Genomic DNA, 211,808 nt, shown 5'->3' on the forward strand with positions numbered 1-211,808 from the left:
AGCTTGGGAGCCGTGGGTTTATGGAGGAAGTGGTCAAGAGGAAGAAGGCGGCTTACGTTAGGATGAGATGTGAAAGCTCAGTTAGGGTGCAAGGTAGGGTTACAAGGTAGCCAGGAAGGACCTAAAGAGAGACCTCAGAAGAGCCAGGAGGAGACATAAGAAGTTGTTGGCGGATAGGATCAGGGTAAACACTAAGGCTTTCTATAGGTATTTAAGGAATAAAAGAATGACGAGAGTAAGATTAGGGCCAATCAAGGATAGTAGTGGTAAGTTGTGTGTGGAGTCAGAGGCGATAGGGGAAGCACTTAATGAATATTTTTCAACAGTATTCACTCTAGAAAAGGACAATGTTGTTGAGGAGAATACTGAGATACAGGCTACTAGACTAGGTGTGATTGAGGTTCACAAGGAAGGGGTATTAGAAATCCTGCAGAGTGTGAAAATAGATAAGTCCCCTGGGTTGAATGGGATTTATCCTAGGTTCCTCTGGGAAGCTAGGGAGGAGATTGCCAAGCGTTTGGCATTGATCTTTAAATCGTCATTGTCTACAGGAATAGTGCTAGAAGACTGGAGGATAGCAAATGTGGTTCTCATGTTCAATAAGGGGAGTAAGAGACACCCCAGGTAATTATAGACCAGTGAGCTTTACTTCAGTAGTTGGTAAAGTGTTGGAAAAGGTTCTAAGAGATAGGATTTATAATCATCTAGAAAAGAATAATTTGATTAGGGATAGTCAGCACGGTTTTGTGAAGGGTAGGTCATGCCTCACAAACCTTATTCAGTTCTTTGAGAAGGTGACCAAACAGGTAGATGAGAGTAAACCGTTGATGTGGTGCATATGGATTTCAGCAAGGCATTCGATAAGGTTCCCCACAGTAGGCTATTGTACAAAATGCGGAGGAATGGGATTGTGGGAGATATAGCAGTTTGGATCAGTAATTGGCTTGCTGAAATTGGCTTGCTGGTGGTTGATGGGAAATGTTCATCCTGGAGTCCAGTTACCAATGATGTGCAGTAGGAGTCGGTGTTGGGTCCTACCTGTCCATCTTCCTTCCCACCTATCCACCCCACCCTCCTCTCCGATCTATTACAATTACCCCCATATTCAGCAACCTACCACACTCTCAACTACCTTCCCCCCCCCCCAGCCCCAGTCCCTCCCATTTATCTTTCTACCCCCTTGGCTCACAGCACCACACTCGACTCTAGATTGCTGTAAAGTCTTTCATCTTTTAGAATGGGTTCCAGGTTTTGGTTTATTAATATGTAAATCCCAGAACTACGTTTAAGTTATATTCTCGAGATAACTTAAGGTTTTATTTTTAAAAATGACATCTCAGCTCAGACAATGTATTAAAAATGTGAGATTAGAGTCTATCTGTATCACAATCTTGAGTCAGACTACTTCTATTTCCAAAGAAGGAATTTATAAAATATCATATGGATTGACTGCCTGCAGGTTGTGTGCTTTTTGTGCAAAAATAGCATGTATCTGCAAATGCAAATTCACTCTGTAGACTTATATGTGAGTGTGTGCATGTGAGTGTATGAGTGCGCATGAGACAGTGTGTTTGCATGTGTGTGTGCTTAGTAGAGTGAGTGCGTGATTTATAGCAAGTCAGATTGGCAAGATGCAACAAGTGATATGCCACAGGGATCACTGCTGGTACCTCAATTGTTTACAACTTGTATGAAAAAATTGGATGAAAGAGTGGAGATACAGTTGCTAAATTTGCTAATCAGTGAAAATGCAGTAATTGTGCCAGCCTCCACCACTTCCTCTGGCAGCTCATTCCAAACACGCACCACTCTCTGTGTCAAAAGGTTAAACTTTAGGTCCTTTAATATCTTTCCCCTCTCACCCTAAACCTATACCCTCTAGCTCTGGACTCCCCCACCCCAGAGAAAAGACTTTGTCTATTTATTCTATCCATGTCCCTTATGATTTTATAAACCTCCATAAGGTCACCCCTCAGCTTCCAACGCTCCAGGGAAAACAGCCCAGCCCATTCGACCTCTCCCGATAGCTCAAATCCTCCAACCCTGGCAGCATCCTTGTAAATCTTTTCTGAACCCTTTCAAGTTCCACAACACCCTTCGGATAGGAAGAAGACCAGGATTGCACGCAGTATTCGAAAGGTAGCCTAACCAACATCCTCACAGTAAATGACAGTAACCTTTAAAAAAGTATTTATACATGATGTAATAAGCCCATGTAATGCCAAATCTTACAAAAGCAAATATGTGTTCGATTCAGAATCACTGCATCTTTGGCTGATAATCATTGTTTGGGAGCCACAACATGACCTCCCGACTCCTGTACTCAATACTCTGAGCAATAAAGGAAAGCATGCCAAATGCCTTCTTCACTATCCTATCTACCTGTGACTTTACTTTCAAGGAGCTATAAACCTGCGCTCCAAGGTCTCTTTGTTTAGCAACACTCCCCAGGACCTTACCATTAACTGTATAAGTCCTGCTCTGAATTGCTTTTCCAAAACGCAGCACCTCATATTTATCTAAATTAAACTCTATCTGCCACTCCTCAGCCCACTGGCCCATCTGGTCAAGATCCCGTTGTATCCTGAGGAAACCTCTGTCCACTACACCTCCAATTTTGGTGTCATCTGCACATTTACTAATGATACTTCTCATGCTCACATCCAAATCAGTTATATAAATGATCAAAAGTACTGGATCCAGCACTGATCCTTGTGGCACTCCATTGGTCACAGGCCTCCAGTCTGAAAAACAACCCTCCACCACCACCCTCTGTCTTCTACCTTCGAGCTAGTTCTGTATCCAAATGGCTAGTTCTCCCTGTATTCCATGAGATGTGACCTTCACCTTCTTCACTTTCGTCACTAGGCTCCCAAACAATGATTATCAGGCAAAGATGCAGTGAATCAGAATCAAACACATATTTGCTTTTGTAAGATTTGGCTTATTACATCATGTATAAATACTTTTTTAAAGGTTACTGTCATTTATTTTGTTACATTTCAGCAAGTCTAAAACTGGTCCAGGAGGAGGGAATCAGGGGCCTGCAAAATACATTTTCAAGGTTTGCATGACCTCAAACCTCCTTTGAAATAGAAGGCACATAGCTTTAAATCAGGCCTCACATTGTGCTAGAGGAGTTTCTTGCTCCTGTGTCTTTGTTCTGGCAGTTCAGATTGAAGTTCAGAGCCTCTGATCTCTCATTATTCCTTTAGTACTGCATTACAATTTGAATTTATTTTGGACCCAGGTTTTGTGTTGAATTCCGTATATATTTGGAGTAATTCCAGTTATGGTGTGCAGTCATTAATTATAGGAGAAAGTGAGGACTGCAGATGCTGGAGATCAGAGCTGAAAATGTGTTGCTGGAAAAGCGCAGCAGGTCAGGCAGCATCCAAGGAGCAGGAGAATCGACATTTCGGGCATGAGCCCTTCTTCAGGAATCTAATTATAGTCTTCCTTTCTCCATCTATATTGCTTATATTTTTATAGCTGCTGTACCCCTCACCACTGGTGTCACTTAACTTCCTTTCAAGGTCCTGGAGAACTAAATTTGTTTGAATTGGCCCGCTAATGATTGTTTCAGCTGGTGTTGCAAAGTTAATAATACACTAATTCTTAAATACAGAAACCAAAAGATTTATTTTTCAATTTGCCTTCTATTCATACCTGCTTGACGGGAACAAATCTGCCAGTCCAAAAAAAATCAACTTATGCACTATGTGGTATAAAGTTTGGCACATTAGTATAACTTTGTTTTTAATGTTTAACTTACCATTTGTACTGGCTCTGGAATGCATTCCCACATCCCATGGATATTCACAAGAAATATGCCAATCTCTAATAAAGTACAAAAGTACCAGTGATTTTAAAAGAAAACTTGTCACACCATGGAGCATGGAAATGCTGGTTCAGTCCACTATTCCCCACAGGCTTATCTTCTCTCAGGTGTTAGAAGAATTGAATAGTGCTTACCTACACAGAGGGACAGTCTGATAGTAGCTGTATTTAGGGCCACTAGTCTTTAGGCATCAATAGCTGCAGAGAGTCACTGCAAAACCATAGGAATATTCCAACTTCTACTTCTGGTTGGGGAGATATTGTCACAGCCCAGAAGGTGGAGTCATCTAACCCTAGAGTAAAGGAGAAGAACTGGATTAGTGGTGCTGGAAGAGCACAGCAGTTCAGGCAGCTTGAACTGCTGTGCTCTTCCAGCACCACTAATCCAGTATTTGATTTTCAGCATCTGCAGTCATTGTTTTTACCCTAAAGGAGAAGAACGGCAGGCATGGGAAACGTCTTTGGACATGAGCCAAATATTCGCAATTTCGCTGGTGGGATAAACATTTGCTGTAAGGTTTTCTGATCCTGAAATCTCATTCTTCTAAACTCTGGTGAATATAGTCCTAAACAATCCAGACTCTCTTCATATGTCAGTCCTGTCATCCCAGGAATCAGTCTGATAAAATCTTTGCTGCACTCCCACCATTGCAAGAACATTGCAGAGGGGCAGCACAGTGGCTCAGTGGTTAGTACTCCTGCCTCAGTGTCAAGGACCTGTGTTCGATTCCAACCTCAGGTGACTGTGTAGAGTTTGCATGTTCTCCCTGTGTCTGCGTGGGTTTCCTCTGGGTGCTCCGGTTTCTTCCTGCAGTCCAAAGATGTGCAGGTTAGGTGAATTGGCCATGCTAAATTGCCCATAGTGTTCAGGGATGTGTAGGTTAGGTGCATTAGTCAGGGGAAATATAGAGTCATAGAGGTAGGGGATTGGTTCAGGGTGGGATACTCATCAAAGGGTTGGTGTGGACTTGTTGCGCCAAATGGCATGTTTTCACACTATCAGGATTCTATGATTCTTAATATCCTTACTTAGGTAAGAAGACCAAAACTGCACAAAATACTCCAGGTGTGGCCCTGTATAACTGCAGCAAGACATCCCTACTCAGGTACACAAATCCTCTTGCAATGAAGGCCTATGATTGCCTTCTTCACCACTCACTGCACCTGCATGTTCCTCTCAGCAACTAATGTACAATGACACCCAGGTTTCATTACTTCTCTTGCTTTCCCAATCTCCTACCGTTCAAATAATAATCCACCTTCCTTCTTACCAAAATGAACATCAATCCTTTGGTACTTTGATTGTCCTGTCTGACATCTGTCTACATTGGCACAGGTAGACTGGGTGACATGCCTGTGGGTGTCAGTTTGCAGTGAGTAGATGGTGCCACTTATCTCTGCAAAATGAAGGACATCATTCAACCTCTTCCTGTACTGGATCTGGGTACCTTTCTTGGTACTGCTGTGTGCTACAACCTCAGTCCAGATTACTTTGGTTAATGGGTTGGGGGGGGGGGAGGAGGTGGTGAAGAGCCTACTGCTTCCATCCCAGGGGAAAGGGACCTCCCACCTTCCCTGGACCATCTGGAGCAGAACCTCCAGTGCAGGGTCACTGAAATGAGGGGTCAGTTTCTGTCTGCTCTGAAATAACTTCTAGGGAAGGACAGGTATGATTGAAACAGACTGAGTCATCCTCTAGTTTGGCAGTGAGTGAATGCCTCTTCAAATGGTCTTTAGAAATGGAGCCAGGACCTTTGATCCTGCAAGGTCCTGGTAGGGTAAGAATGACTTGTCTGCCCCTGCCTATAGGATTCATTGTTGTACTCATCACGTGCATAAATAATAAGCTGAAAACCACATATCTGTGTGAATCAAACCCACTTGCCCCCAAGTGGATGCACTTTCACTTCCAGGTCCACCTTAGACTTGGACTCTATAATGGAATATTCTGGCTAAGGATTCTAAAAAAAGTGGAGGAGTTTTTGATTTCAAACAACATTGTCATTGTTCTGAAACTGTTGGTTATCTGTGAGAGCTGAAAATGTGTTGCTGGAAAAGCGCAGCAGGTCAGGCAGCATCCAAGGAGCAGGAGAATCGACGTTTCGGGCATGAGCCCCGAAGGCTTATGCCTGAAACATCGATTCTCCTGCTCCTTGGATGCTGCCTGACCTGCTGTGCTTTTCCAGCAACACATTTTCAGCGCTAATCTCCAGCATCTGCAGTCCTCACTTTCTCCTCGTTTATCAGTGAGAGTTTGTCTGGATAGCAATAAACTCAATCAGCAACAAACAGTGTGAATCCCCTTGAGGGAAAGTCACCATTCAAAGGTACATTAATCTCCAAATCTGAAATCCTGTCTAATCACCTGGAACTGATTGACTTCACATTGAGGAGCTGCAGGGAAAATTCCGGACCAAAAATAAAAATGCAGCAGAATGCCAATTGTTCTGATTAGTTCAAGGGCGCCTGGAGTTAGCTGAGGTTGTAACTGTCAAGGACAGTAACTTCTCTTTACCAAACCTTCTTTGCTCAAATTCCTATCTGTAAATAATAAACTATTATAGTTGGCTGCTATGAGGCCACTGGCAAACTGACATCATAGGAGAGCAGATGTGTGTAGCTAATTCAGCATTGGGCTGGGTCCCATTAGTTTGTGGAGAACAACACAACTTATTATGCTTCACATTTGTGCCGATTAGGAGCTGCAGTTTGTACTGGAAGCTGATATTGGATGAATGCTTCCTCCCACAATTATAAATAAAAACTATTTATAATGCAAAACAGCACCTCCTGTCATTATGTGTAAAAGATGCTGAGCTCTTGTTTCCAAAGGTTATATTTTGAATCTATAAATACACTCCTGCAGAGTGATAATGAAGTAGCAACTACAGATCAGCACAGGATTACTGTGTTTATAGAAGTGCACCCAAGTTGAGTCTGTTCTCTCAGAAGTGAAGAAAATTCCTCATCCCCCCCCCCACCCCACACAACCCCGAACACTTTCCCTTTAGAAAGTTGAAGTCTCTTCATTGTATTACTGTCCACAATTATTTACCACAATAATAGCAGGATTTTGTTATGCGTCATTGGTTTCATGTTACTGTGAGAATGGAGAAGCTGTTTCCTCTCCATGTTTAAGGTTGGGTGTGGAAGTAAAAACAGCAAAACCGCTAAACAATATATTTGAACCATCAGTATATGGTATATGATACTTATGTCTTGGGAACATTGTGTCTTTCATTTATCACTTAACAGCTGGGTAAATTTGATTATCTGAAAACCTATCGCAGAAGATAATTACAATTATTTTCCTTTAAGCATCCTGCTTGGATAACATACTTCCATGGAACTTCTGGATCAGAGATCGTGACAATACCAGTGCCCCCAAGAACCTAATTTAGCCTCTTGTTAATTGATATCATCTTTAGTGAGTGGTATCACGAGGCAATATCAATCTGGTACCTTGCTTGATAATTTTTAGGTAGATTTAAACAATTTTTGGCTTGTTTATACTGAGGGTTATCAAAACAAACAGGACAGAAATTGCTTAACTTATCATAACACTAAATAACAATGTCTTTCCTAGTATGGAAAAAAGATCTGCATTTGTATAATGCCTTTCATGACCTCAGAATGTGCTGAATTGATTTTGAAATGCACGTTGACATGATGATAGATCACCATCCTGAATCACTTATAGATGTATTGAACTTTTAATTATGAAATGCTCTTTAAAGAAAAAGGCATAAAGCCAAAAGATGACTGAAGATGTGAGTTCAGTGGCTGGCTAGAGAGACCCTGTAGTGTCACTAATTGTCAAGCTTTAAAGGGATAGACTTGAAAGAGAGATAATATGGTACACACTGAATTATAATCTACTGAGTGTTATCTCAGACTGTGAACATGATGACAGACAAGAAAGCAGTCTGTGTGAGAGACATGTTTTGAGTCTTCCCTTTTCAAGAAAACACACAAACAAATGTTTCTGTCAGTTCTGTGACTGCTAGTGGGAAAAGGTGTGCTAGTGAGCTGAGGGACTTGTGTATGCCAGTGGGTTGAGGTTCTCATGTACTAGTCTGGGTACAACACTAGTGTACTATGAAGATTGCAGTCAAAGAACCACCAATTATTCACCCTTGCATTGCAGGTAAACTCTCTCTTACTTTGAGAAATTGAAGCCTGTTAGCCAGCAAGCCAGGCCAAAGGAAACAGGCCAAAAGAATTTCAATCAAACTACAAAACCACGAGCCTCAAAATCAACTGTTTGATGATCAACATTCCATCATCTACTCTTCATGAGAAACCCACAGACTGAACCTTTTGACCTTTTTTGTTTGGACTCACTTCTCATTGCTAATCTGTGTTCATAACTGTTGCATTATTATTTCTCCACACATTGAGTAACTAATAAACTCACCTTTTAAGGTTTTTGCAAAGATTAGTAGTCAGGTTGTGGATGTGGTTGTTGGTTTGCTCGCTGAGCTGATGGGTTGTCATACAGACATTCCGTCACCATGCTAGGAAACATCATCAGTGTGACTTCTGTGAAGCATTGTTGGCTTACTCCACTTGATATCTAAATGGCAAAAGTGAGGACTGCAGATGCTCAAAATCAGAGTCTAGTTTAGACCGGTGCTGGAAAAGCGCAGCAGATCAGGCAGCATCCGAGGAGCAGGAAAATCGACATTTTGGGCAAAAGCCCTTCATCAGGAATCATTCCTGATATCTAATCTTGATCTCTGTATGATCTGGTCTGTTGTCATTTCAGGATTTTCTCTGTAGTGGCTTGTATACGGGGGGTCGACTTCTACATTCCAGGTTGACAATCAGCTCTCAAGGAATTCCCATGCATATCTCTACTTAACTTGTCCTAGGATGGGTACATTGTCCCGCCTTGTGTGTATTGAGATGAGTGAGAATTGGTCATGCAGTTTTGTTATTAGTTCATGGTCACGTATCCAGTCTGTCTGATGTAGTGTTTGTGGCAGTCGTTATGTGGGATTTTGTATATTATGTTGGTCCTGAATGTTGTGAATATGGGATCTTTTGTTCGTGTAAGTAGTTAGCGTAGTGTGGCTGTGAGTTGGTGTGCTACCATGATTCCCAGTGGTCTGAGGAGTCTGGTTGTCATTTCTGATATGTTCTTGATATAGGGTAGGGTGGAACAGATACCCCAACATCTTCATGTGCCGATGTTTACCATACAGACAATGCCAACAAGACATTGTATGCCCTGATTCATTGATCACCCTACTGTATATCAAGAACATATCAGAATGTGAGGTGATGGTGAGAGAAGACATTGAAGAGGGGAGCTCAGGCAGTCAAGTGGACTCTGTTCAGAAGAAAGGGTGTCTTTAGCAGAAAGAAGCCTCATGGAGAGAGAGGGAGAGACAGATAAAGGATTTCTTCAACCAAATGTGAACTACAGTTTTAATTCCAAGAATACTGTGTTTCCTAGTTTAATCTCAAATTTCCTTCATTTTGTCAGTGGAATAAATAATCCCTGTTTCATTATCTTTAGGCGTATCACAAGCTTATTGCTCATGTTCTTCAGGAAAATGGAAGCCTTCAGAAATGAGATAACAAGAGTTCAGAGACAGTATATTCCTGTTAGGGTGAAAGGAAAGGCTGGTAGGTGTAGGGAATGCTGGATAACTAGAGAAATTGAGGATTTGGTTACAAAAATGAAGGAGGTATATGTCAGATATAGACAGGAGAGATCAAGTAAATCCTTAGAAGAGTATAAAGGCAAAAGGAGTATACTTAAGAGAGAAATTGGGAGGGCAAAAAGAGGACATGAGATAGCTTTGGCAATTAGGGATAAGGATAATCCAAAGGGTTTTTATAAATACATGAAGGACAAAAGGGTAACTAGGGAGAGAATAGGGTCCCTCAAAGATCAGCACTGCAGCCTATGTGTTTAGCCACAGGAGATGGGGGAGATACTAAATGAGTATTTTGCATAAGTGTTTTCTGTGGAGAAGGGTATGGAAGATATAGAATGTGGGGAAATAGATGGTGACATCTTGAAAAAGGTCCGTATTACAGAGGAGGAAGTGCTGGATGTCTTGAAATGCATAAAGGTAGATAAATCCCCAGGACCTGAGCAGGTATACCCTAGAACTCTGGGAAGCTATGGAAGTCATTGCTGGGCCCCTTTCTGAGATATTTGTATCATTGATAGTCACAGGTGAGGTGCCAGAAGACTGAAAGTTGGCTAATGTGGTGCTACTTTTTAAGAAAGGTGGTAAGGACAAGCCAGGGAACTATAGACCAATGAGCCTGACATCGGTGGTGGGCAACTTGTTGGAGGGAATCCTGAGGGACAGGATTTACATGTATTTGGAAAGGCAAGAACTGATTAGGGATAGTCAGCATGGCTTTGTGTGTGGGAAATCATGTGTCATGAACTCGATTTGAGTTTTCTGAAGAAGTAACAAAGAGGATTGATGAAGGCAGAGTGATGGATGTGATCTACATGGACTTGAGTAAGGCATTCGACAAGTTTCCCCATGGGACACTGGTTAGCAAGGTCACATCTTATGGAATACAGGGAGAATTTAGATACAGTACTGGTTCGAAGGTAGAAGACAGAGGGTGGTGGTGGAGGGTTGTTTCTCAGACTGGAGGCCTGTGACCAGTGGAGTGCCACAAGGATTGGTGCTGGGTCCTCTACTTTTCGTCATTTATATAAATGATTTGGATGTGAACATTGGACGCATAGTTAGTAAGTTTGCAGATGACACCAAAATTGGATGTGCCGTGGACAGCGAAGCAGGTTACCTCAGAGTACAACAGAATCTTGATCAGATGGGCCAATGGGCTGAGGAGTGGCAGATGGAGTTTAATTCAGATAAATGCAAGGTGCTGCATTTTGGGAAAGCAAATCTTAGCAGAACTTACACACGTAATAGCAACATCCTGGGGAGTTCTGCGAAACAAAGAGACCTTCGAGTGCAGGTTCATAGCTCCTTGAAAGTAGAGTTGCAGGTAGATAGGAGAGTGAAGAAGGCGTTTGGTATGCTTTCCTTTATTGGTCAAAGTATTGAGTACAGGAGTTGGGAGGTCATATTGCGGCTATACAGGATATTGGTTAGGTCACCTTTGGAATACTGCTTGCAATTCTGGTCTCCTTCCTATGTAAAACTTGAAAGGGTTGTAAAACTTGAAAGGGTTCAGAAAAGGTTTACACAAATGTTGCCAGGGTTTGAGGATTTGAGCTACAGGGAGAGGCTGAAAAGGCTGAGGCTGTTTTCCCTGGAGCGTCGGAGGCTGAGGGGCGACCTTATAGAGGTTTATAAAATCATGAGAAGCATGGATAGGATAAATAGACAAAGTCTTTTCCCTGGGTGGGGGAGTCCAGAACTAGAGGGCTTATGTTTAGGGTGAGAGGGGAAAGATATTAAAGGACCTTAGGAGCAACCTTTTCACACAGAGAGTGGTGCGTGTATGGAATGAGCTGCCAGAGGAAGTGGTGGAGGCTGGTATAACGGCAGCACATAAAGGACATCTGGATGTGTATATGAATGAAAAGAGTTTAGCAGGATATGGTGAAAGTGAGTATTGCAGATGCTGGAGTTATCAGAGTCAAGAGTGTGATGCTGGAAAGCACAACAGGTCAGGCAGCATCAGAGAAGCAGGAAAATCGACATTTCAGGCAAATGCCCTTCGTTAAGAATTAGATGGATTTAGGACAAGTGTTGGCAAATGGGATTAGATTAGGTTCGGACATCAGGTTGGCATGGACGAGTTGGACCGAGGGGTCTGTTTCTGTGCTGTACGTGTCTATGACTCTATGCTGTGGCTGATGGGCCTCCATGCATGTTTATTCCATCTCCTATCGCTCTGCTGTCATTCCCCACTATACCAGACCCTTAATAGGGTCTTCTCAACTGTTCTTCTCATCTTCTATCTCCTTGGCTTCCATATACAACAGTTAATCTTTTCCTATTTCTGCTACCTCCAACATGGTATTACCCACAAACCCACCTTCCCTGTTGCTTTCTAAAGTGGCCACTCTCTCTGCAATGTCCTGTTGCATTCCTCCTTACTCCAACATGTCTCCAACATGCAAGTGGTAAAAGTGATAAGAGATAAAATACTGCAGTTGTTCCAGATGGTGCTTCACCATCTCCTTCTCAAGGGTAATTAGTAGTGGATGCTAAATGCTGGCCCAGCCAGCAAATCCCACTTCCTGTGAATGAATAAAAATATTTATAAAAATACTCTGTGGCTGTTATATCAATTGGCCTCTGTTCCCCCACTTTGCTTTTCCGACTCACCAGTTCATCGTTTTCCATTCCTTCCACCTCCAATACAGTGCCACCAATAAACACACCTTTGTTGGCAGTTTCTAAAGGGACCACTCCCTCTGTAACATCCTGGTCTCATTCCTTAACCACCTCCAACACCTGTCTTCTTTCCATTAGTAAGTGCAGGCGAAAATTGCTCAAGATGGTGATTTGCCATCAGTTTCTCAAGGGCAAGTAGTGATAGTTGAGGCGAACAGAGCTGACATGTTTCAGGATTACTTCTCTTGTCGTGGAAGAGACCACTCTAACATCTCGATCTTGATCTTCAAAACACTAAGCCACTAGTCTCATTTTAGGTTGATACGTCCCAGCTTGGATAATGTTTATCAATACATATCCATCCATGAGGTTGGTTACCCCCATCTCCCACTTCAGACAGCAAATTCTTTTCAACTGTCTGCCCACTTTCCCTCTCCCTCATTACTTTATCATCTAATTTGTTAGCAGCCAGCAAAACCTCCTGGTCCTAAGGACTAGTTTGTAATGTTTCTAGATTATCTTACCCTTGTTTTATTGAATATTTCATTCAAGCTCCAACCTCTACTTGCACTTCAATCTTTCTCTGGATGACAACAGAGTTTGGGAAGCAGATGTCAGGCGATGAACACGATAGTGATTTGGAATCGTGCATGCATTGATGGCTGGAGTAGGAAATGACTTCCTGTGTTCTTTTCCCTGTTGTTAGTCGCAGGAAGTACAGTGAAAACAAAATGTGATGAGTCAGAATTATGTCTTTAACACACTGATAATATACATGAATTTATGTTACTTACCTTTGTGATCATAAAAGCATATTACATGGAAATAAAATTACCATTCAAGTGAAATCAGAAGAAAAAGCACCTATAGAGTACTATATATCAATAGAATAGCAGCTTTGCAGAAGCGATACTGACTATCAGCTGGATAAACATTCAAGAATGAGATTCAGTAATTACTGAACTTTATTGGAAAAGGGAACCAAAGAGAGAACTGTATTTCCAAACCTTCAGTATTAGTCTCAAAACAAATAGAACAAACTTGTGAAAAACAACCCATTCAAAAGGACTGTGTTCTAAAAGGTGGTAAACAGGGGCTGTCAGGAAATGTGAACACGGTGTATATACTCAGGCAGATGCTGTGAGAAACAGCTGGGCCTCACTTACGTTGTCAGAATCAGGATCTCACAAAGACCTGAGAGCTTTGGAGGAAAATCATTTGAACAGTTTGCAGCAATAACAATAAAATAAATTACAACAAGCCATCAGACTCCATAGCATTCATAACTTTATTAAATTGACACAATTTGTTACATTACAATGGAAACAAATACAAATTACTTTGAATTTTTTTGTGGTTAAATTATGTTGCCTTGATAAATAGAACAAATTTAATTGTATTTTCTTAGAAGGCCTCATTTACTATACCTACAAAATATGAGCTAATATGTATTTGAAGAAATATACCACTAGGTACCTTCTAATCTCATTAAGGAATTGTTTAAATTTAACTCATCAATAAAGGGCAATTATTGCCTTTTTTGAAAATGATTTAGCTTCTTTGGTAATAATTGTAAGCTACTTGAATATGTTCCACAAAATATAAGCTAAATGGAAATTTATATTATTTTGAAATATATTACACATTCAATTAATTCAGGGTGAGACTAGAATACCAACACAGTGCATCTTCACTGAACAATAACATTGGTACAAAAATATATTTATGCCATTGGACTGTGTGCAGTAATTTCTTCCAATATTCTTGATTTATGCAAATAAAACTTATCTTTTGCACTTTCCAAAGCAAAAAATCAGTGCTTTCTTCATGACAACTACTAAACATCAAACCTAAACCAAGTCCAGAGAGTAGATTTCATAAACTGGCAATCATTTCATCATGATCCCTGCAGGAAAACCCAAGCATCTAAACATCTAGGTAGACTCAGTAATGATGTAATAATTTAATTGACCTGGAATCATGCATTCCAATATCTCGACTGTTGTAAGCTTACAACAATTCTCAATGAGTAAGTTTTGCTAATTTGCTTGAAAGGCTGGAATGTCACTGGAGATGGAACAGACACACAGCTCAAAGACCTGTTGGAAAATGTATACAAACTCACGCCATTACCATCTTGCTGACAGATTTGGTAGTTTAGTCGTCGTGAGATGTGATTACACAAATGGAAAAATGTTTTGCTGATTTGTAGCCAGTGGCACTGATTGTTCTTTTGAAAGTTCTATTTTCATCAGTTAAATAGTTTACCTCAGCAGTTTTGGAGATGTTTCCTGCAAGAATGATAAAACTTTGATATTTACCATTTTATTTTTTCTTAATTCTCTACTGTTTTGCTTCCCATTTAACCAAGTGGTCATAGTTAGTCAGGGACAAGGACAGAAAACATTGGGCTCCATGCTGCTCCTGGATCAAGACCCCAGTCCCTGACCTGAGTGCAGTGAGACCTCTAATGCCTGGACCTTGGTAATTGGGCCCTAATATACCATGCCCTGACTGCCCTGGCCCTGATGCTAGTACACAACTGATAATTCATGCCTCTTGAGAAGGCACAATGGGGAAGAGGTTTGATTTTAGAAGATGCTGGATGGGAGATTACATGGTATGCTGAATTTCCCAAGTGGGAGGCCAAATCATTTTTACTGGTCATTAAAATAAAAACATTCAGCTATCAGGGTTGAAAGGAAATTCATCAATTGGGAAGGGTATTGCTCCTCTGCAAGGCAGAGCTGACTGAATTAAGTGGAAAAATGGGGCGACATGCTCCTTTTAGCCTCATGAAATTATTACATGGCATTTTGGCAATAGTCTACGGTACTCCCATTCATGGCACTTTGTCTGCTGAATGCCAATTGCAAAGGTGTGATCCTTTTGATGCCAGAGGAGCTTGATTTGCATTAAATAGACTGTACACTTTAGAGATGCCACATAAAATGGTGTCAAAAATTGATGAGAATGTTCTGCTCTGAAAACTGGGAATGTGAACAGTCGCTGTATGTGTTTCCTTAGAACTGTACAGAAAATGATGCAGACTGTGTTTACCAGATACTGGTACTTGCAAGATCTTTTGTAAATTTGTGGGCTTTTTGTTGCAAAGTGACAACTTTTAAAAAATAATACTTGTAAGAAATTGTTAACTTCTCTAATAATTAACATAAATTTCCATAATGCACAGAAGTATTACACAGCTGTCAGATTATGGAGATTTAAATTTATCGTTGTCCTGCAGAAGTGCCTGTGGAAACAGGAATGGAAATGCAGCCAAAGATTCTAATCCTTTTACTGCATCGTTACTGAAGCTCACCACATCAGCACTTGCTGAGGAGGAGGCCTTTTGGTAAATTATCAGACAGAATGTTCTGATTCTGCGATCTCAGGATGTTCTTACAAGAGTGGAAGCAGAGAGCGGTTTATTGTAAAGTTTGGTCCCATGCCCATTACTATGTCACTGTTAGAAATGCATGTCCCTTAACCTGTGCAGATATATTGTGATACAACTGCACGGGAGATGGAACTTGTACTAAACCTGGGTTAGGTGTAGAAAAATTACCACTGCACCATAAGATCCTCTAAGGGTTAAACAGAGCATCTCCAGAATTGATTGAGAGTAGATAATGCTTATTGAAAATTTTATTTAAGACCTAGGCTTCCCTCTCTCTCCCTACCTTTCTTTCCTTTAATTTTTCTATCATTGATTGCCTTGACGGGCTGTCCTTCTACATTGGTCATTTCATTATAGACACAGGGGATTTGGTAATGGTAAAAAAAAATGCTCAGTCACAGTTCCTGACTGTCACCCTTCTTCCATGGCTATGTTCACACCCAGGTGTCCTTGGAGAAGGGGGACATGGTATCCACCAACACTCCTGAAACTTTCAGAGGGTGGTGAGCAGCATGGGTGCTGGGGACATTATTTCCCTTTCCAACTCCATTTTAATTTAGTCCCTCCCTCTTTCCTCACCCTTCCTTGACTTTTGTTATGATGGCACTCCCCTGGTGACCAGTGGTTGTTATTTGTTAATTCAGGTGATTTGGTGATGGTGTTTCAAAATAAAAGGAAATGCTGGATTCTAGGGGGTGGACAGGCCAGACACCTCCCCGTGGACCTGGTTAAAGTGACCATCAATAGTTCCAGGCAATGGGCCGAGGAGGGGCTCATGTTTCTCAGTTGCCTGCCTCTCTTTGTGGCTACATTTATGCTCATGTATCCTTGGTGAGGGAGCATGTGGTGTTCACCAACACCCTTGAAGTTTTCAGAGGGAAGCAGGCATCGGAGGCTGGACAGGATGATCTCCATCTTCAGCGCTATTTTGACTTAGTTCCCTCCTTTGTTTCCCCATCTTTTTGATTTTTGTTCTTGTAATACTGACCCTGGTGGGCAGTGTTTGTAAATTTATTCTTGGGTGATTGGTTTATTTGGTGGTAGGTTCCTAAAATAAAATAGAAAGCTGAGTTCCTTTTTAGCTTATGCCCCTCCACTGTTAATTGTAGCTGTTGTTATATTTTCATTCAATCTGTTCAGATGTGTTATGACACTTCTCTGGAGATGATGGGACCTAAAGCCAGGTAATCTGGCCCAAAAGTAGATGTACCACTGCATCACAAGTGCCCTTTTTGTCTGGTTCTCATTAATTTGTGACTTGTTTCACTAGTGTTTGGGTTAATTTAAAAAAAAATTCTCCCCAATGGAGAATGGGCTTCTGGACAGGGAAGGGGCCAAAAGGGAAAAGTATAAACTGGCATTTATCCTACACTATAAATTTGCAATAAAACCCTTTAAAGTCTTTTGTGAATTCAACATAGGGATATCAGTCTGTTAAACAAAATATCAAATCATAGAATCTGTACAGTTAGGGGCTATTCAGCCCATCAAGTCAGCAGTGACCCTCTGAAAAACATCCCATCCAGATCCACCGCCATCCCTATAAATTTACCTAGCCTACACATCCCTGGACACTACGGGCAATTTAGCATGGCCAATCCACCTAACATGCACACCTTAGGACTGTGGGAGGAAACTACAACACCTGGAGGAAATCCACGCGGACACAGGGAGAACATTCAAACTCCACACAATCACCTGAGGTTGGAATCAGACCCAGGTTCTTGGTGCTTTGAGGCAGTAGTGCTAACCACTGAGCCATCATATCCCTTAAATATATCCCTTTCTAAGTGTTGATCCTATTCGCTCTTAACTGTTGTATTCCAAGGGTTCCTCATCTACTCATCAATTTTGCACTTCATGCTTAACAGTACTGGCTGTGGATAATTTCATTGCAGTTTTGACTGATTATTAAATTGAATCTTCCTTCCTTTAACAACAATATTTAGGCTTTTTTCAGCTGACCAAACAATTATTACAAGTTTTAGAAACTATGAACAAATTTCCATAGACTCAATAAAGAGGCATAGGGTCATCAGTGAGCAGTGTGGCAGATAATTCTTAACTATTTCGATTACAATTAAAATATTAATTACTCATTAAGTAAATATCTTGTAGGGTGTGAGGTATTATCAATGTTTCTATGGGCTTTTAGCATGATTTGCACTGAAAACTAAGAAGCTCCTTGCTTCTTGGCTAATCATGTTATATGTTTGTTCATGGGATGTAGACATCACTGGCTGGACCAAAATATATTATCTATCCCTATTTATCCTTGAAAAGTTGGTGGTGAACTGCCTTCTTGTACCCATTGAAGCTATCTGGGTTGTGGGAAAACAAGGAATTCTTGAATTTTGATCTAACAACAGTGAAGAATCGGCAATATGGTTTGAGTTTGAATGCTGTGCATTCCCATACACGTGATTTCCTGGCATGACTTAAACGTTATTGAAGTTTGTAATGAATTGGGTTGCATTAAAATATTTCATTAACGCAGAACGTAAATGCTGTGAGAACAACTTGTGATTTACGGAAAATACAATCAATATTTCGAGTAAAAATTAAGCATGCAGTCACTTTCACTCTTACAAACTAGCAGCAAAACACAAATTGTTATAATTGTGTGATTTTACCAAAGAATTTGCATCTAAAATGTCAACACATTTGAAATACAATTTTGGTAAAGGGTAAATTCATTAGATCCGAGCTCCCACTCCTGAAGGGTATGTGGGTTGAAGCCCAATCTCCATTGGGAGCAGGGGATTAGCGAATTTACCCTTACAGATCTTTGAACACATCTCAAAAATGTATTATCCTTAAAAACCCTTGCTTTGTAAAAGACTAAATTAAAGTTATCTTTTCAGAAGACTGTCAATTGAAAATTCTGGAAAGGCAAGAAAATAGTCACAGTCTTCTCCGTGGTCAATTAAATGGATACGGCATCATGTGTGTTTAATAGGGCAAGCCAACTGCTTCAGACTGAGCTGAAAATGTGTCGCTGGAAAAGCGCAGCAGGTCAGGCAGCATCCAAGGAGCAGGAGAATCGACGTTTCGGGCATGAGCCCTTCTTCAGGAAGCAGGTCAGGCAGCTCCTTGGATGCTGCCTGACCTGCTGCGCATTTCCAGCAACACATTTTCAGCTCTGATCTCCAGCATCTGCAGTCCTCACTTTCCCCCTGCTTCAGACTGAGCAAAGCAGAGGATAAAAGTAGTTACTGTTGGGGTTTCTCCTCACCGCCTACCCATCCTTTTAGTTTCCAGTGCTTTCCCCCCATGGCTCAGTTGAGAATTAGCAAACTAGTATGAAGAGAAATTGCGTACGTGGATGTCAGTGAACTGGGATTCACATTGTTGGCTTCAGCAGTACAGTGTGTGCAAGCTAATTTGCTGCCCTTTAGGATGCTTAAAAAAGTGTTCCCAGCAAAATGTTAAATAGGAGATAACACCATTCGAAATAGGAACAGAAATAAGCCATTTGGCTCATCAAGTCTGCTCTCGTTCAGTGAGATCATGGCGGGTCTTCCCCTCCTCAACTCTACTTTCCTGACTTAAACTCTGATGTCTCATCAAAGATTGGGGAAATGGAGAAGCTGTGTCCACCCATGAATTGAATATTGGAAGTTTGAAACAAAACCATTAACTATAATGGGTAGCTGTCTCATCTGGAATTAAGGATGTTGAGAATCTGTATCCACCAATGAGCTTTGTTGTATTTTAACTGTTGGTAAATGTGTCTGGTTTTAAAACGTTGATTTTAGACTGTTCAGGATACAATGTTTATGACGTATTATCCACCTCCCTTCTACCCTTCAAAAAGAACTCTGGGCATCACCTAGTCAGATGATTGAAAACTTAGACTGTTTAACCCAGAACCTAACAGATTTTCCAGATTGGCTGAACCATTGTCAGCTGACAATTTTTGGAGGTTTGTAGAATGAGGTTGCGGTGGTTGATCAGGAGAACCATCTCAAGAAATTCTTGCCCCTTTCCATATGAGATAGGTTCAAATCTTGAGGCTATTTTTCATACATGTACCATTTCATGAAGGTGAGGCTGGTCTATTTTGAATTAGACCAGCAGATGGAGCATTGCGCAGATTTGTTCCAATTGAGAGAATCAGCAATAACTATATTCCCAAAGCGTTCTAGGAATAGAGCAGGTAGATAATCTGTTTTTAATATTCTATGGATGAATATATACACTTGCCATGGAGACCGGATTGTAGTTACAGCATTATTTTCAATAAATGATCTTTGTCAATAAAAACATCAATCTATACAACTTATAAATATAAAATATAAACAACCCCATTTAAATTTTCAGAAATGGCACTCTTGCTTTCTTCCTAAGAAGGTAGTGAAAGGCACCACCATGTGAATGAAAACAGTAAGGAGCATGTATCAGTCATTTACATGGTGACATCATTGTTTCTTAATTACAAGTCTTAAGGCTGGTGTTTTCATGTGCAAAGATTCGGGAATAAATATGCTAAAATGCTGTCTCAAACAATGTCAGACCTCTCTCAATTTAAAGCTGTCACATCCCTTATATCTCCCACTTGCATTCTTTGCAACCACCAGCTCCACACTGAAAACAGAAAAACTTAAGGAGTTTTATGTTGTCTTGTCAATTACTTTCTTCGGCAGATAATTCTTTGTTTCAAATCCTTGGTCAATCCAAGTACACAGAAATGTGATCATTTGTAATTTAGAAATCATAATTTTATATATATGTATCTTTTATATATATAAGGCATCTCTCTCTCTCTCCATTTTATAGGTATATATACATATATATAAACATACATATAAACTTGAATGCACATTTTATAAAGGGAGACCACAGCTTTAAATGGTTACTGAGCAGAATTACACGTAGGCTAATAAATAGTGCAACAACAAAGTACAAACCTTACAAGCAGACTTTCATTCAGCACCACCGAAAGATTTCAGACAGCAGTGTAAAGGGGATTGGTTAGACTTAGGCGACACAGAAAAACATTTAATTTTCCCACTGGAACCATCGCAAAATCTTCTCATCTTAAATCATATCATCAATAACAACATGTTTTACTGGCCGACCTCCTTTAAAAATTCCCAAATTAAGTTATTAACTATTTCGGGCTGGTCCTGTTGAAGCCAGTGACTGGCTTCGGGCACAATATTCAGTCTGAAGCTACTCTTCACATAGGCCTTTGTGACCTCGGCCATTCTGAATTCCAGAAATTCTTCCTTTTCTCCCCACAGCAACAGGGTGGGTGTCATCACCTCATTCTGATTCAAGGGAAGGCTACTGTAAAACAAAAGCAGTCATTGTCTATAGTGAATAGCTATCGGCTTTAACTTGAAATGCACAAAAATTCAGGCTTCTATTTTTGACTGATCTGAAAGTCATGAATGAGAATAGGGTCATTTGTTGTTACATTTTTCACTTTTACTTCCTCTTATAAAGGCATCTTTCCATTTAAAATAAGAACAGAAAATGCCAGATATACTCAGAGACAACAACAGATGTTGCTGGAGAAACTCAGGATATCTGGCAGCATCTGTGGAGAGAAAGCAGACAATAAAGGCAAAATACTGCAGGAGCCGGAAATCTGAGACAAACTCAGAGAAACTCAGCAGGTCTAGCAGTGTCTGTGGAGAGAAAACAGTTAACATTTCACGTCTGGTATGACACTTCTTAAGAACTCCCAAGACTGGCAACTGTATAGCCTCAGCAGCCCCATCAGAAGAGGTGAGTGCTGCTAAAGATGGCAGACTGGTGAACACAGTGGTATCTAAACACAGGTACCCTCAGTGGGGGAAATATAAACAGCACTTGAAAAGTGATCAAAGTGGTCAACAGTGTGGAGCCATGCCTCTGCAGGGAGGCCTCCTGCATGGCTTCTGCAAGGACGCTGCTCTGCCAGAGACCCAATCACTCAATCACATGATCACTCCTGACCTGCCCCCTTCAAGTATGTAGGTTGCCTGGGCACCTCAGTCAGACAGTCTGCTTCCCCATTCACCCCAGCAGTGGGAATGCATTGAGGGAGTTCCCTGTTATTTTTCTGCCTTTCCATATCTGAGCCCACTGCCACAAGACCTAGAAAATACACCCAACCTTTCAGTTCTGTCAGAACTGGAAAATATCAGCGGTAGAACATGTTTAAGTTCAATGGCAGGGACAAAGAGGGAGGGGTTTAAAAAAAACAAAAGGGAAAGTCTAAGACAAAGTGGAAAGCAGCAGGGAGCAAATGACAAATGTGATGACGTAAATGTTAGTACTTTTATGTACCCGAGAGTTGTATATACGTGACTCTGTATGTATGCATTCTGATTCTGTCTCCAGGACAAGGAAACCAGTTTTAACAATGTCAGCACTAGATGCCAGAGTATAGATTGTATTCAGTACATTAAACGTAAAATATGTGGATCTATGATTTTGCCATTGCAATAAGAGAGTTGGTTTTCGTTCTGTAGAAAGTAATGTCAACCAGTACGTAGACTTTATTTTTCTATGATGTGAGTTACTGATCCACTAAATGTAAATGTATCCTGTGATATTTCCTCACGCTGAGGCCATTGTAACTGGCTCAACCAAGAGCTGTCTAAAAACAAGGGAGATGAAAGCTGGATTAGAAGTGAGTGAGTAGGGCGAAAGAGAGAGAATAGCTACTCTTCCCATTGCAGGGATCATACAGATTTATATGCTTAAGTAACACCTATGCAATTTTCCCTTAAGTAACAATGGTGGGTGTTGTTAGCTTCCATTAGAATAAGTCTAATTTTTAAAGATGATGTTGATGCATCATTGCGATAACTTATGCATTATAGCACATCTTTAGCAATTGAGGCACTGGAATTCCTCATGATACATTAATTTGAAAATTAAATGGTAATAATTAAAATGAATACCATTTCTATCACTAGCTGCAGAGCTTATAAAGCACGATGAGGTGTAAAGTGTTACCTTTTGAACCAATTGAACTGGACAAATCTCAGAATATTCATTTTTGTCAGCATTTGGTCGCAAACTACATGGCTGCATGTCCTAAGGTTTGGAATAACAGGGAGGATATAAGAGGTATCAGTTAGAGAGAACAAAAACAAAAATTAAGAGTTGTATGATTAGGATCCTGGTTTTTGGTTGGTTGGTCGAACAGAACTGAAGATATTCTGGTGTAATACAATAAAGCTCTCCTTCTTCACCCAGGCTATAAACAGCTTACAATATGCACTGACCTGCTACAAAATGTTGCTAAAGATTAGGAATTCCTACCAGCACTTAATTCAAATATCAACCAAGCTATCATGAATGTACAGCCTCACATGAAAGGTTTACTCAGACACATCTACTATAATTGGAGTTGAAGCAGGTACATTAGGATCAGCTTTGGAAATTTTCCAATTTGGCCCATCCACAAGGTACTCCCCTTACTTATTATTTATTAAACTTCCTCCCATGAGGTTAGCTTCATATATTTGCTGTCTACTACCTCTCGGCATCCATTCAACCACATTCAGTCTCATATTTGTCTGATATCCAGTATTAGATGAGCTAAAATTTTCTCCAGTAAACATTGGGAAAATCATTGTCTCCATCCATATTTGCTCTTGTCAATAGATTGCAATATTGATGGAATCACCACTCTGATGTTGTGAAGAGGCTGCCAGACTCTGATGACCTCTTGCATAATGCAGTCAGGAACTCCTTGCTTCTGGGAGGGTCATCCATGACAGTAAGGTCAGAGGGGGAGCTGCATGACAAAGTGAGGTCCAAATAATTCTCGATAAGAAAAAAGGGGGAAGGATTACTCTGTCTCACTGCCAGTGATGGTGGAACAAGAGGCAAGGTGGTTACAATTATCACAATTCAACGCGTTGTTGACATCTGACCACCAAACCATTAGGATCAAGTGGATGATGATGGTGCCTCCCCAAGGCCCCCACTGAAAAAAAGAGTCACACACAGGCTCATGTAGCGTGCAATGGAAAAGGTGCTGGACAAAGGCTGACAAATCTCCAGGACCAAATTGCCCACAGCCTAAAATCTTAAAGCAAAAATGGCTGATAAGGTATTGGAGACATTGGTTATGATCTTCCAATATTCATAGGATTCTAGAAGGTTACAGTTGGTTAGAAAATAGCTAATATAACACCTTTATTAATGAAAGGAGGACAGAAAGCAGGAAAATATAGGCCAGTTAGCCTGACATGTGTTGCAGGACATATTAGAGTCCATTATAAAGGAATTTACAGTAAGATACTTTGAAAATCATAATGTGATCTGGCAGAGTTAAGGTGCAACATCAAAGGTAAGAGCACATAGCATAGGCAAAACATTTTAGCATTGATAAATAATTGGCTACTAAACAGGAAGCAGAGAGGATGGATAAATTGGCCTTTTTCAGGTTAGCAATCTCCATCTACTGCTCCAAAGATCAGCATTAGAAACTCAACTATTTAAAATAAAATCACCATAGTCCCAGAAGACTACTGTCTCATTAGAGAGAGATAATGTGGAGATGCCGGTGTTGGACTGGGGTGGACAAAGACAGAAGTCAGACAACACCAGGTAATACTCCAAAGCTGATCCCAAGGTATCTGTTGGACAATAACCTGGTGTCATTAGAGAGAGAGAGAGACAACTGGTGGTGGCTTAGTCTGAGGGCAGCCCTTCTCATGTGAAAGGAGAGGTTGAGAAGGAGGCACCTTCCTGGTAACCTCAGCTGGTGTGGGAACTGAACCCATACTGTTGGTATCACTCTGCATCACAAACTGGCCATCCACCCAACTAAGCTAACCAACCGTGAGCTGCTTGACTATCTACAATCTATAACAATGACATGGATGTAGGGGCTGAATGTATGGAAGCCAAATTTGCCAGTGACACAAAGATAGATAGAAAAGTAAGTTATCAAGAGAAGGTCAAGACAGAGAGAGGTGGACAAACATTTTGATAGGTGGAGCATAATGTGATAAAATGTGAACTTGTCCACTTTGGCACAAAGAATAAAGTTTCTAAGTAGAGAAGCTACTTGAAGTTAACCATTGTCTTCTTTGCCCTACTTTTTAAGTAGAGAAAAATTACAGAATTCATGGACTGGTATGTGAATCACATGACCTTGGAATCCAATTTATTTTTAATGTGCATTTTTGTAACCCAGTTTTATTCAACTACTCTACAGAACAATAGAATGTAATAGAGCCAAACTTCTATCTTTACTGCAAATTAACTTTCATGTTTGTGTTATATTTAAGTAAAAATGAAAGGTCATTTAGTGTCATAACTAATATTTATCCTTCAATCAACATTACTGAGATAGTTAATTTGACTGTTTATCTCTTGCTGCTTTGATGACATTACTGAGCTGTCTTATTATATTAGCTCAAAAGTGCTTTAGGAGGTCCTGAGCTCATAAAAGGTGCTCTATAAATGCACATCTTTCTTATACTAACTGTCTATTTAGCTGTGTATTAGTAAGCTATCAAACCCCCTCCTCCCCATGCCTTGTTGACTGGAAGTTTGATGTCTGATGTTCTTAACAACCATGTCACTGTAATAATTTATCTTAAACAGGGTAATGACTTCATTAAAATAATGTAATGAAAAATTTCTAATGTTTCTTTCCAATAAAATACCATGTCATTTCAAATTGAGTGTGAACAGGCAACTGTTCTCTAGCTGATAGTAACGCTTCCTTGGTAACCAGATTCCTTCTGATTTTCTCAGTTTTCTGCAAAGCAATTTCTGAAATAATTATTTTCCCATTTTCTTCAACTGGCAATATCACATTTCACTTATAGTTATCAAAATGAATACTTTCTTCTCACTGAAACACATGCCCTTGAACCAGAAGAGAATGAAACTCCACAAAGGTTTATCAGCAGGTAATTAAAATTTCAGAGAGGTGTTTTGGTTGAAGATCAAAGACAGAAGACTAACATCTGACCAAACAAAGGCAAAAAAAAAGCAAATGGTTTGCAGAGGAAACACGTTTCATGTGTGAGGTACTTATAATTTGTCAGTTCCTAAGGTTAAAGATGTAATCCTGTGTTATTCAGGATGAGTCGGAGCCAGGGAGAGAAATCATGAGATCTTATGTAGTTTTTAAAATTTCTGGATCCCTTATCTCCCTTCCCATCCCCAAACCCCCCAGTTCTCCCCATGATCTTTTAACACTCAACAGTTTCTGTTCAGCATCTTTGCAATATGTTTTGGGTCCAATAGAAAATGTAGCACAGAAGTACACAATTCAGCCCTTTAACTCTGTGCCAGTTCTTTTAAAGAAAAATCCTGTCCTGGGCAGGTGATGGCCTATTGGTATTATCACTAGACTATTAATCCAGAAACCCAAGTAATGTTCTGGGGACCGGGGTTTGAAACCAACCCTGCATGTCCTCTGTGCTGTCTATTTACTTGCCGGGTACATCTCTATGACTCTATGACTCTATTTATCTGTACTCACTACTCAGATCAATAAAGGAAAGCATACCAAACGCCTTCTTCACTATCCTATCTACCTGCGACTCCACTTTCAAGGAGCTATAAACCTGCATTCCAAGGTCTCTTTGTTCAGCAACACTCCCTAGGACCTTACCATTAAGTGTATAAGTCCTGCTAAGATTTGCTTTCCCAAAATGCAGCACCTCGCATTTAGCTGAATTAAACTCCATCTGCTACTTGTCGACCCATTGGCCCATTTGGTCCAAATCCTGTTGTAATCTGAGGTAACCCTCTTTGCTGTCCACTACACCTCCAATTTTGGTGTCATCTGCAAACTTACTAACTGTACCCCTTATGCTCACATCCAATCATTTGTGTAAATGACAAAAAGTAGAGGGCCCAGCACCGATCCTTGTGGCACTCCACTGGTCACAGGCCTCCAGTCTGAAAAACAACCCTCCATCACCACCCTCTGTCTTCTTCCTTTGAGCCAGTTCTGTATCCAAATGGCTAGTTCTCCCTGTATTCCATGAGATCTAACCTTGCTAATCAGTCTCCCATGGGGAACCTTGTCAAATGCTTTACTGAAGTCCATATAGATCACATCTACTGCTCTGCCCTCATCAATCTTCTTTGTTACTCCTTCAAAAAACTCAATCAAATTTGTGAGACATGATTTCCCACGCAAAAAGCCATATTGACTATCCTAAATCAGTCCTTGCCTTTCCAAATACATGTACATCCTGTTCCCTCAGGATTCCCTCCAACAACTTGCCAACCACCGAGGTCAGGCTCACCGGTCTATAGTTCCCTGGCTTATCTTTACCGCCCTTCTTAAACAGTGGCACCACGTTAGCCAAACTCCAGTCTTTCGGCACCTCACTTGTGACTATCGATGATACAAATAACTCAGCAATAGGCCCAGCAATCACTTCTCTAGCTTCCCACAGAGAAGCCCTGATGTTGGTAAGAAGGACTGTGCAGGGTCGATAGGGCTATGTTTGCCATTGTTGTTTGCAATGCTGAGGTCAATTCTGGGTAGTCTATTCAGTTCCATTGCTTTGAAACTTAGTAACAGCAAGAAACAACTGAATGTTTGTGAGGGCAACTGCATAGGGCAGCCATTTTGCTGTGGGTCACGTGTGTGCTGTACCTGCTAATGATGGCAAATTTCTTTCCATAAAAGACTTTAGTGAACAAGATCAAAAATGCCTTTAATTCCAAATTTTTTGAATAGTAATTCCACCATCTGCTGTGTGGGAATCAAAACCTTGGTCCCTAGACAACTAACTGACCTTGAGAGATTTATAGGCCACTGCATCCCCTTGTTTTAAAACATGATCTTATTAAGGGTTACAGTTCAAATCAAAGTAATTAATTTTCAGGCAAACATCCTGGTACACCTATGTACACCGATCATATTCTATTCTCAAGGGGACTGGTTGAAGTTTATATTACTGTTGTAAAGAGAGGTGATAACACTAGAGAGGGTTATATAGGAGGTTCACCAGGATGGTACCTGGGATGGAGAAATTGTGCTATAAGGAGAGACCCGATAGGCTTGGACTGTTTTCTTTCGAGCAGAGAAGACTGAGGGAGGATATGATTGAGGTGTATAAGATTATGAGGGTATGGACAGGGTGAATGGAGAGCAGCTGTTACCCTTGGTTGAGGGGTCAGTCACAAGTGGGCAGGAGATTCAGAGGGGATGAAGAAAACAAATATTTACATTCACGAGGTGGTGGGAAGCTGGAATGCATTCTGGGAAGGTCATGAAGGCTGGAAATCTTACAGCCTTTAAAAGTATTCGGATGATTACATCAATTATCATAACATTCAAGATATGGGACAAGTGCAGGAAATTGAGATCACTCTTGGTGGTAGTTATGTTAGTGCAGACTTGATGGTCCGAAGGGGCTTTTCTGCACTGTATGAATCTAAGACTCTGTGAGGTGTAATATAGAGGGCGTATAATGGCTAATACTATATGAACAATCCAAAGAACATTGATTTTAATTCCACAAAGTTATTTCTGAACTGGCTGAAGCTGAATGAAAATTGTGGTTTGATGAAAACTAAGTAATTTACTAATGTCCTACGGGGATGGAAACTTGCCAATCTAACCTAGCTTAGCCTACATTTAACAAAAGTCCCACAGCACACACCCATTCATTCCTTGTCAGGATTGCACACGTCCAGGGACATTTTTTTAAGTCAAATAAATAAACAGCATTTTTGTCTGAAAGGTTTTTTTTATCCCCTTTGCACCGCAGCGTTTACAGATGCAAAGGTAAATAAATGGAAACTTAGCGGAATACAAGTTACATTAGTTCATTTACTGTATTAATTGCTCGCCCTTTGACCCAATTCTCAATTGAGCCACTGAAATCTTAAACGTGCTCGCTGCACACCATTCCTTCTACTTTCTGTTGCAATTTACTGAATTAATACATGAATTCAGTACCAGAGAGAGTAAGTGAAAATGAGAGAGTAAATTTGTTGACAATTCCACCAAAGATTTGATAGATATTCAACTTCTAAGAATTTCAAATGGTTTTTAAAATACTTGATCTTGAAAAGCTAAATGAGGTTGTGACCCATATTTAAATACGGAGAGAGACGGTACAAGGTCACACACAGAGCATTGTGGGATTGCAGGAAACATATTAATAGGCTGATTGGAGGGAAAAGAAATTCAGATCCCTGCACAACTATTCTGTTCAAAATATTGCTAAAAGTAAAGTTGTCCAGAAGCTACAATTATTGTGAAATTGTTATTGGAGAGAAAATGCACAGCACCTGATTCACATGGATAGAAATCTAGATTCAAAGGTATATGATGGAGAGAATCAGGTTGGGGTTGGGGCTTGGTGGGAGAGGGTGTTGTTGGAGACTCATGCCAATCTGTGAAATCTGATGCAAATCCACAGCAAACATGCCGACTTCCAATTTAACCATGGCGTTAGTGAGTTTTGACCATGGTGTATTCAGTAGTCAGTTCTGGAGAGTTAATCCTGTATTTGGTGGGACTACATTGGGTTGGGATATCTAGTCGGCATGGACGGGTTGGACCGAAGGGTCTGTTTCCATGCTGTACATCTCTATGACTCTATGACTCTATAACTAAGATTTCATACCAAAGGTTCTCTGAGCCATTTTGAACGAGCAGCTAAAGGACAGTTTTCTTGGCAGTGAAAGGTCAGATCCACCAGGTGCGTGCTTTACCTGATGACATGGTGTAAAGAAAACAATCTTTCCCTCAATGTCAGCAAAACAGAGGAGTTGGTCATTGACTTCAGGAAGCAGAGTGGAGAACATGTCTCTGTCTGTGTCCATGGTGCCGAGGTGGAGGTGGTCAGGAGCTTCAAGTTCCAACAATCTGTTTTGGCCCATCTGTATCAACGCTACAGTCAGGAAAGCACATCAACACCTCTACTTCCTCAGAAGGCTAAGGAAATTTGGCATGTCCACAATAACACTTACTGGTTTTTACAGATGCACTATAGAAAGCATCCTATCCGGATGCATGACAGCTTGATATGGCAACTGCTCTGCCCAAGACCACAAGAAATTACATAGTTGTAAATGCAGCCTGGTCCATCACACCAATCAGCCTTCCTTCTATTGACTCTGTCTATACTTCCCGCTGACTTGGGAAAGCAGCCAACATCATCAAAGGCCCTTCCCATTCCGTTATACTTTCGTCCACCCTCTTCTATTGGGCAGAAGATATAGAAGTTTGAAAACACATCCCAACAGATTTAAGAACAGCCTCTTGGCTGCTGTTATTAAACTTTTGAACAGACCTCTCAGATATTAGATTTGATCTTTCTCTGCAAATTCTCTGTAGCTGTAACACTGAATTCTGCATCCGTTTTAATATCCTGATGTACTTATGTAAGGTATGATTTGCCTGGATAAAAAGCAAAATGATACCTTTCACTATACTCTGTTCTCACTGTCATTCTATTATAACTTGAATTTGTTGTAACTCAGTTGATGAATTGGTTTGGCAGTTTCTACAGCATGAACATTTAAAACGTTTGTTGGCTGTAACATGCTGTCAGTGCCAACACTTTAAGCGCTGTTTCTAAAGCGCAATTTTTCTCTAATGCGGGGATGCACAAGAACACAATCATCGCTATAGAAGAACTGACACTACATGTGACAATAATAAATCAAATCAAAGTCAGGCAGGAAACAAAATAGCTTAAATAGGGCTCTGGCATTAAAATTCAGCAGGACCCCCGCACTCCAAGTATTTTCGGAAATAAATCACTGGGAACGGGGGAAAGAAATTGTGTTTAAAAGATGCGAAGTGACAGCAGATTTCTGGAGGCGGATGTGGTTTCTTCTCCAGTTTTCGTTAGTCTGTGTATCACCAGAGGTTTCTCATCAGCCCCTTTCTGAGCTATCTCAAAACTTGGATGAACAGAATCAACATCAGCTGTAAAATCCTGAGGCAGTCCATAGGTAAGTTGTGGCAGAATTGAGGGTGGAGCTTGGAACTGTAGAGATAGTAAAGGAAGGGACAGCATGACAGTGAAGGTGGGCGGAGAGATGCTGAAGGAGAGAGGAGAGTGACAGTGAAGCAGTGTGGCAGGACATTACCCAGACAGAGCTGAAGAGTGATGCCGAAAGAGGGGGACTAGAGAGACAGTGAATGAGGGATTAGAGAAACACACAGGAAGGGAGGGCGCAGGGTGATAGGGAGGGAGGGTGATGGGGAGGGAGGATGATGGGTGATAGGGAGGGAGATGGGGAGGGAGGGAGCAGGAAAGATGGGAAGCAAAGGTGCAGGATGATGGGGAGGGAGAGTGAGAGGGAGAGAGGGTGAAAAGTGATGGGGAGGGAGAGTGAGGTTGGAGGGAGGGTGTTGGAAAGAAAGGGCGATGGGGGGAGAGGGTACAGGGAGATGGGAAGGGGAGATGGGGAAGGAGAGTACAGGGATATGGAGAGGAGGGTACAGGAAGATGGGGAGGAGAGTTCAGGAAGATGGGGAGGGAGAGTACAGGGAGATGGGGACGGAGGGTACGGGGGATGGGGACGGAGGGTACAGGGGGATGGGGAGGAAGGGAGATGAAGAGGGAGGGTACAGGGAGATGGAGGAGTATAAGGAGATGGGGAGGGAGGGTACAGGGAGATGGGAGGGAGGGAGATGGGGAGGGAGGGAAATGGGGAGGAAGGGTACAGGGATGTGGGGGGAGGGAGATGAAGAGGGAGGGTACAGGGAGATGGGGAGAGAGGGTACTGGGGAATGGGGAGGGAGGGTACAGGGAGATGGGGACGGAGGGTACAGGGGGATGGGGAGGAAGGTACAGGCAGATGAGGAGTGAGGGTGCAGGCAGAAGGGGAGTGAGGGTATGGGGAGATGGGGAGGGAGGGTTCAGGGAGATGGGGAGTAGGTTACAGGGAGATGGGGAGGAGGGTTCAGGGAGATGGGGAGGGAGGATACAGGGAGATGGGGAGTAGGTTACAGGGAGATGGGGAGGAGGGTTCAGGGAGATGGGGAGGGAGGATACAGGGAGATGGGGAGGAGGGTTCGGGGAGATGGGGAGGAGGGTTCGGGGAGATGGGGAGGAGGGTTCGGGGAGTTGGGGAGGGTACGGGGGATAGGGAGGTGAGTACAGGGACATGGGGAGGGAGGGTATGGGGGATGGGGAGGGAGGGTATAGGGTGATGGGGAGGAGGGTACAGGGAGGGTACAGGTGATGGAGGGGGAGGGTACAGGGGGATGGGGAGGGAGGGTACAGAGACATGAGGAGGGAGGGTACAGGGAGATAGGGAGGGAGGGTACAGGGGGATGGGGAGGGAGGGTACAGGGGGAGGTGGGGAGTAGGTTACAGGGAGTTGGGGAGTGAGGGTACAAGGAGTGTCCAGGGGGATGAGGGGGAGGGAACAGAGAGATGAGGAGGCAGGGTACATGGAGATGGGGAGGGAGGGTACAGGGGAATAGGGAGGGAGGGTACATGGAGATGGGGAGGGAGGGTACAGGGGAATAGGGAGGGAGGGTACATGGAGATGGGGAGGGAGGGTACAGGGAGATGGGAGTAGGTTACAGGGAGAAGGGGAGGAGGGTTCAGGGAGATGGGGAGGGAGGATACAGGGAGATGGGGAGTAGGTTACAGGGAGATGGGGAGGAGGGTACAGGGAGATGGGGAGGGAGGGTACAGGGAGATGGGAGTAGGTTACAGGGAGAAGGGGAGGAGGGTACAGGGAGATGGGGAGGGAGGGCACAGGGGGATGGGGAGGGAGGGTACATGGAGATGGGGTGGAGGGTTCAGGGAGATGGAGAGGGAGGGTACAGGGAGATGGGGAGGGAGGGTACAGGGGGATGAGGGGGAGGGAACAGAGAGATGAGGAGGCAGTGTACATGGAGATGGGGAAGGGTGGTACATGGAAATGGGGAGGGAGGGTACGGGGGATAGAGGGAGGGAACATGGAGATGGGGTGGGAGGGTACAGGGAGATGGGGAGGGAGGATACAGGGAGATGGGGAGGGAGGGAACATGGAGATGGGGTGGGAGGGTACAGGGAGATGGGGAGGGAGGGTACAGGGAGATGGGGAGGGAGTGTACAGGGGTATGGGGAGGAAGGTACAGGGAGATGGGGAGTGAGAGTGCAGGGAGATGCGGAGGGAGGGTACGGAGATAATGTGACGGAGGTACAGGGTGATGGGTAGGGAAGAAAATGGGACAGGAGGGTACAGGGTATATGGGTAGGGAGGGAGATGGATAGGGAGGGTACAGGGAGATGGGGAGGGAGGATACAGGGGGATGGGGAGGAGGGTTCAGGGAGATGGGGAGGAGGGTTCGGGGAGTTGGGGAGGGTACAGGGGGATAGGGAGGTTAGTACAGGGACATGGGGAAGGAGGGTATGGGGGATGGGGAGGGAGGGTATAGGGTGATGGGGAGGAGGGTACAGGGAGGGTACAGGTGATGGAGGGGGAGGGTACAGAGAGATGAGGAGGGAGGGTACAGGGAGATAGGGAGGGAGGGTACAGGGGGATGGGGAGGGAGGGTACAGGGGGAGGTGGGGAGTAGGTTACAGGGAGTTGGGGAGTGAGGGTACAGGGAGTGTACAGGGGGATGAGGGGGAGGGAACAGAGAGATGAGGAGGCAGGGTACATGGAGATGGGGAGGGGTGGTACAGGGAGATGGGAAGGGAGGGTACAGGGGAATAGGGAGAGAGGGTACATGGAGATGGGGAGGGGTGGTACAGGGAGATGGGGAGGGAGGGTACAGGGGAATAGGGAGAGAGGGTACATGGAGATGGGGAGGGGTGGTACAGGGAGATGGGGAGGGAGGGTACAGGGATGTGGGGGGGATGGAAATGGAGAGGGACGGTACAGGGAGATGGGGAGTGAGGGTACAGGGAGATGGGGAGGGAGGGTACAGGGAGATGGGGAGGGAGGGTACAGTGAGATGGGAGTAGGTTACAGGGAGAAGGGGAGGAGGGTACATGGAGATGGAGAGGAGGGTTCAGGGAGATGGAGAGGGAGGGTACAGGGAAATGGGGAGGGAGGGTACAGGGAAATGGAAAGTAGGTTACAGGGAGATGGGGAGGAGGGTACAGGCGGATGAGGGGGAGGGAACAGAGAGATGAGGAGGCAGGGTATATGGAGATGGGGAGGGGTGGTACATGGAAATGGGGAGGGAGGGTACGGGGGATAGAGGGAGGGAACATGGAGATGGGGTGGGAGGGTACAGGGAGATGGGGAGGGAGGGTACAGGGAGATGGGGAGTGAGAGTGCAGGGAGATGGGGAGGGAGGGTACGGAGATAATGGGACGGAGGTACAGGGTGATGGGTAGGGAAGAAAATGGGACAGGAGGGTACAGGGTATATGGGTAGGGAGGGAGATGGGTAGGGAGGGTACAGGGAGATGGGGAGGGAGGATACAGGGGGATGGGGAGGGAGGGCACAGGGGGATGGGAATGGAGGGAGGGCACAGGGGGATGGGAATGGAGGGAGATGTGGAGGGAGAGTACAGGGAGATGGGGAGGGAAGGAAATGGGGCAGGAGGGTACAGGGTATATGGGTAGGGAGGGAGATGGGTAGGGAGGGTTCAGGGAGATGGGGAGGGAGGGAAATGGGGAGGGAGGGTACAGGGATTTGGGGGGGTGAGGGAGATGGGGAGGAAGGGGACAGGGAGATGGTGCGTGAGGGTACAGGGGGATGGGGAGGTGAGTACAGGGAGATGGGGAGGAGGGTACAGAGAGATGGGGAGGGAGGGTACAGGGGGATGGGGAGTAGGTTACAGGGAAATGTGGAGAAGGGTTCAGGGAGATGGGGAGGAAGGGAGATGAAGAGGGAGGGTACAGGGAGATGGAGGAGTATAAGGAGATGGGGAGGGAGGGTACAGGGAGATGGGAGGGAGGGAGATGGGGAGGGAGGGAAATGGGGAGGAAGGGTACAGGGATGTGGGGGGAGGGAGATGAAGAGGGAGGGTACAGGGAGATGGGGAGGGAGGGTACTGGGAGGTGGGGTGGGAGGGTACAGGGAGATGGGGAGAGAGGGTACTGGGGAATGGGGAGGGAGGGTACAGGGAGATGGGGACGGAGGGTACAGGGGGATGGGGAGGAAGGTACAGGCAGATGAGGAGTGAGGGTGCAGGCAGATGGGGAGTGAGGGTATGGGGAGATGAGTTGGGAGGAAGATGGGGAGGGAGGCTACAGGGGGATGGGGAGGGAGGGTACAGGGGGATGGGGAGTAGGTTACAGGGAGATGGGGAGGAGGGTACGGGGAGGGTACAGGGGGATGGAGGGGGAGGGAACAGAGAGATGAGGAGGGAGGGTACATGGAGATGGGGAGGGAGGGTACCTGGAGATGGGGAGGGAGGGTACAGGGGGATGGGGAGGGAGGGTACAGGGAGAAGGGGAGGGAGGGTACAGGGAGAAGGGGAGGGAGGGTACAGGGAGAAGGGGATGGAGGACACAGGGAGATGGGGAGGGAGGGTACAGGGAGATGGGGAGGAGGGTTCAGGGAGATGGGAGGAGGGTACAGGGAGATGGAGAGGGAATGTACAAGGAGATGGGGAGGAGGGTTCAGGGAGATGGAGAGGGAATGTACAAGGAGATGGGGAGGAGGGTTCAGGGAGATGGAGAGGGAATGTACAAGGAGATGGGAGGAAGGGTACAGGGAGATGGGGGTGTATAGGGAGATGAGGAGGGAGGGAAATGGGGAGGGAGGGTACAGGGAGATGGGGAGAGAGGGTACAGGGTGATAGGTAGGGAGGGAGATGGGGAGGAAGAGTGCAGGGAGATGGGAAGGAGGGTTGAAGGTGATGGGGAGGGAAATGGGATGGGAGAGTACAGGGAGATGGGGAGGGAGGGAAATGGAGAGGGAGGGTACAGGGATGTGTGGGGCGGCAGGAGATGGGGAGAGAGGGTACAGGGAGATGGGGAGGCAGGGTACAGGGAAATGGGGAGGAGGGTACAGGGAAATGGGGAGAGAGGGTACAGGGAGATGGGGAGGAAGGGGACAGGGAGATGGTGCGTGAGGGTACAGGGGGATGGGGAGGGAATGTACAAGGAGATGGGGATGAGGGTTCAGGGAGATGGAGAGGGAGGGAGATGGGGAGGGAGGGTACAGGGAGATGGGGGAGTTTAGGGAGATGAGGGAGGGAAATGGGGAGGGAGGGTACAGGGTGAATGGGGAGAGAAGGTACAGGGAGATGGGGAGGGAGGGTACAGGGAGATGGGGAGGGAGGGAGATGGGGTGGGAGGGTATGGGGGATGGGGAGTGAGGGTACGGGGGACGGGAAGGGAGGGTATAGGAAGATGGGGAGGGAGAGTACAGGGAGATGGGTAGGAGGGTACAGGGAGTTGGGGAGGGAGCGTACAGAGAGCTGGGAAGGGAGGGTACCGTCAGATGGGGCGTGAGGGTACGGGAGATGAGGAGAGAGGGTACAGGGAGATGGGGAGGGAGGGTACAGGGAGCTGGGAAGGGAGGGTACCGTGAGATGGGGAGGGAGGGTACAGGGGGATGGGGAGGGTGGGTACAGGGAGCTGTGGAGGAGGGTACAGGGAGATGGAGGAGGATACAGGGAGATTGGGAGGAGGGTTCAGGGAGATGGGGAGGGAAGGTACAGGGGGATAGAGGGAGGGTACATGCGGATGGGGAGGAAGGTACAGGGAGATGGGGAGTAAGAGTGCAGGGAGATGAGGGAGCGTATGGGGATAATGGGATGGGTACAGGGAGATGTGGAGGAGGGTACAGGGGGATGGGGAGGAGGGTACAGGGAGATGGGAGAGGGTACAGTTAGATGGGGGAGGATACAGGGAGATGGGGAGGGAGGGGACAGGGAGATTGGGAGGGAGTGTATATGGAGATGGGGATGGAGGGTATTGGGAGATAGGTTGGAGGGTACATGGGGAGGGAAGGTACAGGGAGATTGGGAGGGTGGGTATTGGGAGATGGGGAGGGAGAGTACAGGGAGATGGGGAAGAGGGTACAGGGAGTTGGGGAGTGAGTGTACAGGGAGATGTGAAGGGAGGGTACGGGGGATGGAGAGAGAGGTACAGGGAGATGGGTAGGGAGGGAGTTGTAGAGGGAGAGTACAGGGAGATGGGGAGGGAGGGTACAGGGAGATGGGGAGGGAGGGAGATGGGGTGGGAGGGTATGGGGGATGGGGAGTGAGGGTACGGGGGACGGGAAGGGAGGGTATAGGAAGATGGGGAGGGAGAGTACAGGGAGATGGGTAGGAGGGTACAGGGAGTTGGGGAGGGAGCGTACAGAGAGCTGGGAAGGGAGGGTACCGTCAGATGGGGCGTGAGGGTACGGGAGATGAGGAGAGAGGGTACAGGGAGATGGGGAGGGAGGGTACAGGGAGCTGGGAAGGGAGGGTACCGTGAGATGGGGAGGGAGGGTACAGGGGGATGGGGAGGGTGGGTACAGGGAGCTGTGGAGGAGGGTACAGGGAGATGGAGGAGGATACAGGGAGATTGGGAGGAGGGTTCAGGGAGATGGGGAGGGAAGGTACAGGGGGATAGAGGGAGGGTACATGCGGATGGGGAGGAAGGTACAGGGAGATGGGGAGTAAGAGTGCAGGGAGATGAGGGAGCGTATGGGGATAATGGGATGGGTACAGGGAGATGTGGAGGAGGGTACAGGGGGATGGGGAGGAGGGTACAGGGAGATGGGAGAGGGTACAGTTAGATGGGGGAGGATACAGGGAGATGGGGAGGGAGGGGACAGGGAGATTGGGAGGGAGTGTATATGGAGATGGGGATGGAGGGTATTGGGAGATAGGTTGGAGGGTACATGGGGAGGGAAGGTACAGGGAGATTGGGAGGGTGGGTATTGGGAGATGGGGAGGGAGAGTACAGGGAGATGGGGAAGAGGGTACAGGGAGTTGGGGAGTGAGTGTACAGGGAGATGTGAAGGGAGGGTACGGGGGATGGAGAGAGAGGTACAGGGAGATGGGTAGGGAGGGAGTTGTAGAGGGAGAGTACAGGGAGATGGGGAGGGAGGGTACAGGGAGATGGGGAGGGAGGGAGATGGGGTGGGAGGGTATGGGGGATGGGGAGTGAGGGTACGGGGGACGGGAAGGGAGGGTATAGGAAGATGGGGAGGGAGAGTACAGGGAGATGGGTAGGAGGGTACAGGGAGTTGGGGAGGGAGCGTACAGAGAGCTGGGAAGGGAGGGTACCGTCAGATGGGGCGTGAGGGTACGGGAGATGAGGAGAGAGGGTACAGGGAGATTGGGCGAGAGGGTACAGGGAGATGGGGAGGAGGGTTCGGGGAGTTGGGGAGGGTACAGGGGGATAGGGAGGTTAGTACAGGGACATGGGGAGGGAGGGTATTGGGGATGGGGAGGGAGGGTATAGGGTGATGGGGAGGAGGGTACAGGGAGGGTACAGGTGATGGAGGGGGAGGGTACAGAGAGATGAGGAGGGAGGGTACAGGGGGATGGGGAGGGAGGGTACATGGAGATGGGGAGGGAGGGTACAGAGACATGAGGAGGGAGGGTACAGGGAGATAGGGAGGGAGGGTACAGGGGGATGGGGAGGGAGGGTACAGGGGGATGGGGAGGGAGGGTACAGGGGGAGGTGGGGAGTAGGTTACAGGGAGTTGGGGAGTGAGGGTACAAGGAGTGTCCAGGGGGATGAGGGGGAGGGAACAGAGAGATGAGGAGGCAGGGTACATGGAGATGGGGAGGGAGGGTACATGGAGATGGGGAGGGAGGGTACAGGAGAATAGGGAGGGAGGGTACATGGAGATGGGGAGTGAGGGTACAGGGAGATGGGGAGGGAGGGTACAGGGAGATGGGAGTAGGTTACAGGGAGAAGGGGAGGAGGGTACAGGGAGATGGGGAGGGAGGGCACAGGGGGATGGGGAGGGAGGGTACATGGAGATGGGGAGGGAGGGTACAGGAGAATAGGGAGGGAGGGTACATGGAGATGGGGAGTGAGGGTACAGGGAGATGGGGAGGGAGGGTACAGGGAGATGGGAGTAGGTTACAGGGAGAAGGGGAGGAGGGTACAGGGAGATGGGGAGGGAGGGCACAGGGGGATGGGGAGGGAGGGTACATGGAGATGGGGAGGAGGGTTCAGGGAGATGGAGAGGGAGGGTACAGGGAGATGGGGAGGGAGGGGACAGGGAGATGGGGAGGAGGGTACAGGGGGATGAGGGGGAGGGAACAGAGAGATGAGGAGGCAGTGTACATGGAGATGGGGAAGGGTGGTACATGGAAATGGGGAGGGAGGGTACGGGGATAGAGGGAGGGAACATGGAGATGGGGTGGGAGGGTACAGGGAGATGGGGAGGGAGGGTACAGGGAGATGGGGAGGGAGTGTACAGGGGTATGGGGAGGAAGGTACAGGGAGATGGGGAGTGAGAGTGCAGGGAGATGCGGAGGGAGGGTACGGAGATAATGTGACGGAGGTACAGGGTGATGGGTAGGGAAGAAAATGGGACAGGAGGGTACAGGGTATATGGGTAGGGAGGGAGATGGATAGGGAGGGTACAGAGAGATGGGGAGGGAGGATACAGGGGGATGGGGAGGGAGGATACAGGGGGATGGGAATGGAGGGAGAGGTGGAGGGAGAGTACAGGGAGATGGGGAGGGAAGGAAATGGGGCAGGAGGGTACAGGGTATATGGGTAGGGAGGGAGATGGGTAGGGAGGGTTCAGGGAGATGGGGAGGGAGGGAAATGGGGAGGGAGGATACAGGGATGTGGGGGGATGAGGGAGATGGGGAGGAAGGGGACAGGGAGATGGTGCGTGAGGGTACAGGGGGATGGGGAGGTGAGTACAGGGAGATGGGGAGGAGGGTTCAGGGAGATGGGTATGGAAGGAGATAGGGAGGGAGAGTACAGGGGGATGGGGAGTAGGTTACAGGGAAATGGGGAGGAGGGTACAGGGAGGGTACAGGGGGATGGAGGGGGAGAGAACAGAGAGATGTGGAGGGAGGGTACATGGAGATGGAGAGGGAGGGTACTGGGAGATGGGGAGGGAGGGTACAGGGGAATAGGGAGGGAGGGTACAGTGAGATGGGGAGGGAGGGTACAGGGAGATGGGGAGGGAGGGAAATGGAGAGGGACGGTACAGGGATGTGGGGAGTGAGGGTACAGGGAGATGGGGAGGGAGGGTACAGTGAGATGGGAAGGGAGAGTACAGGGAGATGGGAGTAGGTTACAGGGAGAAGGGGAGGAGGGTACAGGGAGATGGGGAGGGAGGGCACAGGGGGATGGGGAGGGAGGGTACATGGAGATGGGGAGGAGGGTTCAGGGAGATGGAGAGGGAGGGTACAGGAAGATGGGAAGGGAGGGGACAGGGAGATGGAAAGTAGGTTACAGGGAGATGGGGAGGAGGGTACAGGGGGATGAGGGGGAGGGAACAGAGAGATGAGGAGGGAGGGTACAGTGAGATTGGGCGAGAGGATACAGGGAGATGGGGAGGAGGGTTCAGGGAGATGGGGAGGAGGGTTCGGGGAGTTGGGGAGGGTACAGGGGGATAGGGAGGTTAGTACAGGGACATGGGGAAGGAGGGTATGGGGGATGGGGAGGGAGGGTATAGGGTGATGGGGAGGAGGGTACAGGGAGGGTACAGGTGATGGAGGGGGAGGGTACAGAGAGATGAGGAGGGAGGGTACAGGGGGATGGGGAGGGAGGGTACAGAGACATGAGGAGGGAGGGTACAGGGAGATAGGGAGGGAGGGTACAGGGGGATGGGGAGGGAGGGTACAGGGGGAGGTGGGGAGTAGGTTACAGGGAGTTGGGGAGTGAGGGTACAGGGAGTGTACAGGGGGATGAGGGGGAGGGAACAGAGAGATGAGGAGGCAGGGTACATGGAGATGGGGAGGGGTGGTACAGGGAGATGGGAAGGGAGGGTACAGGGGAATAGGGAGAGAGGGTACATGGAGATGGGGAGGGGTGGTACAGGGAGATGGGGAGGGAGGGTACAGGGGAATAGGGAGAGAGGGTACATGGAGATGGGGAGGGGTGGTACAGGGAGATGGGGAGGGAGGGTACAGGGATGTGGGGGGGATGGAAATGGAGAGGGACGGTACAGGGAGATGGGGAGTGAGGGTACAGGGAGATGGGGAGGGAGGGTACAGGGAGATGGGGAGGGAGGGTACAGTGAGATGGGAGTAGGTTACAGGGAGAAGGGGAGGAGGGTACATGGAGATGGAGAGGAGGGTACAGGGAAATGGAAAGTAGGTTACAGGGAGATGGGGAGGAGGGTACAGAGAGATGGGGAGGGAGGGTACAGGGGGATGGAAAGTAGGTTACAGGGAAATGTGGAGAAGGGTTCAGGGAGATGGGGAGGAAGGGAGATGAAGAGGGAGGGTACAGGGAGATGGAGGAGTATAAGGAGATGTGGAGGGAGGGTACAGGGAGATGGGAGGGAGGGAGATGGGGAGGGAGGGAAATGGGGAGGAAGGGTACAGGGATGTGGGGGGAGGGAGATGAAGAGGGAGGGTACAGGGAGATGGGGAGGGAGGGTACTGGGAGGTGGGGTGGGAGGGTACAGGGAGATGGGTAGAGAGGGTACTGGGGAATGGGGAGGGAGGGTACAGGGAGATGGGGAGGGAGGGTACAGGGGGATGGGGAGGAAGGTACAGGCAGATGAGGAGTGAGGGTGCAGGCAGATGGGGAATGAGGGTATGGGGAGATGAGTTGGGAGGAAGATGGGGAGGGAGGCTACAGGGGGATGGGGAGGGAGGGTACAGGGGGATGGGGAATAGGTTACAGGGAGATGGGGAGGAGGGTACGGGGAGGGTACAGGGGGATGGAGGGGGAGGGAACAGAGAGATGAGGAGGGAGGGTACATGGAGATGGGGAGGGAGGGTACAGGGGGATGGGGAGGGAGGGTACAGGGAGAAGGGGAGGGAGGGTACAGGGAGAAGGGGAGGGAGGGTACAGGGAGAAGGGGATGGAGGACACAGGGAGATGGGGAGGGAGGGTACAGGGAGATGGGGAGGAGGGTTCAGGGAGATGGGAGGAGGGTTCAGGGAGATGGAGAGGGATGGAGATGGGGAGATGGGGAGGAGGGTTCAGGGAGATGGAGAGGGATGGAGATGGGAGGAAGGGTACAGGGAGATGGGGGTGTATAGGGAGATGAGGAGGGAGGGAAATGGGGAGGGAGGGTACAGGGAGATGGGGAGAGAGGGTACAGGGTGATAGGTAGGGAGGGAGATGGGGAGGAAGAGTGCAGGGAGATGGGAAGGACGGTTGAAGGTGATGGGGAGGGAAATGGGATGGGAGAGTACAGGGAGATGGGGAGGGAGGGAAATGGAGAGGGAGGGTACAGGGATGTGTGGGGCGGCAGGAGATGGGGAGAGAGGGTACAGGGAGATGGGGAGGCAGGGTACAGGGAAATGGGGAGGAGGGTACAGGGAAATGGGGAGGGAGGAGGGTACAGGGAGGGTCCGAGTGATGGAGGGGGAGGGTACAGAGAGATGAGGAGGGAAGGTACAGGGGGATGGGGAGGGAATGTACAAGAAGATGGGGATGAGGGTTCAGGGAGATGGAGAGGGAGGGAGATGGGGAGGGAGGGTACAGGGAGATGGGGGAGTTTAGGGAGATGAGGGAGGGAAATGGGGAGGGAGGGTACAGGGTGAATGGGGAGAGAAGGTACAGGGAGATGGGGAGGGAGGGTACAGGGAGATGGGGAGGGAGGGAGATGGGGTGGGAGGGTATGGGGGATGGGGAGTGAGGGTACGGGGGACGGGAAGGGAGGGTATAGGAAGATGGGGAGGGAGAGTACAGGGAGATGGGTAGGAGGGTACAGGGAGTTGGGGAGGGAGCGTACAGAGAGCTGGGAAGGGAGGGTACCGTCAGATGGGGCGTGAGGGTACGGGAGATGAGGAGAGAGGGTACAGGGAGATTGGGCAAGAGGGTACAGGGAGTTGGGGAGGGAGGGTACAGGGAGCTGGGAAGGGAGGGTACCGTGAGATGGGGAGGGAGGGTACAGGGGGATGGGGAGGGTGGGTACAGGGAGCTGTGGAGGAGGGTACAGGGAGATGGAGGAGGATACAAGGAGATTGGGAGGAGGGTTCAGGGAGATGGGGAGGGAAGGTACAGGGGGATAGAGGGAGGGTACATGCGGATGGGGAGGAAGGTACAGGGAGATGGGGAGTAAGAGTGCAGGGAGATGAGGGAGCGTATGGGGATAATGGGATGGGTACAGGGAGATGTGGAGGAGGGTACAGGGGGATGGGGAGGAGGGTACAGGGAGATGGGAGAGGGTACAGTTAGATGGGGGAGGATACAGGGAGATGGGGAGGGAGGGGACAGGGAGATTGGGAGGGAGTGTATATGGAGATGGGGATGGAGGGTATTGGGAGATAGGTTGGAGGGTACATGGGGAGGGAAGGTACAGGGAGATTGGGAGGGTGGGTATTGGGAGATGGGGAAGGAGAGTACAGGGAGATGGGGAAGAGGGTACAGGGAGTTGGGGAGTGAGTGTACAGGGAGATGTGAAGGGAGGGTACGGGGGATGGAGAGAGAGGTACAGGGAGATGGGTAGGGAGGGAGTTGTAGAGGGAGAGTACAGGGAGATGGGGAGGAGGGTTCAGGGAGATGGGGAGGGAGGGTATAGGGAAATGGGGAGGAGGGTACAGGGAGATGGGGAAGGATGGTACAGGGAGGTGGGGTGGCGAATACAGGGAGATGAGGAGAGAGGGTACAGGGAGATGGGAGGGAGGGTACAGGGCGATGGGGAGGGAGGGTACAGGGGGATGGGAAGGGAGGGTACTGTGAGATAGGGAGGGTGGGTACAGGGAGATAGGGACGGACGGTACAGGGTTTTGTTGAGGAGAGTACACGGAGTTGGGAAGGGAGGGTACCGTGAGATGTGGAGGGAGGGTACAGGGAGACGGGAGTGAGGGTGCAGGGAGATGGGGAGGAGGGTACAGGGAGGGTACAGGGAGATGGGGAGTGAGGATACAGGGAAATTGGGAGTGAGGGTACAAGGAGGTGGGGTGGAGGGTGCAGGGGTAGGGAGGGTACAGGAAGATGGGGAAGAGGGTACAGGGAGATGGGGAATGTGAGTACAGGGAGACGGGGATGGAGGGTACAGGGAGATGGGGAGGAGGGTACAAAGGAATGGGGAGGGAGAGTAGAGGGAGATGGGGAGGGTGGGTATAGGGAGATGGTGAGTGAGTGTACAGGGGTATTGGGAGGAGGGTACAGGGAGGTTGGTACAGGGAGATGGGGAGGAAGGGTACAGGGAATGGGGAGGAGGGTACAGGGAGGGTACAGGGAGATGGGGAGTGAGGATACAGGGAAATTGGGAGTGAGGGTACAAGGAGGTGGGGTGGAGGGTGCAGGGGTAGGGAGGGTACAGGAAGATGGGGAAGAGGGTACAGGGAGATGGGGAATGTGAGTACAGGGAGACGGGGATGGAGGGTACAGGGAGATGGGGAGGAGGGTACAAAGGAATGGGGAGGGAGAGTAGAGGGAGATGGGGAGGGTGGGTATAGGGAGATGGTGAGTGAGTGTACAGGGGTATTGGGAGGAGGGTACAGGGAGGTTGGTACAGGGAGATGGGGAGGAAGGGTACAGGGGATGGGGAGGAGGGTACAGCGAGATGGGGAGGAGAGTACCGGGAGACGGGGAGGAAGGGTACAAGGAGATGGGGCGGGAGGGTATGGGGAGATGGGTAGGAGGGTACAGGGAGATGGGGAAAGAGGGTACAATGAGATGGGGAGGGAGCTTACAGGGAGGGGACAGGGAGATTGAGAGGGAGGGTACAGGGAGATGGGGAAGCGGGTACAGGGGGTTGGGGAGTGAGTGTACAGGGAGATGTGAAGGAAGGGTACAGGGGGATGGGGAGGAGGGTACAGGCAGTTGAGGAGGGAGGGTACAGGGAGCTGGGAAGGGAGGGTACCGTGAGATGTTGAGGGAGGGTACAGAGAGATGGGAAGGGAGGGTAAAGAGAGATGGGGAGGAGAGTACAGGGTGATGGGGATGGAGGGTACAGGGAGATGGTAAGGGAGGGTACAGGGAGATAGGGAGGAGGGTACAGGTTGATGGGAAGGGAAGGTACAGGGAGATAGGGAGGAAGGTACAGGTTGATGGGAAGGGAGGTACAGGGAGTTGGGAAGGGAGGGTACAGGGAGATGGGGAGGGAGGGTTCAGGAAGACGGGCAGGAGGGTACAGGGAGATGGGGAGAAGGATACAGGGAGATGGGAAGGGACGGTACAGGGTTATGGGTAGGGAGGGAGATGGGTAGGGAGAGTACAGGGAGATGGGGAGGAGGGTTCAGGGGGATGGGTAAGTCAGTACAGGGAAATGGGGAGGAAGGAGCAGGGAGATGGGGAGTGAGGGTACAGGGCGATGGGAGTGAGGGTGCAGGGAGATGGGGAGTGAGGGTATAGGGCGGTGCAGTGGAGGGTACGGGGAGATGGGGAGGGTGAGTACAGTGAGATGGGGAGGGAGGGTACAGGGAGATGGGGAGGGAGGGTACAAAGGGGTGGGGAGGGAGGGTACAGGGAGATGGTGAGGGAGGGTATAAGGGTATTGGGAGGAGGGTACAGGGAGGTGGGTACGGGGAGATGGGGAGGAGGATACAAAGGGATGGGAAAGGAGGCTACAGGGAGACGGGTTGTACAGTACAGGGAGATGGGGAGGGAGGGTACAGGGAGATGGGGAGGGAGAGTACAGCGAGATGGGGAGGGAGGGTACCGGGAGATGGGGAGGAGGGTACAGAGATGGGGAGTGAGGGTACAGGGAGAATAGGAGGAAGGGTACAGGGAGTTGGGGAGTGAGTGTACAGGGAGATGGGGAGGGAGAGTACAGCGAGATGGGGAGGGAGGGTACAGGGAGATGGGTAGGAGGGTACAGAGATGGGGAGTGAGGGTACAGGGAGATGGGGAGTAAGGGTTCAGGGCGATGGGGAGAGATGGTACAGAGAGATGGGGAGGGAGGGTATAGGGATTTGTGGAGCAAGGGTACAGGGCGATGGGGAGAGAGGGTACAGGGCGATGGGGAGAGAGGGTACAGGGAGATGGGGAGGGAGGGTACAGGGAGATGGGGAGGGAGGGTACAGGGAGATTATGAAGGGGTGGTACACGGAGATGGGAGGTTGGGTGCATCGAAATGGTGAGTGAGGATGATGAAAGGGGAGAGAGCAGGGTGATGGGGTGAGATGGGATATATCAAATCTGATTGAGGTGTCAGGTGGTCTCAGATGGTTGCGGTTCCCCTGCACTCAAATCTGGAAATACCAGCAGAAATAGGCCGGTAGTAACAGATAGTGCCCCAAAAGCTAACTGTGAATTTTGTATTGCACAGAGAAAGATACCATTGAAGTGAATTGAGAGAACAATGCTGAGGAAGATAGCAAAGTAGCCTTGTCAAATAGAGTGTGGGTTTCGAGTTGTCTTTATAACATCTGGGGCAACAAAAAAAATATGTGTATTTATATAACCCCTAGAAAGAAATAATAGGACTCAAAGTAGTTCATAGGAGCAATTATCAAGCAAAAGTTTGACCTGATTCTAATCTGTGCCACAGCCTATTTTCTGGTCCCAAAAGCTAACAGTTATTGATTGTGAATTATAGCAGAATTCTAAAAATAATTAGCATTAGATGGTTAAAGATTGTAAAAATAAAGGAAAGCTTTTTCCAGAGTTTTGCTGGGTCTCAATGTTAAGAATTGACTGCCAGATTGTAAATATATATAAAGCCTGCATCCTTACCCAGGTTAGTTCCAATAATTTAATCCAAATATGTAAGCAAACAAATACAATGGGTTAACTAATTACATGGCTTTTATGTCATCATGTTTGCATTTCATTTTTGCACAGGCTTTGTCCTCTACAACTCCAGCAACTGTTGTACCTGAATATGTTTCTGAAGTAGCTGAGTGGTCCAGAGAAGGCTTCAGGCTGAGAAAAGATGTACAGGTAGGCTTCGATCTCATCCTCAGTCATCTTACAGCCTTTTGTCCTAATGCCTGTGCTCTGACTTGTGAATAAGTACTTCAATACCTAGAACACAAGATTGGTTAATTACGGTTGACATACTTGCAGTTATTTCTGATACAGCACTCCTTATACCTTACTTGGTGACGCACTATGTAACCATATTTTGTAATAATAGTACAGTTTGGTTAAGTTCTGCCCACTACAGTTCTTTAAGGCATAGGTCATAACTTTATGTAATAGCGTAAAACAGATGGCAGTGAGTTGGTGCCCATCCTGCATATCCTTGAATTTTATATTCATTGAAGTCAAACTGAGGCAGAGGAATAGAACAGGTTGATGACTTAACATCATGCATTTTACACCAGCACATGGTTCAGATCTATCCCAAGGTCAGCTTGACCCACAAGCTGTTTTTTTACATCTTTCCTCATTGTGTACCTGCAGAACTCTCTTTCCAACAGTACTGTGGCCATAAACGCACTTGCTGAACTGCAGTGGTTCAACAAAGCAGGTCACCATCAGCTTCTCAAGAGTAACTAGAGATTGGCAATAAATACTGGCATGGCCTGTGACACTCCAATCCCATGCAAGAATAAATTTTAAAAAACATTATGACAAACACAGATTAACAGAGGTAGTTTGACTCACCAGATAAAATGACAGTCAGAAACCGAATTCCATCCATAATTCTTACTTTATTTATTGCTTCTGATAGACACAGTGAGTGCTGTAGAGCTAACAATTGCATTGCAGCAACAAACTCAGGCTCCTTTGACAGTAACTTCCAAACATGTAATCTCCACCACCCAAAGGCCGAAGGAAGCAGATACATAGGAACACCACCATCTACAAGTTCCCTCTTAGTCACTTGCCATCTTGGCATGGCGAGATATCGCTGTTCTGTCACTGACTCTGGGTCAAAAATATCATGGAACTCCCTCCCTAACAGCATAACAGGTGCCCCAACACCACATGGACTGCAGCAAATCAAGAAGGCAGCTCACCACTGCCTTCTCAAGTGCAACTAGAGACAAGCAATAAATGCTGGCCCAGCCAGTGACACCCACAGCCCACGAATGAATAACAACTGTGAAGTATGGTTATGGTTAAAAACTAAAACAATTGTGGTAGAATATGTTTAAAATCTTTCATGGCTCTTGAATCAAGTCATTCATGGCTGAATCTTTGCTCACCTTGAAATCACTTATTGTAAGAACAAATTCAGGAAGCCATGGCACTTGGAAAAAGAACAAGTAGCTTGACTTTATCAGTTGGGAGGGATGTCGTACGATGTAATCTGAGAAAAGATATTCAATAAATTTCTTTAAAAATGCTTTAACAAAATGTGTAGTATTATTTTTCACAAATTAATTCTCCACAAAATTTCATCGAAAATGAGTCTGTTCAAGTGGTGAAAGATTTGCAATACTGATCACTGTTCAAATTCATTAGATCAATTACATTTAGTCTATGTTTGTCAGTTTCTTGATATTTATGCTCTCTGGTTACTGACTTCTTACTGCAACCCATTCTTCCTTCACAATTGAAATTTTACCAATTCTTGGCAAAAACCTCATAAATCTCCCTCTGTAAAACCTTCCACTAATGCAATGACCAGAAGTAAACTCAAAACTCTAGATATAGGTGAAAGTGAGGACTGCAGATGCTGGACATCAGAGTCAAGATTAGAGTGGTGCTGGAAAAGCACAGCAGGTCAGACAGCATCCGAGGAACAGGAAAATCGATGTTTTGGGCAAAAGCCAACTCTAGGTATGCCTAACAAGTATTTTATACAGTTCTAACATCGTCTCCCCGCTCTTATATTCCATGCCTTGGCTACTAAAGAAGTAATCCCAAATGCTTTCTTCACCAACTCATCCTGCTACCTTAAGGTATCTATGGACATGCAATCCAAGATCCTCTGTTCCTCTGTAGGACAACTGATTATTGTCCTACTGACTTTGTATTCCCTTGCCTTGTTTGCCCTCTCAAACTCATTGTCTCACACTTTTCTAGATTGAATCCCATGAGCCACTCACCCATCCACTTAATATTGATATCTCCTGTAGACTGTAGCGTTCTTTACTATCAATCATACAACAAATCTTTGATTTATTTGCATGCACTACAATCATGCTCCATACATGTAAATCTAAATCACTGATGTATTCCATGAAAAGTATGAAATCTAATACTAAGCACTGTGGACCACCCCTGGAAAAAAGCCTTTCAATCACACAAACACTCAGTGTGCAATTCTGGTCTCCTTCTTATCAGAAGGATGTTGTGAAACTTGAAAGGGTTCAGAAAAGATTTACAAGGATGTTGCCAGGGTTGGAACGTTTGAGCTACAGGGAAAGGTTGAATAGGCTAGGGCTATTTTCCCTGGAGCGTCAGAGGCTGAGGGGTGACCTTAAGGAGGTTTATAAAATCATGAAGGGCATGGAAGGATAAATAGACAAGGTCTTTTCCCTGGGGTGGGTGAGTCCAGAACTAGAGGGCACAGGTTTAGGGTGAGAGGGGAAAGATATAAAAGGGACCTAAGGGGCAACTTTTTCACACAGAGGGTGGTGCGTGTATGGAATGAGCTGCCAGAGGAAGTGGTGGAGGCTGGTACAATTACATCATTTAAAAAGCATCTGGATGGGTATATGAATAGGAAGGGTTTAGAGGAATATGGGCCAAGTGCTGGCAAATAGGACTAGATTAGGTTAGGATATCTGGTTGGCATAAATGAGTTGGACTGAAGGGTCTGTTTCCGTGCTGTAGATCTCTATGACTCTGTGACTATTACATGTTTCCTAACACTGAGCTAATTTTGAATTCAAGTTAGCATTTTTCACTTGAAAACTGTGATACATCAAAACTGGTACCTTCATCATATTTCCTCTTCACCCCCTCAAAGAAAATCATTGATGTTGGTCAGACAGGCCCTCCCTTTTAACTAGTCCATGCTTACTGCCTTTGATGAATTGAGTGAATCCTCGTAATAGAGTCCAAATCACCAGCCAGAGTATTGGAATATGATGGCCAAACCTCTACTATTTCCTCCCTTGTTTCTCTTCATAGTCTGGGACTCATTTCATCAATAATGGCAGGTTAACGTCAGCGCTGTTTCCCTCCTGCACCATTATTAGGTTGTTTTACTGTGTGCTGAATCAGGAGTCACTGCTTTAGGCTTCATTTAGCACGATATATTCTCTGGTAATAATGAATTTCCCAAACATGCATTGCCAGCTTTTCAGTTTTCTTCATGATTTGAAATGCTGCTTTCACATGCAAATCCATGTCAGAACAAAACTAAGAAATCTGCTTATAGCATCTTCACTGAGGTGCTTAGTAAATAATGAACAGCAAAAGATCGATGGAGAGGGTTCCACTGGTTAATGCCACATTAGAACTGCCATCATTAGGAAATCAATCAATAACCTAACTTTGACTCAGAAAAATTAACAATGAATTCACCATTCAATTAGATTTAACTAAATGAATCAGGAGGAACCTATATTGTGCAACCATCCATTAATTTCAAAGATGCACTCATTAATAGATTGGAATTACATTTCCATCTGTGCTCTTTTAACACAATTTGAACCCATTTAAAATAAACAGGTGGATGAAAAAGCACTGAGAGTGCATGTAAGAGGAGATCAAGCTTCTGATGACTATGTAATTATTCCTTCTTGTTTTACATCTTGACAGCTTTTGTGTTGCAGCCTCGGTTGTGTCCATTTCTTAGTGGGGACTTTTCCACTAAATGAAACACGTAATTAGATGCTGATAAACTCTCATTCATACAGCACATGAGCAACAAAACAAAACAGCTTCTCACCATGGGGATCCGTCATCTTAAGAGATTTCTACTATGCAAACAACAGAGGACAGATCGTGAATTCATTTATGACACTGATTAATCTCAAAAGCAGGCATATAAACCTGATGCTGTTTGACAGCAGCAAAAATAGGTTTTCTATAACATGCATACTGCAAGTATGTTGCCATGGTGCTATTATATTTGCCCTTGACAGTTAAAACCAGATTTGGAATAATTTCTTTTTATTTTGCAGCAGCAGTGAAATAGTTCAGGAAAATAAACCTCTCCTGATAAGGAACAAAGGCGTTATTTCTGTAACAGTAAAATGTGGCAAATTGCATTTTTCTTATGCATATCCCTCCAGCTTCATTGCTCAATATTTCTGATAACAGTATCTCCTTTTCAGACGAGCTACTGAGGATGGAAACTATTATTGCAGCACCTTGCTATAGGTCACTGGTTACGAAGGATGGAAAATTTTCTAATTCTCACGTGGAGACTGAGATCAGGAGAAAGGAAGGAAAAGTGAAGGGGGATGTGTAGGGGAGACAAACAATGGGATGGTGATACATTGATAAACTGGCTAAATGTGTTGGCAATGGGACTGTTTTGTGGAGAAACACCTGAGCATCTCAAAATGATACTTTGCCTTTTTATGAGTAGCCTCAAAACTTAAGCACTGCTCTTAAACCTGTCGAATATATACACACATTCATATACGTGTGTAAAATGTATGTATATACTTTTGTTCTTTTCTCAACAATTTTCTCCCCAGAGGTCTCCTAAATTCCTCACTGAGGTATCATTCCATTAGAAATTTTGTGGACATAAGTACTCTTCCCAAATTCCCACTCCTCATGGCGACATATTTGATTTTAAGGGGCATTACAAGTGAGCTTCATCTTGTCTTCCTTTCAACTAAGTTCACTGGATGACCATTTTTCATCCCTAACTGAGAAATGCTGAGGCCAAATGAAGTGCCCCAAACACCTTCCTCCCAGGAGACCAGCCATCACAGTTCTGGCAGCAGATTAGACCTTGGACTCTGAGGTTCAACTACACATTGGATGAATTCATTCACCCACCAGGGGTTCATGGATATCAATCCTTGATCACTAAGCAAAAGAAATCAAGTGGAGTAAATTGCAACTTACCACAAAAAACTGTGGGATGTGGGCAGTTTAATATTACAATCTTACTTATCATCTCAGGATAATAGATAGCAGAACACCAAGCAATTAATCCACCCCAATCATGGCCAATCAGAACACACTTTTTGTACCCTGTGCAAAAAGTAAAAGACAACATTGTGATATGCAGATATTAGAAAATGAACAAAAGGAAGGTTGATCAGTAAAATCTATCAGAAAACTGTGCAATGCAAAATTGTTTCAGTTCTAAAATATCCCATAGTTTCTACAGTGGAAATCAAAATTGCTTGAGAAACTCAACAAATCTGGCAGCATTAGTAGAAAGAGAAACAGAGTTAATGTTTCAAGTCTGATACAATTCTTCTTTGGAACATCATTTAGTCATAGAGTCATAGAGATGTACAGCACAGAAACAGACCCTTCAGTCCAACCCGTCCATGCCAACCAGATATCCCTACCCAATCTAGTCACATCTGCCAGCACCCAGCCCATATCCCTCCAAACCCTTCCTATTCGTATATCCATCCAAATGCCTTTTAAATTTGCAATTGTATGAGCCTCTGCCACTTCCTTTGGCAGCCCATTCCACACACACCACCCTCTGCATGAAAACATTGCCCCTTAGGTCTCTTTTATATCTTTCCCCTCTCTCCCTAAACTTATGCCCTCTAGTTCTTGACTCCACCGCCCAGGGAAAATATCTTGTCTATTTATCCTATCCATGCCCCTCATGATTTTATAAACCTCCTTAAGGTTACCCCTCAGCCTCTGACTCTCCAGGGAAAACAGCCCTAGCCTATTCAACCTCTCCCTATAGCTCAAATCCTCCAACCCTTGCGACTTCCTTGTAAATCTTTTCTGAACCCTTTCAGGTTCCACAACATCCTTCCGATATCTCTTTTGTGACAATACTATTTAAAAGGTGTATTTTGTCATGGCTTTTTGTTTGTGAAAACAGGTTGAGAGAGAGGTTTTTTAGATTAGATTAGATTAGATTACTTACAGTGTGGAAACAGACCCTTTGGCCCAACAAGTCCACACCGACCCGCCGAAGCGTATACCACCCAAACCCATACTCCTACATTTACCCCTTCACCTAACACTACGGGCAATTTAGCATGGCCAATTCACCTAACCTGCATATTTTTGGATTGTGGGAGGAAACCGGAGCACCCGGAGGAAACCCACGCAGACACGGGGAGAATGTGCAAACTCCACACAGAGAGTCGCCTGAGGCGGGAATTGAACCCGGGTCTCTGGCGCTGTGAGGCAGCAGTGCTAACCACTGTGCCACTGTGCCACCGTGCCGCCCAGGTGTTGAGTAGTCTGTTCCAAACCAATAAACTAAACAACTTGTGAGGCCTTGGGGTCTTTTTAAAAAGTTGGAACAATAGAAGCAGCATGAATGGGTGGAGACAGGCTCCCACAGAACTAGGGTCTTAGTTCAGCTTACAGTAATTATTGGGGTTTTGAAGCTGCTAAATATCTCTGCCTGCTGGAGCAAAACGCTTGAGTTCTCTCTCTCTGCCAGAGTTTTCTCTTGATGCTCTTTCCTCCTGGGCTGGAGAAACATTGCATGTGAGACAGACTATTTTACTGAATTTGCCTTTGCCAAGAGTGTGTTTATGGTATGTTACTATATTGGAATAGTTGCTGTTTAGTAGTTAAATAATCTAATATTCTGTTAAGTTTTCCAAAAGAATTAAAGTTAGACCAATTCTTCTTTCTTTTGCTTGTATTTTAATTGCACTGTAAGAATAAAGTGCATTTTGCTTAAAGCTGAGTAGTGTAACCAATTGAAATGAATCTGGAACACAACACCTTATACTTGCCTTTAAACAAGAAAACGTTAGGGTCTAGGCTATCTCCTTGACATATTTGAGAGAGGTTTCGTCTGGTCCATAACACTTTCTAAACCCATATCAACCAGGGCACTTGGCTGAAGGTTTTGCTCCTTTTGCAACTTGGTATTGTTGGCTATAGCAGGCTGTGCTGAAGAAGGGCCATCATACCTTGGTCCTTGAGGACAAATAAAATCACAACATAGTTTTCCATGAAAAGCTGTTTACTAAGATGTTCACTAGTCTTTTAGAACCTTGGAAACTTCAATCTTAGCCTCATGCAAATAATACTGACAATACCTTTAGCATAAATGATTTGGATGTGAAAATAGAAGGTATGGTTCATAATTTTGCAAATGACACCAAAATTAATGGTGTATTGGACAGTGAAGGTTATCTCAGATAACAACGGGTCCTTGGTCGAATGGGCCAATGGGTGATGGAGTGGCGGACCGAGTTTAGTTGAGATAAATGTGAAGTGTTGTATTTTCATAAGGCAAACCAGGGTAGGATTTATACAGTTAATGATAGGGCCCTCCGTGTGTGTTGCTGAACAAAGAGATCTAGGGGTACAGGTACATAGTTCTTTGGATGTGGAGTTGCAGGTAGACAAGGTGGGTGAAGAAAGCATTTAGCATGCTTACCTTCATTGGTTAGTGCATTGAATATAGGAGTTTTGCTGTCATGTTGAGGCTGTACAGGACATTGATGAGGCTATTTTTAGACTACTGCATTCAATTCTGGTCTCACTCCTTTAGGAAAAAATGGTGGTAAACTTGAAAAGAGTTCAGAAAAGATTTACAAAGATGTTGCCAGGATTGGAGGGCTTGAGTTATAGGGAGAGGCTGAATAAGCTGGGGTTGTTTTTCCTGCACCATCGGAGACTGAGAGATGACCTTATAAAGGTTTATAAAACCACGAGGGGCATGGATAGAGCGAATAGGTCTTTTTCCCAAGGTAGAGGAGACAAAACTAGAGAGCACAGGTTTAAGGTGAGAGGGGCAAGATTTAAAAAGGACCTGAGGGAAAACATTTTCATGTAGAGGGTGGTGTGTGCATGGAACAAGCTGCCAAAAGAGGTGGTGGATACAATTACAACATTTAAAAGGCATCTGGATGGGCACATGAATAGGAAGGGTTTACAGGGATGTGGGCCAAATGCTGGCAAATGGGACTAGATCAGTTTAGAGTATCTGGTCAGTGCAGACAAGTTGGACCAAAGGGTCTGTTTCCATGCTGTATAACTCTATGACTAAACACATAGCAACAGACAGTTGGGAACCCGTCAATAGAGAAACACAATATATATCACACAGGCTTCCAAGGTACAAATTTTGCAGTCAATATTGAATCATTGGTGTCAAGCATTCATTATAATTACACTCATCCAGAGATTTTCTTTGTACTGGAAGATGCAGTGATTAGAGATGCACTTCAGTGCAATACTCTCTACATGGGATTTGAGGCTTGGCATTCCCACAGTGTGGAAGCAGGCCATTCAGCCCATCGAGTCCACACTGACCCTCCAAACAGCATCCTACCCAGACCCACACCCTTACCCTATCCCTGTAACCCTGCATTTACCAAGGCTAACCCATCTAGCCTGCACATCATTGGCAATTTAGCATGGCCAATCCATTAACCTGCCCATCTTTGGACTATGGGAGGAAACTGGAGGAAAAACAGGTAGAATGTGCAGACTTCACACAGATAGTCCCCCCAGAGTGGAATCAAACCCAGGTCCCTGGCACTGTAAGGCAGCAGTGCTAACCGCTGAGCCCCTGTGCTAATCAGATTGAAGATCCCAGACTGAGATGGGGTTTTTCCTTCATGAGCAGAAAACAAAATCAGCATTGCTTCTGGGTCCCAAACCCATACTGTCAGGGAGAGGAACAGTTACCTGTTGGGAGTCTTACAGAGATGCCCTCCTTAATTAGCATGGAGCCAGGTTCCTTGAATAATTGAGGTATCGGGCACACTCCCCCCCAAACCAGCCAAACAGAGACTTTCCAGCTGGAGAGGGAGATACAGGTTGTGGTGACAAGTAACTAACAGTGAGCATGTTTCAACATGGAGATGTCCACCTGGCAATTTTGAAATAATTTTAATGATAAAATGGCTCCTGCAGATAGGCCACCACTGTGGGGAAGGTAGAGGAGGAAAACCTCCACAGGCCTGTAGCTGTCTCACATCCAGGCAGCACCCCGAGGTCTGCCTGAAACAATGGTCCAGAACCACCCAGCAAATACTCCAGGTGCCCAAACTGGTCACGACAGTGCAAGACACTGGTGTACAACTGGAAAATTACAATCAGCTTCCTTCAGTTCTGTTTCACAAATCATCTATGTACTGTTTGGAGGGTAGTCCACCTGCCTCGAACTCCATTTCTGTGAAACTGGGTGCCAGTGGGAATGGCTTCAGGAGACCAGCACTGAGGCTTGAACTGACGTTTCTGGGCCCCATTCATCCGTGCTTCCACAGAGTCATCCATAATTCCCAGTCAATGGTGTGGAGATGTGGGTTTGAATCCCACAATAGCACCTGTGGGAGTTCTTTTATACTTTATTAATGCTGAATGCTGTTAGCACCTTTGAAATTTTAACTGTAAAATGTGGGTAATATTTTTAATTTGAAAATCAAATCCCAAAGATATTTTTTGAATTATTATCAAATGTGTTTAAGGACTTGGAGGTCAAAGAATACGTGTCTTTACAAGCAGCAGCAGCCACTTCCAGAGGTATTAGGTTTACTTGTTAAATTGATTGCCAAGACATATAACTTTAATTAAAGTTAAGCCTTGATTTTGATATTTTTTAATAGTCCTTTGAACAAGAGCAGACATGAGACAACAAGCAAATTGGATTAGAATTTTGGAAATTTAATATTATTAACACCAAATCATAATTTTGGTGCCAAGTCAAATATCATCCATAAGACTGGAAAGCTGCAACTTTCAGCAGGAATTTAATACAGTGGTATGAGATTAAAGTTTAGCAATTGAAAGCAACAATTAAGTCAATTATTATCTCACCGAGGGAGCTGGAGGAAGCCTCAGTTTAATACTAGCTGGGCAATAAGCCCACACAGGATCTTTGGAAATATTATGCTCCATTGCACATATCCAAAATATCAAAGACTGTGAGTTAGCTCTGAAATTTCAGTTGAGAAATGAAAATATACTTTTTCATGCAAGTAAATAATTTTGCAGAAAATCTAAATATTTCCCAGGATCATACGATAGGTTGTGTTGAGGGAGGTTTGCCAATCCATCTAACCTCATTGCACCAAACTACCAAACTTGCCATCTTATCATTCTAGTGTCAGTTGTAATATAAACTATAATTGAATTATTAAGTTACACGCCCCACTTGTGACTCAGTGATAAAAAAGGAAGTGCACAATTTCCAAATCTTAGCACAGCTGGTACTTAAATTATCTCTGTTCTATATTAAAATGTTTAAGAATAACTGTCACTTGTTAAACATTAAGGGACTGAATTTTCCTGGCTCATGAAGAGGGGATGGGAAATTGGGTGTGATGGTGGAGAGTGCGGCCTGGGAAACAGCAGGGAGACAGCTTGGAAAATAGTGGAGATTATTTTCCAAACTACTACTGCTGTTTTGGGGGGTTGGGAAGAGGATTGATCGAAGAGGGCTGAAATGAAGAGTAATGCTGTAGCCATCAACTGTCAGTGACCTCAGAGATGTGTGGAGTCCATCAGCTCAATGGTGGGAGCCTTCTCTGTGCTGGGCTATGGATTCCCCACTGATGGGCTTCAAACATGGACAACAGTAGAAGGGTCTCCTCCTCCATTCTCATGGGCCTTTTGACGTGAATCCCGTTCATGTGAGGACACCTCAGTGCTGGGATTCCTTCACCATCCGTGAACCTGTCTCTGCAGTGCCTGGCTCTCCTGGTGAAGCTATCGAGGGTGCAGAGCTACCAAACCTCCGTGACACTGAGGACCCACCCCACTATCTTTCATCAGATGAAGGGTGTGGAGACAGAGAATGAGGAGGCTGCCTCCTGATCAAGCACTGAGCAGGCTGTACTGCAGCAAGACTGGGTTCGGAATCTGCTTTTAGTCCTGAAGACAATGGGGTCCTGAAGCCCATGGGAAAATCCAGCCTAATGTTTTAAATTGCCAAAAATATTCTTTTTTTTCAAAAGTGTAGGGGTGGGGCACTCAGTTGGATAAAGACTGGAACAAATAGTGTGCATTCAGACCCTGTACCAGCTAAAGTAGTTCATGGAGGCCCACCTTCTTACCTTGCCCAATTCTCGACACTGGGATGGCACGATGGCTCAGTGGTTAGCCCTGCTGCCTCACAGCACCAGGGACTCAGGTTCAATTCCAGCCTTGGGCGACTGTCTGTGTGGAGTTTGCACATTCTCCCCGTGTCTGCGTGGGTTTCCTCTGGGTGCTCCAGTTTCCTCCCACAATCCAAAGATGTGCAGGTCAGGTGAATTGGCCATGCTGAATTGCCCATAGTGTTAGGTGCTTTAGTCAGAGGGAAACGGGTCTAGGTGGGTTACTCTTCGGAGAGTCAGTGTGGACTTGTTGGGCCGAAGGGCCTGTTTCCACACTGTAGGGAATCTAATCTAATCTAATCAGTGTCACAGAGATTTAGCAGCTCTGCACCCTCTATAGCTTCACCAGGAGAGCCAGGCACTGCAGAGACAGGTTCACAGATGGTGAAGGAATCCCAACACTGAGGTGTCCTCACATGAACGGGAGTCATGTCAAAAGGCCCATGGGAATGGAGGAGGAGAAGACCCCTCTACTGCTGTCCATGTTTGAAGCCCATCAGTGGGGAATGTATAGCCCACTAGCCCAGCACAGGGAAGGCCCCACCATTGAGCAGATGGACTCCACACGTGTCTGAGGTCGCTGACAGTTGATGGCTACAATACTACTCTTTTCAAGCCGTACCATATAACCAATTGTCTGTATGTCTCTCCCTCTCTGTCTAATGGAGTGAGAAGTCTGTGGCCTCTGTGGTTATGGCTAATTATCTTAGGGATGAGGTACTGGCATGGCTGACTTACAGAAGGCAGAGAATGAAGAGAAAGGGGTCCTTTTCAGGATGGCTACTGGTGACTAGTGAAGTTCTGCAATGACCAGTGTTAGGACCACAACTATTCAGGTTATAAATTAAACTTCTGGATGAGGGAACTGAGGGCATTGTTTACCTTTTACAACTGAAATGAGGAGGAATTTCTTCAGCTGCAGGGTGATGAATCTGTGGAGCTCATTGCTGAAGAAGGCTATGGAGGCCAAGTCATCGAGTGTACTTAAGACAGAGATATGGGTTCTTCATTAGTAAGGGTTGGGTAGAAGGCAGGAGAATGGAGTTGAGAAATGTATCAGCCATAATCGAACGGTGGAGCACTCAATAAGCCAAATTCTACTGTTATATCTTATGCTCTTATTATAAACATAATTGATAAATTAAGGTTTATCTATTAACAGCAGAAAAGGATGCGCTGGCTATTGCATTTGGAATTTAATTCTATCTTGGAATGAAAACGACTTGATACATTGTTGAATCCTCAGGCTTGTAGATCCTGCTCACTGCTCCCTGGATCCCAATACACTTGAGAAGTTAGTCATGACTACAGAACAAAGCCAAAGTGCTACAGCGGAACTTGGTCACCATTGGTTACAGCGCAAACAGAATATCTTAATTCTGCTGGGAGATTTGTAGAGAGAAAAATAAATTGTGGAAATCAGAAATAGAGGAAGCAGCACTCTAAATCCTCTGGAGTGTAGCCACATAACAAAGCACATCAGTGAAAGCCAGGCACCCTTCCCAGAAACTTACCGAGGGACTCCACAATGTCCTTCACGTCTGTAATCAAACAATCCAGCTGGTAGTTTTCTCGACCAATAGGTACATCTGACTCTCCATATCCTCGTAAATCAACTGCAACCACTCGAAATTCACTCTTGAATTCTTGAAGCTGGTAACGCCAAGAGTACCTGTATGAGAGAAGAAAATAATATAGAAGCATGGACATTCTTTACAATCAAATGGCCTTTTGCCCTTTTCTTATAAGATTAAAATAAGAGCATCAAAAGCCTTATTTTTCATCCTTAGGGTCCCCCTAGTGTATACATAGCAGATGCCCATGTTTTTAAACACAGCATTTCGGGGGCTCTGTCGGTGTTGTCCAAAAGGGTGAATCAAAACCATCTGAATTCAATCCCAAATCCAGCAACAATGCTCCTCCTCTTTCTGCACTCCTAAGGTGTAGAAACAGAATTAGGCCATTTGGCCCATCGAGTCCATTCTGACATTCAATCATGTCTGATATGTTTCTCAACCCCATTCTCCTGCCTTCTCCCCATAACCCTTACTAATCAAGAACGTATCTATCTCTGCCTTAAGTACACTCAATGACTTCGCCTTCACAGTCTTCTGCGGCAATGAGTTCCACAGATTAACCACAGTCTGGCTGAAGAAATTCCTCCTCATCTCAGTTTTAAACCATCCTCCCTTCTGTCTGGAGCTGTGCCCTTTGGTCCTAGACTCTCCTAATAGTGGCAACATCTTCTTGACATCCACTCTATCCATCCTCTCAGTATTCTGTAGGTTTCAATGAGATCCACCCCCTCATCCTTCAAAACTCATGTTGTTGTGGCCTTCAGCTTTGTGTAATAGAACTTGGGGTTTCAAACTTATATTTTTTTGAGGTCAAACAGAACTGAAAAGGTAAACTGATAAAGACGACAAAGACGAAGGGGTGAATCTTACTTTTTTTTGTCTAAGTGTCAGTTGGCGTTAAGTGTTTGGAAGGTTTTTCATTGTGAGGCCTAGCGTGATTTCTCACCATATCTTACAAAACTCACCTAATATATTACGTAGCCAGCCCTCGGGGTATCCCTCATGTCCGATCTATCACCACTCACCAGTTATCCACTGGAAGATCAGCATCCCTAGCAAAGCGTCATCTTGAAAAGGCAGGTTTGCACCCAGGTGACCACCAGCTTTCTGAAACTGGCTGCTCGATCACAGTCAAAGTGTGAACATCTTAGAAAGTCAAAGATAAAACCATCAAGAATATGAACAGGAGTAGGCCATTTGGCTGCTTGGTCCTGCTCTTCCGTCCAACAAGTATATTAGAAAAATGGCACCTTGCTTCTCTGACAGGACTGGCAGGTCCTTTTGGAGAGGCTGATACAGTGGAGGGACTTCCCCCATGACCAGTAGAGGGGGCCACACCACGGGACCCTGGCAGTCTAGTTTGAGGTCACCATCTGGGTCAGTGCAATCTCCAGGATGGTGAGGATTGGCCTGTAGTATCACCAGAAAGTCAAAGACCTAGGTCCTGTGCCAGGATAAGTGTCACACTCTTCTCTCTGCTGGCTCACCATCTGCTACTGCACCCACCTCCCAACAAGGCTCATGCCCTGCCATTCTCACAACTGCCTGCAATATCTTCACTCACTCCCTCTTGCTCCCCGCCAACCCCAAACTGACCCTATATGCCCTCTGCCCTGCCTATTCACTCCCTCACCACCTTTGTCCTTGCTGCTCCAGCACTAGGGACAATGCCAGCCAATTTCATCCCACTCTTCACTCCTCTGTAACTCTCACAGTAACTCACTGTCAGTGTAATTCATGACAAACCACTTCTAACCACTGCCCACGATGCCTTCTTTCTTTTGTACTGTCTTATAGGTATCACGGGGATCCTCCACCTCAGCACAGAAATGGTCTGCTCTGCCAGGCCTGGTGATAGGCGGACAAGGACTCTGATGCACACTGCAGGTGCCTTTTCCTCACAGGCAGACAGGGAGGTGCCTGGAGGCACCCACCTAGAGGAGGAACCATTAGCAGGATCCTCATAAGTCTCAGGACAATCCAGAAGTGCCTGGGCCTTCAAACTCCATCTGCCTTCCCGTCTTGGACTCTTGGCTAAGGAGAGTGTACTTACCTCAGCTGGTCAGGGCCAGCCAGACACAAATGTTCCAGGGTCACCTGATCATACCTCCAGGGTCAAAGGGCTCTACTGCTGAGCAGGCTCCCACCACCCACCACTGCAGAGCCAGGGACAACACAGACTACAGTGGGAGGGAAAGAAAGAAAAGACTCTGCTGAGGTCACTTTAGTGGCACAAGTGACAGTATGTCATACAGCAAGTATCACATTTGGATACAGTTTACTGGGCCTTGCAATAAATCTATTTACTCAAGTCTCTGCATAGTTCCAAATGTAACTGAAGTGGCTTAATGCCTAGCTTCATATCTATATAGGATGTGCCATGGATCAATGTCCATGTGGAGAGCCTGCTACAGGTTGCAGAAGCTAGACGAACAAGACATACATGGGATTCTGCTGGTACCATTGATGCTGAACCCAAAACATCCTTATTCTTTCCCCTGCCTCTGTGTATAAAAGTGTTGGTGTGAATGACGTGGTCAGCAGTGTGTGAGCGGTGAGGTTTACAGCACACAGGGAGCTAATTCATTAGGAACACCGGGGATTCGGGCCCTGTATAGAGCATGGGTCTATGTGTAACATTGTTTTCTGTTAAAAGGACTCATATCAGTGGGTCTTGCAGCACCACCCTCCCTCTCACAGCCTGAGACATAGAGTCATGTACCCCACCCACTTGAGGTGTGGTTGCAGCCATTTTCCTTCCCATTGTCTGGCTCATGGCAGTGTCTTGGTTTGGCATGCGAGGGGGTCCTGATCAGGCCATGTTCCTGAGGCACTGGGAGAGATCGGAGAGGCAGCAGCTTTAGCAATAACCATGGTACCTTTGGCAGCAGCTTCAAGAACAGGCAGCTAAGGTCTCCCAGACAGCGAGGTAAATGGAGGACTCATCAAAACTATTGAATTTTTAACTTATTCCTTTACTTTCCTTGTTTAAATTAAGAAAGACTTTAATGTTAACTATTACCTTATTTATTTATTTTACTACTCATTCTATGAAGTAATGCTTAACTTTTTAACTCTGTTTCTCTTACCTAGATTTTTTTATACCTAGGTGCCTTAGTACATAAGATGGCACCATGTGTGGCCACATTACCCACTTTTCACTGTACTCCTGTGCTTCTGAGCTTAAGTACACATGACAATAAAATCTAAATCTAAATAAATGTAAAAATCACACAACACCAGGTTATAGTCCAACCTGGTGTTGTGTGATTTTTAACTTCGTACACCCCAGTCCAACACTGGCATCTCCAAATCATAAATAAATCTAAACCTTTGCATATCCCCAGCTCTCCTGCACCTGCCCACCTCTGCCACCCATTTAGCTCATGGCAAACGAGGGGACTATGCCAGGTGTGATCATATATTGTCTCGCTAACCACTTAAAGCCAGAATGGTTCTGACTGTGGACAATTCCATCGCTCACCCCCGCACCCACTTACCGCTACCACCACCAATCACATCACCCTGTTCCCATCCATGCTTTATCATAACCCCCATTGTACAGACAGTTGTCTCGTTTCACAACTGTCATGCACCCCCACTCAGCCTGCAGCCCTGAATCCCCAGGAATACGATTGTGATTGGCCTTCCAGCAGTAGCACCTCTCCCCCTTTTGTCCCCCATCCACCTTTACTTTCAGTTTCTGTGGACGGAATTTACAGATTTCCTCCCTTGAGTGACCAAACCTGGACAACCCAGGATGAGAATTGCCTAGACCCCTCACATCTGTACAAACAGTCCCTGTACATATCCCTGACTGTGACAGTCTAAACCCCACAGACAGAGGAAATCAAACACAGAATATGAAAAGGATCAGAAATCTAACTTCAGGCACAGCAGATAAGGCGAAGTGGGTCAAAGCAGAATTGAGGGTGCTGTACTTAAATGAATGCAGTGTACACTACAAGGTAAATGTGCTTGTAGCGCAGATTGAAATAGGCAAGTATGATGTTCTGGGTATCAGAGAGATGTGGCTGCAAGGGTATCAGGACTGGGAATTAAATATCCAAGGATACACGTCCTATCAAAGGGACAGGCAGACAGGCAGAAGGGGTGGGGCTGCCCTGTTTTAAGAAATGAAACTAAATCAACAGCAAGAAGCAATATAGGGTTAGAAGTATAGAATTGTGTGGGTAAAGTTGAAGAACCACAGAGGTAAAAAGACCGTATTGGGAGTTGTGGACAGGACTCCGAGCAGTGGTCAGGGTGTGGCAGAAAAACAAGTCAAGAGATAGAAAAGTCATGCAAGAAAGATCCTATTACAATAAACATGGGAGACTTCAATATAAAGGTGGACTGGAAAAATCAGGGTAACATTGGATCCTAAGAAAGGGAATTCGTGAAATCAGATTTTTTTGGAGCAGCTTGTGGTAGAGCCCACTAGGGATTTGGTGATAATGAGGCAAACTTAATTAGAGATCTTAAGGTGAAGGAACTGATTGGGGGCAGTGACAACAATATAAACTCACCCTGAGTTTGAACAGGAGAAGCTGGAATCAGATGTAACAGTATTATCACTGAGTAAATGTAACTGCAAGGACACGAGGGAGGAACTGGCCAGAGTTGATTGGAAGTGGAGTCCAGCAGGGAAGTTGGTGGAGCAGCATTGGCAGGAGTTTCTGGGGTAATTTGGGGGTTACAGCAGAACTTCATCCCAAAGTAGAAGAAACATACTAAGGGGTGGACAAAGTAACCATGTTGACTCGGGAAGCCAGGGACAGCATAAAAGCAACAGAAAAAGATGACAATATGGTGAAGATTAATGGGAAGCCAGAGGATCGGAAATCCTTTAAAAATCAACAGAAGACAGGTAACAAAGCAATAGGGGGAGAAGCTGGAATATGAAGGTAACCTAGCTAGTAATATAAAGGAAGATTGCAGGATATTTTGTTGGACATAAAAAGGCTAAGAGAAAGGCGAAAGTAGACATTGTACTGGAGAAGTAACAGTTAGGAACAAAGAAATAGCGAAGGAACTGGATAGGTACTTTACACGAGACTTCATGGTAGAAGACAGCAGCAGCATACCAGCAGCAGAATCAAACTGGGTCCCCAGAACATCAACTGGGTTTCTGCATTCACAATGTAGTTAGAATACCACTAAATCATTCCTCCCCTTATAGAATTTACTCTGCTTTGTTTGACTCCTGTAGCCTAAACTTTCTTCTGTTTTAAAGCATGTGATCTTATGGTCTCATTCTTTCAGTGAATAAGTGGGATTATGAATTTCTTTTCCCTGCTGAGATGGTAACATATGGAGAAGGTCACCGCATTTCCTTCGGTGATACCAAGATCAAGATATAATTGTGGCTTGTAGCAACTGTTGTTATTTTTACATTTAAAAGTTTTATAAATACTCCATATATGTGTATATATGAAACCCATCCAACAATAAATTCCTTTTAGCTTCAAGTGTCAAACTGCAGCAGTTTATATAATGAGTGATAATGCACAAAAAAATCTGAAATTTCCAGTGTAGGAAATACAATCATTATTATCAACATTCTGCAATATTACATAAATCTCCACCTGCAAAAAAATCTACTTTTTGTACTTTTATTTTCACTTATATTACAGCCAAAGTGGCATTTTGCACTTAGCTACATTGTAACTCATGGTAAGCTCACATTTAACTTCACTCTTATTCTACCTGATTTTTCTACATGCATACATTAGATCAGGGGATTATACTTGTCAATTATTTTTAGGTGCTGGCTTTGAAGCCCACCATAGCAGATGGTGAAATTTAAATTCATATAAAGCTAGCCTAATGTTGACCATGCTACTATTGTCAATTATTGTAAAAACCCAACTGGCTCACGGATGCCCTTTAGGGAAGAAATCTGCTGTCTTTACTGGATCTAGCCTACATGTGACTCAAGTTGCACAATAATGTCTATTGAGCAATTAGGGATGGGCTATACATGGTGGACTAGCCAGCAATGCACATGTCCCAGAAATGAATACAAATAAAATAAGCATTTCCAAATGCAATGTATTAAAAATTCAGAGCAACGTAATAAAAATTCAGAACATTCGCTCACATCAAAGCAATGGCCTTTATTCAAATATACTTTTCAGTTTTATTTTGAATTGTTAACCTTCAGGAGTTGCATCAGCTTTTTTTATTAAAACAGTTTTGGGTACAGAATGCCATTATATGAAAATTCCATAGTTACAGCAAAAATAAATGCCTTGCATATCTTCCAAGAACAGTAGGATACTTTTAGTGAGCTTACATGGGAATGATCCATGGTGGAGAATGTAGTGTAAGGGCATTCTCTACTTCTAGTCAAATGTCCCACATATATAGTGCTGCTGTGTGGTCCACTTGAGACTGGCAGAACAGTTAAGTTCATCTAATATTTCTACCCCAACCAGTAAGAGACTGCCTGAAAGAGTCCTGCAAATGAAGAACTTTCAAAGTTAACAGCAATGGTGGCTATTCATCTCGGGGTGTGTGCTGGCACCTTGTTAATTCTAGTGTGCTCGTCTCTTGCCACAATTTTGTGTATTCTTTGGGCGGCACGGTGGCACAGTAGTTAGCACTGCTGCCTCACAGCGCCAGAGACCCGGGTTCAATTCCTGCCTCGGGCAACTGACTGTGTGGAGTTTGCACATTCTTCCCGTGTCTGCGTGGGTTTCCTCCGGGTGCTCCGGTTTCCTCCCACAGTCCAAAGATGTGCAGGTTAGGTGAATTGGCCATGCTAAATTGCCCGTAGTGTTAGGTAAGGGGTAGATGTAGGGGTATGGATGGGTTGCGCTTCGGCGGGGCGGTGTGGACTTGTTGGGCCGAAGGGCCTGTTTCCACACTGTAAATAATCTAATCTAATCTAATCTAAATAGTTTCTAAGCAATGGTGTCTGCTTCAAATACCTACCAAAAAGCACTTTGTGCTTGAACAATGCTTTGTGTAATGAAACTTCTAATCTTTCTCCTTGGAAGTCAATGAAAACTTGTCACTGACTTCCTTACCAGATGGACTATTCTTTTCAAGTAACCTTACCCACCTTATTAAAGCCATCAGAATTTTAAAAATAACTCTATTAAATCTCTTCAGCCTTTTTGCGCTTGCAGAAATGGTTTGACTATTTCCTCACTGCTACTGTTTAAGATTTCTGGCATTATCATGGTGAATCCATGCATACAAGGCTTTAATGGCCTTTCTGCAATAGATGTAATATAATTTGTGTTGATTTTATTTAAATATGTGGGAAACTATTAGAATTGTCTGACTTTCAAATACATGAAGCTCATGTTTTCAAGTGATTAAATATTCACCATTTAAGAAGGTGCAAGAATAGTGGAATGGGTAAGGAAGTGTTTTGGGTGAAATTCAGTGCAAGTTTTGAGAATATGATTATACTCTGAATGGATGAATATTAGATAATACAGAAACACAAGGAAATTTGTGAGCTGCCGTTCACAAGACATTAAAACTTGAGGTAACTCAAGCGGATAAGGCAGTGTTGGTCTCTCCCATGTAGGAAAAAGATTGAGGTAACAGAGAAAGTACAAGTCAGTGTAACTGAGATAGTGGTAAAAGAAATTGCAAAAAATGAAGAAAGCATTGCAAATGTTAGAAGATAAAATTGAGGAGTGATTAACTTTATCGAGTTGTTTAAAATTATTATGCAAGTGGAGGATAAACATCTTGGACTGATTAGGCTAAGTGGCTTGCTTCAATTTTTAAATTTAATTTTAACTCTAAGTCATTGCCAAGTTTGAAAGTTAATTGAGATTTGAATGTTTGGTTATGTTGCAGGAAATATAGACATTTTCATTAAATAACTCTATTTTTAAATTACCACAGATTCTTACACAAGACATTATGAAATATTTGGATTCCATTTTAGAGGATGTTATGAATGTTATAAATTCTAATATGAAATTGTAATGCTTGAAAGTATAGGAATGGTACACCTGAATTTTGCAATATTTTATTAACCATTCTGTGGGCAAAATGAAACTGATCCAGTAAATCAAAATTAGATCAAGGAGAGGAAGGTTCAGAACACAAATTATACAAACGTTTTAGCGAAGGATTTATTCTGAAATATTGATAACTCAGATACAATGACTTTAAAAGTACTGTAGCTACAGCATACTGTAATGTTAGTTTTAAGACACTGGGACTGAACAATACATACCTGGAAAACTTGTACTTAACTTGAATCAGCTTAATCTCCTTTTACTGTGAAAAAGACCATCTGCATGTTACAGTTGTTTCATATGTAGGACATTTGATTATAAATATAGAATGCCCTAGCACTATAGCCTTCATTGTAGGACATTCCCATTGTAAATATATTAAGAATGTCCTTGTGTTTTAGTCTGATTTGCAGGGCACTTTCACTGCAAATGTAGGCATTTTAAGTATGACAGAGTTTTTTTTAAACCCAAGGCTATTTTAGTATATTAGGAAACATAATTTAAGGACTCTTGTGAGACTGACTATCTTCAGTCTGCTATTAAGACGTGGTAGAAATTGTACCTCCAGACAAATGAGCAACAGATTTTCCAAAGACTAATGTCTGCTCCAGAAACCCTCGCTCAGTAATTGATGGCCAACTGTGCACACTAGAGACAGTGGTCCAAGCAATTACATTATTTGGAACGTGTCTCTACAGGCAGGTCGAGAGATGCACAAAGATTTGTTATTGGCTTTTTGCCTGAACAGTTGGCCAGATACAGAACACTGGAGTGTATTTGTATGAGCTCTTGTGTGCTTGCAAAAAATGGGAATAAGATTTAAGCACAAGCAGTTTTGAATGCTGCTCCAAAAAGTCCAACTGAAAATCTGCAGCTTGAACATTTTTTTAAATGTTGGGGAAGACAGATTCTAATAATGAGAAAGTCAATGTCTTCTTGTCCATTAGTGAGTGCTATTGCAATTCACTAAAAACCAATTTAGTTACCGAATTAGAATAGGGCCCCTTGAGTTTGCACTTTATTTAACTCAGGAAGAGAAGGTAAGAGTTTCTCCATACAGTGTGCCAAACAGGATTTCAATTTTCCAGGGTAGGCAGATTTAGCTATTTTAGAATGCTGAACTAGTAACTGTGATAAGAAATGTCAAGTTTCCTTCATTTTTTTCTCAATCACCAGTAAAACACTCATGTGGGTAATGAAACATTTTCAAACAAAGCCTGTTAAAGGAAATGCTGTCATTAAAAAGTGAAAGGAGCTTAGGGAAAGAAAGTGGGATCTCAATCAAAATGAAGTTGGAGAGGTAATTAAAGCACCACATCCCCCCGGTGCCCAGCTCTCCCTAAAGGCAATGAGAGCATTGGTGGACACCACATGATCCCTCTCCAATGATATGTGGGCTTGAAGATCACCATAGAAAAGGGACAGGCAGTTGGCAGAGATGTTCCACCCCATGGTCTACTGCCTGGACCTGTTTATTGCCAGCTTAGCCTGGCCAGGCCCTGGAGCAGACCCATGAAGAGGTTCTCCAATTTACCCTCTCACCTCTGCGCCTGGTGACCAAAGGACAGGAACATGGGGCTGAAGTGCAACAAAAATCACAACTGAAGCTTTTTCACATAATTAAAAAAGGAAGTGGTAACACCCACAACCAATATACACATGGTCCACAGACTCCGCAGCACCGCAAAATAAACTGTTGTGCTTGGAGTCCGTGAACCACTGCAATTTACAATTATAAGGGATTGCTGCTTGCAAAGTCCTCCACCCCAGGTTCCTGATGGAAGGATGGAGGACTCCTATGTAGACAGACATCCACATCCCCACTGCCCAGCGGCAAGTAAGCATGCTAAGGCATGTCCAGGCAGCAGACATAAGAATCAAGGTGGATGGTATGCAGCAGCAGCCTTTACAAGAACTGTTATTTCACCTCCCGAAATAACACACAGCACATACTCAGGAGGCAGCTCAGATTGTGGGAGGTTCAGGACTTTAGGGCCAACGTGAAGTTCCAACCAAACAGGGGAATGTGCAGACGGAATTTCACCGCACACCTGAGCATCCACCAACTGGTACACAACACCGGGTCCAAGCGCTGCCGTTTTCAGGTGTAGGATGGCGTCAGCCATGAACTGGGTGTCCACTGCCACCCTGCTTGCCAATTCCTGCACCAACGTCCAGCCCAGGCCTCTACGACACAGCGCGTCCCCATCTTTGGTCACTCTCACAGCCATAGTCCTCCCTTCCGCCAACCACTTGAACCTGCGATGGTGGAGGTATGGATTCCTGAGCAATGGCTCTCTGATGATAGCCGCTATGCCTTAATGATGTAGATGATCTTAACCACCTGTAGTGATTATAATGAGCTCAGCCAAGTGGACATTATTGAATCTGAGTTCTCTGTTCGGCGCTGTTAACCTGGTCAATTGGGAAGCCTTGGCTGACAATAAAAAAAACAGTGTCAAGCATTCTGATACTCTTGAGAGCTGGCTCTGAGGGAACTGGATAAGTATCAAGAACTCTCCATGTGTAAATAAAGGGTGACCTCATAACGGGATACTGGCCTCTGTGGAGTTATTTCACCATGGAGTCATACAGCATGGCAACAAGCGCTTTGGTCAAACCATTCAATACTGATCATAATCCCAAACTCAACTAGTCCCATCTGCCTGCTCCTGGCCCATATCACTCCAAACCTTTCCTATCCATGTACTTACCCAAATTATGAGGAGCATGGATAAGGTAAATAGACAAAGTCTTTTCCTTGGGGTCGGGAAGTCCAGAACTAGAGGGTATAGGTTTAGGGTGAGAGGGGAAAGATATCAAAAAGACCTAAGGGGCAACTTTTTCATACAGAGGGTGGCACGTGTATGGAATGAGCTGCCAGAGGAAGTGGGTAAAAACGAGGACTGCAGATGCTGGAAACCCGAGTCTGGATTAGAGTGGTGCTGGAAAAGCACAGCAGGTCAGGCAGCATCCGAGGAGCAGGAAAATCGACATTTCAGGCATCTCCTGATGAAGGGCTTTTGCCAGAAACGTCGATTTTCCTGCTCCTTGGATGCTGCCTGAACTGCTGTGCTTTTCCAACACCACTCTATGCCAGAGGAAGTAGTGGAGACTGTACAATTGCAGTATTTAAGAGGCATCTGGATGGGTACATGAATAGGAAGGGTTTGGAGGGATATGGGCCGGGTTCTGGCAGATGGGACAGGTTGGACCGAAGGGTCTGTTTCCATGCTGTACATCTCTATGACTCTATATTAGGTTCTTGATTGGTAAGGGGTTCGAGGGTTACAGGATGAAGGCAGGAGAGTGGGGTTGAAAAACATCTCGGCCATGATTGAACAGTGGAACAGACTCAATGAATAGCCTAATTCTGATCCTATATCTTATGGTTTTATGCAGTGCCAATGGTGCTACTCAAAATTAGATTAGATTATTTACAGTGTGGAAACAGGCCCTTCGGCCCAACAAATCCACACCGACCCGCCAAAGCACAACCATTCCCCTATATTTACCCCTTCACCTAACACTACGGGCAATTTAGCATAGCCAATTCACCTAACCTGCACATTTTTGGACTGTGGGAGGAAACCGGAGCACCCGGAGGAAACCCACGCAGACACGGGGACAATGTGCAAACTCCACACAGTCAGTCGCCTATTCGAGACTGAGTATTCTTGCTGTTAAGATTTGTAGGTTAGATGGATTGGCTGTGGGAAATGCAGGGTTATAAGGATAGGATGGCGGGGGCGGGGGGGGAGGTCTAGATGGAATGCTGTTCTGAGGATTAGTGTAACCTCGATGGGCCGATGGCCTGCTTCCATACTGTAAGGATTCTATGATTCTATGGTTAAGTACTGAATAATTGCATTACATCAATCTAATACATTCATTGTTTTATTGAGGTTTGGGGCTGATTTTGGGCGAGCAATTGGTGGGACAATTGTGAAACACCTCTCATCCAAGAGCAGAAGCTTACCATACCTCAATTCCCAAACTCCTTATAAAATTGCAAGTGGGTTTCCAACTCCGTGACTGATCCGACAGGAAAACCTGCTCTCTCACAATATCTAAATAGAGCAGAAATGCACCTCTTAAAGCAAAGATGTACCTTCTTCTATGAGATTTTACAGTTTTACTGTGAGTATAGGCAATTGCTCAAACATTTCAAAGGTGTGGTCCCTTGAGGTCCTGCTTGAAGAGGTTAGTGAGAAAAGAGGAAGAAGTTATCTTTGGACCCCAAGCTTGTTGGATCCAAAAGCACCCATTGCACCCGACATGGAGAGACATGGCTGAGATTGTCAACAACAAGAGGATTATCTTAAAAACTAGGATTCAATGCAAACAGTGCTTCAATGAACTCTCACAAATAAGAAAGATGTGTAGAGCTCTTTCTTTCTCTCTGTCTCTCCCAACAGTACATGATACCATGAACTTCCAGGTCAAATACTACAATAACCTTTCACCCTCATTACAGCAACCAATATAACAGCAATTCGAGTATTACATTAGAACTGGAATTAGAATTAGATTATATTGTCACATTTACTAAAGTACAGGAGTACTGAGAAAGGTTTTTTCAATGTTGCCATTCACAGTGCCATCTTAGGTACAAGGGACCCAGGTACAAAGTCTTAGGTAAAAAGCAGAAGAATAAAGAAGTAAGTTAGAAGTTCAACATTACAGTTCTACTCAGTATAAAGTAGTAAATAGGAAATAAAATTAAAAATTCCAAATTATAGTCCTTTTTTATCCATGGGCCTACAGTCACAGTTAAATAAGCAGTGAAGCGTACACTCCTAAACTTATCTAAAATAAGACCATAAGACCATAAGACATAGGAGTGGAAGTAAGGCCATTCGGCCCATCGAGTCCACTCTGCCATTCAATCATGGCTGATGGGCATTTCAACTCCGCTTACCTGCATTCTCCCCGTAGCCTTTAACACATACTTCAGAGCTCCAGGTATCAATAATTCAGTATACATTACAGATTATAGCTTTAAACACAACACCAAGTCAAGTAGTTGCAACACAGTTACTGGAAATGATAGTAATTATGGTTTAGTGAAACATTCAAAGCAATACATTTCTTAATGTTCTTCTGTCTTGGGAACTGCTGCTGGGAAATCAGTCAAATCATATCAGCTGCAGTTCATTGTATTTTTATTTCGCAATCAAGTTCACATGATAAGGGAATAGGGTAGCAAAGTGTTCAATTGGTATAAACTACTGAGTTAGTAAAGTAAAAACAAAGATGTTACCAGAACTCTGGGAATCCATGCAGCAATAGCATAAGGGGTTTGCTCCTTTCCCCAGCAGCAACATAGTGGAACCGTAATCCTGACTCCTAGAAGTTTACAGAAAAAAAGAGAAATTGAGTATTATGACTGTCATCCTTTTCAAAATAACTAGTGGTTTTTAAAAACATATTTTGTATACACATGTGCTGCATTGACTAACTGCACTAGAAACTAGCTACCAAATACTCCAGTGTTATTAGATCAGGCTGAAACCATTATGTAACACAATAAGTAATCTTTACATTCTACACCTATCCATAGGAATAAATACGTTCATTCCTGATGAAGGGCTTTGTTCAAAACTTCAATTTTCCTGCTCCTCAGATGCTGCCCGACCTGCTGTGCTTTTCCAGCAACACACTCTTGACTCTAATCTCCAGCATCTGCAGTATTCACTTGCACCATGGGAATAAACAGACAGGCCCTTGAGTATATTACAGTTCCCTGAATAAATTAAACATTCAACAAAATAGGAGCCATATGGGGTGAAGTTTAGGAGACAGTTTTAATGTTTTCGGTAATGATACAGAAAATACTGGTCAGGCATAGTTTTTGACCATAAAGAATTAACCTCAGAATGTCGGACTGCAATCAAGTCTAGGCAAAGCAGGTTAGGCTTGACCATTCTCTTCCCTGTAGGATATTTGTGAACATATTTGGCACTTACAACAACCCACTAGATTTCAGAGACATTTTTCTCCTGCCAACTCATATAGAATATTGTTTGCAAATGTTTATATGAAATTTATAAAAACTAGCATTTACACAGGGCTTTTAGTGTAATAGGATGTCTCAAGGCATTTTATAAAAGCATTAAGGAACAAACTTTGATACTGAAATATATAAAGGGTCAATAAGGGCAATCTCTCCCTCAATCAGCATTGTATTCCAAGCTGTCTACATCCCCAGGTTCATTCAGTCCTTCATTAGGAGGCGTGTTTTTGCCTTTCTTTCCAGTATGAAGGATGACAAAGTTCACTAACTCATGGATACCAACACTCTTTGTAATCCTTAATTTGCTTCTTTTCCAACATCGTGTCTTTGTCAAATTTCAATCCTTAGTCACACTTTCCCTTCTTTTCTCCCTCCAGCTCTCCCCCATTACATGTTTAAAGACTTTGACATTTTATTGGCCATGTTTTACAGTTGTGAACCAAAATTTGTTTTCCCATTTCATGTGGAAGTTGTACATTTTAGATTTCTTTTCAGATGGTCCAGTTTCATCATTCGTCAATATTGGTTCACTCTGTAGGCACATGACACCACTCTGTTGCTGGTCATTCTGCAGGTTGGTCTCTGGGTCTATGCCTTTAAAATATCCAGAATGTTAATTGCTGCTTTCAAGTGCGGATGTGCAGGAGGTCTCTTCTGTGGTCACAATTTCTTTCTGTGGCCCCTGTTTGGTTTGTATAGATCAAATATTGGACGTGGGGCACAGCAGTACTCCCCAAACTTTTTATTTGCCCTGCAAGGATCTATTAGATAAACAGCTGAAGGAAAAAGTTGCAGCTCTATAGAGAACAGGCAGATGAATGGGACTAGCTGAGCTGCTCTTGCAGAGCTCATGATGGGCTGAATAACCTCCTATGCTTCTAGTACTGTAATATATTGGCTTCACACATCAATTCCTAATATATTTATTATGTATTTGTTCACATTGCCATCTCAAAACTTGCTTTACCCTGTGATGGACCCCATTGAAACACAATGCAACATGCTGGCAAAGCCTGATAACAACATGGACTTTTCTGTAGCAGTGTGGCTTCCAGACCTGGTGTGATGACTGACATGCACACGGTGAGGGAACACAGGCAGAAGATGAGATCAACTGTCAGAGACTCTGATCCACCAGTCTATCGCAGTCTACATGTTGGAGACCATAGCTGTAAACTGAGATAACTTATATTACTTCTAGTGACATTAGGGCATTATTGGAATTTTAGCCCTCAAAATTTCCTCCTAACCAAATAGGGTATCCAATTTGTAACCTGAAAATTAATCACCATTGAAATCCTATCATTGTACACAATCTGAACCATTTTTGCAGTTTTAACCAGCAAGAATAGAATATGCAATTCTTTGCAGTTTCCAAACCAAAGAAATATATTACAATTCAAGTTTTAAAATAGGTTTTAATAACATCAGTAAATAAATGAGCAAAAAAAGTGATCTAATTTCAAAAGGCAGGAAAGCATCCGTGTTTCAGTAAATCTGCATTTGAAAGAAACACGGTAACTAGGAACATATAGGTGACCTTAATTGCTCTAGATTCTAGCGTTCTCCTCCACATCTCTTCCCCTTTCATCACTTACACCCACATCCTCCCCACACCCAACTCATTCAGCTAACTTCTTTTTCAATCTTTCAGCTACACCACAGTGTGGGAAGATTACAGAGCTTCCACAGAGTCTTTTCTATAATGGTATTTTAATAAGAGCTGTGAACAATCCTCAGCAAACTTGAAAACACCAAGGTCCTTAATGTTGGGCATTTTTTTCCTTCTCGCCTACTTCTCCAACATTCTCATCTTTATGTATTTCAAATATTCTCTTTCATCTTCAGCTTGCTTGTTATTTCTGTGTTCTGCTTTCTTTTCTTATGAAGACCTCTGTCTCTGGGCCAGTTGGGTGTTACAAAGATCTCCATTATTCAGGTTACCCATTATTGACCCATTTGCCCCTCCCCAGCTACACCTTGCTCACACTTTCCCTGCTTTCAAAACCATCAATAAAAGAAACTACCTCAAAGCTCTCTACCTCATCAATTGTGCTTTGTCTCCAATCCTCTCCTGCATATCTCTTGATTCATCCAGGGAATTGATTTAGCTCAGTTGCAGATTGTTATTTTTACACAGCAGTGTGGGTTCAATTCCCATCACCAGTTGAGGCTACCCTGAAGGTCTCTCTTTCGCAACCTCTTTCCCTTGCCCTCAGGTCAAATCACCACCAGTCACTTCTCTCTCTAATGAGAGAAGTCCTTATGGTCTGGTAAGACTATGGCAACAACTTGAATCATCCTGGAGAGTTAACTCCCTCTGGATCATTAAATTCCCCCTCCATTATTAAGGATGTGTCATCCATACATTCTCAGCATCATTTCTGAAGTGTGCTTTGCTTCAAAGTACCCATGCTGACAAGAACAACTCAAATTTCACAGCATTTCATGTTGCAGAATGCTATGACACACAGCAGCACTGAAGCTTGAATTAACAGAAAGAGAGCTTGAAATGGCCAGGAAGAATAGGCTTGAAAATGTGTTGCTGGAAAAGTGCAGCAGGTCAGGCAGCATCCAAGGAGCAGGAGAATCGACGTCTGGGGCATCAGCCCTTCTTCGGGATTCCTGAAGAAGAGCTCATGCCCTGAAACGTCGATTCTCCTGCTCCTTGGATGCTGCCTGACCTGCTGCACTTTTCCAGCAACACATTTTCAGCTCTGATCTCCAGCATCTGCAGTCCTCACTTTCTCCAGGAAGAATAGGTCACCTGAAATAACCTATGAAAAGCAATTAGTTTTGAGAGAAACAGAAGGCAAAGATAATAGCAGTTCATAACAGATGGATTCATCCACTAGATGTCAAAAAAATGCTATTTATTATCAGCAGAAATCACAGAGCAGAAATTCATACACATGTAGGAAATCTTGCAGCTCAAGACAGAAGAACAGCAATAGATCACAGATCTTTCAATCGTTGATCTGCTCAACAATTTTCTAACCTTGTGCATGATTGGTGTTGTATATTCCAGTGTGTTTAAGTAGTACAAATAAAATCCAGTTAATGAGCTCAAAACTACATTCAAGGAAAAGGTGCTGAAATGTTCATTATAATGTTACATCATAACAAAAAAGACTAATATGACGCCCAGTATTAAATTATTCTCATGGTCTCAAGGTATTTTCCTAATTCTACACTTAAAGTGGTGAGAAATGAGGTGGCACAAATAACTGCATCTTTTAAGCTAATCACAAGATTTTTACAATACTGACTGTTAGCTGTGGCGTGAGAGAATGTGAATTAATCTGAATCAATCTGAAACCCATCGGCTAAACAAAACAATGTTTCAGACCGTTTTGTTTCAGAAAAGCTACGAATGGCTACTGTATCTCTAACCATTTGACCTTTTAAACAGCAGAGACCACAAAATAAATCCGATTTCGAAGAACTGTTCACTGCAACTCATTTAATTTTGATAAGGCACAATCACGCTTTACTCATCTTCTACACCAAACTGTTAAAGATTCGATTAAAATATATGACTGGCAGGGGGAAGAAAAATCTACCGTCAGATCAGTAGCTTCAAACAGTAATTGGCCCGCCTTTTTTTTCTCACTCGAAATGCCATTTTTATAAGCAACTATGAATATTTATATCAAAATCTTTAGCTTTTTTTTCCTCAGGCAGAGTTCCCCAACATTACTTTTAAGAAAAAAAAGGAAGAAAACAAATTTTCGAAATTTAGGTCCAAAGATCCTTACAACTCATGTGCCCACTCACATGAGATTTGCTTGCTTTGAAGCACTTTTGTAATTACTATTCCAATAACGTGCTAGTCAAGGCATAGTTAGGGGTGACCTACACTGAGAGAACGTGCCTGGCAGGTAAAAAGCTCTTCACTTTCTGATAAAACCTGACACAGTTTCTAAGTTCGATGAACGTGGCTCTGGGGGAAACTGCCCGGACAGCCACGGTGGACTGTGGATAGGTAGATATCAAAATGATGCACATCAAAATCTGAGCTCTGCAACCATTAGTCAATGAATGGAGGGAGTGCGTTTCTAAGGCGCTGTGCCGCGTCTCGCTGAGGAGCTGTCCCTAATTTCAGCACTTTGTCCACACGCTCCGCGCTGGGGATAAACAAACGCGGCAAAATGGGAGAAATGTTAATGTGGCGCAAGGACTGCAGTGCATTGGTACATAGTTCAGGAAAAAAACTGAAGCGATCCAGCCATTTCGAAACACTGTAGTTTTATTTTGTTGATGTGCATTTTTTAAAAAAAAAAAACGATTTGTTTTCGTTTCATTTTCAAGGTCTGATGTTTACAAGCGTTCCATAACAGTTCAGTCCCACCCCAGAGTAAATATTAAAACATCATTCACAGGCCTCCCGCTGAGCGACCAGGGTACAGGAATAAACCGGGGGGGGGGGGGGTTAATGATCAGAATACATGCAAAAAAAAAATTTGTAAAGAGCAGCCTGGTTTGCTGTCACTAAACCCCCAAACGTGCGTGCAGTGCTCCCGCTGATGATTTACCTTAATCCGTACATAGCAGTGTGTGCCCAGGGACGTGTCATTTAAACAGGCGGGCAGCGTCTCACGGACTGTCCACTGGAAGGTCTCTGCCGGCTTCCTGATTATGTGCCATAAAACTTTGAGCGAGACCAGGCAGGCACAGAGCCCGCAGAAACTGTACGCCAGAGCCCAGAGGAACGATCTCACCAGGAATCGAGTTGTGCGCATCAGGAAGTCGCACAGCGGGCTCACCATAGTCCCACTGGGAATGAGTGAGGGAGCTGGGTGACCCGCAGCAGCCTTCACCTGCTCCAGTGCCAAGGAAGAGCCCCTCAAACTGAAGTCATGGAAACCACTGGAGATCGCAACGTCAAGCATTGCGCCTACGTAAAAGCGCACTGTTTTTACAAATAGATGTGGCAGATTTCATTGGCCGCATCAGTGTCTGCAATCGGAAGCAGCTCCCTCCCTCTCTCTCACTCACTCACTCATCCCCTCCACCCCCTCACAAGCCACACACCGTGAGCCCCACAGCCGGAGAAATCTCCAGCTGTTCAGGTGCTGGAACCGGACACCGACCAGAGACACAATGGTAGCCGAGTGAAATAGTGCATTCAGAAGTACAGGGGTCACATTGTGCTCAAAAGTAGCCTGGCTCGCAGTTGATGCACGACCCCCCCCCCCCCCCCCCCCGCCCCCACCCCGCTCCACAGGCGAAAGAAAAAAAACAAGACTTCATTCAGCAAAGACGATCAAACCCCAAAACCTCAAAATCACAGCAGTTGCTGCTGAGAGCAGGGGTAAGCTGAATGTGTAGCCTTGGGGAGAATAGGAGAGGGATGAGGTATTCTGAACTGTTTCACTGCCTCCCTCTGGGATTTTCCGAGATGACCTTGTGATATCTGCCACCACGATGGGTCTGTGACCCCGGGTCAAGTTTGTTCAATGTCACCAGTGCTCCTTTGTATTTACTTAGTTCTGGGTCTGTCCAGTGATTAATGGTAGAGGGTACACTACCATAAAGTATCTACAGAAATGGTACTGCTCTTGGACAAGAACAGTTACAGGTGCAAACATAAAGATTTGGAGCAGGAATCGATTTATTGACTTTGAGGGAGGTGACTTGGCGTGATCCTCGATCAGCTCTGGCCCGAGAAAGTTCTGGTTCAGGCTGTCCCACGTCAGCACCTGTTGCAGCAGTTTGAGCTCACCAGCAACAGCAAGGGCACTGATGAAAAGGCAAATGTTGCTACTTCTGAGGATTGAAAATCCATGATCTGTGAAGACACTGTCACTCTGCCAGTGTAGTGCCTCAGGAATCCTAGTAAATTGTTGTCAGACATATTACTGGGCTGTAGTGATCAACTTTATAAAAACCCTTTTGTTATCAAGTGGCCCTATGTTAAAAACTCCTATGTGTTATAGACAGATAACGTTAATATCTTACACGATCTCACTAGTATGAGGTGCTTGATAGGGTAGACAGGAAAACATTTTTTCCCTTGATGAAGGGATCAATGACCAGGAACATAGATTTAAGGTAAGGGCAGAAGGTTTAGCAGAGATGTGAGGAAAAACTTTTTCACACAAAGAATAGTGAGAATGGGTGATATGGGTGATAGAGGCAGAAACCCTCATAACATTGACATGCACTTACAATGCCAAGGCAGACAAAACAATGGGCTAAGAGCTGGAAAATGGGATTAGAATAGTTTGATGGCTGTTTTTGACTCGCACAAATGCGATGGACCAAAGGGCCATTTTCTGTTCTGTAGTTCTCTATGATTCAATTACAATTTGTTCCCTTTTCAAAGTAGCCTTTTTATCCGAGTCTTGTCTAATTTCATGTGCAAAAGATTTGGTTTTAACTCGTACACAGGTTCCCTTAATTCTAGGCTACCTAACCAATGTAATAGTTTCTGTCTACCCTGCCTGTTTCCTTCAATGTCTTGGAAGCTTCTAGTAAGTCATTCCATAAAGTATAAGGAATGGTCTAGGTAGGGTGTACATAGACAAAGTTTGAGTGTTGCCCCTTGTATTCTGTAAGACAACGCACAAAGTTGGTCAGTTGACTGTCTGGAATTATGGATGGTTTGATTTGTAATTAGGGTTTTAAATTTACTTTTGTCGTAGTTTTATACTTACATGGTCAAAAAGACAAAGTAATGGTCAGTTCAAGAGGGAAGCTAAGGTGCTGGACTGAGCAAGTGGGGTCACATTTACAGGTACTGCAGTTGGTTGAGTCAATATGGATAGCCTATCTGGAAAGGGCATGTGTTGGCTACCTCCTACCTTCCTCCTTGGGGCTGGTTGTTGCTTACCTGGTGGCAAAGACTGTGCCGTCCTGGTGGGGAGGCTTGTATTACACAGCAGACCACAACAAATCTTCACAATAAAAGTACTACAGGTCTCCTCCAGCATGGTTCAGGTAGTGAAGGCATTGTTTAAATACCCCAATGGCCTGCACCATCATTTTTCATGTGCTTTGGTTATATGCATAATGCCCACAAATGCATGGGTTTCATATTGGAGCCATGTGATCTGTGGACATTGCTTGTCAGCCAGCAGCTACCTTTTTTGCTGTAGTGGCTCAAGTGGTCTAGAGGACTGCTGCAGAATGAAAAATTGCGATTGCTGGCAGAATATCAGAACTGATCCTGCATACCGCCCGTATGGGTATTGAGAGAATGCAATCATTTCCAGTTGTGATATATCTCAAAATTGATTTGTGACACCCACAATATGATGCAGTTAGTAGTATTCTGCACCTCAGGGAAATCAGCAATTCTTACTAAGGCAAGGTCTCATGGTGCCCACTTCTTTTTGACTAAAGAATGATATATTTTCAGTCCTTTGGATGCAGCTCTCCCTTTGCTCCAGTGGACAAAAATGTGGGACATGTTGGCTGCTTTAGACAGGATGGAGCAAGAGGTGTAAACGTTTATGGCCACTGTCCTGTTTGTAGCCATTGGCAATGCCACCCATAATCTGGTCTGAGGTTGCAAATAGCAAATTTAAGTGAGGACATCCTTCGTGAGGGGAAATGTTGGACATGCTATTCCAGATTGAGGTTCAGATAGGAGAATTGGAAGATTTTGGAAGTTGCTGAGAGCCCTTTCCCCCGTCTTTGAGCATTCATTCTCCATTCTTGCCTCTGTTCATTCTCCCTGTTCTGCTTTGGTTAAAGGAGAGGCTGTCAAACAAGGAGATGCAAACTCCTCCATAGGCTGAGAGAGTTTTGTACAGAACTCAAGTCAGGACAAAATCCTTGAGCATATGGCATGTCACTTTCTGTAGACTGAAAGTACTTTAAGTAGCAATATGAATCATCTAGTACAGCAACAGCAGGTAGAAATTATTCAGCAGCTAACCAAAAACCAAATGATCCCTTTAAATAGCACTGATTATGGGAGGGGCTTGGAGTGCTTCCTATAGCTGCAGTTATATTCAGCTGTGTAAAGTTAAGGGATGACATTAGCTAGAACATTGTGCTCCAAGATGCAAGCTCTGGCATTAAATCTCTGGATTAAATTGTTTGCTTGCAGTACACGTCTCCTGTGCCTGTACAATACTCTCACCAAAACTGAGTGTCCAGAGCAGCTAACTAAACGCATGCCACGGACATCATTGGTGCTATAAAAAGGCGTGATTCAACTGATTCCTACAGCCCATATTGCTTGAATTTTCTGACAAAATTTGATGACAATAGCAAACTACAATTTCAAATCTCTTCCTCAATTATACTGAAGATTGCATTAGCACTCCTGTCATTCCAGTTTGGAGACATTTTCCATTAACGACTACTTTCGAGTTCACTCTTTCCTCACCCTCCCCTTTTCTTGTGAATATCTAGGATTAAACTGACATGTAGTGAGTTTAACTTGCACCACACAGTGTCAGATATTGACCATCTGCAACAAGAGTCCTACTGCCTCCCCTTTTTTTTTATTCACTCATGGGAAGTGGGTATCACTGTCTGGCCAGCATTTATTTCCAAATCCTAGTTGTCCTTCAGAAAGTGGTGGTAAGCTGCCTTCTTGAACCCCTGCATTTCAAGAGGTGTACATATGATATCATTAGGGAGGAAGTTCCATAACTGAATTTCTTGCCATTAATATCTTAGGGGGTCACCAATGACCATATGATTAATAGGATCAGTCATATAAATTTGGACTTGAAACATTAATTCTGTTTCTCTGTCCATAGATGCTACCACCTCTGCTGAGTTTCTCCAGCATTCTCTGTGTCAGTTACATAAATATTGTGGACACAGTAACAGATTGGAAGTTGGATCTGCAGTGAGGAATGACACATCTGACTGTCCAAAACCTTCCAACAAGAATCAAGCCACGAGTGCACTAGAATACTCTCTCCTTGCCTGGAATACTCAATAATACACAAGAAGGTGGACACCATTCAGGACGAAGTAGTTTGCTTGACCATCACCCCATACACCAACTAAGACAATCAAAGCCCTCCATCACTGGTGCACCATTTAGCAGTGTGCATTCCAACAACTTGCCAAGCTTCCCTCAGTAGCACTTTCTAAAGCTATGACTGCCACTGCCTTAAAAAAGACATGTCGCGTGAAAGCTCCTTCCAACTTCCCTTCCTGATTTCATCATAGCTGATGTATCAAAACCCGGCAACAGCACTATGCTAGTATCTTCACCATCCTGATGCCAATGGTTCAAGATGGTGATTACCATCATTTTAGAGATAATAATATTGGTAATAAATATTGACCTTGCCAGCAATGATTAATTCCTTGAAGCAATTATTTTAAAATGTCCATATATTTAGCTGCATTATTTTTCAGTAGCACTTAGTGATCCGTGGCTATTTCAGTGTCATGCTATTCAGTTCATTATTTTGTCTTTTTGTTTATATTTGCCTGTGTGTCACTTGAAGAGACAACTGCATTTTGGTATCAGTAAGAAGGCGTATGAATAACTGTTGATTTAACAATTATTATAGCTGCTGTTGGTTTATTGCATTTACTCTCAATGTATTTTTAGAAGTTTGATGATTTTATGCAAGTAACAAATTGGCTTTTATCTTTCCAAATGTATTGGAAGTTTTGTCAATTTGCAGAAAAGGTAGATGAATTTTAAAAACTGCAGCATATTTTATAGATGGAGCAAGCCCATTTAAAATCCATGTAAAGATAGGCAGTGAATGCCCATTATTTTAGGTAAAGAAAGTGAAGGGCATGAGTCACTGATTTGAGAAATTCTGTTCACTTATTCCTTATTAATAATCCCTCTGTTGCCTTAGAGTCTGAACTGTGGTCTTATAGTGTGTATTTAATCATTTGTTGGCTACACATGATGCCTTCTAATAGCTCAGATGGAATAACAGCTTGCCATTGCTATCCCTGAATCTCAGCATGGTTACTTAGATAACACAATTTAGATCATAGAGGATTAGTGGTCTACTTAAGATTGACTAATGATCCTGAAGCAGGAAAAAAATCACTTAATGCTGAAACCCAAAAACATATTCCATTTATACTGACGCTCCATTCTACTAGTTATTGTATCAAATAGATAACTTCCTATCATTTTTACCTTGGAAAATGTAAACTTAATAGCAAACATACATTTCTGTCCACTTTGCTGTCAGAGGGGACTATTTCCTTCTTGTCTGCTGTTCACAACTCCTTTTCTGCCTTGCCTTCTCACAAAATTTCCTGATGAATTTGCTTACCACACATATCAAACATCAAAAATTCCTTCCAAGCGACATCAAGTATTTCTAAATAGCACTGCATTTGCAACTTATGGTGTGGTCACAGAGGTTACCAAAGTAATCTCAAATGATCACTTTGCCAAAATCTTTAGTGGGGTCTGGAAGTGTGATCCTGATTTTACTGTAGTTTCCATTTCAATTTCCAACAGAATCATTGCATCCTCCACTGCTGTAACCACGCTCCACATGGTGAAGACACCATCCCATTTTCCTGCACCACATTCTGTGGCTGCTCTGAATGCGAACTGCAGCAACTTTAGCAGATAGGGTGCATTTATACAAATTGTGCATTTGTGATAAGTTGTACTCAGCTTCAGGCCAACCTGAACTTGTAAAATTAAAGATTTGAATTGACTCAGATTGTGAAGGAAATTTGCAGGGCACACAAAAAATTGGCCAGATAATTGATGGGGACAGTTCACAGCGAAGAGGATGTCTGTTAACTACCGCATGTGGCTTAGTTGAGGTGAACAAGACAAACAAGTGACAAATAGAATTCAAATTATGCATTTGGGGAAGAGAATCAAAGCAAGGGAACATACATTATGGTATTGAAAGGGGTAGAGAAAGTGAGAAATGTTTGAATGCATGTTGACATGTCTCAAAAGGACAGGTAGATTAGGTGTAAAGGCATGTTTTCCTTCACACAATATGATATTTCATACAATAAGATGTTTGTGATGTTTGTGTTCCATTCTAGCCAGCAGATTAGAGGAAAGATATAATAGCTCCAGAGAGAGTACAGAGGAACTTACAATAATGTTGCCAGGGCTTCAAAATTGCACATGTGAGAAAAGATTTAGTTGTTTTCCTTAGAACAGAGGAGGCTGAGGGGTGACCTAATCAAAAGGCACCAAACAATGAGGGCCTTGGGTATGATGGACATGGAAGATCTGTTTCCCCTGGTAGTGCATCAATTACCAGGATTCACAGAGTTAAGGACATTGGTAGAAGGACTAAAGAGGACATGAGGAAAATCCTTTTCACCCAGAAAATGGTAGGATTTGGAACCTGCTATCTGGTTGGTGGCTTAATTTGCATCCCTCAAGTGATTTAAAGGGAACCTGAATCTGTACCTGATGCGCTGTAACCTGCAGGGCTGCAGACCAGGTACTGGTAATTGTTTTTAAAAATTTCATTCACGGGATTAGGGCATCACTAGCTAGGCCAGCATTTATTACCCAGACAGCAGTTATGTGTCAACCACATTGCTGTGGGTTTGGAGTTATATGTAGGCCAGACCAGGCAAGTATGGCAGTTTCCTTCCCTAAAGGATACCAGTGAACCAGATGGGTTTTCCGACAATCAACAATGGATTCATGGTCATCATTAGACTTTTAATTCCAGATATTTATTGAATTCAAATTCCATCAAAAGCCATTGATTTAAACCCGGGTCCCCAGAACAATACCTGCATCTCTGGATCAAAAGTCCAGTGATAACACCATTAGGCCACTGTATATGGGATTGCAATGGAATTGGAATGGGTGGAGTGGCCTCTTTATTTACTGTAACATTTAATTGGTTCTTTGGTAAAACTGCATTTATACAAACTGCAGAGATCAAATCTGTAAACGCGTATTCATCAAGTTGTTCATGAGATGTTATGAAACAACTCTGGAAGAGGTGGGACTTGAACCTAGGCTTCCTGGCCCGGAGGTAGAGACACTACCCTTGCACCACAAGCACCCTCAAACCTGAAATGTACGCTGCTCAGTCCCAACCCGAGTTTTCTTCCTTTTCTTCAATAAGGGAGACGTGTGTAAATGTAGACAGTGAGCTTCCCTTTTGTGACTTCAAAGCTTGATTTTCTCAAATACACTTCTGAATGAGCCACTTCTTAATGAACTGAAACTCATTCACATCCTGCTGTGCACATTATTAAATAAAGCTTCTCAATTCCACTACTTCAATTCTCTCCATGTTCTACTGCTTTTAAGTGGTCTTTGCATATGAATGTCTGATGTTTCATGATCATTGCCAAAGTAATTGGATCTACTGCATGTTGGAATAACCAGATAAAGTTATCACTGGAAGAGAACAAGCAGCATTGGATAGTTACAGTCCTCTTCTCCAATCTTCCAATCACTAGTTATAGCACAAGAAATCATTCAGCCCCTCTTGACAATGCTTGCTTTCTGGAAAAGCAGTTTACCTTCTGCCATTTCCCCACCTTCTCCACAGGCCCTGCATGTTCTTTTTCAAATCATAACCAAATATACCTTTGAATTTGTCAATTGATCCTGCCACCACCAAACACTCAAGCAGCATATCCAAAGCCTAACCGGTTACTACGTTAAAAAACCTTTTCTTCTGTTGCTATTGCTTCTTCTTAAATCTGTGGCCTGTGAGAACTGTGAAAATGGTGAGAACACTTTCCCCCTATTTACTGTGTCCAGGCTCCTTAAAATTATGATAATATCCATCAAATTTCCTCCCAATCTTCACTTCCTCGAGTAACAGCGCTGACTTCTCCAATCCATGTCACTGAAGTCCCTGGGAATAACCTCCTTTATCTTTTCTGAACCCTCTCCAATGACTTCACATCCTGCCCAAAGTGTAGGGTCAAGAATTGTACACAATACTCCAGGTCAGGGCAAACAACAGTTTCATATAAGTTTGACATAACTTCCTTGCCTTTGTGCCTACTCCTGGATAAATTGTAGGATGCTGTATGTTTTATTAACAGCTTCCTCTCTTATGCCTATAAACTTTTACTTTCCCTGTGCTAGTTTAGAAACACAGCCCTTTCCTGTGATATCTTGTTTTCTTCACTCCTCACATTGTTCAAAAATGATGTTGACACTCATGTTGATTTAAAAATATAAACATTTTACTAGTTTTTTGGCACATGCGGAATAAGTTGGATGAATGGAAGGATTGACTACAAAAGCAGCAGTAGTCAATTACTATTTCATTTCTTCAAGTGTAAAGGAAAATAGAGTATGCCCTCTGATACAACTTGAGCACTATTCAGCCTAGAAAATGAGTGAAATTTTATAGAGAATTTCCACTGCCTTCAGAACTGTAGAGTTATTCAAGTTTTTGACATCTTTAGAGGATTACAAAGAAACAAGCAATGCAGAGATAATAAATTAGTGTGTAAAAGGTTGAGACCTCATTTAATTTTCAAAGCAGAGGATAAAAATTCTATTGTAATTGGAACTCTCCATATTCTCCAAAGTTAACAAATAACTGAGGAAGAAAAACACCCGAAAGGTTACTAAACTACATGTCATATGGCATTGATAGGATTAAGGTTTAATGCTTGTAAAAGTAAATATTTTGTGAAATGGCAGAATTCTAATTCTATGAATATATCATCTTGGTATTTTCAAGTGATTTGAAGAAAGATGGTTAGTTTGATGATTTGATTTTTGTGGTACTACCTCTTTAAGGGTTTGACATTGGTTTATTTAGTTGATTTATTTTATTGATTCTTAGAAAGATAGGCTCAGGTCTCTTTGCATCTGCACTCCCTTCTGAATGATCTCTTCACATTCGTGCTACCAAAATGAATGAATCCACATTTTGCTACATTTAATTGTGTGTGTAACATGTTGGCCACTCCACCAACCTGTTCACATTCTGTTGTGAGTTCTACGTTACCCTCCTCACAGTTCATATACAACATTTGCTATCACCTGCAAGTTTTGAAATTGTGCTCTCTACACTAAAGTTGAGGTAATTATTATGCATCAGGAGAACAGTGATCCTAACACAAAGCCTTAGGGAACACCAATATAAACCTTCTTCCAGTCCAAAGAACATCCACAAACAATAGCTGCTTCCTGTTGTGCAACCAATATTGCACATGTGATGCTGCTGTTCCTTCTATTCCACAAATGCTAAACTTCAAGTGGGTTGTTTGGCACTATCAAATTCCTTTTGAATGTCCATATACAATATATCAAAAGTCTTATCCTCATAAAAATAAATACAAATCACCCTTAAATTTGCCCTTCCTTAATTCACGCACATTTACCCAAGTGACTGTTAGTTGCATTGACTCATTAGTTTCAGAAACTTTCCTACCATTGAATTTAAGGCTGACTGGCTTGTTTACATCAGGTTTATTTTTACACTCTTTTCAGCAAGAGCAAAATATTTGCAATTCACTATGCCACTGCTTCCACAGGTAAACTCCTATTTTTAACCTGCTTGTGATTTCATGAGATTTTGATTTTATTGTATTTTTACTGTAAAATGCATGTGACAGTGAAATTAAGTGAAAATCTTCCAACTGTCACCAGGAAATGCCATTTTTAATAATTTAAGCAGAAGGAAAATCAAAGATATAGCTTGAGAAGAATCCATCAGCCCTGAGCCAGCTCATCAATGATTCATGCACAGCTACTGCTTCACCACCATCGACAATGGACCCAACCACCCTGAAATAGCCAATCCTCAGGTGCCATCTTTGCCACTAGGCCCATCACATTGATGTTGCCATGATGCCCTTTCACCCCCACTTTGAAGCCAGCAGCACTAGACCCAACCAAAGAAATCACCGATCCTCAGGCACCATCTTTTGCTGCTAGGCTGACTTCACAGACTTTGTCTCTGCCAGTGTAGTGGCCACCGACTCTATGTCCTGCGCTTGCTCTGGAAAATTAAGTAGGGACTCACTTTCCTCCGCACCAGGCCCACCAGAGGTCTGTGCGCTGGGCAGTAGCTGATGCGGATGCTGTCCAACCTCAGGACAAGGCAAGTTAGTTTTTTTTAAAAAAAAGACAGAAATAACAAAAGAAAAGGAAAAAGGAAAGTGGTCAGAAGATGTCCTCCAGGTAAAAACAATGACTGCAGATGCTGCCTGAACTGTTATGCTTTTCCAGCACCACTCTAATCCAGAGAATATGCTCCAGCCCAGGAGCCCTAATCCACTGCCATCTTGGACCAGAGACCATTCTTACAGCTATCTTTCTCTACTTCCATCACTGTAGGAAAAGTTTCCATTTCCTTTAAGGTTGTCTTGCTACTTTATATGGAGTGATGCGGCTTTGTGGACTTTGAAGGCAGTTGTAAATAAGCTGATGTTAATTTAAAATACATGAGTCTGCAGTCAGGTCTGATTCAACAGGCTGTAACCCAAATTATTTCTAGAGTCACAGCAATTAATATTTAACTTACAGGGTTAAGTGGAGTATAGTTTATATACTGGACAGATAGTCCATATTGCGTGTTTTATTTGTAGTTAGCAGTTTAAAATCTATCCACGTGATTCTACCATACAATATATGGTCTGCTGCACAGCCCCACTCTTAGAGTTCACTGTAAAGAGCATAAGATATAGGAGCATAATTGGGCTATTCCACCCATCAATTCTGCTCTATTTGATCACGGCTGATATGTTTTTCAACTCCATTCTCCTAACTCTCCATTGATTCGTAAGGAGATCAAGAATTATCTGTCTTAAAGACATTCAAATGACTTACTCCACAGACTTCTACAGCAATGAGTTCCACAGATTAGACACCCTCTGGCTGAAGAAATTTCTCATTTCAGTTCTCAAGGGTTGTCCCTTCAGGTCTTAGTCTCTTCCACTAGTGAAATCCTGAATTAGGATTGGAGTCCCTTTATGCTTCAGATTTCCAAAGCCTTTCTCCATTTGGAAAGTAGTCTATACTGCTATGCTTTCTACCAAAGTGCAGAGCCTCACACTGTCCCATGTTGTTTTCCATCTGTCATTTCTTTGCCCATTCTCGTAGCCTGACCAAGCCCGTCTGCAACCCCCACCCCCACTTCCTCAACACTATCTGTCCCTTGACTTATCTTTGTACCATCTACAAACTTAAGAACAACCCCCTTAGTTCCTTTGTCCAGATCATTAAAATATAATGTGGCCCCAACACAGCTAACCCCCCCCCCCCCCCCCCCCTTCAAATGGAACTCATTACTGGCTGCCATTCTGAAAAATGGCCCATCATCCCTACCCTCTGCCTTCTGTCAGTCAGCCAATCCTCTTGGAATGAATTTCTGTTTTTCTTCCCTAATTACCCCCAGAAACTCTGGTCTTTGCTGCTCCACCATCTTCCTTGTTAGGCTTCAATCCCACTCCCTCCAATCAATTCTGTCCAGCTCCTCCCTGATTTCTTTGTGGTTACCTCTACTCGATTGCACTGCCGTTACAACTGATTTTTGCTTCTCCCTCTCAAAATGCAGGGTGAATTCTGTAATATTATGGCCAATGCTTCCCTAGGAGCTCCTTCGCCTTAAGCCCCTGAAGGAACTGGTGAGGCCACTTTTAGGATATTGTGCATGGTTCTGATTATCCTTCCAACAGAAGGGCATTGTTAAATTTGAGTGTGTGTGCAGAAAAGATTTACAAGGATGTTGCTGGGACTGGAGGGTATGAGCTATGGGGAGAGGCTGAATATGCTGGGCTTTTTTCACTGGAATGTCAGAGGCTGAGGGGTGAACTTATGGAGGTTTATAAAATCATAATGGCCTTTTTGCTAGGGTGGGAGAGGGCATAGGTTTAAGGTGAGAGGAGAAAGATTTAAAATGTCTGGAAGTGTAACTTTTTCATGCAGAGGGTGGTACTTGCATGGAATGAGCTGCCAGAGGTAGTGGTGGAGGCTGGTACAATTACAACATCTAGAAGGCATTTGGATAAATACATGAATAGGAAGGGCTCAGGGGGCCACGGGTCCAACCTCATACTGGCAAATGGGTCTGAGTCAGATGGTATACCTGATCATCATGGACAAGTTGGACCGCAGGGTCGGTTTCTATTCTGTTTGACTATTACACGTCATCAAATCCAGAACTGCCTATTCCCTAAAGGGCTCTACCACATGCTGCTCCAAAAAAAAACAAGTCTGACATATTCCACAAACAGTGCCACCTGCATACTGAAATCCCCAGTGATACTGTAATCGTAGCATTCTTACATGCAGTTTCTATGTCCTGATTTATTTTCTACCCCAAATCCTGACTACTGCTGGGAGGCTCTACTAAAAAAGGTTCTACACCTTCCAACCCTAAATTGCTTCTAGTTATTGATTTTTTTAAAAAACTAAAACGACAACACTGTCCCCTCTGCGTATTTGCCTGCCCTTTCAATATGATGCACATCTTTGGATATTTAATTTCCAGTCCTGATCTCCTTGCAGCCATGTTGGTGATGCCTACACACCATCATACCAATCAAACTTCAATTGGCGCTAATTCCTGAAACTGCCCAAATAGGACCTCTTGCCCACATTATTGGTGTCAACAGGACCTGAAGAAAGGCTTATGCCCGAAACGTTGATTCTCCTGCTCCTTGGATGCTGCCTGACCTGCTGCGCTTTTTCAGCAACACATTTTTCAGCTCAACATGGACCCCAACAACTGGATCCCCCTTCTCTCTCCTGTATTCTTTAAAGCTGACTTGAGATATCTTTCACCTTGGCACCAAGTAGGTAACACTGTGTGATGGGGGCGTGCTCTGAATCCTGCTTACAAAAGGACACTGTTCCCTAATTATAAAATCCCGATCATTTTCCTTCATGCTCCTCCTACATGAATGGCTTCCTGGACTACATGCAGTGGTCAGTTTGACCATCCTCCCTGCAGACCTTTTCCTCATCCATACAGGGAGCAACTACCACATACTTGTTGGACACAGTCAAGAATAAGCAAACCATAAAATAACCAACAAAAAGGGAGCTGCACAGAACAAACCAATTAGCAATAATCATATATATTAGAAGACCTTAAACTTTAGTGGTGGTTTATTACAAAATGTGTGTAACAAAGCTTTCAGCTTAGAACATTAACCTCATCTCCAAAACAAAACCGAAATTCTAAATGGCACAAAAATAAGTTAATATAGCTAACCACAGTTATTAAAATTTCTTTTCCTTACAAAAAGGCTAATGAGAAATTTGGTACAAAAATGGTAACATCTTCAGTACTTTGCTTTATTATAAGTTGCAAATATGTACATTTACTAATTTTTAATGCACACGATCAACTTCAGAGACAGTGAAAGATTTCAAACATCCAACAATGAAAGCATTATTGCATTAACACTCAAATACTAGAAAAAAACAGAAGGAATCAGGTAATGATAGGAAAGATGGAAGTTTAAAAAACGTTTGCTCGGTGCAATGAACTGTATGTCTGGACATAAATTCTCACTTGTGTCATACCAGAAATGATCCTTCAGACTTTTTCTTAAGTTTATCCATATTTGTATACAAATCTCTCATTCATAATATCCATTGAAGTGACAGTAGCTCACTAAACTTCCCCAATGTAAGTACTGCAAATTTGAAGAAATGCTGCTCAGGAATAACCACATTTCAAAGTAAGGTTTGAATAGAGTGACACAAGAGAGCAGAGGTGTTGAATGGAAAACACAAGATTATCCATTTGTTATAATCTCCTTCAAAGCAAAAAGGTCACATACTTTAACTTCTACACTTTGATGCAACAATGCCACTTCAAAAAGCTGCTACAAACAGCTTGTAAAGAAGGGAGAATTCATTTTTGTTTAATTAGCAGCTAGCAAATGTAGATTTAGTTGTCAGTTCTGAAGCAGTATAATTACAAAAGTACAAAATTTCAGGAACACAAACTATTACACAAAATGGTGTGATCACCATTGAGACGAAAGAAAATCTAAATCTACTTATTACGTGCCTGATACCAACTGCATCAGAAAATTAATTTTACAAGATAGAAAAAAAATCACAACACGCGTATTTATTAATTTTATTGCCAAAGTCAAAATGTTAGGGTAGAAAAAAGTGAGTTCTTTCCCCCCCTATTGTAATCATTAACTTGTTAGATTATGATTTGCTAAGTTAACATAGGCATTCCTTGTCTCTTCAATTTTTATCCCAATACAGGCCATTGAGATTACACCACTTCAGTAATCTGGTTAATTGCAACTGTACTTCATAAGCTTTATAACTGCCCTCAACTCTAGATTACTTGTGCCAGTAGATTAAATTTTTGCTTTCTCTGCATTCATTTTTGTTATAATCTTTTATCTTTAAATGCTCAATGCATAGATCATGTTTTCATTTACACTTCAAATTTTTTTCTCAAAAGGGTTTTAAGCTTCCTTCATCATTGGAGAACCCAGTGTCTTCTCACAATGCACAATACATCTAATTTCTGAAGAGCTTTGGGGCATTTGGGACATGGAAGGAAAAACAAATAGCACAAGTTCTTCCACCTCAGCTCTCAGGAAACACTGCAGTCAGTATCTGTTGGTCATGAGCAGTGTCCAGAATATATTTAATGGACTGCAATGGCCATCTGTCTTTATAGACCTACTCAACTATCATGCAGAGGGGATATTTATTTTTGCATGATTCAAAGATTTCTAATACAAAGATTTTCTTCAAATGTTGCCATAATATCACTCTGTAAATTCATGTCAATGGTAGTCGCCATCTGTAAAAAAGGGAACATTTTAAAATTATTTCAAGAGATGCAGATGTTTATAGCAAACTGAACATTTATTGCCCATCCCCAATTGCCCTCTAGATGGTGATGGGGAGCTGCCTTCTTGAACTGTTGTAGTCCATATGATTTGGCACAACTACTTGACCTTATGTAGGGAATTCCAGGGTTTTGAAGTAGTGACAGTGAAGGAAGAGTAATATATTTCCGAGTCAGGATGGTGAGGGTTGGAGGGAAACCCATAAGTGGTAATATGTCCAGGTATCTTCTGCCTTTCTCCTTTTAAGTGGTAGAGGTTGCAAGTTTGGGAGGGGCCTTCAAAAGCAAACTTGGCAAGTTGTTGCTGTGCACTTTACCAATCTTATAACTGTCATTCTGTGGTAATGATAAAGGAAAATAATGTTTAAGGGTTACTGATTAAGTACTGAAAATGTGTTGCTGGAAAAGCACAGCAGGTCAGGCAGCATCCAAGGAGTAGAATTGACGTTTCGAGCATGAGCCCTTCTTCAGGAATGAGGAAATTGTGCCAAGCAGGCTAAGATAAAAGGTAGGGAGGCGGGACTTGGGGGAGGGGCGTTGGAAATGCGATAGGTGGAAAGACAGCAAGGTGAGGGTGATAGGCCAGAGCGGGGGTGGGGGCGGAGAGGTCGGGAAGAAGATTGCAGGTCAAGAAGGCGGTGCTGAGTCTGAGTCTGAGGGTTGGGACTGAGACAAGGTAGGGGGAGGGGAAATGAGGAAACTGGAGAAATCAGAGTTCATCCCTTGTGGTTGGAGGGTTCCTAGGCGGAAGATGAGGCGCTCTTCCTCCAGCCGTCGTGTTGCTATGGTCTGGCGATGGAGGAATCCAAGGACCTGCTTGTCCTTGGTGGAGTGGTTGCTTTATCCTGGATTTGAGTGTTGTCCAAATTACCCTCATGATCCAGGGTAGTATTTTGTTACACACCTGATCAGTTTGAGTTTCCAAGAAATGTTAAGTTAACAAACAGTTAAAAACTTTCAGCAAAAGAAAATGTAGAACCTATTTATAAAGCACTGGCTTAGCTGTTATATTATTATTTTGTTATTATGTTTTAAATACATAATCAAAAAACTGTTACTCATAATAATTGGTCTTGTTATGATCCTAGCTGATGGTAATACAGAACAGTTACCTGGACGCTTTGTTTCAGGAGGCAGTCACACCTGGGAGATTAAGTAATTCACGTTCAGCTAGTGATTAGGCACATCAGAGTTTTACTGTAAGTGAGGCAGGAGTGGAGGAGCCTCAGCCCTTGACCTTGTCCAACAGGTATGAGATTCTTGCTCCCTGTTCGGATGAGGAAAAGGGCTGTGGACAGGATGAGCTAACTGACCAAGGCACCATGGTGCAGAAGGCCATTCAAGAGGGGGGAGTTAATAGACAAATAGTTGTTATCGGGGATTCTATAATTAGGGGGACAGATAGTATCCTTTGCAAGCCGGATCGGGAGTCTTGCATGGTGTGTTGCCTGCAGGGTGCGGGACATCTCCGACCGGCTTGAAAGGATATTGGAGCGGGAGGGGGAGGATCCAGTTGTTGTGGTCCACGTTGGTACTAACAACATAGGCGAGACTAGGGTGGAGGACTTGTTTGGGGATTACGAAGCACTAGGCAGGAAATTGAAGCACAGGTCCTCAAGGGTCATAATCTCCGGATTACTGCCCGAGCCACGTGCCAATTGGCATAGGGACAAGAAAATTAGGCAAGTAAACACCTGGCTAAGGGATTGGTGTGGGAAAGAGGGATTCCACTTCATGGGGCACTGGCATCAGTTTTGGAACAGTGGGGATCTGTACCGTTGGGACGGTCTCCACCTGAACCGATCAGGTACCAATGTTCTAGCGAAGAGGATAAATAGGGTGGTCAGGAGGACTTTAAATTTCTGAGTTGGGGGGGGGAAAGGGAAAGTGAAAGCGACAGGGAGTATGGCGTTAAATGGAAAGATAAGCAACAGGATAGCATGTGTCCAGGAGGATTTAAAATTGAGGCGGACTGGGAATGCAGAAAAAAGCAAGGATATTTTAGGACATCATATGACTTCCAATACCTCTAATGATAAGAAAGTTAGCATTAAGGCACTTTACCTGAATGCTCGTAGCATTCATAACAAAGCAGATGAACTAATGGCACAGATCATAGTGAATGATTATGATGTGGTAGGCATCATAGAGAATTGGTTACAGGGGGGTCAGGACTGGCAGTTAAACCTCCAAGGATTTTCAACTTATCGAAAAGACAGGGAGTTCGGCAGAGGGGGTGGGGTTGCCTTGTTAGTTAAGAACAAAATTAAATCTATGGCACTGAATGACATAGCGTCAGATGATGTGGAGTCTGTGTGGGTGGAATTGAGGAACCACAAAGGCAAAAAAACCATAATTAGAGTTGTGTACAGACCTCCTAACAGTGGTCAGGACCAGGGACGCAACATGTACCGGGAAATAGAGAAGGCATGTCAGAAAGGCAAGATCACAGTGATCATGGGAGACTTTAATATGCAGGTAGACTGGGTAAATAATGTTGCCAGTGGATCCAAAGAAAGGGAATTCATGGAATGCTTACAGGATGGCTTTTTGGAACAGCTTATCATGGAGCCCACAAGGGAGCAGGCTATTCTGGACCTAGTGCTTTGTAATGAACCAGACTTTATAAAAAGATCTTAAAGTAAGGGGACACTTAGGAAGCAGCGATCATAATATGGTAGAGTTCAGTCTGGAGTTTGAAAGAGAGAAGGCAAAATCGGATGTAATGGTGTTACAGTTAAATAAAAGGTAATTATGAGGGTATGAGAGAGGAACTGACAAAAATAGACTGGAAGCAGAGGCTAGTGGGGAAGACAGTAGAGCAAAAATGGCAGGAGTTTGTGGGTATAAATTGAGGACACTGTACAGAGGTTTATCCCCAAGAAATGAAAGATTATCCGGGGAGGGATTAGACAGCCATGGCTGACAAAGGAAGTCAGGAAATGTATTAAAGAAAAAGAGAGATCCTATAAAGTGGCCAAGAGCAGTGGGAAATCAGAAGATTGGGAAGGCTACAAAAACAAACAGAGGATAACAAAGAGAGTAATAAGAAAGGAGAGGATCAAATATGAAGGTAGGCTAGCCAGTAATATTAGAACTGATAGTAAAAGTTTTTTTCAATACATAAGAAACAAACGACAGGCAAAAGTAGACATTGCGCCACTTCAAACTGATACTGGAAGCCTAGTGATGGGAGACAAGGAAATAGCAGGAGAACTTAACAAGTACTTTGCATCAGTTTTCACAGTGGAAGACATGAGTAATATCCCAACAATTAAAGGGAGTCAGGGGGCTGAGTTGAGTATGGTTGCCATTACAAAAGAGATAGTGCTAGAAAAGCTAAAAAGTCTTAAAATTGATAAATCTCCTGGCCCCGATGGGATACATCCTAGAGTTCTAAGAGAGGTGGCTGAGGAAATGGCGGAGGCATTGGTTGAGATCTTTCAAGAGTCACTGGAGTCAGCGAAAGTCCCGGATGATTGGAAGATGGCTGTTGTAACCCCCGTGTTCAAGAAAGGATCAAGACAAAAGATGGAAAATTATAGGCCAATTAGCCTAACCTCAGTTGTTGGTAAAATTCGAGAATCCATCATTAAGGATGAGGTTTCTAAATTCTTAGAAGAGCAGAGTCTGATTAGAACAAGTCAACATGGATTTAGTAAGGGGAGGTCATGCCTGACAAACCTGTTGGAATTCTTTGAAGAGGTGACAAGTAGGTTAGACCAGGGAAACCCAGTGGATGTGGTCTATCTAGACTTCCAAAAGGCCTTTGATAAGGTGCCACACGGGAGGCTGCTGAGCAAGGTGAGGGCCCATGGTGTTAGAGGTGAGCCAATCCTCAATCCATCCACTGGGATGGATTGAGGATTGGCTGTCTGACAGAAGGCAGAGAGTTGGGATAAAAGGTTCTTTTTCGGAATGGCAGCCGGTGACGAGCGGTGTCCCGCAGGGTTCAGTGTTGTGTTCGCATTATATTAATGATCTGGATGAAGGGACTGGCGGCATTCTAGCGAAGTTTGCAGATGATACAAAGTTAGATGGACAGGCAGGTAGTACTGAGGAAGTGGGGAGGCTACAGAAGGATCTAGACAGTTTGGGAGAGTGGTCCATGAAATGGCTGATGGAATTCAACGTGAACAAATGCGAGGTCTTGCACTTAGGCAAAAAGAATAAAAGCATAGACTACTTTCTAAACTGTGAGAAAATTTGTAAAGCCAAAGTACAAAGGGATCTGGGAGTGCTAGTCGAAGATTCTCTAAGGGTCAACATGCAGGTTTAGCCCGTGATTAAGAAAGCGAATGCAATGTTGTCACTTATCTCAAGAGGGTTGGAATATAAAAGCACCATTGTGCTACTGAGACTTTATAAAGCTCTGGTTAGGCCCCATTTGGAGTACTGTGTCCAGTTTTGGTCCCCAAACCTCAGGAAGGACATACTGGCACTGGAACGTGTCCAGGGGAGATTCACACGGATGATCCCTGGAATGGTTGGTCTAACATATGAGGAACGGCTGAGGATCCTGGGATTGTATTCATTGGAGTTTAGAAGATTAAGGGGAGACTTAGAGATGTACAAGATAATACATGGACGCTAGGAAATTGTTTCTGTTAGGCGAGGAGACTAGGACCCGTGGACACAGCCTTAGAATTAGAGGGGGTCAATTCAGAACAGAAATGCGGAGACATTTCTTCAGCCAGAGTGTGGTGGGCCTGTGGAATTCATTGCCACAGAGAGTATTGGAGGCCGGGTCGCTAAATGTCTTCAAGGCAGAGATTAATAGATTCTTGTTGTCTCGGGGAATTAAGGGCTACGGGGAGAATGCGGGAAAGTGGAGTTGAAATGCCCATCAGCCATGATTGAGTGGCAGAGTGGACTCAATGGGCCGAGTGGCCTTACTTCCGCTCCTATGTCTTATGGTCTTAATCCAGATCCCAGAGTAAAACCTGGCTTGATAAGCTGCAAGTTTTATTTTTCTTTTCGGTTATCATGGGAAGTCAGTTACTCAACAGTCACCAGAACTTGCATAAGTCAGTTTTGACATAACATTATAGATGGAATCTCGCGTTAAGAAAATTGTGTAATACAGCACCATTTAAACTGAGGTTGGAATCATGTTATAACCAACATGGGTAAGGAACGTTTGCGCTATAGCTAATTCCTGTTGAAGAAACAGGTTATAGCAGAACTGACTGTAGTTTGAATAAAAGAACCATGTTGAGAGGGGAGAGTGAGGAGCAGAGGACTGCTGGGAAGATGAGTAAAAATGGTTTTCAAAAAAAAAACTTACCTCGGGGCGTCGGGGCCTCCGTTTGCTGAGAGGTGAGAGTGAGGAGCACTCTCTCTTTTTAAGAGAGAGGCCACATGAGGAGCAGAGCACTGCTGGGTATATATTTGGGCAGTGGCTGAATCCCAAGACACTACACGTGTAGTGTCTCCCACCAATCCTCCTCCTCCTCTAACCAAAAAACAAAGGGAATCTCGTGTATTGTTAAGGTAAGGTGCTTTAATTTATGTTTGTGTATCGTGTGATAGATTACAAAGTTTAATATTAGTTGGTTAGTTGAATAAGACTGTAGAAAAGTACTAGAAATTATTTAACTCATAAATTTATATAAATTAATTAAGTAGAGATGGCTAGACAGGTGATGTGCTGTAGCTGTATGATGTGGGAGCTGGCTGATCCCATTGTGAACAGCAGCAACCACATCTGCAGCAAGTGTTGGTTGCTGGAAGAACTCCAGATCAGAATTGATGATTTGGAATCAGAGCTTCAAACACTGTGGCACATCCAGGAGGGGGAGAGCTACCTGGATGCTTCGTTTCAGAAGGCAGTCACACCCGCTTGATTAAGTAATTCAAACTTGCGAGTGATCAGGGACAACAAGGTGTGACTGTAAGTGAGGCATGTAGGGGGATTCTGAGTTCAGGAGTGGAACAGCCTCAGCCCTTGACCTTGTCCAACAGGTATGAGATTTTTGCTCCCTGTATGGATGAGGAAAAGGAAGTGAACAGGATGAGCCAGCTGACCACTACACCATGGTGTAGAAGGCCATTCAAGAGGGGGGAGCAAAAAGACAAGGAGTTGTTCTAGGGAATTCTATAATTAGGGGGAACAGATAGTATCCTTTGCGGGCCGGATTGGGAGTCCCGCATGGTGTGTTGCCTGTCTGGTGCCAGCTTGAAAGGATATTGGAGTGGGAGAGACAGGATCCAATTGTTGTGGTCCATGTTGTTTGTGTCTACATAGGCAAGGCTAGGAAGGAGGACCTGTTGGGGAATATCAAGCACTATGAGGAGATTGAAGAACAGGTCTTAGAGGGTCATAATTACTGCCCGAGCCATGTGCTAATTGGCACAGGGATAAGAAAATTAGGGAAGCAAACACGTGGCTAAGAGATTGGTGTGGGGAAGAGGGATTCCATTTCATGGGACATTGACATCAGGTTTGGAACCGGAGGGATCTCTGTTGATGGGATGGTCTCTACCTGAACCAATCTGGAACCAGTGTTCTGGTGAAAAGGATAAATAGGATGGTCATTAGGACTAAACTTGACAGTCGGGGGTGGGGTGGGGTGGGGTGGGGAGGGAAAGGGAAAGCAACAGGGAGTATGGAGTCAGGTAGAAAGATAAGCAGCAGGTTAGCATGTGTGCAGGGTTTAAGTTTGAGGCAGATTAGGAATGAAGCAAAGAAGGATGGATAACATAGGACATATTACTAGAGATGTTAGCATTAAGGTGCTTTATCTAAATGCTTGTAGTTTTTGTAACAAAGTAGATGAATTAACAGCACAAATCTTCGTGATTGATTATGATGTGGTAGGCATCACAGACGTGATTGCAGGGGGTTCAGGACTGGTAGTTAAACATCCAAGGATTTACAACTTATTGAAAAGACAGGGAGATGGGAGGGGGAGGGGTCGCAGGGTTGCCTTGTTATTTAAGAATCAGATTAAATCTATGGCACTGAATGACAGGGTCAGATGATATGAGTCTTTGTGGGTGGAGTTGAGGAACCACAAAGGCAAAAGAAAACCATAATGGGAGTTAAGTACAGACCTCCCAGCAGTGGTTAGGACCAGGGATACAAGATGTACCAGGAAATAGATAGCGCATGTCAGAAAGGCAAGGTCACAGTGATCATGGGGGACTTCAATATGCAAATGGGCTGGGTGAATAATGTTGCTGGTGGATCCAAAGAAAGGGAGTTCATAGAATGCTGACAGGATGGCTTTTTGGAACAGCTTGTGATGGAGCCCACAAAGGAGCAGGCTATTCTGGATTAGTGCTATGTAATGAGCCAGACTTTGTAAAAGAGCTTAAAGTAAGGGAACGCTTAGGAGGCAGCGATCATATTATGGTAGAATTCAGTCTGCAGTTTGAAAGAGAGAAGGTAAAATCGGATGTAATGTTAATAAAGGTAATTATATGGGCATGAGAGGGGAACTGACTAAAATCGACTGGAAGCAGAGCCTAGTGGGGAAGACAGTAGAGCAACAATGGCAAGAATTTCTGGGTGTAATTGAGGTCACAGTACAGAGGTTCATCCCAAAGAAAAGATAGATTATCCAGGGAGGGGTCAGAGAGCCATGGCTGACAAAGGAAGTCAGGAAATGTATCAAAGAAAAAGCGAGAGCCTATAAAGTCACCAAGAGCACTGGGAAATCAGAAGATTGGGAAGACTACAAAAACAAACAGAGGATAACAGAGAGAAATAAGGAAGGAGAGGATCAAATATGAAGGTAAACTAGCCAGTAATATTAGAAATGATAGTAAAACATTTCTTTCAATACATAAGAAACAAACGAGGGGCAAAAGTAGAAATTGGGCTGCTCCAAATTGATATGGGAAGGCTAGTGCTGGGAGACAAGGAAATAGCTGAAGAACTTAAGTATTTTGTGTCAGTCTTCACAGAGGAAGATAGGAGTAATATCCCAACAATTAAAGGAGAGTCAGAGGGAGAGTTGAGTATGGTAGCCATTACAAAACAAAGTGCTAGAAAAGGTGGAAGGTCTAAAAAAAATCCCCAATAAATCTCCTGGCCCAGATGGGCTATATCAAAGAGTTCAGAGAGAGGTGGCTGAGGAAATAGCGGAGGCGCTGACTGTGATCTTTCAAAAATCACTGGAGTCAGGGAAAGTCCCAAATGATTTAAAAATTGCTGTTGTAACTCCCTTGTTCTAGAAAGGATCAAGACAAAAGGTGGAAAATGATAGGCCGATTAGGCTCACCTCAGTTGTAGGTAAAATTCTAGAATCCATCAGTAAGGAAGAGATTTCTAAATTCTTGGAAGTACAGGGTCAGATTAGAACAAGTCAGCATGGATTTAGTAAGGGGAGGTCGTGCCTGACAAACCTGTTAGAATTCTTTGAAGAGGTCACAAGTAGGTTAGACCAGGGAAACCCAGTAGGTGTTATCTACCTAGACTTCCAAAAGGCCTTTGATAAGGTGCCTCATGAGAGACTACTGAGTAAGGTGAGGGCCCATAGTTTGAGGTGAGCTACTGGCATGGATTAGGGATTGGCTGTCCGACAGAAGGCAGAAATTTGGGATAAAAGGTTCTTTTTCGGAATGGCAGCTGGTGACAAGTGTGGTCCTGCAGGGCTCAGTGTTGGGGCATCAGCTATTCACTTTATACATTAATGATCTGGATGAAGGAACGGGGGCATTCTGGCGAAGTTCACCGATGATACAAAGTCAGGTGGACAGGCAGGGAGTACTGAGGTGGTGGGGAGGCTGCAGAAAGATTTAGACAGTTTAGGAGAGTGGTCCAGGAAATGGTTGATGAAATTCAATGTGAGCAAATATGAGATCTTGTGCTTTGGCAAAAAGAATACAGGCATGGACTATTTTTTAAGCAGTGAGAAAATTCATAAAGCCGAAGTACAAAGGGATCTGGAAGTGCCAGTCCAGGATTCTCTAAAGGTTGATTTGCAGGTCGAGTCAGTGATTAAGAAAGCAAATGCAATGTTGTTATGTAACTCAAGAGGGTTGGAATATAAAAGCAGCAATGTGCTTTGAGACATTATAAAGCTCTAGTTAGGCCCCATTTAGAATACGGTGTCCAATTTTGGGCCCCACACCTCAGGAAGGACACGCTGGCACTGGAGTATGTCCAGCAGAGATTCACATGGATGATCCCTTGAATGGTAGGCCTAACATAATGATTGGCTGAGGATCCTAGGATTGTATTCATTAGAGTTTAGAAGGTTGAGGGGAGATCTAATAGAAGCTTACAAGATAATGCATGGCTTAGAAAGAGTGGACACTGGGAAGTTGTTTCCATTAGGCGGGGAGACTAGGACCTGTGGGCAGAGTCAATTTAGAATGGATATGAGGAGACATTTCTTGGTGGGTCTGTGGAATTCATTGCCACGAAGTGCAATGGAGGCCGGGATGTTGAGTCTTTTCAAGACAGAGATTGATAAATTCTTGATCTCACAAGGAATTAAGGGCTATGGGAAGAGTGCAGGTAAGTGGTATTGAAACGCCCATCAACCATGATTAAATGGCTAAGTGGACACGATGGGATGAATGGCCTTGCTTCCACTCCTACGTCTTATGGTCTTATGGTTTAGAAGACAAAAATTAAAATTATATTACAAACCATATTCTTGTGGGCAAATCACCTTTCATTCAACTACTAATTAAGAAATGTCACAGACAATCAAGTACAGAAAGAAATGATTTAAATTTTATTGAACATAGCAACCAAAATAAGACCTCAAGTAAGCGAGTTAAACCTCAACTCAACTTGGCTATTACCCGATTAATGGTGGAATTTAGCAACGATTTCAAGTGACAGCATCTGTTTCTAGACGTGTCCAGGGTTTGATCCTTTTGCTAAGTTACTCTCCAGCAGAACTCCAGAGAGCATGTTCAATTCTTATACAGTCCTTCAGAGGACTGTGACAGATATTACTGATAATTTTTATTTTTAAGTCCTTTCATCTAAATTACTGAAAGTCTGCAGCTTACCTTATCAGAAATTGCTCCCGTGTTCCTGGTTACATTCTGCATTGGCTGCCTGTTTGAAGACCTGCTTTCCTGCAGTTAACTCCTTAAATTCTTCTGCAGGCCATCATTGGCTTGTGACTTGATAAGCTAGATGCTTTATGCAAGTGTCAAAGCAATTTTGTTCATGTAGTTTTAACTCCCTTTTTAAAAAATTAATCTAGTTTTCTAATCAACCTCTTCAGAGATATTACTACACTCCTCTGGAGCAGGTGGGATTTGAACCTGGGTCTCCTAAGTCCAGGGCAAGGATACTACCATGTGCCACAAGAGGACCTACAATTCCCTCTTTTCACAGATGTAACTAATTGGTTTCAATTCTTGTAGAAGTTTGAGCTCGTCCTGTAGCATTTTATTCCAGACAGTTTTGCTGCTTCTTTCCATGTGTGCCAGTTTGTCTTTGCTAACTCATTATTAATAGTTCTGAAGTCTACACTATCACAATATTAGATAGAAACATTTGAGGGATCTCATTACAAACATCAAAAAGATTCACCCACTTTATCCCAACAACACACTCCCACATACTAAAAAACTTTAATACAGTCATCCTCATCGCCACACTGAAGCGTCGTGTGCATCTGGCACAGATGTAATTGGCTTTCATGCAACAAATTTCAGTGCAGTTACTTGATGCTTCTTTCATTGGCTAATGTCTGCTCCAAACACTAATGCTTCCTCTAAGCTGCACACTTACACAGATGTTGAGAAGTTCATGCCGATGAACATACTGATACATTGCTTCCATTTCCAGAAGCCACTACTGTACATGGACCTTTCAGGTCTGCATAACAGGAAGAAACATTAAAAGGGAACATTGCTAGAGACCTTTAAAACAAACTGCTACTCACATGTCTATTAGTTAACATGGATTTCCTAAATTCACCTCTTCAAGATGTCTTCTGATACTTCTGTAGCCTTTCACTTCTAGAATTTCCTTCTCCTTGAATTCTATGCACTTCAGGACTTCTCTCTCGCCCTGACTGCTTGCAGAATGCTGATTTCCCCAATCCCAGCAGTCATACAACTCAAGTGAGCAGAAACCTTAGCAATCGTCTGCCTCAGCCGAAGTGATAAGACTTCTTGTAAATGTAGTTTTGAAATGACTAAAGTTTAACTTTAAAAAGCCAGATATTTACAATTGAAAAACTAGAATTGGTTTTCCTTCTCTTTAGAACCCAAGTTCTCAAATAATAAAATTAATCTTCATAACTGTAAAACATATTTGCTTTATATTCTAAAAAATTGTATACTAAATAGGTTGCTCTACGATTTTTAAATGCTAAAGGATAATCTTAAGGTAATAGCCGTCTTCTTAGACACTTGGGATTGAAGATGACTCACTTACAGTCTGAGTTGATGGAATTTTAGATGGCTGTTAAATTCAACATATAATCTGCAGACTCTGCAGTTTCTGGCAATCCTTGTACTGGGAGGCAGTGTTTGAGGGATCAGGCAGAGGTGATGCTTGGAAGTTTGCAGAATCATAAGGTGGCACGGTGGCTCACTGCTGCCTCACAGCACTAGGGTTGCATGTTTGATTCCAGCCTTGGGCAACTGTTTGTGTGGAGGTTGCACATTCTCCCAGTGTCTGCGTGGGTTTCGTTTGGGTGCTCTGGTTTCCTCCCACAGTCCAAAGATGTGCAGATCAGGTGAACTGGCCATGTTAAATTGCCCACAGTGTTAGGTGCATTAGTCTGGGTCTGGGTGGGTTACTCTTTGGCGGGTCGGTGTGGACTTGTTGGGCCGAAGGGCCTGTTTCCACACTGTAGGAAATCTATTCTAATCTCTCAGATGTCTCAACTTCATCCCTGCATGCGTCTGGTGAAATCCATGTTTAGTGCCTTCTAAATTCTCAATGTTGGCTAATCATAAGCCAGGGCTTCCCATGAGTTGACTGACATTTTGGTTTCTTCAGAGACTATTTAAGAACACCTCAAGTGCTTCTGCTGTCCTCCTCTCTTCCAACAAATTCAGAGTAAACAGCCACTTCAAACATTTGACATCAGGAACACAAATGGTGTGTCATGCTCCTGGTTGAGTGATTTGTGCCTCAAAGCTGGGAATGTTAACTTGGCGTAGGATGCTGCGGTTTGAATGCCTTTATTACCACAGGACTTTATTATCTTGCAAGAGGCACTGCTGCTGGCAATCTCCTTCGTAGAAGTCCAAGACTTCAGGTGTGTGCAGGAGCCTGGGGATCACTGTTATCTAGTTAACAATGGCTTTAATTTTTCAGTTTGAGATCCCAGCTCACAAAATTCTCTTCATTCAGGTGAAGGCAAAGTTGCATGCTACCATTATATCTGACTTTGCCAAGACAGGCTCCCTGCATTTTTAAAACAGTACATTTCACCACTGACCTTAATCAACAGGGAGAAATGTCGCGCTGTGGGAGAAGGTTGGAAGAGGACTTTAGTTTACTGCGATTAGCGAAAGGCTAAAATTTTGTACATGCTTTGGAGAAAAAGTCAGCAGTAACTGCAGCTCAGTTTCTGACTGAGCACACACTCAAAAGGTCATGAGCATGCCAAAACTCAGTGACTAAGAACAATTCTGAACAATTACAGAAGCAAGATCATTTCTGGTACTCAGATGTTTTTGTTAACAGAAGGAGGACTAGCTTTAAATTAGTTATAATGACTGGTTTGTTTGTCCTTTCTGATATTGAAGCGCAACTCGAGCCTTACCTCCTTCAACTTTGAACATCCAAGATAGCTTTAGGATATATTTCAATGGTTGTTCAGGGGCAGTTTTCATGCTACACCTTGCCATAGCAAGGATCATTCTGAACATTGTTTTTAATTAACAGTGTTCTTTAGTATTATATTCCAGAGAAGCTAATGTTGCCCTGAATCTCTCTATTCAGCAGCAAATTGAGAACACTCCATCCAGAGGACATAAATGTATTTTCTGGATCTTCTAATCAATTTTCAGGTCAAGCTACATGCAGATCATGGATACTCTGGGCATGAAGTTGCAGGATGCGACATAGTTTCTGTCAGCTAAGAGTAGGTGCAGGTCTATGTGAGGAGAAAGATGCCATGAATGTTGATTTTGTGGAGATCGTATTAGATTTAGCCATGTTTTTTCACCACAGCACAGACTGACAACCCTCATGTAGTCTGTCATCTCCTCACCAGTATCAGCTCATTGCTGGCTACACTGATACAGCTATACTATATCTCCGTTCCAACAACTGTCAAATGTCACACTCTTCTCCGACATCTTTCCTGCACCTGGAGCACTGTATGAGGAAGCAACACTTCCCAATAATGTAGAGGGGAGTGGTTGATCCTTCTCATCACTGTTGCCTAGCAGCTGCCTCAGTACAGAGTCCAGTTTTCCACTATAAAGTCAATATATCACAGTAGTTTTTCTAAACAAATGCCATTGAAAGTTCCAAGTCTGCAAGTGAAGCGATAGCTTTTCAACAAGCAAATCCTATTCAGTCATGCACCTTGTGTAGATAATTGATAAAAGATTGTTTTTAAACAAATTTACGGATAAACTTACTTATTTTTCTACAACCACAGTACCATGGCATTAAATAACATACACTAGTCAAAACATACACCAAGTTGTGGGCGGCACGGTGGCACAGTGGTTAGCACTTCTGCCTCACAGCGCCAGAGACCCGGGTTCAGTTCCCACCTCAGGTGACTCTGTGTGGAGTTTGCACATTCTCCCCGTGTGTGCGTGGGTTTCCTCCAGGTGCTCCGGTTTCCTCCCACAGTCCAAAGATGTGCAGGACAGGTGAATTGGCCATGCTAAATTGCCCGTAGTGTTAGGTTAGGGGTATGGGTGGGTTGCGCTTCGGCGGGGCGGTGTGGACTTGTTGGGCTGAAGGGCCTGTTTCCACACTGTAAGTAATCTTAAAAAAAACTTAATTGACTTAAGGCAGGTGGTTTCTTAAAAATCACCCTGGATTCCTAGTCCATTACATTTTATTATAGTACCACCAAAATTGAGCAATTTCTTAATGATTTGAAAGAAGCAACTTTTGAACTGTGGACTGAAACAGCGGAGACAAATTAATTGTATATTGTGTTCTTACAGTGAATAAGAAATGTGCTTCTGCAGCTTTTACAAGTGGTGGAAGCAGCTCCTAAGAGATTTAAAAACTACTTGAAAACTACCATCCGAGCAGAGTACAAGTCACATCAACTATTTAGTCATTTGTGAAATAAATTGCAGAAAAGTCTTGAAAATATTTCTCTTTGGCTACTTACTGCTTCTCTTCTTCTACGTTCTTGTGCCCTTTTCCTGGCCAATTCTCTTTCTTTATCCAATGATTCTTGTTGTGTTTCATTCTCCTCCTGCATTTTCTGCTCAGTCAATTTCTCACTGACCTCGGCTTGAACTGTTTGACTCTCTTCTGGGATAATTTCCTTCTCTTTTTCTCTGCAACACAAGCAGAAAGTAGTTAAGCAAGCATTTGGGATACTTGACTTGATAAATAGGGTTCTTGAATACAAAAACAAAAGAAACACAAAACATTAGTCAGCTGAAATAATATGTGGAATTCTGTGCACTACATTTTCAGAAGGTATAAAAGATATGTAGATGATAAAGCAGTACCTTATCACAGTAATACCAGTGAATGAGGGAGTATAGTTATGTACAGATATTGGAGAAGTGAGGATCAACCTCAGAGCAAAACAGATTAAGGAATAAACTAATACAGTATTTAAAATAAAAGAGCACTCTTAATAGTTTCTCCTTTTTTGTTCTATTTCATAGGTGCGTCGATCAGCAATCAGTATCAGATTTAAACATCATAATTCGCAAAAACACAAAAGATGGAAACTTGGAAGAAATTTCTTCCCGCAGATGGTTGTCAAGATCTGGAATGCTATTATACAGAAGCGTGGTGAAACACATTCAGCCCCTCAAAAATGCTTCAAGTCTTCAACCTTTTTATGGCTGAATTTTTACCTCAATGTAATCTTTCTGCACTACCCTACGGGTTAGGGAATTCCAAAGATTCACCACCTAACAGATGTTACCCAATAAATGTTACATAAAGTGTTTACAGATCTCAATTTGATCCAGAAGAAAGCCAATTTCTTGTTTAGCTTCTCATGTCTTTCCACTAAGGATACTATCTGTAGAATGAGCTTCAGAATCTCAGTTTTATTTGGTATCAAATCTAAAAAACTAACTTTGGACTGTAAGAGCAGCAGGTACTTCGGAACACAAAGACCTTCAGGTTTCCCTCCTGATCTGGACAGGTCACCATTCCTTCAGAGTTGCTGGTCCTCCTTGTTGTGTAGTAATGTGAAAGTACAGACTGTAGTAGTTCAAGATGAAGCCACATAACCACATCAACCACAATAAGCAGCAAGCAATAAATTCTAGCTTAATCTTTGACAAACATTAAGATAGATGTTAAAAATGGCTATTCCTATGAAATCAATTCTAGATCCATCACTTCATCAGATCTCGGATCAGCAGTAATATACATTTCATACGATCAGTGATGCCAAAGGCCAGGTATAATCAACAGTGACAGTTTTGACCATCTTGTTTGCCCTTCAGCTACTTTACAGCTAAGCATCGAATACACTTTGAGGCAATCTGACAATGACATCCTATGTCTGCTGACCCACATTATTTGCTATTTCCTCATGAGCACAAATTTTAAATTATTTCAATACCTCAATAGCTATGTCTTCTCATCTCCAATATCTATCAGCACTATTAAACACCTCTCCAAATTTTCTACTCCAATTCTGATCAATTGTGAATTCTTACTCCTGCTTTTTGCCTAACTGTGCCTTCCAATACTCAAGCCCAATGCGGAAATTTCTTCCCTCTTCCATGCTAGCCCTCTACCACCCTCAGATCTTCTTAACACACTCCCTAAAACCATAGTCTTTGATCAAGCCCTCAAAAGATATTTTCTAAACTCCACATAATTTGCAATAGACATTTTTTAAATCAGTAAAGGATTCAAGGGTAATGGGGAAAAAATAGCAAAGTGGAGATGGAGATCATTGGATCTTCAAAATCCCATTGAAATGGTGAAGACTTGGTGGACTGAAGGCGTCTATGTCAAAGTCATACACAGGTACAGCACAGAAACAATCCCTTTGGTCTAACTCATCCTTGCCGACCAGATATCCTGATCTAATCTAGTCCCATTTGCCAGCATTTGGCCCATATCCCTCTAAACCGTTCCTATTCATATACCCATCCAGATGTCTTTTAAATGATGTAATTGTACCAGCTTCCACCACTTCCTCTGGCAGCTCATTCCATATTTGCACCATCTTCTGCCTGAAAATGTTGCCCCTCAGGTCCCTTTTAACATCTTTCACCCTCTCACCCTAAACCAATGCTTTCTAGTTCTGGACTCCCCCCTACCCCAGGAAAAAGACTGCCTATTTATCCTATCCATGTCTCTCATGATATTATAAACCTAAGCCTCCAATGCTTTAGGGAAACAGCCCCAGCCTGTTCAGCCTCTCCCTATAGCTCAAATCCTCCAACCCTTGCAACATCCTTGTAAATCTTTTCTGAACCCTTTCAAGTTTCATAACATCTTTCTGATAGGAAGGAGACCAGAATTGTATGCAGTACTCCAAAAGTGGCCTAACCAATGTGCTGTACAGCTGTAACATGACCTCCCAACTCCTATACTCGATGTTCTGACTAATAAAGCAAAGCAAACCAAACACCTTCTTCACTATCCTATCTACCTGCAACTCTACCTTCAAGGAACTATGAACCTGCACTCCAGGTCTCTGGACAGCAAAACTCCCTAGGACCTTACCATTAAGTGTATAAGACTTGCTAAGATTTGCTTTCCCAAAATGCAGCACCTCACATTTATCGAAACTAAACTCCATGCCACTCCTCAGTCCATTTGCCCATCTGGTCACGATCCCGTTGTACTGAGGTAACCTTCTTTGCTGTGCACTGTACTTCCAATTTTGGTGTCATCTGCAAACTTACTAACTGTACCTCTTAGGTTCACATCCAAATCATTTATATAAATGAAGAAAAGTAGTGGACCCAGCACTGATCCTTGTGGCACTCCACTGATCAAGGCCTCCAGTCTGAAAAGCAATCCTCCACCACCACACTCGGTCTTCTGCTTTTGAGCGAATTCTGTATCCAAATGGCAAGTTCTCCCTGTATTCCAGGAGATCTAACCTTGCTAAACAGTCTCTCATGAGGAACCTTCTCAAATGCCTTAATGAAGCTCATATAAATCACATTCACTGCTCTGCCTTCATCAATCCTCTTTGTTCTATGTTCTCTGTCCCTTCTTAAAAAAACTCAATTAAGTTTGAGAGACATGACTTCCCACACACAAAGCCATGCTGACTATCCCTCATCAGTCCTTGCCTTTCTAAATGCATGTAAATCCTGCCCCTCAGGATTCCCTCCAACAACTTGACCACCAATGTCAGGCTCACCCATCTATAATTCCCTGGCTTTTCCTTACCACCTTTCTTAAATAGTGGCACCACGTTAGCCAACCTCCAGTCTTGCGGTACCTCACCCATGACCATCCATGACACAAATATCTCTGCAAGGGGCCCAGCAATCGCTTCTCTGGCTGCCAGAGTTCTAGGGTACACCTTATCAGGTCCTTGGAATTTATCCACTTTTATGCATTTGAAGATATCCAGTACCACCTCCGTTGTAATATTTTTATGAATAATAACATTCTGATTTAGATTATAGTAGGCTTGATATTTACCTTATGGTTCTGCAGCTTAAAATATCAAGGAGCAATGAGGCAGCAATAGTCCAGTGGTATCAACAGTGGACCGTTAATCGAAAGACACAGATAGCAGAACTTGAATTGAACAAAAATCTGGAATTAAGTGTCTAATGATGACCATGAATCTATTGTCAATTGTTGGGAAAACGTACCTGGTTCATCAAGGTCCTTTAGAGAAGGAAACTGTTGTCCTTACCCGGTCTGGCCTACATTTGACTCCAAAACCACAGCAACGTGGTTGACTCTTAACTACCCTCAGGACAATATATGTTGGCCTAGCCATGGATGCCCTCATCCTGTGAATAAATTAAAATAAAGCCAACTAGAAAACTGGACAAACTACATGCATCTTGCAGCTCAGCACAGTCTTCTGTTCTGTCTGGTTTTACAGTGTTGAGATTTGTGCTGAAACAAACCATTTTATTAGCAAGTGAAGACGTCAGGGGGGCAATGGCCTAGTGGTATTATTGCTAGACTATTAATTCAGAAACTCAGCTAATTTTCTGGGGACTTGCATTCAAATCCCACCATGGCAGATAGCAGAATTTGAATTCAATAAAGAATCTAGAATTAAGAGTCTAATGATGACCATAAATTCATTGCTTGTTGGAAAAACTTATCTGGTTCACTAACGTCCTTTAGAAAAAGGGAACTGCCATCCTTGCCTGGTTTGGCCTACATGTGACTCCAGACCCACAGCATTGTGGTGGACTCTTAACTGCCCTCTGGGCAATTAGGGTTGGGCAATAAATGCTGCCCTAGCCAGAGATACCCACATCCCATGAGTGAATAAATTTTTAAAAATTAGTGACTTGTAGAATGCAATCAATGAGCACTGCAAACTCCACACAGACAGCCACCCGAGGTGACAATCCTGAATGGTTTGTCAATGCATTATGAAATTCGAAGGTTGTGGTATAATAGTAATGTCACTTGATGAGTATTCCACAGTTCCTAATACACTGGGGTTAGAGTCCTGTGAAATTTAAAAAAAAATCTGGAATTTAAAAAGTTTCTTTATTGTTGATCATGCAACCACTGCCCATTGTAAATACCCAGTATCCTTTAGAGAAGGAAATCTGTCATCCTTACTTGGCCTGACCTACACACTACTCCAGACACACAGCAGTGCAGTTGATTCTTAACTACCCTCTCAAATGGCCTAGCCAATTCAAGGCCAATAAGGGATGGGCAAGAAACATTGATCCTGTCAGCAACACCCATTTTCATGAATAATTTTTTAAAAAGTGCAGTCGAGTAAAATACATAAGATGACTATAAAAGCTTCTACGGGCATGCAGAAAGGAAATGCTTAGTTAAAATGAAAGATAGTATTACAGGCAATGTCAGGGGAATTTATAATGCGGAATAGAGAAATGGCAGAGAAGTTAAATATTACTGTTTCACGGAGGAAGACTCAAGAAATCTCTCAGAACTTCAAAAATAATTCCATGTGACTGTGGAGTAGTAGTAGTAGGAAATTAGTAAGAAAATTGTACTGGAGAAATTAATGGGGTTGAAAATTGATAAATCCCCAGTACCTTATTCTCATCTAGATGAGTGTTGAAGGAGATGGCTGGAGAGAAATATGGTGCAATTGAGGTTACTTTCCAAAATTATATAGATTCTGGAATGACTCCTGTGGGTTGAAAGGCAGCAAATATCACTCACTATTCAAGAAGAGAATGAGAGAGAAAACCAGGAACTACAGACCTGTTAGCCTTATATCAGAGGTAGGGAAAATACTAGATTCTATTGCAAAGGATGCAATAAGTAAACACTTGGATAATAATGATCTGATTGGACATAGTCAGCATGTATTTCCAAATGAGAAATCCTGCTGGACAAGTTTGGAGTATTTTTGAAGATGTTACTGGAAAAACAATAAAGCAGAACTGATGGATGGCATATTTAGATTTTCAGAAAGCGTTTGATAAAGTTCTCCACAGGAGGCTGGTTAAAAAAATTAAAGAACATGGGAATATAAAATAATGTACTTACATGATTAATGATCAGCTGACAGACTGAAAACAGGAGTATGTATAATATAGGTTATTCTCATATTGACAGACTGATTAGTGGGGTACTTCAAGGATCAGCAATTAGGCCCCAGTTGTTCACATATACATACACACACATATACATATATAAATAAAATCAATAATTTGGAGTTGGGGGACCAAATGTAATATTTCCAAATATGCAAATAATACAAAACTAAACAAACACATTTGTGACAGGAAGATGTAAAGCAGCTTCAGGAGAATTTGGACAGATGTAGTGAATAGACAAGAATGTGGGAGATGGAAAATAATGTGGAAAATGTGATGTCATTCACTTTCCAAGAAGAAACAGACATGCAAAGTACTTCGTAAGTGGTGAAAGATAGGCAAGTATAAATGTAACAAAGGACTTAGTAGTTTCACAAGCAGGTGTAGCAAGCTATTGGGAAGACGAATTGGTTGGAACCCTTTGTTGCAAGGGATTTTGAGTACAAGAATAGTGAGGTCTCGCTTCCATTGTATAAAAGTTTGGTTAGATCATAGTGGGGAGTAGTGTGTACAATTTTGATCTCCTTATCTTGAGGAAGATATTATTGCTATAGAGAAAGTGCAATGAAGGTTCATCAGACTTGTTCCCAGGATGACAGGACTGTCCTATGAAAATAGATTGGGCAAACGGGTCCTATATTCTCGGTTTGGGTGGAACTGAGAAATAAGAAAGGGATGAGCACCTTATTAGGATTGTATTATAGACCCCTCAATAATCAGAGGGAAATTGAGAAACAAACTTGTAAGGAGACCTCAGCTATCTGTAAGAATAATAGGATAGTTATAGTAGGGGATTTTAACTTTCCAAACATCGACTGGGACTGCCACAGTGTGAAGGGCTTAGATGGAGAGGAATTTGTTAAGTGCACACAAGACAATTTTCTGATTCAGTATATGGATATACCTACTAGAGAAGGTGCAAAACTTGACCTACTCTTGGGAAATAAGACAGGGCAGGTGACTGAGGTGTCAGTGGGGGAGCACTTTAGGGCCAGCAACCATAATTCTATTCGTTTTAAAATATAGTGATGGTAAAGGATAGACCAGATCTAAAAGTTGAAGTTCTAAATTGGAGAAAGGTCAATTTTGACAGTATTAGGCAAGAACTTTCAAAAGCTGATTGGGCACAGATGTTCACGGTAAAGGGATGGCTGGAAAATAGGAAGCTTTCAGAAATAAGATAACAAGAATCCAGAGAAAGTATATTCCTGTCAGAGTGAAAGGGAAGGCTGATAGTCATCAAGCATTCCCTATACCTAAAGAAATTGAGGGTTTGGTTAGGAAAAAGAAGGAAGCATATGCCAGGTATAGACAGGATAGATCGAGTGAATCCTTAGAAGAGTATAAAGGAAGTAGGAGTCTACTTAAGAGGGAAATCAGGAGGGCAAAATGGGGGCATGAGATAGCTTTGGCAAATAGAATTAAGGAGAATCCAAAGGGGTTTTACAAATATATTAAGAACAAAAGGGTAACTAGGGAGAGAATAGGGCCCCTCAAAGATCAGCAAGGCGGCCTTTGTGTGGAGCCACAGAAAATGGGGGAGATACTAAATGAATATTTTGCATCAGTTTTTACTGTGGAAAAGGATATGGAAGATTTAGACTGTAGGGAAATAGATGGTGATATCTTGCAAAATGTCCAGATTACAGAGGAGGAAGTACTGGATGTCTTGAAACAGTTAAAGGTGGATATACCCCCGGACCTGATCAGGTGTATCTGAGAACTCTGTGGGAAGCTAGAGAAGTGATTGCTTGGCCTCTTGCTGAGATATTTGTATCATCGAAAGTCACAGGTGAGGTGCCTGAAGACTGGAGGTTGGCTAACGTGGTGCCACTGTTTAAGAAGGGTGGTAAAGACAAGCCAGAGAACTATAGACTGGTGAGTCTGACCTCAGTGGTGGGCAAGTTGTTGGAGGGAATCCTGAGGGACAGGATGTACATGTACTTGGAAAGGCAAGGACTGATTCACGATAGTCAACATGGCTTTGTGCATGGGAAATCATGTCTCACAAACTTGATTGAGTTTTTTGAAGAAGTAACAAAGAAGATTGATTAGGGCAGAGCAGTAGATGTGATCTATATGGACCTCAGTAAGGCGTTCGACAATGTTCCCCATGGGAGACTGATTAGCAAGGTTAGATCACAAGTAGTACAGGGAGAACTAGCCATTTGGATACAGAACTGGCTCAAAAGGTAGAAAGCAGAGGGTGGTGGTGGTGGTGGAGGATGAGGGTTGTTTTTCAGACTGGAGGCCTGTGACCAGTGGAGTGCCACAAGGATCGGTGCTGGGCCCTCTACTTTTTGTCATTTACACAAATGATTTGGATGCGAGTGTAAGAGGTATAGTTAGTAAGTAAGTTTGCAGATGACACCAAAATTGGAGGTCTAGTGGACAGCGAAGAGGGTTACCTTAGATTACAACAGAGGATCTGGACCAGATGGGCCAATGGACTGAGAAGTGGCAGATGGTGGTTAATTCAGATAAATGTGAGGTGCTGCATTTTGGGAAAGCAAATCTTAGCAGGACTTATACACTTAATGGTAAGGTCCTAGGGAGTGTTGCTGAACAAAAAGACCTTGGAGTGCAGGTTCATAGCTCCTTGAAAGTGGAGTTGCAGGTAGGTAGGATAGTGAAGGCGGCGTTTGCTTTCCTTTATTGGTCAGAGTATGGAGTACAGGAGTTGGGAGGTCATGTTGCGGCTGTACAGGTCATTGGTTAGGCCACTGTTGGAATATTGCGTGCAATTCTGGTCTCCTTCCTATCAAAAGATGTTGTGCAAATTGAAAGGGTTCAGAAAAGATTTACAAGGATGTTGCCAGGGTTGGAGGATCTGAGCTACAGGGAGAGGCTGAACAGGCTGGGGCTGTTTTCCCTGGAGTGTCAGAGGCTGAGGGGTGACCTCATAGAGGTTTACAAAATTATGAGGGGCGTGGATAGGATAAATAGACAGTCTTTTCCCTGGGGCTGGGGAGTCCAGAACTAGAGGGCATAGGTTTAGGGAGAGAGGGGAAAGATATAAAAGAGACCTAAGGGGCAACTTTTTCACACAGTGGGTGGTACATGTATGGAATAAGCTGCCAGAGGATGTGGTGGAGGCTGGTACAATTGCAACATTTAAGAGGTATTTGGATGGGTATACGAATAGGAAGGGTTTGGAGGGATATGGGCCGGGTGATGGCAGGTGGGATTAGATTGGGTTGGGATATCTTGTCGGCATGGACGGGTTGGACCCAAGGGTCTGTTTCCATGCTCTACATCTCTATGACTCTATGAAAGTTTTGAAGGAGAGGTGATCTCATGGAAATTTACAAAATATATAAAAAAGGGACAGGCAGGGTTGATGCAGGTATGATTCACCTGGTTGGGCAATCTAGAACTCAGGGCACAATTTTAAAATGAGGGAGTAGCGCTTAGGTCCATAGAACATCACAGTGCAGTACAGGCCCTTTGGCCCTCGATCTAAAGCGCATCAAACCTACACTATTCCATTATCATCCAAATGTTTATCCAATGACCATTTAAATGCCCTTAGAATTTTTTTAGACTCAGGATTCTCTATAACAGAGAGAAGTGAACCTCAGTCTTTGAGTATATTTCAGCTAGGGTTTGATAGAAATGGTGAAGCCCTGCTCCCATGTTCGCAAGAAGCAAGAACATTCAGAAGGTTGCTGTTGCTAGCAAAGATAATTCTTATAGGTTCAAACCCACTCTAAGTGTAATTATTACCGTTGCTGCTCTGAAGCCATTTTCTTTTGTTCCTTCTCAGTTTGTTCAAGATGGGACATTTTCATTTCTTGCTGGGCTTTCAAAGCTTTCTCACGTTGTTCTTTCTCCATTGCTGCTTTTCTGAACAATTTGAAACTCTCACTCGAGGATTTTATTGTTGGCGGAGTTGCAATTGTCATTTTGCCCAAATTTGCCCACGAATTTGCATTCTTGACCTCAATGTCCTAGTATCAAAGAAAAAGCAGCTTGTGACATTGTGGGTTGATGAAAGGAACCTCAAAGCTAGTGACAAAGCTTTTTAGTTCAATTAATTTTCTTAATTAACATGAAAATATTGGATTTCAATTGTCACATTGCTATTTCTTCAATCAATAAAAATGTCTGCACATAACAACAACAACACTCTAGTGTACAATAGCACAGGGCAATGGTGTAATGGGGAAGACAACATAAGAGCAAGTATGTAGACAATGGAAGAGAGAAAAGACATGAACAAGAAAATGCTCATGGGCGGCACGGTGGCTCAGTGGTTAGCACTGCTGCCTCACAGCGCCAGAGACCTGGGTTCAATTCCTGCCTCAGACGACTGTCTGTGTGGAGTTTGCACATTCTCCCCGTGCCTGTGTGGGTTTCCTCTGGGTGTTCCGGTTTCCTTCCACAGTCCAAAAATGTGCAGGTTAGGTGACTTGGCCATGCTAAATTGCCTGTAGTGTTAGGTGAAGGAATAAATGGGTCTGGGTGGGTTGTGCTTCGGCGGGTCGGTGTGGACTTGTTGCGCTGAAGGGCCTGTTTCTACACTAAGCAATATAATCTAAAATTCCTTAGTTTTTAATTTAATATTACTTGCATTGTTTGTCCTGGGAACATTGAATATAATGAGATGTTTTATAAAGTTTTGTTGGGTGCCTGAAGTTGGAGGTCTAACAAGTTACACATCTGTTCTTATTAGAGTTAAGAATTGATGCTTTTATTTACGAAGCCTTCTTAAAATATTTCAGACATGGAAGATGCCCATCGTGATGAAAATAAAGAAAGTAGTGACAATAAACTGGAATGGAAAACCTCACTTGTTCCCAATAAAGATGGGAGTAAAACAGGTGGCTTTAAATGTTTGTAGTTGCCTAGGATATTAATGCAGATCTGGAAGTAGACTTGGCAACCTAATATGAGAGTTAAGTGCTGCACCTTGAAGGTTGCTATCAAAATGATTCAAATCAGCTTGTTTCATCACATGGCTTTGGAATTCTTAAAATTGGCTTCAAGTAATCCTGCAAACTGATGTCTCAAATACCTGGACATGCTACTAGAACGTTAGCTTTGCAGGGCATTATGATTTTTCAACTGGTGACAAATCAAAAAGGATTTTAAAAAATTAAGTGCACCAGTGAAGCTGGTTTGAAAACAGAAAAATGTTTATTGTGCGATAGAGTACAAAACCCAAAGCTTATGGAAAGCGGTTTTTAAAAGTCATGTCAGTAAGCAACCTCTTTACAGAGCACAAGTCCCACAGCATTCTGTGGAAATACGTAATTATTGAAATATTCCCAGATTTTTATGTAAAGTGCTTTTGCATAAGAACACAATTTTTAACTGCACCTAGTTCATTTGTTGATTCTAAAGTATGTGGCCTACAATTATCCACAAACTTAAATCAACTTAACTTTCACAGAAACCCCATAACTTGAATACATTGTTCATATCACCTCAACTCGCAAAATCTTCTAGCAAAGAAACTGTTCAAGTTTTTGATAGCTTCTCTGGATAATTAATATCATTGGCATCATCTCCATGGCCTTAACCCTCTTTTTAAACGCGATCACCCAAAACAAAATTAAGAATTAGACTAATTTGATTTGTTTCCACAAAAGTAGCAGTCCTCAACCATATGACAACTTCTGCAAAGATAATGGCTGTAGAAAATCCAGCTCTTCCATTATTCAAAAAAGGTGATTAATACAAAAATCAAAGGAAAACTTGAATGATACAAATTTACTTCTATCATTTCAGTTTGGAAAGATTGGCCATCTTTGCTTTTAAGGGGTCAATGTTCACAGACCTTAAAGCAACAATCCGACTGTCTTTGCAAAGACGGGCTTATTTTAAGATGACAAGTAGTGCGAGACGTACATCAAAAGATTGCTGCTTTGATGGCATAGTCAAGACTCTCTCTAGGGAAACATTTTAGTTTAACATCACAGCAAAGGTTAAAGACCAAAATAAGTTTCAAGACAAGTTCTCATTCAATAGTTCATGGACATGAAAATGTTTCAAATCAGTCAGTAAATTTAAATACATTTACAAAATGAAAATAAAAATCCCACCTTCTTTGTAACATGGCAGGCTTTAGCCTCCAAAGCTAGTTTATTGTCACCAGTTTCTTTAATTTCACCAGGAACGGCAGCCTCCACATCTGAAATATTTTTAAAAAGGTTTCTGATTTTAGCGATGCTAAAATAACAAAATTACAAGGGCATAAATGTTTTAGTCAGCAATGATGCACTTATTTATGAATCCAAAGAACACTGCCCATAAAGACCTCGTAATCTACAGTGTGTGAACTCCTCCTTTGGACTGTACTAATAATGAGTCACCAAGTTGGATGACAAGTTGACAAGCAGCAGCAGTGCTAACAAGAAGCAGGCAGCCAGTTACACTGAAGCATTCACACAATCTAAAAATACTTAACATCCTAAATTTAAACGTGAATATAGAAAACATAAATGATGGCTGAATTAACATACAAGCTTAAATAAAATGAAGGTGGACTTTTAAAAAGGTGACAAAGAAATTAGATATTCCCTAAGCATTAACTTCGCTTCTAAGGACCAGTGTACACATCTAACAGTATGTGAAATTCACATACTATTGAAATCTTTAAAACTCACTCTACAATTTTCACTTTTAAGATTTTTACAGCATGATGAGCCACATAAAAATGTAAGCTCAAGGGAGTGAGGAGGAGGCATACATGTTTAAAACATTGAAATTGCTGGAGAAACTCAGGCATGGTAGCATGCTCACCTTCCACCCTACCAACCTTCGCATAACCCGTCCAACCGTAACAAGGACAGAACGCCCCTGGTCCTCACCTTCCATCCTACCAATCTTCACATAAACCAAATCATCCGCCGACATTTCTGCCACCTCCAAAAAGACCCCACCACCAGGGATATATTTCCCTCCCCACCCCTTTCCGCCTTCCGCAAAGACCGTTCCCTCCGTGACTACCTGGTCAGGTCCATGCCCCCCTACAACACACCGTCCCGACCTGACACCTTCCCCTGCCACCGCAGGAATTGCAAAACCTGCGCCCACACCTCCTCCCTCACCTCCATCCAAGGCCCTAAAGGAGCCTTCCACATCCATCAAAGCTTTACCTGCACCTCCACCAATATCGTTTATTGTATCCGTAGCTCCCAATGCGGTCTCCTCTACATTGGGGAGACTGGACACCTCCTAGCAGAGCGCTTTAGGGAACATCTTTGGGACACCTGCACCAATCAACCATACCGCCCTATGGCCCAACATTTCAACTTCCCCTCCCACTCTGCCGAGGACATGGATGTCCTGGGCCTCCTTCACCGCTGCTCCCTCACCACCAGATGCCTGTAGGAAGAACGCCTCATCTTCCGCCCCAGAACACTTCAACCCCAGGGCATCAATGTGAACTTCACCAGTTTCCTCATTTCTCCTTTCCCCACCTCACCCTAGTTCCAAACTTCCAGCTCAGCACTGTCCCCATGACTTGTCCTACCTGTCTATCTTCTTTTCCATCTATCCACTCCACTCTCCTCCCTGACCTATCACCTTCATCTCCTCCCCCACTCACCCATTGTACTCTATGCTACTTTCTCCCCACCGCCACCCTCCTCTAGCTTATCTCTCCACCTTTAAGGCTCTCTGCCTTTATTCCTGATGAAGGGCTTTTGCCCGAAATGTCAATTTTACTGCTCCTCGGATGCTGCCTGAACTGCTGTGCTCTTCCAGCACCACTAATCCAGAATCTGGTTTCCAGCATCTGCAGTCATTGTTTTTACCTCGCATCTATGGAGAACAGAGTTAATTTTGTGATTCAAAATGTTAACTCTGCTTTTACTCCACAGATCCTGCTGGACCAGGAGTTTCTCCAGCAATACTGGGTGGTGTTTTCATTTCTGATCCATCAGGAAGGTTCCAAACAAAATTTCTTACAATTGGTCAAGGCTTTCAAGGATATGAAATAATATTAAAGTTAATTTAAACATTCTTTTAGCATTGCCATACTTCACCAGGCAAAAACATTCCATTCCAAACAAAAGCTAATTCTATTCCATTCAGTGATACAATTATAGTTTTCACGTACGCCAACTATCTTTTATAAAGGAAGATTGATGTCTAGTGTAAATTTGGAATTTTAAGATTTCAAATTTACTTCTAAATTCCCATTCCTGACTAATTTTGCCATATGAATTCAAGCGTATCTATACTGGGGAGAAGGATAAATTGGTCAGCCACCTATACTGTTAAGATTGTTTGTTGATTAATCTGCCATATTTAGTTCTAGAACACAACAGATTATATATTTGAACTTGCACATTCAATGAACAACTATACATACGAAACACCAAACTTACTTTGCTGTTGCATGACTGGCATTTGGTCACTGGATATTTCAAGTAGTGGCTTGGTTTGATTAATTGCTAATTTATTAGATTCCTCTTCTGGTGACTTTGATTCCTGGAAAGAAACACTTGGTAAACTATTTTCTTTAAGATTTATGCTGGTTTAAAATGCATTTAAGAAAAAAAACAAATACAACATGAACTGATTTTACTTTACTTTGACATGGGTGGATGGATGAGAAAGATTCACTGGCAGACATTTAAATTTCAACAAAGGAGGTGAATGCAATGGGGACACAACTGCAGGAAGTCCTTAAAAACAAGAAACCAAATGTTAAATCAGGCATGACTAACTTTTTTTTGATATTTCAATTAAATAGTTAAAATTGAAATTAGAATTATTGACTAAAGCAGTTTCAAACATTTAAAGGAATCAATATCAAGTGAGCAGTCAGTTTTCTAAATGGTTAGTTACTTTTCTTCCCTTCCTTTGCATCAGTAAGTGGCTTTCCAAGGCAAGACTAGGAAAGGCACCATTTTGCTTTTATTACAGCTCATTGTACTCAAGTTGGAAACACTTCCATCTGCAACTGTGGTTAAAGATGAGACATTTCCTCAAAAGAACTCTCATCCTGGCAGTACTGTGGATGTATCTGTGCCAATTCAAGATGGCACTCACCACGATTTTCACAACAATTGAAGATGAACAACAAACCCTGATATCCCATAAAAGAATAAAAACCTGCCTAAATATTAACTGCTCTCAAACTCAGGTTTCACCTATCCATCCATAATTTAAGACAAATGTAGTGTGAATGGACTACTCTGCATCAGGAATAAATGACAGAATCTGCTAATGCAAGACTTTTTCACAACTTTTATTATTATTTTTTATTAAGCAAAATGCTACCAGCAAAAGATGTAGGAAAAAAAAATTGACTGACATCCAGCTCAGCTTGGATATGCAATCAGCTTTTACATCACAAGTGGAAAGAACTTCCAAAGGATACAACTGCTTAAAAAAAAGGAAACCTTCTAGACTGAAAAGCCATTCACAGCTAAATATATGGATGGGCTGGACTATGGTTCTGCCTTTGCAATTGCTGAATTGGAGAAGGTGAAATTAATGACCACTGCTATTGCATTTCAGGCTATTGCAATATGCATCGTGACTTTGGTGTTATTCACTCGTGGATTTGGGTGTCGCTGGCTGGACCAGCATTTACTGCCCTTCCCTAGTTACCCTTAAAAAGGTGATTAGGTGCCTTCTTTAACCTTTACAGCCCACGTACTGCAGGTAGACCCACTATGCCGTTTGAGAGGTCGTTTTAGAATTTTGATCCATTAATACTGAAGAAATGGTTACATATTTCCAAGTCAGGTTGGTAAGGAGAACTTGTAGCAGTGGTTTTCCCCGTGTATCTGCTACTTTTTAAAAAAGTTAGATTACTTACAGTGTGGAAACAGGCCCTTCAGCCCAACAAGTCCACACCGACCCTCCGAAGAGCAACCCACCCAGACCCATTCCCCTACATTTACCCCTTCACCTAACACTAAGGGCAATTTAGCATGGCCAATTCACCTAACCTGCACATTTTTGGATTGTGGGAGGAAACTGGAGCACCCAGAGGGTGCCCACACAGACATGGGGAGAATGTGCAAACTCCACTCAGACAGTTGTCTGAGGTGGGAATTGAACCTGGGTCTCTGGCACTGTAAGGCAGCAGTGCTAACCACTGTGCCACCCACTCTTGAACCCTTGCTGCACAGATAGTGAGAAAACAACACTTTTAAACATAGGCCAAGTCTTGATAGTTGTGGTGAGCTAGCCTGAAAAGTGTAAAAAAAAGGAAAGATGAAAGCAAAACTTTGACAAGAAGATGCCACTGAAATTCCAAAGCACAAGCAATACAATATAAATTACAACCCTACCAACGTGCTAAACAAAACTTGAAGTTCCAAAATCAGGGCAGTTATTCCATTACCATTCCTAAGGAGTTGCCAATAGATAAAGTATAGGCTGCAACATTCAACACTGGCTCCATAACAGACATAAAATTCCACATATGAAGACATCAGAAGTCAAATGAACTTCTGCCAGGCAATTACCCAGTGGAGTGGTGGAGATAATTTGGAGAATCGTACTTAAGAAAAGCTTAAAGAAGAAAAACAATTGCATCGTCAGATAATCTAATTAGTTCATTAATCTACTTTAGAGAAAGGAAATTGTGCTTTTTCCAAAATATAATCTAGACATATCATTCTTGCTTACATGATGTGGTTGACACCTAACAACGGTGAGGTGGTCTAGAAACCATTTTGTTCAACTGACAGGGACAGGTAACAACTTGATTTTAGCTCTGATGAAGAGTCTAGATTTGAAGCATTAGCTCGCTTTGTCTCCACGGATGCCACCTGACCCACTGTGATCTCTAGCATTTTTAGAGTTTTCAGTAAAGATTTCAGCATCTGCAGTAATTTGTTCACGTGTGTGTCCAGCACTGTTCAAATTCCAAGAACAAACTTGTAAAATTTGTAGACTTTCTAGGTTTTTTTGAACGTTTGAACATTGCCACAACTGATTACTCAAATGAAAATTTACAGCAGGATTCTCAAAAAAAGCATACAAGAGGTATACAGGGTGGATATTAAGTACTAGGAGGAACTTGGAGGATGATTAAAGAGGCTGAAGCTTCTCAAGTTGGAAAGCAGGAGCTTAATAGGTTCAAAAATAACATTTTAAACACTGTAGGTGAATACTGTAAACAGTGCTTTGAGAAAATTCTGGGCCAATGTTAAGTTCATGGCACAAGCTATTAAATGTGATAAAGGAAGTATGTCAAGGAAGAACTGCAATGCACCACAAGCTGCAAATTGTTACAATTTACTATGGCAGTAATCTTGTTTTTTAAAAAAACACAGCATGATATCAACCTCCCATAATTGCCAAGAATTAGATTTGCACTGTGAAAAATAAGGAAGTTAGGGTTGCACGTTTACTTTAATACTTTGTTAAGAGCACAGTTTACAAAGAATATCACATATACTGTAATCAGGATGCAAGCTCATTAGGGGGAGTTATGAAAGGAAACAAGTCATAGAGTCATAGAGATGTACAGCATGGAAACCGACCCTTCAGTCCATCCCGTCCATGCCAACCAGATATCCCAACCCCATCTAGTCCCACCTGCCAGCACCCGGCCCATCTCCCTCCAAACCCTTCCTATTCATATACCTATCCAAATGCCTCTTAAATGTTGCAATTGTACCAGCCTCCACCACATCCTCTGGCAGCTCATTCCATACACGTACCACCCTCTGTGAAAAGGCTGCCCCTTAGGTCTCTTTTATATCTTTCTCCTCTCACCCTAAACCTATGCTCTCTAGTTCTGGACTCCCCGACCCCAGGGAAAAGACTTTGTCTATTTATCCTATCCATTCCCCTCATAATTTTGTAAACCTCTATAAGGTTACCCCTCAGCCTCCGACGCTCCAGGGAAAACAGCCCCAGCCTGTTCAGCCTCTCCCTGTAGCTCAGATCCTCCAATCCTGGCAACATCCTTGTAAAAGGAGAAAGTGAGGACTGCAGATGCTGGGGATCAGAGCTGAAAACATGTTGCTGGAAAAGTGCAGCAGGTCAGGCAGCATCCAAGGCTGCCACTTACATTCTTGTAAATCTTTTCTAAATGCTTCCAAGTTTCACAATATCTTTCCAATAGGAAGGAGACCAGAATTGCACGCAATATTCCAACAGTGGCCTAACCAATGTCCTGTACAGCCGCAACATGTCCTCCCAGCTCCTGTACTCAATATTCTGACCAATAAAGGAAAGCATACCAAACGTCTTCTTCACTACCCTATCTACCTGTGACTCCACTTTCAAGGAGCTATGAACCTGCACTCCAAGGTCTCTTTGTTCAGCAACACTCCCTAGGACCTTACCATTAAGTGTATAAATCCTGCTAAGGTTTGCAAGTCCTTTAGGAAAACAAGGAAATGGTCAGTCATTTATAGCACAGAAAGAGGCTATTAGGCCCACTGACTTCATGTTGGAAATACGTTTAAATAGTACCATAGCATACTAAGCAGGTAGACCACTGGTTCCACTATTCACTGAAGCCCTAGATGCCCCACTAACTTTCCATTATATGGATTGCAGAAAATCAAGGAGGCGCTCACCACCAAATTCTCCTGGGAAATGAGGGATGGATGATAAATGCTGGCCTATCCAACAAACAAACTTCTAATTCCTGTGCGATGCTCATGTAACATTTCTATCGACAGCAGTATCAGGTCATCAATATGCACTTACATAAATTTTCAGCACGAAATTAATATGTTGTCAAACAATGGGGAAAAAAACTTCAATACTCACTACAAGTTGCTCCAATAAATTCTCCATCATCGTTTCAAACAGCAAAATGCTGGCAAGTTTCTATACTGCAAGAAAGGCTACACTTCAATAAATAATTGACTGTAGATTGCTTTGAGGTATCCAGAGCCTATGAAAGGTGTATTGTAACAAGGTTTGCATAAAGATTAGTAGCTCGGGTGCCAGTTATTATAGTTGTGGGTATGCTCGCCAAGCTGGGAAGTTGATTTCCAGAGTTTTCGTCACTACGTTTATCCTCACAACTATAAGTGTTCCGGCTTTACCATCCCCGTACCTTCATCCAACTGCCTTAACTCTCTCCCCTATCATTGATTCCCCTGCAGCTCCAAATACCCCTACACCCCTCAACCCTTCAGAAATGCTGACAATTAGACACCAAGACTGTAATCATCTCTGACCTGTGACCAACACTGCCGAGTAGTCCCTGGACATGACCGACCAGACCCATGACAAACCACCCCCCCCACCCCACTCTCTCTGAATTGTGCTGGGACAGGTTCTCAGACCTTGCACATTCCAACAGATGACTGATTGTAACAGAATCATAAAAAACAACTGTGTGGACTGTACCCCATGACTGACGGTACCAACAATCCCCTTGACCGACTGAGAATTAGCTCCCAGCAGTTTCTGCCATGCCCAATTGATTGAGTAAACAGTGTATTTGCTGCTCAGACAGCTGGCACATGCAGGTGTTACTTTGCCATGTCAATGTACTGTACAGCAAGATGGGCCTTCTCTATTCCCTCCTCCAAAAAGAAATTCCAATACGGAGTGCAGCTGTGCTAATAAAGCCTCTTAAAGAGTAGTAACGACAGCCTTTGGCAGGTAGGTGCAAAATGAGCAAGCACTGAACACAAAGAAGCAGCCCTGCTTGGCCCACTCTGCAAGTTGGGCTCAGTCCATCTGTGAAAAGTGCCTTGCAGCACCATGGTATGCCTGCCTCTACCTTGTGAGAGCCCTGCCATTCTGTCAAGGAGATGCCATGATGGGCTGGCAGGTGTCGGATACCACTGGACAAGAGGCATTTACGACTGGCATCCATGCATCGTGCCTCCAGCAGCTGCTGCCTAATGTGCGCAATGGGCTGTTTGGAGCCAGTGATGAGCTGATTCTGCCAGGAGGGAGGATGTGCTGGTTTGTTGTTGGCATCTCACTGCTCCGTGTTAAGAATCATGCCATGGTGCCTGCGAAAAGCTCAAATGATGGAGTGAGATGATCACCATGTCAAGATGGGCCTCAATGCACGTCACCCAATTCTGCCATAGATCTTGCTTTAGCCTATATCACTGAGACGCCCCTCTACAAGATTCCATCCAATGTTTTTACTTCAACCTACAGAGCAAGAGTGGTCATCCTCACAAAAATTACAAAACTTCTTCTACCCAAATTGTAAATTCAGTGAAAGGGTTTCTGAAAACAGAATTTTTCTCATTGCCAACCTCAGACATTAAATAGATTTGAAATTCAGCCCAAAAGGCCAAGTAATCAAAGAAGGTTAAAGTTTAAATAAAGCTCAAAGATCAGTGGAGTTGTGGATAATATAGAAGGCTGTCAAAGGGTACAGCAGAGTATAGATCAATTATAGACTTGGGTGGAGAAATGTCAGATGGAGGTTAAGCCAGGCAAGTGTGAGGTGCTGCAGTTTGAGAGAGCAAATACAGTCAGAGATGCACAACACGAAAACAGATCCTTCGGTCGAACTCATCCATGTCGACCAGATATCCCAACCTAATCTAGTGCCACCTGCCAGCACTCGGCTCATATCCCTCCAAACCCTTCCTATTCATATACCCATCCAAATGCCTTTTAAATATTGCAATTGTACCAGCCTCCACCACATCCTCTAGCAGCTCATTCCATACACGTACCACACTGTGAAAAAGTTGCCCTGTAGGTCTCTCTTATATCTTTTCCCTCTCCCCCTAAACCCGATCCCAGGGAAAAGACTTTGTCCATTTATCCTATCCACGCCCCTCATGATTTTATAAACCTCTATAAGGTCACCCCTCAGCCTCCAGGAAAAACAACCCCAGTCTATTCAACCTTTCTCTATAGCTCAACATCCTTGTAAATCTTTTTTTGAACCCTTTCAAGTTTCACTACATCCTTCCAATAGGAAGGAGACCAGAATGTTAAAAAATGCTTACAGTTAATAGTAGGATCCTGAATAGCACTGATCTAGAGGGATCTTGGGGTTCAAGTCCATAGCTCCCTCAAAGTGGCCATGCAGGTAGGTAGGGTGGTAAAGGAAGCATATGGCGTGCTTACCTTTATTGGTCAGGGCATTGAATTCAAGAGTCAGGATATCATATTGCAGCTTTACATGACTTTGGTTAGGCCACACAGAATATTGCATTCAAGTCCGGTTGCCACACTATAGGATGGATGTAGAGGGTTTGGAGAGAGAGTGCAGAAGAGACTCATTAGGATGCTGCCTGGATTAGAGGTTATGAGCTATAAAAGGAGAGGCTAGAAAAACTAGGGTTGCTTTCTACAGAGTGGCAGAGGCTGAGGGAAGACTTGATAGAAGTCTATAAAAGTTATGAGATGCATAGATAGGGTTGACAAATGTTATCCTAGAGTTGAAATGTCTAATATTAGGTGGCATGTATTTTAGGTGAGGGGGGAAGCATTCAAACGGAGCTGTGAAGGAAAGTGTTTTTTTTAAAAACAGTGTGATAGATGGCTGTAACACACTGCCAGGGGTGGTGGACGAGGCAGATATGATTGGGACATTTAATGGACTTTTCGATAAGCACATTAATATTCAAGGAATGGAGTGATATGGACCAAGGGCAGGCAGAAGGGATTAATTTAATTTAGTGTCATATTTGGCACAACATTGTGCAGCGAAGGGCCACTCTTATGCTGATCTATGTTCTATCATCATCGTTATTTCAAGAATGGAATGACTACCTCCCAAATCTTGGACTGCCCTTTTGGACAGCACTGTGGGTCTATCTGCGCCATGGACAGCAACAGTTTAAGATAAACAACTCATTACCAACTTCGTCAGGGCAATTAAGGAAGGATAATAAGTCAAATGCCAGTGACACCTACATTCCACAAACAAATGACAAAGTTAGAAGTCACACAACACCACGTTATAGCCCAACACCACGCTATAGGTTTATTTAAAATCACAAGCTTTCAAAGCGCAACTCCGTCAGATTAAAACCATCATCCCTCAAACACAAAACATGTTGGAGAAACTCAGCATATCTAGCAGTATCTGCAGAGAAACAAAATTAATGTTTTGGGTCCTGCATGACTGCTTCAGAACTGAAAGGAGCTAGAAAATTATGTTTTTTTTAAAAACACTTGACAGGGAGAGGAGATCTTTCCACTGGTGCTACCAGACGTGTTGGGTTTCTCCAGCACTTCTGTTTGTATTTAAGATTTCTACCTTCTATAAAATTTGACTTTTGCTACCGCTAAAGCTAAATTTTCACTAGATGCAAACAAATTGGGCAACATAATTTGCTCTGATGTTAAAGTAGAAAGTATAATCATTGCTGAAAGAGTTAATTGGTAAGGGCCTTGAATATGTCTTCTGAAACTGGAATAATTTACAGCTTTTATTGTAATAAAGTTGCAAATTTAAAAATGCAAAGCATATCAGCTCATCCTATTAAATCTTCAAATCATACTCCATAATAGAGTTCAAACCAACTATAACAAAGCAAAATCATTACCTTGAGGTGAAATAATGATCCGTGCTGGCTCTTTTAATGACACAAGTTGCTGAGACTTAGAAAGCTGTATCTTTGTTTGCTGACTACTGAACAAAGCAAATTGTCTATGCATCTGCTGGGAATCTGGTACCTTATAACCAGGCAATGGCTGCACTTGACTAGTATTCAATGTTGATTGCTGCGAAGAATATTTCATCTTGTAATTTAGATGGTTGTGCTTTTAAAAAGGAAAACGCTAGTTGAAAAGACCAAATACAAAAGTGATCAAATTCTACACCACTGACATTAAAAATGTAAGTTACCTTTCTTTCTTCAACAGCAAGAACCTTACTTTTGCTCCATTTCTGCTTTGATGATTTTTCTGCAGAAATAAAGTTGAGAATAACACTGAACGTTAAATTCATGAAAGTAAAATCAAGAATACATTGGTACAACTTATGGATGGAAATTTCTACTTTTACAAGGTAATGAAAATCTGAAATCCCAAAAACCCTTCAGAATAAGTGGTAATGTATAATTCAATTTAAAAAAAAATGTGTTTGGCTCAATACTTCAGCCTCCTTTTCATCACATTGACAAGGAAGACACTGGTGTGATCTGTACAGTGTACAACTGGGGCACTGTAATCAGCAAGGGTGGCTGTTTGAGTGACACAAGGTTATGTAACCATGACAGTTTAACTGGAGGAGGCCAACACACATCATAATGGTCAACTAGACAAGGAACTGAAATGTGTTCACCAAACTGGATCCCAGAATATGCTTTCAGGAGAGGAGATTGTTAAAAAGGATATCTTTTAAAAAGAGCATGCATTTGTTAAAAGGTTTATAGAACAAAGAAAATTTACAGCCCAGTTACATGCCCTCCAAGCCTGAGCCGATCTAAATCCACTGTCTAAACCTATCACCCAATCCCCAAGCTTCTGTATCCCTCTGCTCCCCACCTACTCATTCATATGTCCAGATGCACCTTAAATGAATCTACTGTGCCTGCCTCTACCACCTCTGCTGGCAACGTGTTCCAGGCATCTAACATACTTTCTGTATGTATCCCCATTAAATTTTTCTCCTCACCTTCAGCACGTGACCTATCATTATTGAATCCCTCACCCTGTGAAAAAGCTCAAGTCTATCCACTCCATGATTTTGTAGACCTCAATCAGGTCCCTTCTCAATCTCCTTTTTGCTAATGGAAACAATCCTAACCTACTCAACCTCCTTTCATAGCTAGGACCTTCCATACCAGGCAACATCCTCATAAACTATCTCTGCACCCTCTCCAAAGCATCCACATCCTTTGGCGACCAGAACTGTACACAATATTCTAAATACGGCCAAACCAAAGTCCTGTACAATTTTAACATAACCTGCTAGCTCTCTTATATTCAAATTATTTTCTGGAGGAAGCGGGGGCATGCAATGCAAAGGCAAAGGGATCTATCTTCCCTTTTCCTCTTCAAGCTGCCCAAAAGTAGGTCTATAACAAAATAGCACAATACATCATTGAATGCTGCAACAGAATTCACCCATTCTATGGTGGATTATTTGCTCGTTGGGCAAACACTTGGAAAGAAACTGTCAGAGTCCAACTTTTTCTCTACATGGACATGCAAGAGTTCCTTTACACCTTTTTAAAGTACATTTCCATATTGTCTACTCATTTTTTTTTTAGGATACACAATTTAAAAGAAAACAATGGACAGGAAAAGTGACATTAAGACATTATAGTTAAAATATAATATTTAAGGAATACTAAATTATCATTTAACAATATGAAAGTGCTGAAAACAAAATAAAGTTAAGTGAGCTACATTCAATATTTAACACATTTTGGATAGTGAAGCATTGTTCTGGTGTACACAAACTAACTGGAATTCACAAGCCACACTTAGCCAGCTTTAATATAGATCACAAATGATAGTGGATGATCAGAGAACCATAGATAAATAGAATTCCTACAGCATGGAAGGAGGCTATTCAGCCCATCTATTCCACACCAGCCATCCAAAGAGCATTCGACCCAGACCCATTCCTCCTACTCTATCCCTGTAACCATTCATTTTTCACTGCTAATCCACCTAGCCTGCACATCCATTGGCACTGTGGGTAACTTAGCATGGCCAACCCACCTAAACCGCACATCTTTGGATTGAGGGGGGAAACCGGACCACCCGGAGGAAACCCACATAAACAAGGGAAAACATGCAAACTCCACAAAGAAAGTCCCTTGAGGGTGGAATAAAACCTGGGTTCTTGGCACTGTGTGGTAGCAGTGCTAACCACTGAGCCACCATGCTACCCCTAGGTAGCCCTGCTTAAACTACTTCAATATACAGTGAATATATTTATTCAATGTTACATACTTTAAGGGTATAAGGTCTAGGTCTATAATTCAGATAGTCAGTTTCAAAACTGATTTATAAAACTTTTTAGACCTAAACTGTAACATTATAGTACAGTGTACACTTTAAAATGACAAATTCTAGTTATGTTGTTATAATAAATTTTACTTTTGCTGCAAATGTAGAGAGGGAGACACAGTAGCAATATAGTAAAGTCACTAACAACTCAAGATTCCTGAAGAAGGGCTTATGCCCGAAACGTCGATTCTCCTGTTCCTTTGATGCTGCCTGGCCTGCTGCACTTTTCCAGCAACACATTTTTAAACAACTCAAGATGCCCAAGTTAATGTTATGGGACAAGGTTTCTAATCCCACCATAGAACATGGAGTTTCAATTCAGTAAAAATCTTGAAATACAAGCTGGTTTAATGGTGACTGCATAACCACTGTCGACTTTTGTAAAAGCTGATTGATTCACTAATATCCTTCAGGGAGGGAAATCTGTCTTCTTTGCCTAGCTGAGTTTGTCTCCAGTCTCTCAGCTTATTTAATAGCTTTCTCAAACGGGCTAGGCAGGCCACTCAGACACAGGAAGATTAGAGATGGGCAATAAATGCTGACACCACCAGTGATGGTCACATCCCATAAATGGATTTTAAAATAATAACTAAAGGTTAACAGGAAAAACCATGATCTTATCATAAAATGTGTATTGTATCAAACCAACTGTAACTAGAGGCATCTACAACTACACAACACATGTACGTGTCTCAGTGATCATACTCCCACTTGAGTGTCATAAGATTGTCGGTTCAAGTCTTATTCCTGTAGATTTACGCTAGACCACACTGACTATATGAATACATTGCACTAATTAGAGGTGCTGTTTTTTGGATCAACATTACTGAGGCCATATAAAGTTGCACTATTGACAAAAGATCGAGGTCTTGTCCATTGTTTATCCTTAGTTGACACATGACTAGTAATTTATTAAATTACTGTTTGTGAAAGCTTGCTATGCTTAAAGTGGCTACCATATTTTTAAATTAAAAATACACATTAGTAATTTAATGCATCATTGCTGTGAAGCACTTTTTATTCCTTTTTTCTCACAGGATCTGGGCATCATCGTTAATGCAGGATTTATTGCTCATCCCTAATTACCCTTGAATGGAGTGGCTTGTGCCATTTCAGAAGGCAGTAAGGAGTCAACCACACTAATGTGGATCTGGAACCAGCTCAAAGTGACATTACCTTCCATAAAAGGTCATTAATGAACCAGATAACTATTACCAATTATTGTAAAAGCCACATGGTTATCATTAGGCCAGCTTTTAACTTTTTTTCATTATGGAATGCAAATTCCACATATGGGGTTTAAACAGGCATCCCAAGAATGATGGGCTGGGGATCTAGGTTACAACTCCAGTGCATTATCACTGTGGTACCACCTCCACAACATAGACACTTAAAACAAATGCAGCAAATTCAAACTTTTATGTCAAGTTGAGTGAAAAATTTCTTATCACAGACAAGAGGCTGTACAAGATTATCTATGATATTATCTATTAATCCATTAATAGGGCGTCATGGCTAGCACTGCTGCAGAGACCTGGGTTCAATTCCTTGGGCAACCGTCTGTGGAGTTTGCTCATTCTCCCAGTGAATTTGTGGGCTTCCTCCAGGTGCTCCAGTTTCCACTGTAGTCAAAGATGTGCAGGCTAGATGGATTGGCCAAACTAAATTGTTCATAGTGTCCAGGAATGTGCAGGCTAGGTAGATTAGCTATGGGGAATGCAGAGTTACAAGGATAGGGTTGGGGTGTGGGTCTGGGTGGGACACTCTTTAGAGGGTTGATGTGGACTTGATGGGTTGAATGACTCGCTTCCTCACTATAGGAGATTCTACAATTCATAACTGTGGGCAGCTGCCAGCAAGGTGACAAGTCATTTCCTGTATGATTTCAAGCCATCTTGATTGCTACCATTACCATCAGTTGAGAATCCTATCACTAATTTGAACTCCGTCCAGAACATCCAGCCCTCTTCTGAACCTAAGAAAGGACATCTTTAACGGAGTCATTAGTTGAAATCAGTTGTCATGCAGATGCCCCCCAAATTCAGCAATCTGTATCAGAGTGAAGTTGATACATTGTAGCCTTGTAAAGAAAAGTTGAGGGGCTTCTGACCACGGGAGCTCAGAGTTACATTACAAAAATACTAATATCAAGGTACTGTAAATACCACAAACGTTATCCCTGGAAGACAAGTATCATCTTGAAGTAATGTCTTCAGTTTGTCATTTGATGGAATTTTCAGCCACAATTTAGCATTCACTTGCTCATCCATAAAATATTTTCTCTAACATTACGCAGTACAGTATTTCACGCAGGTAATCAAAGAGTTTGAACTGACTAAGAATTTGCCATTTGCTACTAATTAGGGGCTGCCCACAGTAACTTACATAAATTTTCAAGGAAGTGAGAGTTAATTTAGTGCTGCAAAATTAATGTGGTCTCAATTTTACATTGTTATCTTTCACACTTCTAGTGAAGACTGCCAACCTATGTTGAATGCATTTTTATCTTTTTAGCTGTTAAGATCCAGATTGATTTCAGTGTGGAAAGAATGTCAAATAAGAACACAGAGGTTTCTTTAGATAAGTAATGATTATACTGAGAATCATTCTCTTCCTGATCCCATTACAATTTCTTTGCTTTAATTAACTGTACTTTTCTCAAGTAAGCAAAGACTGACCGAAACAAAATTCTAGTAACTGAACAGCAAGGTAGTCTGCCATACAAGATATTGTCACTTTAGGAATTCAATAAAATCATACATGAAATAACTTTAATGATCAATTTTAATAAGTTTTGAAGAATATGGAGAATGGAACCAAAAAGTAAACATACTGACATATAGAGAAAACTGCAACCACAAATATTAAAATAAAAAAGGCAATCTTAGAGGACCTGAAACTTTAAATTACTAAACTTGCACACAAGGTCCAGTGTTGAAAATCCAGTCTAGACCATTCGGGTAAATGCTCCCCATCTTTGAGCTGTTAGGGATTTATATAAAACACACTGAAGATATCTTAATCCAGTTTCTAATAAGCACAAGCCTACAGTTTAAAAACTACCCTGTGGATGGATGAGGGCAATTGGGAGAAAAATGTTAGCTTGGAGAAAGGGATGACCTTCTGGATTGGGACTATGGCAGAGTTGAGACAGATTTCCTCTGTATATGGCGGTGAATACCTAACTCAAATGTTTGTTAAAGACTCTGGATGCAAAGAAGAAATCCATTCTCCATTATTAACCCTGGGTAATGCATTTATATTTAGAAATCAACTTAGAATCATAGAATCGCTTCAGTAAGGAAGCAGGCCATTCAGCCATTAAATCCACACTGACCATCCAAAGAGCATTGCAACCAGACAAACCTACCCACCATCCCTGTAGCCGTGCATTTCCCATGGCTAATCCACCCAATTTACAAATCCCTGAATACTATGGGCAACTTAACATGGTCAACCCACTTAACCTGCACATCTTTGGACTGTGTCTGCGTGAGTTTCCTCTGGGTGTTTCTGTTTCTTCCCTCAGTCCAAAGATGCGCACGCTAAATTACACCTTACTGTTCAGGTATGTGCAAGTTGGGTGTGGTAAATGGGGGGTTATGGGGATGGGGTGGGGAGAGCTGGGTCTGGATTGGATGCTGTTTGGAGGGTCAGTATGGAATCAATGGGCTGAAAGGCCTCTTTACACACTAAGGATTCTATGATTCTATTCAAGAGGTACATATAACTACAGTAAAACCTGACCAAGAGAGCTTCTAGTAATCAACAAACCTCAAAAAAACCTCTGTACAAAGATCAACACACCTAAAATCAAAGTAAACAAGTAATAAAAATGTAATGCAAGGAGCATACATATCATTTATACTTTATTTACAGCATAAATATTTGGATATTATAGTATTTGAGGCATATAAAATTTGGCAGTTTATCAAGAATGCTGGTTGATAAGCTGCTGATTAAAACAAACCGTTTGCTGTAATAAGAAAGATAATTGAACTGGATTGCAACATTGAGGGGAAGAGAGTAGGTAATTGTACTGTTCCAATATCTTCAGTAGATAATATTCCTCGATAGCAACAGGTTTCTGGTTGGCTGCTGTACTACTTTCTGCTTAAAAAATAAACTATGACCTATTCAACATACATGATACAAGTTAACAAATTAAAACAGTATTATATAAAAAAAACACTTGCCACCATCACTCTGGAAGTTAATAGCAATGAATATAACATGGCTAAGATTTTGATGTTAAGTCATTGTCCAAATTAATTATCCTTGTGCCCATCAGATAAAAGGACATGCCTATTGGGCATCAATTCTTTTCCCAAAAGCAGCTAAAAAGAAAAACAAAATGTAGAAGTGAACAAACTAACTACTACATTGAATGATCTTGATTTTTATTGTCAAATGTATTTTTACTGAAAAATTACAAGATAAAATGAAAAGCTTTCATTTGTTGCCACAAATTGGCACCATTTTGAATAATTTAAGAATATGGAAAAAAAAAGACACAGCTTGGAGAGAGTTGCCCAGTCCTGAACCAGCTCATCACCAAGGACACCTGCAACGGCTTTGTGTTGTCTACATTGGACCCAATCAATATCGAAGTTCCTGATCCTCAGGTGTCACCTTTGCTTCTAGGCCAATACTCCTCCACCACTGCCTTGTTGTCACTTGCGCCAGAGTCACCAACGTCAGTCATATCTCACCGCTGGACCCACCTTATTGATGTTGCTGTGATGTCCTTCTGCCATCGCCAGTACCAGACCCAATCAACAATGAAGTCTCTGATCCTCAGGTACCATCTTTTGCTACTGGGTGTATTTCACCAATGTAGACACGGCTACATCACGGGTCCAATACTTGCTCTGGAAAAGTAGGTAGGGATTCATTCTCCTCTCTGGTAAACCTGTTCAAGGTCTGGCCTTGGGCTCACCCAAAGTTCACGCTGGGTTTACTAGAGGTCCGCACGCTGAGGTCTTGCTACCTCAAATGCCATCCAAGCTCAGGACAAAGATAAGTAAAAGAAAACAAAAAAGTGCGGAAAAAAAAGACAAGAAAAGGGGTTGGAACAGAGGAGATTCGCAGTGGAGCCTTACTCTGCTGCTATCCTGGACATAATAACAAATGGCTAGGAGAACAAGATTGTGTATATGTCCAAGATGCTTTGAACTAAAGAGTGAACAATAATTCATAAAGGGAATAAAACGTTCCTCAACCAGTAAGATTACTCTTACCAACAACAAATCTATGCTTCAGTGAAAAATGCCTCAAGAGATCAGTTTTGGGATCAGGGGAACTACTTAAAACATAAAATCTTCCCAATGTACTGTTTTTAATCTGCTTCTCCAAGTCAACTTGTAAATATACAACAATGTCCTTGTGGTCAGGTTTCTCTACAGTTTAGCCTTCTGCAAGATCTAGATTCAATTTTAATCAAATACTGATACAAGGTTATTCAACTTAGTTAGTGGAAACCAAGTGATGTGGGCCTAAAATTAATATACAATGCACTTCACATTAAAATACTAGCCCATTCAGCATTCAGTATCCAAAATACTTTAGTCACCTAACCAAATTCTTTCTGAATTCGATACTTTGCAAAAAAAGCTACTGCTGCAAATAAAACTGCATCAATATGTTAAACAATTGGAGAGTAATTGTATTAACTAAGCTACCCACAGCATGGGATCCCTAAGGGACCTGGGGTGGAGGTATAGTGATTGTAATGCGATCAGCCAGGTGGACTTCAAAGACTTCCCTGATTGGACCAGATTAACAGCCCGAATCAGGGAGCCCTGCCTGACATAAGAACAGGAATGTCAGACACCCTGTTAATGAAAGCTGACTCCAAGGGCACTTCGGCACTCCAAGGTCAGTATCAAGAACTCTCCACATGAAAATAAAGGGTCACTGTGTCAGGATACTGGCCTCAAGTTATTTCAGAAGGTATTGCAAGCAGTGGTCCCTTACAACTGCAGATTATGGCAGTTCACAGACTCCCAGCCCAACAACACTGTGGAATCTGTGGACCTCACATATTGGTTATGGGCATTTGCATTTCCTTTTTAAATATTTGAAAAATCCATCTGTTGCACTTTTGGTTGCAGCTCAGCTCTGTGCTCCTGATCTTTGGGAACCCAGTGTGGAGAGGTGAAGGCAGATCAGAGGACCTTCTTGTGGGTCTGCTCCTGGGGCTGGCCAGACGAGACTAATAAAAAAACATGGGTCCAGGCAGCAGGCCATGAGGAGTATCATCTCTGCCAACTGACTACCCCACTTCCATGGTTACATTTGCTCCCCAGGTGTCATTGGAGAGGTGTCATTGTTTACCAAAGCTCATGATGCCTTTAGGGAGTGGTGGGCAACATGGAGGTGATGCAGTGCTTTACTTCCCTCTCCAACTTCATTTTGATTTAGTTCTCTCCTCTCCCTAACTTCCCCTTCACTTTCTAATGACATCATTGCCATTAACAGGCTTTGCTTGTAAATGTTTCATTAGCCACACGGGCGTTTTCCTTCTGGTGGAAAAATTGAACAATAAAGTATATACACAAAAGAAAAGTGAAGCCCTAAAAAGGGTTCTGCTTATGGTCTTGAAGCGAACTTTGATGCAAAGCTTGCTTCAAGACCATAAGCATTCATACAGCAATGTTCGTTTTATTTACTATATCAATATGCTTTGCAGGAGCAATACAAAACATGATACTGAAACACAAGGGTAAAAAAGGTCAGATGATCAAAATGCTTGCCAAGGAAACAAACTTTAAGGATTGTCTTGAAGTGAGAAAAGTGAGAAACGAGAAATAGGCAGAGATGTAGGCAAGGGAAAAGTGAGGACTGCTGATGCTGGAGATCAGAGTCAAGAGCGTGGTGCTGGAAAAGCACAGTAGGTCAAGCAGCATCCAAGGTGCAGCAGAATCGACGTTTTGGTCGATTTTGGAAACTTATGCCTGAAATGTTGATTTTCCTGCTCCTTGGACGTCAGAGATGTAGGTAAGGTATTCAGAGCTTGGGCCTACCCAGAGGGAGAAGTCAGTTAAAATAAAAGTAATACTGAAGCAGACCAAATTCAAATGCAGCAAGACCAGAACATGCCCAAGTTTAGGCTGACAAGTGGCAAACAACAGTTGAGGTGCATAACTGTCAAACAATGAGCAGCTCCAATAAAAATATCTAACCAACATTCCTGGATGTTTAATGGCTTATGATTTTTGAGATGATGATTTGTGGCTCAGGTCGGAGATTCAGGTTGTAAGTTTGCTCGCCGAGCAGGTAGATTTGTTCTCAGAAGTTTCGTCACCATGCTAGGTAACATTATCAGTGAGCCTCTGGTGAAGTGCTGGTGTTCAGTCCTGCTTTCTATTTGTGTGTCTTGGTCGGTTATGGTGGGTAATATCATTTCCAGTTCTTTTTCTTAGAAGTTGATAAATGAGATCCAAATTGGCGCGTTTATTGATGGAGTTCCAATTTGAATTCCAATCCTCTAGGAATTCCCATCCAATTCTCTTTTTAGCCTGTCATAGGATGGTGTCCTTCTTCATCTGTGTGTAAGGATACTAGTGATAGCTGGTCATGTCTTTTGGTAGCTAGTTGGTGTTAGTGTATCCTGGTGGCTAGTTTCCTGCCTGTCTGTCCAATGCAGTATTTATTGCAGTCCTTGTGATGTATTCTGCAAATGACATTTGTTTTGCTGGTTGTTGATACAGGGTCCTTTAGGTTCATCAGTTGCTGTTTATGTGTTGGTAGATTTGTGGGCTAACATGATGCCATCTCTGATATATTGATCTTTGATGTATGGTAGTGTGGCTAGGGTCTCAGGGTATGCTGTCTTTGTATTTAGGTTTGTTGTTTAAGAATTGGACCCATTGTTCTATACAATGTATTCAAACAAACACTACATTGGACAGACAGGCAGGAAACTAGCCACCAGGATACACAAACAACTAGCCACCAAAAGACATGACCAGCTATCACTAGTATCCTTACACACAAATGAAGGAGGACAGGCGAAACAGCGACATGGATGGGAACTCCTCGAGGACTGGAATTCAAACCAGAACTCCACCAACAAATACATCAAATTCAACCCCATTTATTAGCCTCTAAGAAAAAGAACTGGAAATGATATCACTAAGACACACAAATAGAAAGCGGGACTGAACACCAGCGCTTCATCAGAGGCTCACTGATAAATGTTACCTAGCATGGTGACGAAACTGCTGAGAACTGCTACCAGCTTGGCAAGCAAACTTACAACCCGACGTTTAGTGGTATTACCATTACTGAATCTTCTGCTAGCAACATCCTGGAAGTTAACATTGACCAGAAGTTGAACTGGGCCTGTCATATAAACACAGTGGCTACAGACGCAGGCCAGAAGCTAGGAATCCACAGCAAGAAAATTCCATCCTGTCTCCCAAAAGCCTACGGCCATGGCACAACTAAGGTGTCTGATGGAAGGCTCACCCTGCAGCTGCAACAACATTCAAGAGGGTTACCACCATTCAGAACAAAGCAGTTCTCATGCACCACAGAAATTCACCAAGGCTCATTAGATAGCATCTTCTGAATTTCCATCATCAGCTAAAAAGTCAGAGCAGTAGATACATGGTATGCCACCACCTGCAAGGTCCCTTCCAAGCCATCCACCATCCTAGCTTAGAAATGTCACTTTCTAAAATCATGGAACCTACACCAAATAAACTGCAGTGGTGTAGCTGTCCACCATCTTCTCTCAAGCAACTAGAAATGGGCAATGAACGCTCGCCCAACCAATGACACCCCATTCCACGAATGAATATAAAAACTATTAACTGAGATAGAAGCAAAGTCGGATAATAGCATGAGGATGAAAATACATGGTCTTAAGGATAGTGCTAATCTATGGTTGGAAGGTCAGATCAGAATCAAATGACACCAAAAGTTGTGAATGAACTAGCTTAATCTTGTGCTGCTACCATGCAAAGGGATGGCATCAGTACTTAGGAAATGGAGTTTGGCGCAGAGAAAAATAGCTTCAGTTTTCCTAATATATAATTGGAGAAAATGTCTGTTTAGCCATTGCCAGATATTAAATAAGCAATGTGATGGCAGCAACGCAATGGGCAGCAAGGCAGCTCAGTGGTTAGCACCGCTACTTCAAAGCACCAAGGGACCCGGGTTCAATTCCAATCTTGGGCGACTGTCTGTGTGGAGTTTGCACATTCTCCCTGTGTCTGCATGGGTTTCCACCCGGTGCTCCCATTTCCTCCTACAATTCAAAAATGTGCAGGTCAGGTGAATTAGCCATGCCAAATTACCCCATAGTGTTAGATGCAAATTAGTCAGTGAAAAATATAGGGTAGGGAAATGGGCCTGAGTGGGTTACACTTCAGAGGGTCGTTGTGGACTTATTGGGCTTCCATACTGTGGAATGGATTGGCAAAAGATGGTAGCAAGGTAGAGGTGGACATCAGCATATAATGTAAAGACTAGTGTTATGCTTTCAGACAATGTTGTCGTTGAGAAACAGAACACTGTTACTGAAAACTTAAGGAAATACCAAAAGGCAGAGAAGAGGAGATACCACTGCAAATGATACACTTGCTGTAATTAGATGGAGAAGAATGGGACTGGGTGTGTGCAGTCTCACCCAGCTGACTGTGGGGTGTTATTGTAAGAGGAAGTTGACAATATCTTTGTCAAAGGTTGCAAAAGGTTGAGAAGCATGAGAGGGAAAGTTTATCTTTTGTACAATCATGGAGAAGATCATTTATGATTTTGATGAAATCCATTTCTGTAATGTGATGGAGATCCAATTTGAGGGATTTAAGCATGCAGTAATTTATACAGAAGAGCGAAATTAATACAAAAGCAAAATACCACAGATGTTCTTAATCTTGAAATTTGTTTGCATGGTTTACTATTTAACTTTCAGGGAATCACCAGTGCCACTTAGCTTTATTAATTCATATCATTAAGCTTGTAGTATTTTATTCAAATAATTTGGGAAAACAGGCAATCACAAATTTGCAACAAAATTGGTAATAAATTTTCTTGATGATATGGCGCATCTGAAAAAACATGGGAGAAACAAAGTTAAAGACAAGGAGGAAAAATATTCTAAGTATTTGTCTGATGGTTTTGGTTTAAGTTTCTATAAAATCAAACTACAAGATATGAGAGAAGGAAGAGCAAAGAACATAGGGAGTGGCAGACAATTTTATCTCCTGCGATGGAAGATAATTTAGATTTTGAAATCAAATAGCAGTTTGATTTCAAAACAGTTGTACATTGTTGAGCAAACAACTGTTTATTTATTATCCAATTAAAATGTATAGTTACTTAGTTTAACATTCATTATAACAGCTCAGTATTCAATCTTTTTTGTGGCCTGAGCTTTGAAGGATTATGGCAAAATAGATTAATTTCAAGTTTTGTGGATGCCTGTTTTTTCCCTTTTAAAAACATTTCCAATGAAAGGTCACAATTGAACTTTAGTTGAAAGACCTACAAGTATCATGGGACTTCAGCTAATTGCTCAGACTTACTACACAAATCTCCTTCCTGTGATTTATGGATGCCTTGTTGCGATATTGTTTTGGATATCAGTTGAGGAAGGTCTGCCCAGCTTATCTCTCTGCCTTCTGAAACATCTTTGTTTCCCAACGTTAAATTTGATTGTTCTCCTTAAGAGCTGCTTTGCAATGCTGTTTCCTGAGAAAGCTGCATCGACAAAGACCTCAGTCAAAACTGCACTCATCTCGTGACTTGCACGCCTACACCAGATGGATAACCATATGAACAGTCAACTATTCGCCTATTTCTTCAAGAAACAAGCATCATTTGTCAAAGGTGCTCTCCCCTCCACCAAAGTGAATCTCTAGACAGAAATTGAGTTGCTTCCCTTTACTCTTTGCATGCATGTGTTGCAGTTTATTAAGAGGTGTAAAATTTACATTACAAATTGTGTTGGACAATTTTGTCTTTGTTGAATAAATTTGACTTAAATAGATCAATAATGTTGCATTTATTAAAGAAGCCTGTTCAATGGATCTTTTTATTCCAATTCAAATATAGGGAAAACATACCATTTCATCATTTCTGGCCAATTATATTATTCTGCATACTAAATACCACTTTCATTAAGTACATGTCACACAGAAATGGAAAAGGCTCAACTTCAAATCCAGTAACAAATTTTTGTTCACAATAAGTTGCTCAGTTAGGTTGGACTGAAATCTGCAAATTTTCCAATTTAGCAACAATAGAATTTTTGAGCCCCCTTTCATCATTTGGTAACTCAAACCTCTAACAAAGAATACCAAAAAAAGTTAGAAAAATTTAGATAAAATAAACACATTCCAAACAATACAAAGCTTTTCATTTGGAAATACTGGAGATTTCTAATCTTAACTTTGGTGCAATTGTAAAATTAAATAGAATTACAAATCTAGTTATTAGATGCGAACAAAATGACTTGGGAGTCAGCTGACTTCCACAAATTGTTGAAAAAAAAAGTTTATAAAGATTGGAGTGGCAGACTGATTAAATCAGGGAGAAATAATCCATATTTATAACACAAAGGATAAATACTGACTGACAAGGGACATCAGATTCTGTAACAAAACTGAAACTATATATTATGTCAGAACATACTCAACAGGCCTAGAAGAACTCGCTGCTCAGCTCACCATCTAGCAAAAACATAAACATCAAAAACTGACCAGATATTTATACCGAGAAGATGCAAATACATTTCCTCTACCCTACAATCTCCTCCCAACCTGAAAAACAGTGTAATTCCATTGAAAATACATCTTTTGTCAAATTAAATCTTACAGAAGCCAATTTAAATTCTTTCAGAGTGAGCATCTTTACTATATATCTAGTAACTATATATTTCATTCTCAGCATTGACCCTACTCTAATCAGCAAGAACTGCAAGAACCTGTATTAGTGTAGCCAAAACAGAAAATATCTCCCAACTGACAAATCCAGAAAACATGATTAACACACCTCTCAATCCACATGGAATTTTGAAATCACAACAGTTGAAGCATTACATTTAACGTGGAAGCATTCATGGTTAATTTATTAGGAATGACAAATTCAAAACCATACACAAGATATTCAAGCAAAGTTCGACTCGACATTAATCAATTTGAAAATAGCTGGAAAAAGCAGCATATGCTACATATACAAGCAAGTCAGCCAGCAGCACCTACAAAATGAAACACCAAGTTTATATTCCACAAATAAGCCTTCATCACATGATCAATTGAAATTTGATAACCAATTTTTCTATTTGATGACTAAATTCTTGTGCATTAAGAGTTTGCAGCTTTTATAAGACGTCAATTTGTCTTCCAACTTTACTGTTTATATTATTTATAAAATCTTTCTACCTTAATTGAGTTCAACATTTTCAGGCTTCTTAAAAAAATTCTGGAATGCCTGATGAATTAGCTGGTCTTTCCCGGCCATTGATTTTGCATTTTGTACTGGAATATACTGCATTTCAAGCAATATAGATTATATAATCGAATGGTTACTGTTCAGCGTAAATGGACAATTCAAAATGTCAAAAGGATACTTCAGCTTCCAATACAACATTGTTCAAGATCTAACATTAATAACTAGCTCCATTTTCTATACTGCTGGAAAATAACAGATCTGAGTGAAGTTGGGAGGATAGTACAGATCAATTGTACCTGGCTGTATACATGTACGTACAGAGGTTGATACCTAACCTGATTCAGTGTCATTGCTATCTGAAGAACTAGATTCACTACTGCTGCTGTCACTTTCAGAGTCTGAGGAACTGCTGCTGCTTTCACTTAATCTTGAACATTGGCCCATATCTATAGCTGGATTATTCTTCTGAGCTGTAAAAAAAGTCAAAACATTTAATTTGAAGACAAAAAGAAAGGGCATGGTATTACAGTTTAAGCATACCAAGTACATACAGTTTGTCTGTTTTTTTCCAGCGTTCAGCTGCCCACTCACATCCTGCAATCTTTTTTCCAGCTCTTGCTTTTTCTCCAGTTGAATTTCTTCTTTAGATTTTCCGGAAGACTTTTTAGCTACATAACGCAGTATCCAAAAATGCATTAGACTCAGCATCATTCTAAATGAGAATATCTATACTGTCGAATTTCATACTTACGGAAAGTTTTTATTTGCTTTTTTCTTAGACAAGTATTAACATGTCTTTCCAGGTCTCTCAGTGTAGAGGACTTTAAAGTTTCAAAGTCAATTTCTATCTCATCTGGATTAGAGTCCCTTAAGGACGGCTCTCGTGCCTGTATTATATGAACGATGCGCCCCAATTTGTCACCAGGAAGCTTGTTTATATCAAGACTTAATCGTCTCTTTTCATCATAAGACATTGGCTTAGCATCATCTTCCGATTCACACACTGGCATATGCTGCTTAATTTTCTTTGATGTTCTGCATTATAAAATGCATTTATTTAAATAGATTCAGTCAATAAAAGATGCATTACAAACATTTCTCGCCTATGTATGGAAACTCAAAGCTACAATGCTTGGCTGTAACGATGGAATCAGATTTTGTAAAATCGAGCACAGTTAAATATATGCTTCACAGAATCAGAATAATTTACTTATTTGGTCCACAGGCCATCACCAAGACAGCCATTAAAATATAATTTGTTTATGGAGTTTTCTTGTAGAAATGTTTACAATACTGAATGTTACAGTCTGTAATTGACAGCAATATAATTTGTAAGTTGTCTGAATGGGTCACAAAGTTGCAGTTATAAGACCCTGATTAAGTACAGTAGCGCCTCGACTTACGAACTTAATCCGTTCCGGGACCCGGTTCACGAACCGAATCAATTTTTCCCATTGTTCGGATAGTGTAAGAATGCTTGGACGTAGCAACGAACTCTGCTCACAGCGCACGCGCCAAAGACGAACTGAATGAAATCACGCAGGGCCAGAGAGCTTTTGCGTTCAACAAGCGTGTAGCAAAGCAGAACAATGAAACCATGTGGTTGCACACAGGCTTTTTGCGTTCGTACCTTCATTGGTACCTTGAATTTCGTATGTACTTTGAAGCAAAATTTTACATACAATCCTGTTCGTAAACCGATTTGTTCGTAAACGGGGTCGTTTGTATGTTGAGGTGCTACTGTATTATAATTGGGATCATTTTATTTATTTACATTGTTTCAACAATAATAGCCAACCTCCTGATGATTATTGCAAACTAGGAGCAAGAATAGGTCACTCAGCTCTCACATCTGCTGAGATAAGAAAATAATGTATAACTTTATTATTCCATATTCCCATCAATCAGAAATAACAATTTACCTCCTGATCAAGAATCTGGTCTCTCGTCACCATAAAAACAAAGACTATGCTTTCACTGTCTTTTGAGCAAGAGTTCCAAAAAAACGACTTTGCATTATTTGTCTTATGGGGCTGACCCTTTATTCGGGGGGGGGGGGGGGGTCGGTTGGAGGAGGTGGAAGTGATCTCTAGTTCTATGTTGTGCCATAAAAGGAAACATCCTTTCCAAATGCACGAGTCTGCCTTGTGTGATCTTTCCTCATCCCTCCTGAAGGGCTTATGCTCAAAACGTCGATTCTCCTGCTCCTCGGACACTGCCTGATCTTCTGTGCTTTTCCAGCACCCCACAACTCTGATCTCCAGCATCTGCAATCCTCTCACTTTCTCCTCATAAGATAACCTGCCTATTCCAAGGATTAGTCTAGTAAAACATCTCTGAACTATTTCCAAATTTATATTCTTCCTTAAATAAAGAAATCAATACCTTGTGCAGTACTCTACACAAAGTTTCAAATGTTTCATATAACTGAAGCAGAACGTCCTTAAATTTTGTATTCAACTCATTTGCAATGAAAGCATTCTGTCAGACTGCCTTATTGTTTGCTATGCCTGCATGCTAACCTTTTGCAATTCATACATTAGGAAATAGAAGATGACAACTAATTGCAGAAATTCCAAACTCAACTGGCCTTCAAGAAGTTAGGTGAGTGACAAGCAAAAGCATAGAATAATGGTTTTGTCAATCATAATCAAAAACAGTTCAACACAATATGAAATACCATTGTAGTAGAACACAAGATTTAATCTTGTTCCTGTTTCTTAAGGTTCCTTGAGCCTATTCTGCCATTCATTATGATCAAAACTGACCTGCTCCACACAACTCAATTCCCCGATAGACTGGAGTATCAATGTCTTAGCCTTTAATATAATCAACCTTTAAGTACTGACAACTCAAATCCTGAATCCAAAACTCTAAACTCTCAATTTTGAATGAAGAAATTTCAACCATTTTACACTTTACCCTGAGACTGTGTCCCAATGCGTTTGATTCTTCAGTCAGAGGTGGTAACTTCTATGCCCACTCTATCAAGCTCCTTCAGAATTATGTATGCTTCAATGAGATCACATCTCACTCTAAACTCCAACTCTCTAGGTTTTGCTTTTTTTAAAAAAAATAGGCTGAATAAACTATTTCTCATACCAGGTACAAATCCAGTAAAACTTGTGACAAAACAATTACCCTTGGCAAAACATCCTTGCCTCCTGAAAGTTACTGCCTTCCAACACCAACATGTAGGTGGTAGATCAGCACAGTAAAACTGTTCATGACAGGTTAAAATAAAAAGTATGTCTAAAAAAACTTAGAGGGACAATTTATTGCCAACTTTACTGGTCCTTTATGGGTTTCCATAATTTGCCTTTACTGGTTGTAATAATGCCATAAATTCAGCAACCAGAGTTCAATTGATAACCTCTTGGTGAGGATGAGCTTTACACACTTTGGTAAGGCCCATGGCAGAACAATGGAAAATGGTCCAGCAGATTGTAAAAGTTTAGTCATCAGATATATTCAAGACTGAGATTGATAGATTTGCAGGAACTAATAACATCAGGGGATATAGGACTAATACAGGTAAATGGCATTAGGTAGATGATCAACCATGACCTTGAATTGGCAGAGCAAGCTCAAGCAGGCTGAATAGAGATTAGAGTGGTGCTGAAAGAGTACAGCAGGTCAGGCAGCATCCGAGGAGCAGGAAAATTGACGTTTTGGGCAGGAGACCTTCCTGATGAACGTCTCCTGCCCGAAACGTCGATTTTCTTGCTCCTCGGATGTTGCCTGACCTGCTGCGCGTTTCCAGCACCACTCTAATCTTGACTCTAATCTCCAGCATTTGCACTCCTCACTTGCACCTCAAGAGGCTGAACAATCTGCTCATGATTTATGTTACAAACCAGGGGGAATCAGAATTCAGCACATTCTTCATTATGCAAAATAGTGATTTCAGTTTTTACAATTAATAAGTCAAGTCATTAAAGGCTTGTACTTTTTGCTCCAGTAAGCAAGGCTGTTTCAACAAAATTATTAGTCAAGCACCATTGCGTACTTTTTGCATGCTATTTAAACTAAAAAAAATTCATTCATCAGATAAATTGATAAATTAACAGAGTCAGAGATGTACAGCAAGGAAACAGACCCTTCAGTCCAACTCGTCCATGCCAACCAGATGTCCTAAAATTAATCTCATCCTCATTTGCCAGAATTTGGCCCATATCCTTCTAAACCCTTCCCATTCATGCACCCTTCAGATGCATTTTAAAATGTTGTAATTGTACCAGGCTCCACTACTTCCTCTTGCAACTCATTCCATAAATGCATCACACTTTGTGTGAAAAAGTTGCCAGAGGTCCCTTTTTTTAAATGGATATTTTTATTGAAGAAAAAGGAAAATTTTTAAAACATTTTTATAAACTTACAAAATAACACAGACAAACATAAACGCTAACATTCTATTAAATATTTAATAAATAACCAAAACACAACAGACACAAAATAAAGAGAAAATAAACCACTCAACTAAGAACTAATCTAACCTACAAATAACCAAAGCATATAACAGAATATCTTACATAACATAGTAAATAAATAATGAAGTACATGCTCAGAGTGAATTAACATCAAGACAATAACAAAACCCGTATGCATATGGGATTCCTCCCCGGGGGCCCCCGGACCAGCCAGAACCACTACCACAACTAAATAAAAGCCCTTGACAATATGGCCAAAATATCTGTATCTATATAGTTCAGGAAGGGCTGCCATATTTTATAGAATTATTCAGTTTTTGGTGCACCATATTTGTGAGGAAGTCAGGAGAATACATTCCATGATTAACCTGTGCCAATTCGAAAGTCCTGGAGGGCCCTCAGCTACCCAATTTATTAAGATATTTTTCCTTGCACAAAAGGAGAGAATGGAAAATAATTTCCTCCTGTGCACATTCAAGGGAGCACAGGTTCGAAAAGCCCAGGAGAAGAGATACTGGATCTACTCCAATTTTTGCTCTCAAGATTTCTGTCAGCACGTTTACTACTCTGGTCCAGTATTTACAGATCTTATGACATCTCCATAAACAGTGTGAGAGAGTGCCCACTTCTATTTTACATTTAGGACACACTGGAGATGTTCATGCTCTAAATTTTGCCAATCATTCCGGTGCTATATGAGTCCTATGGAGTATCTTTAGTTGGATGGCTTGTGTTCTATTACAAATGGGAGATCTTTCTGGCATTTTCTCAGATTAGATTAGATTAGATTAGATTAGATTACTTACAGTGTGGAAACAGGCCCTTCGGCCCAACAAGTCCACACCGACCCGCCGAAGCACAACCCACCCATACCCCTATATCTACCCCTTACCTAACACTACGGGCACTTTAGCATGGCCAATTCACCTGACCTGCACATCTTTGGACTGTGGGAGGAAACCATGTCGTCCCACATCTCTAAACAGATGTCCAACCCCAATTCCTGATTCCATGTTTTAAACAATTGTTCCATGTCTTTCAATACTTAGTTCTGTAATGAGTGATAAAGAGTGCTGACCGAGGGTGGACCCATTGGCCATAACACACTTTCCCTATCAGAAGAGCTATCCAATAATGTGGTCTTCTTCTGTATATAGTCTCGAATTTGGAAACATCGATAAAAGGTCTCCATTAGGCAGTCCAAATTTCTGGTGCAGCTGTTCAAAAGACATCATAACCGCCCATCGAACAGATCCCCTAATACCCCTGGACCTCCAGGTTCTAAATGTAGGGTCTGTGTGCCCCAGTTGAAAATCCCATGCTCCCACTATAGGAGTATAAGGAGAGGTTTTTTGTGAATTACCATTGTCTTACCACATTATCTTCCAAGCTTTAATTGTATTTAATACAATGGGGTTTTTATAATGGTCCATAATGACTTTCATCTTATCTAAAAATAAGAGGTCAACGAGGGGACACTTTTCTTGAGAAGCCTCAATGTCCAGCCAGATTGATTGTGGGTCACACGAGACTCTGTCGGCTACGTAGCTTAGAGATCTCAGCAGGTACTTCCTAGAGTCTGGAAAATCCAGTCCTCCCCTTGCTTGTGGGAGCTGCAGCTTCTTGCATTTAATAAGGGGCCGTCTATGATGCCAAATGAAAGTACCAAGCCAACCGTACAGTTTACACAATGCCAGCCTCGGGCTATTCTCACAGGGTATAAGAGACGAGACAAAATATTCTTTTTAATTAGAGCTATTCTGCCTAACCAAGATATCGGGAGATCCCCGCAGCATTGAAGATCCTTATCCTCTCTAATAGATGCACAAAATTGGCTTTGTACAGTTGACCAAAAACTGGGGTGATAAAAATCCCTAAATATAAAAAACCCTCCAGAGACCACCGAAAGGGAAAGCAAAAACTGTCTGATAAATTGGACATACTAGCGAGACCGCCCATTAGCATGGCCTCCAATTTTGTGAAATTGATTTTGTAGCCTAAGAACGCACTGAATAAATTAGTTACTTGGATCAAGCAGGGCACAGATATCAAAGGATTACTAAGAAAAAGAAGAACATCATCAGCATAAAAGGTAATTTTATGTTTACCTGAACCATTCTTTGGAGCCATTATATCAGAATCGGTCCGTATAGCTTCCGCCAGTGGTTCAATTATTAGCATAAATAATAGCGGAGAGAGGGGACATCCCTGATGACAGCCTCTACCCACACTGAAGCTATCCGAGCCTAAACCATTAGTAATCATGGCCACTTTGGGATCATTGTACAGTATTGAGACCCATTTGGCAAATACCTCTCCGACACCGAACTTTTCCAGTGTGTAAAACAGACATGACCAGTCAACCCAATCGAATGCTTTCTCCACATCTAAAGAGACTACTATTCCCAGTATTCTTTCCTGATGACAGACTTGGGTCATATTTAAAACCCTTCTAATATTATTAGATGATCTGTGGCCCTTGATAAACCCCATCTGATCCTCTTTTATAACGTATGGTAGAACTCTCTCCAGCCTTAATGCTAATGTTTTAGAAAGAATTTTAAAATCTACATTTAGCAAAGATATTGGCCTGTATGATGTGCAATCTTCTGGGGCCTTTCCTTTAAGGATGAGAGAAATATTTGCTTCTCTCAAAGGCGGGAGGCAGCCCGGACTATATGAATAATTGTACATGTCTACAAGTGGACCAGCCAGTACCCCTATAAACCCTTTGTAGAATTCAGCCTGGAATCCATCTGGGCCAGGTGCTTTACCACTCTGAAGCTGCCTGATCGCATCAAGTACTTCCTGGGTTGTCAGGGGAGCATTCAGGATCAACACCTGTTCCGGGTTAAGTCCAGAAAGGCCAGGCTTTTAAAAAAAGGACTCCATCTTCTTAGCGCTGTCTTCACAATCCTGTGATTTATACAGATCAGAATAAAACTTTCTGAAGGCTGTATTGATCCTTTTCTGGTTATGAGTCAAAGTACCTGCACTTTCTCTAATGGATGTGATAACTTGAGGGGCCTTTTTTTTCTTCTTGCGAGATAAGCCTGGTAGATACCTAGCCTGTCGCTGTATTCATATTGTCTTTGTTTTGCAAATAATATTTCCCTCTTTGCTGTTTGGGTCAGTGCAGTACTCAAGGCTGTCCTAAGAGCTGTAATCCTTTGTAATTTAGCAATAGAGGGCCTATTATCATGTGCTATCTCAGCTACCTTCAAGTGAGCCTCGTGCTGCTGTTCTCCCTTTTGTTCTTTGTGTTGCAGAGTATGAAATAATGAGACCTTGCACATAGGCCTTAATGGTCTCCCACATCATCGACGGGTTACTGGCCATGCCTAAATTAGTTTCCAAAAATGTTTTAAATTCTTGAGTGTAATATTTTATGAATTTACTATCCTTCATTAAGAAGGAATCTTAACGATACTCTGGTCTCATCATCCCTAGTCTTGCATAAATACTGGAGCATGATCAAAAATTATTATATACCTATTTTGCAGAATAATATGGAGTTCAAAAAGGTCGAGGGAGCAAAAAACGTATCAATTCTAGTATGACACTTGTGGGTTATAGTAGAAAGTAAAGTCTCTGCCCTGCGGATAAAGGCACCTCCACACATTTATTAACCCTAGCTCCTTACTCAAATCCGGCAATTGTCTGGATCTAGGAGATATACCCGCAGTACTCTTGGGTATCCTGTCTATCTCTGGGTCCATAGTACAATTAAAATCTCCTCCTTGAATCGTGAGACGAGCCCCAAAAGCCATCAATTTGGAGAACGCTTCTGTTCTAAATTTGAAGGGGTGTGCTGGGGGGCAATAAAGATTCAAAATTCCATACTCCTCTCCATTTATGAGAGCTTTGATCAGTATATACCGTCCAGATTCATCTTTTATCGAATTTAAGAATTTGAAAGGAAGGTTCTTCCGAATGAGAATGACTACGTCCCTACTTTTGGGGCTAAAAGATGAAAAGAAGGCCTGATCAAATCCTCCTTGTTGTAATTTTAAGTGCTCTTTATCCAGTAAGTGCATCTCCTGTAAGAGAGCTATATCAACTCTTTCTTTTTTAAGGTTTTATAGTATTTTCTTCCTTTTGATTGGAGAATTACTCCCCTTGACATTCTAGGTACACTACCTAATCAAATGACTAACCATGATCGTCCAGGCAAGTCAAAGACCCCCCTGGGAGGAAGAACCCCACCTAAAACACATTTAAAAAGGAGATTTTCCCCCTTGTTCCCAGGGTTCATCACTACTTATCAATAAACCCACTGCATCCTCTCCCAACCAGTGCCCCGCCCTCAACCCAGATACCACATAATAGAGTGAATAAATTTGCGTGTACTATAAAACCAAAGTTAAAATTGAGTGCCCACCCTCCACACCCCCACCAACACGTTTAGTAAAGATAATACACAGTATAAACATATAAAACTATAAAGTTACAATCCCAGCCAGTAATAGATAACGAAGTATAATAAAAGAAGAAAAAAGAACCCCATTCTGAAAAAAAAATTTGAAGAAAGACAGAATGAATGCCTCTCTTTCTTTCCCCTTCCCCCCCCCCCCAACACGAATCAACTAAGCCGCCGGGCCTGTAAACAGTAAGAAAATCGCAGAGTAGGTAACAAATAAGCCCCCCCCCACACCCCGCTCCCCAGAGACAACATTAAACAATAAAAGGTGATGAAAAGAGACAGAAAAGATCAACCGGGGAAAGAGGGGGCAAAATAGCATCATTAGCCATACGGTTTAATTCTTACAGTCTATTTAAGAAAGCCCAAAAATTCTTTAGCCTTCTCTGGTGATCCGAAGTTATAAACAGATCCTTCATGGCTGAAGAGCAGCGTTGCTGGGTTACACAAGGAATATTGGACGTTTAAGTCTCTCAGATGCTTCTTCGCCTCATCAAATGCCCTCCTTTTGTGGACCACAGCTGGAGAAAAATCCTGGAATAGCATAATCCTAGAGCCCTTGTACACTATGGCCTGGGGGTCCTTCCCCAGGATTCAAGAGGCTTTCAGGAACATCTGTTTCTCTCTGTAGCACTGGAGCTGGAACAGGACCGGGTGGGGGCACTGGTCCGACCCGGGCCTGCTTATAGTAACCCAGTGGGCCCAGATTGCCCACACCTGGCCTGTTCTGGACTCCAGCTTTAATATTTCAGGGAGCCATTGCTCCAAAAAAAAAACAAAACACAGCCAGCTGGCCTTCCTCTTCCTGTTCAGGAAGGCCCAGCAAATGAATTTTTTTTGATGACCTAGATTATCGAGGTTAATGTGCTCCTCTAAGCTCCAGACTCGTGTTCGAGAGCCCAGACCCGGCCCATGGCCGATTCAGTGGCAATCTCCGAGGTTGTGGCCTTTAGCTCCGCCCCTCCAATGCGATGTTCGAGCTTTTCAATTTCTTGGTCGTGCTTTTGCAGCGCGACCAAGAGTGACTCCCACCTGCTCCTGGATTCTTCGATGAAGACATCAATCCTCTCCCGCAGCTTGTTATTAAGGCTCGCCTCTGCAGGTAAGTCCCCCTGAGGTGGCCACAGACATCTCCACTGCTGCTGGAGGGGGTGGGGGAGGGGTCCCTGCCTGTTGAGAGTTGTGGCCATTTTTTCCTTTAGTCACTTTAAGCACAGCACCAACTGTTCAAGTTTGGTGCTAAATGACTAAATATGCTGGGTAAAAGTTATTTTAAAATGTTTTAGAGGATGTGGTGGAGGCGGGCACTCCACTTTGCCTGAGTCTTGGGCAGAGCACTACAGACTCAGACTTGCTGGGTTGCCGCCATCTTGAATCTCCTCCCCGAGGTCCCTTTTAAATCTCCCTCCTCCAACTCTAAACCTATACCCTCTTGTTATGGACTCCATCACCCCAGGGAAAAGATCTTATGTGTTTACCCTATCCATGCCCCTCATGATTTTATAAACCTCTATAAAAAGGTCACCCCCTCAACCTCCAAAACTCCTAGGGAAAACAGTCCCAGCCTAAATCAGTCTCTCCCTCCAAACCCAGCAACATCCTCGTAAATCTTCTGAACCTTTTCAAGTTCCACAACAGGAGTCCTATTAGGAGGGAGACCAGAATTGCACACAATATTCCAAAAGTGGCCTAATCAATGTCCCTAAAAGCCACAACATGACCTCCCAACTCTTATACTCAATGCTCTGACTAATAAAGGAAAACATACTAAACATCTTCATGAAAAAAAAAATTTTTCTCCCCCAATTACAGGGCTTTATTAGCAGGTCAACAACCTGAAATGTTGTTGTCCCTCTTTCCATAGATGCGGCTTTGCCAGCCCTGTTCAACATTTTCCATTCTCAAATTTTCAACAGTCAGTACTTGATGGTGGCAGAGTATAACACTCCAGCCAGAGCTCCTCTGCTACACTTGTTCTCTTTTCAACTTTTGACTTATCCAGAGGGAATGGAGGTGATGACTCTAGACCAGAAGCCGCTGCTGATGAGTCACGGAGGAGAGTTGACAGAGCAGAGGCCAGCAACGGGGGAAAGCAAGCCCTGGAGAAAACTTACCTTGAAGCAGCTATGACCTGGTACAGAGCAAACTGGAGCAACAGTTGTTGGACTGGGGTCCAGTGCGATTACCTGTGAAAGCCCGTATGCTGAGGTACTGCAATGTAATGGGATTACAGTGAGAGAGAGACTCAGTGAGATCCTTGTATAAAGAGGAGGGAGAACTTCAAGGCAGGCACCCTCAAGAGGATTCGCAGTAAGGTTAAAATCAACAAGGCGGAAGTGAGTACTGCAGATGCTGGAGATTAAATTCAAGGTTAGAGTAGTGCTGGAAAAGCATAGCAGGTCAGGCAGTAACCGAGGAGCAGGAAAATAAATGTTTCGATTTTACAGCCCTTCATCAGGACTGTAACGTTTATCCTTTTAACTATGTCATACTTCTATGTTATACTATGAATCACTAAAATAAATGTAACTACTTTTTCTTTTTTATTCCTCCTTTTGTATTGAAGATTTTTACCTGAGTACACTGTACTCAAGATGGCATCATAAGTGGTGACATTGTAAAATTCACTGTACAACCCTGTACTTGAGTATACGTGACAAAAGGATAGTCTATTGTTTTGCTTTTTATAAAACTTTGGTATATTAAGCCGACCCACTGAAGTTCATCATCCAGAATACATTCTGCACCCTCAGTGCTTCCAAGTGATGCTCAAAACTGGAACATGGGTGGCATGTTTTAAAAATCATCATTTGGTTATGGAACATTCTGGGATCTTCTGTGAAATGCAACTGATGCATTTTGAATTTTTTGGGTTGCTGTTCAATTTCCCAGGTCATTTTAGCTTACCTTAATATTAAGTAAAATAACAGCATTTTAAAATCAAACTGCAGAAGTTGATTTTAAAAGCAAATGTTTTTACTAGATTTAAAAGAAGAACTATTGACGACAAAAATAGGACAACATTCTCACTCATACTTTACAATCTAAGCGCAGTGTCTTCATGAATAGCAGAAATACTATTTGGAAAATATGGTGACAAAAATCCACTTGTACCTTCTTTCCTCAGATCTTTTCTTGTATTTCTTTTTCTGCAATTGCTTGGATTTGGTTTTCTTCCTTTCACAGTTTTTCTTAAATTTCTTATTTTTTCTCCTTTCCTTTTTGACTTTCTTCTTTTTCTTCAGTCTAGACAGTGGAGCTCGAGTTAACGCTTTGAGCTGATCATGCACGGCTTTCAACTGTGGAAGATCATATTGAAAGTAGTCAAAATCTCCACATAGTGAGTTAATATTGCCATACTGAGTTTGATTATCTCCAAAACTAGTTGTCAGAACAAAATTGATTTGGCCTGCCTGCCCTCTTCCCCATTCTCCTGAGCAGTACAATAACCTTAGATTCCTTTGTAGATTAAAATCTGTCGACCTCAGCACTGAATACATTTTGAACTCAATATCCATTGCTCTGTTGGAGAGAACTCCAAGAACTGACAGTCCTAGAAACAAAATTCTCCTCACTGGCCTTTGAAATGGAAGCTTCCTGATGTTTGAATTCGGATATCAGTATCTCATTTGCTGTGAACAGCCAATGGAAAATGCTACATTATACAATCCACCAGTTTTTGTGTCATATAGTGAACAGACTTGCCATCACACCAGTACTGAAATTCATACTTTTTTAATGCATTCATGAGATGCCGGCTGTGCTGTTTGGACCACCATTTACTCTCCATTCTGAACTACCCTTGACAATATGTGCAGAGCTGCCTTCTTGGAACACTACACAGTCCATTTGGTGCAGGTACACCCACAATTCTGTTAGGCAGGGAGTCCCATAATTTTGACCCAGTGACAGAGGAAATGGCATATATTTCCAAGTCAGGTTGGTGATTTGTTTAAAGGGGATCTTCCAGGAGGCAGAGTCTAATTTACCTGCTGGCCTTGTCCTATTGGCTCTGGGGTTAGAAGTACTGTCCAATTAGCTTTGGTGAATATCTGCAGTGACTCTTGTATAAAAAGGTACATACGGCTACTGAGCATCAGTGGTGGAGGTAGAGAATGCTTGTTCATGTGGTGCCAAATCAAGTGTGCGGCTTTGACCTAGATTGTATCAATCTTCTTGACTGTTGTGGTCTAATCCAGACAAGTGGGGAGTATTTCATCACATTCCTGACTATGATTTGTAGATCACGGATGTACTTTATCCTCTGCAGAGTTCCGAGCTTCTAACTTGGTCTTACAGCCATAGTACTTTTTTGGTCATTGTAGTTCAGTTTTTGGACTATTGTAATCTCCAGGATGTTTCTAGTGGGAGATTCAGGGATGATAATGAAAGTCAAGTGAGTGGTACAGGATTTTTGTTTTGAAAATTCATTTGTGGGAAGTGGGAAGTGGGAAGTGGGAATTGCTAGCTGGGTCAGCATTTATTGCCAGTCCTTTGATGCCCTTGCAGGGGTGAGCAAACTTCTTTAATCACCGATGACCAGTGATTGTGGGTAGATTTCAATGCAGGTGTGGTGCCAGGTACGTAGGCCACGTGTCCCAAAGTCTAATCGTATCAAACAGCATATTGTTCAACTGTTCATAACAAGATAGATATTCATTGTACACAAACAGCCCACTCTTGCAAAACTTGTAACCATGTCCAACAAGATATTTTCTTTTTCCAGAATCACATACAATGTAATAGAACAGCGCTTTGGCCCAGTTTGTCCACACCAAACATGATGCCATTCTAAATAAATTCTATATGCCTGCATATGGTCCTTCTATTCCTTGCCTGCTCAGGGTGAAAAAGCTCAATGTGCCTTAATGATTACCACCCAGTTTTGCTCTGACCTCCATAACCATGAAGTGCTTTGAGGGGCTGGTCATGCCCCACAGACTCTAGCCTCCCAGCCTGCCTTGATCCCCTGTAATTTGCTTACTGACTTAAGTCCACAGTGGATGCCATTTTCCTAGGCCTGCACTCATTCCTAGAATATCAAGGCAACAAAGACACCTGTCAGACTCGTACTCATCAACTACTGCTCAACCTTCAACACCGTAATCCCCTCCAGACAGACCAAAACTTCATGACCTAGGTCTCGGCTCCACCCTCTACAACAGGATCCTCAGTTTCCTGACTCACAGACCACAAATCAGTGAATATAGACAACTGCACCTCCTCCACCATAACCCTCAACACTGGAGTCCCCCAAGGATGCATTTGTAGTCCCTGTGCACCCACAACTGGGTAGCCACAAATTCCAAACAAATGCCATCTACATGTTTGCTGATGACACGGTTGCGATAGGGCGAATATCAAACAACGAGTCAAAATACAGGAGTGAGAGTTTGGTGTTGTACTGCAATGATAACATCTCTCTCAATGTTTGCAAAGCAAAAGTACAGATCAATGACTTCAGGAAGGAAGGAGAACAGGCCCCCATCTACGTCAACAGTGTGGAAGCTAAGAAGATTGAGTGTATCATGTTCCGAGGAGTGACGATAACCAACTTGTTCTGGACTTCCCAGCAGATGCAACAATCAAGGAGGCACAACATCTCTTCTTTCTCAGGCAGCTGAGGAAATTTGGCATGTCCAAAAGGACCCTCAACTTTTACAGTATGCTTTCTAAAGGTGCATCTATCTGGGTGCACAATGTCTTGGTACGGCAACTACTCTGCCCAAGTCCATAGGAAACTATGGAAGGCTGTGTGCACTGTCCAGGAGGAGAAAGTGAGGACTACAGATGCTGGAGATCAAAGTAGAGAGTGTAGTGCAGGAAAAGCACAGCAGGTCAGGCAGCATCCAAAGAGCAGATGAATCGACATTTCGGGCATAGAAATGAGGCTTGTGGTCGGGGCTGACAGATAAATATGGGGGGGGGGGGGGGGGGGGGAAAAGAGAGAGAGGGAGGGGGAAGGTAGCTGAGAAAGCGATAGGTGGATGAAGGTGAGGGAGAAGGTGATAGGTGGGGGGCGGAGGTGATGGACAGTTCTGGAGGGTGGTGGGGGTGGGGGAGAATTGAGGAAGCTGTTGAAATCCACAAGGTTAAAAACAATGACTGCAGATGCTGGAAACCAGATTCTGCATTAGTGCTGCTGGAAGAGCACAGCAGTTCAGGCAGCATCCAAGTAGCTTCAAAATCGACGTTTCGGGCAAAAGCCTTCATCAGGAATAAAGGCAGTGAGCCTGAAGCATGGAGAGATAAGCTAGAGGAGGGTGGGGGTGGGGAGAAAGTAGCATAGAGTACAATGGGTGAGTGGGGGAGGGGATGAAGGTGATAGGTCAAGGAGGAGAGGGTGGAGTGGATAGGCGGAAAAGAAGATAGGCAGGTAGGACAAGTCCGGACAAGTTATGGGGACAGTTACTGAGCTGGAAGTTTAGAACTAGGGTGAGGTGGGGGAAGGGGAAAATGAGGAAACTGTTGAAGTCCACATTGATGCCCTGGGGTTGAAGTGTTCCGAGGTGGAAGATAAGGTGTTCTTCCTCCAGGCATCTGGTGGTGAGGGAGCGGCAGTGGAGGAGGTCCAGGACCTCCATGTCCTCAGCAGAGTGGGAGGGGGAGTTGAAATGTTGGGCCACGGGGCGGTGTGGTTGATTGGTGCGGGTGTCTCGGAGATGTTCCCTAAAGCGCTCTGCTAGGAGGCGCCCAGTCTCCCCAATGTAGAGGAGACCGCATTGGGAGCAACGGATACAATAAATGATATTATTGGATGTGCAAGTAAAAAACTTTGATGGATGTGGAAGGCTCCTTTAGGGTCTTGGATAGAGGTGAGGGAGGAGGTGTGGGCACAGGTTTTACAGTTCCTGCGGTGGCAGGGGAAAGTGCCAGGATTGGAGGGTGGGTCGTAGGGGGGTATGGACCTGACCAGGTAGTCGCGGAGGGAACGGTCTTTGCAGAAGGCGAAAAGGGGTGGGGAGGGAAATATATCCCTGGTAGTGGGGTCTGTTTGGAGATGGCGGAAATGTCGACAGATGATTTGGTTTCTGCGAAGGTTGGTAGGATGGAAGGTGAGCACCAGGGGCGTTCTGTCCTTGTTACGGTTGGAGGGGTGGGGTCTGAGGGCGGAGGTGCGGGATGTAGACGAGATGCGTTGGAGGGCATCTTTAACCACGTGGGAAGGGAAATTGCAGTCTCTAAAGAAGGAGGCCATCTGGTGTGTTCTGTGGTGGAACTGGTCCTCCTGGGAGCAGATCCGGTGGAGGCGGAGGAATTGGGAATATGGGATGGCATTTTTGCAAGAGGTAGGGTGGGAAGAGGTGTAATCCAGGTAGCTGTGGGAGTCGGTGGGTTTGTAAAAAAAAAAAGTCAGTATTACACCTCTTCCCACCCTCCACCACCTCCAAATGGACCCCACCAGAGTTATATTTCCCTCAATACTCCTATCAGCATTCCAAAAAGATCATTCCCTCCACAATTCCCTCGTCTGGTCCACACACTACTTGGATGCTGCCTGAACTGCTGTGCTCTTCCAGCACCACTAATCCACACCCTTAACCAGCCCACACCCAACTCCTGACTCCTTTCCCTGCCACTACAAGTAGTGCAAAATGTGCGCCCACACCCACTCCCCTCACCTCCGTCCAAGGCCCCAAGGGATCCTTCCACATTTATCAGAAAGTTACTGTACTTCTACCAATCTTCTGGAATTTTTTTGAGGATGTAACTCTGAAGATGGACAAGGGAGGTCCAGTGGATATAGTGTACCTGGACTTTCAGAAAGCCTTTGATAAAGTCCCACATAGGAGGTTAGTGAGCAAAATTAGGGTGCATGGTATTGGGGGCAAAGTACTGACTTGGATTGAAAATTGGTTGGCTGACAGGAAGCAAAGTAGTGATAAATGGTTCCCTTTCGGAATGGCAGAGGGTGACCAGTGGGGTACCGCAGGGATCAATGCTGGGACCGCAGCTTTTTACAACATATATTAATGATACAGAAGATGGTATTAATAGTAACATTAGCAAATTTGCTGATGATACTAAGCTGGGTGGCAGGGTGAAATGTGAGAAGGATGTTAGGAGATTACAGGGTGACCTGGACAGGTTAGGCGAGTGGTCAGATGCATGGCAGATGCAGTTTAATGTGGATAAATGTACGGTTATCCACTTTGGTGGCAAGAACAGGAAGGCGGGTTACTACCTAAATGGAGTCAATTTAGGTAAAGGGGCAGTACAGAGAGATCTGGGTGTTCTTGTACACCAGTCAATGAAGGCAAGCATGCAGGTACAGCAGGTAGTGAAGAAAGCTAATAGCATACTGGCCTTCATGACAAGAGGGATTGAGTATAGAAGCAAAGAGGTTCTTCTGCAGCTGTACAGGGCCCTGGTGAGACTGCACCTGGAATATTGTGTGCAGTTCTGGTCTCCAAATTTGAGGAAAGACATTCTGGCTATTGAGGGAGTGCAGCGTAGGTTCACGAGGTCAATTCCTGGAATGGTGGGACTATCTTATGTTGAAAGACTGGAGCGACTGGGCTTGTATACCCTTGAGTTCAGAATACACAGAGAGGATCTGATTGAGATGTATAAGATTATTAACGGATTGGACACTGGAGGCAGGAAATGTGTTTCCGCTGACAGGTGAGTCCCAAACCAGAGGACACAGCTTAAAAATAAGGGGTAGGCCATTTAGGACGGAGATGAAGAGAAACTTCTTCACCCAGAGTGTGGTGGATGTGTGGAATGCTCTGCCCCAGAAGGCAGTGGAGACCCAGTCTCTGGATTCGTTTAAGAAAGAGTTGGATAGAGCTCTCAAGGATAGTGGAATCAAGGGTTATGGAGATAAGGCAGGAACAGTATACTGATTTAGGATGATCAGCCATGATCATAACAAATGGTGGTGCAGGTTTGAAGGGCAGAATAACCTACTCCTACACCTATTGTCAATGTCATCTACTGCATCGGTTGCACCCCAATGTAGAGGAGACAGGACGCCTTCTTGCGGATCTTTTCAGAGAACATTTCTGGACATCCGCACCCACCAACCCCACCACCCCCTCCCACTCCAAGGACATGCAGGCCCTGGGCCGCCTCCACCACCAAACCGTTTACCACCCGACACCTGGAGGAGGAATCCCTGCAACACACGGGATCAATGTGGATTTCAACAGCTACCTCATTTTCCTCCCCCCCTCCCCCCCACATTATCCCAGTCTCAAGCCTCCAACTCTGCACCGCCTTCCAGACCTGTCCATCACTCGCCCCTCTGACCTATCACCTTCTCCCTCATCTTCAACCACCTATCGCTTTCTCAGCTACCTTCCCCAAAATGCCACTCCCTCCCATTTATCTCAGCCCCAACTCGCAAGCCACATTTCTGATGAAGGGGTTATGCCCGAACCGTCTATTCTCCTGCTCCTCGGATGCTGCCTGACCTGCTGTGCTTTTCGACTCTCTACTGTCTGCCCAGTCCAGACAGTCAGTCACAGAAGCCCCCTGTACATGGACTCCAATTACATTTCTTGTTGGCACGGAAAGGCTGTAAACATCCCACCCCAGTAATACTCTCCTACATCCTCGTCAGTCAGGAAGATACAAAAGCTTGAAAACACATGCACACACACGTACGGCTTCTTCCCTGCCATGACTAGACTGCTGAATCGATTCTCTGACTTCAATAATTTTGATCTTGTGAATGTTGATCTTAGTTCTCACACTTGCGCAGTGTAACCTATATGCGTCGCACTGTCTAAACACCCTACGATCTGTACATCCTTGCTTTATATGATTTCCCTATACTGCTCACAAACAAAGCTTTTCATTGCATTAGGTACGTGACTACAATAAATTAAATGCCTCTTAGACGTTGCTATTGTATCTGCTTCTACCAAGTCCCCTCGCAGCACATTCCAAAACACACCCTCTTGTGTAAAGACTTAACTCACATCTCACTTTAAACCTGTGTCCCCTATTCTTTGACATTTGTACCTTGGAGTACGACTACCCACACTATCCATGCTTCTCCAACTTTATACACTTGTATCAAGCCTCAGCCTCGCCACACTCTAGTTCAAACAATCTAATTTTGTCTATACTCTCCTTTTACAGAACATACTCCAATCAGGCAAAATCCTGGTGAACCTTTTTGGCGCCTTCAGAAGTCTCCACATCCTTCACATAGTGCAGTGACCAAAACTGCATACAATCTTCCAAATCTGGCCTAACTAAAATCAAATGCAGCTGCAATATGATGTGCCAACTTTTATACTTCCGTGCCCTTACCAATGAAGGCAAGCCTGCTGTAGACCTTCTTTTAACACCTCATCCACTTGTGTTGCCACTTTTAGGGAGCTACAGACTTGCTACCCAAGATGTCTCTGTATATCAATGTTCCTGCCATTTACTGTATTTCCCCTTGCAAATGACCTCCCGAAATGCATTACCTCACACTCATCAGGGATTAAACTCTGCCACTTCTCTGCCCTACTCTCCAACTGATCTATATCCTATTTGACAATCTTTCTCTATCCACAAGTCCACTACGGTTTGTGTCATCTACATGTTTACTAATCAGACCATCTGCATTTTCAACTAAATCATTTATATACATTACCAACAGGTCCCAGCACTGATCCTTGAACGCCACCACTGGTCACAATCCTCCAGTCAAAAAAACCACTCAACTACCCTCTGATTTTTATGACCAAGCCAATTTTGCATCCAACTTACAACTCACCATGAATCCTATTGCCTTAATCTTCTGTATCAGCCTATCATGACAGACCTTGTCAAATGCTTTAGCAAAGCTCCTGTAGACAACATTCACTACCCCACCCATGTCAAACATCTTTATCACTTCCTCAAAAACTCAAATTTGAGAGACAAGACCTCCCGTGCACAAAGCCATACTAATCTCTAATAAATTTGAGATTTGCTAGATAATCTGAAGTTTACGAAGAATTATGCTGATAACCAATTTAGGATCACAGTTGGACCAGTGGTGTGATGTGCTTGCATGAACTGGAAGTTATGTATATTCAAACACAGGACCTTTGCCTTTGCAGACAAGAAAATATGTTCATGCACTGCATCTATTCCAACTCAACAAAATAGGTGACAACCATTTGCTGGTTCATTTCTCAGGGCAATGACCTGATCAATTACAGCCAACCTGCTTAATATTTAAACAAAGCCTGGCAGTATTTGTTGATCATTAAAAAAAAGTGCCTTCTCCATGTCATTACCCCCTACATTTAGAGTCCACTTGTCAACCAGTGAACATTTACTCATGCAGTCCAAAAGTTGGTTTTCTCCTTGAAAAGAGAGAGTTGTCCTGGTTAATGCAAGATGACTGGATGTGTCTTTTTCAGCACTAAAGTTATGCACTATTTGTACTCTTAAGTTTGAAGATATTCTGATCACCATTTCCCAAATGTTCTCCCACTGTTATATGCTCCAGTTGTTCCATTTCATTCCCAAACAGACTTTACATCCTTCTGGAGTAGGAAACACACAGGCAAGAAAGCTTGAGAACACATTTCAGGAATCATTCCCCTCTCTTCGCCCTTTGCATTGCCATTTCCTATTTTGTGGTAAGAAAGTTGTTCCTTTTAAGGCAATCCACACCATTTCTCCCAGTAAGCAGATTGTGAGAGGTATTTTTGTACAATCATAAAAGTTTGTTCTTTTGAATGAAGTGACAAAATAAACAAGAGGCTGCAATGAAGAAACTGACAAAAAAAAAGTGGTAACCAAATATATGAATTGACCTTGACCAAAAAATACAAAACGGAACTGGTTAAGTTTATAGAATCCATGTGTTTCTAATGCTGGAGAGTGGATATAGATTTGAAAAGTCAAATGTTAAATGGTCACAGATACAAATCCTAGCAGCAGAGAGGCTGGGGCTTCAACCGAGAATATGCTACAGTAACTCACTAGTGACAGCCTCTGCTTTTGGAGAAAAGTCAAAACACACCTCGACAGCTAAGTAAATGAAACCACAGAGAAAAAGAAATGTTCTCAACTCAAGACGTGAATGATCAGGAACCAATCTTGGAATAACATGCCCCAAGAAAATGAAGTACCAACACTCAAACATATAGTTTTACAAATCATATGAACTCCCAGTTACTGTACACTTGGCGATCAGGAGTGACAAAGTGAGAGATTAGTGGCACTATGACAATAATTTAAGTGAAATTGTATTTAAAAAAATAAAATTCTTTTCTTTTTAGAAATTCTTTTTAAACCTGATCTTGAAGCTGAGCAAGGCGATCCTTCTGTTCTTTCATTAAGTTGTCGGAGCTACTTTCAGCAGAGTAACTGTCACTATCTTCACTTGATGATTCAGTGAAATGAGTTGTGGATTGTGCCGATGGTGGAGCTTTAACAGGCTCACATATTTGTGCATATTGCATCTCAAAAACATCCTGTTTAAAACAAAAGTGGATACGGATTAACTGGATATTAGTTTTTAAAAAGGGTTTCTTCCAAAGGATTGTTTTTCTCGGAAAGTTTATGATTATATATGTTACATAAGAGGAAAAGGTGACAGTTTGGATAAAATATAGCATGAAATTTTGCTCCCAATCCTCCCTCTCACGCTAGTGCACTAAATTACTTGCCTTCAACTCAATAGACTAATGCATAGAAATAAATGTGTTGGGGTAACAAAATCATTTAAGAATCCTCAAATGCCATTCCAAACATCAATGAAAAATTCATTTTTCTTTAGCTCAGATGTGCCTAATAAAGTTGTTGCACTAGCTTGAATTAAGTATAGGAAGATGTCAGGATTTATAAAATCAAAAACATTTCTCTTGACACTGACATTGAAATTTTATTGTAATCAGTGGATCTCCCTTTGTGTTACAACCACTCAACCAAACCCAGTATTAAAGATTACTGTTGTGTGGTGTGGGAGATGGAGGATCCAAAAAGGCCTGCAAAATTAAGATTGCTCCATAGCAATATTCAATTTACAGAATCTAAAGATGCAAGCTGACTCAAAATTGTTCTATTTGCTAAATGTCAATCTCCTACAAACAGTGTCACCTACAGGCATGAATGATCCTGCAGGCAATAGTTTTACAATGCAGGAGATAAGATTTTGCAAAGCATTTTTCTAGGTAATTCAGCAAACCATTAAACTATTGATTATAAAATGTTTGTCATGACCATGGATCATAACCCCAGATTCAATGACAAATTCAACTTTTTATTACAGTTTGTTTTTTAAAAGTGTGGATATACAGCCAAAAAAATGACTGAAAATGTAAATAGAGTAGAGTAATTTAGTTCAATGACTGACTGGAAGGCCTGTATTGACTATCCCAGCCTCAAGACAGACCATGGAATGTTATGCCTGATGGGTGTCAAATGAGTTTCAATAAAAATGAATTTAGTTGTAACACACTATTTTTAAACTACATTACCCAAGAGTTTTCTCAGCCAATGAAAATACTGGGATAAAAAGAGAGCAGTCTGGGCGAAAGAAAGGAAGAAAGTCTCTTTCTCTTTGCTTAAAGTCAAAATGCAAATAAAACCTCAGCCACAAGGAAACAGGCCTAATGCCCATCAGCTGACCTGCAAAGACAAGCATCTCAAAGTCAACTCTGGGCTAACAACAACATGGCTGCCCTACACATAACTCAGGAGATTTAGTTATGTATCTTTATGCGAATTTGTTGGATGCACTTCATTTGATCTCTCTGTACTGAATGGATTCTTGCGTTTAATAACTAATGACCTCTCTTCTATTAACTCAAAAAAAGCCTGGTTAAGTCAGCAGCTATTAAAACATGTAATTTGTTTATTTGGCTAGTCACATCTGGGGAAAAAGGCATTTATAAGAGAATGGATCCTTTTCTAAATTAATCTTTTTGTGACCAGCTAAGGAAATGGATGAATGAATCAAGATGAGAGCCAGTTCATCCTTTTTTGCTTGGGAGTTGCACAATTTGGTGTATTCTACCTGGAACCTGAATAAAATCGGTTAACCTCATCCAGGGATTGGTCACAATATTAATCTTTCATGAATGGTCATAATGTCTTACCTGAAGTTTTCTACCCATAGCTACTACTTCATGGTCTGGAGGATTATACTTGTAGCAGTTGAAAAACATTAATCTCACATCTGCAGCAAATTCCTGGCTACTTCTGTATTCTTGGTTGTTCATTTTTCTCTTGCAAGAGAAGTTGAAACAGAATTATTACAATATCAAGTATATTAAACTTAGCCCTTGTTGATTTCAGAGCAGGATATCTGCCTGGATTTCCTCCCCTGAAAATAAGGATTTGACAGTCATTAAAATTTGCAACCGTGCTTTAAGTAGAATAATGATCTACAACAGACTCCACGATAATCAAATATAAATCACAACTCATGTGTGATGCTTTGACCTCAACTTATTTTTAGTAACAACGCAAATCATTAATACTAGCTGGAGCGAATCAAGGTCGAGAACAAGCTTTATCATGTTGCTTACAACTAAAAACATAATTGCAGTAACATAGATTGTATTGAAGAATGTTTTAATTTTATTATACAGACCACATCAAACATGTCAACAATATAATGGAGTTATATTCATCACGCCAAAGCTAAACACTTGGATGTTTTTCATTACTACGTTTCAAAATATTGCTATAATCTGACTCCATTATACTGGCACTTCCAGGTTCCTGTGACGTCCCTTCTTTTACAGTCTTAACTTAAATGTTTGCACCTTGATGCTTAACTGTGTTGAACATTTTCTTGAGCCACACTGACTCTGGTAAGACAGTCGGTGGCATTTGCTACAGGATATGACAGTAGTCCAAAAAGATACTCGAGTCACTGGCCTGTTTTCTAGAAGTCTCTTCTCACCGACCCATCTTTGTTTGTCCACAAACTCTTCCACTGCTTGTGGAAACAATTAGCTTCCAGTTGTCATAGCTATCAGCAACATGTAGTTTAAGTAAACTGAAGGTTTATGCCTGGACGTCTTAATAGAAGAATTTTTAGATAGAAAAAAAAGGAAGCAAAATGAAAAGTTTAAAAAACAAAGAATTATGAATGCTTGATATCTGAACAAGAACAGAAATTGCTGGAAAATCTCAGCAGGTCTGATTACACCTATGGAGAGAAAGCAGAGTTAACATTTCAGGTCCATCGATCCTCCTGCAGAAACCTGAAGTTTCAGAAAATAACAAGTTACTCAGTTTTAAGGGAATCCTGAATCCAATAGGTGACTGTATTAACACCAACTATATTGCAAGTTTATTCAGTCATTTTTTCCATAGCGGGGGCTACACAATTACCGGTAACAACATTATTCCAGTCTTCATCAGTTAATTTCCAGCCTTAGTAATATGTCATGACACAATGGCCAGCTCACTGTTCAGAAGGTCAATGGGTATGTACTCATTATCCATTCAACTAACATGGCTCAGTAATTATTTTAGATGGATGGAATTAATTTGCTCCAGAACCTCTGAATTAGTTATTTTGCTCTGCCAAGAGAAGTCAAGGGTAGAGCTCAGAAAATGGCAATGAAAATGTTCAACCCTTTCTCCTGCTTAGTGTGTCACTCAGACCTTTTGCAACACAGTGATTCTGGCATCAAGTGACAGATTGCTGGCAATTGTGGAGCCAAGATGTCAATCACCTTCAGAATCACCAGACCCCAACACGTTCCTTCTAATATTCATCAGTATCAGGAATATAATGATTGGTCTTAGGAGGTAATGATGATTTTATGTGGCAATAGTAGACAAATCTTTCTAAGATTAATTTAATATAGCTTAATGTTACCAAAACTTGTGAGGGCTTAAACAATAAGATTTAGTTCAAAAGAGAGATAAACAAATAAGGAGTTTTAAAAACCTTTGCCTGTGACATGGGCATTGCTGATTAGGTCATCATTTATTGCCCCTCGTGATCTGCCTGGAGAAAGTGGTAGTAAGTTGCTTTGTTGAACGCCTGCTGTAGGATGTAGGGACATGCTCAGTGCTGCTAAGGCGGCAACTCCAGGATTCTGGTATAGTGACAAGTAATGGAGATGTACTTCCACATCAAGATGATCTATGGCTTTGAGGGGTACCTGCAAGTGGTACTGTTCCTGTGTATCAGCTGCCTCATCCTTCTAGGGGTACATCATAGGTTTGGAAGTGCAAGCAGTCTTGGTTAGTTACTGCAGTGCATCTTGTAGATGGAATATACTGTTGACAGTGCACTGGTGAAGGGAATTAAGATTGAAAATGTTGAATGTGGTGCCAATCAAGTAGGTTGCTTGGATGGTGTCAAACTTCTTTAAATGTTGTTGGAGTTACACCTATCCACCAGTGGGGAGTATTTAATCACACTCCTGACTTGCACCTTGTAAATGGTGGAGAGACAAGGAAAGAGTGTTACTTGCTGCAGGATTCCTAGTCTTTGACTTACTCTTGTACACACAGTATCTATATGGCTGGTTAATGATAACCCTCTCTATGTTGACAGTGGGAATTTCAGCACTGATAATGCCATTGAACAAAAGAGATTTTTTAAAAAATCATTCTATCAGAGGCAGTCGTCATTACTTGACACTTGCATAGTACAAAATACTAATTTGCCACTTATCAGCCCAAGCCCGAATGTTGCCCAAATCTTGGTACATGTGTACACAGACTGCTTCAGTCTCTGAAGAATGATCAGTACCATTCACCATTCCTGACATTAATGAATGGAGAGAAGGTTATTTTTGATACACTTGAAAATGGTTAAGACCAAGGCAATACCTCGAGGAACTCTAGTAGTGATGTCCAAGAGCTGAAATGATTAACCAACAATCATAACCACCTTTTTTGTCATTTGTCACTCCAACAAATGGTAAGCTTTCTCAGATTCTACTGACGCTAATTTTGCTGGGGATTTTAAAATGTCTATTTTGTTGAATGTGGCTTTGATGTCAAGGGCAGTTACTAATCTCTCATTTGGAGTTGGCTCTTTTGTCCATGTTTGCATCAAAATTGCCATGATATCAGAAGCCAAGTGGCTCTGGCAGAATCCAAATGGTACATCAGTGACTAATTATAGCCTTAGTAGTGTCCACTGCCCTCATTCTCTTATTGATATCACATGGAGTGAATCTAATTGGTAGAAGGCTGGCATCTCTGATGTTGGAGAGACTCTGGAAGAGGGAGAGATGAATCCTAACTTGGCACTTTTGGTGACAGATGATGCAAGTACTTCAGACTTGTCTTTTGCTCTGATGTGTTGGGCTCCACTTTCACCAAGGACGTGGATTTTTGAGGAGCCCCCACCTTCTGATAGCTATTTATTTGTCCACCATTATTCACAATATGGCAGAACTACAAAGGATAGGGCTAAGATCCCCCACAACCATTCTTTTGAACCCTGCTTCCACTGTATGACATGGAAATAGACCAGTGTTGTAGGCTGACCAGGTTGAAACCTGAACTTTAAATATGTCTGGTGCTATTCCTGGCATGCCTTCTTACACTTTTCAATGAAGGAATGAATGTCTAGCTTGATGGGAATGGTGGAGTGCTTGCAGATCTTGTGACAACCCTAGTTGGAATAGTATGATGGAAATGAAGTCCCACTTTTCTATCAGTCATTGCAAATGTGAAATGAGTGTTTTAAACTCTGGGATGGTTAATGCCCGGCTGTGGCCATTACCTGAGATGAAAGAAATTCTCAACAGTTTTAAAGAATAGAAAAAGGAAAACAAAAAATATTGTAACAAGTGCACTCTTTGACATGAGAAAAACAGATTACTAAATGCAAACTTAAAACTTTATCCCCTTTAAATCGAAACATTAATTTATACCCAATTAATAAGGCTGTACACATTTTAGGAGTACTGTGGTAGAAAACAGACAAAAATGTCACAAAGGCCATGGATCAAACACAAAGTCAATGGAATGAGGAGGCTTTTCCCAATTTTCATTGCTGCTTTTGGTGTTGACATCACACAGTCAATTCAATAGCTGGTCTTGGCTAGTGTTAGAAGTTTTCTTTCCCTTTGCAGTCTTAGATGGTTTTTTTTCCCCAATTAAAAATCTGCACTATTTCACTTGTTTTTTTCTGGGTCGAGTCCATACTGCTCCTCAGGTCTGTGATAAAGTGTCACTTAAACCAATCAAAAACCCGTTGCTAAGCTGTTTTCTTTCATATTCTGGATTAGTGGTGCTGGAAGAGCACAGCAGTTCAGGCAGCATCCAAGGAGCTTCGAAATCGACGTTTCGGGCAAAAGCCCTTCATCAGGAATAAAGGCAGTGAGCCTGAAGCGTGGAGAGATAAGCTAGAGGAGGGTGGGGGTGGGGAGAAAGTAGCATAGTAGCAATGGGTGAGTGGGGGAGGGGATGAAGGTGATAGGTCAAGGAGGAGAGGGTGGAGTGGATAGGTGGAAAAGAAGATAGGCAGGTAGGACAAGTCCGGACAAGTTATGGGTACAGTTACTGAGCTGGAAGTTTAGAACTAGGGTGAGGTGGGGGAAGGGGAAAATGAGGAAACTGTTGAAGTCCACATTGATGCCCTGGGGTTGAAGTGTTCCGAGGTGGAAGATGAGGTGTTCTTCCTCCAGGCATCTGGTGGTGAGGGAGCAGCGGTGGAGGCGGCCCAGGACCTCCATGTCCTCGGCAGAGTGGGAGGGGGAGTTGAAATGTTGGGCCACGGGGCGGTGTGGTTGATTGGTGCGGGTGTTCCGGAGATGTTCCCTAAAGCGCTCTGCTAGGAGGCGCCCAGTCTCCCCAATGTAGAGGAGACCACATTGGGAGCAACGGATACAATAAATGATATTAGTGGATGTGCAAGTAAAACTTTGATGGATGTGGAAGGCTCCTTTAGGGCCTTGGATAGAGGTGAGGGAGGAGGTGTGGGCGCAGGTTTTACAGTTCCTGCGGTGGCAGGGGAAGTGCCAGGATTGGAGGGTGGGTTGTTTGTGGGCGTGGACCTGACCAGGTAGTCACGGAGGGAACGGTCTTTGCGGAAGGTGGAAAAGGGTGGGGAGGGAAATATATCCCTGGTAGTGGGGTCTGTTTGGAGGTGGCGGAAATGTCGGCGGATGATTTGGTTTATGCGAAGGTTGGTAGGGTGGAAGGTGAACACCAGGGGCGTTCTGTCCTTGTTACGGTTGGAGGGGTGGGGTCGGAGGGCAGAGGTGCGGGATGTAGACGAGATGCGTTGGAGGGCATCTTTAACCACGTGGGAAGGGAAAATTGCGGTCTCTAAAGAAGGAGGCCATCTGGTAGTGTTCTGTGGTGGAACTGGTCCTCCTGGGAGCAGATCCGGCGGAGGCGGAGGAATTGGGAATACGGGATGGCAGTTTTGCAAGAGGTAGGGTGGGAAGAGGTGTAATCCAGGTAGCTGTGGGAGTTGGTGGGTTGGTAAAAAATGTTTTTACCTCGTTTTTTTTCATAGACATCTGGTACCAGTGAATCGCATATGTATCAAAATCTAGCTTCCAGCAAAGTTATATGTCCTTAAGTAACCATTAAGTGACCACACAGTTCCACTTCCCTTTGAATGGTGAAGGGAATTCCAAATTCTCATTTTCTGGTTTCTATTTCCCAAACAGGATTTGTAGTCTAAGGAGAAAGTGAGGACTGCAGATGCTGGAGATTAGAGCTGAAAAGGTGTTGATTGAAAAGCACAGCAGGTCAGGCAGCATCCAAGGAGCAGGAGAATCGACGTTTCAAGCATGAGCCCTTCTTCAGGAATGTAGTCTCAGGGCATCTTTGATGTGGTAATGGGATTTTGTATCTGAAGGACTACAGTGGTCTCTACTACTGATCATGGCACAGTAAATGCATTTATGACAGGTAGATTGATGAGGATGTGATCAAGTAAATTTCTCCCTTGTTGGTTCCTTCAACACATACTGTAAACCCAATCCAGTGGCCCTGTCCTTCAGGACTCTGCTAGCTTGGTCAGTAGTGGAGCTACCAAGCAACTCTTGATCATGGACATTAAATTCCCCACTTGCAGTACATTTTGTATTCTTACCACTGTGTTAACTGGTCTGTGGGCCAGGTCTCCAAACTTTGGCACAAATCTCCAATGTTGGCAAAGATGACTTTGCAGGATTAACAGGGTTTGAGATTGTTTTTGGTGCCTAGGTTGATGTTAGGTGCTCCATCCAGATTTATTCTTTTCTTTCATCTTTGTCTGGGTTGAAGTAGTTTATAAGCTTTGGTCCAAATCCAGGCGGAGACAGTATGAGCAGATACTGTAGGAAACTACTTGATACAAGTCTCCTACAACACTTATTTTAATCATGATGCAACTTAAGTAAACTGAAAGTTTATGCAATACCAAATGAGCATAGAGTTTACAAGAGGTGAAGAACAGGACTGACATGGATCAACGTGTCAGAAATCTTGACCGGTGACTAAAATTTTAAAACAAAAAGTTCTACAAAACCTCTCCTGTTGCAAAGTAATGATGAGCACAAATAAAACATCAATGATCAGTGGCTCAAGGATAGTAATTTCAAACTTAAATTTTCTTCTTGCATGCCCACAAAACTAAATGCCTGGACATTCAGCACATTCTTAAACCACTATTGTAATGGTCTCAAAGTTCTGACATAAAACACAAGTAATTCAATTATGAAACTGATCCATCATTTATGAATCATGGCCTTGACGTAGATGCAAAATTACTTCACTAGAAATGGAACATTAAAGTAAATACAATGAAATACTTCAATTTACCACAACTCATTGGAGGGAAACATAAAAGAAAACAAATTTTCTGGTGACAAGATTATACTGCAATGTTCTGAAGATTCTCCCCTGCCACCCACCCTCCCTCAGAATACTGCACAGGATAAATCTTTTCTGTGTTGCTGGTTTAAATTAAGCAGGAAGTTTTACCCAGTGACATAATAATTGAGAGCTGTAGTCCAAAATATTGTTACAAACTGGAAAAAAGTCAGAATATATGTTCTTATTGGAGAGCATTTCTAATTACACATGACACAGGCAGAAAACAGAGTTAACATTTTGAGCCCAGTCTTCACAGATGTTACCAGACCTGCTATCATTCTCCAGCAATCTTTGTTTGCTTCAGATCTCCAGCATCCACAAATCTCTGTACAGTATGTTCATGATTTACATGATCCTTTTTGCTTGGAATTTTCCCACCTTATGTTTTACTACATAATCTAGTCCAGCTTCCCTTTGCTTCATGATATTATTATTATTATAATAATTAATAATAAATAATAATAATAATAATAATAATAATAATAATAATAATAATAATATCACTAGCCTCTTTTTCACAAATACACCAAACACAAATTTCATGCTTATAAAACAAGTGATGTAGCTCAGCCCCCTACAGTCATAGCCCCCTAAGACTTAGATCATGATGGTTGCAAGGTTGTAGCTCAGGTTGAGGTTTAGGGTGTAGGTTTGCTCGCTGAGCTGTAGGTTTGATATCCTGACGTTTCATTGCCTGGCTAGGTAACATCATCAGTGGCGACCTCCAAGTGGATCCTAGTAGCACACAAACCCACCAACACTCTCAAACAAAAACAAACTTAAAAGACCCAGTACAACCCATGGACAAAACCAACGTCATCTACAAAATTCCATGCAAGGACTGCCACAAACACTACGTAGGACAAACAGGAAGAAAGTTAGCCACCAGGATACACGAAAACCAGCTAGCCACAAAAAAAACGACCCCCTCTCCCTCGTAGCCCTACACACTGAGGAAAGAAAAACCACCATTTTGACTGGGACAACACATCTATCCTGGGACAGGCTAAGCAAAGACATGCCAGAGAATTCCTAGAGGCCTGGCACTCCAACCACAACTCCATAAACAAACAAACAAACGCCACAAACACAAACATACCATCTATCAACCGCTCAGAAAACGAACAGGAAGTGACATCACCACAAACCCCAGGAACCCCATCCAGGAGAAAGATATAAATAGAAAGCAGGAGACAACAGCTTCGCTTCACTTGGAGGTCGCCACTGATGATGTTACCTAGCCAGGTAATGAAATGTCTGGATATCAAACCTACAGCTCAGCGAGCAAACCTACACCCTAAATCATGATGGTTGTTAATGCACCAACCTACTTTAAAGATAAAATCGACAATGAAATGCAACACAACTTCAAAATTTGAAAACATTTAACCTGGTTATTCAGAATAAAAAGAACACATTCAAAATATGGTTTGTGGAAATTTACTACCTCATGAAATAGATGATTAACACCTTCCAATTTGTTCAGTATTGAAAGATCTGGAAGGTGACAAGAGAATAAATGAACTTACTTTCACAGAACTGAGGTCCATGGGGTGCTTAATAATATCATGATAATCATGAAGTCCCAATGCTTCAGCATCCACTGGCTCATAGAAAGGCCACGCATATGCTGCATGCTTCTTTGCGAACATTTCTTTGAGAATATCATTGCAAAGTTGCAAATTTGTTGTCAACTTGTCTTTTTTCCCAGCTGGATGCTGTTGAGAATCTGGTAGATCCTTTGTGGGTGGCTTACTTAATTGACTGCTTTTCTCTGGGGAGCAGGTTTTTGTAGGTTTGCACTCTGAGAGGATTGGTGAGGATCCACTACTTATTGTAGGAACTGAAGTAGTAGGTGTAGTAGTGTCTGCCTTCCTTTTAATACCTTTCTTTGCCTTAAAAAGAAAAATCAACACATTAAAGACAGCAAGTTCAAAAATGAACAGGTGAACATCAGGTGATCAAGCCTTTTCCCTAAAGTTGATTGCATCTATTCATATTTTCTCCATTACAACATTTCCAATTGCCTATTCAAACCCACACCAATAAAAGTTTGGCAAGCAGACGCGATGCATTTGCTGAAACCTAGTGCTTGAATTAATTCTCAAAACCCAAGTAATCGCATCTAAATAATTAGATTTGGCTTGTGCTTCCATTTAAACCAATTCAGGATTATTCCTTCAGGTTTTAAAGAGTTTTCAAAGTAGCCAACAGGAGAGTTGAAAAGACAGTTTAGCTGACACTTAGCACAATAACTCATTTCAAGAAGGTAGAGTTCAGAACATTGATTTGGAGGAGTTACATGCCTTACTGTTAACTACACTGCCTTCTAATAATCATCCAGGCTGCACAGTATTTTGGTGGACAGCATTAAAAGTTAATATATTTCCCTAACAGCAGCCTGAGGAGCAAAGAAATTGTTACTCAGCATTTGAGCTTTACTTCAAAAGGCAGACTCTTTTCCTAGTTGTTGGAGGTTTGAAGAGACCTTTTGAAATGTATTTGGAAACTTTCTGGGACACTTTGCCAAGACTTAATCACTATTTATTCTGGAAATACTGTAAGGACTTTGACTAATAAAAAGAAGTGTCATGTAGGATTCAAGAGAAAGGAGTCCCAGGCCCTTCCCTCAAATTGGTGGTATCTTCATTCATGGGATGTGGATCATCTCTGGCCAGGCTAGCCTTCATTAGTTATCTCCAATTTCCATGGAGATGGACGTGTTAAATCACCTTCTTGAAACACAATAGTCCTTGGGGTGTGGTGCAGTTATGAAGGCAGCTACAAGACTCTGACAGTGAAGGAACAGATTTAGTTCCAAGTCAGGATGGTGTGCAACATGGTGGGGATCTTGATGGTGGCATCCATATGCATCAGCTGATAGGGGTTGTGGATTTGGAAGATGGTACTGAAGGAGCCCGAGTGTCACTGCCATCTTGTAGACAATACACACTGCTGTCAGTGTATTGGTGGTGTAGGAAGTGAACCGAGTTCCAATCAGATAGATTGCTTTGTCCTAGATGATGTTAAGCTTCTTGCATACTGTTGGAGCTACATTCATCTTGGAAAATCACACATGTGACTTGTGCCTTGTAGATTGTGGACAAACACTCCAAGGGTAGAGATGATTACTCATTGCAGAATACTTAGCCTTGAACCTGCTGTTGTAACCTCATTAGATACAAGCTCTGGCCAGTTCGATTTCTGGTGAATGGTAACTAATGGATGTTGCTAAAGAAAGCTTCAGTGATGGTGATGGATTTCTTTTGCTGGAAATCATTACCTGGCAATTCTGTGGCATAAATATTACATACCACTTAACAACTTAAGCCAGAATTATAGATACAAACTCCTCAGCATGAGGAATAGCAAATGGTGTTGAACATTGGGATTTTCACTGATTGCGCAATTTGATCTTATAGTGGAGGCACATTTATTGGAGTAAAAGGTCAACCTTCACTCTAAGCTGTGTGGCTGTACTGCCACTGGTAAGCACCATTCATGTCAGCTGCCGTGCCAACAATTAGCTCCTGGGGACATTACAGTGCAGTACAGACCCTTTGGCCCTCAATGTAGCGCTGATCTGTGAAACCAATCCATTTCTGACATTTGTCCTACATCTACCTTCGTCTCAATTTTTTTAAAAGCTTGTGCTAGCCACTCCCATGTGGAAAAAGGCACTCTAATCCTTTGATCATCTTGTATGGCTCTATTAAGTCACCTCTCAACCTTCTCTCTAATGAAAACATCCTCAAATCCCCCAGTTTTTCCTCTTAAGACCTTCCCTCCATACCAGGCAACATGTTGGTAAATCTCCTCTGCACTCTTTCCAACGCTTTCACATCCTTCCTATAATGCAGCGACTAGAACTGTACGCAATACTCCAAGTGCGGCCACACCAGGATTTTGTATAGTTGCAACATGACCTCATGGCTCGAAAAGTCAATCCCTCCACCAATAAAAGCTAACACACCATACGCCTTCTTAACAACCCTATCAACCTGGGTGGCAACTTTCAGGGATCTATGCACATGGACACAGATTGCTCTGCTCATCTGCACTACCAAGAATCTGATCAGCCCAGTACTCTGTATTCCTGTTAGTCCTTCCAAAGTGAATCACCTCTCACTTTTCTGCATTAAATTCCATTTGCCACCTCAGCCCAGCTCTGCAGCTTATTTATGTCCTTCTGTAACCTGCAACATCCTTCGGCACAGTCTACAACTCCACCAACCTTAGTGTCATCCACAAACTTATTAACCTACCCTTCTAGGCCCATATTCAGGTAAATTTGTAAAAATGACAAACAGCAGTGGCAGCAGTGCCACAAAACAGATCCTTGTGGTACAGCACATTAACTGAACTACAGAATGAACATTTCCCATCAACCACACCCTATCTTTTTACAGCTAACCAATTTCTGATCCAAACTGCTAAATCAACCTCAATCCCATGCTTCTATTTTCTGCAGTAGCCTACTGTAGCCGAACCTTATCTAAAGCTTTATGGAAATCCATATACACCACATCAACCACTTTACCCTCATCCACCTGTTTGGTCACTTTCTCAAGAGGACAAGGTTTGTGAGGCATGACCTACCCTTCACAAAACAGTGTTGACTATCCCTAATTAAATTATTCCTTTCTAGAGAATTATAAATCTTATCCCTTATAAACCTTTCCAAAACTTTGCCCACAACAAAAGTAAGGCTCACTGGTGCATAATTTCCAGGGTTGTCTCTACTCCCCTTCTTGAACAAAGGGACATCTGCTATCCTCCAATCTACTGGCACAATTCTTGTAGACAATGACGACAAAGATCAAAGCCAAAAGCTCCACAATCTCCTCCCTGGATTCCCAGAGAATCCTAGGATAAATCCCATCCAGCACAGGGGACGACTCTATTTGCACACTTTCCAGAATTGCTAACACCACCTCATGAACCTCAATCTCCTCGACGACATTGGCTTTTTCCTGAGTGAATACTGATGAAAAATATTCATTTAGCGCCTCTCTTATCTCTGCAGACTCCATGCACAACTTCCCACTACTGTCCTTGACTGGCCCTACTCTTACTCTAGTCATTTTTTCAGTCCTGACATACCTACACAAAGCTTTAGGGTTTTCCTTGATCCTACCTGCCAAAGACTTCTCATGTTCAATCCTGACTCTTCTTAGCTCTCACTTTAGGTCCCTCCTGGCTAACTTGTAACTCTGAAGTGCCCTAACTGAGCCTTCATGTCCCACTGTTACATAAGCCCCCTTCTTCCTCTTGACAATGCCTTGATCTCTCTGGAATTCAGCTCTTTTGTCTATGTTTGGTACAAGTTAGCAATGAGATCAGGTACCAAGGGACCTGGGAACCCAAACTTAACATGTTATTCCTTTGAAAGTGCCACTTGACAGCACTGCTGATGACCCCTTCCATCACTTTGTTGATGTCAGAGAGCAGGCTGATTTGGCAGTAATTAGATTTGTTTTGCTTTTTGTGCATAGTACATACCTGGACAATTTTCCACATTACCAGAGCAGACCTATGGCAACAATGGAGTCCAGTTCAGTTCCCGGTGACATCGGCATTGACAAGGTCTAGCAAGGACTCTTGTGAGGGCATTGACGGGGGTAAGATGGCGCCAAAGCGTTGCAACGTTTGTTCCAGCAGCAGTGGTGCAGAGAAGGGGACTTGTGCCTGCCACCAGGCCCATGGCCCAGAGTGGAGCACTTAAATGAGGACTTAAAGTTGAACATTCATTTTTCTGCCTTCATATTCTATGTTTTGGGTTTATTTTTACATATTTTAAGATGGTGCCAGAGTGTGGCAACACTATACAACACTTTCCACAGTAAAAATACATACAACAATAAATCAAATAAAATCAGATGTTGGCGTTGTAGTGGAACACTAACCTCATTTTACGGTTAGGCAGGATCCAAAAATTGAACAGGCAAACAAACAGATACACTGCTCAGACTGCAGGGTTTTAACAACAAAAACAGCTACCATTTTAACAGGTTTTGCAGGGAAGAACTCCAAAAACACAGTCTGTGCAGATATAGAAATACTTACTTTTATAACAGACTGTCCTGCTGATGTTAGAGGAGCGTGTGTAGTGGCTGACAACGATGGTATTCGTGACTGAGGTGGTAGTGCAACCATTGGTTTCTGACTTCCAGTTACAGATGTGGGTGGACATAATTTTGATTGTGCAATTGAGGACACTGCTGGCACTATAATAAGAACAAAACTATTCACATAACAGTCCAGATATATACACACCACCATCCAAGTTTTCAACACTAAATTACTCACCTAAAAGCTAGAGTGGTTAGGTACACATGAAAAGAAGTGCAACCATGATTTTCCCTAAGCAAATGATACAATTGCAATTGGAACAAGTTAATTTAGACATAACTGTATTAATGCAGTTATGCTTGCAGGCGTAGAAATATTTGAATTGATGCAGGTCAGGAAATATCAATTTGCTCAGAATACTTGTTAGACCACATTTGAGTTCCATCGGCAGTTTCGGATCCCTTGTTGAAAAAAAGTCAAAGGCATTGCATCCATATATTGGAAAGTTAGAAAACAGTTTCTGGACATGGGACACTAGTTATGGAGTGACTTGTGACAGTAGGACGACCAAAGCTGGATGAGAAAGTATAGTTAATTATGGATTTGTGCATATCACAGAAGAATACATGAGTTATAAAATGAAAGAAAGATAATACTGACAACATGGAGATAAATTAAGGTTGGACAAAATTTGTGTGGAGCAGCGACAGGTACAGACCAGCTGTGACAATCATGTTTTTACACTGTAAATTCTATACATTTTCAGCAGAAATAGTCAAGAGAAGATTTAATTCAAGGTTACTCAAGACCATAAGAAATAGGAAGAGTAGACCATTCAGCTCCTTAAGCCCGCTTCACCATTCAAAAGAATCACAGCTGATCCCAACATTCTCACATCCTCTTTCTCTGTAACCTTCAACTCTCTTACTGAAAGTATCTTCCTCAGCCTTAAATATGCACAAGAATCTGCTCTCACAGATCTCTGTGGCAAAGAATTCCAAAGACTTTCAACCCTCAAAAGAAATTTCTCCTCATCTCCATCTTAAATTGGCTCCACATTAAATTGTGTGATTGATGGGGCTGAAAAACCTATTTTTTCAACTTTACCCCATAACCTTTGATCCCCTTGGCAATCAAAAATTTATCGGTTTTAAAATATATTCAATGACCTGCCCCTCCACAGACTTCTGTGGCAATGGATTGCACATATTCACCACTCTCTGGTGAAAGTAGTTTCTCCTTATCTCCGTTTTAAAGGGCCTTCCCTTTACCCCAAGGTTATGCCCTCTGGCTCTCATCTCTTCTGCCAATGGAAACATGCTCCCAATGTCCACTCTATCCATTCTGAGCAGTATTCTAAGTTGCAATCAGATTCCCATCCCCTTCCCCACCCATCCTTCTAAGCCCCATTGAGTATAATCCCAGAGTTCCTGAAACATTCCTCATAAGTTGTTACACCTTTTATTCCTGGGATCAGTTTCATGAACCTCCTCTGGACTTGCTCCAGAGCCAATACATCCTTCTTGAGGTATGGAGATCAAAATTGCTCACAACACTAATTGTGGTCTGACCAGAGCCTTATAAGGTTCTGAAGTACATACCTGCTTTTATATTCAAGTCCTTTTGAGATGAAAGGACAAATTGTATTTGCTTTCCTAACTATCGATTCAACCTGTAAGTTTACCTTAAGAGTAACCTGGACTGGGACTCCAGTCCCTTGGCACTTTAGATTTCTCTCCATTTAGAAAATGGTCTTTGCCTCTATTCTTCCTACCAAAATGCATGATCTCACACTTTCCTATGGTGTATATCATCTGCCACTTCTTTGCCCACTCTCCTAACCTGTCTAAATTTTGTGTAGCCTTCTTGCCACCCGCCCCCCCCAACCCCCGTACTACCTGCCCCACCATCTATTTTTGTATCATCTGCAAACTTAGCCAGAATGCCCTCAGTTCTTTCATCCAGTTTATTAAATGTATAAAGTGAATGGTTGTGGTACCAACACTGACCCTTGCAGAACTAGAAACCACACTTGATCTTCCAAAATTGCCTAGATTCTGCAATCAGTGTATCCAATATCCCTAACTACTGCATTTAAAACCCAGGGACGAAGCCAATCAGAACCAGGGTATTTGTCACGTTTTAGACCATTTCATGTTTGCAGTTCATTTTCTTTACTAATTTGAAAACATGAAGCGCCTCATCTTGTGAAGACAAAATGCTTATTTAACCTCCCTGCCGCGCTCTCATTTCCTAATTGTTGTCCTGCCTCAGCCCCAAAGGAATTAGTGTTATTTTTGTTATTCGTTATCTTTAATTACATACCAATTCAAAGCCTCTGTTCAGAGAGCTATTGCAAAATAGACAAGTACTCTATAATGCAACACATTCACACAGTGGTTGTTAACATTGCAACTTTTCTAGAAATTTGAAAAAGATAACAGTGGACAATAATGAAGTATTTTGGAAAAATAAGATTAGTTTTAGATTACTCTAGCATCAAATTGACTTGGATGGATTGAATAGCATCTTTCCAGGAGTAAAGATCTATGGTTCCAAAACAATTAAGGCTCATAATATTTACAAACAGGTGAAGTAAAGAGGAGAGATGCCTGGTCATACAAATTGGTACAACCTCTAAAAGTTGAAGAAATATCCCATCAACATCAGTGGCAATTGGTATTTTAACTGCATCAGCCACAGTAAATATTTCTACATGTACAGGAATTACGAATATCACTAGAAGAATAACAGAAGTACTTATTAGTATTAGGATGTGAATTCACCATAAAGGTGATGATTATGGTAAATAACATTACTAAAAAGACAATTTTCAGAGGAAATTAGAACAGAATTACATAGTTATACATACTCATTTCAAAGAAAAATTTTATGATTCCATAAATGCAATCTTAAAATGGTTTTATATGTGAAGCCACAAATTACAGGAACCTTCTAATTATATACATATGAAACATAGCACAAATGTTAAATACATACTAAAATTCAGTATCCTTTCATTCCAATCATCATAAAATATTTGAATTTGCTCTCTCAAGCCAGGTTTTCACTCCTTTTTACCAATTTAAAAGAAAATTGTGCTGAAAGGCAGCGACAAAATTGGCAATGTTCCAGCACCATTAATCACCACCTCTAATCAAGCCTTCAAGCAGGCTATTAAAATAAAACTAAGTTTCCTTTAAGTAATGGAAGAATTAATTCTCTCATCCCAAATAAAAAAAAATTACATGAACTTCCATAAGTGCTATGCAACAGATTTCAAAAGTTTTGAAATAACAGGATTGTAGAGTGGTGGAGTAACAGGAAACAGTTAATGACTGACTTTCAGACGAGAGATACAGTCAGAGATGTACAGCATGGAAACAAACCCTTCGGTCCAACCCGTCCATGCCGACCAGATATCCCAACCCAAACGAGCCCCACCTGCCAGCACTTGGCCCATATCCCTCCAAACACCTTTTAAAATGTTGCAATTGTACCAGCCACCACCACATCCTCTGGTAGCTCATTCCATACACGTACCACTCTCTGCAAGAAAAAGTTGCCCCAAAGGTCTCTTTTATATTTTTCCCCTCTCACCCTAAACCTATGCCCTGTAGTTCTGGACTCCCCAACCCCAAGGAAAAGACTTTGCCTATTTATCCTATTCATGCCCCTCAATTTTGTAAACCTCTATAAAGGTCACCCCTTAGCCTCCGGCGCACCAGGGAAAACAGCCCCAGCCTGTTCAGCCTCTCCCTGTAGCTCAAATCCTCCAACCCTGGCAACATCCTTGTAAATCTTTGCTGAACCCTTTCAAGTTTCACAACATCTTTCCGATAGGAAAGAGTCCAGAATTGCATTCAATATTCCTACAGTGGCCTAACCAATGTCCTGTACAGCCACAACATGACCTCCCAACTCCTGTACTCCATACTCTGACCAATAAAGGAAAGCATACCAAATGCCTTCTTCACTATCCTACCTACCTGCGACTCCACTTTCAAGGAGTTATGAACCTGCACTCCAAGGTCTTTTTGTTCAGCAACACTCCCTAGGACCTTACCATTAAGTCCTGCTAAGATTTCACATGTTGCCTGACCTGCTGTGCTTTTCCAGCACCACTCTAACCTCAACTCTGGTTTCCAGCATCTGCAGTCCTCACTTTTGCCTACTATGAAAATGCAGGCTAATGTAGTCCCAAACCATTTTACAAGAGTGTTATCAAACAATTTGGTGCTGTGTCACAAGGGGATATTACAAGTTTGGTTACAAAACGTAGGTTTCAAGGACTATCTTATAGGAACAAAGCAAAGATGTGGAGGGGTGAATTTCAGAGTTTATGCTGTGACATCTACAAGCACGATGATCAGTTTAGAGTCACAGATGTACAGCATGGAAACAGACCCTTTGGTCCAATTCGTCCATGCCGACCAGATATCCTAAATTAATCTAGTCCCATTTGCCAGCACTTGGCCCATATCCGTTGAAACCCTTCCTATTCATATACCCATTCAGATGCCTTGCCTCCACCACTTCTTCTGTCAGCTCATTGCATACATGCACCAGCCTGTGTGAAAAAATTGCCCCTTAGGAACCTTTTATAACTTTCCCCTCTTACTCTAAACCTATGCCCTCTAGTTCTGGACTCCCCCACCCTAGCAAAAAGATCTTGTCTATTTATCCTATCCATGCCCCTCATGATTTAATAAATCTCTCTAAGGTCACCCCTCAGCTTCCAACACTCCAGGAAAACAGTTCCAGTCTATTCAGCCTCACCCTTTAATTCCCCAGTGGCCATTGAGACTGTGATGATAAGCTGCCTTCTTAAACCACTGCAGTGCATGTAGTGTGGATATACCTATTGTACCATTAGGGTGGGTGTTACAGGATACTGATCTAGCAACACAAAGAATAGCGACATATTTCCAAGTCAAGATGGTGCATAGCATGGAGGGGAATTTGCAGGTGGTGGTGTTCCCATGTATCAAATACCCTTGATACAAGTGGGTATGGTCATCCAGCCAGATACACCCACATCCCATGAATGAATAACCAAGAAAAAGTTTCAGAAGGAAGCAAGTGTGAAAGTGGTCAGGCATGCATTGAAATAGTCATGTCTAGAATGAACAATAGCATGGATGAGGATTTCAGCAGATGAGCAGAGGGCAGAGTCACGTAATGCAACAGAAACAAGTAGGCTTACTGTTACATAGTTAGATTTTAACTAAGGGACACTATGACATCGAGGTTGTAAACATGTCTTGTTCCACCTCTAACACTGCAAGAGTGGCTAGCAAATTGTTTGTGATGCAGTCCTATTCCAAAACAAAGTTTCTTAGTGATCCTTCTAATTTCTGGATCTAAAATTAAAGCCTCTCTCGATTCCAAGTTATTTCAAAAAGAGACCCCATAAACCCACTCCTCCATTCCAATTAGGAATGGTGCTGTTCTGGTTTCAAGTTAAAGCAAAGCACACAGGTTTAAGGCAGAAGTTTGAGGATGCTTTCTGCCTCACCATCCCAGACATTTTCAAAATGGCATGTTATAAATAAGGAGGCAATATATACTTTTCAATTGATTACCTGATCCTTTCCTTCCTTTGCCATTCCCTCCTCTTTTGTTAGCCACAGGAAGCTCTATTTCTTCTTGTGGCATTTGTGACACCTTCTGTAGAAAAAGCTTCTCCAAGGTTTGTGCCATTACAACTATGTCATCCCCTGGCTATAAATAGACACTAGTTAAATAATTTTATCAACATAACACAAGAAGCATTTCACAATTAGAAGGTGTAACAACATACCCGATTATATACATAGCAGTTAGTAAACATTGTATTTATGTCCTCTATACACTCCATAGCTTTACAGTAATATTTATTTTCCAAGCGTTTTTTGATGGTACCCAAATCCATCGGGTTCTTTGTAATCTGATAGTAATCCTGTGGGGAAGGAGAAAACAAAAAAAACAGGCAGAGCAGCAACATCCATTTATGCATGTTCTTCCAATTATATTGTGACTTTAACTGCAAAAATTAGTTTCCAATTTTAAGTACTCTTAAATTGGTTGACGTAACTGCACATTTTTTTTTAAAAACAAGCAAACGTTTCTTTCAAAAGAACCTGTGTTTCTTTATTATCTCAGGTACTAGCAAATATCAGTTTTCTTTCCAAGTCTTGATATATGCTAGCAATTGTTTTGGAATAAAATTTAGATAAGAGTTGAATGAAAAGATTTTTGAAAACATAAAACTACTGCATTCTATTTAGCCAATGTCCACAGATTGGGAGAAATCAATTTAGCACCTCAAGGAGGATGTGACATGAAATAACTGTACAATACAACGTTGATTAATTGAAAACGAGTTTTGAGCTTTGCTCACGTTTCACATGGGCAGGCCATGCATTTGCACTTGGTATTAGCAAATGATTTTGACTTTAATATGAAATGCAATCTTAAAATTTACTCTGACAGGATGAAAAAAGGTTCTACTGAAAGAATTTGAACAGTTAGGAGTCAAAGTAAACAGCAGAACCTCCAAGATAATCTTCGGATTATTATCTGAGCTACAGACAAACAGGTAAATAAAGTCAAGGAGATAGACACATGGCACAATGATTGGAATGGCTGGAATGGGTTGCTGGCCCAAAACTGGGTAGAAGGAATCCGTTTTGGTGGGATGAGCCTAACATGAAACATGCTGGGACCAGTGCCCTGGTGAAGCCAATAACAAAGGGCTGACAGGGTTTTAAAATAACTAGTTTGATGTAGAGGGTGTGACAGTTGGAGGAAAGGAAAATATTGACTTACAAAGCAAAATGATATGACAGTATTACAGTGTAACTATTTGGATAAAATATCTAGAGAGAGATGGGAAGGGACAAAATTTACAAAACAGAAAATGACAATAAAAAGGGTAAAAGCAACAAAATGAAATGGTCTCTATTTGCATATAGAGTATTTGGAACAAACTAAATTCATGAGAAGGAACAAAAAAAAACATTTATAGATATGATCTAAAACAGACATGATTGCAAAGAGATCAAAGCTGGGAGCTAAATATTCAGGTGCATGCCTTTTCGAAAAAGCAAGAAATTATCTTGGATAAGAAGGTTTAATATTCACATGGCTGATGTTCTTTTTAAAAAGAACGATAAACACACTGGTAGGAGTAGCCTATAGGCCCTTAACAGTAGCTATACAATAGGACAGAGAATATCAAATCAGGATTGAATGACAGCATATAAATATGCATTAAAAATCATGGGTCATCTTAATCTTTGTGCAGATCGAGAAAGTCAGATTGGTAGAGATAGCCACAAGAAACTAACACAGAGTTATTGGGGTTATTTTGGATCTTGTGTGTAATAAGGCAGATTTAATAAAATACTCACTCTTAAACAGTGACCACATGGTAGAATTTAGCAGGAAAAACTGGAGTTTGAAACAGCTATAATGAACTAACTAAAAGATAATTACTAAAGAACAAGGCCCATGTTAGCTCCGGCAGTCTGGGAAAGGAGTTTAACATAGACAAGCAGAACGTTGAAAGAACACAGCAAACCAGGCAGCATCCGAAGGTGGAGAAGGCAGTGTTTCAAATGTAACCCTTCTTCACAACTAGGGGAATTATGGAATGGATGTTTAACAAAGTAGTTCGTGGCTCACAACATCAATATATCCCAATCAGAAATACTAAACGTAGGAAGGGGATAAATCAACCATGGCTAAATCAGGAAAGTTGAGAACTTTCCAATTGCAAGAAAACAAAATATGCAATGTGACAAAATAGTGGTAAACAAGAGGATTTGGAATACTTAAGACCAACAAAATAAAGAGGGACAAGTTAACTTAATGTGTTATTGGAAAAATGGTAGAGTCGGATGTAATATCACAACATTCAGAAATACATAACATAATCAAGCAGAGTCAGAAAAGCTTCAATGAAGGGAAAAGCTTTCCTGAAATGCAATGCAATTCATTGAGAAGGTAACAAGCAGGATAGTGGATGTAATGTGTTTGGATTTCCAGAGAGTATTTGATAAGGCACCACACATCAAGCTACTTAAGATAAGAGTACATGGTGTTAGATATAGATTAGTAGCATGAAGAGAGGAATGCTTAACTAACACAAATCAAAGAGTTGGGATTGGTGGGGGGGATGGGGGAGGTGGGAAGAAGTTCAGGACGAAACTTGTAACCAGTAGGAGTACCACACAAATCACTGTGGATGCCATGTTATTTACATAATATATAAATGACTTAGGAGGAGGAAAACTACAGACACACCAAATCTGCAGATCTCATGAAAATAGGTGGGAAAGCAAGTGGGGAAGTTGACACAATGAGTCTACAGAGGAATATGGGCAGGTTGAGTAGACAAAAATATTGTAAATGGAATATAATGTGGGAAATTGAGAGGTTATGCATTTTGGCATGATTATTTATTATGAAATATTTAAGTAGAGAAGAATTGCAGAAAGCTACAGCACAGATTTGGGAGAAAGCTAGCTAACAAGTTCAGCAGGAAATATGGAAGGCAATGAAATGTTGACATTTATTGACAAGGGAATGGAGTATACAAATAAGGAAGTCTTGCTAAAACTATACAAGGCACTAGTGAGAACACAGCTAAAATACTGAACAGTTTTGAGCCCCTTACCTAAGGAAAGATATACTTGCATTGAAGACATCCAAAAAAGGTTCACAAGGTTGATTCTGGTTAAGATGGGGGGGCGTAGTTATCTTGAGTAGGACCGAGATAGTTTATCTGTACTCATTGAGGAACAACTTTATTGAAACACACATATGTATTTGGGGACATTACAGGGTGGACGTGGAAAGAGTCTAGGAACATGGGGCATAACCTTATTACAGGTCAAAAGAGAGCTGAGGAGGAATATCTTCTCAGTGAGCAGTGAATCTGTAAACTCTTCATCACGAGGTCTTTGAGATTGGATTGTTAAGTATATTCAAGGCTGAGAAAGACAGATGTTTTGTTAATATGGGAATCAACGGTTATGGCGAAGAGGCAGGAAGTGTAGCTGAGGACCATCAGATCAGCCATGATGATTCTGAATAGTGGAGCGGACTCCAGTGGGCTGAATGGCCGACATCTCTTCCTCCATTGCACACAATCTTGTGGAGGGAAGTTTGCTGGCAAGTAACTGGAAAATATGTTAAGAAATTAAGAGGTGCAAATGTCACTTTGTGTGGATACAGGTGAAGGATTACATTCGCAAAGAAGAGAGGACAGATTTAGCAGAAAGAGAAATAAGTGGAAGTCAGGACTCAAATTCCTGAGAATATAAATATAGGCAGAGAATGACAAAAATGGCCAACAGCTATTGGGATTTTAAAAATAGATTCTACAAATAAATAAATTAGTTGCGAATTTCTTCAAAAAAAATTGACTATAGAAAATTTCTACATTGATTTTGATATCCCACAGTAATCCAGATCTGAACAGATAAAAATCAAGGAATGTAGGAAAATCAAGAACTGAGGATTATTCGAGAGGCTGAGAGGGTGATTGATAGAAGCTACAGGGACATAGTTACGCCGGAGAACAGAGGTAGCTGGGTAACAGTTAGAGGTGGGAAGGGGAAGAAGCAGGCAGTGCAGGGTTCCCCTGTGGTCGTTCCCCTAAAAAAATAAGTATACAGCTTTGGAAACTGTTGGGGGGGGGACAGCCTTGCAGGTGTAAGCTGCAGTGAAGGGGTCTGTGGCTCTGAGACTCAGAAGGGAAAGGGGGAGAGGAGGAGAGCGCTAGTTATAGGGGACTCTCTAGTTAGAGGGACGGACAGGCGGTTCTGTGGACATGGGCGAGACTCTCAGATGGTTTGTTGCCTCCCGGGTGCCAGGGTCCGAGACGTCTCGGACCGTGTCTTCAGAATCCTTAGGGGGGAGGGTGTGCAGCCAGAAGTCGTGGTACACATTGGCACCAACGACATAGGTAGGAAGAGGGGTGGGGAGGTCATTCAAGAGCTCAAGGAGTTAGGCTGGAAGCTAAAAGCTAGGACAGACAGAGTCGTCATCTCTGGGTTGTTGCCGGTGCCACGTGACAGTGAGGCAAAGAATAGGGAGAGAGTGCAGTTGAACACGTGGCTGCAAGGATGGTGTAGGAGGGAGGGCTTCAAATATTTGGACAATTGGACTGCATTCTGGGGAAGGTGGGACCTATACAAACAGGATTGGTTGCACCTGAACCAGAAGGGCACCAATATCCTGGGGGGTAGATTTGCTAGCACTCTTTGGGGGGGTTTAAACTAATTTGGCAGGGGGATGAGATCCGGACTTGTAGTCCAGCAAGTAAGCTAGCTGTGTGTCAGGATGCCCAAGACTGTAGGGAGGCTGTGGAGAAGGTAGCACTGACAGGGACTACTTGCGGACACAGATGGGCTCAAGTGCGTATACTTCAACGCAAGGAGTATCAGAAATAAGGTGGGTGAACTTAAGGCGTGGATCGGTACCTGGGACTACGATGTTGTGGCCATCATGGAAACATGGATAGATGAGGGACAGGAATGGCTGTTGGAGGTTCCTGGTTACAGATGTTTCAGTAAAATTAGGGAGGGTGGTAAAAAAGGAGGGGGGGTGGCATTGCTAATTAGAAATGGTATAACGGCTGCAGAAAGGAAGTTTGAGGGGGATCTGCCTCTGGAGGTAGTATGGGCTGAAGTCAGAAATAGGAAAGGTGCAGTCACCTTGTTGGGTGTTTACTACAGGCCCCCCAATAGCAGCAGAGATGTGGAGAAACAGATTGGGAAACAGATTTTGGAAAGGTGCAGAAGCCACAGGGTTGTAGTCATGGGCGACTTCAACTTCCCAAATATTGATTGGAAGCTCTTTAGATCAAGTAGATTAGATGGGGCGGTGTTTGTGCAGTGTGTCCAGGAAGCTTTTCTAATGCAGTATGTAGATTGTCCAACCAGAGGGGAGGCCATATTGGACTTGGTACTCGGTAATGAACCGGGACAAGTGGTGGGCTTGTTAATGGGTGAACATTTAGGTGATGGTGACCACAATTCTGTGACTTTCACCTTGGTTATGGAGAGAGATAGGTGCGCACAACAAGGTAGATTTTATAATTGGGGGAAGGGAAATTACGATGCTGTAAGACAGGATTTGAGGAGCATACGTTGGGAGCATAGGCTGTCAGGGAAGGATGTCGTGGAAATGTGGAACTTTTTCAAAGAGTGGATACGACGTGTCCATGATATGTATGTACCTATCAGGCAGGAAAGAAATGGTCGTGTGAGGGAGCCTTGGTTGACGAGGGAGGTTGAATGTCTAGTAAAGAGGAAGAAGGAGGCTTACATAAGGTTGAGGAAACAGGGTTCAGACAGAGCAGAGGAGGGATACAGGATAGCCAGAAGGGACCTGAAGAAAGGGATTAGGAGAGCTAAGAGAGGGCATGAAAAATCCTTGGCGGACAGGATCAAGGATAACCCCAAGGCATTTTATGTGTATGTGAGAAACCTGAGAATGACGAGAACGAGGGTAGGTCCGTTCAAGGACAGTAGTGGGAGACTGTGTATTGAGTCAGAAGAGATAGGAGAGGTCTTGAACAAGTACTTCTCTTCAGTATTTACGAACGAGAGGGACCGTATTGTTGAAGAGGAGAGTGTGAAACGGACTGTTAAGCTAGAAGAGATACCTGTTAGGAAGGAAGATGTGTTGGACATTTTGAACATCTTGAGGATAGACAAGTCCACCAGGCCTGACGGGATATATCCTAGGATTATGTGGGAAGCAAGAGAGGAAATTGCAGTACCGTTGGCAATGATCTTCTCGTCTTCACTGGCAACGGGGGTGGTACCAGGGGACTGGAGAGTAGCGAATGTTGTGCCCCTGTTCAAAAAAGGGAATAGGGATAACCCCGGGAATTACAGGCCAGTTAGTCTTACTTCTGTGGTAGGCAGAGTAATGGAAAGGGTACTGAGGGATAGGATTTACGAGTATCTGGAAAGACACTGCTTGATTAGGGACAGCCAGCACGGATTTGTGAAGGGTAGGTCTTGCCTTACAAGTCTTATTGAATTCTTCGAGGAGGTGACCAAGCATGTGGATGAGGGTAGAGCAGTGGATGTAGTGTACATGGATTTTAGTAAGGCATTTGATAAGGTTCCCCATGGTAGGCTTATGCGGAAAGTCAGGAGGCATGGGATAGAGGGAAATTTGGCCAATTGGATAGAAAACTGGCTAACCGGTCGAAGGCAGAGAGTGGTGATAGATGGTAAATATTCAGCCTGGAGCCCAGTTACAAGTGGAGTTCCGCAGGGATCAGTTCTGGGTCCTCTGCTGTTTGTAATTTTTATTAATGACTTAGATGAGGGAGTTGAAGGGTCAGTAAATTTGCAGATGATACGAAGATAGGTGGAGTTGTGGACAGTGAGGAGGGCTGTTGTCGGCTGCAGAGGGACTTAGATATGATGCAGAGCTGGGCTGAGGAGTGGCATATGGAGTTCAACCCTGCCAAGTGAGAGGTTGTCCATTTTGGAAGAACAAATAAGAATGCGGAATACAGGGTTAATGGTAGGGTTCTTAGTCAGGTGGAGGAACAGAGGGATCTTGGGGTCTATGTACATAGATCTTTGAAGGTTGCCACTCAGGTGGATAGAGTTTGTAAGAAGGCCTATGGAGTATTATCGTTCATTAGCAGAGGGATTGAATTCAAGAGTCGTGAAGTGATGTTGCAGCTGTACAGGACTTTGGTTAGGCCACAGTTGGAGTACTGTGTGCAGTTCTGGTCGCCTCACTTTAGGAAAGATGTGGAAGCTTTGGAGAGGGTGCAGAGAAGATTTACCAGGATGTTGCCTGGAATGGAGAGTAGGTCGTACGAGGATAGGTTGAGAGTTCTCGGCCTTTTCTCGTTGGAACGGCGAAGGTAGATGGGTGACTTGATAGAGGTTTATAAGATGATCAGAGGAATAGATAGAGTAGACAGTCAGAAACTTTTTCCCCGGGTACAACAGAGTGTTACAAGGGGACATTAATTTAAGGTGAAGGGTGGAAGGTATAGGGGAGATGTCAGGGGTGGGTTCTTTACCCAGAGAGTGGTGGGGGCATGGAATGCGCTGCCCGTGGGAGTGGTAGAGTCAGAATCATTGGCGACCTTTAAGCGGCATTTGGATAGGTACATGGATGGGTGCTTAATCTAGGTTAGAAGTTCGGCACAACATCGTGGGCCAAAGGGCCTGTTCTGTGCTGTATTGTTCTATGTTCTATGTTCTATGTTGTATGTTCTATGTAAATTCAAAAACTGGTTTAAGAATTTATAATTCAGTTTTAGAAGAAAACACCAAAAAGGAGAAAATTGGTTTCAGTTATAACTTGACAATGAAATTATCAGAATGTCAAAATCCCAACTGATCCACTAATCTCCTTTTGAAAATGAAACTCACTGTTCTTACCTTAATCACTACTGAAGCAATTCAAAGAAGGCCCACTAACCTCAAAAACTAGGAACAGGTAATAGATGTCTTTGCCATCGGACAAAAAAAAATCCTATTTTCTAGCTGGCTTACCAATGACATTTAATTTAAAATAACCACTCTTCTTTTGCTGACAAAGACAAATTACTTCCATAGTAACACATGCTAGAACACTAATTTTAAGTTACAGAGGCAAAGAGGATATGAGATATACTGATAAGAGGTCAAACTGTCTCATTCATACTGTAAACGTTTCGAGTTCTATTTCTAATTGTCTGCCCTTTGCCAAAAATAGAAAGGCATTGCAGTGAACAATTGTCTACCCTCCTCGACTACCTCCTCACAAAAATAACTCCATGGCTGTCCAAAAGGTGGGAATTTGAATAACTCAAAATACTCAAGCAGCATAAACCAGATTAGCATGGCTGAAAGCAAGCACGAAAATGCAAGGTTTTCATCCAACTGACATAAAATATTAAATTTCCAATTACTGCTTTGTATACTTATATTTTACAGTTTGGATTTTTTTTCAAGGGGTTGGAGCCCAACCCCACAATATTTATACAATCTGCTCTCCATTGTAATTAGTCATTTGTTGCAGCTAAAAGCCATGGCAATAAACTCAAAGCATTGTGTTCTAATCAGGCACAATTATAATTCTTACAGGCAAGTTCAGCTTCACAGCATCAACAGGTTGTTGGAATGGCCAGGCAAAATGGTGCTTCCAAAGAGCTTTAACCACCACCTTTTCCAAATACTGTAGCTGATTTGTCATTCGGCTAGGTTTCTTTGGGTTATAATATTCTGGTGGCTGTGGATTCACAATCACATTTTGCTGCTGTGATCTTTTATACCCAGTTGAAGTCATTTTGAATCTCAAAATTTCTTGCACTTAGCCAACAGGATTTTAAAACTCTTTTCTTTCAAGGTTCTTGATGGACTATTAATCCGTCATGCTTCCATGTCAGAATTATGACAATCTGTTTGGAAAAAAAAGACACTTTAGAAAAAACTGTTTTTACTCTATTTCAAATCTTTTTTTTTACTTCAGATATCAAAGAATTCAGACAACATTTTATTTTAGGAAAATACCACCAGTGAATGGAGAAGAAACCCAAAAATATTCCACTTATACAAATGAAAATGTTGAGATAAAAGCAAGTGGAGCTATCTTAGCATTGTCCCACCTTAGTGAGTATAGATTATGCTTTATTTTCAAAGTGAAATTTTACACGTGCTGAAAAGGAGAGTTTGATGCAAACTAATGATGAAGGTTAGAAGTAAATCAGCTCCATTCAAGAGCACAACAGAAAAAGGAGGCCACCAGATCAGTGCAGACATACATAATATCAGAATAAGCAACATGACTGACCATTTCCCTGTGCTCAAGTTTAATTCAAAATAAATGAGTAACATAGAGTTTAAAAAAATTGTGTAATGTGATCAAGTCCCACAAGATAGAGTCAAAGTCATAAAGATGTACAGCATGGAAACAGACCCTTCGGTCCAACCCATCCATGCCGACTAGATATCCCAACCCAATCTAGTCCCACCTGCCAGCACCCAGCCCATATCCCTCCAAACCCTTCCTATTCGTATACCCATCCAAATGCCTCTTCAATGTTGCAATTGTACCTACCTCCACCACTTCCTCTGGCAGCTCATTCCATACCCATGCCACCCTCTGCATGAAAAAGTTGCCCCAAAGGTCTCATATCTTTCCCCTCTCACCTTAAACCTATGCCCTATAGTTCTGGACTCCCCGACCCCAGGGAAAAGACTTTGCCTATTTACCCTATCCATGCCCCTAATAATTTTGTACACCTCTAAGGTCAACCCTCAGCCTCTGATGCTCCAGGGAAAACAGCCCCAGTCTGTTCAGCCTCTCCCTGTTGCTCAAATCCTCCAACCCTGGCAACATCCTTGTAAATCTTTTCTGAACCCTTTCAAGTTTCACAACATCTTTCCAATAGGAAGGAGACCTGAATTGCATGCAATATTCCAACAGTAGCCTAACCAATGTCTTGTACAGCCGCAACATGACCTCCCAACTCCTGTACTCAATACTCTGACCAATAAAGGAAAGCATACCAAATGCCTTCTTCACTATCCTATCTACCTGCGACTCCACTTTCAAGGAGCTATGAACCTGCACTCCAAGGTCTCTTTGTTCAGCAACACTCCCTAGGACCTTACCATTAAGTGTATAAGTCCTGCTAAGGTTTGCTTTCCCAAAATGCAGCACCTCACATTTATCTGAATTAAACTCCATCTGCCACTTCTCAGTCTATTGGCCCATCTGGTCCAGATCCTGTTGTAATCTGAGGTAACCCTCTTCGGTGTCCACTACACCTCCAATTTTGGTGTCATCTGCAAACTTACTAACTGTACCTCTTATGCTCGCATCCAAATCATTTATGTAAATGACAAAAAGTAGTCGACCCAAGGACACTTCCCACCCTTGTGGCACTCCACTGGTCACAGGCCTCCAGTCTGAAAAACAACCCTCCACCACTACCCTCAAGATATTTAATTTTTTCCAGTGATAAACAGAAAATACTGGAGACAGGCAGATTCCTACTCCCTTCTAGCAAATCACCCCTGATACCATGAGATTTTATTTTCCATAATAACCTTTGTTATGGCAAGTGATGGAATCGCAATATATTTCCAAATCAAAACAGCAAGTGGCTTGCAGGGGAACTTCCAGGTGCTCATGTTCCCATGCATCCCTTGTCCTTCTAGATGGAAGTGTTTGTGTGTTTGGAAGGTGTGGCCAAAGGATCGTTAGGGAATTTCTGCAGAGTATCTTGTAAATATTACGCATTGCTGCTACTGAGCACTGTTGGTGGGAAGAGTGGATATTTGTGGATGTGGTGCCATAAAGTGGGTTCCTTGGACTGGATGGTAACAAGCTTCTTGAGTGTTGTTGGAGCTAAATTCCAGAGGGGAGGTGAGAATGACAAACCTGGATATTAAGGCTGCATTCATCCAGGCAACTGGGGAGTATTCCAACACACTTCTAACTAGCACCTTACAGGTGATGGACAAGCTCTGAGGAGTTGGAAGGAAAGTTATGCGCCACAGCATTCCTAGCCTCAAACATGCTCTGTAGCCACTGTGCTTGAGACAAGTTAAATTTCTGGTCAATCACAACCTCAGATGTTGATGGTGGAGATTTCAGTGATGGCAACGCAATTAAATGTCAAGGGGTGGAAGTTAGATTATTTCTTATTGGAGATGGTCATTGTCTGGCATTTGTGTGGCAAGAATGTTACTTGCTACTTGTCAGCCCAAGCCTGGATATTGTCCAGATCTTGTTGCATTTGAATATTGACTTCTTCAGTTTCAGCGTGGTGACAAATGATGTTGAACGTGGCTCACCAATGATTGCACATCCCTGCCTCTGATCTTATGATGGAAAGAAGGTCATTGAAACAGTTGAACGACAACCATCTACAACAACTACAACCATCTTCCGATGTGACTGGTATGACTCTAACCAGCAGAGTTTGCCTCCTGATATCTATTGACACTAGTTTTGCTGGAGCCCCTTTCTGGCACACTGTCAAATGCAGCCTTGATATCAAGGTCAGACATTCTCACCTCACTTCTGGAATTTAGCCCTTTTTTATTCATGTATGGAATCAAAACTCCAAAAGAAGGTCAGGAACATGAACTGGGCGTCACCGAGGCGTTATTGCTGAGCAGGTGCTGTTTGATTAGCGTCGTCAAAGTGCTATCACCTTACTGATTGAGAGTAGACAAACGGGATGGCAATTGCTTGGGTTAGATTTGGTTTGCCTTGGTGTATAGGACACATCTGGAATGTGTCAGTTGTCTTGAGGAAAGGTTGGACAGGCTAAGCCTCTAATTTCCTGGAGTTTAGAAGAGGGGACTTGTTAAAACAAAATCCTGAGGGGCCTTGACAGGGTAATAGATGAAGAGGTTATTCCTTTTCTTCAATTATGTAGAGCTAGCAATTTAAAACTAAGGGTAATCTATTTAAAATAGAAAAGAGGCAAAATTATTTCCTGGGACTGTTGACTGGCTCCAGAAATGTTCCTGAAAGAAGTAGTGGAAGGTGTATCTAAAGACTTGATGTAGGTGTTAATATATTCTTGGTAAACAAGGGGTGAAAGGTCATAAAGAGGCAGGGATGTGGAATTTCAGTTTGCATTTAGTAGTATTACACAGTTAGAAAGAGATAGTTAAAAGAAAATCTTCCCATTAGCTGATGGTACAAGTACTATGGGATAAGCTTGCCTCATCCAGAGGAAGGAGCTTTGTTTAAACAAAAAAAAATGATATTGGCAATAAGGGTGATTGAGCAGAAACAACGACTTCAGAAGGAAATAGAATTGACAATTGAAGGATATAACCTTTAAGGCTACACAGATAAAGCAAGCGAGACAGTCCTCCCTTGCTCAATGAGAAGACAACATGGACCAAAAGGACCAAATAGCCTAAGATGTAAGTGATTGGTCACAATATCTAGGTTGCTGGCCAATGACAATACACTATGGTAGTTGGCAGATGTGTGGGGCAGGGTGTTGGAGTGGAATTCTTGTAACTGGGTGGATACAGAAATTGGACAGGATAAAAATAAAGAGAAGGCATGAAAAAGGAAATCAGTGCTCAAAGCAGCAATATTACTTGGCCACCAAAGGATGCAAGCAAGTTATGGAGGCGAGGGTGTAGACAATAGAAATTCCTGCCACAATTTTTAAATTCTCCTGTGCAATAGTGATGACAAGATTGAGGATTTACAACTGTTACACTCTTATTCAATATAAGAATTGGTGATTGAATTGATGAGCTGATAGCCATTGCAGAAAATATCCAGAAAATAAACATGACAAAATGAATTCAGAAAGCAAATTTGTGGTTAGATTAGGAAAGTATACAATAGTATTCCCTAAGTCTTTATGACACATTTAATGACCACAATTGAGCCAGAAAAATATCAGAACTTGCAGATGAAAGAACCTAGAAATGCAGTTAACAGTGAGCAAGATGGCAATAGACTTCAGGAAGTCAGACAGATTGGTAAGAAATGCACACAGATAGCAGATGATTTACTGCAAAGTGTGAAGTGACACATCCAAGAAGAGAGAGGTGAAAGGAAGGCAATATAAATGAAATAGTATAGCTTTAAACTGTGTGCAGCAGAGACCTTGTGGCTTCGACACATTTATTTGAATGTAGCAAGATTAGACAGCTGATGAAAAGCAGACAAAGATCCACTTCAAGCATAAGAATACATATGGAAGGAAGTTATGCTAATTTTTAAATTAGCAGACTTTAGCAGGAGTAACACTGCCGATCACTTAGCACACTTTTGCATGACAAAGCTTGAAGAGGGTGCAAAGACAGATTTATTCAACTAGTAAGTAATAAGGACGAAGGATTAAGAGCATCATGTCAGCTACGTGGAAAGACCACAGAAGTTGAAGCAATCTCTATTTTCATGAAAAAAAGAGATACAAATCAATACGTTCACTATGAAGGGCTTTAACAGAATAAATGAGGACAAAACCATTAAATGACCAGAGATAAGGTAATTGGCAAAACAACCAGGTGGAAAAAGAATACAACTTTGTGTAAAGCAAAAAGTGAGTTAAGATTCTGAAATGCATGACCCAAAAATGGAACGGATCCCTCAGGCAGGAGGATGATTGCCTTACTGAAGCAGAGAGGGATGGTAACGTCCAGATAAGGTGGAGAAGGCTTAATAGTGACAAACCTCAAATCGTCCTTCTTTGTAGTTGTTGAGTGGAGTCTCATTTGAAATGCCCAACTCTGTTATAATGCTAAAACCTTTTTGGAGAATCAACTGGGTGAGATCAGCATCTGTTCCACCTGCCTCTTCTGCCTGTGGTCTGCATCAACACTGCATACCATCTGAATCATGGGGAAGGGTTGGAATGCTAAGACCAAGCCACTATCAGGGTGTTGATGCAGACCACAGGCTGAAGGGGCAGGTAGACCAGATGCTGATCTCACCCAACTGATTCTCCAAAAAAGGTATTGATATTGTAACAGAGTTGGGCATTTCAAATGAGACTCTGCTCAACAACTACAGCCATCAGACAGTGCCCATTGAATATAACAACCTAAGGGCTGGGGTAAATGGAGAATGAGCACGAAATTTGTCAAAATGGAAAGGTGTCATGCCTAATTGAGAGCAATGGAGGTATCAAATGCCACCAATTTTCCTGAGAGCATCTTGCTGAGAGATAAGAGCTGATTGATGTCTCTTCAGGTCTCCCCATTTGTGTTCAATCACACCTTTCATAATCTGGTTTCTGGCAGCTCATGATCCAAACCAATACTCCAGTGCACCTGAATTGGAAGGGGACTAATATACTGGCGGGGAGATTTGCTTTGGCTGCTCTGGAAAATTTAAACTTTTCAAACATAGACTGAGACTGATCGTATTAAGTGCTTGGATGAAGAGAAATTTGTTAAGGGTGTACAAGATTCAGAATGCGGATGTACCTACTAGAGAAGGTGTGAAGTTAGATCTACTCTTGGGGAAAATAAAGACAGGGCAGGTGACAGAGGTATCAATGGGGAGCACTTAGATTAGATTAGATTATTTACGGTGTGAAAATAGGCCCTTCGGCCCAACAAGTCCACACCGCCCCACCGAAGCGCAACCCACCCATACCTACATTTACCCCTTTACCTAACACTATGGGCAATTTAGCATGGCCAATTCACCTGACCTGCACATCTTTGGACTGTGGGAGGAAACCGGAGCACCCGGAGGAAACCCACGCAGACACGGGGAAGAACGTGCAAACTCCATACAGTCAGTCGCCTGAGTCGGGAATTGAACCCAGGTCTCTGGCACTGTGAGGCAGCAGTGCTAACCACTGTGCCACCATGCTGCCCACTTAGGGGCCAGTGATCATAATTCTATTAGTTTTAAAATGGTGATCGAAAAGGATAGATCAGATCTAAAAGCTGAAGTTCTAAATTGGAGGAAGGCCAATTTTGATGGCATTAAGCAAGAACTTTCAAAAGTTAATGGGGGCAAAGTTCACAGGTAAAAAGGGATGGCTGGAAAATGGGAAGCCTTCAAAATAAAAACAAAACAAAGTCAAGAGACAGAATGTTCCTGTTAGGGTGAAGGGCAAGGCTCGGCTCGTGGATTTACTTGCAGAAAATCTTTAGAGTGAGGTATAAAATCCATATCTCATCTTCATAATCCTCACTAGGAAACAAAGGTGGCAGACTGGGAATCTGTGGTCCATTATCAGATACTCAACAAGGACTTATAAAGGTGGTGTACCCTGTATCTAGTATTGAGGAAGCATTACAAGTTTTCAAAAGGTGCGAAGTATTCCTACAACTTGATATGTCTGACTTCTATTTTCCTTTCATACTGAAAAAGGATGGCAGTTCCTTGTGGCCTAAGAGCAGTACTGTCACAAGTTCAAGGGCAGAGAAAAAGTAATCATTTATGCCAGTCAGCATCTCAAGCCAAATGAAAGGAATATGCAAAATTAAAATCATGAGGGGTATGGATAAGATAAATAGACAAGGTATTTTCCCTGGGGTGGAAGCATCCAGAAGTAGAGGGCATAGGTTGAGGGCAAGAGGGGAAAAATAAGGGCAACTTTTTTTATGCAGAGGATGGTGAGTTTATGAAATGCACAGCCAGACAAAGTGGAGGCTGATACAATTACATCATTTAAAAGGTATCTGGATGGGTTTATGTACAGGAAGGATTTGAGAGAGATATGGGCCAAATGCTGGCAAATGGGACTAGATTAGACAATAGGTGCAGGCTTAGGCCATTCTGCCCTTCGAGCCTGCACCACCATTCATTACGATCATGGCTGATCATCATCAATCAGTATCCTGTTCCTGCCTTATCTCCATAACCCTTGATTCCACTATCCTTGAGCTCTATCCAACTCTTTCTTAAATGAATCCAGAGACTGGGTCTCCACTGCCTTCTGGGGCAGAGCATTCCACACACCCACCACTCTCTGGGTGTAGAAGTTTCTCCTCATCTGTCCTAAATGGCCTACCCCTTATTTTTAAGCTGTGTCCTCTGATTCGGGACTCACCCATCTGTGGAAACACGTTTCCTGCCTCCAGAGTGTCCAATCCTTTAATAATCTTATACATTTCAATCAGATCCCCTCTTAGTCTTCTAAACTCAAGGGTATACAAGCCCAGTCGCTCCAGTCTTTCACCATAAGATAGTTCCGCCATTCCAGGAATTGAACCTCGTGAACCTACGCTGCACTCCCTCAATAGCCAGAACGTCTTTCCTCAAATTTGGACACAATATTCCAGGTGCGAGCTCACCAGGGCCCTGTACAGCTGCAGAAGAACCTCTTTGCTTCTATACTCAATCCCTCTTGTCATGAAGGCCTGCATGCTATTAGCTTTCTTCACCACCTGCTGTACCTGCATGCTTGCCTTCATTGACTGGTGTACAAGAACACCCAGATCTCTTTGTACTGCCCCTTTACCTAACTTGACTCCATTTAGGTAGTTATCTGCCTTCCTATTCTTACCACCAAAGTGGATAACCATACATGTATCCACATTAAACTGCATCTGCCCTCACCTAACCTGTCCAGGTCACCCTGTAATCTCCTAACATCCTCCTCACATTTCACCCCGCCACCCAGCTTAGTATCATCAGCACATTTGCTAATGTTACTATTAATACCATCTTCTATATCATTAACATATATTGGAAAAAGCTGCTGACCCAGCACTGATCCCTGCGGTACCCCACTGGTCATCGCCTGCCATTCCAAAAGGGAGCTGTTTATCACTACTCTTTGTTTCCTGTCAGCCAACCAATTTTCAATCCAAGTCAGTACTTTGCCCCCAATACCATGCGCCCTAATTTTGTTCACTAACCTCCTATGTGGGACTTTATCAAAGGCTTTCTGAAAGTCCAGGTACACTACATCCACTGGATTTCCCTTGTCCATCTTCAGAGTTACATCCTCAAAAAATTCCAGAAGATTAGTCAAGCATGATTTCCCCTTCATAAATCCACGCTGACTCTGACTTATCCTGTTACTGCTATCCAGATGGGTCGTAATTTCATCCTTTATAATTGACTCCAGCATCTTTCCCACCACTGAGGTCAGACTAACTGGTCTATAACTTCCTGCTTTTTCTCTCGCTCCTTTCTTAAAAAGTGGCACAACATTAGCCACCCTCCAATTCGCAGGAACTGATCCTGAATCTATCGAACTCTGGAAAATAATCACCAACGCATCCACGATTTCTCGAGCCACCTCCTTCGGGACCCTGGGATGTAGACCATCAGGCCCTGGGGACTTATCAACCTTCAGACCTAACAGTCTCTCCAACACCAATTCCTGGCAAATATAAATTCCCTTCAGTTCAGATCCTTCAGCCACTATTACCTCTGGGAGATTGCTTGTGCCTTCCCCAGTGAAGATAGATCTGAAGTACCAATTCAACTCTTCTGCCATTTCTTTGTTCCCCGTAATATATTCCCTTTCTGTCTTCAAGGGCTCAATTTTAGTCTTAAGCATTTTTTCCCCTTTCACATACCTAAAAAAACTTTTACTATCCTCCTTTATATTTTTGGCCAGTTTACCTTCGTACCTCATTTTTTCTCTGCATATTTCCTTCTTAGTAATCCTCTGTTGTTCTTTAAAAGCTTCCCAGTCCTCCGTTTCCCACTCATCTTTGCCATGTTATACTTTTTCTCTTTTGACTTTATATGTTTCCTAACTTCCCTCGTCAGCCACGCCTATCCCTGCCTCCTCATAGGATCTTTCTTCCTTTTTGGAATGAACTGATCCTGCATCTTCTGCATTATACCCAGAAATATCTGCCATTGTTCCTCTACTGTCATCCCTGCTAAGGTATTGCACCATTGAACTTTGGCCAGCTCCTCCATCATAGCTCCATAGTTCCCTTTATTCAACAGAAATATTGTCACTTCCGATTGTACCCTCGCCCTCTCAAATTGCAGATTGAAGCTTATTGTATTCTGGTCACTACTTCCCAATGGCTCCTTCACTTCGAGGTCCCCGATCAATTCTGGTTCGTTGCACAATACCAGATCCAGAATTGCCTTCTCCCTGGTAGGGTCCAGCACTCCACAAAGTCTCTTTCTTGAGGTCCAATACCATCCTGATTCTCCCAGTCTACGTGAATGCTGAAATCCCCCATAACAACTGTAGTAACATCTTCACGACAGGCCAATTTCAGCTCCTTATTCAACTTACACCCTACATCCGGACTACTGTTTGGGGGCCTGTAGATAACTCCCAAGAGGGTCTTTCTACCCTTAGAATTTCTCAGCTCTATCCATACGGACTCTACATCCCCTGATTCTAGGTCCCCCCCCCCGCAAGGGACTGAATATCATCCCTTACCAACAGGTTAGGATATCTGGTTGACATGGATGAGTTGGATCAAAGGGTTTATTTCCGTGCTGTACAACTATGACTCAACTCCAGTATGTCAATAACTTAACTGAGAAGCGGCGCCAATAATTGTGCGTAAGTGCTTCACAAATTATAAATATAAAAAATCCCATTGAACTAAAAATGAGCAATTTGCTCAGCTGACTGCTACTCAGGCTTCATCAGTGAACAAGAAATAACTATTGTAACAGACAACTTTGGCAAAAACAAAAGATTTTAAGTACTCCACAACTTAAACGAGACCCATTTGAAAACTCCAAATACACTTGATCATGATCAAAACAGAAACAATTGAACAAATTTAATTTGGGCACTGAGACAGGGTAAACTGAACTCCAAAAACCAAAAGGTCTAAATAAAAAGGTGAAGTTTTTTCTTTTAAGTCTTTATGATTTTATGAATCCACATCTGCAGTTGTCTGTAAGGCGATTTTCATTCATTCTTCGATTACATGATTGATCAGCTGGACCTGGGTCTTTTACAGTTAATATTAGCTTTCAAGCTTTCTTGGTTTTTGTCTTTTCCACACAGAAAGCAAGCAAAAGAGACGATGCTCTCTGTCTACAAGCTCTGGATGTTCTTCTCTTGCTGCTCTGGCATAATCTTTCATCCTGAAGGGCTTTTGCCCAAAACATCGATTTTACTGCTCCTCGGATGCTGCCTGAACTGCTGTGCTCTTCCAGCACCACTAATCCAGAATCTGGTTTCCAGCATCTGCAGTCACTGTTTTTACCTATAATCTTTTAACACTCATTAGCTCAGAGGGCTGCTGGCAGGCAGAAACTCCTGAACTCAAAAGACTCTCACTGCCACTTAGGCTTGAATGGTCCCTCTCACCATTTCAAAAAATATTGTGCTACACAACTCAAATATGCAGCTATAGATTTTCAGGTTGGAAAACTTCCCTGGTTTTCTATTTATTGCAATCCAACTTCCACTTCAGTCTATATTCTCAAATGGAAAAACACAGTCTCTCATAAATAAAGCTGGCAGCTAGAGCTTCATAAAAGGAGACTTTTTCAGAAGGTCAGAGACATTCTGATCAGTACAGAGTTATGTTTTCACAGACAAATTACTCAACTATTTTCTAACCTCTGCCAAGCTAGAAGCAATAAAAGATCCAATGGGCAGGTAAACTTGCTCAGTTTCAATTCCAGATCAAGCAAAAATGCAGATGCTGATGCTCCTAGTTGGAAGACCCAAATCAAAAGGCAGCATTTGAATCCCAATTCCCTGTGACAGCCAAATTTTATTGAGGATTTGGGTGTCCTTGAGCTCCAAATATTGAGAGGTGTAATTCTGCCCTTCCCAAAATTCAGAATTTACTTTGCCCTCATAATACAACTATTCAACAAATCTTAACTGGTCTATTATGTCTTTGCTGCCTCAGGTGTTCATCTTCCCACCTAGCTTTGTATCATTAGCAAACTTTGTTAGATTTTGTCCTCTCTAAATTGATGACATAAATTTTCAACAGCCAGGTCCAAGTGCTATTCCTGACGGCACTCCATATAGTTAAACTCTGCACCTGGAAAATCTATTTATTTCTGCCCTTAGATTTCTGTCCATTACCTAATCCTTGATCTCTGCTTGTGCTACAGTCCCCTAGAAACCTCAGAACTTCTTTCTTTTTCTAAAAAAAAACTTCCTATTGGCAGCTGGAAGGAATGAGAAGAGTTCATGTTTCAATTCTACTACAACAGACTAGAACCACTATTGAAAAAAACACTTTTTGAAAGGGAGGCGATGACATAAATGGTAATGGACTAGTAATCCCAGTTTAATAGTCTAGGGTGCATGAGCTCTTATCCCACCATGCAAACAGCAGAAATTTGAATTGATACAATTTATAAATAGAAATCTAGCCTAATGGCACCCACATAAATGCAGGGAATTGTGAAAATCTATCTGGCTCAGTAATGTCCTTTAAGAAAGCAAATCTACTGTTCTTACCTGGTCCAGCCTATGTGTGACTCCAAATCCGCAAAGTAGTTGATTCTTAAGTACTCTCTACGGAATTAGAAATGGACAATAAATGATGGCCAAGCCAGTGATACTCACATCCAGCAAACAAAATGTGATTTATTGCAGGATCATCTTATATCGAGACTATTACTGGAAGTTTTCCCTCTAGCATAAGCTGGAAAGATTTGCCAAGCTAAATTTTAACTCCGGTTTGTTGTTTTCAATCTAAGCACAAGTTCCCATTCATATTCTGGCGAGGCTTTTGGGTTTCTAGCTGCTCTCCAATTCCCACCAGAAAGCCTGGCAGACTAACCTGTGAAACTATTTGAGGAAAGCTGTAACTGACATCGCAATAGCTTTCACTGTACCTTTCCCTTCCCCTAGCCCATCACCACAGCAATGTCAATCACACTGGACTTGCATTCAAATACAGATGTTGCTGGAAGGCACCCAAACTCCACATTTTTGAACATGGATAGTTTAAAGCACAACTGCTTACAACTGGATATCCTCATCACATCTCTGCGACTTTGCAGTCTCAGTCTTTCCACTGTTAGCACACAGGTTGCTGCCATGGTATCGAAGCATAAACATCTTCGTCCCAGTCATGCGATTTGGGCACTCTTTAATCGCAAACGTATTGGCTAATTGCAAATAGCTTTTCTCCAGCAGCCTTAGAAAATCCCACCTCTAACTTCACACTTCAATCCCAGATAGGTCTCACGATTGCCTTCATTTTACCCTCAGACTTCTCCTAAACAATCTCAATGATAAATCAGCATACACTCCAGGCCATGCAGTTGCTCAGAGGTTCCGCACCGCCACATTAAATTTCAGGTTTGGGAAATCACAGCTGTATAGTGATAAGAGGTCAATGAACTGAAAACAAATTACTGTAGTATTGATTATTACATATTGCTCTTAAATGCTAATCCCAAACCTGCCTAAATTGGAACTGTCTTAGAAAGTGATGGCAGCTTCCCAATAACCTTGTACAAACATAGGAAAAGCAATAGACTGTTCAGCCTCAAGTCTGCAGCCTAACTCCACATACCTACCTTTGGCCCATACCCCTTAATGCTAATGGATAACAAGTAGTTATCTAAAATGTCTCAGATTTTAAAATTGACAATCGTTCTTACATCCATCATCATCTGTGGAAGTGGGTTCCAAATATCTATCACCCATTGTGTGCAGAACTGCTTTTCATTCCATCTGAATGGTGTGCCCCATCCAGCTCTAGAATCCCCAACCAGTGGAAATAGTTTAGCTTTATCTACCCTGCCTTTTTGTTATTACCTTGAAGACTTCAATCAGATCACCCCTTATTCTTTCAAAGTCTAGAAACAACAGGCTTAATTAATATAATCTCTCCTCCTAACATAACCCCTGCAGTCTAGGTTGCATTCTTGTAAACCTACATTTTACTTGCAAGGTCAATATACATTTCTTAAGGGGTGGTTGGTTTAGCTCAGTTGGTTGGCGGGCTGGTTTGTAATGTGGAGTGACGTCAACAACATGGGTTCAATCCCTGCAGCAGCTGAGGTGACCATGAAAGATTCTTCTTCTCAACCTCTCCCCTCACCTGAGACGACCCTCAGGTTAAGCCACCAATTATCTTTCTCTCCCAAGCAGCCCTATGACCTGCTGAGACTATGGTGACTTTACCCTTACCTTACCCAAGGTATAGTAAAGCCCAAATCTGCTCTCAGTACTCCAAGTAGAGTTTAACCAGGGTTTGTATAACTACAGTATAACTTAATCATCCTTGTACTCCAGTCCTCTAGATGTAAAGATCAGCATTCCATTAGCCTTCTTGATTATTTTCTGCACCTGCTCATAATATTTTGGAAGATCTATGCAACTGAAGCCATAATAGATTCTTGTGGATCACCACCAGTCTCATCCTGACAATCTGAGTACCTACCCATTATCCTTTCTTTCTGATACTTGTCAATTAATGAATTTCATAGCCAGGTCAGTAATTTGCTCTCAATTCTGTGGGCTTCCACCCGAGATAGATTAGATTAGATTCCCTACCTATGGAAACAGGCCCTTCGGCCCAACAAGTCCAATAGTCTCTTATAAGAGTGTTTAATCAAGACCTTCTAGAAGTCCATATAAACAATATGGAAAGACACTCACTTGTCCACTACCTTATGTCACCTCTTCAATCAAAAAATCACTGATGTTTGTCAGACATGATCTACCTGCCATGAATCCGTACTGGGTCTCTGATTAACTGAAAGGTAAATCAGTTACCCCATTCTTGATTATAGATGCCAACAACTTCACTGTCACAGATGTTAGGCTAGCTGGACTGTAATCCCCTGGTTTTTCTCTTTCCCCCTTAAACAGCAGAGTAACAGGTACAACTTTCTAAACCAGAGGGATAACTCCTGTACACAGGGGTCTCAAACATTGTAGTTGCTGTCACCATAAAGTGCTTTTATCACACCTTCAAATGGAAGGTGTCACTTCCTGGGGTCTTGTCACTCTTGAATTCCATTTATTTCCTCATTACCAATGTTTTACATACACTAATTTTGTTCAGTGCCCTCCTATTATTCATTTCCTTGGGACTTCCAGTAAATGCTGAGGCAAAGTTATGATCATCATCCAACATGTCTGTCATTTCCCCAAAGTCATTGTCAACATCCCCACTTCCAGTTTAGTGTGCCAACACACTGCTCCTGACCACCTGTTTTCCCATTATATAACAATAAAATTTCTGATTGATTTTTGATTTTGATTTACCTTGTAAGTTTCCTTTCACAATCCCTTTCAATAGCTCTTATAAGCTGTTGTGTACAGCTCTTTTATGAATGTCTTCAGAAAAATCCAACTATATGACATGTACTGGTTGCCCCATTTCAAAAAAACAATTTGTCAAATCCTATTTATCTTTCGTAAAAATGATACGGATTCTGACTAATCAGCTAAGTACCCTAACACAATGATCGATTCTAGCACTCTCCCCACTACTGTCAGGCTACCTGGGCTACAATTCCTTTCTTTAAAACCTATTACCTTTCTTGAACAGCAGGATTCATTTACTACCTTGCAGAGGACCATTTTAGAATCTCGAAAGAGAAAACTACAGACCAGTAAGCTTAACATCTGTTTAATTCAGATAAATGTGAGGTGCTGCATTTTGGGAAAGCAAATCTTAGCAGGACTTATACACTTAATGGTAAGGTCCTAGGGAGTGTTGCTGAACAAAGACCTTGGAGTGCAGGTTCGTAGCTCCTTGAAAGTGGAGTCGCAGGTAGATAAGATAGTGAAGGCGGCATTTGGTATGCTTTCCTTTAGTGGTCAGAGTATGAGTACAGGAGTTGGGAGGTCATGTTGCGGCTGCACAGGACATTGGTTAAGCCACTGTTGGAATATTGTGTGCAATTCTGGTCTCCTTCCCATCGGAAAGATGTTGTGAAACTTGAAAAGGGTTCAGAAAAGATTTACAAGGATGTTGCCAGGGTTGGAGGATCTGAGCTACAGGGAGAGACTGAACAGGCTGGGGCTGTTTTCCCCGGAGTGTCGGAGGCTGAGGGGTGACCTTATAGAGGTTTACAAAATTATGAGGGGCATGGATAGGATAAATAGGCAAAGTCTTTTCCCTGGGGTCGGGGAGTCCAGAACTAGAGGGCATAGGTTTAGGGTGAGAGGGGAAAGATATAAAAGAGACCTAAGGGGCAACTTTTTCACGTAGAAGGTGGGACGTGTATGGAATGAGCTGCCAGAGGACGTGGAGGAGGCTGGTACAATTGCAACATTTAAGAGACATTTGGATGGGTGTATGAATAGGAAGGGTTTGGAGGGATATGGGCCAGGTGCTGGCAGGTGGGACTAGATTGGGTTGGGATATCTAGTCGGCATGAATGGGTTGGACCGAAGGGTCTGTTTCCATGCTGTACATCTCTATGACTAAGTGACAGCAGGGAACTTAGATATATCACAGGCGGTCAGGTAAAAATCAACATATTGTGAAAGAAAAATCATGCTTGACCAATCTACTGAAATTCTTGGAGGTGGTAACACATTAAGGAGGACCAATGCATGTCCTAATCTTGGATTTCTAGAAGGCACTTGATAAAAGGTGCCACCAAGGTTATTATGGGAAAAGCTTATGGAGTGGATGGGAGCATATAGACATGGAAGGAAGATTGTCAAGCAAACAGGAGGCAGCAAATAAACCTTTTATAGGTCTTTTCAAATTGGTAAGATGTAGAAGTGGTATGCCACAGTGGTCAGTGCCAGGACCTCAACTCTTAAATCTATATTAGTGACTGGAATGAAGGGATGAAAAACACGGTTTGGTTGACAAATTTTCCATTGATACAAAGATAGGTAGGAAGGCAAGTCGTGAAAAATGACAAAAGAGCCTACGTACAAATATAAATAGGTTCACCAGAAACTCACTGATACCTAGTATGGTGATAAAACGTCTGAAAACAAACCTTCAAGTTCAGCGAGCTAACTTACACACTTACCAACCTGAGCTACAAATCTTCTCATAAAATAAAAATCAATAAATATGTTAACTTAATGAGAGTGGGCAAAGGTGTAGCAAATGAAGTACAATCTGGAAAAGTGAGAAAGTGATCATTTTAGCAGCAGGAATTAAAAAACATTCAATCCAAACAGTCAGAAGTTGCAGAGATTGAAAATGGAGAAGGATCTGGGTACGTGTCCAAATGCATGAATGAATTGCAAAATGCTAGTATACAAGGCATAACTAAGAAAGATCAAACAATATTATTTATCATGAAGAGAACTGAATGCAGGAAGGTGGTTATACTTCAGTTATAGAGCACTATGTACAGTATTGATCTCTATTTAAAGAGAGAATGTAAATGCATTGGAGATAGCTCAGAGAAGATTTAAGACACTAATACTGGGCTGGGCAGGTTGTCTTATGTGGAACTGTTGGACAGGGTGGCTTTTCAAAGAGTAAAAGGCACATTAATTGAAACATCAGACCACAAGGGATTTTGACAGATCAGATATGGAGAAAACTTAAATCAAGAACTTAAATAGGTGTAACAGAGAAATAAGAAAGGGATGATCACCTTGCTGAGACTGTATTAGGGCAAATGACGGAAGTGTCAATAGGGGAGCACTTAGGGCAAGTGATCATAACTTGATTCATTTTAAAATACTTATGGAGAAGGATATAATTTATCAAAATGTTCTAAATTGGGGTAGGCCCAGTTTTGACGGTTTTTTTGATTACTTGCAGTGTGGAAACAGGCCCTTCAGCCCAACAAGTCCACACCAACCCTCTGCAGAGCAACCCACCCAGACCCATTCCCCTACATTTACCCCTTCACCTAACACTATGGGCAACTTAGCATGGCCAATTCACCTAACCTGCACATTTTTGGATTGTGGGAGGAAACCAGAGCACCTGGAGGAAACCCACACAGACACGGGGAGAATGTGCAATTTCCACACAGTCAGTTGCCTGAGGTGAGAATTGAACCCAGGTCTCTGCTGCTGTGAGGCAGCAGTGCTAACCACTGTGCCGGAACATTGAAAAGTTGATTGGGGAGACTACTCACAGGTAAAGGGATGGCTAGGAAGTGGGAGATCTTCAAAAATGAGATAATACATTCAGAGACATTATGTATTTGTTAGGGTGAAAGACAAGCATGGTAGGTGTATGGAATGCTATATAACTAGAAAAATTGAGGCTTTGGTCAAGAAAAAGGAGGGTTATGTCAGGTATAGAACAGCTGGGATCAAGTAAATTCCTAGAGGAGTATGATGGCAGTAGGAGTATAGTTAAGAGGGAAATCAGGAGGGCAAAAGAAAAGGGATACATGAGATAGCTTTAGTAAGTAGAATTACAGAGATTCCAAAGGGATTCTATACATACATTAAAAAAGACAAAAGAATAACAAGGGAGAGAATAGGGCCCCTTAAAAGATCAACGTAGATGTCTACAAGTGAAACCACAGGAGATATGAAATAAATATTTCACATCAGGATTTATAGTGGAGAAGGGCATTGAAGTGGTGAAACATGGGGAAATAAATAATGATGTCTTGAAAAAGTTCATATTACAAAATAAGTGGTGCCCAGGACCTAATCAGGTTGTTTGCCAGAATTTCACAGGAAGCTAGGGAAACACTGTTGGGTCTCTTGCGGAGATATTTGTCTCATCAGCAGTCATGGGGGGGGGGGGGGTGCTAGAAGACTAGAGATTGATTAATATGATGCTATTACTTAATAAAGACTGTAAGCAAAGACTGGGTACTATAGACCAGTGAACTTTACAGTGGTGCTAAGTTCATAGAATCAGGGAACCCTTAGTGTGGAAACAGGCCCTACAGCTGAACAAGCCTGCACTGGAAATGCAAGGATTGAATAGGGATTGTCAACACAGCTTTATGCTTGAGAAATTGTAAAAACTAACTTAGAGTTTTTTTGAAGTAACAAATAAAATCAATGAAGGCAGAACTGTAGACATTGTCTACATGGACTTCAACAAAGCGTTCAAGATT

At 42.5% G+C, this 211,808-nt stretch overlaps 2 protein-coding genes across 2 annotated transcripts; both read right to left on the reverse strand.

The window, feature by feature from the left end:
- Window positions 1-13,440: 13,440 nt before the first annotated feature.
- ephx4 (epoxide hydrolase 4) lies at window positions 13,441-77,913 on the reverse strand. The gene is made up of 7 exons (XM_072574696.1): window positions 77,580-77,913; window positions 72,292-72,377; window positions 58,975-59,132; window positions 51,312-51,440; window positions 47,537-47,640; window positions 46,258-46,406; window positions 13,441-20,826 (listed from the first exon to the last, which is right to left on the reverse strand). Exons 1-7 carry the CDS (start codon window positions 77,811-77,813, stop codon window positions 20,604-20,606), a joined length of 1,083 nt encoding a protein of 360 aa, XP_072430797.1. The 5' UTR covers window positions 77,814-77,913; the 3' UTR covers window positions 13,441-20,603.
- Window positions 77,914-92,621: 14,708 nt separating this feature from the next.
- Window positions 92,622-193,757, reverse strand: LOC140479364 (bromodomain-containing protein 3-like). Its single transcript, XM_072573275.1, has 19 exons — window positions 193,554-193,757; window positions 185,257-185,394; window positions 185,039-185,177; window positions 179,448-179,608; window positions 174,911-175,276; window positions 166,682-166,810; window positions 164,876-165,055; window positions 155,754-155,938; window positions 144,537-144,824; window positions 144,341-144,489; window positions 144,125-144,259; window positions 129,271-129,329; window positions 128,969-129,185; window positions 121,095-121,189; window positions 120,890-120,992; window positions 118,598-118,686; window positions 116,277-116,500; window positions 106,994-107,165; window positions 92,622-92,702 (listed from the first exon to the last, which is right to left on the reverse strand). Exons 1-19 carry the CDS (start codon window positions 193,755-193,757, stop codon window positions 92,622-92,624), a joined length of 3,114 nt encoding a protein of 1,037 aa, XP_072429376.1.
- Between the last annotated feature and the right edge of the window lie 18,051 nt (window positions 193,758-211,808).

The sequence above is a fragment of the Chiloscyllium punctatum genome, chromosome 7 (assembly GCF_047496795.1).
Source record: "Chiloscyllium punctatum isolate Juve2018m chromosome 7, sChiPun1.3, whole genome shotgun sequence".
NCBI lineage: Eukaryota > Metazoa > Chordata > Chondrichthyes > Orectolobiformes > Hemiscylliidae > Chiloscyllium > Chiloscyllium punctatum.

Excerpts from the sequence above, each read along its gene's own strand:
- ephx4 (XM_072574696.1), bottom strand. The coding sequence starts at position 77,813 with ATGGTGAGCCCGCTGTGCGACTTCCTGATGCGCACAACTCGATTCCTG. Across the intron at positions 47,641-51,311 it reads ACATCCCACAGTTTTTTGTG|ATTACATCGTACGACATCCC; the intron begins GTAAGTTGCAAT and ends ATCTTTTCTCAG. Across the intron at positions 20,827-46,257 it reads TACTTCAGAAACATATTCAG|TAGCCTTCCCTTGAATCAGA; the intron begins GTACAACAGTTG and ends TTTGTTTTACAG.
- LOC140479364 (XM_072573275.1), bottom strand. The coding sequence starts at position 193,757 with ATGACTTCAACTGGGTATAAAAGATCACAGCAGCAAAATGTGATTGTG. Across the intron at positions 144,490-144,536 it reads CAAATAAAAACTTTCCGTAA|TCTAATGCATTTTTGGATAC; the intron begins GTATGAAATTCG and ends AATGATGCTGAG. Across the intron at positions 129,186-129,270 it reads TTGCTGTTGAAGAAAGAAAG|CACAACCATCTAAATTACAA; the intron begins GTAACTTACATT and ends CCTTTTTAAAAG.